Source organism: Pseudophryne corroboree, chromosome 12 (genome assembly GCF_028390025.1).
Source record: "Pseudophryne corroboree isolate aPseCor3 chromosome 12, aPseCor3.hap2, whole genome shotgun sequence".
NCBI classification, from domain to species: Eukaryota; Metazoa; Chordata; class Amphibia; order Anura; family Myobatrachidae; genus Pseudophryne; species Pseudophryne corroboree.
In genome coordinates, this window is record NC_086455.1 from 172,708,809 (window position 1) to 172,925,485 (window position 216,677).

General features: G+C 48.9%; 2 protein-coding genes, 3 non-coding genes and 2 pseudogenes across 8 annotated transcripts in view; 6 read left to right on the forward strand and 1 right to left on the reverse strand.

Annotated features, from left to right (window-relative positions):
* Positions 1 to 51,164: 51,164 nt before the first annotated feature.
* PPP4R3A (protein phosphatase 4 regulatory subunit 3A) lies at positions 51,165 to 167,760 on the forward strand. 2 transcript variants are annotated; one of them, XM_063948582.1, is made up of 15 exons: positions 51,165 to 51,997; positions 94,239 to 94,294; positions 94,917 to 95,015; positions 112,404 to 113,021; positions 125,646 to 125,723; positions 125,824 to 125,940; positions 126,337 to 126,453; positions 126,697 to 126,828; positions 129,047 to 129,149; positions 129,587 to 129,745; positions 136,868 to 137,037; positions 138,632 to 138,774; positions 160,474 to 160,664; positions 165,203 to 165,420; positions 166,964 to 167,760. In XM_063948582.1, the coding sequence occupies exons 1-15, from the start codon at positions 51,856 to 51,858 to the stop codon at positions 167,078 to 167,080; spliced, it is 2,460 nt and encodes an 819-aa protein (XP_063804652.1). In that variant the 5' UTR covers positions 51,165 to 51,855; the 3' UTR covers positions 167,081 to 167,760. The 2 variants fall into 2 exon arrangements, with proteins under 2 accessions (XP_063804652.1, XP_063804653.1); XM_063948583.1 differs by lacking the exons at positions 51,165 to 51,997; positions 94,239 to 94,294; positions 94,917 to 95,015 and adding an exon at positions 96,031 to 96,113.
* On the forward strand, positions 118,184 to 118,302 carry LOC134981335 (5S ribosomal RNA). Its single transcript, XR_010190542.1, has one exon. It is a non-coding gene; the product is annotated as a 5S ribosomal RNA (ribosomal RNA).
* LOC134981939 (5S ribosomal RNA) lies at positions 132,228 to 132,346 on the forward strand. Its single transcript, XR_010190830.1, has one exon. It is a non-coding gene; the product is annotated as a 5S ribosomal RNA (ribosomal RNA).
* On the forward strand, positions 145,135 to 145,253 carry LOC134981396 (5S ribosomal RNA). Its single transcript, XR_010190589.1, has one exon. It is a non-coding gene; the product is annotated as a 5S ribosomal RNA (ribosomal RNA).
* Positions 167,761 to 180,450: 12,690 nt separating the features above from the next.
* Positions 180,451 to 180,570, reverse strand: LOC134981831 (5S ribosomal RNA; annotated as a pseudogene).
* Positions 180,571 to 181,100: 530 nt separating this feature from the next.
* On the forward strand, positions 181,101 to 181,220 carry LOC134981982 (5S ribosomal RNA; annotated as a pseudogene).
* Positions 181,221 to 192,510: 11,290 nt separating this feature from the next.
* Positions 192,511 to 216,677, forward strand: part of CCDC88C (coiled-coil domain containing 88C) — a 95,875-nt gene continuing 71,708 nt past the window's right edge. For 2 of the 3 annotated variants that reach the window (XM_063948584.1, XM_063948588.1), the window contains exons 1-3: positions 192,767 to 192,957; positions 200,736 to 200,836; positions 205,146 to 205,254. In XM_063948584.1, the coding sequence (XP_063804654.1) occupies positions 192,898 to 192,957; positions 200,736 to 200,836; positions 205,146 to 205,254 (270 nt within the window). In that variant the 5' untranslated portion in view covers positions 192,767 to 192,897. Of the gene's footprint in view, positions 192,639 to 192,766; positions 192,958 to 200,735; positions 200,837 to 205,145; positions 205,255 to 216,677 lie in introns of those variants that run through there. The other variant, XM_063948585.1, reaches the window with a different exon arrangement.

Below are 216,677 nucleotides of genomic sequence, written 5' to 3' on the forward strand. Positions count from 1 at the left end.
AGTCACAGGTAGGGGGCACAGGGAGATGTCACATAGTCACAGGTAGGGGGCACAGGGAGATGTCACACAGTCACAGGTAGGGGGCACAGGGAGATGTCACACAGTCACAGGTAGGGGGCTCAGGGAGATGATGTCACACAGTCACAGGTTGGGGGCACAGGGAGATGTCACAGTCACAGGTAGGGGGCACAGGGAGATGTCACACAGTCACAGGTAGGGGGCACAGGGAGATGTCACACAGTCACAGGTAGGGGGCTCAGGGAGAAGATGTCACACAGTCACAGGTTGGGGGCACAGGGAGATGTCACAGTCACAGGTAGGGGGCACAGGGAGATGTCACACAGTCACAGGTAGGGGGCACAGGGAGATGTCACACAGTCACAGGTAGGGGGCACAGGGAGATGTCTCACAGTCACAGGTAGGAGGCACAGGGAGATGATGTCATGCAGTCACAGGTAGGCGGCACAGGGAGATGTCACACAGCCACAGGTAGGGGGCACAGGGAGATGTCACAGTCACAGGTAGGGGGCACAGGGAGATGATGTCATGCAGTCACAGGTAGGAGGCACAGGGAGATGTCACACAGTCACAGGTAGGAGGCACAGGGAGATGTCTCACAGTCACAGGTAGGAGGCACAGGGAGATGTCACAGGTAGGGGGCACAGGGAGATGATGTCATGCAGTCACAGGTAGGCGGCACAGGGAGATGTCACACAGTCACAGGTAGGAGGCACAGGGAGATGTCACATAGTCACAGGTAGGAGGCACAGGGAGATGTCATATAGTCACAGGTAGGGGGCACAGGGAGATGATGTCATGCAGTCACAGGTAGGCAGCACAGGGAGATGTCACACAGTCACAGGTAGGAGGCACAGGGAGATGTCACACAGTCACAGGTAGGGGGCACAGGGAGATGTCACAGTCACAGGTAGGGGGCACAGGGAGATGTCACACAGTCACAGGTAGGAGGCACAGGGAGATGTCACACAGTCACAGGTAGGGGGCACAGGGAGATGTCACAGTCACAGGTAGGGGGCACAGGGAGATGTCACACAGTCACAGGTTGGGGGCACAGGGAGATGTCACAGTCACAGGTAGGGGGCACAGGGAGATGTCACACAGTCACAGGGAGATGTCACATAGTCACAGGTAGGGGGCACAGGGAGATGTCACACAGTCACAGGTAGGGGGCTCAGGGAGATGATGTCACACAGTCACAGGTAGGGGGCACAGGGAGATGATGTCACACAGTCACAGGTAGGGGGCACAGGGAGATGTCACATAGTCACAGGTAGGGGCCAAAGGTAGATGTCACATAGTCACAGGTAGGGGGCACAGGGAGATGTCACATAGTCACAGGTAGGGGGCACAGGGAGATGTCACACAGTCACAGGTAGGGGGCACAGGGAGATGTCACACAGTCACAGGTAGGGGCCACAGGGAGATGTCACATAGTCACAGGTAGGAGGCACAGGGAGATGTCATGCAGTCACAGGTAGGGGGCACAGGGAGATGTCACACAGTCACAGGTAGGAGGCACAGGGAGGTGATGTCATACAGTCACAGGTAGGGGCCACAGGGAGATGTCACACAGTCACAGGTAGGAGGCACAGGGAGATGTCACACAGTCACAGGTAGGGGGCACAGGGAGATGTCACACAGTCACAGGTAGGGGGCACAGGGAGATGTCACAGTCACAGGTACGGGGCACAGGGAGATGTCACACAGTCACAGGTAGGGGCCACAGGGAGATGTCACACAGTCACAGGTTGGGGGCACAGGGAGATGTCACACAGTCACAGGTAGGGGGCACAGGGAGATGTCACAGTCACAAGTAGGGGGCACAGGGAGATGTCACACAGTCACAGGTAGGGGCCACAGGGAGATGTCACACAGTCACAGGTTGGGGGCACAGGGAGATGTCACACAGTCACAGGTAGGGGGCACAGGGAGATGTCACATAGTCACAGGTAGGGGGCACAGGGAGATGTCACACAGTCACAGGTAGGAGGCACAGGGAGATGTCACACAGTCACAGGTAGGGGGCACAGGGAGATGTCACATAGTCACAGGTAGGGGCCAAAGGTAGATGTCACACAGTCACAGGTAGGAGGCACAGGGAGATGTCATGCAGTCACGGGTAGGGGGCACAGGGAGATGTCACACAGTCACAGGTAGGAGGCAAAGGGAGATGTCACACAGTCACAGGTAGGGGGCACAGGGAGATGTCACAGGTAGGGGCACAGGGAGATGATGTCATGCAGTCACAGGTAGGCGGCACAGGGAGATGTCACACAGTCACAGGTAGGGGGCACAGGGAGATGTCACAGTCACAGGTAGGAGGCACAGGGAGATATCACACAGTCACAGGTGGAAGCCAACAAGTAGGAATTGGAGGGCCCAGTTGGAGGCCTTGGAGTTAGAGGTACAGGTAGAAACATAAAATGCACCACGCAGGTACAGGGCACCGGCAGAGACCCCGCAGGTACAGACAGAGCCGGCCCTAACCAATATGATGCCCTTGGCAAGATTTTGGCTGGTGTCCCCTTGCACAGACGCTAGTTCCGCCTCTGACCCTGCACCCCTTTCCCAGCACCATCACCCCTCACCCATAGCAGTCCTCATTTTGGTGCTCTTACACCCTATATTTTAAATAGGAACAGTGCACATATTCGGTGCGCATCCCAAACCGGTGCGTGTTCTTGCTGGGAAGGGGCGTGGCCACACAATAACAGCCCCAGTTGAAATTACGCCACACAGTACCGCAACTTTATTCACATTATATCATGCAATAGTGTCTCTTATTCACGTTACGCCACAAAGTAGTAGACCTTATACACATAATGCCACACATTAGTAATGCATTTCGTATGCAGATACAGCCGCAGTCACACACAGAATATAGGCATGCTGCATATCATTTTAATCAGCAGAAGCTGCTTGTGCCCTTGGGCATTCCAAATGCCCTAGGTATTTGCCTAGTTTGCCTATGCCTGGGGCCGACTCTGGGTACAGACCACTGGCAGTGACCCCGCAGGTACAGGGCACCGGCAGAAGTATACTGTATATACTGCTGGAACATGTATGGGACATAGTTTGGGACTCTGCAGAAACAGGAATGCTCCAGAGGCATACACTGTAGATTGCCTGAAGAGGTACAGAAGAAAGGTAGTGGAGGTCCCTGGCGTCAGCCACAGGGCGCATATTTGGGGTGTTTGAGAACACAGGGGTGCAGGGACACAGCAGCTGGAGAATCACAGACAGGAACAGGGACTTATGCAACAGAGTAAAAGTTCACAGTCCAAATAGGAAGCGAGATACAGGAAACTCAGAGACTGGGGTTTTTGCAACACAAGGCTGTATTTATTTAGCAGAGCAATAAATAAGTCCCACGGGGGCTTCCCGTTGCGTCACACCTGTGCAGGTGACATGATAGAGAGGCATGTCCTGGCCGTGCCCTCCTGTTGTTTGTATTGGCAGCTATGAGCCCGGATCGCTGACTGCTGGGAGACACCGGGAGCGCGCAGGAGCAGACTGGGAAATATTATCACAGTGGCCTCATGGGGTAGGCGTCAGTGCGGATCATCGAGTCGACCTCAATTACGTCGACAGTCACATGGTCGATAGGGTCAAGAGGTCAACAAAGTCAATAGGTTGTAACCAATCCGTGAGAGTTTTCCATTGCTATAGACAGTGGCCCTCATTCCGAGTTGTTCGCTCGTTATTTTCCTTCGCATCGGTGCGATTTTCCACTAACTGCGCATGCGCAATGTTCGCACTGCGGCTGCGCCAAGTAAATTTGCTAAGAAGTTTGGTATTTTACTCACGGCATTACAAGGTTTTTTCTTCGTTCTGGTGATCGTAATGTGATTGACAGGAAGTGGGTGTTTCAGGGCGGAAACTGGCTGTTTTATGGGAGTGTGTGAAAAAACGCTGCCGTTTCTGGGAAAAACGCCGGAGTGGCTGGAGAAACGGGGGAGTGTCTGGGCGAACGCAGGGCGTGTTTGTGACGTCAAACCAGGTACGACAAGCACTGAACTGATCGCACTGGAAGAGTAAGTCTCGAGCTACTCAGAAACTGCACAGAGAAGTCTTTTCGCAATATTGCGAATACTTCATTCGCAATTCTGCTAAACTAAGATTCACTCCCAGAGGACGGCGGCTTAGCGTGTGCAATGCTGCGAAAAGCAGCTAGCGAGCGAACAACTCGGAATGAGGGCCAGTGTTAGTCCATGCTCTAACCACTCACCTTCCAGACCCACATACAACGCTACACAAACCCCTATGGGCAGAGAAGCGCGCACGGTCACACTGCGGCCTACGCCGTTAAAACTCCCACTCGTTACAGAATCATTGTAGATGGGAGACGCTATCACTGAGATGGGGTAATCCCTGGCCGCCGGAGTCACTGAGACGGGGTAATCCCTGTCCGCCGGTGTCACTGAGACGGGGTAATCCCTGTCCGCCGGTGTCACTGAGACGGGGTAATCCCTGGCCGCCGGTGTCACTGAGACGGGGTAATCCCTGGCCGCCGCTATAACTGAGACAGGGTAATCCCTAGCCGCCGCTGTCACTGAGACGGGGTAATCCCTGGCCGCCGGAGTCACTGAGATGGGGTAATCCCTGGCCGCCAGTGTCACTGAGACGGGGTAATCCCTGGCCGCCACTATCACTGAGACGGGGTAACCCCTGGCCGCCACTATCACTGAGACGGGGTAATCCCTGGCCGTCCGTGTCACTGAGATGGGGTAATCCCTGGCCGCCGGAGTCAATGAGACGTGATACTCCCTGGCCGCCGGAGTCACTGAGATGGGGTAATCCCTGGCCGCCGCTGTCACTGAGACAGGATAATCCCTGCCCGCCGGAGTCACTGCGATGGGGTAATCCCTGGCCGCCGGAGTCACGGAGACGGGGTAATCCCTGTCCGCCGGTGTCACTGAGACGGGGTAATCCCTGGCCGTCGGTGTCACTGAGACGGGGTAATCCCTGGCCGCCGCTATCACTGAGACGGGGTAATCCCTAGCCGCCGCTGTCACTGAGACGGGGTAATCCCTGGCCGCCGGAGTCACTGAGATGGGGTAATCCCTGTCCGCCGGAGTCATTGAGATGGGGAAATCCCAGGCCGCCAGTGTCACTGAGACGGGGTAATCCCTGGCCGCTGCTGTCACTGAGACAGGGTAATCCCTGTCCGCCGGTGTCACTGAGACGGGGTAATCCCAGGCCGCCGCTGTCACTGAGACAGGGTAATCCCTGGCCGCCGCTGTCACTGAGACAGGGTAATTCCTGGCCGCCGGAGTCACTGAGACGGGGTTATCCCTGGCCGCCGCTATCACTGAGACGGGCTAATCCCTGGCCGCTGGAGTCACTGAGACGGGGTAATCCCTGGCCGCTGGAGTCACTGAGACGGGGTAATCCCTGGCCGCCGCTATAACGGAGACGGGATAATCCCTGGCCGCCAGTGTCACTGAGACGGGGTAATCCCTGGCCGCTGGAGTCACTGAGACAGGGTAATCCCTGGCCGCCGCTATCACTGAGACAGGATAATCCCTGGCCGCCAGTGTCACTGAGATGGGGTAATCCCTGGTCGCCGCTGTCACTGAGACGGGGTAATCCCTGTCCGCCGGAGTCACTGAGACGTGGTAATCCCTGGCCGCCGCTATCACTGAGACGGGCTAATCTCTGGCCGCCGGAGTCACTGAGACGGGGTAATCCCTGGCCGCCGCTATCACTGAGACGGGATAATCCCTGGCCTCCGGTGTCACTAAAACGGGGTAATCCCTGGCCGCTGGAGTCACTGAGACGGGGTAATCCATGGCCGCCGCTATCACTGAGACGGGATAATCCCTGGCCGCCGGAGTCACTGAGATGGGGTAATCCCTGGCTGCCACTATCACTGAGACGGGATAATCCCTGGCCACCGGTGTCACTGAGACGGGGTAATCCCTGGCCGCTGGAGTCACTGAGACGGGGTAATCCCTGGCCACCGGTGTCACTCATACGGGGTAATCCCTGGCCGCCGCTATCACTGAGACGGGGTAATCCCTGGCCGCCTGAGTCACTGAGACGGGGTAATCCCTGGCCGCCGCTATCACTGAGACGGGATAATCCCCTCCGCCGGTGTCACTAAAACAGGGTAATCCCTGACCGCTGGAGTCACTGAGACAGGGTAATCCCTGGCCGCCGCTATCACTGAGACGGGGTAATCCCTGGCCGCCGGAGTCACTGAGACAGGGTAATCCCTGGCCGCCGCTATCACTGAGATGGGATAATCCGTGGCCACCGGTGTCACTGAGACGTGGTAATCCCTGGCCGCCACTATCACTGAGATGGGATAATCCCTGGCCACCGGTGTCACTAAAACGTGGTAATCCCTGTCCGCCACTATCACTGAGACGGGGTAATCCCTGGCCAATGGAGTCACTGAGACAGGGTAATCCCTGGCCGCCGCTATCACTGAGATGGGATAATCCCTGGCCGCCGGAGTCACTGAGATGGGGTAATCCCTGGCCGCCACTATCACTGAGACGGGATAATCCCTGGCCACCGGTGTCACTGAGACGGGGTAATCCCTGGCCACTGGAGTCACTGAGACGGGGTAATCCCTGGCCACTGGTGTCACTGAGATGGGGTAATCCCTGGCCGCTGGAGTCACTGAGACGGGGTAATCCCTGGCCGCCGCTATCACTGAGACAGGGTAATCCCTGGCCGCCAGTGTCACTGAGACGGGGTAATCCCTGTCAATGGGGGTCATTCCGACCCGATCGCTCGCTGCAGTTTGTCACAGTGCAGCCATCGGGTCGGAACTGCGCATGCGCCGCAGTGCGCCGGCGCATGGCAGCTTTCGTTACCTAGCGATCGCCTGAGACAGAGGCGGTTGCTAGGCGGGAGGGGGGTGAGTGGTCCGGCCAACGTAGTCGTGCCCGTACCATTGCGGGGGCGGGTCACGGCGACTGCGTGACGTCTCACGCAGCCGCTGCGGCCAGCAGGAGCGACAAGCAACTCCCGGCCAGCCGCAGGAGCTGCACTGGCCGGGAGTTACTCCTCAAATACAAAGGCATCGATCAACTCGGAATGACCCCCATTATGTGTATCCGAGACATAAAAATATTCCCCTGGACTGCATCTCATGGAAATTGCTTGTCCAGGGACACCCTGGCTGATACCGGAGTCAATTCCCAGGTGAGAATGTCCCAACGCAACTTGTTCCCAAATGTCAAAGCCCTTTAAAACAATGGGGGTCATTCCGAGTTGTTCGCTCGTTGCATGCGCTAAGTATTTTACCACAAAACTTAGTAGATTTACTCACGTCTGAACGAAGATTTTTCATCGTTGAAGTGATCGGAGTGTGATTGACAGGAAGTGGGTGTTTCTGGGCAGAAACTGGCCGTTTTCAGGGAGTGTGCGGAAAAACGCAGGCGTGCCAGGATAAAACGCGGGAGTGTCTGGAGAAACGGGGGAGTGGCTGTCCGAACGCAGGGCGTTTGTGACGTCAAACCAGGAACGAAACGGGCTGAGCTGATCGCAGTGTAGGAGTAAGTCTCGAGCTACTCAGAAACTGCTAAGAATTATTTATTCGCAATTCTGCTAATCTTTCGTTAGCTATTCTGCTAAGCTAAGATACACTCCCAGAGGGTGGCGGCCTAGCGTGTGCAATGCAGCTAGAGAGCGAACTCGGAATGACCCCCAATATACCTTAAACAGAAGCACGTCGTTCATGGGTTCCCGTCATTCTCCAATTGCGCACAGCGCACTGAATGTAACATGTTAAACACATTATTAAACATACATTTAGTCATTTACGGCCTAACGCCGAATGTGCCACAAGTTTATTCTGTGCGGCAAGCCTCCGGCCCCAACCGCGCCCCCCTGGCACTGGTTTATACTAGAGAGAAGGCAGAAGACGTCGGGGGAAGAGGCTGGAAGCTCCGGAGGGTGGCGGCTGTTGTAAGAGCTTAAACAGGCCGCCATCTGCCACGTGAAGATGAAAGAGCCTGTCGGTGAAGACGTCGGAAGCCCTGAGGCACCGGTGTGTGGAGCTAGCACTTGTGACGTTACAATATGCAAAGAATAAAATGGGGTGGTCATCAGGTTGCCGGCGGCCGGGCTCCCGACAACCACCATACCGATGCCGGAATCCCGACCGCCGGCATACCGACAACTTTTCTCCCTCTTGGGGGTCCAAGACCCCCCTGGAGGGAGAATAGATCGCGCGCCACCGTGTCCGCAGCGCGGTGAGTGCAGCGAGCCCGCAAGGGGCTCATTGCGCTCGCCCAGCGGTCGGTATGCCGGCGGTTGGGATTCCGGCGCCGGTATGTTGGTCTACGGGAGCCCAACCGCCGGCAACACATACTACACCCAATAAAATGGAATACCATCCTACCACCAGATGTGACAGGACTCGTGCTGGCTGTCCCTACACATAACGTGATTCTGAGGATTGCTTCCAGCACACAGAGCAATAAGTGGCACTGTGTACTTTCCACTCACATGGAGGATTACAACAGATAACGAGAATTGCACTTAGCAAGCGGAAGTGGTACTGAGCACGTCAGTCCTTTCCCACAGATAGGACTCGGACGTAAGACACAGAATCCTGGTGAGAGCTGTAAACACTGCATTGTGCAGGTAGAGTCAGGATCAATCATTAATTGGGTGTATGTGCTTCCTGCGCAGGAGAGAGCCGGGGCACGGAGCGAGGTGTGAGAGAATGAGTCCTCTGCAGCGCAATTTACATCACTGCTCCGTCACCAGGGTGACAGGTGAACCAGAGGAAAGATAAGAGGGGCACTTACCCTCAGCCGACCACAGGCTCCCACCCTCACGTCATTGGGTTCCGGTATGAATGGTCGACCATGTTATGGTCGACAGTCATTAGGTCGACCACTATTGGTTGACATTGACATGGTCGACATGGACACATGGTCGACACATGAAAATGGTCGACACATTAAAGGTCGACACATGAAAAGGTCGACATGCGTTTTTAAACTTTTTTTGGTGTCGTTTTTTGCGTAAAGTGACTGGGAACCCCAATTAGTGCACCGCGTCCCCTCGCATGGCTCGCTTCGCTCGCCATGCTTCGGGCATGGTGCCTTCGCTCCGCTACCGCTTCGCTCGGCACAGATTACCGTTCCAATCGTAGTCATTGTGGATCGTAAAGTATGGAAAAGTTCCCCAAAAGAAAAAAAAGTTAAAAAACTCATGTCGACCTTTTCATGTGTCGACCTTTCATGTGTCGACCATTTTCATGTGACGACCATGTGTCCATGTCGACCATGTCAATGTCGACCAATAGTGGTCGACCTAATGACTGTCGACCATGTGAACGGATACCACGTCATTGCTACAAGACTCCCCTCACATTCCTGTCTTTAGCTTCTTATAAAAAGAAAAACATCATTTTTTAACAAACGGGTTCACCTGTAAATTACTGAGCACAATATAAGGGGGGTCTCCAGGCCACCTGCAATCTACAGTCACACACGGGCCGTCCTGCAGCTGTTATTACATACATTACCATAAAGTAGCTTATTTATACCCCTATTCCACCCACGTTATTGCTGGGGCAACCCGGGCCAAGGTTTGGTGGGAAAGTGTCTATGATAAATAACCTGGGAATCCGACCCCGGTAGCTACCAGAGTGGAACCCTGGAATGTCCCGGGTAACAGTGCGGTGTAAACGGCACAACCCGGGTCATCCGACATACAATAATAGTATAAAGAAAGCCGGGTCACTGGCACTGGGAGATGATGTCATCTCCAAGCGCCAGCAGAACAGGCAGCCTGCACACAGGAGTAGCCTGAGAGGGGTCTAACCTCCAGTATACCGGGTCCAGCCTGCACACAGGAGTAGCCTGAGAGGGGTCTAACCTCCAGTATACCGAGTCCAGCCTGCGCTCAGGTGTAGCCTGAGAGGGGTCTAACCTCCAGTATACCGGGTCCAGCCTGCGCACAGGTGTAGCCTGAGAGGGGTCTAACCTACAGTATACCGGGTCCAGCCTGTGCACAGGTGTAGCCTGAGAGGGGTCTAAGCTCCAGTATACCGGGTCCAGCCTGTGCACAGGAGTAGCCTGAGAGGGGTCTAAGCTCCAGTATACCGGGTCCAGCCTGCGCACAGGTGTAGCCTGAGAGGGGTCTGACCTCCAGTATACCGGGTCTAGGCTGCGCACAGGTGTAGCCCGAGAGGGGTCTAACCACCAGTATACCGGGTCTTGCCTGCGCACAGGTGTAGCCTGAGAGGGGTCTGACCTCCAGTATACCGGGTCTAGGCTGCGCACAGGTGTAGCCCGAGAGGGGTCTAACCACCAGTATACCGGGTCTAGCCTGCGCACAGGTGTAGCCCGAGATGGGTCTAACCACCAGTATACCGGGTCTAGCCTGCGCACAGGTGTAGCCCGAGAGGGGTCTAACCACCAGTATACCAGGTCTAGCCTGTGCACAGGTGTAGCCTGAGAGGGGTCTAACCTCCAGTATACCGGGTCCAGCCTGCGCACAGGTGTAGCCTGAGAGGGGTCTAACCTCCAGTATGAAAAGAAAATGACTGATTGCGCTATCTCTCCAGGTGCGTATATGAATAAAGACACGTTTTTTCCCCCCCACTTCTCTGGTGTTTATTTTAGTACAAACGTTATATCCCATACAGTAATATAATTAAGACTCTTTGAGGAAGCACCTGTGTGCGAAACGCGTTAGACAATTGCCTTTCACCCTGCTAAGTGACCAGCGACATCAATATTTGGGATCTACCCTGCCGGATTGGGAGCTAAGGACAACCAACGAGACCTCTCACACACCTGCTGCCCAAGCTGTACCGCAATCAGAGGAGACGCGGCCAGCCAGGTGGAGAGTCCACTCTGCAAACCGTCCACATACAAGCGGCCCCAAACAAGCTGAGGGTTAGAGACCATCGAGTACCGCTGCCACCACGGAGGACAGACGGGGAGTGAGAAAGCAAACCATCACCGCTGTGCACGGCGAGGATCTCCCCATCACGTCTGTATCCACGGACACGGTGGTAAGCGGTTTACTTCAGTGCTAAAACTGTCAGTACATGGACTATGCTCAATATATGAATAAGAACTGTGGTCGTATGCAAAAGACTGAGTTCTAACACAACCGGGAAAAACATCATTTAAAGTTGTGGAAACTGTGTCCTTATACAATGAACTGAGTTTTTCAACTTTGGGAAAAATACCGTTTAAACACTGCGGGTACATAAGCTATGTTGCATTAAATTAGGAGTGATACCAATTGTCTCTGATAGGATTGAGCACTGGTTGTTTAAAACAGAGAAATATCACTATTTTATTAGCATTACAAAATTTTTAGAATGAGCTCATAATGAATATGCATGCATATTGAGTTTTAATTATATTACTGTATGGGATATAACGTTTGTACTAAAATAAACACCAGAGAAGTGGGGGAAAAAAACGTGTCTTTATTCATATACGCACCTGGAGAGATAGCGCAATCAGTCATTTTCTTTTCTTTCTTGTGTAGCCTCTTGATCAATTTATGATCAAGTCTTAGCTGTACGTACACAGGTACAGCTGGACAGAGATTGCAGCTTATAGTTTATTATAAATTTTAAATTAAAAGTAAGGAATACAATCAATCAATTAGCGCCTGGATCAGGGGTGTTTCTAACCTCCAGTATACCGGGTCCAGCCTGTGCACAGGTGTAGCCTGAGAGGGGTCTAACCTCCAGTATACCGGGTCCAGCCTGTGCACAGGTGTAGCCTGAGAGGGGTCTAACCTCCAGTATACCGGGTCCAGCCTGTGCACAGGTGTAGCCTGAGAGGGGTCTAACCTCCAGTATACCGGGTCCAGCCTGTGCACAGGTGTAGCCTGAGAGGGGTCTAACCTCCAGTATACCGGGTCCAGCCTGTGCACAGGTGTAGCCTGAGAGGGGTCTAACCTCCAGTATACCGGGTCCAGCCTGTGCACAGGTGTAGCCTGAGAGGGGTCTAACCTCCAGTATACCGGGTCCAGCCTGTGCACAGGTGTAGCCTGAGAGGGGTCTAACCTCCAGTATACCGGGTCCAGCCTGTGCACAGGTGTAGCCTGAGAGGGGTCTAACCTCCAGTATACCGGGTCCAGCCTGTGCACAGGTGTAGCCTGAGAGGGGTCTAACCTCCAGTATACCGGGTCCAGCCTGTGCACAGGTGTAGCCTGAGAGGGGTCTAACCTCCAGTATACCGGGTCCAGCCTGTGCACAGGTGTAGCCTGAGAGGGGTCTAACCTCCAGTATACCGGGTCCAGCCTGTGCACAGGTGTAGCCTGAGAGGGGTCTAACCTCCAGTATACCGGGTCCAGCCTGTGCACAGGTGTAGCCTGAGAGGGGTCTAACCTCCAGTATACCGGGTCCAGCCTGTGCACAGGTGTAGCCTGAGAGGGGTCTAACCTCCAGTATACCGGGTCCAGCCTGTGCACAGGTGTAGCCTGAGAGGGGTCTAACCTCCAGTATACCGGGTCCAGCCTGTGCACAGGTGTAGCCTGAGAGGGGTCTAACCTCCAGTATACCGGGTCCAGCCTGTGCACAGGTGTAGCCTGAGAGGGGTCTAACCTCCAGTATACCGGGTCCAGCCTGTGCACAGGTGTAGCCTGAGAGGGGTCTAACCTCCAGTATACCGGGTCCAGCCTGTGCACAGGTGTAGCCTGAGAGGGGTCTAACCTCCAGTATACCGGGTCCAGCCTGCGCACAGGTGTAGCCTGAGAGGGGTCTAACCTCCAGTATACCGGGTCCAGCTTGCGCACAGGTGTAGCCTGAGAGGGGTCTAACCTCCAGTATACCGGGTCCAGCCTGCGCACAGGTGTAGCCTGAGAGGGGTCTAACCACCAGTATACCGGGTCCAGCCTGCGCACAGGTGTAGCCTGAGAGGGGTCTAACCTCCAGTATACCGGGTCCAGCCTGCGCACAGGTGCAGCCTGAGAGGGATCTAACCTCCAGTATACCGGGTCCAGCCTGCGCACAGGTGTAGCCTGAGAGGGGTCTAACCACCAGTATACCGGGTCCAGCCTGCGCACAGGTGTAGCCTGAGAGGGGTCTAACCTCCAGTATACCGGGTCCAGCCTGCGCACAGGTGTAGCCTGAGAGGGGTCTAACCTCCAGTATACCGGGTCCAGCCTGCGCACAGGTGTAGCCTGAGAGGGGTCTAACCACCAGTATACAGGGTCCAGCCTGCGCACAGGTGTAGCCTGAGAGGGGTCTAACCTCCAGTATACCGGGTCCAGCCTGCGCACAGGTGTAGCCTGAGAGGGGTCTAACCTCCAGTATACCGGGTCCAGCCTGCGCACAGGTGTAGCCTGAGAGGGGTCTAACCTCCAGTATACCGGGTCCAGCTTGCGCACAGGTGTAGCCTGAGAGGGGTCTAACCTCCAGTATACCGGGTCCAGCCTGCGCACAGGTGTAGCCTGAGAGGGGTCTAACCACCAGTATACCGGGTCCAGCCTGCGCACAGGTGTAGCCTGAGAGGGGTCTAACCTCCAGTATACCGGGTCCAGCCTGCGCACAGGTGCAGCCTGAGAGGGATCTAACCTCCAGTATACCGGGTCCAGCCTGCGGTGTGAACGAGGTCCGACCTGACATTTTGGTGGAAAAGGGGTATAAGTGATAGTTACACGGCCAGGATGTAATGTCCTCTGGATATGGATACAATAACTTGGGTTGTACAGTCCACTTCCACATTACTGCAACGTCAGTATTATTCTACATATAGTTACCTATTAATATGGGTACCGATGTTTCCTCTCATCACTGTCATGTAAATTGAGTTGACTTTGCCATTATATTAGTATTCATACTTTTCTTCTCTCTCCCTAATCTTTTTGGGAGTCCTGGGGGGTTTCACCATCAATGGTAGGCTAGTACGCACAGGGCTTCCATCAGAAATTGTGGGGTCCGGGACTGACAAAATAGGCAAGAGGGAAGGGTAATTTTTTGAGCAATAAACATCTTGCCTTCAAGATGTTTTTTCATCTTGCGATAAACAGGAATGCGACAAACGGATTCCTATTCTCCGGCTGTACTGGGGTGAGCCCAGCATCTCCAAGCTCCGCCCTCTACCGGCTACCGTGCAGGGCCTGGTTCAAGTCAGTGACCATTGGGAGTTAACCGACGCAAGTTAGGAGGCGTGTCAGCAGCGTGTCCTTGCATACAAAGCAGCAACCGGTTTCAGGTGTTAGTAATCTGAGTGGAAATCAGTGGTTCCAGGTGCCAGTGAGAGAAGCCTGGTGAGGACAGCAAAATACCCGACCACTGCGCAGTGGGTGGAGTCAGTACAGGCAGTTACTGATGGTAAGAGGGACTCCCGTATTAGCCATGTTCTGTGAGACCCAGGAGGTGGTATGCAGGGAGGAGGTGGTATGGAGGCAGGAGGTGGTATGCAAGGAGGAGGTGGTATGGAGGGAGGAGGTGGTGTGCTGGGAGGAGGTGGTATGGAGGCAGGAGGTGGTATACATGGAGGAGGTGGTATGGAGGCAGAAGGTGGTATGCAGGAAGGAGGTGTTATGGAGGCAGGAGGTGGTATGCAGGGAGGAGGTGGTATGGAGGCAGGAGGTGGTATGGAGGGAGGAGGTGGTATGCAGGGAGGAGGTGGTATGGAGGCAGGAGGTGGTATACATGGAAGAGGTGGTATGGAGGCAGAAGGTGGTATGCAGGAAGGAGGTGTTATGGAGGCAGGAGGTGGTATGCAGGGAGGAGGTGATATGGAGGCAGGAGGTGGTATGCAGGGAGGAGGTGGTATGGAGGCAGGAGGTGGTATGGAGGCAAGAGGTGGTATGCAGGGAGGAGGTGGTATGGAGGCAGGGAGGAGGTGGTATGCAGGGAGGAGGTGGTATGGAGGTGTCACAACTGAGGGCCTGAGCTGACGGGAGGCAGCCTCAGTTGTAGGGGCTGAGATGTACCGGAACCTGGGAGGTTGTATCAGACCCCTGGACATGTAAGTAACATGAATAATAACTGCCCGAAGGCGTGACCACGACAACTTGGATAAAAGTCAATGATGTTTATTATGACAACTCCGCAACACAGCAGCAGTAAAAGAAAACATAAAAGTCAGCAAAGAATAAATACAGTTCCTGGGTACTACAGGGTGGCAGGAGCCACAGGGCACTGGTAGTGTGAGATAGTTCTTACAATCTTCTAGATGGAAAGTCCTTACCAGGCCCGACTGTAGCAATGGAGATAACCCAGGATTGTACCAGCTGGTGTTCCAGGAAAAGCTGGGTTGCTGAAGATAAAACGGCTGCTGTGGATACTGGCTGGAACCAGACTGTTGTTAGCACGGAGTGGATACTGGCTGGAACCAGTTAAATAATAAATGAACTTGGGAGCGATGAAATATGAGCTGAAATGTAGAACTTGAGAGCGGAGAAATAATAATACCGGTGGAGAGTGGTAAAGTGTAGAAAGGACACCGGCCCTTTAAGAGAAGCTGTACTCTGCTGGAAGCTGGGCTGGAAGCAGGTAATGTAGCTGGAAACAGATGAATCCACAATGGATTGGAGAGTCAGGCTACACCGCAGGTGGAATGCTGGTGCGGGTCTCTATGGTGGAAGTCTTGAGACAGGAGCTGGAACCTGGAAGACAATCACAGGAGAGAGACAAACAGGAACTAGGTTTGACAACCAAAGCACTGACGCCTTCCTTGCTCAGGCACAGTGTATTTATACCTGCAGCAAGGAAGGGATTGGCTAGGCAATTATGCAGATTAATAATACTGACAACAGTTTGGAGGAAATGATCAGCTGACAGAATCCAAGATGGCTGCGCCCATGCAGACACTTGGAGGGAAGTTTGGTTTGTAATCCATGTGGTAATGAAAACAGTAATGGCGGCGCCGGCCACTGGAGACAGAAGACGCCAGGCTGACAAGTTAACATCCAACCACGCGGACACAGCGGAGGCCGCGGCTGACGTAATCGCCACTCTGACACTCTGCATGCAGAAGCTCAACGGCGGCGGAGGCCGCAGGGACGGCGGCGGAGGCCGCGGGAGACGCCATGCCAGATGTAATAAGGCGTTACTGTGACAGCGTCTCAGAGAGACAGGAGAGGATGCAGGAATGTGAACATTAGGATAACAGATGGGATCCGGTCCTGGAGCGCTGAGCCAGCCTTAGGAGGCATCTGATGGGTAAGAAATGGCGTCCAGATACCCGGATCGTGACAGGAGGTGGTATGTAGGGAGGAGGTGGTATGGAGGCAGGAGGTGGTATGCAGGGAGGAGGTGGTATGGAGGCAGGAGGTGGTATGGAGGCAGGAGGTGATATGGAGGCAGGAGGTGGTATGCAGGGAAGAGGTGGTATGGAGGCAGGAGGTGGTATGGAGGCAGGAGGTGGTACGCAGGGAGGAGGTGGTATGCAGGGAGGAGGTGGTATGCAGGAAGGAGGTGTTATGGAGGCAGGAGGTGGTATGCAGGAAGAAGGTGGTATGGAGGCAGGAGGTGGTATGGAGGCAGGAGGTAGTATGGAGGCAGAAGGTGGTATGCAGGAAGGAGGTGTTATGGAGGTGGTATGGAGGCAGGAGGTGTTATGGAGGTGGTATGGAGGCAGGAGGTGGTATGGAGGTGTTATGGAGGTGGTATGGAGGCAGGAGGTGGTATTGAGGAAGGAGGTGGTATGGAGGCAGGAGGTGGTATGCAGGAAGGAGGTGGTATGGAGGCAGGAGGTTGTATGCAGGAAGGAGGTGGTATGGAGGCAGGAGGTGGTATGCACCTCCTCCTGCATTTGCATTGCTAAGGATTGCATTTGCCAGCTTTACATATGCAATCCTTACTGAATTAGGCCCAGAGATCACAGGTGAGAAGGAAGTAATCAGCGTAATGGCAAGAGGGAAACGACACTTGTCACAGCACAATATGACAACACAACGGCAGCTCAAGGAAACAAATGACAAAACAAACAAAAACCAGTGTCCATAACTGAAGCTGACAATCTGGTGATTAGGAAACCATGAGGTATTGCCCAATACATACAGTTGTAAACAAAAGAAAAAATGGTGAACCAGGTACCACTGGCGCTTAATCCGTAAAGATGTATATATAATGGACCCTGGCATGGGCTACCACAAGCACAATAGTAGGGGATACTACCCCTTGCTGGGGGTTAGTACCCTGGATAGATGTGCAAACCAACAGAATAAAAACTGGGTATAAAATCACAAATAAACATTTATTGATTAAAACATACAATACATATTAGCTGCCAGTGCACACTGTACACTGGGCATATAGTGGCCACCACACTGTACACTGGGCATATAGTGGCCACCACACTGTACACTGGGCATATAGTGGCCACCACACTGTACACTGGGCATATAGTGGTCACCACACTGTACACTGGGCATATAGTGGCCACCACACTGTACACTGGGCATATAGTGGCCACCACACTGTACACTGGGCATATAGTGGCCACCACACTGTACACTGGGCATATAGTGGCCACCACACTGTACACTGGGCATATAGTGGCCACCACACTGTACACTGGGCATATAGTGTCCACCACACTGTACACTGGGCATCCCAGGAGCACCACACTGTACACTGGGCATATAGTGGCCACCACACTGTACACTGGGCATATAGTGGCCACCACACTGTACACTGGGCATATAGTGGCAACCACACTGTACACTGGGTATATAGTGTCCACCACACTGTACACTGGGCATCCCAGGAGCACCACACTGTACACTGGGCATATAGTGGCCACCACACTGTACACTGGGCATATAGTGGCCACCACACTGTACACTGGGCATATAGTGGCAACCACACTGTACACTGGGCATATAGTGGCCACTATACAGTACACAGAGCATCCCAGGGACCATCATACACCTCAATGGGCTTTCCAGTGAACACACAGTGGCAGATTTTACCTATGAGTGTAGGACTGCAGTCCCCCCAGGTAAAATCTGCCACCCCGCTCAGTGTCAGTGAGTCAGATACAGTCAGTAAATGCACTGGCTTCCCTGTGACTGGCAGTGACTTCCTATTGGATGTCCTAGCTGTCAGTCACAGACACACAAGGCAGTCCCATTTGGAGGTGTTTCCTCCCTCCGGGACTGACGGACCAGGCTGCGATAAGCGAAGAGCTGGCTTCCTGTAGGAAGCCACTCCCTGCCTTTGGTGCAGCCCAAGCCGGCTTCTATGGGCTGCAGTCGGCGCAGTCCATGGAAGCTGGGGGTTTGCGCATGTGCAGTCGCACCGTGGTGTCTGCGCATACACCAGTCCTGGAACCTGACAGATCCAATGCGTATGTGCCGTGACCCGGGGTTGGCTGTCTCCTTTCCTCGCCGGGCACGGGGGTAGCGGCAGCACCCCTACCAAAAGTAGGGGGTCATTCAGATCTGATCGCTAGGCAGCGGTTTTTGCTGTCCTGCGATCAGATAGTCGCCGCCTACAGAGGGAGTGTATTTTTGCTGTGCAAGTGTGCGAACGCATGTGTAGCAGAGCTGCACAAACTGATTTTGTGCAGTCTCTGCGCAGACCAGGACTTAGCTGATGCGATCACATCAGGCTGTTCGGGACCGGATTTGACGTCAGACCCCCCCGAAGATGCTTGATCGCACCTGCGTTTTCCCGGACACTCCCTGAAAATGGTCAGTTGCCACCACAAAGTGCCTCTTCCTGTCAATCTCCTTGCGAACACCCGTGCAAGAGGATCCTTCGCATCATTCCGTCACAGGGCGACAATCCCCGTTGTAGCTGTGCGACGCGCCAGTGCAGATGGGTGGATCTCTGCACAAGTAGCAAAATGCTTCCCCGATCCCAGGTGCATTTTAAGTTTTTGCTTCTGAAATCCCCGAAACGTCCCCTACACAGCTCCTGCATACATATTAGGGCAGATGCCTATAAATCGCAGTGTGTATGCGCCAGATAGGCGACCTGCACACACCATCCTGCCTCCTGTCTCACTCACAGATTACCCGGTGGTTGCTGATGGTTACCACTATTGCCATCATTGGTGAACTGCCCTCAGGTGACCCTCAGAGCTGTGTCTCGCACTCACGTGTGCTACAACAAAATCACGTTGGCAGTTTAAAGGGCATGTGGCGCCCGTGGCTGTGTCCTGGCATTGCCATAAAGTCACGGTGTAAGTTACAGTACAGGTAATCTGTCTCTTGGCACGCACAGCGGCACTGAGTCACGCAGCAGGAACTCCTGGGTACATAATACAGGAGCCGCACAATCGCTCACATCCTGTGGCAGCTGTAACCAGCACACAAACAGCTCTGACGTCATCTAATTACAGCAAATACAATACGACTGCCACTAGAGAGCAAGCTCTTAGGAGCAGCACCCTGCCAACTTACCTTGTATGTCCTTGGGTCATGTTCTCCCCCATAGTGTCTGGCGCTGTGAAAACTGCGGCACCTTACAAAGAAACGTTTAGTCACAATTACCCATTATCACCCATATAATCCAGGGTAATCCAGATTTACAATTCAACGTATATTATTAGCACATGTAAACAGAGCCGGCCCTAACCAATATGATGCCCTAGGCAAGATTTTGGCTGGTGCCCCCCTAGCACCACCGCTGGTTCCACCTCTGACCTTGCACCTCTTTCCCAGCACCATCACCCCTCACCCATAGCAGTCCTTATTTTGGGGTTTGTACCCCCTATATTTTAAATAGGAACAGTTCGCACATTTGGCGCATAGCCCAAAAAGGGGTGTGATTTTGATGGCAAGGGGCATGGCCACACAATAGTAACCCCAATTCCAATTACGCCACATAGTACTGCAACTTTATTCACATTTTATCATGCAATAGTGTCCATAATTCATATTACATCCCACAGTAGTATCACTTTACCTTATAAACGTTACTCCTCACAGTAGAGCCCCTTATTCACATTACATCACACTGAATTGCTCCTTATTCACATTACACCACACCCTATTGCTCTTTATTCACATTAGATGAAACAGTAGTGCCCTTTCTATACGCAACGCCATATAGTAGAGCACATTATACACATAATGCCACACATTAGTAATGCATTTATACACATAATTCCACACAGTAATGCCCCTTACACATATAAGACACATTATTAATGTCCTTATAAACATTATTCGCCTTAAACATTATGACAACCTTTATTAATGCCCTTTTACACATAATGTCCCTTACACATATGCCGCACATTATTAATGCCCTTATACACATAATGACATATAGTGCCCCCTACACATTTGCTGTACATTATTAGTGCCCCTATACACATAATGACACACATACAGTAGTACCCTGTTACACATATGCCACACATTATTAATGCCCTTATACACGTAATGACACACAGTGCCCCTTACACATATGTTGCACATTATTAATGCATTTTTACATGACACACATAATGCTCCTTACACATATTCTGAACACTACTGCACAACCAACCCACTCACATGCACACAGAACTCACACTGCCACTAACACTGTGACCTCTGCCTCTGCTTGGATACAGATGTGTCCTCACAAATCTTGCATCAATGCTAACGTCGGGCACCTTTTTTTTATGAAAATGCATCTTATTTGCAATGCATTGGTATGTGGCTAGGCAGAGCCGGCCCTAACCAATATGATGCCCTAGGCAAGATTTTGACTGGTGCCCCCTAGCACCGCCGCTAGTTCTGCAGGAGATGCCTGGGATGAGTCAGATGGCAGCTCTGCTAACGTCAGGCGCCTTTTGTTTATTAAAATGCATCATATTATTTGCATTACTATGTGGCTAGGAAGCACAAGCAGCTTCTGCTGATTAAAATGATATGTGGCATGCCTATATTCTGTGTGCGACTGTATCTGCATACGAAATGCTACATTACAGTGATTTTCCAGGAATACACTGCAACATAGCATTTCGTATGCAGATACAGCCACGGGTGGTCTTCAGTATGCTGACTGATGGGATCCCGGCGCACAGTATACTGGCGCCAGGATCCCGACAGCCGTCATACCAACACTTATTCTCCCTCGTGGGGGTCCACGACCCCCCTGGAGGGAGAATAAAATAGCGTGCACCGTGCCCATAGCGTGGCGAGCGCAGAGAGCCCACAAGGGGCTCATTTGCGCTCGCCACTCTGTCGGTAAGCCGGCGGTCGGGCTCCCAGCGCCGGTATGCTGGTCGCATGGAGCCCGACCGACGGCATACCGTAGTGAACCCACAGCCACAGTCACACACAGAATATAGGCATGCTGCATATCATTTTAATCTGGAATTATATTCAACTGGAAAAATTTTCATTCACCCTTATTAGTAGGTAGATCCTCATGAGATGATGGAACAGTTTATACTCTAGACGTTCCTCAAATCAGCCAAAGATTCAAACACAATGTATAAGTATCCCAGGAGACCTGTAACGATAGATGCCTCTTTCTCCAGTGGAATGAAATTTTGGAAATACGAGGCACCATTAAACAACGACCATAGTGTAGTATTTCTTTAAAACACGCACTGGTTTTAATACACCGATAAAACTTACAAGAAATTAAAAGAACATAAGCATGTAATAAAATCCATAGGACAACACAGATGGTATATCACCCAGGAGTTCACTGCAGCCCCAGCAGATGGAAATGGAAGACGTGCACTATCTCTCCAGAAGTCCAATAGCATGCAGGATAGCAAAGGATGGTTGTGTCCAAAGTGTCCAAGGATCAATACAGATTAAAAGCAGGAGCCACGCTTAACGCGTATCGGACCAAGTGTCCTTCATCAGAAGCGTGGTTGTACTGGCTCAGGAGAGTGCTTTTAAACCCCATACAATGGTAATCACAGCTGTATCCACTGATTGTCAATTCACTGCGCTCCGGGCTGCGCACCTGCGCGATCGTGACCGGAAACCGGAAACCGGAAGTTGTCGATGCGGGTCACATGCGTTCCAATAACCGGAAGTCGCGTCTCTGGCTCCCTTGCGCTCATACCGTGGATATCCTTGCTGCACTGCGTTCCATTATCCCGGAAACGCAATAGACAATTAGTGTGTCTGTTAGTGGGATAAATCCTCCTATATAATAATCCCATGTTGAATAATATAAAATGTTCGAGACTTACAAAGATCCCAATATGATCCATAAAGGGAAAAAAAGAAAAAATACAGCAATTACCAGCCTTATATAAATATAAAAAAATATAAAACAATATAAAACAATTTTTCTACAGAAAATCTCAATCTAGCGTCAGTTTTCCTCCTAGACAATAAATATCAAGTGCAAGAAAAGGCAGTCATTTACAATTTCATCCAAATATAAATTGAAAAGCAATGGATGCACAGGTGTGCAGGTGAACTATGTAAGGAAACATTTAAGTTCAAATTCCCCGTTAAGTCCCCGTGGACTAAGGGTACCCAAACGATGTATAGACTTCATCTCAGTTTGTGAGAGTCTTTTTTCTAGGTCTCTAGTCCTCCACTTTTGTTGGACCACTTCTATGGCCCAAAAATTCCTCAAAGAGCATGGATTGGAATTATGTGTCCTTTTAAAGTGTGCAGAGACGTTGTGAGATTCAAGGCCCTTCCGAATGTTGTATATGTGCTCCGCCCACCTCACTTTGGCACTCCTTCCCGTTTTGCCAACGTAGGCCAGGCCACATACACATTCGAGTACATATATGATATTTTTAGTGTGGCACGTGATAAAATCACGAATAGGATATACACGGCCATTCACGGTTCCGAAAATTTTTCCAGTTGAATATAATTCCATTTCACATGATAATTTGATGAGCGCTAATTTTCAAGTGTAATAATTCTTTTCACCATTGTTCAGTTTTTGAAGTGTGGGGTCACTTCTATTTACACTAGATATAGCTGCACTTCAAGTTTTGTTGCGCATATTGTTGAAGACAACTGTCACAATATCATTTTAATCAGCAGAAGCTGCTGGTGCCCCTAAGCATACCAAATGCCCTAGGCATTTGCCTAGTTTGCCTATACCTAAGGCCGACTCTGTGGCTAGGTTGCACAAGCAGCTTCTGCTGATTAAAATTATATGCAGCATGCCTATATAATGTGTGAGACTGTGGCTGTATCTGCATATGAAATGCTACACACAGAATATAGGCATGCCGCATATCATTTTAATCAACAGAAGCTGCTGATGCCCCTAGGCATATCAAATGCCCTAGGCAATTGCCTAGTTTGCCTATAGCTATGGCCGGCTCTGCATGTAAATCACCTCTTATATATAATAGTGATCTACAAAAGAGGCCACATCGCAGTGGGTCCTGCTCATAGCCCGTCCCCTACCATATATAGAGAAAGTCTGTCCCTCAAATACCAATTAGTCATATGACATAAATACATCAAATATTTCACCTTTGAATAAAATACATAATTTTAGCTAAAATACGTCTGTAATTAATAAATGCTGAATTTGTACCTTAGGGCCCGATACAGAGATTTACGTAAATTCGATATTTATGTAAATCACTAATGGTGTTTGGGGTCTATGTACTGTACTAAGAATTGGAGAGACATAAGGGGGGTCATTCCGAGTTGATCATAGCAATTTAGCACAGCTACGATCATGTTCCCTGACAAGCGGGGGGACGCTCAGCACAGGGCTAGTCCGCCCGCATGTCAGTCCCCCCCCCCCGCACAAATACAAACGCATTACACAGCGGCGATGCCTTTGTATTTGAGGAGTAACTCCCGGCCAGCGCAGCTCCTGCGGATGGCTGGGAGATAATTGTCGCTGCCGCTGGCCGCAGCGGCTGCGTGAGACGTCACGCAGCTGCCATGGCCCGCCCCCCCCCCCCCCTCAACGGTCCGCTCCCCCTAAACGGCGGCTTAACGCTGCCGTTCAGCCCCCTCCCGCCCAGCGACCGCCTCTGTCTCAGAGGCGAACGCTAGGTAACGAAAGCTGCCATGCGCCGGCGCACTGCGGCATCGGCGCATGCGCAGTTCCGACCCGATCGCTGCGACAAACTGCAGTGAGCGATCGGGTCGGAATGACCCCCAAAGTGGGGAGAAATAAAGTACCAACCAATCAGCTCCTAACTGTCATTTTTCAAACACAGCCGGTAACATGGTAGTTAAGAGCTGATGGACTGGTACTTCATCTCTCTCCACTCTATCCAAGACTTATTAAATAGACCCCTTAGTCCACCCAGGAGTGTGTGCATCATTCAGCAGCCTGCAGGGGGCAGCGCAGGGAGCGAGGTATCTGCGTATGCCCCCCAGGGAGCCTGGCGATTTATAGCGTAAGATAATCATCAGCACATAGTGCAGCCATCTCCTTCCTGCACGACCTGTTACACTGCTGGCTGCTTCCACTCTCACATGACATCTATATACACTCTACTACATAAAGTATACAAAGTAATGAATCGTAATAATGTGAAGACAACAATGTATTTACGCAGGTACCAGTCTGAGTCACCACAGGGCCCGTGGGGTTTGGGTGATGAATGCAATGTACAGCGACAAGATGCTCTAGAGAACCGGAGCGAGGGGTTACTGGCTGCTGTGCATTGCCGACATCACATCTTCTCCATCCTGTTCCCCCCTCTTCCCTCTTCCTGCTTTACCCCTCTCCTGTCTCCCCTTAATCCCATCTTCTCTAGTCTACCTCCTTCCTCTCTTCTCCATCTCCTGTTTCCTCCTAATCCCATTTTCTCTTTCTCAGTTCTCCCATATTCCTGTCTTCTCTCTCTCTTTCATCTCTCCTATTACAGTCTTCCTCTACTGTCTCCCGTTTCCCCCTTTCCATATCCCCATCTCCTGGCTCATACTAGTCCCATGTTCTCCTGTCTACCCACCTTTTCTCTCTCCTGTCCCACCTAATCCCAATTTCTCCTGTCTCTCCCCTTCCTGTCTTTTCCCAGTCCCAATTTACCTTAATCCCATCTTCTCCCTCTATCGTCTCCCCTATTCTTGTCTTCTCTCTTTTTCATCTCTCCCATTACATTCTTTCTCTAATGTCTCCCCTAATCCCATTGTCTCCATTGTTTGCCCCTTTCCATCTTTCCCATCTCCTGTCTTTTACTGATCCCATGTTCTCCTGTCTAGCCGTCTTCTTGTCTTCCCCCTCGCTTGTCTCCCCCTTTTCCCAGCTTCTCCTGTCTCCCACCCCCCTTCTTGTGTTCTCTATCTCCCATCTCTACCCTTCCTGTCTTCTCCCTCTACTGTCTCCCCCTAATCCTATCTTCTCCTGTGTCATCTTCTACTGTCTCCCCCTAATCCTATCTTCTCCTGTGTCATCTTCTACTGTCTCCCCCTAATTCTATCTTCTCCTGTGTTATCTTCTACTGTCTCCCCCTAATCCTATCTTCTCCTGTGTTATCTTCTACTGTCTCCCCCTAATCCTATCTTCTCCTGTGTTATCTTCTACTGTCTCCCCCTAATCCTATCTTCTCCTGTGTCATCTTCTACTGTCTCCCCCTAATTCTATCTTCTCCTGTGTTATCTTCTACTGTCTCCCCCTAATCCTATCTTCTCCTGTGTCATCTTCTACTGTCTCCCCCTAATCCTATCTTCTCCTGTGTTATCTTCTACTGTCTCCCCCTAATCCTTCTTCTCCTGTGTTATCTTCTACTGTCTCCCCCTAATCCTTCTTCTCCTGTGTTATCTTCTACTGTCTCCCCCTAATCCTATCTTCTCCTGTGTCATCTTCTACTGTCTCCTCCTAATTCTATCTTCTTCTGTGTTATCTTCTACTGTCTCCCCCTAATCCTATCTTCTCCTGTGTCATCTTCTACTGTCTCCCCCTAATCCTATCTTCTCCTGTGTCATCTTCTACTGTCTCCCCCTAATCCTTCTTCTCCTGTGTCATCTTCTACTGTCTCCCCCTAATCCTATCTTCTCCTGTGTCATCTTCTACTGTCTCCCCCTAATCCTATCTTCTCCTGTGTTATCTTCTACTGTCTCCCCCTAATCCTATCTTCTCCTGTGTTATCTTCTACTGTCTCCCCCTAATCCTATCTTCTCCTGTGTTATCTTCTACTGTCTCCCCCTAATCCTATCTTCTCCTGTGTTATCTTCTACTGTCTCCCCCTAATCCTATCTTCTCCTGTGTCATCTTCTACTGTCTCCTCCTAATCCTATCTTCTCCTGTGTTATCTTCTACTGTCTCCCCCTAATCCTATCTTCTCCTGTGTCATCTTCTACTGTCTCCCCCTAATCCTATCTTCTCCTGTGTTATCTTCTACTGTCTCCCCCTAATCCTATCTTCTCCTGTGTTATCTTCTACTGTCTCCCCCTAATCCTATCTTCTCCTGTGTTATCTTCTACTGTCTCCCCCTAATCCTATCTTCTCCTGTGTTATCTTCTACTGTCTCCTCCTAATCCTTCTTCTCCTGTGTTATCTTCTACTGTCTCCCCCTAATCCTTCTTCTCCTGTGTTATCTTCTACTGTCTCCCCCTAATCCTATCTTCTCCTGTGTTATCTTCTACTGTCTCCCCCTAATCCTTCTTCTCCTGTGTTATCTTCTACTGTCTCCCCCTAATCCTATCTTCTTCTGTGTTATCTTCTACTGTCTCCCCCTAATCCTATCTTCTCCTGTGTTATCTTCTACTGTCTCCCCCTAATCCTATCTTCTCCTGTGTTATCTTCTACTGTCTCCCCCTAATCCTATCTTCTCCTGTGTTATCTTCTACTGTCTCCCCCTAATCCTATCTTCTCCTGTGTTATCTTCTACTGTCTCCCCCTAATCCTATCTTCTCCTGTGTTATCTTCTACTGTCTCCCCCTAATCCTATCTTCTCCTGTGTTATCTTCTACTGTCTCTCCCTAATCCTATCTTCTCCTGTGTCATCTTCTACTGTCTCCCCCTAATCCTATCTTCTCCTGTGTCATCTTCTACTGTCTCCCCCTAATCCTATCTTCTCCTGTGTTATCTTCTACTGTCTCCCCCTAATCCTATCTTCTCCTGTGTCATCTTCTACTGTCTCCCCCTAATCCTTCTTCTCCTGTGTTATCTTCTACTGTCTCCCCCTAATCCTATCTTCTCCTGTGTTATCTTCTACTGTCTCCCCCTAATCCTATCTTCTCCTGTGTTATCTTCTACTGTCTCCCCCTAATCCTATCTTCTCCTGTGTCATCTTCTACTGTCTCCCCCTAATCCTATCTTCTCCTGTGTTATCTTCTACTGTCTCCCCCTAATCCTATCTTCTCCTGTGTTATCTTCTACTGTCTCTCCCTAATCCTATCTTCTCCTGTGTTATCTTCTACTGTCTCCCCCTAATCCTATCTTCTCATGTGTTATCTTCTACTGTCTCCCCCTAATCCTATCTTCTCCTGTGTTATCTTCTACTGTCTCCTCCTAATCCTATCTTCTCCTGTGTTATCTACTACTGTCTCCCCCTAATCCTTCTTCTCCTGTGTTATCTTCTACTGTCTCCCCCTAATCCTATCTTCTCCTGTGTTATCTTCTACTGTCTCCCCCTAATCCTATCTTCTCCTGTGTTATCTTCTACTGTCTCCCCCTAATCCTATCTTCTCCTGTGTTATCTTCTACTGTCTCCTCCTAATCCTATCTTCTCCAGTGTTATCTTCTACTGTCTCCCCCTAATCCTTCTTCTCCTGTGTTATCTTCTACTGTCTCCCCCTAATCCTATCTTCTCCTGTGTTATCTTCTACTGTCTCCCCCTAATCCTATCTTCTCCTGTGTTATCTTCTACTGTCTCCCCCTAATCCTATCTTCTCCTGTGTTATCTTCTACTGTCTCCCCCTAATCCTATCTTCTCCTGTGTTATCTTCTACTGTCTCCCCCTAATCCTATCTTCTCCTGTGTTATCTTCTACTGTCTCCCCCTAATCCTATCTTCTCCTGTGTTATCTTCTACTGTCTCCCCCTAATCCTATCTTCTCCTGTGTCATCTTCTACTGTCTCCTCCTAATCCTATCTTCTCCTGTGTTATCATCTACTGTCTCTCCCTAATCCTATCTTCTCCTGTGTTATCATCTACTGTCTCTCCCTAATCCTATCTTCTCCTGTGTTATCTTCTACTGTCTCCCCCTAATCCTATCTTCTCCTGTTATCTTCTCCCTCTACTGTCTCCCCCTAATCCTATTGTCTTCCTCTCCTGTCTCCCCCTAATCCCATCTTCTCCTGTTATCTTCTCCCTCTCCTGTCTCCCCCTAATCCTATTGTCTTCCTCTCCTGTCTCCCCCTAATCCCATCTTCTCTTGTGTTATCTTCTCCCTCTCCTGTCTCCCCCTTTTCCCAGCTTCTCCTGTCTCCGCCCCCCCTTCTTGTGTTCTCTATCTACCGGGCGGCAATAGGGGGCATGGCTTCGTACAGGGGGCGTGGTCATTTACGCCCCCTGTACAGACTGAAATGATGTGCGGTGCGCGATGACGTCATCGCGCACCGCAAGGTAAAGGACCTCTCCACGAAGGGAAACTAGACGCGTATGCGTCTAGTTTCCCTTCACAGCGGCAGTGGCGAGCGGCAGCAGGGGGCACACAGCAGCAGCGGATCTTGCCCTGGTGCGGCGCCCTCCGGAAGGCGCCCTGCCTTACGTGCAATTCTTTTAATGTGGTTTATGCGATAGAATGCACTTGCGGCCTTTGGTATATAGGCCGCACTTCAAGAGCATTAAAAATCCGTATCAGTGAGCACCTCAGAAACATTAGAAATGGTCTAAGTACACACGCATTATCTGAGCACTTCAGGACCGTCCACCAAAGTAGCACCTCAGCTATTAGACAGTTTTGTGGAATTAAACATGTGAAAGGAAACTGGAGATGTAAAAATATACCTGGCCAACTGGCGAAAAAAGAGATGCAATTGATTTATGAATTCGGTACGCTAAAACCTGGGGGTATTAACTCCGATTTTGAGGTCAAATGGTTTTTATAAGTACATTTATGGTTTTTTTATAATTTTTAATCCTGATTATTTCATCTCTGGCTCTTTTATAATGTTTTCAAGCACTATTAAAGTTTTTTAAAGTTTTTTAAAAGTTTCTTAAAGTTTTTTTACTGATGAAATAAGATGATTATATATGATTGATGACTCACTATCTGCCGATTATAAACGGAAACAATAGGAATTTTTCTGCATGCACAAAGCCTTTTAAAATTTTTTATATAAACATAGATTTAAATTATTAGAGGATTTTATAGTGTTATTTATTGAAGATGAGGTAATATGGTTGACGATTCACTTTTTTATTGCCAAACATTCTCTTAGGTAAATGTAAACAAAGAGTATCCACTATGGACGTCACCGGAAGTGACGCTACGGTTTTTATTGACTGAATCTAGAAACTATATTAAAAGGACATTTTGAGAGATTCCCCCAGAACCACATAGTGGGAGATCCAAATAAACGGATTCACATGTGCTACCCGACCGTGGATCGAGTAGCGACGGACAGAGATGCGGGTTTCCATGGCAACAGGAAACCGGAAGTGACGCTACGCTGTGTAGCGCTGGAGACTATATGAGAAAGGATCCAGGACGGCACTATGGCAACAAGCACATCCCCTAAAAATAACCGGAAGTGACGTTACGCCGCATATTGTAAGAGGACAAACTGGAAATGAATACAGACAGGGCACTATGACAACAGGTCCGCCCTTTACAGAAATTCTAGACGAGGATTGGTGTTTCCATGATGATAGAGACGCCCACAGCAAAGGACCATGGGACTGGTAGTTTTTCTATGTATAGGGTCCAGCTGGGCAATTAGGATTCTAATTGGTGCTGCATTTAAATAGCAGCCAAAATGAGGAGGTCAGCATTCAGACTTTATTTGAACCTTGACAAAGACCCCAGCTCGGGGTGGAAACGCGTTGGTTATCTCCTGACAAGCCAGAGGACGGACTTAAAGACCAGTATCTAGTAAGATCCATGTTTGGTGGGATTATCCGGAAATCCCTATACCATCTCCCATGCACTTTTAGAACTGCCTAAAAACAGTTCTGAATGATCTGGTAATTAGTTTGTCATTCCTTGCTGCTTGCAGTGATTTGCAAAACACCTGACCTATGATATTTTAAACAAATGTGTGTCATATATGTATGCTATTAAAACGGTATTTCACTATATGCACCTTATATTTATTTACATGTTACTTCTAATACGGAAGCCTGTGAATAAGCATCAATAAGAAGCCCTAGTTAAGTCTCAGTCTCCATATTTTCTATGTTGTTCATTTAAGTGTTGCACTGAAGCACAGAAATGGTGACATCAGTGAGAGGTGCATGTGCCCCATGCAATCATTGTCCCAGCTCAGCTGTGTAAAACTGTTCCTCTAGCGCCATCTTGTGGTGGAAATGTCTGCATGCATAAACTGCTGTGCGATCAGTCATCTAAAAATACAAGTTGCTCCAATATGGTAGACCCATACTTACCTACTTTCCTGCCTCCTCCTCCGGGAGGAGGCAGCGTTGTAGGTGAATGGGGGCGTGGCCGGCAGCAGGACGGGCGGATCGGGGGCGTGGCTGGCAGCAGGATGGGCGGTCCGGGGGCGTTGCATACGGGTCGCGTCATCGTGACTCCACCCCCCGCTGTGCTGTGCCAAGAAACGAGGCGCTGCATAGCTGAGGGCGGAGCTACGATGACGCGATTCAGCACGAATCGCGTCATCGGACCCCCTCGGCCCGCCTACTTGTTCACTGCTGCGGGCGGCCGAGGGGGAAAGCGGGAGGCTTGCCCACCTTTCCGGGGGGCCGGGAGGGTCACCCGATTTTCGGGAGCCTCACGGCCATTCCGGGAGGGTAGGCAAGTATGGGTAGACCACATATATAAGTATTGAATCCCCTCATCATGGGGAAGGGGGTGCATTAGGACAGATGCATCACTTATACTATGGGATTCCTTCCATTTTGCCCCATGCCCAGAGCCATTTCTTGCGGCAGGCGACGCGTGCATCGCACGGGGCACCCGCCTCGGTTCCTTTGATGGCTCCTGGTGCTCCCCCTCCTCCCCATCATTACTACTCCACTCAGGGGGCAGAGTTTTACGGAATTACGTGTTTGCGTTGTGACGTCATGACACAAATGCGTAATTACGCGAAACTTCGCCCCCGAGCGGAGTACTAATGATGGGAGGAGGGGGAGCACCAGGACTCAGGACAGAGCAACTGGTGGGCAGGCAGGCGGGCGGGAGGAGGAGGAGGGAGATGCGGGCAGGCGGCTGGGCGCTGTAAACACCCCTTACAAAGAGCACCACACAGCCCTGGCAACTGGCATTACACAGCCCTGGCAACTGGCATTACACAGCCCTGGCAACTGGCATTACACAGCCCTGGCAACTGGCATTACACAGCTTTGGCAACTGGCATTACACAGCCCTGGCAACTGGCATTACACAGCCCTGGCAACTGGTATTACACAGCCCTGGCAACTGGCATTACACAGCCCTGGCAACTGGCATTACACAGCCCTGGCAACTGGTATTACACAGCCCTGGCAACTGGCATTACACAGCCCTGGCAACTGGCATTACACAGCTTTGGCAACTGGCATTACACAGCTTTGGCAACTGGCATTACACAGCCCTGGCAACTGGCATTACACAGCCCTGGCAACTGGCATTACACAGCCCTGGCAACTGGCACTACACAGCCATGGCAACTGGTATTACACAGCCCTGGCAACTGGCATTACACAGCTTTGGCAACTGGCACTACACAGCCCTGGCAACTGGCATTACACAGCTTTGGCAACTGGCATTACACAGCTTTGGCAACTGGCATTACACAGCCCTGGCAACTGGCATTACACAGCCCTGGCAACTGGCATTACATAGCCCTGGCAACTGGCACTACACAGCCATGGCAACTGGCATTACACAGCTTTGGCAACTGGCATTACACAGCTTTGGCAACTGGCATTACACAGCCCTGGCCACTGGCATTACACAGCCCTGGCAACTGGCATTACACAGCCCTGGCAACTGGCATTACACAGCTTTGGCAACTGGTATTACACAGCCCTGGCAACTGGCATTACACAGCTTTGGCAACTGGCATTACACAGCCCTGGCAACTGGCATTACACAGCCCTGGCAACTGGTATTACACAGCCCTGGCAACTGGCATTACACAGCCCTGGCAACTGGTATTACACAGCCCTGGCAACTGGCATTACACAGCTTTGACAACTGGTATTACACACAGCCCTGGCAACTGGTATTACACAGCCCTGGCAACTGGCATTACACAGCCCTGGCAACTGGCATTACACAGCCCTGGCAACTGGCATTACACAGCTTTGGCAACTGGTATTACACAGCCCCGGCAACTGGCATTACACAGCCCTGGCAACTGGCATTACATAGCCATGGCAACTGGCACTACACAGCCCTGGCAACTGGCATTACACAGCCCTGGCAACTGGCATTACACAGCCCTGGCAACTGGCATTACACAGCTTTGGCAACTGGCATTACACAGCCCTGGCAACTGGCATTACACAGCCCTGGCAACTGGCATTACACAGCCCTGGCAACTGGTATTACACAGCCCTGGCAACTGGCATTACACAGCCCTGGCAACTGGCATTACACAGCCATGGCAACTGGCATTACATAGCCCTGGCAACTGGCACTACACAGCCCTGGCAACTGGCATTACACAGCTTTGGCAACTGGCATTACACAGCTTTAGCAACTGGCATTACACAGCCCTGGCAACTGGTATTACACAGCCCTGGCAACTGGCATTACACAGCCCTGGCAACTGGCATTACACAGCCCTGGCAACTGGCATTACACAGCTTTGGCAACTGGCATTACACAGCCCTGGCAACTGGCATTACACAGCCCTGGCAACTGGCATTACACAGCTTTGGCAACTGGCATTACACAGCTTTGGCAACTGGCATTACACAGCCCTGGCAACTGGCATTACACAGCCCTGGCAACTGGCATTACATAGCCCTGGCAACTGGCACTACACAGCCATGGCAACTGGTATTACACAGCCCTGGCAACTGGCATTACACAGCTTTGGCAACTGGCACTACACAGCCCTGGCAACTGGCATTACACAGCTTTGGCAACTGGCATTACACAGCTTTGGCAACTGGCATTACACAGCCCTGGCAACTGGCATTACACAGCCCTGGCAACTGGCATTACATAGCCCTGGCAACTGGCACTACACAGCCATGGCAACTGGCATTACACAGCTTTGGCAACTGGCATTACACAGCCCTGGCAACTGGCATTACACAGCCCTGGCAACTGGCATTACACAGCCCTGGCAACTGGCATTACACAGCTTTGGCAACTGGTATTACACAGCCCTGGCAACTGGCATTACACAGCTTTGGCAACTGGCATTACACAGCCCTGGCAACTGGCATTACACAGCCCTGGCAACTGGTATTACACAGCCCTGGCAACTGGCATTACACAGCCCTGGCAACTGGTATTACACAGCCCTGGCAACTGGCATTACACAGCTTTGGCAACTGGTATTACACACAGCCCTGGCAACTGGTATTACACAGCCCTGGCAACTGGCATTACACAGCCCTGGCAACTGGTATTACACAGCCCTGGCAACTGGCATTACACAGCTTTGGCAACTGGTATTACACAGCCCCGGCAACTGGCATTACACAGCTTTGGCAACTGGTATTACACAGCCCCGGCAACTGGCATTACACAGCCCTGGCAACTGGCATTACATAGCCCTGGCAACTGGCATTACATAGCCCTGGCAACTGGCACTACACAGCCCTGGCAACTGGCATTACACAGCCCTGGCAACTGGCATTACACAGCCCTGGCAACTGGCATTACACAGCTTTGGCAACTGGCATTACACAGCCCTGGCAACTGGCATTACACAGCCCTGGCAACTGGCATTACACAGCCCTGGCAACTGGCATTACATAGCCCTGGCAACTGGCACTACACAGCCATGGCAACTGGTATTACACAGCCCTGGCAACTGGCATTACACAGCTTTGGCAACTGGCATTACACAGCTTTGGCAACTGGCATTACACAGCTTTGGCAACTGGCATTACACAGCCCTGGCAACTGGCATTACACAGCCCTGGCAACTGGCATTACACAGCCCTGGCAACTGGCATTACACAGCTTTGGCAACTGGCATTACACAGCTTTGGCAACTGGCATTACACAGCCCTGGCAACTGGCATTACACAGCCCTGGCAACTGGCATTACACAGCTTTGGCAACTGGCATTACACAGCCCTGGCAACTGGCATTACACAGCCCTGGCAACTGGCATTACACAGCCCTGGCAACTGGCATTACACAGCTTTGGCAACTGGCATTACACAGCCCTGGCAACTGGCATTACACAGCCCTGGCAACTGGTATTACACAGCCCTGTCAATTGGTATTACACAGCCCCGGCAACTGGCATTACACAGCCCCGGCAACTGGCATTACATAGCCCTGGCAACTGGCACTACACAGCCCCGGCAACTGGCATTACACAGCCCTGGCAACTGGCATTACACAGCCCTGGCAACTGGTATTACATAGCCCTGTCAACTGGCATTACACAGCCCCTGCAACGATCATACCCGTTCCAGAGCATGAAACGCTTGGCAACCAGCATGGAACCCAGAGCATGAAACCCCTGGCAACCAGCATGGATCCCACAGCATGAAACCCCTGGCAACCAGCATGACACCCAGTGCGTGAAACCCTTGGCAATGAGCAGGTAATTTAAAAGTAATTAGAAGCTTTACTGTAGGGCATAATGTATAAAGGGCATTGCAGTGTGGCATAATATGGTGCATGGGGTATTACTGTGTGGGGCGTAATATGGTGGAATTATTTTTTTTCCATGTGGTGGCCGTAATCTGTTGGTCCAGGGTCAAAAAACTGGGGTGTAAGGTAGTCTTTTCAGGTGAGACCACACCCATTTTGACGTCCCCTTGTATTTTTACATATCTATGGGGTGGCACATTTTTTTTTATGTCAATGGGGAGGGGGGGGGGGATTTAAAATATCTCACAGGGAGCCAAATTAGCTAGAAACAGCCCTGCCCGTGCCGATCAATGTACCTGCCTCTCTCTCCTCGGGGCAGCTTTGTTGAACCCCAAAGCAATCCCGAGTTACCGAATAACTTCCGTGCGAGTGGGGTAATGAACCCAGCGGGTTAGAAGGATCTCAGGTTGTCATCAGGAGAGGCAGATCATTTGTTTTCATGTTCCCCAATTGGGACACCACAAAACGCAATACAGACCGTGACTGTAAAGCGCTGAACATTGGATCATGGGCCAAATGAAAGAGCTGGGATGACATGGGGTAATCCAGTTATGGAACCACTAGTCATAGTAACCTTGTAGTTCATCAGGCGATGATCATTAGTGAAACGGGGGGGGGGGGGATAGAAGACCTACACCCAAAAGACTGTCAAATGTCTTACAGGTGTCTATGCTTAGCGAGTGTTGGGATAAGGAAGCTGCTCCCATAATCATCAACGCACTCACGCTTCCATCCTCTAGCGCACTCAGCACCGTGCCCAAGTGAGTGAGCCAAATGCACCTGCAGTGGGGAGATTGGAGCGTCACCCATCTTGTGGCACAATGCTGGCCCATAGGTTTGTCACCAGGTACTTTATTATTATAATACTTTCATTTTACAGCAGGACAAGATCTCTGCAACATTGTACAGTCAGTTATGAGGACAATGTAATAAAAATAGCTCAAACACATACTGTAGTATAAACATAAACCACTACAGATGTGCACCGACCACCGTGTTTTGGTGTTGGATCTGTATTAACTTCATGTTTTGGATTTGCCAAAACCGCCCTCGTGTTTTGGTTTTGGATCTGTACTTTTTTTTTTTAATTTATAAAAACAGCTAAAATCACATAATTTGGGCCTTTTTTTTGTTTGTACAGTATTAATAACCTCAATAACTTGCAGGGACAGCAGGATATCCCTGTTTAAGCATGCAACAGCAGTTGAACATGGATCCAAGTCCAGGTTTTATGTAAGGTCAGAGATTAAACTGCAGCTAAATTGATTAGTAGCACCTGTTAGCTGCCTTTAAGAATCTTGTCTGTACACAGGGAAAATGCTCCTGATGCTGGATAAACTGTCCAGGCGATAGGCTGGGAGGGTCTTGGTTTACTTTAGGAGCCAATGGAGTTTATACCAGTGGTTTCCAAAGTTTTTTGAATCACGGCGCCCTAGAATATCAGAATTTTTTTCACGGCACCCCTAGGCCAAAAATTTCTTATTGAGAAATTTAGAAAGAAATATTACATTAAGTAGATCACGTTTATGTCATCCTTAGGGTCAGTTGTGTGGTGAGGGACAAGATTTGCTTCTGTTTGGCCACATATTTTATGACTGGCAGCCACCAGCACTGGTTTTACCTATTATATTGACCATGAATAATTTTAATTGGTTCTGGACCACCAACCCAGGGCACCCCTGCAAGTGTCCCGAGGCACCCCAGGGAGCCACGGCACACAGTTTGGGAACCTCTGGTTTATACCATTGCTGATTGTCAGAACATGGAATGTTATGCTTTAACCTGCTGTGAAATGATTTTACAATCATGTGAGTGACCTAACTGCTGGAGAAAGAATAAACCTGATGTTTGAATTTTACTCGGTGTGTGTGATCCGTGTCACATTTGGCGCCCAAACAGGGACCACATTGCTGGACACTACTATGCAGCAAGATACCCTGGAGTAAATTGAGTCTGAGTGCTCTAACAGCAGCTGATTGTGTAAGTGGGAAAGCCAGCCCTTAAATGGCAACTACAGTATTTCGCAGTTTAACAGAATTATTCACTTCTATATGTGGCTTGAAGGCAAGGACTGTTGTTAAGTGTGATGCTTTGCAGTTTGAGTGGCCAGTGAGACAGAAAAAGTGAACACAAAAGATAGAATTAATTAAGCCTGCTAAGTTTGTCCACAAAGTGGAAAAGCAGTGTAATATGGAGAAGGCAATGAAAGTGTTTGCTGAATTAGCTGCAGGACAGCAAAATCTTGCTGTATAGCAGCGGACTCAGATTCAGAGGCAGCAAACTCAGATCCAGTTGCTGCATGATGAATGAAAGGAAATGCGAAAAGGTGGGCAGGAGTTTACCTGATCTGATGATACAAAAGCTTACCTGATCTGATGATACCGATGCATTTTTGTGCTCCTTTGAATGCACTGCTGGTCATGTAAAATGGCCAGAGGAGGAGTGGGCAGCCAAATTAGCTCCGTCTCACAGGGGAGCCGCAGAAAGCATATGTTGATCTGACAGTGTCTGAGGCCAGCTCCTATCCTTGTTTGAAAGAGGCTATACCCAGCAAGGATGGGGTGACGGGCCCCAGTAAAGCCCAGGAGTTTCATGATTGGCGGCTGAACCTGTCTGAGCCTCCTAGGGTTCAATTGGCAAAGTTAGCTAGACTGAGCAAAGTACCTAAGCCCAGAACCATGTGGTCAAACCCAACAGCCCACCTCCTGCTGTGTGTTTTCAGTGCGGTGAGTCCGGTCATATATGCAGAGACTGTCCAAAGCAGGGTGAGCTGATGGCTTGCAGCGCAGGGAAAACCACTCGACCTGTAGTCAGCATGGCTTCTGAGAGCATTTCCCCAGTGGACACCACTCTGTTTCATCTGTTGGTACAAATTGAAGACTGAGTGGTCTGGGCCTTAGTTGATAGTAGCAGTCCATTGACCATCATCTCTGCTACCTTGGTTCCGCTCAGGGCTGACCAGGTATTACCCCCTGTAAAGGTGCTTTGTATACTGTACATAGAGATATAGAGGAATGCCCATGAGTGCACCTGCCTATGGTGATAAAAGGGTAACCAGTGAAAATGGTAGCTGTGTAACCTTCAGTCCACCTTATACGCTGATTTTAGGCTGTGACTTTCTACTACTGCAGGAGGTGATTAGCTGTCATGGCATCAGTGGGCAGACAGAAGCTGGAGGATCCCAAGAACCAAGATTTACAGGTTGCCAAAAGTTCTGTGACTGTAAAATGCCCCTTGGCCGGTGAGCAGCAGGGGGACAATGACACTGAGCACATTGGTCTCCCATTGGTGAAAGTTTCTTTACAGGGCTTTGGGTAGGACCAACAAAATGATGGAAATTTGATAAATGCCTTTGAAAGTGTTGTAGAGGTAAGTGGTAAGGTAATTACTGCTTGATCACCAGAAGGGGTACCATACTTTGTATTGACAAATTATTTATTGTACCGTGTTGCTTACTTGCAGGATAAAAGGGAAAACCTGTTGCTGGATCCCTGGAAACACGAGCAGATTGTAATGAGGGCGGCTCACACTCATGCTTGGACCTGTAGTTCCACAGGAATACTGGAACCAGGAGATCATTTGAAGATTGCCACAAATAGGAGATCGCTGGAAACAGGAGATTGAAGACTGGAGATTGGAACTGGAGATTGGAAACTGGAACCAGGAGACGCTATGCAGCAATGCGACGCATTGTCCAAGGTGATGAGACTGAGCCGATGCTCTGGACTTATACCCCCTGGTTGGCAGTCATTGGATACTTGGATCATGTGAGCAATCACAGCGCAGGATTGGGTGCTCTCCGGTCAGCTGACTGCAAGTGTCATGGCGGCGCCCATGCTGTACAGATGGCCGGTACACAGGAGGGCACCCGCAGAATGGACTTCAGGGGTTCACCACAATAGTGGGTACTGCGCTCTGCAGACAGGATGCTCATACAGCCGCAGACTGGGGCCGTGACCTCCGGAAGGCCTGCACACCAGCGCGCCGGTAAGACATCACTGAATGCTGATTCCTGACATCCACATTTCTGTGGTTAAGTGGACAGTGGGTATAATAGTACTTTATAGGCCAATAATTAGGGTTTTTAATGTTTTGGTACAGGTGAGGAATTGCTCGTCTAGTAAAATAGAACCAAGATGGAATTTGGTAGTGGGAACACAGGACCTCAATTAACTAAAACCCGGTGCATTAATGGCGGATACTGGATGTAAATATAATACTAGTACAGCCGCCATGGTGTCACTGAACCGAGGTGTGACTGGGTGACAGCTGTCATACTTGCTTACTCTTGCAAAAGATTTAACAGTCAATTGTTGTTTGTAATTACTAATAGTCTTCTTAATCTCCTTCTGGGATGAAGATCCATCCCCAGCATCAGCAGGCCCTAGTGCTCAATGAATCTTGGATAGGAGAGAAGTCACCTTACCTTATCAAATTGGATGTAGGACTACCTCCGATCAGTAATGAGGATATTGAGGATGAAAGTCTTGGATGTGGAGACTGCAGGTGCTGAGATCTAGCTGCGAGAAGGGTGGTAGCTGATGCTGGACTGCTTGTTGTTATTTTTTTTTTTTGTATAAGTTTCTGATTTTCCCAAAAACTTTCCAAGAACTCACTGCAAATTACGTAACAGGGTTCCTAGATGGTTAAGGTCCCTACCTCTCTTAATGTGGATTAACAAATGTTAGAGATGGCTAGATAATTGCTGTTAGTATTTGGGTAAACATAATTCCACACATAAGAGATGGATTTTTTGGTCTTATGCCCAGGCATGACAATGGCCGTCTTCTTATCATGGGCAAGAACAGCTTCCACTGGTGCCTGACTTACACAAACATCCGGATCCTCATCATCAACATCCTCATGACTACTGGCATCAGCTACACAAATATCCCCCTGATTCTGTTGCACTTTCACAGTGGCATCCTCAGTTTCTGTCACCAGCTTTACTTGTACAGCTCATGCCCAGATATGCAGAGGGTGCAGAAATGGTAGAATTATCAAAATGTCAGACTCACAATAGCACTCATGGACACACTTACTCTCCTCAGGGATTTGTGACATTTCTGAACACATAGTTTGTTATTCTGCCTTGGTGTTTTTTGAGCACTGATTTACCGGATTTTGTGACACCTTTCCTACACACTGAGTGAGAAGACCTTGCATAGTCATGTTGATAAGAGTGCCCCCAAACAAAAGAGTCTACTTTTTTCTTTCTCTCTGTGTAGCTATATCTTTGACTCTTGGGGAGCACCAACGGATTCATAAGTACTTTACCCTTGTCTTAGAGGTATCTCATCATAAGGCAACAGAATTGTTAAAAATTATTACTGGTTAGATTACAACCACATCTGCTTTTTGTGGCTATACCTGTGCACAGACCACCCCATACGTTTGCCAAAATAGTCATGAGAGGCAGAAGATGCCTCACTGATAGTTGCAGAACCACCATTCAAAAATAAAGGCCAAGGCCTGAGCATTTCCTTGCCACTGTGTGTGGTTAATGGAATGTTGACAATTTTATATTTTTCTGCAGAAAACTTTCCCTGTATTAGAGGTGTTTTTTTCATTACCACTGTAAAATTTAGTGATTTTTTTTATTTTTTATGTCAGATGCTCTGACTTAAACCCTCTATGCCCTTGGGCATATGCTTTAGTAGATTACATTGAAGGACTAGTATTGTTATGACTGGTAGCAGATGCTGCAGTGCTGGTATTTGGTTGCTGCTCCTGCTTATATTTATGTGAACAAAGTCGCAGTGTGGTACAGCACACAGAAGTTGAACAAACAAAACGGTAATTTTTCACTTTGTTTGCAAATGACAACTCACACTGCAGGCAGTCACACCACTTATATTTATGTAAACAGTCGCAGTGGGGTACAGCACACACAAGTTGTTTAAATAACCATAAGTCACACTGCTTATAATAAGAATTTACTTACCGATAATTCTATTTCTCATAGTCCGTAGTGGATGCTGGGGACTCCGAAAGGACCATGGGGAATAGCGGCTCCGCAGGAGACTGGGCACAAAAGTAAAAAGCTTTAGGACTACCTGGTGTGCACTGGCTCCTCCCCCTATGACCCTCCTCCAAGCCTCAGTTAGGATACTGTGCCCGGACGAGCGTACACAATAAGGAAGGATTTTGAATCCCGGGTAAGACTCATACCAGCCACACCAATCACACCGTACAACTTGTGATTTGAACCCAGTTAACAGCATGATAACAGAGGAGCCTCTGAAAAGATGGCTCACAACAATAATAACCCGATTTTTGTAACAATAACTATGTACAAGTATTGCAGACAATCCGCACTTGGGATGGGCGCCCAGCATCCACTACGGACTATGAGAAATAGAATTATCGGTAAGTAAATTCTTATTTTCTCTAACGTCCTAGTGGATGCTGGGGACTCCGAAAGGACCATGGGGATTATACCAAAGCTCCCAAACGGGCGGGAGAGTGCGGATGACTCTGCAGCACCGAATGAGAGAACTCCAGGTCCTCCTCAGCCAGGGTATCAAATTTGTAGAATTTTGCAAACGTATTTGCCCCTGACCAAGTAGCTGCTCGGCAAAGTTGTAAAGCCGAGACCCCTCGGGCAGCCGCCCAAGATGAGCCCACTTTCCGTGTGGAATGGGCCTTTACAGATTTTGGCTGTGGCAGGCCTGCCACAGAATGTGCAAGCTGAATTGTACTACAAATCCAACGAGCAATCGTCTGCTTAGAAGCAGGGGCACCCAGCTTGTTGGGTGCATACAGGATAAACAGCGAGTCAGATTTTCTGACTCCAGCCGTCCTGGAAACATATATTTTCAGGGCCCTGACTACGTCCAGCAACTTGGAATCCTCCAAGTCCCTAGTAGCCGCAGGCACCACAATAGGCTGGTTTAAGTGAAATGCTGAAACCACCTTAGGGAGAAATTGAGGACGAGTCCTCAATTCTGCCCTGTCCGTATGAAAAATCAGGTAAGGGCTTTTATAGGATAAAGCCGCCAATTCTGAGACACGCCTGGCTGAAGCCAGGGCTAACAGCATTACCACTTTCCATGTGAGATATTTTAAGTCCACAGTGGTGAGTGGTTCAAACCAAAGTGATTTTAGGAATCCCAAAACTACATTGAGATCCCAAGGTGCCACTGGAGGCACAAAAGGAGGCTGTATATGCAGTACCCCCTTGACAAACGTCTGAACTTCAGGAACTGAAGCTAGTTCTTTTTGGAAGAATATTGACAGGGCCGAAATTTGAACCTTAATGGACCCTAATTTGAGGCCCATAGACAGTCCTGTTTGCAGGAAATGCAGGAATCGACCCAGTTGAAATTCCTCTGTAGGGGCCTTCCTGGCCTCACACCACGCAACATACTTACGCCAAATACGGTGATAATGTTGCACAGTTACATCCTTCCTGGCTTTGATCAGGGTAGGGATAACTTCATCCGGAATGCCTTTTTCCTTCAGGATCCGGCGTTCAACCGCCATGCCGTCAAACGCAGCCGCGGTAAGTCTTGGAACAGACATGGTCCCTGCTGGAGCAAGTCCTTTCTTAGAGGTAGAGGCCACGGGTCTTCCGTGAGCATCTCTTGAATTTCCGGGTACCCAGTCCTTCTTGGCCAATCCGGAGCCACGAGTATAGTCTTTACACCTCTCCTTCTTATGATTCTCAGTACCTTGGGTATGAGAGGCAGAGGAGGGAACACATATACTGACTGGTACACCCACGGTGTTACCAGAGCGTCCACAGCTATTGCCTGAGGGTCCCTTGACCTGGCGCAATATCTGTCCAGTTTTTTGTTGAGGCGGGACGCCATCATGTCCACCTTTGGTTTTTCCCAACGGTTCACAATCATGTGGAAGACTTCTGGGTGAAGTCCCCACTCCCCCGGGTGAAGATCGTGTCTGCTGAGGAAGTCTGCTTCCCAGTTGTCCACTCCCGGAATGAACACTGCTGACAGTGCTATCACATGATTTTCCGCCCAGCGAAGAATCCTTGCAACTTCCGTCATTGCCCTCCTGCTTCTTGTGCCGCCCTGTCTGTTTACGTGGGCGACTGCCGTGATGTTGTCCGACTGGATCAACACCGGCTGACCCTGAAGCAGAGGCCTTGCCTGACTTAGGGCATTGTAAATGGCCCTTAGTTCCAGGATATTTATGTGAAGTGACGTTTCCATGCTTGACCACAAGCCCTGGAAATTTTTTCCCTGTGTGACTGCTCCCCAGCCTCTCAGGCTGGCATCCGTGGTCACCAGGACCCAATCCTGAATGCCGAATCTGCGGCCCTCTAGGAGATGAGCACTCTGTAACCACCACAGGAGAGACACCCTTGTCCTTGGAGATAGGGTTATCCGCTGATGCATCTGAAGATGCGATCCGGACCACTTGTCCAGCAGATCCCACTGAAAAGTTCTTGCGTGGAATCTTCCGAATGGAATCGCTTCGTAAGAAGCCACCATCTTTCCCAGGACCCTTGTGCATTGATGCACTGACACTTGTCCTGGTTTTAGGAGGTTCCTGACTAGCTCGGATAACTCCCTGGCCTTCTCCTCCGGGAGAAACACCTTTTTCTGGACTGTGTCCAGAATCATCCCTAGGAACAGTAGACGTGTTCTTGGAATCAGCTGCGATTTTGGAATATTTAGAATCCACCCGTGCTGACGTAGCACTACCTGAGATAGTGCTACTCCGACCTCTAACTGTTCCCTGGACCTTGCCCTTATCAGGAGATCGTCCAAGTAAGGGATAATTAAGACGCCTTTTCTTCGTAGAAGAATCATCATTTCGGCCATTACCTTGGTAAAGACCCGGGGTGCCGTGGACAATCCAAACGGCAGCGTCTGAAACTGATAATGACAGTTTTGTACCACAAAACTGAGGTACCCTTGGTGAGAAGGGTAGATTGGGACATGGAGATAAGCATCTTTGATGTCCAGAGATACCATATAGTCCCCTTCTTCCAGGTTCGCTATCACTGCTCTGAGTGACTCCATCTTGAATTTGAACCTTTTTATGTAAGTGTTCAAGGATTTTAGATTTAAAATTGGTCTCACCGAGCCGTCCGGCTTCGGTACCACAAACAGCGTGGAATAATACCCCTTTCCCTGTTGTAGGAGGGGTACCTTGATTATCACCTGCTGGGAATACAGCTTGTGAATAGCTTCCAATACTGCCTCCCTGTCGGAGGGAGACGTTGGTAGAGCAGACTTCAGGAACCGGCGAGGGGGAGACGTCTCGAATTCCAATTTGTACCCCTGTGATACTACCTGCAGGATCCAGGGGTCCACTTGCGAGTGAGCCCACTGCGCGTTGAAATTTTTGAGACGGGCCCCCACCGTGCCTGAGTCCGCTTGTAAAGCCCCAGCGTCATGCTGAAGACTTGGCAGAAGCGGGGGAGGGCTTCTGCTCCTGGGAAGAGGCTGCCTGGTGCAGTCTTTTTCCCCTTCCTCTGCCCCGGGGCAGAAATGAGTGGCCTTTTGCCCGCTTGCCCTTATGGGGACGAAAGGACTGAGTTTGAAAAGACGGTGTCTTTTTCTGCTGAGAGGTGACCTGGGGTAAAAAGGTGGATTTTCCAGCCATTGCCGTGGCCACCAGGTCCGATAGACCGACCCCAAATAACTCCTCCCCTTTATACGGCAATACTTCCATATGTCGTTTGGAATCCGCATCACCTGACCACTGTCGCGTCCATAACCCTCTTCTGGCAGAAATGGACATCGCACTTACTCTTGATGCCAGGGTGCAAATATCCCTCTGTGCATCTCGCATATATAGTAATGCATCCTTTAAATGCTCTATAGTTAATAATATACTGTCCCTATCCAGGGTATCAATATTTTCAGTCAGGGAATCCGACCAAGCCACTCCAGCGCTGCACATCCAGGCTGAGGCGATTGCTGGTCGCAGTATAACACCAGTATGTGTGTATATACCTTTTAGGATATTTTCCAGCCTTCTATCAGCTGGTTCCTTGAGGGCGGCCGTATCGGGAGACGGTAACGCCACTTGTTTTGATAAGCGTGTGAGCGCCTTATCTACCCTAGGGGGTGTTTCCCAACGCGCCCTAACCTCTGGCGGGAAAGGGTATAGTGCCAATAATTTATTAGAAATCAGCAGTTTTTTTTATCGGGGGAAACCCACGCTTCATCACACACCTCATTCAATTCATCTGATTCAGGAAAAACTACGGGTAGTTTTTTCACACCCCACATAATACCCTTTTTTGTGGTACTTGTAGTGTCAGAAATGTTCAACGCCTCCTTCATTGCCATGATCATGTAACGTGTGGCCCTACTGGACATTACGTTTGTCTCCTCACCGTCGACACTGGAGTCAGTATCCGTGTCTGGGTCTGTGTCGACCATCTGAGGTAACGGGCGCTTTAGAGCCCCTGACGGTGTTTGAGACGCCTGGACAGGCACTAACTGATTCGCCGGCTGTCTCATGTCGTCAACAGTTTTTTGCAAAGTGCTGACATTGTCACGTAATTCCTTAAATACGACCATCCAGTCAGGTGTCGACTCCCTAGGGGGTGACATCACTAAAACAGGCAATTGCTCCGCTTCCACATCATTTTCCTCCTCATACATGTCGACACAATCGTACCGACACCCAGCACACACACAGGGAATGCTCTGATAGAGGACAGGACCCCACGAGCCCTTTGGGGAGACAGAGGGAGAGTTTGCCAGCACACACCAGAGCGCTATATCTGTATAGGGATAACCTTATATAAGTGTTTCTCCCTTTTATAGCTGCTGTATTTATATTAACTGCCAAATAGTGCCCCCCCTCTCTTGTTTTACCCTGTTTCTGTAGTGCAGGACTGCAGGGGAAAGTCAGGGAGCCGTCCTTCCAGCGGAGCTGTGAGGGAAAATGGCGCATGTGTGCTGAGGAGATAGGCTCCGCCCCCTTCACGGCGGCCTTTTCTCCCGCTTTTTTTAGGAAAACTGGCAGGGGTTAAATGCATCCATATAGCCCAGGAGCTATATGTGATGCATTTCTTTAGCCATATAAGGTTTAAACCGTGTTTTATTGCGTCTCAGGGCGCTCCCCCCCAGCGCCCTGCACCCTCAGTGACCGGAGTGTGAAGTGTGCTGAGAGCAATGGCGCACAGCTGCGGTGCTGTGCGCTACCTTATTTGAAGACAGGAACGTCTTCTGCCGCCGATTTTTCCGGACCTCTTCGCTCTTCTGGCTCTGTAAGGGGGCCGGCGGCGCGGCTCCGGGACCCATCCAGGCTGAACCTGTGATCGTCCCTCTGGAGCTAATGTCCAGTAGCCAAGAAGCCCAATCCACTCTGCAGGCAGGTGAGTTCGCTTCTTCTCCCCTTAGTCCCACGATGCAGTGAGCCTGTTGCCAGCAGTACTCACTGAAAATAAAAAAACCTATTTAAACTTTTACTCTAAGCAGCTCAGGACAGCCACCTAGCATGCACCCTTCTCGTTCGGGCACAAAAATCTAACTGAGGCTTGGAGGAGGGTCATAGGGGGAGGAGCCAGTGCACAGCACACCAGGTAGTCCTAAAGCTTTTTACTTTTGTGCCCAGTCTCCTGCGGAGCCGCTATTCCCCATGGTCCTTTCGGAGTCCCCAGCATCCACTAGGACGTTAGAGAAATTTAAGTGAACAAAGTTTCAGTGGGGTACAGCACACACAGGTTGATGCCGTAGTGTAATGCCTAGGCATTACCTGGTGTCGGTCACCGTAGTATGATGCCTAGGCGTTACCTGGTGTCGGTCACCGTAGTATGATGTCTAGCCGTTACCTGGTGTCGGTCGACGTAGTATGATGCCTAGGCGTTACCTGGTGTCGTTCACCGTAGTATGATGCCTAGGCGTTACCTGGTGTCGGTCACCGTAGTATGATGCCTAGGCATTACCTGGTGTCGGACACCATAGTGTGATACCGAGGCGTTACCTGGTGTCGGACACCATAGTGTGATACTGAGGCGTTATCTGGTGTCAGACACTGTAGCATAATACCTAAGCGTTACCTGGTGTCGGATGCTGTGGTATAATGCTGTGGCGTTATCTGGTGTCGGATGCTGCGGTATAATGCTGCGGCGTTACCTGGTGTCGAATGCTGCGGTATAATGCTGCGGCGTTACCTGGTGTCGGATGCTGTGGTATAATGCTGTGGCGTTATCTGGTTCGGATGCTGCGGTATAATGCTGCGGCGTTACCTGGTGTCGAATGCTGCGGTATAATGCTGCGGCGTTACCTGGTGTCGGATGCTGTGGTATAATGCTGTGTCGTTATCTGGTGTCGGATGCTGCGATATAATGCCGTGGTGTTACCTGGTGTCGGATGCTGTGGTATAATGCTGTGGTGTTACCTGGTGTCGGATGCTGTGGTACAATGCTGTAGCGTTACCCGGTGTCGGATGCTGTGGCGTTACAAGGGTGTCGGATGCTGTGGCGTTACCCGGTGTCGGATGCTGTGGTATAATGCTGTGGTGTTACCTGGTGTCGGATGCTGTGGTATAATGCTGTAGCGTTACCCGGTGTCGGATGCTGTGCGGTGTTACATGGTGTCGGATGCTGCGGAATAATGCCGTGGTGTTACCTGGTGTCGGATGCTGTGGTATAATGCTGTGGTGTTACCTTGTGTCGGATGCTGCGGTATAATGCTGTGGCGTTACCTGGTGTCGGATGCTGTGGCGTTACCTGGTGTCGGATGCTGTGGTGTTACCTGGTGTCGGATGCTGTGGTATAATGCTGTGGCGTTACCTGGTGTCGGATGCTGTGGTATAATGCTGTAGCATTACCCGGTGTCGGATGCTGTGGTGTTACCTGGTGTCGGATGCTGTGGTATAATGCTGTGGCGTTACCTGGTGTCGGATGCTGTGGTATAATGCTGTAGCATTACCCGGTGTCGGATGCTGTGGCGTTACCTGGTGTTGGATGCTGTGGTATAATGCTGTTGCGTTACCTGGTGTCGGATGCTGTGGTATAATGCTGTGGCATTACCCGGTGTCGGATGCTGTGGCGTTACCTGGTGTCGGATGCTGTGGTATAATGCTGTGGTGTTACCCTGTGTCGGATGCTGTGGTATAATGCTGTAGCGTTACCCGGTGTCGGATGCTGTGGTATAATGCTGTGGTGTTACTTGGTGTCGGATGCTGCGGTATAATGCTGCAGTGTTACATGGTGTCGGATGCTGTGGTATAATGCTGTGGTGTTACCCTGTGTCGGATGCTGTGGTATAATGCTGTAGCGTTACCCGGTGTCAGATGCTGTGGTATAATGCTGTGGCGTTACCTGGTGTCGGATGCTGTGGTATAATGCTGTAGCGTTACCCGGTGTCGGATGCTGTGGCGTTACCCGGTGTCGGATGCTGTGGTATAATGCTGTGGTGTTACCTGGTGTCGGATGCTGTGGTATAATGCTGTAGCGTTACCCGGTGTCGGATGCTGTGCGGTGTTACATGGTGTCGGATGCTGCGGAATAATGCTGTGGTGTTACCTGGTGTCGGATGCTGTGGTATAATGCTGTGGTGTTACCTGGTGTCGGATGCTGCGGTATAATGCTGTGGTGTTACCTGGTGTCGGATGCTGTGGCGTTACCTGGTGTCGGATGCTGTGGTGTTACCTGGTGTTGGATGCTGTGGTATAATGCTGTGGCGTTACCTGGTGTCGGATGCTGTGGTATAATGCTGTGGCATTACCCGGTGTCGGATGCTGTGGCGTTACCTGGTGTTGGATGCTGTGGTATAATGCTGTGGCGTTACCTGGTGTCGGATGCTGTGGTATAATGCTGTGGCATTACCCGGTGTCGGATGCTGTGGCGTTACCTGGTGTCGGATGCTGTGGTATAATGCTGTGGTGTTACCCTGTGTCGGATGCTGTTCGGATGCTGTGGTATAATGCTGTGGTGTTACCCGGTGTCGGATGCTGTGGCGTTACCTGGTGTCGGATGCTGTGGTATAATGCTGTGGTGTAACCTGGTGTCGGATGCTGTGGTATAATGCTGTGGCGTTACCTGGTGTCGGATGCTGTGGTATAATGCTGTGGTGTTACCTGGTGTCGGATGCTGTGGTATAATGCTGTGGCGTTACCTGGTGTCGAATGCTGTGGTATAATGCTGTGGCGTTACCTGGTGTCGGATGCTGTGGTATAATGCTGTGGCGTTACCTGGTGTCGAATGCTGTGGTATAATGCTGTGGCGTAACCTGGTGTCGGATGCTGTGGTATAATGCTGTGCGGTGTTACCTGGTGTCGGATGCTGTGGTATAATGCTGTGGTGTTACCCTGTGTCGGATGCTGTGGTATAATGCTGTAGCGTTACCCGGTGTCGGATGCTGTGGTATAATGCAGTGGTGTTACCCTGTGTCGGATGCTGTGGTATAATGCTGTAGCGTTACCCGGTGTCGGATGCTGTGGCGTTACCCGGTGTCGAATGCTGTGGTATAATGCTGTGGTGTTACCTGGTGTCGGATGCTGTGGTATAATGCTGTAGCGTTACCCGGTGTCGGATGCTGTGGTATAATGCTGTAGCGTTACCTGGTGTCGGATGCTGCGGTATAATGCTGTGGCGTTACCTGGTGATGGATGCTGTGGTGTTACCTGGTGTCGGATGCTGTGGTATAATGCTGTGGCGTTACCTGGTGTCGGATGCTGTGGTATAATGCTGTGGCATTACCCGGTGTCGGATGCTGTGGCGTTACCTGGTGTTGGATGCTGTGGTATAATGCTGTGGCGTTACCTGGTGTCGGATGCTGTGGCATTACCCGGTGTCGGATGCTGTGGCGTTACCTGGTGTCGGATGCTGTGGTATAATGCTGTGGTGTTACCCTGTGTCGGATGCTGTGGTATAATGCTGTAGCGTTACCCGGTGTCGGATGCTGTGGTATAATGCTGTGGTGTTACCTGGTGTCGGATGCTGCGGTATAATGCTGTGGTGTTACCTGGTGTCGGATGCTGCTGTATAATGCTGTGGCGTTACCTGGTGTCGGATGCTGTGGCGTTACCTGGTGTCGGATGCTGTGGTGTTACCTGGTGTCGGATGCTGTGGTATAATGCTGTGGCGTTACCTGGTGTCGGATGCTGTGGCGTTACCCGGTGTCGGATGCTGCGGTATAATGCTGTGGCATTACCCGGTGTCGGATGCTGTGGCGTTACCTGGTGTTGGATGCTGCGGTATAATGCTGTGGTGTTACCTGGTGTCGGATGCTGTGGTATAATGCTGTGGTGTTACCTGGTGTCGGATGCTGTGGTATAATGATGTGGCGTTACCTGGTGTCGGATGCTGCGGTATAATGCTGTGGCGTTACCTGGTGTCGGATGCTGTGGTATAATGCTGTGCGGTGTTACCTGGTGTCGGATGCTGTGGTATAATGCTGTGGCGTTACCTGGTGTCGGATGCTGTGGTATAATGCTGTGGCGTTACCTGGTGTCGGATGCTGTGGTATAATGCTGTGCGTGTTACCTGGTGTCGGATGCTATGGTATAATGCTGTGGCGTTACCCGGTGTTGGATGCTGTGGTATAATGCTGTGGCGTTACCCGGTGTCGGATGCTGTGGTGTTACCTGGTGTCGGATGTTGTGCGGTGTTACCTGGCGTCGGATGCTGTGGTATAATGCTGTGGCGTTACCTGGTGTCGGATGCTGTGGTATAATGCTGTGGCGTTACCTGGTGTCGGATGCTGTGGTATAATGCTGTGGCGTTACCTGGTGTCGGATGCTGTGGTATAATGCTGTGGCGTTACCTGGTGTCGAATGCTGTGGTATAATGCTGTGGCGTTACCTGGTGTCGGATGCTGTGGTATAATGCTGTGGCGTTACCTGGTGTCGGATGCTGTGGTATAATGCTGTGGCGTTACCTAGTGTCAGATGCTGTGGTATAATGCTGTGGCGTTACCTGGTGTCGGATGCTGTGGTATAATGCTGTGGCGTTACCTAGTGTCAGATGCTGTGGTATAATGCTGTGGCGTTACCTAGTGTCAGATGCTGTGGTATAATGCTGTGGCGTTACCTGGTGTCGGATGCTGTGGTGTAATGCTGTGACGTTACCCTGTGTCGGATGCTGTGCGGTGTTACCCTGTGTCGGATGCTGTGTGGTGTTACCCTGTGTCGGATGATGTGTGGTGTTACCCGTGTCGGATGCTGTGCGGTGTTACCCTGTGTCGGATGCTGTGCGGTGTTACCCTGTGTCGGATGCTGTGCGGTGTTACCCTGTGTCGGATGATGTGTGGTGTTACCCGGTGTCGGATGCTGTGCGGCGTTACCCGGTGTCGGATGCTGTGCGGCGTTACCCGGTGTCGGATGCTGTGCGGCGTTACCCGCTGTCGGATGCTGTGCGGCGTTACCCGGTGTCGGATGCTGTGCGGCGTTACCCGGTGTCGGATGCTGTGCGGCGTTACCCGGTGTCGGATACTGTGCGGTGTTACCCTGTCTAATACCTAGGCGTTACCTGGGTTACTGAGGGCATCATGCTGTGACTTGTAGTACCACAGCAGCTGGAGGGCCCCGGGCACTTGTCCCCCGGGGGTTGGCGGCAGGGAGGGGGAGGAGGGAAGATGGCGGCGGCGCTGTGACTGTACACTGGGCCAGGCACGGGCAGAGAGGGCGGGGACACCGGGAGACAGCGGAGAGCAGCGGCCGGGACACTGAGGCACAGGGCCCGGGCTCCTCCTCCCGCCCACAGAAGATACCCGCAGCCCTCCCAGGGATCCCTCCCGCGCTCAGCCCGGGGATTTCTGTCACGAGAGTCCGAGGATCGGGCCCGCGGTCCGGGCTGAGGACGGAAGAAGCAGTTACGGGTGTCAGGAAAGCCCGGGGATCTGGCCTAGCTGGCCGGGGCACGGGTGTAACGAGAGCAGGCTCTTCCAGCCGTGTGCTGGGGGTCCCCAAAGCCCGGAGAGGGGGCTGGGCCGCCAGGAAATCCCGGAGGTCGGGCCCAGTGCACCGGGTAACGGCAATCAGGAAAGCCCGGGGACCGGGCCCTGCTCACCGGCTGCCGGGTGTCAGGAGAGGCCGGGGACCGGGGCCTGCTCACCGGCTGCCGGGTGTCAGGAGAGGCCGGGGACCGGGCCCTTCTCACCGGCTGCCGGGTGTCAGGCGAGGCCGGGGACCGGGGCCTGCTCACCGGCTGCCGGGTGTCAGGCGAGGCCGGGGACCGGGCCCTGCTGAGCGGGGGACGGGTGTCAGGCGAGGCCGGGGATCGGGCCTCCAGCAGCAGCGGGCCGCCAGGATGACTGACACCCGGAGACGGGTGAAGGTGTACACGCTGAATGAGGACCGGCAGTGGGACGACCGGGGCACCGGCCATGTGTCCTCCGGCTACGTGGAGAGGCTGAAGGGCATGTCGCTGCTGGTGAGGGCGGAGAGCGACGGTAAGTGTCCGTGTGTATACATTGTGTATCTGTGTCTGACTGTATACATGTGCATCTGTGTGTGTATACATGTGCATCTGTGTGTGTATACATTGTGTATCCGTGTGTGTGTATACATTGTGTATCTGTGAGTGTGTGTATGTATACATGTGTATCTGTGTCTGACTCTGTATACATGTGTATCTGTGTGTGTGTGTATACATTGTGTATCTGTGTGTATGTATACATGTGTATCTGTGTGTGTATGTATCATTGTGTATCTGTGTGTATGTATCATTGTGTATCTGTGTGTATGTCTACATTGTGTATCTGTGTGTATGTATACATTGTGTATCTGTGTATGTATCATTGTGTATCTGTGTGTATGTATCATTGTGTATCTGTGTGTATGTATACATTGTGTATCTGTGTGTATGTATACATTGTGTATCTGTGTGTATGTATACATTGTGTATCTGTGTATGTATCATTGTGTATCTGTGTGTATGTATACATTGTGTATCTGTGTGTCTATCTGTGTGTGTGTGTGTGTATGTATCATTGTGTATCTGTGTGTGTATGTATACATTGTGTGTGTGTGTGTGTGTGTGTGTATGTATGTATACATTGTGTATCTGTGTATGTATGTATACATTGTGTATCTGTGTGTGTATGTCTACATTGTGTATCTGTGTGTGTATGTCTACATTGTGTATCTGTGTGTATGTCTACATTGTGTATCTGTGTGTGTATGTCTACATTGTGTATCTGTGTGTATGTCTACATTGTGTATGTGTATGTATACATTGTGTATCTGTGTGTGTATGTATACATTGTGTATCTGTGTATACATGTGTATCTGTGTGTGTGTGTGTGTGTGTGTGTGTGTGTGTGTGTACATGTGTATCTGTGTTTATCTCTGTGTATGTATACATGTGTATCTGTGTGTATGTATACATTGTGTACGTGTGTGTATACATGTGTATCTGTGTATGTATCATTGTGTATCTGTGTGTATGTATACATTGTGTATCTGTGTATGTATCATTGTGTATCTGTGTGTATGTATCATTGTGTATCTGTGTGTGTATGTATACATTGTGTGTGTATCTGTGTATGTATACATTGTGTATCTGTGTATGTATGTATACATTGTGTATCTGTGTATGTCTACATTGTGTATCTGTGTGTATGTCTACATTGTGTATCTGTGTGTATGTCTACATTGTGTATCTGTGTGTGTATGTATACATTGTGTAGGTGTGTGTATACATGTGTATCTGTGTATGTATCATTGTGTATCTGTGTGTATGTATACATTGTGTATCTGTGTATGTATCATTGTGTATCTGTGTGTATGTATCATTGTGTATCTGTGTGTGTATGTATACATTGTGTGTGTATCTGTGTATGTATACATTGTGTATCTGTGTATGTATGTATACATTGTGTATCTGTGTATGTCTACATTGTGTATCTGTGTGTGTATGTCTACATTGTGTATCTGTGTGTGTATGTATACATTGTGTAGGTGTGTGTATACATTGTGTATCTGTGTATACATGTGTATCTGTGTGTGTGTGTGTACATGTGTATCTGTGTTTATCTCTGTGTATGTATACATGTGTATCTGTGTGTGTATGTATACATTGTGTACGTGTGTGTATGTATCATTGTGTATCTGTGTGTGTACATTGTGTATCTGTGTCTGTATACATGTGTATCAGTGTGTATCTGTGTGTGTACATGTGTATCTGTGTGTACATGTGTATCTCTGTGTGTGTGTGTGTATGTATACATTGTGTAGGTGTGTGTGTGTATACATGTGTATGTATACATTGTGTAGGTGTGTATGTTTACATTGTGTATCTGTGTGTATGTATACATTGTGTATCTGTGTGTGTATGTATACATTGTGTATCTGTGTGTGTGTATGTATACATTGTGTATCTGTATACATTGTGTATCTGTGTGTGTATGTATACATTGTGTATCTGTGTGTATGTATACATTGTGTATCTGTGTGTGTGTGTGTGTGTGTGTGTGTGTACATGTGTATCTGTGTGTGTACATGTGTATCTGTGTGTGTGTATACATGTATCTGTGTGTGTGTGTGTGTGTGTATACATGTATCTGTGTGTGTATACGTGTGTGTGTGTGTGTGTGTGTGTGTGTGTATCTATCTGTGTGTGTGTATGTATCATTGTGTATCTGTGTGTGTATCTGTGTAGGTGTGTGTGTGTATATACATTGTGTATATGTGTATGTATACATGTGTATCTGTGTGTGTATATACGTTGTGTATCTGTGTGTATGTATACGTGTGTGTGTGTGTGTGTGTATACATGTGTATCTGTGTATGTATCATTGTGTATCTGTGTGTGTGTACATTATGTATCTGTGTCTGTATACATGTGTATCAGTGTGTATCTGTGTGTGTACATGTGTATCTCTGTGTGTGTGTGTATGTATACATTGTGTATCAGTGTGTATCTGTGTGTGTGTGTACATGTGTATCTGTTTATCTCTGTGTGTATGTATACATGTGTATCTTTGTGTGTATGAATACATTGTGTAGGTGTGTGTGTATGTATACATTGTGTAGGTGTGTGTATACATTGTGTATCTGTGTGTGTGTACATGTGTATCTCTGTGTGTATGTATACATTGTGTATCTGTGTGTATACATGTGTATCTGTGTGTGTACATGTGTATCTGTGTTTATCTCTGTGTATGTATACATGTGTATCTGTGTGTGTATGTATACATGTGTATCTGTGTGTGTGTATGTATATATTGTGTAGGTGTGTGTGTATACATTGTGTAGGTGTGTGTATACATGTGTATCTGTGTGTGTGTATACATTGTGTAGGTGTGTGTATACATGTGTATCTGTGTGTGTATGTATACATTGTGTACGTGTGTGTATACATGTGTATCTGTGTATGTATCATTGTGTATCTGTGTGTGTATACATTGTGTATCTGTGTCTGTATACATGTGTATCAGTGTGTATCTGTGTGTGTGTGTACATGTGTATCTCTGTGTGTGTGTATGTATACATTGTGTATCTGTGTGTGTGTATGTATACATTGTGTAGGTGTGTGTATACATGTGTATTTGTGTGTGTGTATGTATACATTGTGTAGGTGTGTGTATACATGTGTATCTGTGTGTGTATGTATACATTGTGTAGGTGTGTGTGTGTATACATGTGTATCTGTGTGTGTATGTATACATTGTGTAGGTGTGTGTGTGTATCTGTGTGTGTATGTATGTATACATTGGGGTCGATTCAATTCGGCAATTTAAGAATAGCGCCGGGAATTAGCTCCCGACGCTATTCAATTCAGCTAAAGTTAAGTTGGCGAAAGCCCGTTCTCGCCGACTTAACAGGTAGTTTTGTCGGGAGAACGGGCATTCTCCGCTTTAACTACCCGCGGCGATGCTGATTCCCGACAGAATCAGCCGCGCGGCAGCATTTCTCTAACGTCCTAGTGGATGCTGGGAACTCCGTAAGGACCATGGGGAATAGCGGGCTCCGAAGGAGGCTGGGCACTCTAGAAAGATCTTAGACTACCTGGTGTGCACTGGCTCCTCCCACTATGACCCTCCTCCAAGCCTCAGTTAGATTTCGTGCCCGGCCGAGGTTGGATGCACACTAGGGGCTCTCCTGAGCTCTTAGAAAGTTATAGTCTTAGAATTTGTTCTTTTCAGTGAGACCTGCTGGCAACAGGCTCACTGCAGCGAGGGACTAAGGGGAGAAGAAGCGAACTCGCCTGCTTGCAGCCGGATTGGGCTTCTTAGGCTACTGGACACCATTAGCTCCAGAGGGATCGACCGCAGGCCCAGCCTTGATGTTCGGTCCCGGAGCCGCGCCGCCGTCCCCCTTACAGAGCCAGAAGCAAGAAGAAAATGAAGTGTGTGAAAACCGTGGGTTCCCCCGTTAAGAAACTGGTAATTTATAAAAAGTTACTGATGGCGTACCCTTTCCCGCCAGGAGGATAAGTTACGCTGGGAGATATCCCCTAGGGTGGATAAGGCGCTCACACGTTTGTCAAAAAAGGTGGCACTGCCGTCTTAGGATACGGCCACTTTAATAGGTACCTGTTGATAAAAAACAGGAGGCTATCCTGAAGTCTGTATTTACACACTCAGGTACTAGACTGAGACCTGCAGATAGTGCTGCTGCAGCGTGGTTGGTGACCCTGTCAAACAGGGATAATAGTTGGCAAACATAAAAACATATTAAAGACGTTGTCTTATATATGGGGGATGCACAGAGGGATATTTTGCCGGCTGGCATCCAAAATAAATGTAATGTCCATTCTGTCAGGAGGGTATTAGAGACCTGTCACTGGACAGGTGATGCTGACTTAAAAAGCGCATAGAGAGCCTTATAAGGGTGAGGAATTATTTGGGGATGGTCTCTGGGACCTCGTATCCACAGCAACTGCTGGGAAGAAATAATTTTACCTCAGGTTTCCTCACAGAAAAAGGTACAGTCCTTTCGGCTTCAGAAAAGCAAGCGGGTCAAATGGCGCTTCCTTTCTGTACAGAGACAAGGGTAGAGGGAAAAAGCTGCACCAGTCAGCCTGTTCCCAGAATCAAGATTCTTCCCCCGCCTCCTGTGAGTACACACCATGACGCGGGTGCTCCACAGGTGTAGCCAGGTACGGTGGGGGGCCGCCTCAAAAATTTCAGCAATTAGTGGGCTCGCTCACAGGTGGATCCCTGTTTCTTCCAAGTAGTATTTCAGGGGTACAAGCTGGAATTAGAGATGTCTCCCCCCAGCCGTTTCCTAAAATATGCCTTGCTGACAACTCCCTCAGGCAGGGAGGCTGTGCTAGAGGCAATTAATAAGCGGTATTCCCAGCAGGTAATACTCAAGGTGCCCCTACTTCAACAAGGACGGGGTTACTATTCCACACGGGTTGGGGTACCGAAACCGCATGGTTCGGTGTGACCCATTTTATATTAAAATCCTTGAACATAAAAAAAAAAAAAAAAAAAAAAATTCAAGTTCAAGATGGAATCGCTCAGGGCGGTTATTGCAAGCCTGGACGAGGGGGATTACATGGTATCCCGGGACATCAAGGATGCTTACCTGCATGTCCCCATTTACCATCCTCGCCAGGAGTACCTCAGATTTGTGGTACAGGATTACCATTACCAAGTCCAGACACTGCCGTTTGGACTGTACATGGCACCGAGGGTGTTTTATCAAGGTAATGGCCGAAATGATGATACTCCTTCAAAAAAAAGGGAGTTGTAATTATCCCGTATTTGGACAATCTCGTTATAAGGGCGAGGTCCAAGGAGCAGTTGGTAGTCGGGGTAGCACTATTTTGGAAAGTGCTACAACAGCATAGGTGGATTCTAAACAGTCCAAAGTCACAGCTGGTTCCTATGACACGTCTACTGTTCCTGGGGATGGTTCTGGACATAAACCAGAAATAGTGTTTCTCCCGGAGGAGAAAGCCAAGGAGTTGTCATCTCTAGTCAGAGACCTCCTGAAACCAAAATAGGTAGCGGTGCATCATTGCACGCGAGTCCTGGGAAAAATGGTAGCTTCTTACGAAGCAATCCCATTAGGCAGGTTCCATACAAGAACTTTTCAGAGGGACCTGTTGGACAAGTGGTCCGGATCGCATCTTCCGATGCATAGGCTGATAACCCTGTCTTCAAGGACCAGGGTATCTCTACTGTGGTGGCTGCAGAGTGCCCATCTTCAAGAGGGCCGCAGGTTCGGCATACAGGACTAGGTCCTAGTGACCATGGATTCCAGCCTTTGAGGCTGGGGGGCAGTCACATAGGGAAGAAACTTCCAGGGACTTTGGTCAAGTCAGGTTATTTCCCTACACATAAATATTCTGGATCTGAGGGCCATTTAAAATGCCCTGAGGCCAGCAAGGCCTCTGCTTCAAAACCAGCCGGTACTGATCCAATCAGACAACATCACGGCAGTCGCCCATGTAATCAACAGGGCGGCACAAAAAGCAGGATGGCGATGGCAGAAGCCACAAGGATTCTCCGATAGGCGGAAAATCATGTGTTAGCACTGTCAGCAGTGTTCATTCCCGGAGTGGACAACTGGGAAGCAGATCTTCTCAACAGACACGACCTCCACCCGGGAGAATGGGGACTTCCTCCAGAAGTCTTCCAATAGGATTGTACACCATTGGGAAAGGCCACAGGTGGACATGATGGCGTCCGCCTTAACAAAAAGCTATAAAAGATATTGCTCCAGGTCAAGGGACCCTCAGGCGATAGCTATGGACGCTCTGGTAACACCGTGGGTGTACCAGTCGGTTTAGGTGTTCTCCCCTCTGCCTCTCATACCAAAGGTACTGAGAATAATAAGAAGGCGAGGAGTAAGAACGATACTCGTGGATGGCCAAGAAGAGCTTGGTACCCAGAACTTCAAGAATTTATATCAGAGGACCCATGGCCTCTGCCACTCAGTCAGGACCTGCGGCAGCAGGGGCCCTGTCTGTTCCAAGACTTACCGCGGCTGCGTTTGACGGCATGGCGGTTGAACGCCGGATCCTGAAGGAAAAGGGCATTCCGGAGGAAGTAATTCCTACGCTTACTAAAGCCAGGAAAGAGGTTACAGCAACTCATTATCACCGCATATGGCGAAAATATGTTGCATGGTATGAGGCCGAAAGGGCCCCAACAGAGGAATTTCAACTAGGTCGATTTCTGCATTTCCTGCAAGCAGGAGTGACTATGGGCCTTAAATTGGGTTCCATTAAGGTACAGATCTCGGCTCTGTCGATTTTCTTTCAAAAAAGAACTCGCTTCAGTACCTGAAGTTCAGACATTTATAAAAGGAGTGCTGCATAGTCAGCCCCCGTTTGTGCCTCCTGTGGCACCTTGGGATCTCAACGTGGTGTTGAGTTTTCTTAAAATCACATTGGTTTGAACCACTAAAAACCGTGGATCTGAAATATCTCACATGGAAGGTGGTTATGTTATTGGCCTTGGCTTCTGCCAGGCGAGTATCAGAATTGGCGGCTTTGTCTTGTAAAAGCCCTTATTTGATTTTCCATATGGATAGGGCAGAATTGAGGACTCGTCCCCAGTTTCTCCCTAAGGTGGTGTCAGCGTTTCACCTGAACCAGCCTATTTGGTGCCTGCGGCTACTAAGGATTTGGAGGACTCCAAGTTGCTAGACGTTGTCAGGGCCCTGAAAATATATGTTTCCAGGACGGCTGGAGTCAGAAAATCTGACTCGCTGTTTATCCTATATGCACCCAACAAGCTGGGTGCTCCTGCTCCTAAGCAGACTATTGCTCGTTGGATTTGTAGTACAATTCAGCTTGCACATACTGTGGCAGGCCTGCCACAGCCAAAATCTGTCAATGCCCATTCCACAAGGAAGGTGGGCTCATCTTGGGCGGCTGCCCGAGGGGTCTCGGCTTTACAACTTTGCCGAGCAGCTACTTGGTCAGGGGCAAACACGTTTGCAAAATTCTACAAATTGGATACCCTGGCTGAGGAGGACCTGGAGTTCTCTCATTCGGTGCTGCAGAGTCATCCGCACTCTCCCGCCCGTTTGGGAGCTTTGGTATAATCCCCATGGTCCTTACGGAGTTCCCAGCATCCACTAGGACGTTAGAGAAAATAAGAATTTACTCACCGGTAATTCTATTTCTCGTAGTCCGTAGTGGATGCTGGGCGCCCATCCCAAGTGCGGTTTATCTGCATTACTTGTACATAGTTGTTGTTAACTAAATCGGGTTACTGTTGAGCCATCTGTTGAGAGGCTCTATTGTTTCATACTGTTAACTGTGTTTCATATCACGAGTTGTACGGTGTGATTGGTGTGGCTGGTATGAGTCTTACCCGGGATTCAAAATCCTTCCTTATTGTGTACGCTCGTCCGGGCACAGTACCTAACTGAGGCTTGGAGGAGGGTCATAGTGGGAGGAGCCAGTGCACACCAGGTAGTCTAAGATCTTTCTAGAGTGCCCAGCCTCCTTCGGAGCCCGCTATTCCCCATGGTCCTTACGGAGTTCCCAGCATCCACTACGGACTACGAGAAATAGAATTACCGGTGAGTAAATTCTTATTTTTTGTCTGTTTGAGCCGAAATTCACCTTGTAGCACACTGAATGAGCCGAAATTCACCTTGTAACACACTGAATGAGCCGAAATTCACATTGTACCACACTGAATGAGCCGAAATTCACATTGTACCACACTGAATGAGCCGAAATTCACCTTGTAGCACACTGAATGAGCCGAAATTCACATTGTACCACACTGAATGAGCCGAAATTCACATTGTACCACACTGAATGAGCCGACATTCACATTGTAGCACACTGAATGAGCCGACATTCACATTGTAGCACACTGAATGAGCCGACATTCACCTTGTAGCACACTGAATGAGCCGACATTCACCTTGTAGCACACTGAATGAGCCGACATTCACATTGTAGCACACTGAATGAGCCGACATTCACATTGTAGCACACTGAATAAGCCGACATTCACATTGTAGCACAATGAATGAGCCGAAATTCACCTTGTAGCACACTGAATGAGCCGACATTAACATTGTAGCACACTGAATGAGCCGAAATTCACATTGTAGCACACTGAATGAGCCGAAATTCACCTTGTACCACACTGAATGAGCCGAAATTCATCTTGTAGCACACTGAATGAGCCGAAATTCACATTGTACCACACTGAATGAGGCGACATTCACCTTGTAGCACACTGAATGAGCCGACATTCACCTTGTAGCACACTGAATGAGCCGACATTCACCTTGTAGCACACTGAATGAGCCGAAATTCACCTTGTAGCACACTGAATGAGCCGAAATTCACCTTGTAGCACACTGAATGAGCTGAAATTCACCTTGTAGCACACTGAATGAGCCGAAATTCACATTGTACCACACTGAATGAGGCGACATTCACCTTGTAGCACACTGAATGAGCCGACATTCACATTGTAGCACACTGAATGAGCCGACATTCACATTGTAGCACACTGAATGAGCCGACATTCACCTTGTAGCACACTGAATGAGCAGACATTCACCTTGTAGCACACTGAATGAGCCGACATTCACCTTGTACCACACTGAATGAGCCGAAATTCACCTTGTAGCACACTGAATGAGCCGGAATTCACCTTGTAGCACACTGAATGAGCCGAAATTCACCTTGTAGCACACCGAATGAGCCGAAATTCACCTTGTAGCACACTGAATGAGCCGAAATTCACCTTGTAGCACACTGAATGAGCCGAAATTCACCTTGTAGCACACTGAATGAGCCGAAATTCACCTTGTAGCACACTGAATGAGCCGAAATTCACCTTGTAGCACACTGAATGAGCCGAAATTCACCTTGTAGCACACTGAATGATCCGACAGTCACATTGTAGCACACTGAATGAGCCGACAGTCACATTGTAGCACACTGAATGAGCCGATAGTCACATTGTAGCACAATGAATGAGCCGACATTAACATTGTAGCACACTGAATGAGCCGACATTAACATTGTAGCACACTGAATGAGCCGACATTCACCTTGTAGCACACTGAATGAGCCGACATTCACCTTGTAGCACACTGAATGAGCCGAAATTCACCTTGTAGCACACTGAATGAGCCGACAGTCACATTGTAGCACACTGATTGAGCCGACAGTCACATTGTAGCACACTGAATGAGCCGACATTCACATTGTAGCACACTGAATGAGCCGACAGTCACATTGTAGCACACTGAATGAGCCGACAGTCACATTGTAGCACACTGAATGAGCCGACATTAACATTGTAGCACACTGAATGAGCCGACATTCACCTTGTAACACACTGAATGAGCCGAAATTCACCTTGTAGCACACTGAATGAGCCGACAGTCACATTGTAGCACACTGAATGAGCCGACAGTCACATTGTAGCACACTGAATGAGCCGACAGTCACATTGTAGCACACTGAATGAGCCGACATTCACATTGTAGCACACTGAATGAGCCGACATTCACATTGTAGCACACTGAATGAGCCGACATTCACATTGTAGCACACTGAATGAGCCGACATTCACATTGTAGCACACTGAATGAGCCGACATTCACATTGTAGCACACTGAATGAGCCGAAATTCACCTTGTAGCACACTGAATGAGCCGACATTAACATTGTAGCACACTGAATGAGCCGAAATTCACATTGTAGCACACTGAATGAGCCGAAATTCACCTTGTACCACACTGAATGAGCCGAAATTCATCTTGTAGCACACTGAATGAGCCGAAATTCACATTGTACCACACTGAATGAGGCGACATTCACCTTGTAGCACACTGAATGAGCCGACATTCACATTGTAGCACACTGAATGAGCCGACATTCACATTGTAGCACACTGAATGAGCCGACATTCACATTGTAGCACACTGAATGAGCCGACATTCACCTTGTAGCACACTGAATGAGCAGACATTCACCTTGTAGCACACTGAATGAGCCGACATTCACCTTGTACCACACTGAATGAGCCGAAATTCACCTTGTAGCACACTGAATGAGCCGAAATTCACCTTGTACCACACTGAATGAGCCGAAATTCACCTTGTAGCACACTGAATGAGCTGAAATTCACCTTGTAGCACACTGAATGAGCTGAAATTCACCTTGTAGCACACTGAATGAGCTGAAATTCACCTTGTAGCACACTGAATGAGCTGAAATTCACCTTGTAGCACACTGAATGAGCCGAAATTCACCTTGTAGCACACTGAATGAGCCGAAATTCACCTTGTAGCACACTGAATGAGCCGAAATTCACCTTGTAGCACACTGAATGAGCCGAAATTCACCTTGTAGCACACTGAATGAGCCGAAATTCACCTTGTAGCACACTGAATGAGCCGACATTAACATTGTAGCACACTGAATGAGCCGACATTAACATTGTAGCACACTGAATGAGCCGACATTCACCTTGTAACACACTGAATGAGCCGAAATTCACCTTGTAGCACACTGAATGAGCCGAAATTCACCTTGTAGCACACTGAATGAGCCGACAGTCACATTGTAGCACACTGAATGAGCCGACAGTCACATTGTAGCACACTGAATGAGCCGACAGTCACATTGTAGCACACTGAATGAGCCGAAATTCACCTTGTAGCACACTGAATGAGCCGAAATTCACCTTGTAGCACACTGAATGAGCCGAAATTCACCTTGTAGCACACTGAATGAGCCGACATTAACATTGTAGCACACTGAATGAGCCGACATTCACCTTGTAACACACTGAATGAGCCGAAATTCACCTTGTAGCACACTGAATGAGCCGAAATTCACCTTGTAGCACACTGAATGAGCCGAAATTCACCTTGTAGCACACTGAATGAGCCGACAGTCACATTGTAGCACACTGAATGAGCCGACATTCACCTTGTAGCACACTGAATGAGCCGGAATTCACATTGTAGCACACTGAATGAGCTGAAATTGTGACAGCAGGGACAGCCAGAGTGACGACAGGGAGAGAGAGACAGTGACGACAGGGAGAGAGAGACAGTGACGACAGGGAGAGAGAGACAGTGACGACAGGGAGAGAGAGACAGTGACGACAGGGGGAGGGAGTGACGACAGGGGGAGGGAGTGACGACAGGGAGAGAGTGACGACAGGGACAACAGGGAGAGTGACGACAGGGAGAGACAGTGACGACAGGGAGAGAGGCAGGGGGAGAGAGAGTGACGACAGTGACGACAGGGAGAGTGACGACGGAGAGAGTGACGACATTGACGACAGGGAGAGAGTGACGACAGTGACGACAGGGAGAGTGACGACAGAGACAGTGACGACAGAGAGAGACGGGGGAGAGAGTGATGACAGTGACGACAGAGGGAGAGTGACGACTGTGACGACAGGGAGGGTGACGACAGGAACAGCAGGGAGAGAGGTGACAGCAGGGGAACATTACCTTATTTGATGCTGGCAGCAGTGACTTGGTGCCGGCCGGCTGGTGAGCGGGAGCAGCGGGCGAATGGTGAGAGGCGGGCGGCTGGCAGCGGTGAGCGGCTGTGAGCTAATACAGCGCTCTACATAGCCGCCGGCCACCGCGCAGGGACGGGGAGCACCATGTGCAGCAGGATGGCCACTTCCCTCGCCTCCTGCTGCACTTTCTGGGCTCATTTCCGGGTCAGTGGAAGAAGTGGCGGTATACCATACCGCCGTATACCGCCCCACTTCGACCACTGTGTGTGTGTGTGTATGGTAACATGTGTATCTGTGTGTGTGTATACATGTGTATCTGTGTGTGTGTATGTATACATGTGTATCTGTGTGTATGTATACATTGTGTATCTGTGTGTGTATACATGTGTATCTGTGTGTGTATGTATACATGTGCATCTGTGTGTGTGTGTATGTATACATGTGTATCTGTGTGTATGTATACATTGTGTATCTGTGTGTGTGTGTGTGTGTGTGTATGTATACATGTGTATCTGTGTGTATGGTAACATGTGTATCTGTGTGTGTATGTATACATGTGTATCTGTGTGTATGTATACATTGTTTATCTGTGTGTGTGTGTGTGTGTGTATACATGTGTATCTCTGTGTGTGTGTGTGTGTATACATGTGTATCTTTGTGTATGTATACATTGTGTATCTGTGTGTATACATGTGTATCTGTGTGTGTGTGTGTGTGTGTATACATGTGTATCTGTGTGTATGTATACATTGTGTAGGTGTGTGTGTATATACATTGTGTATCTGTGTGTGTACATGTGTATGTATACATGTATATCTGTGTGTGTATGTATACATTGTGTAGGTGTGTGTATACATTGTGTATCTGTATGTATACATGTGTATCTGTGTGTATGTATACATTATGTATCTGTGTATGTATACATTGTGTATCTGTGTATGTATACATGTGTATCTGTGTGTGTATGTATACATTGTGTATCTGTGTGTATACAGGTGTGTGTGTGTGTATATACATTGTGTACCTGTGTGTATGTATACATGTGTTTGTGTGTGTGTGTGTATACATATGTATCTGTGTGTGTATGTATAATTGTGTGTCTGTGTGTATACATGTGTATCTCTGTGTGTGTATACATGTGTATCTCTGTGTGTATACATGTGTGTATGTATACATGTGTAGGTGTGTGTATGTATACATGTGTATCTGTGTGTGTGTGTGTATACATTGTGTATGTGTGTGTGTGTATACATATTTATCTCTGTGTATACATGTGTATCTCTGTGTGTATGTATACATGTGTATCTGTGTGTATACAGGTGTGTATGTATACATGTGTAGGTGTGTGTATGTATACATGTGTATCTGTGTGTGTATACATGTGTATCTGTGTGTGTATACATGTGTGTGTATACATGTGTATCTGTGTGTGTATGTATACATGTGTATCTGTGTGTGTGTGTATGTATACATGTGTGTGTGTGTGTGTATCTCTGTGTATGTATACATTGTGTTGGTGTGTGTATACATTGTGTATCTGTGTGTATGTATACATGTGTAGGTGTGTGTATACGTGTGTGTATACATTGTGTATATACATTGTGTCTGTGTGTATGTATACATGTGTATCTTTGTGTATCATTTTGTATCTGTGTGTGTATGTATACATTGTGTATCTGAGTATACATGTGTGTGTATACATTGTGTATCTGTGTGTATGTATACATTGTGTAGGTGTGTGTATACATGTGTAGTTGTGTGTATGTATACATTGTGTAGGTTTGTGTATACATGTGTATCTGTGTGTGTATACATGTGTATCTGTGTGTGTGTGTGTGTGTGTGTATACATTGTGTAGGTTTGTGTATACATGCGTATCTGTGTGTATACATGTGTAGGTGTGTGTGTGTGTGTGTGTGTGTGTGTATGTATACATGTGTATCTGTGTGTGTGTGTATACATGTGTAGGTGTATGTATACATGTGTATCTGTGTGTGTATGTATACATTGTGTATCTGTGTGTATATGTGTGTGTGTGTGTGTGTGTGTATATATACATTGTGTTTCTGTGTTGTATATACATTGTGTCTGTGTGTATGTATACATGTGTATCTGTGTGTATGTATACATTGTGTAGGTGTGTATACATGTGTATCTGTGTGTATGTATACATTGTGTAGGTGTGTGTATACATGTGTATCTGTGTGTATGTATACATTGTGTAGGTGTGTGTATACATGTGTATCTGTGTGTATGTATACATTGTGTAGGTGTGTGTATACATGTGTATCTGTGTGTGTGTATGTATACATTGTGTAGGTGTATGTATACATGTGTATCTGTGTGTGTATGTATCATTGTGTATCTGTGTGTTTATACATGTGTATGTATACATTGTGTAGGTGTGTGTATACATGTGTATCTGTGTGTGTATGTATTCCTTGTGTAGGTGTATGTATACATGTGTATCTGTGTGTGTGTATCTGTGTGTGTATACATGTGTATCTGTGTGTATGTATACATTGTGTAGGTGTGTGTATACATGTGTATCTGTGTGTATGTATACATTGTGTAGGTGTGTGTGTGTATACATGTGTATCTGTGTGTATGTATACATTGTGTAGGTGTGTGTATACATGTGTATCTGTGTGTGTATGTATACATTGTGTAGGTGTGTGTATACATGTGTATCTGTGTGTGTATGTATACATTGTGTAGGTGTGTGTATACATGTGTATCTGTGTGTGTGTGTATGTATACATTGTGTAGGTGTGTGTGTATACATGTGTATCTGTGTGTGTATGTATACATTGTGTAGGTGTGTGTGTATACATGTGTATCTGTGTGTGTATGTATACATTGTGTAGGTGTGTGTATGTATACATTGTGTAGGTGTGTGTATACATGTGTATCTGTGTGTGTATGTATACATGTGTATCTGTGTGTGTATGTATACATTGTGTAGTTGTGTGTATACATTGTGTTTCTGTGTGTGTATACATGTATATCTGTGTGTGTATGTATACATTGTGTAGGTGTGTGTATACATGTGTATCTGTGTGTGTAGGTGTGTGTATACATGTGTATCTGTGTGTGTATGTATACATGTGTATCTGTGTGTATGTATACATTGTGTGGTTGTGTGTATACATTGTGTATCTGTGTGTGTATGTATACATTGTGTAGGTGTGTGTATACATGTGTATCATAGAAACATAGAATTTGACGGCAGATAAGAACCACTTGGCCCATCTAGTCTGCACCCTTTTTTTTTTATCCTTTAGGTAATCTCAACCCTTTTTGAACCTTAATTCTTTGTAAGGATATTCATATGCCTATCCCAAGCATGTTTAAATTGCTCTACAGTCTTAGCCTCTACCACCTCTGATGGGAGACTATTCCACTTATCCACTACCCTTTCTGTGAAGTAATTTTTCCTTAAATTTCCCCTGAACCTTCCCCCCTCCAGTCTCAGTGTATGTCCTCGAGTTCTAATACTTCTCTTCCTTTGAAGAATGTTTCCCTCCTGAACTTTGTTAAGACCCTTGATATATTTGAAAGTTTCTATCATGTCTCCCCTTTCCCTTCTCTGCTCCAAACTATACATGTTAAGATCTTTTAGCCTTTCCGGGTACGTTTTGTGATGTAGGCCATGCACCATTTTAGTTGCCCTTCTTTGTACACTCTCTAATGTATTTATATCCTTCTGGAGATATGGTCTCCAGAACTGGACACAGTATTCCAGATGGGGCCTTACCAATGACCTATACAGTGGCATTATCACTTCTTTTTTCCTGCTACTGATTCCTCTCCCTATGCAACCAAGCATCTGACTTGCCTTTCTCATTGCTTTGTTGCATTGCTTTCCTGCCTTCAAGTCACTTGAAATAGTGACTCCTAAATCCCTTTCCTCCTCAGTAGTTTCCATTATAGTACCCTTGATACTATATTTAGCCTTTGGGTTTTTGAGACCCAAGTGCATGATTTTGCATTTTTTAGCATTAAACTGTAGTTGCCACGTTCTTGACCATTTCTCAAGCCTAGCTAGGTCATCAATCATTTGTTTTACCCCTCCCGGTGTGTCTACCCTGTTGCATATCTTTGTATCATCTGCAAAAAGGCATACCTTCCCTTCAATACCATCTGCAATGTCACCAACAAAGATATTAAAGAGAACTGGACCAAGTACAGATCCCTGGGGTACTCCACTGGTAACATTTCCCTCCATAGATTGCACTCCATTAACTACAACTGTCTGTTTCCTATCCTGCAACCAGGTTCTTATCCACTGTTTTATAATCCACCCCCACGCTTTCAAGTTTATTTAGCAGTCTGCGATGTGGGACAGTGTCAAATGCCTTACTAAAGTCTAGATATGCTACATCTACAGCTCCCCCTTGATCTATTATTTTCGTCACAGAGTCAAAAAAGTCAATAAGATTTGTTTGGCATGATCTACCACCAGTAAATCCATGCTGTTTTGGATCCTGTAAGTGGTTTGATTTAAGTTATACCACAACTCTTTCTTTTCTCTATCGTCCTAAGTGGATGCTGGGGTTCCTGAAAGGACCATGGGGAATAGCGGCTCCGCAGGAGACAGGGCACAAAAGTAAAGCTTCTACAGGTCAGGTGGTGTGTACTGGCTCCTCCCCCTATGACCCTCCTCCAGACTCCAGTTAGATTTTTGTGCCCGGCCGAGAAGGGTGCAATTCTAGGTGGCTCTCATAAAGAGCTGCTTAGAGAGTTTAGCTTAGGTTTTTTATTTTACAGTGATTCCTGCTGGCAACAGGATCACTGCAACGAGGGACAGAGGGGAGAAGAAGTGAACTCACCTGCGTGCAGGATGGATTGGCTTCTTGGCTACTGGACATGAAGCTCCAGAGGGACGATCACAGGTACAGCCTGGATGGTCACCGGAGCCACGCCGCCGGCCCCCTCACAGATGCTGAAGCAAGAAGAGGTCCAGAATCGGCGGCTGAAGACTCCTGCAGTCTTCTTAAGGTAGCGCACAGCACTGCAGCTGTGCGCCATTTTCCTCTCAGCACACTTCACACGGCAGTCACTGAGGGTGCAGGGCGCTGGGGGGGGGGCGCCCTGGGAGGCAAATGAAAACCTTTAAAAAGGCTAAAAATACCTCACATATAGCCCCAGAGGCTATATGGAGATATTTACCCCTGCCTAAATGTACTAAATAGCGGGAGACGAGCCCGCCGAAAAAGGGGCGGGGCCTATCTCCTCAGCACACGGCGCCATTTTCTGTCACAGCTCCGCTGGTCAGGAAGGCTCCCAGGTCTCTCCCCTGCACTGCACTACAGAAACAGGGTATAACAGAGAGGGGGGGCAAAATAAATGGCAATATATTAATATAAAAGCAGCTATAAGGGAGCACTTAATCATAAGGCTATCCCTGTCATATATAGCGCTTTTTGGTGTGTGCTGGCAGACTCTCCCTCTGTCTCCCCAAAGGGCTAGTGGGTCCTGTCTTCGTATAGAGCATTCCCTGTGTGTCTGCTGTGTGTCGGTACGTGTGTGTCGACATGTATGAGGACGTTATTGGTGTGGAGGCGGAGCAATTGCCAAATATGAGGATGTCACCTCCTAGGGGGTCGACACCAGAATGGATGCCTTTATTTGTGGAATTACGGGATAGCGTCAACTCGCTTAAGCAGTCGTTTGCCGACATGAGGCGGCCGGACACTCAATTAGTGCCTGTCCAGGCGCCTCAAACACCGTCAGGGGCTGTAAAACGCCCCTTGCCTCAGTCGGTCGACACAGACCCAGACACAGGCACTGATTCCGGTGGTGAAGGTGACGAATCAACCGTATTTTCCAGTAGGGCCACACGTTATATGATTTTGGCAATAAAGGAGATGTTACATTTAGCTGATACTACAGGTACCACTAAACAGGGTATTATGTGGGGTGTGAAAAAACTACCAGTAGTTTTTACCGAATCAGAAGAATTAAATGACGTGTGTGATGAAGCGTGGGGTGCCCCGATAAAAAACTGCTAATTTCAAAGAAGTTATTGGCTTTATACCCTTTCCCGCCAGAGGTTAGGGAGCGCTGGGAAACACCTCCTAGGGTGGACAAAGCGCTAACACGCTTATCAAAACAAGTGGCGTTACCCTCTCCTGAGACGGCCGCACTTAAAGATCCATCAGATAGGAGGATGGAAAATATCCAAAAAGGTATATACACACATGCAGGTGTTATACTACGACCAGCTATTGCGACTGCCTGGATGTGCAGTGCTGGGGTAGTTTGGTCAGAGTCCCTGATCGAAAATATTGATACCCTGGACAGGGACAATATTTTACTGTCGTTAGAACAAATAAAGGATGCATTTCTTTATATGCGTGATGCACAGAGAGATATCTGCACACTGGCATCACGGGTAAGTGCTATGTCCATTTCGGCCAGAAGAGCTTTATGGACACGACAGTGGACAGGCGATGCGTAGAGGAGTTATTTGGGGTCGGTCTATCGGATTTGGTGGCCACGGCTACGGCCGGGAAATCCACCTTTCTACCTCAAGTCACTCCCCAACAGAAAAAGGCACCGACCTTTCAACCGCAGCCCTTTCGTTCCTTTAAAAATAAGAGAGCAAAGGGCTATTCATATCTGCCACGAGGCAGAGGACGAGGGAAGAGACAGCAACAGGCAGCTCCTTCCCAGGAACAGAAGCCCTCCCCGGCTTCTACAAAAGCCTCAGCATGACGCTGGGGCTTCGCAAGCGGACTCGGGGGCGATAGGCGGTCGTCTCAAGAATTACAGCGCGCAGTGGGCTCACTCGCAGGTAAATCCCTGGATCCTGCAGATAATATCTCAGGGGTACAGGTTGAAATTAGAGACAGAGCCACCTCGCCGTTTCCTGAAGTCTGCTTTACCAACGTCCCCCTCAGAAAGGGAGACGGTTTTGGAAGACATTCACAAGCTGTATTCTCAGCAGGTGATAGTCAAGGTACCTCTTCTACAACAAGGGAAGGGGTATTATTCCACTCTTTTTGTGGTACCGAAGCCGGATGGCTCGGTAAGGCCTATTCTAAATCTGAAGTCCTTGAACCTGTACATAAAGAAGTTCAAGTTCAAGATGGAGTCACTCAGAGCAGTGATAGCGAACCTGGAAGAAGGGGACTTTATGGTATCCTTGGACATCAAGGATGCGTATCTCCACGTTCCAATTACCCCTCACACCAGGGGTACCTCAGGTTCGTTGTACAAAACTGTCACTATCAGTTTCAGACGCTGCCGTTTGGTTTGTCCACGGCACCTCGGGTCTTTACAAAGGTAATGGCCGAGATAATATTTCTTCTTCGAAGAAAAGGCGTATTAATTATCCCATACTTGGACGATCTCCTAATAAGGGCAAGGTCCAGAGAACAGCTAGAGATGGGTTTAGCACTATCTCAAGAGGTGCTAAAGCAGCACGGATGGATTCTGAATATTCCAAAATCCCAATTAATGCCGACAACTCGTCTGCTGTTCCTGGGGAGGATTCTGGACACAGTTCAGAAAAAGGTTTTTCTTCCCGAAGAAAAAGCCAAGGAGTTATCTGACCTGGTCAGGAACCTCCTAAAACCAGGAAAGGTGTCTGTACATCAATGCACAAGAGTCCTGGGAAAAAATGGTAGCTTCTTACGAAGCAATCCCTTTCGGCAGATTCCATGCAAAGGGATCTGTTGGACAAATGGTCAGGGTCGCATCTTCAGATGCACCTGCGGATAACCCTGTCGCCGAGGACAAGGGTATCCCGTCTGTGGTGGTTGCAGGAGGCTCATCTATTGGAGGGCCGCAGATTCGGCATGCAGGATTGGATCCTGGTGACCACGGATGCCAGCCTGAGAGGCTGGGGAGCAGTCACACAGGGAAGAAATTTCCAGGGAGTGTGGTCGAGCCTGAAAAAGTCTCTTCACATAAGCATTCTGGAACTAAGAGCAATCTACAATGCTCTAAGCCAGGCGGAACCTCTGCTTCAAGGAAGACCGGTGTTGATCCAGTCGGACAACATCACGGCAATCGCCCATGTAAACAGACAGGGCGGCACAAGAAGCAGGAGGGCAATGGCAGAAGCTGCCAGGATCCTTCGCTGGGCGGAGAATCACGTGATAGCACTGTCAGCAGTATTCATCCCGGGCGTGGACAACTGGGAAGCAGAATTCCTCAGCAGACACGACCTTCACCCGGGAGAGTGGGGACTTCATCCAGAAGTTTTCCACATGCTATTAAACCGTTGGGTAAAACCAATGGTGGACATGATGGCGTCTCGCCTCAACAAAACACTGGACAGGTATTGCGCCAGGTCAAGAGATCCGCAGGCAATAGCTGTGGACGCGCTGGTAACACCTTGGGTGTACCAGTCGGTATATGTTTTTCCTCCTCTGCCTCTCATACCAAAGGTATTGAGGATTATACGGCAAAGAGGAGTAAGACTAGTGGCTCCGGATTGGCCAAGAAGGACTTGGTACCCGGAACTTCAAGAGATGGTCACGGACGATCCGTGGCCTCTACTTCTGAGAAGGGACCTGCTTCAGCAGGGTCCTTGTCTTTTTCAAGACTTACCGCGGCTGCGTTTGACGGCATGGCGTTTGAATGCCAGATCCTAAAAGGAAAAGGCATTCCAGAAGAAGTCATTCCTACCTTGATAAAGGCAAGGAAGGAAGTCACCGCGAAGCATTATCGCCGTATTTGGCGAAAATATGTTGCGTGGTGCGAGCAGCGGAGTGCTCCGATGGAGGAATTTCAACTGGGTCGTTTTCCTACATTTCCTGCAATCAGGATTGTCTGTGGGTCTCAAATTGGGATCTATTAAGGTTCAAATTTCGGCCCTATCAATATTCTTCCAAAAAGAATTGGCCTCAGTCCCTGAGGTCCAGATTTTTATCAAAGGAGTACTGCATATACAGCCTCCTGTGGTGCCTAAGGTGGCACCGTGGGATCTAAATGTAGTTTTAGATTTCCTCAAATCCAATTGGTTTGAACCACTAAAGAATGTGGATTTGAAATATCTCACATGGAAAGTGACTATGTTACTGGCCCTGGCTTCGGCCGGGAGAGTATCTGAACTGGCGGCTTTGTTTTATAAAAGCCCTTATTTAATTTTCCATTCGACATAGGGCAGAGCTGCGGACGCGTCCGCATTTTCTCCCTAAGGTGGTATCAGCGTTTCACCTGAACCAGCCTATTGTAGTGCCTGCGGCTACAGACGACTTGAAGGACTCCAAGTTGTTGGACGTTGTCAGAGCCTTAAAAATATACATTTAAAGGACGGCTGGAGTCAGAAAATCTGACTCGCTGTTTATACTGTATGCACCCAACAAGTTGGGTGCACCTGCTTCTAAGCAGTCGATTGCTCGTTGGATTTGTAACAAAATTCAACTTGTACATTCTGTGGCAGGCCTGCCACAGCCTAAATCTGTTAAGGCCCATTCCGCAAGGAAGGTGGGCTCATCTTGGGCGGCTGCCCGAGGGGTCTCGGCATTACAACTCTGCCGAGCAGCTACGTGGTCAGGGGAGAACACGTTTGTAAATTTTTACAAATTTGATACCCTGGCAAAGGAGGACCTGGAGTTCTCTCATTCGGTGCTGCAGAGTCATCCGCACTCTCCCGCCCGTTTGGGAGCTTTGGTATAATCCCCATGGTCCTTTCAGGAACCCCAGCATCCACTTAGGACGATAGAGAAAATAAGAATTTACTTACCGATAATTCTATTTCTCGGAGTCCGTAGTGGATGCTGGGCGCCCATCCCAAGTGCGGATTATCTGCAATACTTGTACATAGTTATTGTTAACTAATTCGGGTTATTGTTTAGGAAGCCATCTTTCAGAGGCTCCTCTGTTATCATACTGTTAACTGGGTTTAGATCACAAGTTGTACGGTGTGATTGGTGTGGCTGGTATGAGTCTTACCCGGGATTCAAAATCCTCCCTTATTGTGTACGCTCGTCCGGGCACAGTACCTAACTGGAGTCTGGAGGAGGGTCATAGGGGGAGGAGCCAGTACACACCACCTGACCTGTAGAAGCTTTACTTTTGTGCCCTGTCTCCTGCGGAGCCGCTATTCCCCATGGTCCTTTCAGGAACCCCAGCATCCACTACGGACTCCGAGAAATAGAATTATCGGTAAGTAAATTCTTATTTTAATAGTTTTTCCATTACTTTCCCCACTACTGATGTAAGGCTTACTGGTCTGTAGTTACTTGCTTCTTCCTTGCTTCCACTTTTGTGCAGTGGAACTACATTTGCTCTTTTCCAGTCCTCTGGAATGGCAGCTGTATTTAGTGACTGGTTAAATAATTCTGTTAACGGTGTAACCAGCACATCTTTTAGCTCTTTGAGTATCCTTGGGTGTATCCCATCTGGTCCCATTGATTTATCCACTTTTAGTTGTGAAAGTTCTGTTAGGACCTTCTCTTCTGTAAATGTACTTTCATCTACCTTATTTTTATGAATGTCCTTGCAACTTAACTGTGGCCCCATCCCTTCTTCTGTAGTAAATACTGAGCAAAAATAATTATTTAGGTGATCTGCTATTGCCTTGTCTCCCTCCACCAAATTCTCACTCTCTGTCTTAAGTCTTATTATTCCTCCATTTGATTTTCTCCTTTCACTTATATACTTAAAAAAAAGTTTTGCGGGGGCGTGGCCTGGCTGGCAATGGGAGAGGAAGCACTCCCTAGGAGCTCCTGCAAACTGGCCAACATAAATAAAAAAAACAACTCTATTTAGTATCCTGGTGCCCCCTGCACTTACCCCACTGCCTCTGCCTACATCAACCCGACCAGGGGAAGCGTGCTGCGGAGTCGGAGGGCGGCCTTGGCTGCCCTTGCGGATTGTGGCCTTCCCCCTCCTGTGAAACCGGGGCCTCGATTTCGCCGCCTCGCGGGGCCGGGCTCCGGAGCTACTCGCGGGACTTGGGACCCTCATCTCCTCCCCTCCGGACCGTTGGCAGCGGCTTGTGGTGGCCTCATCCCTCCTGCGGACCCCTCCGGCGGAGCTGTGCAGCAGCTGAAGCGGGCCTGCGGCCCCCCTGCTACCTCCGGCCGCCGCGGCCTAACACGCGCCCAGAAGCCGGGACCTCGAGTTCGGGGAAGACCCGGCCGTGAGCTCCGGGATCGGAACGCGGCCGCGACGGGCTCCCCGACACCCCGGATCACCCCCACATGCGAGGCTGGACACTCTTAAGCACCTCCAAAGAGCCTCTGTGCCACAAGCAGCCCCACAAGGGATAAAAGAGGGGAAAGGAGCAGCCCTATAAGTGCTGCGGTGGCCATCTTGGATTCCTGGAGATTTAGCTGGAGAAGGCTGAGCACACCTGCAGCTCTAGGAATCTCTACAGCACATCCAAAAAGGCTGCATTACCTTTAGCACCCAACCATCCTGGAATATTGTGAGTGCCTGCTGCTGCCACAGCACTCATTTCTCATTTGCACCCCTGCTCCATAGAAGCCCACGACAGGAACCCAGAGTCACCATTTTACTTTCTGGCACTCAGCCAGGGTAAAGATAACCCGCACTATACCACACACTCCTCACCCCCGCAGGAGTACAGATTCTATTTACACTACCGCCAGTATCGGCGAAGGCTATGGAAGTGCTTTAATACCACCCAAGTGCGCCCGGGCCACTGAATAGGGGATCGAACCGCGATCTGCCCCGACGTCGGAGTTGGCGCCTGGAAGAGTCATGGCCTCAGCGTTATGATATTCGGATCCGCACATCCCAGACCTAACCTTAAGATGACTCTCAAGATGATTTAACGCAAAATAATAAAATACTACATGTGCCATAGCCAAATGATCAGACCCCATATATAATACTCTGGCACCCTACCCCCCCAGCTCCGCGGTTGGAGGATCGGATCTGACCGGATTACCTGTTCATTAAACGGACTCGGGCCTGTGTCCCCCCAGCAATAATTTTTCCTTCCTTTTTCTTTTTTACCCCCACTCCTACCCTACCTCTTATGGATATAAGCCACTATGTCCAAAAACAAAAAAGCATCGCAAGCTCCGACTAACTTCTTTGGGTCAAAGTCCAAGGGCTCACAGAACCCCACCATGGCCGCAAGCTCCCCCCCCTCTCCATGTTCGTCGGAAGTGGGTATCGATCCCCAGATACAGGCGGTTATGTCGAGCCTATTGGAGGGAGTGCAGTCCGCGTTCAAGCAAGAACTCTCGAACGCTATAGCCGAATTTAAATCGGACCTTACAGATCTCGGTAACCGGACGGATGCACTGGAAACAAAGACGGACGATCTCTGCCGCTCCCAACACCGCATTGACAGTGAACTCGCTAGATTGCACGAGGAAATGGAGTCCCTCAAGGAGCGACAAGAGGACCAAGAAAATCGCTCGCGTAGAAATAATCTGCGCATACGTGGCGTTCCAGAAACGGTCCTCGGCCCATCACTACCAACATTCTTGAGAGAATTCTTCATACACTTGGTACCAGACCTCACAGTCGAAGAATGCCTTTGCGACAGGGCACATAGAGCACTCCGGGCAAAACCATCTCCCGCCCAACCGCCCAGGGATGTTATTGTCCGTTTCCATTATTTCCGTTCGAAGGAGAAAATCATGTCCTCCGTTCGAGACACATCGGAGATCCTGTTTAAAGGCACACAGCTGCAGATCTTTCAGGATCTTGCACCCTCCACCATCCAAAAACGGCGAGACCTCCAACCGGTCACCCGGATCCTACGACAACACCAGATCAGATACAGATGGGGATTCCCCTTCCACTTACATGTTTCGGTCAATAACTCTGTTCACTCGGTCAAGACCTTACCCCAAGGACAGGAACTGCTGGCAAAGCTAGATCTCCTCCCAACATCAGCAGTAGAAGACATGGCGGCCTCATCATCCCAACCGCCACATCCTCAGTCCCCTCTTCCCGACTGGACACGGGTGACCCGACAGCGCAATGTGGACAAGGACCCTCCCTGACCTGGGGAAACCCCCCGATGTGTATAGTGCATGAACTGTCGGTGCAACTTCTCCACGACTCGAAACGAGTGTGAACAGTGGAAGATTCGACCTCAGTTCAACTACCAGTATCGTAACTATCCTTGGTTAATGCTGTTATAAACAAGTTATAACTGTTTGAATCCCCCCCCCCCTCCTCCCTCCCTTTCTTCCAACCCCCCTCCTCCCCTTCCCTTCTTTCTCCCTCCCCAATTTTTATTTTTTTCTCTCTCTTTTTTGTTTTCATGCTTGCATTTTTGTTGTATGGACACAGTTCTCAATGTCCTATATTATATTATGTTTGCTATAAATGTAAAAAGGTCATAGCCATTCCCAGCCTTCATGGCCCGGGTGACGCTCACCCTCCCACATGGTAGCTCAGTTACCCCCCTACAATCCCTTACTGTTGTTTATAATGTTACTAACTCGATGCTTTTTCCTAGCGGCCCCTAAACGGGACCCACAACCTCAGGGATGTTTCCCCGTTTGGGGTACTTCTTCTTCTTCTTTTCTATGTTCTTTCTTTTCTCTCTTTTCTTGTGGCCTCTGCTTGACTTTCCTGCTCCTTCTCTTGCTTGGCCTGGAGGGGTGGCCTTTGCCTGGCACAAATTGTACCTCGCTGGACCATACCTGGCAATATGCCGTACTCCCCCACGTAAATAATCATGTCTCTTAAAATATTCTCGGTCAATGTAAATGGCCTGAATTCCCCTAGGAAGCGTACCGTGTTCCTGAGTGCTTGCAGACGTGAGAAAGTTGACATAGCATTCCTGCAGGAAACACATCTCACCGGTCCCCACACTCGGCTTACGGGCAAATGGTTCTCCCAGTCCTACTTTGCCTCAGCAGACTGCAAAAAACGGGGTGTGGCCATCTTAGTTCACCGTAATATCCCGTTTATTCACTCCAGGACGGTGACAGACCCAGACGGACGGTTCCTCATGGTAATGGGTACCCTCCGCTCTAAGGCTTTCACCCTGGTCTCCGTCTACGCCCCCAACCAAGACCAATCTTTGTTTTTTGATTCTCTCTCCAAACGCCTATCACGAGAAGCACAGGGAAGCATTATCATGGGTGGTGACTTTAATACCATAATAGACCCCTTGCTGGATAGATCTGGTCCTCCGCCTCATGCTTCCATGACGACCCTCCCTCGGGCTTCCCGCACACTTACCGCCACCATGAAACTCCACGGTCTCTGTGACACTTGGCGTTCCCAACACCCCCACACCAAAGATTTTACGCACTTCTCAGCTCCACATCAACACTATTCCAGGATTGACATGATCCACATCACCACTGCCCTAGTGCCACTGATCTCGGACACGGGCATTACACCACTGACTTGGACGGACCACGCTGGGGTCTACCTCCTCATAGATATATACCGCTCGCCTCATAGGAAATTTAAATGGCGTCTTGATGACTCGCTTCTACAACACCCCTCTGCACTAGAGGAAACTAGACTAGCGATTACACAATACTTCACTGAAAATATATCTCCCGATATTCCACTTAATATCCTTTCTCCTTCATCCACTAGGGGCCACTGGAGTGTAGTTACAATGGGGAGATAGTAGGTGGTATTGGTAGCTGGCACTTTAAAAATTCTCACACTGTGGCTAGCTCCTCCCCTACTATCTCCCCTCCAAGCCAGTCTTAGTTAAGTGCCCGAGGTAGCTGGTTCACTTGGGTTTAGCTGAAGAATTTTCTTCTTTTTTCTTTATTATTTTATTTTTCTTACACACACTCACAGACTGGCAGCTCTGCCACTGCCAGTCTGCACCGTGGGAGCTGCCGGCGGGGTCCCATCGCAGCTGCGTGCGGCTAGGGATGGGCCCCGGCTGAGGGAGACACTGAGCTCTCCTGAGTTGGCGGACACCGCTGCGTGCGGCGCGTGTCGCGGCCACTCCATCCAGCAGAAGATTCCGGCAGCATGGCAGCGGTGAGTATCAAAAATGGTCGGACACCGCTGCGTGCGGCTTGTGTCGGGACCACCCCACCACAGAAGATTCCGGCTGGACGCCGCTGCGTGCGGCGTGTGTCGGGGCCGATCCACCAAGAACACAGTGGTGAGTGAAGTATACTTTATTTGTGGTGGCTATGTATGTTTTTAGAGCAATGCACTGTTTATTGTTGTACAACCCACTCCAGAAGGGCTCTCTGGGGCTGTAATGTACTTTATTGTATCCTTACCTGTCCTCCTCATGGAGAAACAGACAGGATGATTGGGGGAGGCTGAGTATGTGTTTATACAACCCTGACTGAAAAACGGGTGTGTGTCATTCTGATAACCCTCCGCTCCCCCAGCTCCCCGCACCCCCCGCACAGATCCCCACTCAGCGCGACTCACAGAGCCGGCACAGGGATCCCGCTCGAGCGCAAAGCAATGTTTAAATTTGGCGCCTTGTACGGAGGGGGCGGAGCTAAGTCCCGCTCTGTAGAGCGGGCTCAGCGCTCCCTGCTCCCCGGCGGCGACTCGCGCTCTGTTCAGCGCAACACTCCCCGGCGGCGGCTAGCAGATACAGGGCTCTACTAGCGCTGTATAGCGGGCTCAGCGCTCCCCGCTCCCCGGCGGTGACTCGCGCTCTGTTCAGCGCAACACTCCCCGGCGGCGGCTAGCAGATACAGGGCTCTACTAGCGCTGTATAGCGGGCTCAGCGCTCCCCGGCGGTGACTCGCAGGCCCAGCGGAGGGTACAGCTCGCTTCCCGCTTAGTTTTGCAATAAGGCGCCATAGCCGGGGGGCGGAGCTAACTCCCGCTCTGTACAGCGGGCTCAGCATTCTCCGCTCCCCGGCCACTGTTATAGTGTAATAGGCATTTATGTGAGTTTAATGCACATGGTGCTGAGGAGAATGTGATATAGTCAGAGTGGCTCAGCACTAATCCAGTTATCCACTATATAGATTTTATCGCATAGCCCAGAGGAGTTTCACTCTGGCGGCCATTTCCTCCCTGCACAGACCTGGCTTCATATTTGCAGTGTCTCCTATAGCCCAGTGGGCTAATCTTGCATACTCAGAGACAAATACAAATAAAGTCCCAGGTATATTAACAGTTAACCCGCTTTACTCAGTGGGCTCCCAGGTCTCCCCATCACTAGGCAACAGCTCTGGGATTTGTAACTTTTCGATACTTCAGGCTGCTGAAATATAGATACATTCCTCCTGCAGTAGAGTCCTCTACCCAGCATTTCCTTACTTGCAAATCAGGGAACCTGCTCTATTACAGTAGCTGGGACTCAGCTCAATAATAATTAAAAGAATCTACTGTGCAGTATTTATTTACCTACGGTGTGTGTGTATATATACATATATAGTTATGTTTGTGCATGTGTATATATATATATAGATATATATATTTAAGTGCGTGTAGGTATGTATATAGATAAATCCATAAAATACCAGATATAGGGGATAAAACAAAACTTCTGCAATGTTTTCTAATAACATCTTGCACATAACATTTTCCCCCATCTTTCTCACAGGCTGGTCACCATTTTGAAAAGCCAGCGGAACCTCCGAGAAACATCTGGTGCACCTTAATTAGCGGTACACTAAATACAGGGCGGGGTGTTGCCTTCCCTTTATTATTCCTTGGTGTCACTAGTTACTAATGCTATTTGTAATTGTGGAATGCGTGTAAGGCATCAGACAAATAGCGCTGCGGCTCAGTACGCTAGTAGCGGCTATCTGAACAGGGGTTTGAATCCAAACAAAACTTTAAGGAGAACTCCTATAGCCTAGGGCTAAGACTCCTGTCCCACAGCGCAGCGTTGCTGGTTCAGGTCTCCGCTGCTCCAGAAAGTTTATTTTAATCGTATCGGTCACTACACATTATAGTGCAGACCTTACGTAGGGCTCTGTTTATTTAACCCACCTTTTCTCCTTTCGTTTGTCTCTCCTGGGATAGTCGAAGAATTCCCTCTTAGGTGTGAAGTATGCGGCAGAGCCATCTGCTTCGCCCTCCACGCACCTGCACACCCCTGTTTGATCAATGATGCAGGTAATGTCACTATTAACCAGACAATAGCTCATCAGGTAAGCCCTTGGACTTTGGTTTCCAAGGTCACAGGATCAAATCACAGCGGGACCAAACACACCTTTCCAAAAAGAAACTTTGCTAACATTCCATGCATTACTGATGTCTGTTTTCTGTGGATCTGAACCAGTGTCTCAGAATATACAGGTACATAATACAGCAGTTCATCTGATACTGCAGGTAAAGGAGGAGGACACGTCAAGTCCATCAGGGTTCCACGCCATTGACGAAAATGACAGCGACTGGTTCAGTTTCGGATGAGCTGGGCAGGCTCCGGTAGGCGGCCGACAGACACCCGAATACACAATATCAGGTATCAAACAAGGTTTGTTTTCCTATCTTTTCCCCGCAGATGGCAGGAGATGGTATCAGAACCTCTCTAGGGTATACACCTCGGTGTATCGCCGGTCCATCAAGCCGCCGTTTTCCTGAGGCAACCTTGCTCAGGGATCCATCGACATATGCGGCAGCATGGTTCTACCGTGTCCGGAGCAGGTAGGTTGGGGAACAATTGTCCTCTAGGTTGCAGGATGCTTCGCATCAGGATCAATTGATACTTTGATACAGGTCAGAATCACGATTCTGCTTTATGTTCCTTGGAGGTCTCCATGTCTACAGACTCGGACCCTGCATCTTCGCTTGGGCTGTCTTAACCCGACGACCTCTGGGGCTGCGACAGTGACAAGTAAACATGAAATCCTACGGGGCAGATGGTTCTGGGGAAGGAACTTTCTGCAGGATTTCTTGAACCAATGGAGGTAGGTCCACTTTGATTTCTCCTACTACTGCCCCAGCTCCAAGACAGACCTTTACTGGTCTTCCCTTTAGATTTTTTCGTGCCCTTTCAGGTTTTTGACTCCACACGGGTGATATCTTCGTCGCCAGGGGTTCTCAGGGTAAAAAGGCTGAAGCAGAGGTTCAACATCCTCAGTCCAGTCTGATTTTATGTCATCCTATACACCCATTACACCTGCAGGGTCCCAGGGTAGGCGCAGGTCGATGGGAGAAGGCTTGGGCGGTTACAACCGTCTCAGGAGTCCCTCGGCATGGGTCGGCTGATTTACGATGACAAGAGAGTCATACTGCAGGCTGCGCTCCATAGGTTTCTAACCGCAAAGGGTGTTGATCCCTGTTTTTCACATATCATTTGAATTAGGACAGTTCTCAGGCCTTTGTTTTCTTTTCACGTTCCGAAGCCAAGTGGCTCGGACAGGCCTATTCTGGCCTTACAATCCTTTTAGTCTGTGATTGCTAGTTTAAACAAGAAAGGGAGTTTTACGTGTCCCTTGTCTTCAGAGATGCCTGTTTACTGATTTCCGTTGGACAGGCTTTTTCTCAGATTCCCCCTTAACAGGATTCTCATTTTCACTGTAAGTCCTTTACTCCTCTCTCTTCCGCTCCCACAGAGTTTAGGAAGATAACAGAATAACTCTTTTTCAAGGGCAGTGGGTGACGTTGGTTCCCTAATGGGACAATTTACTGCTACTATCCCACTCTGTACATTAGGTGGCTTCTGAATATCCGGAGGATCCACGAGCTTCTGATTCGACACAGATCCAATTTATGCTCCGCATAGACGTTTCTCAACAGGGTCCGTCAGAGGTTTTTTCATTCCTCGGCACCAGAGACTCTATTTCTTCAGTCAAGTTGCGACGTAATGAGTGGTCGCCTCCATTCCTCTCGGAGCGGGGGACAACAATCTTGTTTCCAGATCAAGCCACCAGGTCAGACTCCTGGGTGAGGGAACATGCCCCGGAGTTTTGTCAGCTGGTCCGCTGTGGGCGGAGATTTCGGATCGACCTCAGGGCGTTCTGACTGACTCTTTAACCCTTTATTACTCTCGGACGGCAGTAGCCGTGGAGGCCCTCAGGGCTCCGGGGAGTTTTCTGGTTATTCTATCCTGCCTCCTTTTCTATTTCTACTTCAGGTTCAGTAACACAGGAGGGGATTATGCGTGCTAGTCCTCTCGGTGGCGCTGGTTGGGCCACGCATGACTTGAAGATACAGATACGCCTGTTGTCAGTAGAGGAGCCTTGGCTCCTACCTCGACTGGACTGTCTACTTCAACAGGCTCCTTTTTTCTCCTTGTTCAATTTTACACTGGTTTCGGTTACCCGTGTGACTGTTCACGAGACCTCAGAAGGGAGGAGTTCCCTAGTTCGGTTAGGCCTACTGGGCTCCGATTTCAGAAGTCTATTACCTCTTCTCGCTTTTGCCACTTTGGGAAAACTTTATGGAACATAATGAAGATAAAAGGGGTTTTTCCCCCTTCTTCCAGTTACCATTCATCTTTGGTTTCTCTGGGAGGTTTTTTGCTCCGCTGCGCTTCAAACCACAGTGACCGGAATTTTAGGTCTCTGCCTTTTTCGCTTTTCTTCCAAATGAGATTAGCCTAGCGGCCGTAAGTTCGGCCTCTTGTTCAGGGAGTACTCTATTGGCAACTCCCCGGGCTCGGCTTCGGCCTCAGCGGTCGTTTCTTCCAGAGGGGAGGTCCATTTTTCATATAAATCTGACACTAGTGGTTTTCAATCCTCTCTGAATGTTGTCAGGGCTCGTCAACTCTCTCTACAGAGGTCTCAGGCTATTCGATGAAGTGTTTTTTCTTCTTTGCTCTGGACGATGCTCCCGTACTAAATAGCCGGGGTCCCAGCATATGCTGGACAGTTGGATACATCTGATCATCAGACAGTCTTCTTGGCGGTTACTAGGGAGCCTCCGTTTTCCATTTCAGCGCGCTTTACGCGCATTGTAAGACCTTCGTGGGCAGCCGCCCGCGGGGTCTCCATGAATATTTTGTCGGGCGGCTACTTGGTCAAACCGACATTCGTTTTGTCAAATTCTACAAGTTTGACACTTTTACGGCCTCTGCATCACTGTTTGGCCGAGCAGTTTTTACAGGACTCTCAGCGCTTTCCCACCCGTTTTTGGGAGCTCTGGGACGTCCCCATTGTAACTACACTCCAGTGGCCCCTAGTGGATGAAGGAGAAATCAGGATTTTGGTACTTACCGATAAATCCCTTTCTCCGATTCCACAGGGGCCACTGGACGCCCGCCCAGCGCTGTTTCTCCTGATTTTTGTTTGATTAACGATTGCAGATCACCATATGACTGCTTGTTGGGTTCAGGCTAGCCTGGTTTTTTGTCAGGTTCTGTTCCAGGTTTAGTTTGTGTTCGCCTGGTTTACAGGGCGTCGTTAACCTCCTCTACCTTACGGTTTGTTTATTACAGCTCTCCTCGGGCACAGTTTAACGTAGACTGGCTTGGAGGGGAGATAGTAGGGGAGGAGCTAGCCACAGTGTGAGAATTTTTAAAGTGCCAGCTACCAATACCACCTACTATCTCCCCATTGTAACTACACTCCAGTGGCCCCTGTGGAATCGGAGAAAGGGATTTATCGGTAAGTACCAAAATCCTGATTTGGGAAGCCCACAAAGCCACGATTCGCGGTACCTTATTAGCAAAATCGTCGGCAATCAAGAAAAAAGCCGCACAGGAAATAGCCTCCCTCGAATCAGAAATAGCCACCTTACTACCCAAACACAAAGCATCCCCCGACCCCTCTTTACTCACCCAGATAGACTCCCTCCGAGGACAACTCAACACTCTCCTATCCACCCGCGCGGCAACAATTCTTCGGAAGTTGCAACAACGCTTTTACGACAAAATGGATAAAATAGATACCCTACTAGCCAACAAACTACGTCGTAAGCAAGCGTTGGGTGCAATAGATAAACTGTACTCGCCACAAAGGGGAACCTATACATATGACCCTGAATTGATGGCTGAAGATTTCCGCCTGTTTTATAGCTCCCTCTATAACTTACCTGACTCGCCCCTGCTGTCTCCTGACGGATCCGGGGGAGTGCGCTCATATTTATCCGATACCCCCCTCCCAACCCTATCCGACAATCAATTGGAAGCCCTAAATAGTCGAATCTCGGAGGAGGAGACAATAGCTGCCATACGATCGATGCGCTCGTCGGCTGCCCCGGGTCCGGACGGTTTCACAGCCCAATATTATAAACTCTTCGCGAAGGAACTGGCCCCACACCTAGCCTCCCTATTTAACGGTATCCTCGAGGGAGCCTCCTTCCTGCCGGAGACGACTCGGGCCGATATAGTGGTAATACCAAAGCCTGACAAAGATCCGACTAGCTGCTTAAATTACAGACCAATCTCATTATTGAATGTTGACTTGAAAATATACGCGAAAATACTAGCTAACCGTCTGGGTCCCCTGATGCCCGGCCTGGTCCACCCGGATCAGGTCGGCTTCATTCCTGGACGCCAGGCGTCCGACAACACTAGAAGGGCAATAGATCTAATATACTCAATCCAAAAACGGAAACCTCCCTCTCTCATTTTGGCTCTTGACGCGGAGAAGGCCTTCGACCGCATATCGTGGTCTTTTGCCTTTGCAGTCCTTGACAAAATGGGATTCTCCGGAAACTTTCTAGAGGGAATTAAAGCACTCTACCACTCTCCGTCGGCCCAGGTTATGGTTAACGGTGTCTCCTCCTCCAGTTTCGGGATCACCAATGGTACCAGGCAGGGATGCCCCCTCTCCCCTTTAATCTTTGCCCTAGTCATGGAGCCCCTAGCAGCAAGGATCCGGAATAACAGTGCTATCCATGGAATATCCACAGGCCTATCTGAACACAAGATAGCGCTATATGCCGACGACGTCCTGATCTCCCTCACTGACCCAGCCCAATCTCTCCCCGCGCTTTTATCTGAGATTAGCTCATACTCACAGCTCTCAGGTTATAAAATAAACGTGAGCAAAACAGAGGTCCTTAACTTTTATATCCCGGCAGCTCTCAAACAAGAACTTCAAACTATTCTCCCCTGTAACTGGCAAACCAAGAAAATTAAATACCTTGGTGTGTACTTGACCCACCATCACCACCAACTTTTCCAAGCAAATTATCCCCGTTTATTACAGACAATTAAGGAGGACTTGGTGGACTGGTCCAGTTATTTTATATCATGGATAGGCAGAATTAACTCTGTCAAGATGAGCGTGCTCCCCCGACTCCTGTACTTATTTCAGACCCTCCCGATCTACGTCCCTACCTACGTCTTCAAGACCCTACAACGCCAATCTTCCCTCTTTATTTGGAATCACAAACGCCCTCGAGTCAGACTTAAACTGCTTCAACGCCCCTCCAGAGGCGGCGGTCTGGGTATCCCGGATTTTAAGAAATACTTTTATGCCGCGCAACTCGCTCAATGTGCACAATGGTGCAACGAAGGCGGGACGCGGAAGGTCTGGGTGGGGATAGAGGCGGAGGAGACGGGCCTAGCTACACTATCCTCCCTACTGTGGCTTCACCGGAACCAGCGTCCCCGTGCGGCCCTATTGCACCCTGTAGTAAGTCGCTCCCTGGCAACATGGGACCTGACAAATAGACGGTTCAGTTTGGCCCCATACCCATCCCCGCTAATTCCGTTATTTAACAACCCAGCCTTCCCACCAGGTATGAGCAGAGCCACGCACACATCTTGGCGCATGAGTGGTATTTTCTATGTTAATGATATCACCTCCACAGCTACGTTCCCACAATTCGCAGATATCCGTGAAGGAACAGTAATCCCCTCATCGGACTTCTTCCGCTATCTACAAATTAGACATTTCCACTCCACCATCACCACCACCCTTCTCCACAGACATTTATCCCCCTTTGAACACATTAGCTGGAAACGCACCAACACTAAAGGCCTCATATCAGACATCTACACCCTCCTGGACGACCTCCCCACAACATCCCGGGCCCCTCATGAAGTGGCATGGGAAAAGGAATTGGGATTCACTATAGACAATGAGGACTGGGTAGATATATGGGACAATGCGGCTTCCAGCTCCATATGTGTAAGAATTAAAGAAAATATTTATAAATTACTCTACCGATGGTACTATGTCCCGTCCCGTCTACATACTATGTTCCCCGATACTCCAGATAGATGCTGGAGGGGCTGTACGGACATCGGTTCATTCTTACACATATGGTGGGCCTGCCCTAAAATCTACACAATATGGGGTGAACTCATCACCATGCTTTCGCGTTTATTCGACACCTCCATCCCCTCCGACCCCCAATACTTTTTGCTCCCCATGACTCTTCCTACCCTCAACAGACATCAAAACAAACTATTCCGACATATAGTCTCGGCAATGACATGCCAAATTGCCACAGACTGGAAGAGCCCGACCCCCTCACCAATACAGGGGATAATTTCTCGGATATGGTATGTCCACAAAATGGAATACATGACCGCAGTTATTCGCAATACTGCGAAGCAATTCGATAAAGTATGGTCCCCATGGCTAAACCTACAACAGGCTTCCTCCCCATTCATAATCTGACACGGCATGCCAAGGTCCTATCCACCTCTTGCCCCCGAAGGCTACCCCTCCACCTCTTTGCCCTCTCTCTACTCCCCCCCCCCCTCTTTTCTTCAACCGGAGGTGCCCAGCCTCCTATGCTTTTCTGTCCCCTTCTGATCGCTCTCCGAGCACTCTCTTTTTTTCATTTCCTTTGCTGACTCTCTTGACGGAAGGCCACTCCGTTGCCGAGAGTTTCCCACTTTTTATGCTCTAACTTGAATCTCTAAACACGGGAAAACACAAAAACAAAAAAAAAAGGATCCATGCTGTTGTAGCAACAATTTACTGTACCTACATTTGTATTTTAAGCACCCAAAATGTTCGGGTGCTCTGTTATGTTATCATTGTACCTATTTCATGATCCACTCAATAAAATGTGTTTAAAAAAAAAAAAAAAAAAAGTTTTGCCCCCTTTATCTACTGACTGGGCCATTTTTCCTCGGCTTCTGCCTTTGCACGTCTGATCACTTTCATAGCATCCTTCCGTCTGTCAAGATACACCTCTTTGTCATTATTATTTTGAGTCTGTTTGTATTTCCTAAAAGCCATCTTTTTTGCTTTCACACTAGTTGATACTTCTTTTGTGAACCACACTGGCTTCCTTTTCCTGGTGCTTTTCCTAACTCTTTTGATACAAAGATCAGTTGCACTTAGTATTGCACTTTTCAGTTTTTCCCACCTCTCCTGCACTCCTTCCAAGTTCCACCAGTCCGCCAATGAATCACTTAAACATCTCCCCATTTTTGCAAAATCAGCATTTCTAAAATCCAACACCTTTTGTTTTTGTGTGACAGGAGTTGGATCCTGTCTTTATACTAAACCATACTGCTTGATGATCACTGGATCCCAGGTGCTCCCCCACATATATGTCGGATATCCTATCACCATTTGTAAGAATTAAATCTAATATTGAATCTTTGCGAGTGGGCTCCGTCACCAATTGCTTGAGAGATGCTCCCTGTAAGGAATGTAGAAATGTGCTTCTTGTAGCTGAATTTGCAAAAGACCCCTCCCAATTTACATCCGGTAAATTAAAGTCTCCCATGATTATGACTTCTCCCTTTAAAGCCATTTTAGTGATGTCCAACAATAGGTTTCTGTCCAAATCCTGCCCCTGGCCTGGTGGTCTATAGATCACCCCAATGCGAATAACATCCTTCTCCCTGATTTCTATGGTGACCCAAAGGGCCTCAGTTTTGTCTTCAATATTTTGTATTAAAGTAGCGTTTATGCTTTTTTTCCCCACATACATTGCTACCCCTCCTATTCTTCCTATTCTATCCTTCCTAAATAAATTGTATCCTGGTATAGCTATGTCCCAGTCATGATTTTCATTGCACCATGACTCTGTAATTGCCACAAAATCCAGGTTATCCCTTGTCATTATTGCAATTAGCTCTGGAATCTTGTCTCCTAAACTCCTAGCATTTGCACACATAGCTTTAAGAATTTTGTCTGTGCATTTGTTATTAGTAGCCATGTTCAGACTGTACAAAATAAATGACAAGTTTAAAGTTGAAATTACCTGTTTGGGGATGTTGCTCAGTGTTTGATATATATATATATATATCTGTGTGTGTATACATGTGTAGGTGTGTGTGTATACATGTGTATCTGTGTGTGTATGTATACATGTGTATCTGTGTGTGTGTATGTATACATTGTGTAGGTGTGTGTATACACGTGTAGGTGTGTGTATGTATACATTGTGTAGGTGTATGTATACATGTGTATCTGTGTGTGTGTATACATGTGTATCTGCGTGTGTATGTATACATTGTGTAGGTGTGTGTATACATGTGTATCTGTGTGTGTATACACGTGTAGGTGTGTGTATGTATACATGTGTATCTGTGTGTATACATTGTATAGGTGTGTGTGTGTGTATACATTGTGTAGGTGCGAATACATTGTGTATCTGTGTGTGTGCATCTGTGTGTATGTATACATTGTGTAGGTGTGTGTATACATGTGTATCTGTGTGTATACACGTGTAGGTGTGTTTATGTATACATGTGTATCTGTGTGTATGTATACATTGTGTAGGTATGTGTATCTGTGTGTGTATGTATACATTGTGTAGGTATGTATATACATGTGTATCTGTGTGTGTGTGTATGTATACATTGTGTAGGTGTGTGTGTGTGTATACATGTGTATCTGTGTATGTATACATTTTGTAGGTGTGTGTATACATTGTGTAGGTGTGTGTATACATGTGTATCTGTGTGTATGCATGTGTAGGTGTGTGTACATTGTGTATCTGTGTGTATACATTGTGTGTACATGTGTATCTCTGTGTGTATACATGTGTGTGTGTGTGTGTGTGTGTGTGTACATGTGTATCTGTGTATGTATACATGTGTATCTGTGTATGTATACATGTGTATCTGTGTGTATGTATACATGTGTATCTGTGCGTGTATGTATACATGTGTAGGTGCCTGTATATATACATGTGTATCTCTCTGTGTGTGTGTGTATACATGTGTATCTGTGTGTGTCCATACATGTGTAGGTGTGTATGCATACATTGTGTATCTGTGTGTGTATGTATACATTGTGTAGGTGTGTATGTATACGTGTGTGTATACATTGTGTATCTGTGTGTATGTATACATGTGTATCTGTGTGTATGTATACAGTGTAGGTGTGTGTATACATTGTGTATCTGTGCGTATGTGTATCTCTGTGTGTATCTGTGTGTGTCCATACATTGTGTATCTGTGTATACGTGTGTGTGTATACATTGTGTATCTGTGTGTATGGTTACAGTGTAGGTGTGTGTATACATTGTGTATCTGTGTGTGTGTATGTTTACGGTGTAGGTGTGTGTATACATTGTGTATCTGTGTGTATGTATACATGTGTATCTGTGTGTATACATTGTGTAGGTGTGACTATACATGTGTATCTGTGTATGTATACATGTGTATCTGTGTGTGTGTATACATGTGTACCTGTGTGTGTGTGTGTGTGTATATACATGTGTATGTATACGTGTTTGTGTCTGTGTATGTATACATGTGTAGATGTGTATCTATACATGTGTATCTGTGTGTAGGTGTGTATGTAGCCATGTGTAGGTGTGTATCTGCGTGTATGTATACATGTGTAGGGGTGTGTGTATGTATGCATGTGTGTGAGTAGGGGTATCTGTGTGTGTGTGTGTGTATACATGTGTAGGGGTGTGTGTATGTATACATGTGTAGGTATGTGTGTATACATGTGTAGGTGCGTATGCATGCTTGTGTGTGTGTGTGTGTGTATGTATATATATATATATATATATATATATATATATATACATACACACACACACGTGTAGGTATGTATACATGTGTAGGTGTGTGTGTATGCATGTGTGTGAGTAGGTGTATCTATGTATGTATACATGTGTAGGTGTGTGTATGTGTACATACATACGTAGCTATTTGTGTGATGTAGGTGTATCTGTGTGTGATGTAGGTATGTGTTTAGGTGTGTGTGTGATGTAGGTATGTGTTTAGGGGTGTGTGTGTTTGTAGGTATGTGTTTAGGTGTATATGTGTGTGTGATGCAGGTATGTGTTTAGGTGTATCTGTGTGTGAAGTAGGTATGTGTGTCTGTGTGTGATGTAGTTAATAGTTTAGGTGTGTGTGTGTGTGTGTGTGTGTGTGTGATATGTAGGTAGGTGTATATGTGTGTATGTATGATGTAGGTACAGTATGTTATTATGTGTATCTGTGTGTGTGATGTAGTTATGTGTTTAGGTGTGTATGTGTTTAGGTGTGAGTAGGTGTATCTATGTATGTATACGTGTGTGTGATGTATGTAGGTATGTGATTAGGTGAATTTGCATGTGTGTGATGTAGGTATGTGTTTAGGTGTATCTGTGTGTGTTATGTAGGTATGTGTTTAGGTGTATCTGTGTGTAGGTGTATCTATGTGTGTGTTGTAGTTAATAGTTTAGGTGTGTGTGTGATATAGGTATGTGTTTAGTTGTATGTGTTTAGGTGTGTAGGTGTTTCTGTGTGTGTGAAGTAGGTATGTGTGTAGGTGTATCTATGTGTGTTATAGTTAATAGTTTAGGTGTGTGTGATGTAGGTATGTGTTTACGTGTGCGTGTGATGTAGGTATGTGTTTAGGTGTATCTGTGTGTGTGATGTAGGTATGTGTTTAGGTGTATCTGTGTGTGTGATGTAGGTATGTGTTTACGTGTATCTGTGTGTGTGATGTAGGTATGTGTTTAGGTGTATCTGTGTGTGTGATGTAGGTATGTGTTTAGGTGTATCTGTGTGTGTGATGTAGGTATGTGTTTAGGTGTATCTGTGTGTGTGATGTAGGTATGTGTTTAGGTGTATCTGTGTGTGTGATGTAGGTATGTGTTTAGGTGTATCTGTGTGTGTGATGTAGGTATGTGTTTAGGTGTATCTGTGTGTGTGATGTAGGTATGTGTTTAGGTGTATCTGTGTGTGTGATGTAGGTATGTGTTTAGGTGTATCTGTGTGTGTGATGTAGGTATGTGTTTAGGTGTATCTGTGTGTGTGATGTAGGTATGTGTTTAGGTGTATCTGTGTGTGTGATGTAGGTATGTGTTTAGGTGTATCTGTGTGTGTGATGTAGGTATGTGTTTAGGTGTATCTGTGTGTGTGATGTAGGTATGTGTTTAGGTGTATCTATGTGTGTGATGTAGGTATGTGTTTAGGTGTATCTATGTGTGTGATGTAGGTATGTGTTTAGGTGTATCTATGTGTGTGATGTAGGTATGTGTTTAGGTGTATCTGTGTGTGTGATGTAGGTATGTGTTTAGGTGTATCTGTGTGTGTGATGTAGGTATGTGTTTAGGTGTATCTGTGTGTGTGATGTAGGTATGTGTTTAGGTGTATCTGTGTGTGTGATGTAGGTATGTGTTTAGGTGTATCTATGTGTGTGATGTAGGTATGTGTTTAGGTGTATCTATGTGTGTGATGTAGGTATGTGTTTAGGTGTATCTGTGTGTGTGATGTAGGTATGTGTTTAGTGTATCTGTGTGTGTGATGTAGGTATGTGTTTAGGTGTATCTGTGTGTGTGATGTAGGTATGTGTTTAGGTGTATCTGTGTGTGTGATGTAGGTATGTGTTTAGGTGTATCTGTGTGTGCCCCCCGAACTCTGGTCCCCTGCCTCTGCCTAGAGGGAACACTAGCAATGTGGATGACTTATTATTTATTAACAGTTTCTTATTCTATTGCGTTTTACAATTGGAAACAGTGATAACAAAACAATTGCAAACAACAGTGAAAAAACAAGACAATGACATCAGTGATACACTGTCACTGCCTACCTGGTGCACTGTACTGCCCTGTATACTGTGTGATAGGTCATTATAGAGGAACAATGTGTCATCTACAGTAAATCCAAAAGATCTAATCATTAGGGGCGATAAACTGCAGACACATAGCGGGTTCTATACATCCAGCAGCCGAGCAGTTCTCATATGGGGAATATACAGACATGTCCTCGTACACCTTTGCTGCAGTCACACCAAACAGCCCCTCCTGGCACGCCAGATCACGTGACAATCTTCTAGTGTTGAGTGTATTTTGTTGCTTAAAATGCATCTTAGTCGCAACACAATGCGAATAAGACTCATAAGCTGACTCTGCTGAGGAAACTGATATGACACATACCTATATTCTGCGTGCGGCTGTGTCTGCATACGAAATGCTGCATTACAGTGTTCTCCTGGAAAAAGCATGCATATTGTATGCAGATACAGCCGCAATCACACACAATAGAGGCATGCAGCATATCCTTTTACTCAGCGGAGTCTGCTCGTGTGTCTTATTCACGTTGTAATACCAATAATACGCATTTTCAGCAACAAAAACCGCCTGACGCTAATGGAGTTGTTCCGGACTGTCGGCTCGCCCACACCAGGCATCTCCCGCTGCATGGCGTATTGAGGCTATGGGGGGTACTCAATTAGCGTCAAAATTGCGTCAATTTAGCGCAATTGCAGTTTTCGCCATTTCCACCTTTTTTTTTTTTTTTTTTTTTTGCCACATAAACGGACTGTCTGCAGATATGCGCGCTCCCGCAATTCACCCTATTCATATGCAAATTTGCAAATAACAGGATTGCCGAGAAAATTGGTGCCGAAAGTTAAAAATGGATAAACCTTAAACTAACAACGAATAACAGTATAAAAGTTTATTATTGGTTATAATAAACATATTTCTGCTACGTAAATTGGGTCAGATGGCTGTTTTATGCATTTATTTATTTTTAAAAGTGTAAAAAAAATTATATAAAGCCATTTTTTTCCCAGCAGAATAAGTGCTAAAATGTAATTTGTGGTGCATAAAAAAATATGTATAAATATATATTTAGGTCATATTAGGGGACTTTTTAAAAAAGTGGGAACAGACTGATTACTCCCATCTGCAACACTTGTCCCACTCATAAAGTACCCCAATATACTTGTCCTATACCTTGTGCCCCAATTTCCATCATTTTGCACTTTTTCACCCCAAAAAATGACATTATTGTTGGCCAATTATAAATAATTAAAAACATCTAAGCGCCTAGGGGGATTGTCCCAAGGGTTCAGAACCAAATCCCGACATTTTTATGCTGTGGATCGCTGTCCAGTCATTATTCTGCCAGTCGCAATGTACCGCACCTGCTGTGGATCGCTGTCAGGCATTATTCCGCCAGTCGCAATGTACCTCACCTGCGGTGATTGCGCATTGAGTCTAACAGGAACCCCCCCTGGAATCGGTGACTCTGGTGCAGAACGGGGATTTTCTGGTACCCATAGGGTGTGCAGCTAAGGAGGATTTAGTGCGTCACTGGGGTCATGCGGTCGCTGCTGTATGTCATCTGTTTCTCTGTTCCTTTCAGGCTCACTGCTGCTGGAATCCAAAATTAACCCCAACACGGCTTACCAGAAACAACAGGTAAATATTCCGCTATCCAACTTTATCCCCTCAACAGCGAAACACGTTTGTGTTTAAGTTTTATTTTTTTATATTTTTTCCTTTTAATTTATTATTCCACTAAACCAAATTTTAGTCTGCCCCAACCTTTCTCTAATGGGCAAAACCATGTGCACTGCATGTGGGGCAGATGTAACATGTGCAGAGAGAGTTAGATTTGGGTGTGGTGTTTTCAATCTGCAATCTAAATTGCAGTGTAAAAATAAAGCAGCCAGTATTTACCCTGCACAGAAATAAAATAACCCACCCAAATCTAACTCTCTCTGCACATGTTACATCTGCCCCACCTGCAGTGCAGCATGGTATTGCCCATAAGAGAGAGAGATTTTGCTTTTGTGATCCATGCTGAATTAGGCCGGGAGTGGGTTATGAGGACACCATCTTTGTTATCCAGCCCCCGGATCCGCTGTAGACAACGCCCTACATTTAAAGACTCTTGCATTTACACATGCCCACTGAAACCCTAGCGATTTATAGCGGGGAGTAACGTATAGCAGTCTCGGACATTGCGCCCTGTAATTCTGCTCTGTGACGGGTTATGTGTGTGTGGTACTGATTTATCTCCTTGCTGTATTCTCCGTAGGACACTTTGATAGTGTGGTCAGAAGCGGAGAACTATGACCTGGCTCTGAGTTTTCAGGAGAAAGCTGGTTGTGATGAGATCTGGGAGAAGATCTGTCAGGTATGGGATGTGATGGTTCTGTGTCCTGCAAGAATGGCTTGTGTGCAATATCCCAATATAAGCATACCAGCCCGACAGAATGACATAACAATAATGGCAGCACACACTTGCATTGCTCCGCGGGCGCCATCTAGTGGCCACCAGTGTGTAACACACGTGAATTCCCCCCCATAGAAGTGAGGAGCAGCGTTAGCCTTTTATTATATAGGATATTACAGTTCAGGAGTCAGTTCCCTTCATATTCTATCTATCTATCTATCTGTCTATCTATCTATCTATCTATCTCGATTGCACACACCTCCCCAACAGTTCCTGCTGCAGCAGTGGAGACCAGACCGATCATAAGAAAGGGGTAAGTATACCATGGAGGGGAAAGTGGGGGCTGTGGTGCCCCAGAATATACCAGGGCTATCTTACTAGTTTATACAGTAATTCTACAATGCATCCCCCCTGTGTCAGACGTGCTCAGGTTTGGGGGGGGTGGAGGGGACAACCCTCAGGTGATGACATAACTGATACTGTTGGGAGGGGTCAGAGCTCAGACCAACCGCCAGTAACTGTAATGTAGCTTTGTGCATGTAGGCGTGCGTGTGTGTATAATATATATATATATATATATATATATATATTTCTCTGACGTCCTAAGTGGATGCTGGGGACTCCGAAAGGACCATGGGGAATAGCGGTTCCGCAGGAGACTGGGCACAAAGTAAAAGCTTTAGGACTAGCTGGTGTGCACTGGCTCCTCCCCCTATGACCCTCCTCCAAGCCTCAGTTAGATTTTGTGCCCGAACGAGAAGGGTGCAATCTAGGTGGCTCTCCTGAGCTGCTTAGAGTAAAAGTTTAAATAGGTTTTTTATTTTCAGTGAGACCTGCTGGCAACAGGCTCACTGCATCGAGGGACTTAGGGGAGAGAAACGAACTCACCTGCGTGCAGAGTGGATTGGGCTTCTTAGGCTACTGGACATTAGCTCCAGAGGGACGATCACAGGCCCAGCCATGGATGGGTCCCGGAGCCGCGCCGCCGGCCCCCTTACAGATGCTGAAGCAAGAAGAGGTCCATAAATCGGCGGCAGAAGACTTTCCTGTCTTCATAAGGTAGCGCACAGCACTGCAGCTGTGCGCCATTGCTCTCAGCACACTTCACACTCCGGTCACTGAGGGTGCAGGGCGCTGGGGGGGGGCGTCCTGGGAAGCAATGAATTTACCTTAGTTGGCGAAAAATACATCACATATAGCTCCTGGGCTATATGGATGTATTTAACCCCTGCCAGTTTTCCAGTAAAAAGCGGGAGAAGAGCCCGCCGTGAAGGGGGCGGGGCCTATCTCCTCAGCACACAGCGCCATTTTTCCCACACAGCTCCGCTGGTAGGAAGGCTCCCAGAATCTCCCCTGCATCCTGCAACTACAGAAACAGGGTAAAAAAGAGAGGGGGGCACTTATTTGGCAAAATAACAGATATAAGCAGCTATAAGGGATAGACACTTATTGTAAGGTTGTCCCTATACATATATAGCGCTCTGGTGTGTGCTGGCAAACTCTCCCTCTGTCTCCCCAAAGGGCTAAGTGGGTCCTGTCCTCTATCAGAGCATTCCCTGTGTGTGTGCTGGGTGTCGGTACGTGTGTGTCGACATGTATGAGGAGGAAAATGATGTGGAGGCGGAGCAGAGTGTCTGTAACAGTGATGTCACCCCCTAGGGGGTCGACACCTGAGTGGATGTACTGTTGAAAATTACGTGACAGTGTCCGCTCTATATAAAAAAACAGTGGTTGACATGAGACAGCCGGCTACTCAGCTTGTGCCTGTCCAGACGTCTCATAGGCCGTCAGGCAGATGGCAGATACAGACGCCGACACGGATACTGACTCCTGTGTCGACGGTGAAGAGACAACCGTGATTTCCAGTAGGGCCACACGTTACATGATTGAGACAATGGAAAATGTTTTATACATTTCTGATAATACGAGTACCACCAAAAAAGGGGTATTATGTTCGGTGAGGGAAAAACTACCTGTAGTTTTCCTGAATCTGAGAAATAAAATGTGTGATGATGCGTGGGTTTCCCCCCGATAACAATTAATAATTTCTTAAAAAGTATTGGCTGCATACCCTTTCCCGCCAGAGGTTAGGATGCATTGGGAAACACCCCCTAGGGGGGATAAGGCGCTCGCACGCTTGTAAGAACAAGGGCTCTACCCTCTCATGAGATGGCCGCCCTTAAGGATCCTGCTGATAGAAAGCAGGAGGGTATCCAAATAAAGGTATTTACACACATACTGGTGTTATACTGCGACCAGCTATCGCCTCAGCCTGGAGGTGCAGTGCTGGGTTGGCATGGTCGGATTCCCTGACTGGAAATATTGATATCCTAGATAAGGATAGTATATTATTGCCTATGGAGCATTTAAAAGATGCATTTCTATATATGCATGATGCACAGCGGAATAATTGCCGACTGGCATCAAGTATAAGTGCGTTGTCCAATTCTACCAGTAAAATGGTCAGGTGATGCGGATTCCAAACGTCATTTGGAAGTATTGCCTTTGAAAGGGGACATTTGGGGTCGGTCTTTTAGACCTGGTGGCCACGGCAACAGCTGGGAAATCCACGTTTGTACCCCAGGTCGCCTCTCAAAATAAGACGCCGTATTATCAGGCACAGTCCTTTGTTGGCAAGCGGACAAAAGGTTCCTCTTTTCTGCTCGTGACAGAGGGAGAGGAAAAAGGCTGCAGAGATCAGCCAGTTCCCAGGAACAGAAACCCTTTCCAGCCTCTGCCAAGCCCTCAGTATGACGCTAGGGCTTTACAAGCTCAGGCACGGTGGGGGCCCGTTCTCAATGAATTTCAGTGCGCAGTGGGCTCACTCGCAAGTAGACCCCTGGATCCTTCAGGTAATATCTCAGGGGTACATATTGGAATTCGAGACGTCTCCCCCTCGCCGTTTCCAAAAGTCGACTTTACCGACGTCTCCCTCTGACAGGGAGGCAGTTTTGGAAGCCATTCACAAGCTGTATTCCCAGCAGGTGATAATCAAGGTACCCCTCCTGCAACAGGGAACGGGGTATTATTCCACACTATTGTGGTACCGAAGCCAGACGGCTCGGTGAGACCGATTCTAAAATCTAAAATCTTTGAACACTTACATACAGAGGTTCAAATTCAAGATTGAGTCACTCAGAGTAGTGATTGCGAACCTGGAAGAAGGGGACTACATGATGTCTCGGGACATCAAGGATGCTTACCTTCATGTCAAAATTTACCCTTCTCACCAAGGGTACCTCAGGTTTATGGTACAGAACTGTCACTATCAGTTCAGACGCTGCCGTAGGGATGGTCCACGGCACCCCGGGTCTTTACCAAGGTAATGGCCGAAATGATGATGTTCCTTCGAAGGAAGGGAATTTTAGTTATCCCTTACTTGGACGATTCCCTGATAAGGGTAAGATCCAGGGAACAGTTGGAGGTCGGTGTAGCACTATCTCAGATAGTGTTGCGGCAGCACGATTGGATTCTCAATATTCCAAAATCGCAGCTGGTTCCGTCGACGTGTCTTCTGTTCCTAGGGATGATCCTGGACACAGTCCAGAAAAAGGTGTTTCTCCCGGAGGAGAAAGCCAGGGAGTTATCCGAGCTAGTCAGGAACCTCCTCAAACCGAGCCAAGTCTCAGTGCATCAATGCACAAGGGTTCTGGGTAAAATGGGGGCTTCCTACGAAGCAATCCCATTCGGCAGATTCCACGCAAGAACTTTCCAGTGGGACCTGCTGGACAAATGGTCCGGGTCGCATCTTCAGATGCATCAGCGGATAACCCTGTCACCAAGGACAAGGGTGTCCCTCCTGTGGTGGTTGCAGAGTGCTCATCTTCTAGAGGGCCGCAGATTCGGCATTCAGGACTGGGTCCTGGTAACCACGGATGCCAGCCTGCGAGGCTGGGGAGCAGTCACACAGGGAAGGAATATCCAGGACTTATGGTCAAGCCGGGAGACATCACTTCACATAAATATCCTGAAGCTAAGGGACATTTACAATGCTCTAAGCTTAGCAAGACCTTTGCTTCAAGGACAGCCGGTGTTGATCCAGTCGGACAACATCACGGCAGTCACCCACGTAAACAGACAGGGTGGCACAAGAAGCAGAAGGGCAATGACAGAAGCTGCAAGGATTCTTCGCTGGGCGGAAAATCATGGGATAGCACTGTCAGCAGTATTCATTCCGGGAGTGGACAACTGGGAAGCAGACTTCCTCAGCACGACCTCCACCCGGGGAGAGTGGGGACTTCACCCAGAAGTCTTCCACAGGATTATAAACCGTTGGAAAAAACTCGACAGGTATTGCGCCAGGTCCAGGGACCCTCAGGCAATAGCTGTAGACGCTCTGGTAACACCGTGGGTGTACCAGTCAGGGTATGTGTTTCCTCCTCTGCCTCTCATACCCAAGGTTCTGAGATTGATAAGATGGTGAGGAGTAAGCACTATATTCGTGGCTCCGGATTGGCCAAGAAGGACTTGGTAACCGGAACTTCAAGAGATGCTCACGGAGGATCCGTGGCCTCTACCTCTAAGAAGGGACCTGCTCCAGCAAGGACCCTGTCTGTTCCAAGACTTACCGCGGCTGCGTTTGACGGCATGGCGGTTGAACGCCGGATCCTGAAGGAAAAAGGGCATTCCGGATGAAGTCATCCCTATCCTGATCAAAGCCAGGAAGGATGTAACCGCAAAAACATTATCACCGCAATTGGCGAAAATATGTTGCGTGGTGCGAGGCCAGTAAGGCCCGACGGTGGAAATTCGACTGGGTCGATTCCTACATTTCCTGCAAACAGGAGTGTCTATGGGCCTGAAATTGGGGTCCATTAAGGTTCAAATTTCGGCCCTGTCAATTTTCTTCCAAAAAGAACTAGCTTCAGTCCCTGAAGTTCAGACATTTGTAAAAGGGGTACTGCATATACTGCCTCCTTTTGTGCCTCCAGTGGCACTTGGGATCTCAATGTAGTTTTTTTTTGGATTCCAAAAGTCACATTGGTTTGAACCACTTAAATCTGTGGAGTTAAAATATCTCACATGGAAAGTGGTCATGCTGTTGGCCCTGGCCTGGGCCAGGCGCGTGTCAGAATTGGCGGCTTTATCCTGTAAAAGCCCTTATCTGATTTTCCATTCGGACAGGGCGGAATTGAGGACTCGTCCTCAATTTCTCCCTAAGGTGTTTTCAGCATTTCACTTAAACCAACCTATTGTGGTGCCTGCGGCTACTAGGGACTTGGAGGATTCCAAGTTGCTGGACGTAGTCAGGGCCCTGAAAATATGTTTCCAGGACGGCTGGAGTCAGAAAATCTGACTCGCTGTTTATCCTGTATGCACCCAACAAGCTGGGTGCTCCTGCTTCTAAGCAGACGATTGCTCGTTGGATTTGCAGTACAATTCAGCTTGCACATTCTGTGGCAGGCCTGCCACAGCCAAAATCTGTAAAAGCCCATTCCACACGGAAAGTGGGCTCATCTTGGGCGGCTGCCCGAGGGGTCTCGGCTTTACAACTTTGCCGAGCAGCTACTTGGTCAGGGGCAAACACGTTTGCTAAATTCTACAAATTTGATACCCTGGCTGAGGAGGACCTGGAGTTCTCTCATTCGGTGCTGCAGAGTCATCCGCACTCTCCCGCCCGTTTGGGAGCTTTGGTATAATCCCCATGGTCCTTTCGGAGTCCCCAGCATCCACTAGGACGTTAGAGAAAATAAGAATTTACTTACCGATAATTCTATTTCTCATAGTCCGTAGTGGATGCTGGGCGCCCATCCCAAGTGCGGATTGTCTGCATTACTTGTACATAGTTATTGTTACAAAAATCGGGTTATTGTTGTTGTGAGCCATCTTTTCAGAGGCTCCTTCTGTTATCATGCTGTTAACTGGGTTCAGATCACAAGTTGTACGGTGTGATTGGTGTGGCTGGTAATGAGTCTTACCCGGGATTCAAAATCCTTCCTTATTGTGTACGCTCGTCCGGGCACAGTATCCTAACTGAGGCTTGGAGGAGGGTCATAGGGGGAGGAGCCAGTGCACACCAGCTAGTCCTAAAGCTTTTACTTTGTGCCCTGTCTCCTGCGGAGCCGCTATTCCCCATGGTCCTTTCGGAGTCCCCAGCATCCACTACGGACTATGAGAAATAGAATTATCGGTAAGTAAATTCTTCTTTTATATATATATATATATATATATATATATATATATATTTCTCATACATCCTAGAGGATGCTGGGGATGCTTCAAGAACTATGGGGTATAGACGGGATCTGCAGAAGACATGGGCACTTTAAGACTTTTAAAGGGGGTGGGAACTGGCTCCTCCCTCTATGCCCCTCCTCCAGACTCCAGTTAGATTCTGTGCCCAGTGAGACTGGATGCACACTGAGGAGCTCTCCAGAGTTTCTCTGAAAAGACTTTGTTAGGTTTGTTATTTTCAGGGAGACCTGCTGGCTACAGGCTCCCTGCATTGTGGGACTGAGGGGAGAGAAGCAGACCTACTTCTTCTGAGTTCAAGGGCTCTGCTTCTTAGGCTACTGGACACCATTAGCTCCAGAGGATTCGATCACTTGTTCCCGGAGCCGCGCCGTCACCCCCCTCGCAGAGCCAGAAAAAAGAAGCTGGGTGAGTATAGGAAGATCAGAATACTTCAGTGACGGCAGAAGATGGCGTTTGAGGTACTGCGCAGCGCGCCATGCTCCCACACATAACACGGCACTGCAGGGTGCAGGGCACAGGGGGGGGCGCCCTGGGCAGCATTGGACCCTCAAATGGCACTGCCAAAAGTAAAAACAGTGCCTAGGCACTAGTTACGGGACCCCCGCCAGTATAAATATAAAATTTAAGCCGGACTGAAGCGAGCCATGTAGGGGGTGTGGCTTAGCCCTCACAGCTCTGACCAGTGCCATTTTCTCTTCACAGAAGCTGCAGAGAATGCTGAGCCTGGCCTCCCACACTATTGTACAAGTAACAGGGGGGGGGGGGGGGGGGCACAAGTGATTTGGTGCTAATTGTTTATATAAAAAATATATAAATATATATATATATATATATAGCGCTAACGGGTCTGGGCAGTCTTTTTACTCGCTTCAGTACTGGGATAGGCGCTGGGTTGTGAGCTGGCAGAACTCTCTCTGTGTCTCTCTTACAGGCTTTGTTGTGGGTCTGTCTCCTATAGCCCCAGTGTGATTGTGGGTGTCGGTACGTGTGTGTCGACATGTCTGAGGCTGAGTGCTCTTCCCAGGAGGAGGCTGGAGTGGGGACAGAAAATACTGTGAGAGTGACCGTGTCGGCACCGCCGACGGATGATTGGGTAAATATGTTGAGTGTTTTAAATGCAAATGTGACTCGGTTGACTAAGAGATTTGATAGATCTGAGTCTAAGAACCAGACATGGAGGAAATCCATGGAAGATGCTTTGTCACAAGCTCAGACCCCTTCGGGGTCGCAGAAACGTGCATTTACCCAGATAGCTGATACAGATACCGACACGGACTCTGATTCCAGTGTCGACTATAGTGATGCCAGATTAAATCCAAAACTGGCTAAGAGCATTCAGTACATGAAGTGTTGCATATAACAGAGGACCCTGCTGTTCCTGATACTAGGGTCTGTATGTATAAAGGAAAGAAACCTGAGGTAACGTTTCCTCCCTCTCATGAACTGAACGCTCTTTTTGAAAAGGCTTGGGAAAATCCTGACAAGAAGATACAGGTTCCCAAAAGAATTCCAGTGGCATATCCGTTTCCATTTGGGGACAGGGAAAAGTTGGAGTCAACCCCCACGGTAGACAAAGCTTTGTCGCGTCTATCCAAAAAGGTGGCGCTTCCGTCTCCTGACACGGCAACCCTAAAAGATCCTGCGGATCGTAAGCAGGAAAATACACTAAAATCCATTTGTAACTACGGGGTCGCTACTCAGGCCTGCCATTGCTTCGGCATGGGCGAGTAGCGTTATTGAAAAGTGGGCAGATAGATACCCTGGACAGGGATAGTGTGCTTTTGACTCTGGGTCATATCAGGGACGCTGCAGCATATTTAAAAGAAGCTGTAAGGGATATTGGCCTTTTGGGATCAAGGGCCAATGCCATGGCAGTCTCAGCAAGGAGAGCATTGTGGATTCATCAATGGAATTTTGACGCTGACTCTAAGAAGGCGCTGGAGTCGTTACCGTTTAATAGTAGTGTCCTGTTTGGTGACGGCCTCACTGACCTGGTGTCTACGGCTACCGCGGGTAAGTCTTCATTTTTACCTTATGTTCCTGCACAACAAAAGAAAACGCCTCACTATCAGATGCAGTCCTTTCGGCCCAATAAATTCAAAAAAGGACGAGGGTCCTCCTTCCTTGCTGCAAGAGGAAGAGGAAAAAGGTCACAGGCTGTGGCAAGTTCCCAAGAGCAGAAGTCCTCTCCGGCTTCCACCAAATCCACCGCATGACGCTGGGGCTCCGCTGCGGGAGTCCGCACCGGTGGGGGCACGTCTCAGACTTTTCAGTCAGGTCTGGGTGGACTCGGACCTGGATCCTTGGATAGTAGAAATAGTAACCCAAGGATACAGATTAGAGTTTCAAGACGTGCCCCCTCACCGATTTTTCAAATCTTCCTTGCCAGCTTCTCTTCTAGAAAGGGAGGTAGTATGTGCTGCGATACTAAAGTTGTGTCAAAATCAAGTAAATGTCACGGTACCCCCGTCACAACAGGGGGAAGGCTTTTATTCGAGCCTGTTCTTGGTCCCGAAGCCGGATGGCTCAGTCAGACCGATTCTGAACCTAAAATCACTCAATTTCTTTCTAAAAAAATTCAAATTCAAGATGGAATCTCTCCGAGCAGTGATCTCCAGTCTGGAGGAGGGGGATTTTATGGTGTCTGTCGACATAAAGGATGCCTACTTGCATGTCCCCATATATCCTCCACATCAGGCTTACCTGAGGTTTGCTGTTCAGGATTGTCATTACCAATTTCAGACGTTGCCGTTTGGCCTATCCATGGCTCCGAGGATTTTCGCCAAAGTAATGGCGGAAATGATGGTGCTCCTGCGCAAGCAGGGAATCACAATTATCCCGTACTTGGACGATCTCCTCATAAAGGCGAGATCCAAGGAGCAATTGTTGAAGAATGTTGCCCTTTCACTGACGATTCTGCAACAACATGGTTGGCTCCTAAATTTGCCAAAATCACAGTTGGATCCGACGACACGGCTGTCGTTCCTGGGTGTGATTCTGGATACAGAATTACAGAGAGTTTTTCTTCCAGTGGAAAAGGCTCTAAAAATACAGAACATGGTAAAACAGATTCTGAAACCGGCAAAGGTGTCAGTTCTTCACTGCACTCGATTGCTGGGGAAGATGGTGGCGGCCTACGAGGCCATTCCGTATGGCAGGTTCCATGCCAGTGTGTTTCAGTGGGACCTGTTGGACAAGTGGTCCGGGTCTCACCCGGACATGCAGCGGAAAATAATTCTATCTCCCAGGACCAGAATCTCCCTTCTGTGGTGGCTGCACAGTTCTCACCTTCTGGAGGGACGCAGGTTCGGGATTCCGGATTGGATCCTGGTGACCACAGATGCAAGTCTCCGAGGCTGGGGAGCAGTCACACGGGAGAAACTTTCAGGGAAAATGGTCAAGCCAGGAAGCTTGTCTACACATAAACATTCTGGAATTAAGGGCCATTTACAACGGCATTCTGCAAGCAGAACATTTTCTTCGAGGTTTGCCTGTCTTGATTCAGTCAGTCAACGTGACAGCAGTGGCGTACATAAACCGCCAGGGCGGAACAAGGAGCAGAGCGGCGATGGCCGAGGCCACGAAGATTCTTCACTGGGCGGAAAGACATGCCAGCGCTCTGTCAGCAGTCTTCATTCCAGGAGTGGACAACTGGGAAGCAGACTTCCTCAGCAGACACGATCTCCATCCAGGAGAGTGGGGTCTTCATCAAGAGGTCTTTGCAGAAGTGACATGTCGTTGGGGAATTCCTCAAGTAGACATGATGGCGTCCCGCCTCAACAAGAAACTTCAGAGTTATTGTTCCAGGTCAGGGGACCCTCAAGCGATAGCGGTGGACGCCCTAGTGACACCGTGGGTGTTTCCCTCGGTATATGTGTTCCCTCCACTTCCACTCATTCCAAAGGTGATAAAAATTATAAGAAGAACAAGGGTTCAGGCGATACTCATTGTTCCGGATTGTCCAAGAAGGGCCTGGTATCCAGACTTTCAGGAGTTGCTCATAGAAGATCCCTGGCCTCTTCCTCTTCGGGAGGACCTGTTACAACAGGGGCCGTGCGTGTATCAAGACTTACCGTGGCTGCGTTTGACGGTGTGGCAGTTGAACGCCAAATCCTAGCCCGAAAGGGTATTCCCAGTGAAGTCATTCCCACACTTCTTCATTCAGGCTAGAAAAGAAGTAACGGCAAAGCATTACCACCGTATTTGGAGAAGATATGTGTCTTGGTGTGAATCCAAGAAGGCTCCTACGAAAGAATTTCACGTAGGGCGTTTGCTCCATTTTTTGCAAGCAGGTGTGGATGCGGGCCTAAAGTTAGGCTCCATTAAAGTACAGATTTCGGCCTTGTCGATCTTTTTTCAGAAAGAATTAGCCTCCCTTCCAAACGTTCAGACCTTCGTGAAAGGCGTGCTACACATCCAACCTCCATTTGTGCCTCCTGTGGCACCGTGGGATCTTAATGTGGTGTTGCAGTTCCTGCAATCACATTGGTTTGAACCTTTGCGCAAGGTTGAGTTAAAATTCCTTACTTGGAAAGTAGTCATGTTGTTGGCCTTGGTGTCCGCAAGGCGGGTGTCTGAGTTGGTGGCTTTGTCTCACAAAAGCCCCTATTTAATCTTCCAGGCTGATAGTGCGGAGTTGAGAACTCGTCAGCAATTTCTGACAAAAGTGGTTTCATCATTTCATGTTAACCAGCCAATTGTGGTGCCAGTGGCTACTGACGTCTTGGCGGAGTCAAAGTCTCTCGATGTGGTCAGAGCTTTGGAGATCTATGTCGCCAGAACGGCGCAGATTAGGAAAACAGAAGCTCTGTTTGTCCTTTGGGCTCCTAACAAGATTGGGGCTCCTGCTTCTAAGCAGACTATTGCACGCTGGATTTGTAATACGATTCAGCAGGCTCATTCTACGGCAGGATTCCCGTTACCGAAATCGGTGAAAGCCCATTCTACCAGAAAGGTGGGCTCATCCTGGGCGGCTGACCGAGGGGTCTCGGCGTTACAACTTTGCCGAGCTGCTGCTTGGTCGGGTTCAAACACCTTTGCGAAGTTTTACAAGTTTGATACCCTGGCTGAGGAGGACCTCTTGTTTGGTCAATCGGTGCTGCAGAGTCATTTGCACTCTCCCGCCCGTTCTAGAGCTTTGGTATAAACCCCATGGTTCTTGAAGCATCCCCAGCATCCTCTAGGACGTATGAGAAAATAGGCTTTTAATACCTACCGGTAAATCCTTTTCTCTTAGTCCGTAGAGGATGCTGGGCGCCCGTCCCAGTGCGGGCTGTATCTGCCGTTTGGTTATAGTTACGCTCATGTTGCGTTGAGTTCAGTCAGTCTGTGGCTGATGTTAGTCATGCCGTTGCATGCGTTGTTGTTGAATACCATGTTGTACGGCGTGTTAGTGGTGTGAGCTGGTCTGTATCTCACCTTAGTTTAAAATAATTAAATAAATCCTTTTCCTCGAAATGTCCATCTCCCTGGGCACAGTTCCTATAACTGGAGTCTGGAGGAGGGGCATAGGGGGAGGAGCCAGTTCACACCCATTCAAAGTCTTATAGTGTGCCCATGTCTCCTGCGGATCCCGTCTATACCCCATGGTTCTTGAAGCATCCTCTACGGACTAAGAGAAAAGGATTTACCGGTAGGTATTAAAATCCTATATATATATATATATATATATATATATATATATATATATATATATATATATATATATATAGTTATAGATATAAATCTATAAATAGCGGTCACACTAGGCTGTTTTAGAGGGTCGCCGCACCCAGCCCGATTTTGAAATGACTAAATGCCCCCACCCCGCCCTGTGCCATCCTCAGCCATGGGCCGCAGTGTGGGTACTGATCACCGCTGGGTAATCTATTCACAATGAGGGGAGAACTAGGGGGCAGCGCACCGTGTCCTGCCCCTGGTCTGGGAACACTAATATTCTGTCTGTCTGCAGTGATGGCGTATATTACCAGGGACTCGCTGTTTCTGGATGGGTGGGTCCCCGGGGACGCGCTCCACTGGGATTGGCAATAGGTTTAGTGATTGATGTCTCGCTTGCCCGGCTGCAGAGAAGTCTGAAAAAATGGAGGAGGAGCCAGCTGGGCAAGGGAGAAATCAATCACCAAACCTCTAGCCAATCCCAATGGAGCGCTTCACGGGAGACCCACCCATAGGGTCGCGTGCTCGCAGAGCTCCCATCCTCGGCCCCAGGGATTCACAGCCTCCTGCCCCCTCTCCTGTCATGATCCGCAGGGCCGCCGCCATGGGGGACCCACCGGGAGCCTAGAGACGCCCGCCGGCTGCAGTGACATGTCCTGCTGCTTCGGGGAGCTGCGGCCCCACTACCTCCCAGAGCTCACCAGCACCGCCTGCACACTCCCGTCCACTGGTCTCCTGCTCTTGGGAGTGTGTGTCAGTGTACTGCCCCCCCCCCCCCCCCTCTCTCCCTCCCATGTGTCAGTGTACTGCCCCCCCCCCTCTCCCTCCCATGTGTCAGTGTACTGCCCCCCCCTTCTCTCCCTCCAATGTATCAGTGTACTGCCCCCCCCTCTCCCTCCCATGTGTCAGTGTACTGCCCCCCCTCTCTCCCTCCCATGTGTCAGTGTACTGCCCCCCCCCCTCTCTCCCTCCAATGTGTCAGTGTACTGCCCCCCTCTCTCCCTCCCATGTGTCAGTGTACTGCCCCCCTCTCTCCCTCCCATGTGTCGGTGTACTGCCCCCCCTCTCTCCCTCCCATGTGTCAGTGTACTGCCCCCCCCTCTCTCCCTCCAATGTGTCAGTGTACTGCCCCCCTCTCTCCCTCCCATGTGTCAGTGTACTGCCCCCCCTCTCTCCCTCCCATGTGTCAGTGTACTGCCCCCCCTTCTCTCCCTCCAATGTGTCAGTGTACTGCCCCCCCTCTCTCCCTCCCATGTGTCAGTGTACTGCCCCCCCCCCTCTCTCCCTCCCATGTGTCAGTGTACTGCCCCCCCCCCCTCTCTCCCTCCCATGTATCAGTGTACTGCTCCCCCTCTCTCCCTCCCATGTGTCTGTGTGCTGCCCCCCCCCTCTCCCTCCCATGTATCAGTGTACTGCTCCCCCTCTCTCCCTCCCATGTGTCTGTGTACTGCCCCCCCCTCTCCCTCCAATGTGTCTGTGTACTGCCCCCCCCCCTCTCCCTCCCATGTGTCAGTGTACTGCCCCCCCCCTCTCCCTCCAATGTATCAGTGTACTGCCCCCCCCCTCTCCCTCCCATGTGATGATGTACTGTACCGCCCCCTCCCTCCCATGTGTCGGTGTACTGCCGTCCCCCCCTCCCTCCTATATGTCGGTGTACTGTATCCCCCTCTCCCTCCCATGTGTCGGTGTACTGACCCCCTCTCCCTCCTATGTGTTTGTGTACTGCCCCCCCCCCCCCCTCTACCTCCCATGTGTCGGTGTACTGCCCCACCCGCCTCCCTCCCATGTGTCGGTGTACTGCCCCCCCCCTCCCTCTCCCTCCTATGTGTTGGTGTACTGCCCCCTCTACCTCCCATGTGTCTGTGTACTGCCCCACCCCCCTCCCTCCCATGTGTCGGTGTACTGCCCCCCCTCCGCTCCCTCCCATGTGTCGGTGTACTGTACCCCCTACGCTCCCTCCCATGTGTCGGTGTACTCCCCCCCCCCCCCCCTCCGCTCCCTCCCATGTGTCGGTGTACTGCCCCCCCTCCGCTTCCTCCCATGTGTTGGTGTACTGCCCCCCCTCCGCTCCCTCCCATGTGTCGGTGTACTGTACCCCCTCCGCTCCCTCCCATGTGTCGGTGTACTGTACCCCCTCCGCTCCCTCCCATGTGTCTGTGTACTGTACCCCCTCCGCTCCCTCCCATGTGTCGGTGTACTGTACCCCCTCCGCTCCCTCCCATGTGTCGGTGTACTGCCCCCCCCTCTCTCCCTCCCATGTGTCAGTGTACTGCCCCCCCTTCTCTCCCTCCAATGTGTCAGTGTACTGCCCCCCCCCCTCCCTCCCATGTGTCAGTGTACTGCCCCCCCCTCTCTCCCTCCCATGTGTCAGTGTACTGCCCCCCCCCCCCTCTCCCTCCCATGTGTCAGTGTACTGCCCCCCCTCTCTCCCTCCCATGTGTCTGTGTGCTGCCCCCCCCTCTCCCTCCCATGTATCAGTGTACTGCTCCCCCTCTCTCCCTCCCATGTGTCTGTGTACTGCCCCCCCCTCTCCCTCCCATGTGTCGGTGTACTGCCCCCCCCTCTCCCTCCAATGTGTCAGTGTACTGCCCCCCCCTCTCTCCCTCCCATGTGTCAGTGTACTGCCCCCCCCTCTCCCTCCCGTGTATCAGTGTACTGCTCCCCCTCTCTCCCTCCCATGTGTCTGTGTGCTGCCCCCCCCTCTCTCCCTCCCATGTGTCAGTGTACTGCCCCCCCCTCTCCCTCCCGTGTATCAGTGTACTGCTCCCCCTCTCTCCCTCCCATGTGTCTGTGTGCTGCCCCCCCCTCTCCCTCCCATGTATCAGTGTACTGCTCCCCCTCTCTCCCTCCCATGTGTCTGTGTACTGCCCCCCCCTCTCCCTCCCATGTGTCAGTGTACTGCCCCCCCCCCTCTCCCTCCAATGTGTCTGTGTACTGCCCCCCCCCCCTCTCCCTCCCATGTGTCAGTGTACTGCCCCCCCCTCTCCCTCCAATGTATCAGTGTACTGCTCCCCCTCTCTCCCTCCCATGTGTCTGTGTACTGCCCCCCCCTCTCCCTCCAATGTGTCTGTGTACTGCCCCCCCCCTCTCCCTCCCATGTGTCAGTGTACTGCCCCCCCCTCTCCCTCCAATGTATCAGTGTACTGCCCCCCCCTCTCCCTCCCATGTGTTGATGTACTGTACCGCCCCCTCCCTCCCATGTGTCGGTGTACTGCCGTCCCCCCCTCCCTCCTATATGTCGGTGTACTGTATCCCCCTCTCCCTCCCATGTGTTGGTGTACTGACCCCCTCTCCCTCCTATGTGTTTGTGTACTGCCCCCCCCCCCCCCCTCTACCTCCCATGTGTCGGTGTACTGCCCCACCCGCCTCCCTCCCATGTGTCGGTGTACTGCCCCCCCCCCCCCCCCCCTCTCCCTCCTATGTGTTGGTGTACTGCCCCCTCTACCTCCCATGTGTCTGTGTACTGCCCCACCCCCCTCCCTCCCATGTGTCGGTGTACTGCCCCCCCTCCGCTCCCTCCCATGTGTCGGTGTACTGTACCCCCTACGCTCCCTCCCATGTGTCGGTGTACTGCCCCCCCCCCTCCGCTCCCTCCCATGTGTCGGTGTACTGCCCCCCCTCCGCTTCCTCCCATGTGTCGGTGTACTGCCCCCCCTCCGCTCCCTCCCATGTGTCGGTGTACTGTACCCCCTCCGCTCCCTCCCATGTGTCGGTGTACTGTACCCCCTCCGCTCCCTTCCATGTGTCTGTGTACTGTACCCCCTCCGCTCCCTCCCATGTGTCGGTGTACTGTATCCCCTCCGCTCCCTCCCATGTGTCGGTGTACTGCCCCCCCCTCCGCTTCCTCCCATGTGTCGGTGTACTGCCCCCCCCTCCGCTCCCTCCCATGTGTCGGTGTACTGTACCCCCTCCGCTCCCTCCCATGTGTCGGTGTACTGTACCCCCTCCGCTCCCTCCCATGTGTCTGTGTACTGTACCCCCTCCGCTCCCTCCCATGTGTCTGTGTACTGTACCCCCTCCGCTCCCTCCCATGTGTCGGTGTACTGTACCCCCTCTGCTCCCTCCCATGTGTCGGTGTACTGTACCCCCTCCGCTCCCTCCCATGTGTCGGTGTACTGTACCCCCTCCGCTCCCTCCCATGTGTCTGTGTACTGTACCCCCTCCGCTCCCTCCCATGTGTCGGTGTACTGTACCCCCTCCGCTCCCTCCCATGTGTCGGTGTACTGTACCCCCTCCGCTCCCTCCCATGTGTCGGTGTACTGTACCCCCTCCGCTCCCTCCCATGTGTCGGTGTACTGTACCCCCTCCGCTCCCTCCCATGTGTCGGTGTACTGTACCCCCTCCGCTCCCTCCCATGTGTCGGTGTACTGTACCCCCTCCGCTCCCTCCCATGTGTCTGTGTACTGTACCCCCTCCGCTCCCTCCCATGTGTCTGTGTACTGTACCCCCTCCGCTCCCTCCCATGTGTCTGTGTACTGTACCCCCTCCGCTCCCTCCCATGTGTCGGTGTACTGTACCCCCTCCGCTCCCTCCCATGTGTCGGTGTACTGTACCCCCTCCGCTCCCTCCCATGTGTCGGTGTACTGTACCCCCTCCGCTCCCTCCCATGTGTCGGTGTACTGTACCCCCTCCGCTCCCTCCCATGTGTCGGTGTACTGTACCCCCTCCGCTCCCTCCCATGTGTCGGTGTACTGTACCCCCTCCGCTCCCTCCCATGTGTCGGTGTACTGTACCCCCTCCGCTCCTTCCCATGTGTCAGTGACTGCCTGGATGCCCAGTGCCGGCATTTCATACTGGACCCGGGAACACCTCCTGGATGCTGAGCAGTATTGAATAAATTTTAGAACAAGGTGCCCCACAGAGGGTATCACCCTGCCCTTCCTGTCTGATCTCATACAGTTCCCTCTGTCAACTGTCACCCAGTGTCTCCCGAGTCACCCACTATCTGCCGCCTGTCACCCCGACTACGGCCCCAGCTCCTGTCTGCACTTACCCCACCCTACCCCCAGCACTGTCTGCCCTTACCCCCAGCTGTTCTCCACATTATATGTGATGGGACCCAGAATCAGTGGAGTCAGTGGAGTAGGACCCCAATATTTTTTAAAGTAATGGCTCCCTGGGAACCACAATTTTTTTTTAGCTCCGCGCGATCACTGTGTCTGTTTGTGTGTCTGTCTGTTTGTGTGTCTGTCTGTAAATGTATGGTTATATTCTTTATGCTAATTAACAAATGTCATAGTAAAACATCTAGATTAGCGTTTAGGTGATGGCGTTGTGGACATTATATGGGGTCTCCATTGTGAGCATAGCACCTCATGTCTAAAGCTAAATGAAACACTCTTTATGGCAGAAACCAGTGTAGACCTCGGTGTACTGTATCACAGTTGTCATCTTGCATGTATGTGTGTCTCTGCCATACAGATGTGTACAGGCCATACACTGATTGTTATGGTGATAATGCCAGTCCTCCAGTAACTAATGTGCCGGCCCTTCCTCCAGGTCCAGGGGAAAGACCCGTCCGTGGACATCACTCAGGACCTGGTTGATGAGTCGGAAGAGGAGCGATTTGAGGATATGTCCTCCCCAGGCTTGGAGCTGCCATCCTGTGAACTTGGGCGGCTGGAAGAGATCGCTGAGGTCGTGGCATCCTCGTTACCATCTCCGCTTCGGCGTGAGAAACTGGCGTTGGCCCTGGAAAATGAGGGCTACATCAAGAAACTCCTTGAACTTTTCCACGTGTGTGAAGACTTGGAGAACGTTGAAGGATTACACCACTTGTATGAAATTGTCAAGGGCATCTTCCTCTTAAACCGAACTGCACTCTTTGAAGTCATGTTTTCTGAAGACTGCATCATGGACATCATTGGCTGCCTGGAGTACGACCCCACCTTGTCCACGGAGCGCAAACACCGGGAGTTTCTTACAAAAACCGCAAAGTTTAAGGAGGTGATTCCAATATCGGACCCTGAACTGAAGCAGAAAATACACCAGACCTATAGAGTGCAGTACATACAGGACGTGGTGTTACCCACCCCCTCCGTCTTCGAGGAAAACATGTTGTCTACGCTCCACTCCTTCATATTTTTTAACAAAGTGGAGATAGTTGGGATGTTACAGGTAAGTGCGCTTTATCCGCTGCATGTTCTGCCCGTGCCTCTCTGCAGAGGGATCCGCTATTACTGTACTGCTGTATATGGTACCTGCACAATGACCTATGTCCAGACGCATATGTATCAGAGCTTGGAGAGAGATAAAGTACTAACCAATACTGTCATGTTACAGGCTGTGTTTGAGAAAGGACAGTCAGGAGCTGATAGATTTGTTACACACTATGAAGTGTAATCATTGTGCGATGTTACAGGAACCCATTGTGTATTTTTATGTAATGTGCCGCGTGGTTCATCAGGAAAAATGAGTTTCCCTATTTAGACTACGATCACTGTAGCAGCTTCAGATTCTTTCAGTAAGGCCTTGTGTCTGAAGTGGTCGGCTGAATACTTTGGGGGGATCCTATTGACCGCGGTAAATTCCCACAGCTAATGGATTCCCCAGTTGCTATCCAATTAACCCCAGCTGTCATCATTTATCAGAAAGCAGAATTACCGATAATCAGCCCATTAGAATGTAAGCTCTCACGAGCAGGGCCCTCTTCCCTCGTGTGCTTATCCCTTTCTTACTTTAATGATCTTCAACTGCACCAAATCCTGCGGTTTTCTCCTTCATCCACTAGGGGCCACTGGAGTGTAGTTACAATGGGGAGATAGTTGGTAGTATTGGGAGCTGGCACTTTAAAAATTCTCACACTGTGGCTAGCTCCTCCCCTACTATCTCCCCTCCAAGCCAGTCTTAGTTAAGTGCCCGAGGGAGCTGGTTCACTTGGGTTTAGCTGAAGAAATTTTTATTTTTTCTTTATTATTTTATTTTTCTCTCACAGACTGGCAGCTCTGCCACTGCCAGTCTGCACCGCGGGAGCTGCCGGCGGGGTCCCATCGCAGCTGCGTGCGGCTAGGGATGGGCCCCGGCTGAGGGAGACACTGAGCTCTCCTGAGTTGGCGGACACCGCTGCGTGCGGCGCGTGTCGCGGCCACTCCATCCAGCAGAAGATTCCGGCAGCATGGCAGCGGTGAGTATAAAAAATGGTCGGACACCGCTGCGTGCGGCTTGTGTCGGGACCACTCCATCACAGAAGATTCCGGCCGGACACCGCTGCGTGCGGCGCGTGTTGGAGCCACTCCATCAGAAGGACAGCGGTGAGTACAATCTCCCCCCCCCCCCCCCCCCTCTCCCCCCCCTCCAGACTGATGGGTGATTTTACAGAGTGAGACTCTTAGATGTGATGGTCTTTACTGTGTTTCTAATCCACCCAGGATTTAGCCTGGCGGTGAGAGCCTCTGACTTACAACCAGTTGTCCTGGGTTCAAGTCCCACTCTATCTTAAAGAACAGTGTTTGAAATCTATATGGCTGCGGTAGCTCAGTGAATAGATGACCAGACTGCAGCAGAAAGAGCCACACTTGGCGCCATTATGTGGGGGGCGGAGCTTCAGCCCGCTCTGTAAGCGGGCTCAGTGCTCTTCAGCCGGGTGATAGCCGGGTCATAAACATTTACACGGCTGCACAGACAAGCTTACAGGCAGCCGGGTCAAAAACTGATTTTAAAGTATAAGTGGCGCCGGAGCAGAGGGGCGGAGCTAACTCCCGCTCCGTCCGGCGGGCTCAGACTCTCAGCACCGATCCCCGGCCGCAGCATATATTACAATATGCAGACGGCAGCAACAAACAGTGGGTTACATTTACTCCGACCGCAGCAAGGCGGCCGGGGGATAACATTTGCGCGCCGAGGCAGGGGGGGCGGAGCTAACTCCCGCTCTGTACGGCGGGCTCTCTCCGCTCCCCGCGCCGCTGCAGCACGCCGCTCCAGTGTGTGCTCGCACTGAAGACTCATTCCTCTCCTGGCTGTGCAGGGAGGATTTCTTTGCAAGGAGGGGTGAGTAAAGGCTTATAACCCGCTTTACTCAGCGGGCTCCCAGGTCTCACTGTCGCTAGGCAACAGACCCTGGCTCTGGAGTTTGTAACTTTTCGATACTTCATGCTGCTGAAATATAGATACATTCCTCCTGCAGTAGAGTCCTCTACCCAGCATTTCCCTACATGCAAATCAGGAAATCTGCTCTATTACAGGAGCTGGGACTCAGCTCATTAATAATTTAATAATCTACTGTGCAGTATTTATTTACCTACAAATACACAGTATTTATCTACCCTATTGGGTTCACATAGATAGTATTTATCTACCCGGTGGGTTTCACGGTGGTGTGTGTGTATATATACATATATAATTATGTTTGTGTGTGTGTGTGTGTGTGTGTGTGTATATATATATATATATATATATATATATATATATATATATATATATATTTTTTTTTATTTTAAGTGTGTGGGTATGTATATAGATATATCCATACAATACCATATATAGGGGATAAAAGAAACACTTCCGCAATGTTTTCTAATAACAGAATATCCCACCTTGCCACATAACATTTTCCCCCATCTTTTCTCACAGGCTGGTCACCATTTTGAAAAGCCAGCGGAACCTCCGAGAAACGTCTGGTGCACCTTAATTAGCGGTACACTAAATACAGGGCGGGGTGTTGCCTTCCCTTTATTATTCCTTGGTGTCACTAGTTACTAATGCTATTTGTAATTGGGGAATGTGTGTAAGGCATCAGACAAATAGCGCTGTGGCTCAATACGCTAGTAAGGGTATCTGAACAGGGGTTTGAATCCAAACAAAACTTTAAGGAGAGCTCCTAAAGCCTAGGGCTAAGACTCATGTCCCACTGCGCAGCGCTACTGGTTCAGGTCTCCGCTGCTCCAGAAAGTTTATTTGAATCGGGTCGGTCACACATTATAGTGCAGACCTTGCATAGGGCTGTGTTTATTTAACCCACCTTTTCTCCTGTCGTTTGTCTCACCTGGGATAGTCGAAGAATTCCCTCTTAGGTGTGAAGTATGCGGTGGAGCCATCTGCTTAGCCCTCCGCACACCTGCAGGACACTCCTGTTTGAACAGCTCAGATTATACAGGTAATGTCACTGTTAACCAGATTGTACGTCATTTCACCTTTCCAAAAGGGAACCTTGCTAACATTCCATACATTACGGATGTCTGTTTTCTGTGGATCTGAACCAGTGTCTCAGAATATCCAGGTACATTATACAGCAGTTCATCTGATACTGCAGGTAAAGGAGGAGGACACGTCAAGTCCATCAAGGTTCCACGCCAATGACGAAATGACAGCGACTGGTCCAGTTTCGGATGAGCTGGGCAGGCTCTGGTAGGCGGCCGACAGACACCCGAATACACAGTATCAGGTATCAAACAATGTTTGTTTTCCTATCCTTTCCCCGCAGATGGCAGGAGATGGTATCAGAACCTCTCTAGGGTATACCCCTCGATGTATCGTCAGTCCAACAAGCCGCCGTTTTCCTGAGGCAACCTTGCTCAGGGATCCATCGACATATGCGGCAGCGCGGTTATACCGTGTCCGGAGCAGGTAGGTTGGGGAACGATTGTCCTCTAGGTTACAGGATGCTTCGCATCAGGATCAATTGATACTTTGGTACAGGTCAGAATCACGATTCTGCTTTGTTCTTTGGAGGTCTCCACGTCTACAGACTCGGACCCTGCATCTTCGCTTGGGCTGTCTTAACCCGACGACCTCTGGGGCTGCGACAGTGACAGAGGAACAGGAAATCCTACGGGGCAGATGGTTCTGGGGAAGGAACTTTCTGCAGGATTTCTTGAACCATTGGAGGTAGGTCCATTTTGCTTTCTCCTACTACTGCCCCAGTTCCAAGACAGACCTTTACTGGTCTTTCCTTTAGTTTTTTCCGTGCCTTTTCAGGCTTTCGACTCCACACGGGTGATATCTTCGTCGCCAGGGGTTCTCAGGGTAAAAAGGCTGAAGCAGAGGTTCAACATCCTCGGTCCAGTTTGATTTAATGTCATCCTATACACCCATTACACAGACTTTCCTACCACCTGGAGGGTCCCAGGGTAGGCGCAGGTCGATGGGAGAAGGCTTGGGCGGTTACAACCGTCTCAGGAGTCCCTCGGCATGGGTCGGCCGATTTACGATGACAAGAAAGTCATACTGCAGGCTGCGCTCCATAGGTTTCTAACCGCAAAGGGTGTTGATCCCTGTTTTTCACATATCATTTGAATTAGGACAGTTCTCAGGCCTTTGTTTTCTTTTCACGTTCCGAAGCCAAGTGGCTCGGACAGGCCTATTCTGGCCTTACAATCCTTTTAGTCTGTGATTGCTAGTTGGAACAAGAAAGGGAGTTTTACGTGTCCCTTGTCTTCAGAGATACCTGTTTACTGATTTCCGTTGGACAGGCTTTTCTCAGATTCCCCCTTAACAGGATTCTCATTTTCACTGTCAGTCCTTTCCTCTTCTCTCTTCCGCTCCCACAGAGTTTAGGAAGATCACAGAATAACTCTTTTTCAAGGGCAGTGGGTGACGTTGTTTCCCTAATGGGACAATTTACTGCTACTATCCCACTCTGTACATTACGTGGCTTCTGAATATCCGGAGGATCCAGGAGTTTCGGATTCGACACAGATCCAATTTATGCTCCGCATAGACGTTTCTCAACACGGTCCGTCAGAGGTTCTTTTCATTCCTCGGCACCAGAGACTCTATTACTTCAGTCAAGTTGCGACGCAATGAAGGGTCGCCTCCATTCCTCTCGGAGCGGGGGACAACAATCTTGTTTCCAGATCAAGCCACCAGGTCAGACTCCTGGGTGAGGGAACATGCCCCGGAGTTTTGTCAGCTGGTCAGCTGTGGGCGGAGATTTCGGATCGACCTCAGGGCGTTCTGACTGACTCTTTAACCCTTTATTACTCTCGGACGTGAGCTCTGGCGGCAGTAGCCGTGGAGGCCCTCGGCTCCGGGGAGTTTTCTGGTTATTCTATCCTGCCTCCTTTTCTATTTCTACTTCATGTTCAGTAACACAGGAGGGGATTATGCGTGCTAGTCCTCTCGGTGGCGCTGGTTGGGCCACGCATGACTTGAAGATACAGATACGCCTGTTGTCAGTAGAGGAGCCGTGGCTCCTACCTCGACTGGACTGTCTACTTCAACAGGCTCCTTTTTTCTCCTTGTTCAATCTTACACTGGTTTCATTGACCCGTGTGACTGTTCACGACACCTCAGAAGGGAGGAGTTCCCTAGTTCGGTTAGGCCTACTGGGCCCCGACTTCAGAGCCTACGGCCACACCACCCTGAACACGCCCGATCTCGTCTGATCTTGGAAGCTAAGCAGGGTCAGGCCTGGTTAGTACTTGGATGGGAGACCGCCTGGGAATACCAGGTGCTGTAGGCTAAAAGTCTGTTACCTCTTCTCGATTTTGCCACTTTTGGAAAACTTTATAGGACATAATAAGGAAAAAAGGGGTTTTTCCCCCTTCTTCCAGTTACCATTCATCTTTGGTTTCTCTGGGAGGTTTTTGCTCCGCTGCGCTTCAAACCACACTGACCGGAATTTTAGGTCTCTGCCTTTTTCGCTTTTCTTCCAAATGATATTAGCCTAGCGGCAGTAAGTTCGGCCTCTTGTTCAGGGAGTACTCTATTGGCAACTCCTCTGGCTGTGCTTCGGCTTCAGCGGTCGTTTCTTCCAGAGGGGATGTCCATTTTTCATATAAATCTGACACTAGTGTTTTTCAATCCTCTCTGAATGTTGTCAGGGCTCGCCAACTCTCTCTACAGAGGTCTCAGGCTATTCGATGAAGTGTTTTTCTTCTTTGCTCTGTACGATGCTCCCGTACTAAATAGCCGGGGTCCCAGCATAGGCTGGACAGTGGTATACATCTGATCATCAGACAGTCTTCTTGGCGGTTACTAGGGAGCCTCCGTTTTCCATTTCAGCGCGCTTTACGCGCATTGTAAGACCTTCATGGGCAGCCGCCCGCGGGGTCTCCATGAATATTTTGTCGGGCGGATACTTGGTCAAACCGACATTCGTTTTGTCAAATTCTACAAGTTTGACACTTTTACGGCCTCTGCATCACTGTTTGGCCGAGCAGTCTTTACAGGACTCTCAGCGCTTTCCCACCCGTTTTTGGGAGCTCTGGGACGTCCCCATTGTAACTACACTCCAGTGGCCCCTAGTGGATGAAGGAGAAATCAGGATTTTGGTACTTACCGATAAATCCCTTTCTCCGATTCCACAGGGGCCACTGGACGCCCGCCCAGCGCTGTTTCTCCTGATTTTTGTTTGATTAACGGTTTGCAGATCACCATATGACTGCTTGTTGGGTTCCGGCTAGCCTGGTTTTTGTCAGCTTCCGTTCCAGGTTTAGTTTGTGTTCGCCTGGTTTACAGGGCGTCACTAACCTCCTCTGCCTTACGGTTTGGTTACTACAGCTCTCCTCGGGCACAGTTTAACGTAGACTGGCTTGGAGGGGAGATAGTAGGGGAGGAGCTAGCCACAGTGTGAGAATTTTTAAAGTGCCAGCTCCCAATACTACCAACTATCTCCCCATTGTAACTACACTCCAGTGGCCCCTGTGGAATCGGAGAAAGGGATTTATCGGTAAGTACCAAAATCCTGATTTCTGCCCCTGATACTTATCTCTATGTGGTCTACTGGTGTAGTTATGCTTAGTTACCCTGTACTTGTCCTATATTGTCTTCAAAGGCAAGTCGCTGTTTTCCTGTTTTGATTATTTATGTACTCTGTAGTTTGGCGCTGCAGATCCCAGGTTTCGCCATATAAATAAAGGATAATAATGGAGACCCGTTTTTCTGCGATAACACATGGGCCTTTGAATTTATGCTGCATCTCATGTCTTATCGCCCGAAAACGGGTCATTTACCGCACAGTAAAAACGGGCTATAATTGGATAGCCATTAATACCATTGTGCTAAAATCGCCACCGGCAATAGGATACCGCCACACAACTCGCCCTAGCCGCCATTCCCCAGTCACGGTGCCGAGTACTGGCTCTTGCAGTGTTTGTTCTCCTGCTACAGATGTTATTGGGGAAGGTGTTCATTTACTAAGATATCTGCAAGATGGCAGCTACACGGCGTTTGGTGATTTCCGGCAGAAGTTTATATTTTTAAGTAACAAGAATTATTGCAGCCAGTCCGTAGAATTCTGCAAAATTATTTAATTTGCCAACATCGTAACTGGTTTCCGTATTGGTACATGGAAGCTTTTTCTGAATGGGGGTTTATACTTTCAGCTGGCAGTAGAATGGGCTCTGCAATGTGTTCACAAGACGTTTCATCAGATCTCACAATATTGTATCTCTTGCCTCCGTGTGGGACACTGGCATCACAGGGGTATAGAGGTGCCGTATAGGGGCAAAGATTTTTACCGGCTGAAAGTGCTGGGCCAAATTATTCTGTCCGCATCAGGGCGAATGCCACACAATCAATTCTATGGTATGCGGGTCATACAGTAATATAATCACCGTATGGCTTCCTCAGACGTACAGGACATTTTAAAAGGACGATTCTCGAGAAAGGGAACATAAAGTACAAAAAATAAAATTTCACTAACCAGCAATTTGTTTAAATTTATTAAATTATAATTTTAAACGGTAATTAATAAAGATATATTCTTATACTTATTGACCAATTGTGAGGTTCTCGGTGCACCCAGAATACGGCTTTCTTTTCTGTGTGTTTATATACTGTAGGTTAATTGGCTCCTGACAAAAATTAATCCTAGTGTGTGCGTGTACATGTGGTAGAGAATATAGGGGTCGATTCAATTCGGCAACTTATGAATAGCGCCGGGAATTAGCTCCCGACGCTATTCAATTCAGCAAAAGTTAAGTTGGCGAAAGCCCGTTCTCGCCGACTTAACAGGTAGTTTTGTCGGGAGAACGGGCATTCTCCGACTTAACTACCCGCGGCGATGCTGATTCCCGACAGAATCAGCCGCGTGGCAGCACTTTTGTCTGTTTTCTTCTCTCACCCCCTGGGGATGAGAGAAGAATTCCCGACAATTGCTGGTAACTAGCAGCTGAATTGAATAGCGTCGGGAGCTAATTCCCGGCGCTATTCATAAGTTGCCGAATTGAATCAACCCCATAGAGTGTAAGCTCCACTGGGGCAGGGAGTGATGTGAGTGGCTGAATATGCTCTGTACAGCGCTGCGGAATATGTGTGCGCTATATAAATAACTGGTAATAATAATAATATGCAGTTACCTTAAGTGCATAATGACAATATTTCCCTTCCGTGGCTCCACACCATGAAAGTTTATGGGGACACAATAACTTTCCCCTAACCGGTAACTCTGCCACTCGGTGCACTCTCCAGATGGAAGTGCCGGCTTACCGTCTCGCCCGAGGCTGCAGGGCGAGCATTACAATAGCTGTATGGGTCATTCCATCTGTGGCTCATGTTACACTTCATGTTCATTTCTAGAAGTATAAAGACACACACACACACACACACACACACACAAAAAGCTGAAATTCAACAGTTTATATATAACCATAATATATGGGGTGGGTGGTCATAAGTGATGCTTAGGAGAAAAATGTACACTCTTAGGGGGGAATTCAGTTGTTATGGCCGTCTAATTGTCCCATCTAAATGTGACTGTTTAGACGCCCGATCAGTTGTCACTATTCACTTGTTGTATGAGTGCCCATGCATATCACACGTCGCGCCCAAACAGACTGTGTTTAGCCGCGCAACACGCCTTAGGGCAGCGTAAGTCTGTGGACGGATGTCAGAGCTGCAAGGACCTATGTCCTTAGGACCCGTGGAGAGAATGGGATGGTTGACCCAGACAGTAATTTACAGTGCCCACAGGAGAGGCTGGCATAGCAGGACGTAGCCAGGTGGATTACATTAGTACTTCGTCAGGCTTACACTGGTGAAGGTGGGTCTGATCATGGCACAGTTTAACAGCTGGGTGAGTGCTTTCTGGGTGGCACAGAACCTTGGCTGACCATGTGTTGGGTGCCCACCCGGTCTCCATTACCCACGTTCACTACATTCTACAGATGGAACAGTTTTGGGTGTGCGGGGATGTGCAGCTCGTCGTGTGAGCAGACCCTCCTGTAAGTGTTTGCAGGATCCCCACGTGAATGAGAAAGAATGGGATTTTGGGGATTATTACTTTATTTTACCTCCAGTGTACCCCAGTTATCCCGGTCTGTACTGTCCTCGTTCCTGTTTGTTGGAGGATCTTGTTCTCTCATTCTGTTCCCTCTGGTTCTGTTGGGATTTTGTTAGGTAAATTCACACTGCTGCCTCTATACACCAGTGTTTCCAGGGTCTCCTAATGGACCCAGAATCAAGAACTTCATGTAAAAGTTTTCATTATTCACTATCGCTACGTTCCGTGCTGACTTTCTTCCCAAATAGAGCAGAAACTCATCAAGCTTCATCCGCTGTCTGTGCTGCAACTAGTATAATTATTATTATCCTTTATTTATATGGCGCCACAGGGGATCCGCAGCGCCCATTGCACAGTACATAGACACATGAGCAAAGCAGCACTTTCACGGCTACTAACTGTCATACAGCTGCTCATTTGTACATACCCTTCCAGTGCGGGTGTACGGTCTGTACTGCCAGACAGGGCCTTATGCAGTTAATATAGATCAGGCACTATTGCATGCAGTGACTTGCAAAAGTATTCAACCCCTTAGAAAGTCTACAGAATAGCTGAAATGGCCTATAATTGCAAGGCTCAGATTGGGGGAATGAGATAGCGAGCGTTGCACAACACTACATTGTTCCCGTCGTCCAGCTCCCAGGTGAATGGAAAGTGCACAATGGGCAACAAAGTGCTCCGTATGTATGGGTGTGCAATGATTGATATTCACTCCATCTGATCAGAGCATTTATCAATCAGCAGCCTCCGTCGGGATTACCTGGCGTTACACAGATTCTTCCTGACAGGATTACTGGGGACCAGTAGGCTCTGGAAGTACATTCATTATTTAAAAAATAAAATATTGCTCCCATATGTATTCAACCCCTGCATACTAGTAGTAGAACCACCGCGTGTGGCAATACCTGTTGGGGTCCACTGCCGATTTTTTAAGTAAAGCACTGTTTTTTTCAATGAAGATAACATTACATTGATCAGAAATACTCTATACATTGTTAATGTGGTAAATGACTATACTAGCTGCAAACGTCTGTTTTTTAATTGAATATCTACAGAGGTGTATAGAGGCCCATTTCCAGCAACCATCATCACTCCACTGTTCTACATTGGTACATTGTGTTTGCTTATTGCGGTGGAAGACTAATGGATGATTAGAAAACCCTTGTGCAATTATGTTAGCACAGCTGTAAACGGGTTTGCTCGTTAGAGAAGCTATAACACTGGCCTTCCTTTCAGCTAGTTGAGTATCTGGAGCATCACATTTGTGGGTTTGATTATACTCTCAAAATGGCCAGAAAAATAGAACTTTCACGTGAAACTCGACAGTCTATCCTTGTTCTTAGAAATGACTGCTATTCCATGTGAGACATTGCCAAGACACTGAACATTTCCTACAACGGTGTGTACTACTCCCTTCAGAGAACAGCACAAACAGGCTCTATCCAGAGTAGAAAGAGAAGTGGGAGCCCCTGGTGCACAACTGAGCAAGAAGACAAGCACATCAGAGTCTCTAGTTTGAGAATTATACGCCTCACATGTCCTCAACTGGCAGCTTCATTAAATGGTACCCGCAAAACGCCAGTGTCAACGTCTACAGTGAAGAGGAGACTCCGGGATGCTGGACTTCTAGGCAGAGTGACAAAGAAAAAGCCATATTTGAGACTGGCCAATAAAAGGAAAAGATTAATATGGGCAAAAGAACACAGACATTGGACAGAGGAAGATTGGAAAAAAGTGTTATGGACAGACGAATCGAAGTTTGAGGTGTTTGGATCACACAGAAGAACATTTGTGAGACGCAGAACAAGTGAAAAGATGCTGGAAGAGTACCTGACGCCATCTGTCAAGCATGGTGGATGTAATGTGATGGTCTGGGGCTGCTTTGGTGCTGGTAAAGTGGGAGATTTGTACAAGGTAAAAGGAATTATAAATAAGGAAGGCTATCACTCCATTTTGCAACGCCATGACATACCCTGTGGACAGCGCTTGATTGGAGCCAATTTCCTCCTACAACAGGACAACGACCCCAAAGCACACTTCCAAATTATGCAAGACCGATTTAGGGAAGAAGCAGGCAGCTGGTATTCTGTCTGTAATGGAGTGGCCAACGCAGTCACCAGATCTCCACCCCACTGAGCTGTTGTGGGAGCAGCTTGACCGTATGGTATGCATCAAGCCAATCCAACTTGTGTGAGGAGCTTCAGGAAGCGTGGGGTGACATTTCTTCAGATTACCTCAAGAAATGAACAGCTAGAATGCCAGAGGTCTGCAATGCTGTAATTGCTGCAGAAGGAGCAGTCTTTGACGAAAGCAAAGTTTGAAGGACAAAATTATTATTTAAAATAAAAATCGATATTTCTATCCTTGGCAATGTCTTGACTATATGTTTTTATTAATTTTGCAATAAAAGTGAGTTTCCATGGAAAACAGGAAATTGTCTGGGTGACCCCAAACGTTTGAACGGTAGTGTATGTTGGAGGACGCACACTGGAGGACGCTTCAGTTCCAATGTATTCTCATTTCTCTGCATCCTGTAATGTTCTGCTTTACGCACCCTGCCATGTAACGTTCTACATGTGATACCTAGCTCATCACTTATCACTGTAAGCGTTCATCTCCTGTTAGTCTGTGTGCTACCAGTTTTGAAGGGGACAGGATAGACAAGTGGACAGTATTCAATAAAGTGGCAGTCTAAAAACGGCACGAATTCAACACAGGGTATTCAATTGCGGACGTTTTCGCCTGTTTATAAATCCATTTTCACCCGTTCCGTTTAAAAAAAAATTCTTTCTCGAATCGACATGGATGAAAATTGCGCCACAAATGTGCGAATTCGCCAAAAGACGTGTATTGGCTGCAAATTCGCCGATACACGTGGTTTTCGCCAGTGCCGGATTTTTTAACCAGTCGAAAAAACGGCACAGGCATTGAATAGGTGGAATTTAAATTCGACCTGAAAACGCAGGAAAAGTGCAGTTTTTTTTCGACTGGTTGAACAAAACGGCACTAATTGAATACAGGCCCTTATGACTTTTCACAGGAGTGCAGACAATTTCAGGGGAAGCATGTGCTGAGGACGGGCGCTTGTTACTGCAATGGGGTCATTATATGAACGGGGCGATAGCTATCCAAAGACAGATTAGGGTGTTCAGCACATCTTTATATTGACCAATACAAGTCATTGGTTCTGTAAGCGTCTCCGGCGTAGCCCTGCGTCTCTATGTCACTGCCGCGCTCCCTCACTACGCTCCTCAGTGGAGAAGTCCTATTTCCTGGCTTTACATGGTCCCGCTCTCTGCTCGTACCTTGTGTCTCCTGTGAGTGGGATGAATGAAATTATGAACCGGCATATAACTTTGAAGAGCTAGGAGTCTGGCAAGTCTGCACCCCAAAACACCTGAATCTAGATTACGTCTTTCTTTTCTTGGCTCCTGGTGTTTATCTAGTGCTGAATAAAAGTGCAAGCTCTTGTACGACAACAACACATAGCGACTCAGGGTCTGCTTAGACATGCCAGGCTATAAAGGTATTACATGTCTGAATATGCCGGTAATTGTCTGTAATTCTCTCACCCGCTGTAGGAAGATGAAAAATTTCTTACAGAATTATTTGCGCACCTCACAGATGAAGCGACGGACGACGGGAAGAGGCAGGAGCTGGTATGTGGCAGCAACGTAATGGTGACGCAGATTCCATAAACACCTTGTTACGTGATCACAATTACTCTCGCCGGAGCTAATCTTCCATTTTGCATTTCAGGTGAATTTTCTGAAAGAGTTCTGTGCTTTCTCCCAAACATTACAACCTCAAAACAGAGACGCGTTCTTCAAGACACTGTCCAACATGGGTATTCTGCCCGCCCTGGAAGTCATTCTAGTAAGTCACTTACCGTAAAGGTCAGCGTAGCCTTGTCGCTCCAGTTTTATAGGGACACTTCATATGTATGACTGTCCATGTGATGTTACACTGTTCCCAGCATCGCTGAACATCCACAAGGTGATTAGTACATTTCTATATAATAACATGGAATGCAATGATGGTCAGTCCTGATCTCTGGCCCCTCCCACCAGTATCGGTGATAGAGTGGTGGGGGAGAGAGAAAAGGGTAAGGGACGGGAAGAGGTAGGGAGGGGGGTGAGGGAGGGAAGGAGGGGCAACGCCAGGTATTGCTGGTAGCATGATATGTGGGTTTCATCAGGAGTGCAGTATTGACAGGACTGTGCTCCATAGACTGCCACACTCGCTTATACGATGTCTCTGTGTTCCCCTCAGGGTATGGACGACACACAGGTCCGCGGTGCAGCCACCGATATATTCTCCTACTTGGTTGAGTACAACCCATCCATGGTCCGGGAGTTTGTGATGCAGGAGTCTCAGCAGAACGATGATGTAAATATCTCCTCACCTTCATCCTTGTGGTGGTGCTGGTGGTGGTGGGGAGGGGGGGGGGGGGGGGGGGTACAGACTTTATACTGTGCTAGGCACCAGCCACTGGGAGCATGACGCTTCATGGTGATGACCAGAGGAATCCCCCTTTCTGTCATTTCCGTGTCCATGGATCAGAGTGTGCAGGTCTAGAAGTGAATTGTGATATTACTGACGCTAATACTTCGTTTTTCCTCTCCTCATTAGGACATCTTGCTGATTAATCTCATAATTGAGCACATGATTTGTGACACAGACCCTGAGCTGGGAGGCGCTGTGCAGCTCACAGGACTGCTGCGGACCTTAGTAGATCCAGATAACATGCTTGCGACAACCAGTGTAAGGAGACGCTGCATCCAAATGATCTGATTCTGTCTCTTTCTGCGCTGTCTCTGTACATTATCGGTGTCTCATTCTGCGCTGTCTCTGTACATTATCGGTGTCTCTTTCTGCGCTGTCTCTGTACATTATCGGTGTCTCATTCTGCGCTGTCTCTGTACATTATCGGTGTCTCTTTCTGCGCTGTCTCTGTACATTATCGGTGTCTCGTTCTGTGCTGTCTCTGTACATTATCGGTGTCTCTTTCTGCGCTGTTTCTCTACATTATCGGTGTCTCATTCTGCGCTGTCTCTGTACATTATCGGTGTCTCATTCTGCGCTGTCTCTGTACATTATCGGTGTCTCATTCTGCGCTGTCTGTACATTATCGGTGTCTCTTTCTGTGCTGTCTCTGTACATTATCGGTGTCTCATTCTGCGCTGTCTCTGTACATTATCGGTGTCTCATTCTGCGCTGTCTCTGTACATTATCGGTGTCTCATTCTGTGCTGTCTCTGTACATTATCAGTGTCTCTTTCTGTGCTGTCTCTGTACATTATCGGTGTCTCTTTCTGTGCTGTCTCTGTACATTATCGGTGTCTCTTTCTGTGCTGTCTCTGTACATTATCGGTGTCTCATTCTGCGCTGTCTCTGTACATTATCGGTGTCTCATTCTGCGCTGTCTCTGTACATTATCGGTGTCTCATTCTGTGCTGTCTCTGTACATTATCGGTGTCTCTTTCTGTGCTGTCTCTGTACATTATCGGTGTCTCATTCTGTGCTGTCTCTGTACATTATCGGTGTCTCTTTCTGTGCTGTCTCTGTACATTATCAGTGTCTCATTCTGCGCTGTTTCTGTACATTATCGGTGTCTCGTTCTGTGCTGTCTCTGTACATTATCGGTGTCTCTTTCTGTGCTGTCTCTGTACATTATCGGTGTCTCATTCTGCGCTGTTTCTGTACATTATCGGTGTCTCGTTCTGTGCTGTCTCTGTACATTATCGGTGTCTCGTTCTGTGCTGTCTCTGTACATTATCGGTGTGTCATTCTGCGCTGTTTCTGTACATTATCGGTGTCTCGTTCTGTGCTGTCTCTGTACATTATCGGTGTCTCTTTCTGTGCTGTCTCTGTACATTATCGGTGTCTCATTCTGTGCTGTCTCTGTACATTATCGGTGTCTCTTTCTGTGCTGTCTCTGTACATTATCGGTGTCTCGTTCTGTGCTGTCTCTGTACATTATCGGTGTCTCATTCTGCGCTGTCTCTGTACATTATCGGTGCCTCATTCTGTGCTCTTGGTCTCCTCCGATGTCTTTCTGTTGGAGTGCTGTACCCCCATTCCCTCTCTCCATCTGCCTGACCACTGTGCTACTTCACCAATCCTGTTTCTTGCTGCCTGATGTACTGTTCATGCCCTGACCATGGTGGTCAGTCTGCCATCTTTCCTGTTAATGTACTCTACTGTGCTGTACCACCCAGATCCTTGTTTCTTCTCAGTCTCCATTCTATTACTTTCTCATTCTCTCTCACCTGTACTCTGCGCTGCCCACCCCTGCCTCCCTCCCTCCCTCCCTCTGCGCTGCCCACCCCAGCCTGCCTCCCTCTGCGCTGCCCACCCCTGCCTGCCTCCCTCTGCGCTGCCCACCCCTGCCTGCCTCCCTCTGCGCTGCCCACCCCTGCCTGCCTCCCTCTGCGCTGCCCACCCCTGCCTGCCTCCCTCTGCTCTGCCCACCCCTGCCTGCCTCCCTCTGCTCTTCCCACCCCTGCCTCCCTCTGCGCTGCCCACCCCTGACTCCCTCCCTCTGCGCTGCCCACCCCTGACTCCCTCCCTCTGCGCTGCCCACCCCTGACTCCCTCCCTCTGCGCTGCCCACCCCTGACTCCCTCCCTCTGCGCTGCCCACCCCTGACTCCCTCCCTCTGCGCTGCCCACCCCTGCCTCTCTCCCTCTGCGCTGCCTGGCCCGCTCTGCACTGCCCACCCCTGCCTGCCTCCCTCTGCGCTGCCGACCCCTGCCTCCCTCTGCGCTGCCGACCCCAGCCTGCCTCCCTCTGCGCTGCCCACCCCGGCCCCTGCTCTGTACTGTGCCACCCTATCATACGTACAGTAATCTGCTTTGTGTCGTCCCTGCATCCTCCCAGACTATCCTCCATGCATGGCCAGCCCAGTGTAGCTGCTGTTGATGTGTCAGGATCACCTGTTACATTTATCAGGAACTAAAACCTTTTCATTTGTTTTCTTAGAAAACAGAGAAGACGGAATTCTTAGGTTTCTTCTACAAACATTGCATGCACGTCCTTACTGCCCCCTTACTGGCCAACACTACAGAGGAGCAGCCCAGCAAAGGTCAGAGGACAGCTCTTACTATCGGGGTTGTGTGTCAGTGTAGCCCGGTCACTAGGAGGGAGGAAGCTAGTGGCCAGAGTTTCCCAGCTGTCTCCGCGGCGGACACTAGGCTTTACCGGCTTACTCTGGAGGGGGGGGTGAGAGCTGGTCGCTGCTCAGGTACATTGTCACTGCTCGCCCCCTGCTGTTCTACCACCTAATGCGATGCAACGTCTAGCAGCATCAAGGTCCGCTGTCAGTAATAAATCATTGTGTGCATAGACTTATAATACAGCCTAAGGCCTGGTTTTAATGTCAGTCTAGTATATTTGTGTGGAAGGCACAAGTGCACTTGATCCCCCCCCCCCTTTGCCAGTTGTAGCGTCACACTAGTCAGCAGAAGCGCTGAATCCGGGGGAATCTGCAAAGTGCGTGACGTGTGTCTTGTTCCCCCTCAGATGATTTCCAGACGGCCCAGCTGTTGGCACTGATCCTGGAGCTGCTGACGTTTTGTGTTGAGCATCATACCTACCACATAAAGAATTACATCATCAACAAGGACATACTGCGGAGAGCTCTGGTGCTCATGTCTTCTGCGCACTCCTTCCTGGCCCTGTGTGAGTTCCTCAGACACCGCATCGCTGTGCGCCCCCTGGTGGTGTCCGCAGGTTATCTCGGTGCCTAGGTCACCTGCCCCCTACACACAGTGCACGAGGCCGTTCTCTGGCTGCAGAAAGTGCAAACCCCCCTATCGCCCTGTCTCGGCTCTTCCCATCTGGCTGGTCACATGACGGCTATCTCCCTTTACTTGGGGTGTTCTATAATGAAATATTCTGCAGACCAAGCTTCCCTGTACAGCTGCAGCTCGTGGCTGGAATCTGGGTTATTGCAGGGGCACCCTGGTCTAGGTTTGGTGTGAAAGGGCCAGATAAGGGATGCGTTACCCAGTAATCCGGCCTGGCTGTGTCATGGGTCGGACGCGGCGTGTTGGTGTAAAAGGGGTATTGCTGTGCACACATCCAGCAGAGAGTGGAGGAGTTGCCCATAGTAACGGCCAGCTTCGAGCTAGCATTTCTCAAGTACATTCTATAAAATATAACTAATGTTCAAATAGCTAAACAATTAAGGAGCGCTTGTAAAAATACAGTAAAATATATTCAAAATTATATTCATTCAAGTACAGTAAAATATATTCATTTGCAGTACTTATATTATTACTATATTTTACTGTACTTATTCGATGCCACTTCCTTTTCTGGAGTAATTAACTTTTATGTGTGATTTTTACTTGTGGTAAATAAACTTAAAGTATTTCTCCTTCATCCACTAGGGGCCACTGGAGTGTAGTTACAATGGGGAGATAGTAGGTGGTATTGGTAGCTGGCACTTTAAAAATTCTCACACTGTGGCTAGCTCCTCCCCTACTATCTCCCCTCCAAGCCAGTCTTAGTTAAGTGCCCGAGGTAGCTGGTTCACTTGGGTTTAGCTGAAGAATTTTCTTCTTTTTTCTTTATTATTTTATTTTTCTTACACACACTCACAGACTGGCAGCTCTGCCACTGCCAGTCTGCACCGTGGGAGCTGCCGGCGGGGTCCCATCGCAGCTGCGTGCGGCTAGGGATGGGCCCCGGCTGAGGGAGACACTGAGCTCTCCTGAGTTGGCGGACACCGCTGCGTGCGGCGCGTGTCGCGGCCACTCCATCCAGCAGAAGATTCCGGCAGCATGGCAGCGGTGAGTATCAAAAATGGTCGGACACCGCTGCGTGCGGCTTGTGTCGGGACCACCCCACCACAGAAGATTCCGGCTGGACGCCGCTGCGTGCGGCGTGTGTCGGGGCCGATCCACCAAGAACACAGTGGTGAGTGAAGTATACTTTATTTGTGGTGGCTATGTATGTTTTTAGAGCAATCTGTTTATTGTTGTACAACCCACTCCAGAAGGGCTCTCTGGGGCTGTAATGTACTTTATTGTATCCTTACCTGTCCTCCTCATGGAGAAACAGACAGGATGATTGGGGGAGGCTGAGTATGTGTTTATACAACCCTGACTGAAAAACGGGTGTGTGTCATTCTGATAACCCTCTGCTCCCCCAGCTCCCCGCACCCCCCGCACCCACTCAGCGCGACTCACAGAGCCGGCACAGGGATCCCGCTCGAGCGCAAAGCAATGTTTAAATTTGGCGCCTTGTACGGAGGGGGCGGAGCTAAGTCCCGCTCTGTAGAGCGAGCTCAGCGCTCCCTGCTCCCAGGCGGCGACTCGCGCTCTGTTCAGCGCAACACTCCCCGGCGGCGGCTAGCAGATACAGGGCTCTACTAGCGCTGTATAGCGGGCTCAGCGCTCAGCGCTCCCCGGCGGTGACTCGCAGGCCCAGCGGAGGGTACAGCTCGCTTCCCGCTTAGTTTTGCAATAAGGCGCCATAGCCGGGGGGCGGAGCTAACTCCTGCTCTGTACAGCGGGCTCAGCATTCTCCGCTCCCCGGCCACTGTTATAGTGTAATAGGCATTTATGTGAGTTTAATGCACATGGTGCTGAGGAGAATGTGATATAGTCAGAGTGGCTCAGCACTAATCCAGTTATCCACTATATAGATTTTATCGCATAGCCCAGAGGAGTTTCACTCTGGCGGCCATTTCCTCCCTGCACAGACCTGGCTTCATATTTGCAGTGTCTCCTATAGCCCAGTGGGCTAATCTTGCATACTCAGAGACAAATACAAATAAAGTCCCAGGTATATTAACAGTTAACCCGCTTTACTCAGCGGGCTCCCAGGTCTCCCCGTCGCTAGGCAACAGCTCTGGGATTTGTAACTTTTCGATACTTCAGGCTGCTGAAATATAGATACATTCCTCCTGCAGTAGAGTCCTCTACCCAGCATTTTCCTACTTGCAAATCAGGGAACCTGCTCTATTACAGTAGCTGGGACTCAGCTCAATAATAATTAAAAGGATCTACTGTGCAGTATTTATTTACCTACGGTGTGTGTGTATATATACATATATAGTTATGTTTGTGCATGTATATATATAGATATATATATTTAAGTGCGTGTAGGTATGTATATAGATAAATCCATAAAATACCAGATATAGGGGATAAAAGCCTACGGCCACACCACCCTGAACACGCCCGATCTCGTCTGATCTCGGAAACTAAGCAGGGTCAGGCCCGGTTAGTACTTGGATGGGAGACCGCCTGGGAATACCAGGTGCTGTAGGCTACTTCCGCAATGTTTTCTAATAACAACATCTTGCACATAACATTTTCCCCCATCTTTCTCACAGGCTGGTCACCATTTTGAAAAGCCAGCGGAACCTCAGAGAAACATCTGGTGCACCTTAATTAGCGGTACACTAAATACAGGGCGGGGTGTTGCCTTCCCTTTATTATTCCTTGTTGTCACTAGTTACTAATGCTATTTGTAATTGTGGAATGCGTGTAAGGCATCAGACAAATAGCGCTGCGGCTCAGTACGCTAGTAGCGGGTATCTGAACAGGGGTTTGAATCCAAACAAAACTTTAAGGAGAACTCCTATAGCCTAGGGCTAAGACTCCTGTCCCACAGCGCAGCGTTGCTGGTTCAGGTCTCCGCTGCTCCAGAAAGTTTATTTTAATCGTATCGGTCACTACACATTATAGTGCAGACCTTACGTAGGGCTCTGTTTATTTAACCCACCTTTTCTCCTTTCGTTTGTCTCTCCTGGGATAGTCGAAGAATTCCCTCTTAGGTGTGAAGTATGCGGCGGAGCCATCTGCTTCGCCCTCCACGCACCTGCACACCCCTGTTTGATCAATGATGCAGGTAATGTCACTATTAACCAGACAATAGCTCATCAGGTAAGCCCTTGGACTTTGGTTTCCAAGGTCACAGGATCAAATCACAGCGGGACCAAACACACCTTTCCAAAAAGAAACTTTGCTAACATTCCATGCATTACTGATGTCTGTTTTCTGTGGATCTGAACCAGTGTCTCAGAATATACAGGTACATAATACAGCAGTTCATCTGATACTGCAGGTAAAGGAGGAGGACACGTCAAGTCCATCAGGGTTCCACGCCATTGACGAAAATGACAGCGACTGGTTCAGTTTCGGATGAGCTGGGCAGGCTCCGGTAGGCGGCCGACAGACACCCGAATACACAATATCAGGTATCAAACAGGGTTTGTTTTCCTATCTTTTCCCCGCAGATGGCAGGAGATGGTATCAGAACCTCTCTAGGGTATACACCTCGGTGTATCGCCGGTCCATCAAGCCGCCGTTTTCCTGAGGCAACCTTGCTCATGGATCCATCGACATATGCGGCAGCATGGTTCTACCGTATCCGGAGCAGGTAGGTTGGGGAACAATTGTCCTCTAGGTTACAGGATGCTTCGCATCAGGATCAATTGATACTTTGATACAGGTCAGAATCACGATTCTGCTTTATGTTCCTTGGAGGTCTCCATGTCTACAGACTCGGACCCTGCATCTTCGCTTGGGCTGTCTTAACCCGACGACCTCTGGGGCTGCGACAGTGACAAGTAAACATGAAATCCTACGGGGCAGATGGTTCTGGGGAAGGAACTTTCTGCAGGATTTCTTGAACCAATGGAGGTAGGTCCACTTTGATTTCTCCTACTACTGCCCCAGCTCCAAGACAGACCTTTACTGGTCTTCCCTTTAGATTGTTTCGTGCCCTTTCAGGTTTTTGACTCCACACGGGTGATATCTTCGTCGCCAGGGGTTCTCAGGGTAAAAAGGCTGAAGCAGAGGTTCAACATCCTCAGTCCAGTCTGATTTTATGTCATCCTATACACCCATTACACCTGCAGGGTCCCAGGGTAGGCGCAGGTCGATGGGAGAAGGCTTGGGCGGTTACAACCGTCTCAGGAGTCCCTCGGCATGGGTCGGCTGATTTACGATGACAAGAGAGTCATACTGCAGGCTGCGCTCCATAGGTTTCTAACCGCAAAGGGTGTTGATCCCTGTTTTACACATATCATTTGAATTAGGACAGTTCTCAGGCCTTTGTTTTCTTTTCACGTTCCGAAGCCAAGTGGCTCGGACAGGCCTATTCTGGCCTTACAATCCTTTTAGTCTGTGATTGCTAGTTTAAACAAGAAAGGGAGTTTTACGTGTCCCTTGTCTTCAGAGATGCCTGTTTACTGATTTCCGTTGGACAGGCTTTTCTCAGATTCCCCCTTAACAGGATTCTCATTTTCACTGTAAGTCCTTTACTCTTCTCTCTTCCGCTCCCACAGAGTTTAGGAAGATAACAGAATAACTCTTTTTCAAGGGCAGTGGGTGACGTTGGTTCCCTAATGGGACAATTTACTGCTACTATCCCACTCTGTACATTAGGTGGCTTCTGAATATCCGGAGGATCCACGAGCTTCTGATTCGACACAGATCCAATTTATGCTCCGCATAGACGTTTCTCAACACGGTCCGTCAGAGGTTTTTTCATTCCTCGGCACCAGAGACTCTATTTCTTCAGTCAAGTTGCGACGTAATGAGTGGTCGCCTCCATTCCTCTCGGAACGGGGGACAACAATCTTGTTTCCAGATCAAGCCACCAGGTCAGACTCCTGGGTGAGGGAACATGCCCCGGAGTTTTGTCAGCTGGTCCGCTGTGGGCGGAGATTTCGGATCGACCTCAGGGCGTTCTGACTGACTCTTTAACCCTTTATTACTCTCGGACGGCAGTAGCCGTGGAGGCCCTCAGGGCTCCGGGGAGTTTTCTGGTTATTCTATCCTGCCTCCTTTTCTATTTCTACTTCATGTTCAGTAACACAGGAGGGGATTATGCGTGCTAGTCCTCTCGGTGGCGCTGGTTGGGCCACGCATGACTTGAAGATACAGATACGCCTGTTGTCAGTAGAGGAGCCTTGGCTCCTACCTCGACGGGACTGTCTACTTCAACAGGCTCCTTTTTTTTCTCCTTGTTCAATTTTACACTGGTTTCGGTTACCCGTGTGACTGTTCACGAGACCTCAGAAGGGAGGAGTTCCCTAGTTCGGTTAGGCCTACTGGGCTCCGATTTCAGAAGTCTATTACCTCTTCTCGCTTTTGCCACTTTGGGAAAACTTTATGGAACATAATGAAGATAAAAGGGGGTTTTTCCCCCTTCTTCCAGTTACCATTCATCTTTGGTTTCTCTGGGAGGTTTTTTGCTCCGCTGCGCTTCAAACCACACTGACCGGAATTTTAGGTCTCTGCCTTTTTCGCTTTTCTTCCAAATGAGATTAGCCTAGCGGCCGTAAGTTCGGCCTCTTGTTCAGGGAGTACTCTATTGGCAACTCCCCGGGCTCGGCTTCGGCCTCAGCGGTCGTTTCTTCCAGAGGGGAGGTCCATTTTTCATATAAATCTGACACTAGTGGTTTTCAATCCTCTCTGAATGTTGTCAGGGCTCGTCAACTCTCTCTACAGAGGTCTCAGGCTATTCGATGAAGTGTTTTTTCTTCTTTGCTCTGGACGATGCTCCCGTACTAAATAGCCGGGGCCCCAGCATATGCTGGACAGTTGGATACATCTGATCATCAGACAGTCTTCTTGGCGGTTACTAGGGAACCTCCGTTTTCCAATTCAGCGCGCTTTACGCGCATTGTAAGACCTTCGTGGGCAGCCGCCCGCGGGGTCTCCATGAATATTTTGTCGGGCGGCTACTTGGTCAAACCGACATTCGTTTTGTCAAATTCTACAAGTTTGACACTTTTACGGCCTCTGCATCACTGTTTGGCCGAGCAGTTTTTACAGGACTCTCAGCGCTTTCCCACCCGTTTTTTGGGAGCTCTGGGACGTCCCCATTGTAACTACACTCCAGTGGCCCCTAGTGGATGAAGGAGAAATCAGGATTTTGGTACTTACCGATAAATCCCTTTCTCCGATTCCACAGGGGCCACTGGACGCCCGCCCAGCGCTGTTTCTCCTGATTTTTGTTTGATTAACGATTGCAGATCACCATATGACTGCTTGTTGGGTTCAGGCTAGCCTGGTTTTTTGTCAGGTTCTGTTCCAGGTTTAGTTTGTGTTCGCCTGGTTTACAGGGCGTCGTTAACCTCCTCTACCTTACGGTTTGTTTATTACAGCTCTCCTCGGGCACAGTTTAACGTAGACTGGCTTGGAGGGGAGATAGTAGGGGAGGAGCTAGCCACAGTGTGAGAATTTTTAAAGTGCCAGCTACCAATACCACCTACTATCTCCCCATTGTAACTACACTCCAGTGGCCCCTGTGGAATCGGAGAAAGGGATTTATCGGTAAGTACCAAAATCCTGATTTTTACAAGCTCTCCTTAATTGTTTAGCTATTTAAACATTTGTTATATTTTGTCAAAAGACATCCAGAATGTCCTTAGGAGCTGCCTGATGAAATGATATAAAAATTTTATTTAATTACCCAGGTGCTTTTTTACTATATATAAAAAGTGTTATAGCGCCCAATCTATCAGGGTAAAATATTCCCTGATTGTTTTGATGTTCATTCTATAAAATGTTGAGTATAAGCTAGGGGGGGCGCCCCTCGTTAGAGCTGTGACTGTACCAGACTTCTCTCACAGCATAGGGCGCTAATAACACGCGGTAAGCACGGGCTGCAGCACCATAACCTGATATCTGTTGCTCGCTGGCCACTAAGCAGCGGTATAACAGAACCGTGACTCCGTGTCGGCTGGCAGCAAAGCTCCATCATAGGTACTGTATTGCAGTTGTGTCACCGCTTCTCCTAGTGTAACATTGTGTCCCTGCCTTCATGTTGTGACAGGCTCACTGCGGTTCATGCGGAAAATCGTTGGCCTGAAGGATGAATTCTACAACCGATACGTCGTGAAAAGCTTCCTGTTTGAGCCCGTGGTTAAAGCCTTTCTCAACAATGGTTCCCGGTATAACCTCCTGAACTCTGCGATCATCGAGATATTTGAACACGTCAGAGTGGTGAGTGGTCTGTGTTACATCGTGTATGTGCTGGATTGTGGGACGCTGCTGTCAATGATTTTGGCTCAGAAAAAGGAATTATTTTTTTTCACAAACAGAAATCTGATAACCAGATAAACATACACACACTCACTAAAGGCCCGTACACACTGGCCGATATATCGTCCGTTCTCTTGAACGGCCGATATATCGCGGGACAGTCGGCCAGTGTGTACGGCCGATACGTCTGTGAACTCCGTCGTTCACAGACGTATCGCGTCGGCCCCGCAGCACAGCCGACAGCCAATATATCTACCGATATATTGGCGCGTCGCTGTTTGTGTACGGGACGGTCGTCCGACCGCCCATACAGATGCTGCGGCGGTCGGCGGTGATTGATAGCTGAACTGGGCGGACTTGTGTACACGCCCGCCCAGTTCATGATGTCAGTCCCCGACGGATCGGGCAGTGTGTATGCTCAACACACTGCCCGATCCGTCCATAGATATATCTGCAGATCAATTGATCTGCAGATATATCTATTAGTGTGTACCCACCTTAAGGGGGTAATTCAGATCTGATTGCAGCAGCAAATTTGTTGGCAGTTGGGCAAAACCATGTGCACTGCAGGGGGGGGGGCAGATGTATCATGTGCAGAGAGAGTTAGATTTGGGTGGGTTATATTGTTTCTGTGCAGGGTAAATACTGGCTGCTTTATTTTTACACTGCAATTTTAGATTTCAGTTTGGACACACCCCACCCAAATCTAACTCTCTCTGCACGTGTTACATCTGCCCCCCCCCCCCCCCCCTGCATTGCACATGTTATATATGCCCCCCCCCCCCCCCCCCCCCTGCACTGCAAATGGTTTTGCCCAACTGCTGACAGATTTGCTGCTACAATCAGGTGTGAATTTCACCCTCAGCCGTGCCCGGCGTTTATAACGTTAGAGGCTTATCCACCTTCTGATAACTCCGATTTAGCGGTTTCTACATATCTTTCAGAAAGCTTTTAGCAGAGCTGTTTGTGTTTCCATGGTCCAGGCTGCGCGGAGCGCCCGGCAGTGCACACCAGCTGGAAGCAGTGTCCAAGGGAGTGGGAGGCAAACAACTCTGATTTTGGTTACGTCTTCAGACAGGGGGACCTTAGGAAAAAAAAAGTTATGTGGCCTAGGTTGCAGGAGGGATGTACCATCCAATAAAGTGGTCATTGGCCCATTAGATATAATGCGATACGTTCTCTGCGAGTACGGCCTCAGGCGTTTTTAGGGGAACCACTCTGATTGTTCCAGTTAAAGAGACAGTAAAGTAAACAGTCTGCCAATCACAGGCCAAACAGTGGAACTGTACTGAATGCTGAACAGTGCGATCAGACAGTCTAGCACCACAGAAGTTACCCTGTGAATACATTTGCTTCCATTTTTACATTACAGAAATAAGGGAACATAAAATGGAGACAGGTTGGTAATCCACGCTGCTGTACACTAAATATATATGTAATTGTACTTGGCTATGGTGAGAACGCCCTGCGCTGTTACCTCCAGTTATCCCCCCTCCATTGTGTATTCTGAGTTTCTGATGTGTCCAGTACTTAGTACATTACTTGTCTCTTACAGGAGGATATAAAATCATTAACTGCTCACATAATTGAGAATTACTGGAAAGCGCTGGAGGATGTGGATTATGTACAGACCTTCAAAGGACTTAAACTGCGATATGATCAGCAACGCGAAAGACAAGACAACCCCAAGTTAGACAGGTGCCCTCGTGCTGTGTAGTCTATCACCCTGATGAAGGTAGAATGGGCGGTTAGCCTGCAGACATGGCGGCCTGTGTATATAAATACTTGTATGTCCACTGGTGTATTCTCTGATCACTTCCCAGCCATTACCTGCAGATCCCCTCCACAGCCCCTTCCTGTACTAATGACCTGTGTCCTGGTCCTAGGAGGAACACGCCGCTTCTCTTTGTACCCCTAGTGTAAGGCTCTGATATGGACTTAAGATGTGTCCTTCCATGTTATGTGTTACACTTCCACTGAGCTGCAGGGTGCCACTATCCCTAAGAGTGGGATAAGGTGCAGCATCTCCTCTACACTCCAGGCTATCGGTACGTCATGAGTCCACATCAGAGTCTTGGTGGGATGGCGGCTGTTTAGGTTCATTTAACACCTGCCCGTTTCATGCATTGCGGCTGTCATTTTCCTTCCTTCATCCTTCTTGTCATGTCTGATAAGAGGAGTACTGGAGGGCGGCATCAGTCAGATAAACAGTCACTGTAAATTGCTTCGTTGGCAGTCAGACCAGAATACCACCTGTGGCGTGGGCGCCCACTCCTGTAGTTTGTGCCACTGATCTGAAAGCACCAGCCTGATCTACAGAAATATTGTATTCTATTCCTCAGCTTACACAGCTTGCCGCACCTACAAGAGGGGTGAGGAGAGATCTCCCCCTTCCACCTCCTCTACAGAAGCCTGGGGGAGCTGGTCTTCACATGAGAGTGCTCAGCCAGGGGGTCTTTAGGCTCCATAGCAACTTTGCAAAATGAACCAGCTTAGGCAAAGTCCGTGCAGGGGTTTGTGAATGGTTTCTCCTCCTTGAAAAGGATTCTGGAGTACGCCTCTTCAGCTAGGCCTTGGAAGCGTCTAAGCCCTGTGGTGTTCCAGTCCTCGGGGAGATCAGATTCTGCTTGTCTTCTAAAGAGGAAGGCAAGTTGGCTGAGTATTCAGACCTGGGGGATTTTTAGTGCAAAGTGTGCTGCAAGAGCTAAACATTGTGGACAGTGAGGCATTGGAGGTGCTGACCATTTGCTGTTTAAAAGAAAGAGAAACCTCTAGATTCCTTCTCCTTTGGAAGACTTAAGCAAAGCATGGGCCAAATTTGAACAAAGGTTCCAGGTCTCACACAGATTGCAGACTCTTAATCCTCTTGAAGATATTGAATGCTACGGATCTATGTAGAGCATATAACAAAAACTGGAGCCGTCCTATGGTCTGTATGTATGGCTGTGGCACCTCTGTTAAAACCCATCTTAGCATTAGCTTGGGGTAACAAGACGGTGGAGAGGTGGTCAGCATCTCTTGGAGGACTTGTGGTCCAGTAAACCCAAGCTAGATTTCCGAATGTCTGGGAGACATGACTCCTGATGCTGAGCTCATTGGGTCTAGGGCAGAGGTTCTCAAACTCTGTCCTCGGGAGCCCACACAGTGCATGTTTTGCAGGTAACCCAGCAGGTGCACAGGTGTATTAATTACTCACTGACACATTTTAAAAGGTCCACAGGTGGAGCTAATTATTTCACTTGCGATTCTGTGAGGAGACCTGCAAAACATGCACTGTGTGGGCCCCCGAGGACCGAGTTTGAGAACCTCTGGTCTAGGGTTTCAGCCTTAGTAGAGTCCAGGCCTTCCTCAGGTAATGTCTTATTTAGTCCAGGACAGGATAAGAGTATTATCCAGGCCACTGAGGGAGAGACTTTCTTTCCACCTATGTTCCAAAACTAGGGGTCCAGTGTTTCAGTGCTTTTGTTCTGCAGGTAAAGCAAGGGGTCCAATGTTCAGAGGACCATCCTCTGTCCATGTCCAGAGATCAACAACGGGAGAAAAATGGCTAAGAAGCTAAGTAACCAAATTCCAAAGTCTCGGCATAGTTGGAGCACTTGTAATGGGAGACGGTCTCCCGGGGTAACTGTTCCATTCCACTTCAGATCCCTGTGTGAAAGGATTCATAGCTCAGGGTATAACTGATCTCCTGAAGTTCCCTCCCTGATGATGTTTCACTACTGGTCTTCCCAGAGGAAAACTGGGCAACTATTGTTTGGCCAGTTTTATTTAAAATCCCCATAGCACCATGGTTTAGCTCAACCTGTTCCAAGATATACGGCTGAATGTAATAGTCTCCGAGTTCCGGAGTTGCAGGAATTTGTGCGAGTCTGGGTGTTTTCTTAAAGCAGCAATCATTTACACAAAATTCCCGCACCTCCGGAACTCTGAGGCCGTTACGTTCATCCGATTTGTCATAAACGGCATGTAGCAGCAGCAGATAATTTTCTCCATTGACATCATGGAGGCATACCTGCATGTTCTCTTCTGTGGATGTCCCCAATGTCTTCTCAGGTCGCAATACGGGGCTCATTTCCAATTGTGGCCTTTACCTAATGACCGGGTTTCAGCGCCAGTGGTGTTCACAAATAACAGCGGCTTTTCGGAGGTCTGGGGAGCTAATCTTCCTTGCACTATTCTGATGGAGGAGAATCCACAACCTCATCAGGGGTCGTCCAAGCTCCTGATTAAATGTACCGGTACGCAGAGAAGTGGTAGACGTTCTAGTCTGCGGATTTCTTTATCATCCACTAGGGGTCACTGGAGTACTCTTGGGATATGGACGGGCTTCTGTAGGAACAGCACTGAATATTTAAATTTAGAACACTCCACCCCTCCATATCCCAGAGTACCTCAGTGTATTACCTCAGTGTTTTTTCTGTGCTCGAAGTAGTAACAGCTCTGTGGCTCAGGTCACAATTACTTTGAATTATTATTATTTTTTTTTCTATTTTACACATCCCTTTCCCCCTTCCAAAAGGCAGGGTCAGGGATAGTGCAGCTGCTGATAGCAGCAGGGGCGTGTCGGGCCTCTCTGAAAGAGCTCCCTCACAGCCATACACACACAGATCTTGTGTACACAGGCTGGCCGGCGCTTACTAAGAAGCCCCGTCGGAGCCTCTTCACAGACGTTTCCACAACTATTGCAGGTATGTGAGGGGGGAGAACGGGGCGGTCAGCTTCCGCTGCCGCCCCGACGTGTGGGGAAGGCGCTGGTTTTCGGCTGACTGCGCTCGCCGCATCGGCTCCGGCCGCCGGGTAACGTAGCCGCTACAACTGCTCTGGCCGCCGGGTCTCAGCTCCGGCGCTTCTTACAGCTGCTCCCCGCGTCTGGTCCGCCCGCCGCTTCTCTTACAGACATCTGCTCCCCGCGTCTGGTCCGGCGCCGCTTCTCCCAATGCTCCGGCCGCCGCTTGTATCGGCTGCGGCCAGGTAGTCATAGCGCTAAACACGCGCTCCCAGTCTTCCACGATGCCCGGCCGCACTGCACGCTATAGAGCAGATGCGAGGGGGGGGGGGGAAGGGACAGCAGCAACAGGCTGTTGATAGTTTGCCACAGATTTATATATAATATAATGATGTTTATGCTGGCAGGGAGACTGTTTATAAGATCAGTATGGAATGCACTGTGATTATATGTATAAGCATGGCAGCCATTTTAACCATGCTTCCTGTGTCTTCCTGCTGTGATTCCAGAACGTTCCAGTACTACATCTCTACTCCACCGGAGGCGCAGGGGTGTTAGTGGGAATTTGGGATCACATTTCATAGTACTGGCCAAGTGTACTGCACTTGGCCAGATATATATATATATATATATATATATATATATACAGAGACACCTTACTGCTATTTCTCTATCGTCCTAGTGGATGCTGGGGTTCCTGAAAGGACCATGGGGAATAGCGGCTCCGCAGGAGACAGGGCACAAAAAGTAAAGCTTTAGGATCAGGTGGTGTGCACTGGCTCCTCCCCCTATGACCCTCCTCCAAGCCTCAGTTAGATTTTTGTGCCCGGCCGAGAAGGGTGCAATCTAGGTGGCTCTCCTAAAGAGCTGCTTAGAAAAGTTTAGCTTAGGTTTTTTATTTTACAGTGAGTCCTGCTGGCAACAGGATCACTGCAACGAGGGACTTAGGGGAGAAGAAGTGAACTCACCTGCGTGCAGGATGGATTGGCTTCTTTGGCTACTGGACATTAGCTCCAGAGGGACGATCACAGGTACAGCCTGGATGGTCACCGGAGCCTCGCCGCCGGCCCCCTTGCAGATGCTGAAACAAGAAGAAGGTCCAGAATCGGCGGCATGAAGACTCCTCAGTCTTCTTAAGGTAGCGCACAGCACTGCAGCTGTGCGCCATTTCCTCTCAGCACACTTCACACGGCAGTCACTGAGGGTGCAGGGCGCTGGAAGGGGGGCGCCCTGGGAGGCAATGAAAACCTATTTTTGGCTAAAAATACCTCACATATAGCCTCCGGGGGCTATATGGAGATATTTAACCCCTGCCAGAATCCGTTAAGAGCGGGAGACGAGGCCGCCGAAAAAGGGGCGGGGCCTATCTCCTCAGCACACAGCGCCATTTTCCCTCACAGAAAGGCTGGAGGGAAGGCTCCCAGGCTCTCCCCTGCACTACACTACAGAAACAGGGTTAAAACAGAGAGGGGGGGCACTAATTTGGCGTTAGAAATATATAAAAAAGATGCTATAAGGGAAAACACTTATATAAGGTTGTCCCTATTTCTCCTTCATCCACTAGGGGCCACTGGAGTGTAGTTACAATGGGGAGATAGTAGGTGGTATTGGTAGCTGGCACTTTAAAAATTCTCACACTGTGGCTAGCTCCTCCCCTACTATCTCCCCTCCAAGCCAGTCTTAGTTAAGTGCCCGAGGTAGCTGGTTCACTTGGGTTTAGCTGAAGAATTTTCTTCTTTTTTCTTTATTATTTTATTTTTCTTACACACACTCACAGACTGGCAGCTCTGCCACTGCCAGTCTGCACCGTGGGAGCTGCCGGCGGGGTCCCATCGCAGCTGCGTGCGGCTAGGGATGGGCCCCGGCTGAGGGAGACACTGAGCTCTCCTGAGTTGGCGGACACCGCTGCGTGCGGCGCGTGTCGCGGCCACTCCATCCAGCAGAAGATTCCGGCAGCATGGCAGCGGTGAGTATCAAAAATGGTCGGACACCGCTGCGTGCGGCTTGTGTCGGGACCACCCCACCACAGAAGATTCCGGCTGGACGCCGCTGCGTGCGGCGTGTGTCGGGGCCGATCCACCAAGAACACAGTGGTGAGTGAAGTATACTTTATTTGTGGTGGCTATGTATGTTTTTAGAGCAATCTGTTTATTGTTGTACAACCCACTCCAGAAGGGCTCTCTGGGGCTGTAATGTACTTTATTGTATCCTTACCTGTCCTCCTCATGGAGAAACAGACAGGATGATTGGGGGAGGCTGAGTATGTGTTTATACAACCCTGACTGAAAAACGGGTGTGTGTCATTCTGATAACCCTCTGCTCCCCCAGCTCCCCGCACCCCCCGCACAGATCCCCACTCAGCGCGACTCACAGAGCCGGCACAGGGATCCCGCTCGAGCGCAAAGCAATGTTTAAATTTGGCGCCTTGTACGGAGGGGGCGGAGCTAAGTCCCGCTCTGTAGAGCGAGCTCAGCGCTCCCTGCTCCCAGGCGGCGACTCGCGCTCTGTTCAGCGCAACACTCCCCGGCGGCGGCTAGCAGATACAGGGCTCTACTAGCGCTGTATAGCGGGCTCAGCGCTCCCCGGCGGTGACTCGCAGGCCCAGCGGAGGGTACAGCTCGCTTCCCGCTTAGTTTTGCAATAAGGCGCCATAGCCGGGGGGCGGAGCTAACTCCTGCTCTGTACAGCGGGCTCAGCATTCTCCGCTCCCCGGCCACTGTTATAGTGTAATAGGCATTTATGTGAGTTTAATGCACATGGTGCTGGGGAGAATGTGATATAGTCAGAGTGGCTCAGCACTAATCCAGTTATCCACTATATAGATTTTATCGCATAGCCCAGAGGAGTTTCACTCTGGCGGCCATTTCCTCCCTGCACAGACCTGGCTTCATATTTGCAGTGTCTCCTATAGCCCAGTGGGCTAATCTTGCATACTCAGAGACAAATACAAATAAAGTCCCAGGTATATTAACAGTTAACCCGCTTTACTCAGTGGGCTCCCAGGTCTCCCCATCGCTAGGCAACAGCTCTGGGATTTGTAACTTTTCGATACTTCAGGCTGCTGAAATATAGATACATTCCTCCTGCAGTAGAGTCCTCTACCCAGCATTTTCCTACTTGCAAATCAGGGAACCTGCTCTATTACAGTAGCTGGGACTCAGCTCAATAATAATTAAAAGGATCTACTGTGCAGTATTTATTTACCTACGGTGTGTGTGTATATATACATATATAGTTATGTTTGTGCATGTATATATATAGATATATATATTTAGGTGCGTGTAGGTATGTATATAGATAAATCCATAAAATACCAGATATAGGGGATAAAAGCCTACGGCCACACCACCCTGAACACGCCCGATCTCGTCTGATCTCGGACACTAAGCAGGGTCAGGCCCGGTTAGTACTTGGATGGGAGACCGCCTGGGAACACCAGGTGCTGTAGGCTACTTCCGCAATGTTTTCTAATAACAACATCTTGCACATAACATTTTCCCCCATCTTTCTCACAGGCTGGTCACCATTTTGAAAAGCCAGCGGAACCTCAGAGAAACATCTGGTGCACCTTAATTAGCGGTACACTAAATACAGGGCGGGGTGTTGCCTTCCCTTTATTATTCCTTCTTGTCACTAGTTACTAATGCTATTTGTAATTGTGGAATGCGTGTAAGGCATCAGACAAATAGCGCTGCGGCTCAGTACGCTAGTAGCGGGTATCTGAACAGGGGTTTGAATCCAAACAAAACTTTAAGGAGAACTCCTATAGCCTAGGGCTAAGACTCCTGTCCCACAGCACAGCGTTGCTGGTTCAGGTCTCCGCTGCTCCAGAAAGTTTATTTTAATCGTATCGGTCACTACACATTATAGTGCAGACCTTACGTAGGGCTCTGTTTATTTAACCCACCTTTTCTCCTTTCGTTTGTCTCTCCTGGGATAGTCGAAGAATTCCCTCTGAGGTGTGAGGTATGCGGCGGAGCCATCTGCTTCGCCCTCCACGCACCTGCACACCCCTGTTTGATCAATGATGCAGGTAATGTCACTATTATCCAGACAATAGCTCATCAGGTAAGCCCTTGGACTTTGGTTTCCAAGGTCACAGGATCAAATCACAGCGGGACCAAACACACCTTTCCAAAAATAAACTTTGCTAACATTCCATGCATTACTGATGTCTGTTTTCTGTGGATCTGAACCAGTGTCTCAGAATATACAGGTACATAATACAGCAGTTCATCTGATACTGCAGGTAAAGGAGGAGGACACGTCAAGTCCATCAGGGTTCCACGCCATTGACGAAAATGACAGCGACTGGTTCAGTTTCGGATGAGCTGGGCAGGCTCCGGTAGGCGGCCGACAGACACCCGAATACACAATATCAGGTATCAAACAAGGTTTGTTTTCCTATCTTTTCCCCGCAGATGGCAGGAGATGGTATCAGAACCTCTCTAAGGTATACACCTCGGTGTATCGCCGGTCCATCAAGCCGCCGTTTTCCTGAGGCAACCTTGCTCAGGGATCCATCGACATATGCGGCAGCATGGTTCTACCGTATCCGGAGCAGGTAGGTTGGGGAACAATTGTCCTCTAGGTTACAGGATGCTTCGCATCAGGATCAATTGATACTTTGATACAGGTCAGAATCACGATTCTGCTTTATGTTCCTTGGAGGTCTCCATGTCTACAGACTCGGACCCTGCATCTTCGCTTGGGCTGTCTTAACCCGACGACCTCTGGGGCTGCGACAGTGACAAGTAAACATGAAATCCTACGGGGCAGATGGTTCTGGGGAAGGAACTTTCTGCAGGATTTCTTGAACCAATGGAGGTAGGTCCACTTTGATTTCTCCTACTACTGCCCCAGCTCCAAGACAGACCTTTACTGGTCTTCCCTTTAGATTTTTTCGTGCCCTTTCAGGTTTTTGACTCCACACGGGTGATATCTTCGTCGCCAGGGGTTCTCAGGGTAAAAAGGCTGAAGCAGAGGTTCAACATCCTCAGTCCAGTCTGATTTTATGTCATCCTATACACCCATTACACCTGCAGGGTCCCAGGGTAGGCGCAGGTCGATGGGAGAAGGCTTGGGCGGTTACAACCGTCTCAGGAGTCCCTCGGCATGGGTCGGCTGATTTACGATGACAAGAGAGTCATACTGCAGGCTGCGCTCCATAGGTTTCTAACCGCAAAGGGTGTTGATCCCTGTTTTACACATATCATTTGAATTAGGACAGTTCTCAGGCCTTTGTTTTCTTTTCACGTTCCGAAGCCAAGTGGCTCGGACAGGCCTATTCTGGCCTTACAATCCTTTTAGTCTGTGATTGCTAGTTTAAACAAGAAAGGGAGTTTTACGTGTCCCTTGTCTTCAGAGATGCCTGTTTACTGATTTCCGTTGGACAGGCTTTTCTCAGATTCCCCCTTAACAGGATTCTCATTTTCACTGTAAGTCCTTTACTCTTCTCTCTTCCGCTCCCACAGAGTTTAGGAAGATAACAGAATAACTCTTTTTCAAGGGCAGTGGGTGACGTTGGTTCCCTAATGGGACAATTTACTGCTACTATCCCACTCTGTACATTAGGTGGCTTCTGAATATCCGGAGGATCCACGAGCTTCTGATTCGACACAGATCCAATTTATGCTCCGCATAGACGTTTCTCAACACGGTCCGTCAGAGGTTTTTTTCATTCCTCGGCACCAGAGACTCTATTTCTTCAGTCAAGTTGCGACGTAATGAGTGGTCGCCTCCATTCCTCTCGGAACGTGGGACAACAATCTTGTTTCCAGATCAAGCCACCAGGTCAGACTCCTGGGTGAGGGAACATGCCCCGGAGTTTTGTCAGCTGGTCCGCTGTGGGCGGAGATTTCGGATCGACCTCAGGGCGTTCTGACTGACTCTTTAACCCTTTATTACTCTCGGACGGCAGTAGCCGTGGAGGCCCTCAGGGCTCCGGGGAGTTTTCTGGTTATTCTATCCTGCCTCCTTTTCTATTTCTACTTCATGTTCAGTAACACAGGAGGGGATTATGCGTGCTAGTCCTCTCGGTGGCGCTGGTTGGGCCACGCATGACTTGAAGATACAGATACGCCTGTTGTCAGTAGAGGAGCCTTGGCTCCTACCTCGACGGGACTGTCTACTTCAACAGGCTCCTTTTTTTTTTCTCCTTGTTCAATTTTACACTGGTTTCGGTTACCCGTGTGACTGTTCACGAGACCTCAGAAGGGAGGAGTTCCCTAGTTCGGTTAGGCCTACTGGGCTCCGATTTCAGAAGTCTATTACCTCTTCTCGCTTTTGCCACTTTGGGAAAACTTTATGGAACATAATGAAGATAAAAGGGGGTTTTTCCCCCTTCTTCCAGTTACCATTCATCTTTGGTTTCTCTGGGAGGTTTTTTGCTCCGCTGCGCTTCAAACCACACTGACCGGAATTTTAGGTCTCTGCCTTTTTCGCTTTTCTTCCAAATGAGATTAGCCTAGCGGCCGTAAGTTCGGCCTCTTGTTCAGGGAGTACTCTATTGGCAACTCCCCGGGCTCGGCTTCGGCCTCAGCGGTCGTTTCTTCCAGAGGGGAGGTCCATTTTTCATATAAATCTGACACTAGTGGTTTTCAATCCTCTCTGAATGTTGTCAGGGCTCGTCAACTCTCTCTACAGAGGTCTCAGGCTATTCGATGAAGTGTTTTTTCTTCTTTGCTCTGGACGATGCTCCCGTACTAAATAGCCGGGGCCCCAGCATATGCTGGACAGTTGGATACATCTGATCATCAGACAGTCTTCTTGGCGGTTACTAGGGAACCTCCGTTTTCCAATTCAGCGCGCTTTACGCGCATTGTAAGACCTTCGTGGGCAGCCGCCCGCGGGGTCTCCATGAATATTTTGTCGGGCGGCTACTTGGTCAAACCGACATTCGTTTTGTCAAATTCTACAAGTTTGACACTTTTACGGCCTCTGCATCACTGTTTGGCCGAGCAGTTTTTACAGGACTCTCAGCGCTTTCCCACCCGTTTTTTGGGAGCTCTGGGACGTCCCCATTGTAACTACACTCCAGTGGCCCCTAGTGGATGAAGGAGAAATCAGGATTTTGGTACTTACCGATAAATCCCTTTCTCCGATTCCACAGGGGCCACTGGACGCCCGCCCAGCGCTGTTTCTCCTGATTTTTGTTTGATTAACGATTGCAGATCACCATATGACTGCTTGTTGGGTTCAGGCTAGCCTGGTTTTTTGTCAGGTTCTGTTCCAGGTTTAGTTTGTGTTCGCCTGGTTTACAGGGCGTCGTTAACCTCCTCTACCTTACGGTTTGTTTATTACAGCTCTCCTCGGGCACAGTTTAACGTAGACTGGCTTGGAGGGGAGATAGTAGGGGAGGAGCTAGCCACAGTGTGAGAATTTTTAAAGTGCCAGCTACCAATACCACCTACTATCTCCCCATTGTAACTACACTCCAGTGGCCCCTGTGGAATCGGAGAAAGGGATTTATCGGTAAGTACCAAAATCCTGATATAATTATAGCGTTTTTGGTGTGTGCTGGCAAACTCTCCCTCTGTCTCTCCAAAGGGCTAGTAGGTCCTGTCCTCTATCAGAGCATTCCCTGTGTGTGTGCTGTGTGTCGGTACGTGTGTGTCGACATGTATGAGGACGATGTTGGTGAGGAGGCGGAGCAATTGCCTGTAATGGTGATGTCACTCTCTAGGGAGTCGACACCGGAATGGATGGCTTATTTAGGGAATTACGTGATAATGTCAACACGCGGCAAGGTCGGTTGACGACATGAGACGGCCGACAAACAATTAGTACCGGTCCAGACGTCTCAAAAACACCGTCAGGGGTTTTAAAACGCCCGTTTACTTTAGTCGGTCGACACAGACACAGACAGGGACACTGAATCCAGTGTCGACGGTGAATAAACAAACGTATTCCTTATTAGGGCCACACGTTAAGGGCAATGAAGGAGGTGTTACATATTTCTGATACTACAAGTACCACAAAAGAGGGTATTATGTGGGATGTGAAAAAACTACCGTAGTTTTTCCTGAATCAGATAAATTAAATGAAGTGTGTGATGATGCGTGGGTTCCCCCCGATAGAAAATATGGGCGGTATACCCTTTCCCGCCAGAAGTTAGGGCGCGTTGGGAAACACCCCTTAGGGTGGATAAGGCGCTCACACGCTTATCAGAACAAGTGGCGGTACCGTCTATAGATAGGGCCGTCCTCAAGGAGCCAGCTGACAGGAGGCTGGAAAATATCATAAAAAGTATATATACACATACTGGTGTTATACTGCGACCAGCGATCGCCTCAGCCTGGATGTGCAGAGCTGGGGTGGCTTGGTCGGATTCCCTGACTAAAAATATTGATACCCTTGACAGGGACAGTATTTTATTGACTATAGAGCATTTAAAGGATGCATTTCTATATATGCGAGATGCACAGAGGGATATTTGCACTCTGGCATCAAGAGTAAGTGCGATGTCCATATCTGCCAGAAGATGTTTATGGACACGACAGTGGTCAGGTGATGCAGATTCCAAACGGCACAAAGGTGTATTGCCGTATAAAGGAAGAGGAGTTATTTGGGGTCGGTCCATCGGACCTGGTGGCCACGGCAACTGCTGGAAAATCCACCGTTTTTACCCTAAGTCACATCTCTGCAGAAAAAGACACCGTCTTTTCAGCTTCAGTCCTTTCGTCCCTATAAGAGTCATATCTGCCCAGGGATAGAGGAAAGGGAAGAAGACTGCAGCAGGCAGCCCATTCCCAGGAACAGAAGCGTTCCACCGCTTCTGACAAGCTCTCAGCATGACGCTGAGACCGTACAGGACCCCTGGATCCTACAAGTAGTATCCCAGGGGTACAGATTGGAATGTCGAGACGTTTCCCCTGCGCAGGCTCCTGAAGTCTGCTTTACCAAGGTCTCCCTCCGACAAGGAGGCAGTATGGGAAACAATTCACGAGCTGTATTCCCAGCAGGTGATAATTAAATTACCCCTCCTACAACAAGAAAAGGGGTATTATTCCACACTATATTGTGGTACTGAAGCCAGAAGGCTAGGTGAGACCTATTCTAAATCTAAAAAAATTTGAACACTTACAAAGGTTCAAATCAAGATGGAGTCACTCAGAGCAGTGATAACGAACCGGGAAGAAGGGGACTATCTGGTGTCCCGAGACATCAGGGATGCTTACCTCCATGTCCCAAATTTGCCCTTATCACTAAGGGTACCTCAGGTTCGTGGTACAGAACTGTCACTATCAGTTTCAGACGCTGCCGTTTGGATTGTCCACGGCACCCCGGGTCTTTACCAAGGTAATGGCCGAAATGATGGTTCTTCTTCGAAGAAAAGGCGTCTTAATTATCCCTTACTTGGACGATCTCCTGATAAGGGCAAAGTCCAGGGAACAGTTGGAGGTCGGAGTAGCACTATCTCGGATACTGTTACAACAGCAGGGGTGGATTCTAAATATTCCAAAATCGCAGCTGATCCCGACAACAAGTCTCCTGTGCTTAGGGATGATTCTGGACACAGTCCAGAAAAAGGTGTTTCTCCCGGAAGAGAAAGCCAGGGAGTTATCCGAGCTAGTCAGGAACCTCCTAAAATCAGTGCATCATTGCACAAGGGCCATGGTAAAAAAATGGTGACTTCCTTCGAAGCAATTCCAGTCGGCAGATTTCATGCAAGAACTTTTCAGTGGGATCTGCTGGACAAATGGTCCGGATCGCATCTTCAGATGCATCAGCGGATAACCCTATATCCAAGGACAAGGGTGTCTCTCCTGTGGTGGTTACAGAGTGCTCATCTTCTAGAGGGCCGCAGATTCGGCATTCAGTTTTGGATGTTGGTGACCACGGAGGCCAGCCCGAGAGGCTGGGGAGCAGTCACACAAGGAAAAAATTTCCAGGGAGTGTGATCAAGTCTGGAGACTTTTCTCCACATAAATATAGCTAAGGGTAAATTTATAATGCTCTAAGCTTAGCAAGACCTCTGCTTCAAGGTCAGCCGGTATTGATCCAGTGGGATAAAACATCACGGCAGTCGCCCACGTAAATAGACAGGGCGGCACAAGAAGCAGGAGGGCAGTGGCAAAAACTGCAAGGACTTTTCGCTGGGCGGAAAATCATGTGATAGCACTGTCAGCAGTGTTTCATTCCGGGAATGGAAACTGGGAAGCAGACTTCCTCAGTAGGCACGACCTCCACCCGGCAGAGTGGGAACTTCATGGGGAAGTTTTCCACATGATTGTAAACCGTTGGGAATTACCAAAGGTGGACATGATGGCGTCCCGTCTGAACAAAAAACGGGACAGGTATTGCGCCAGGTTAAGAGACCCTCAGGCAATAGCTGTGGACGTTCTGGTAACACCGTGGGTGTACCAGTCGGTGTATGTGTTCCATCCTCTGCTTTTCATACCTAAGGTACTGAGAATTATAAGACGTAGAGGAGTAAGAACTATACTCATGGCTCCGGATTGGCCAAGAAGGACTTGGTACCCGGAACTTCAAGAGATGCTCACAGAGGACTTATGGCCTCTGCCGCTAAGAAGGGACTTGTTTCAGCAAGTACCATGTCTGTTCCAAGACTTACCGCAGCTGCGTTTGACGGCATGGCGGTGGAACGCCGGATCCTAAGGGAAAAGGCATTCAGGAAGAGGTCATTCCTACCCTGGTCAAAGCCAGAAAGGAGGTGACCGCACAACATTATCACCACATGTGGCGAAAATATGTTGCGTGGTGTGAGGCCAGGAAGGCCCCACGAAGAAATTTCAACTCGGTCGATTCCTGCATTTCCTGCAAACAGGAGTGTCTATGGGCCTCAAATTGGGGTCCATTAAGGTTCAAATTTCGGCCCTGTCGATTTTTATTCCAGAAAGAATTGGCTTCAGTTCCTGAAGTCCAGAAGTTTGTCAAGGGAGTATTGCATATACAACCCCCTTTTGTGCCTCCAGTGGCACTGTGGGATCTCAACGTAGTTCTGGGATTCCTCAAAACACATTGGTTTAAAACCAGTCAAATCTGTGGATTTGAAGCATCTCACATGAAAAGTGAACATGCTCTTGGACCTGGCCTGGACCAGGCGAGTGTCAAATTGGTGGTTTTTTTCTCAAAAAAGCCCATATCTGTTTGTCCATTCGGACAGGGCAGAGCTGCGGACTCGTCCCCAGTTCTCTCCCTAAGGTGGTGTCAGTGTTTCACCTGAACCAGCTTATTGTGGTGTCTTGCGCCTACTAGGGACTTGGAGGACTCCAAGTTGCTAGATGTGGTCAGGGCCCTGAAAATATAGGTTCCAGGACGGCTGGAGTCAGGAAAACTGACTTGCTGTTATCCTGTATGCACCCAACAAACTGGGTGCTCTTGCTTCTAAGCAGACTTTTGCTAGTTGGATGTGTAATACAATTCAGCTTGCACATTCTGTGGCAGGCCTGCCACAGCCAAAATATGTAAATGCCCATTCCACAAGGAAGGTGGGCTCATCTTGGGCGGCTGCCCGAGGGGTCTCGGCTTTATAACTTTGCCGAGCGGCTATTTAGTCAGGGGCAAACACGTTTGTAAAATCCTACAAAATTGATAACCTGGCTAAGGAGGACCTGGAGTTCTCTCATTCGGTGCTGCAGAGTCATCCGCACTCTCCCGCCCGTTTTGGGAGCTTTGGTATAATCCCCATGGTCCTTTCAGGAACCCCAGCATCCACTAGGACGATAGAGAAAATAAGAATTTACTTACCGATAATTCTATTTCTCGGAGTCCGTAGTGGATGCTGGGCGCCCATCCCAAGTGCGGATTATCTGCAATACTTGTACATAGTTACAAAAATCGGGTTATTATTGTTGTGAGCCATCTTTCAGAGGCTCCGCTGTTATCATACTGTTAACTGGGTTCAGATCACAGGTTGTACAGTGTGATTGGTGTGGCTGGTATGAGTCTTACCCGGGATTCATAAATCCTTCCTTATTGTGTACGCTCGTCCGGGCACAGTATCCTAACTGAGGCTTGGAGGAGGGTCATAGGGGGAGGAGCCAGTGCACACCACCTGATCCTAAAGCTTTACTTTTTGTGCCCTGTCTCCTGCGGAGCCGCTATTCCCCATGGTCCTTTCAGGAACCCCAGCATCCACTACGGACTCCGAGAAATAGAATTATCGGTAAGTAAATTCTTATTTTTACTGAGTCGTGCAAGTGTCTGTTTTTTGTGTATTGTATTGTCTGTCGCCATAATGAGTAAGGCACCAGCAAAAACTAAAAAGCATAATTGCAAAGTCTGTAACAGTGTGTTACCGGATGGATCTACCACATGTACAGTATGTTTTGTGAATTCGGTTCAGAATACCATTTCTGCTCCAGTTTTACAACCAATGTCCTCACCGGACCCTCCGTGGGGTATGTTAGTAAATGTAATAGATAGGTTACAATCAGAATTAACCGCCGCTCATCAGGAGCGGGAAACGGCAAGATCTGAGTCTAGGGTGAGACCGCCAGAACTACCGGAGGCGTCTCAGCCTTGCGTAAGGTCCAAATCCATTTTGGGTAAACGGGATAAATTTCATATGTCTTATGATTTTCCAGTGTCTGCTATGTTGCATTCTGACGATTCCATGCCAGACCTCACGGAACAAGATGAGGGTGAGGAGGGCGAAGTGGAGTCAGATGGCGAGGATTTTAACAGTTCCGGCATTGATGATCTCATCAGAGCGGTACGTCAGTCTCTGAAGTTTACTGAAACTGAGGAGCCTCTCACAAATGATCAGGTCGTATTTACTAAACGACCAAAAACTCCAATAAGTTTTCCTGTGTCGGAATCCCTTAATCAGATGTTAGTAGAAACACGACAGAATCCAGATAAACGGTTTTCTATACCTCGCAGATTTAAGTCTAGTTACCCGTTTCCAGACTCGGTAACATGTACATGGGAGAATCCACCAATAGTTGATTCTTCAGTGTCAAAGCTTACCAAGAAATTAACCATACCAGTGCCAGCAGCTACTACGCTTAAAGACCCGTCAGATCGCAAGATAGAAACTATGCTAAAATCCATGTATGTAGCAGCAGGTGTGATGCTGAGACCTGGATTGGTTGGCATTTGGGTCACTAAGGCACTCATAATATGGCTTACAGAACTCAAATCTGCTTTACATGACGAAAACCTGATAATTCTTGTAAATCAAATGATTGAGGCTGTAGAGTATCTCTGTACAGCGTCTACTGACGTCTGTCAGCTCACTTCTCGTATTTCATCTTCGCTAGTTACGGCACGAAGAGCACTCTGGCTGCGTGCTTATCATGCGGAGGCAGAGGTCAAACGAGGTATAGAGGCGTTGCCTTACGATGGCAAGAAGTTGTTTGGTCCTGAATTGGACGCATGGATTGCTGAGGCTACGGGAGGTAAGTCTGTTTTCTTACCATTCCCTCCACCGGTATCAAGAAGAAGGTACGCTGGACCTTCGTTCAAATCCTTTAGACCTCAGCCCTTTCGAGGACGTGGCAGAGGAACAGCCACGCCTGCTAGACGTGGTCGCGGACGTGGTTTCCAACAAACCAACACAACTCGCCAGGACGCTAAGGTTACCGACAAGCCAGTGGCATGACGGGCTACCAGCCCATCTCGGTTCTCCGATTGTGGGAGCACGCCTTCAGAAGTTCCATTTGGCGTGGTTCCACACATCCGCGGATGGGTGGATCCGCAATTTAGTGTTAAAAGGTTACAAAATAGAGTTCGACTGTCTTCCGCCTCTGCGGTTTTTCAAGACAGGATTGCCTCTGTCGGACGACAAGAGGACGGTTCTGCAAATTGCCATTCAGTCCCTACTGGATTCGGCAGTTTTGATTCCGGTCCCTGTACACCAACAGGGTCAGGGTTATTATTCAAGTCTGTTTGTGGTACCGAAGCCGGATGGCTCAGTCAGACCAATATTGAACTTAAAGGGTCTCAATCAGTACGTAACTTACTACAGATTCAAAATGGAGTCTCTGCGTTCAGTGATTGCGGGTTTAGAGCCAAAGGAATTTATGATTGCGCTAGATCTCAAGGATGCGTACTTACACATTCCAATTTGGCAGCCTCATCAGAAATTCTTACGGTTTGCAATACGCCAGAACCATTACCAGTTTCAGGCTCTACCGTTTGGCCTGTCATCAGCGCCACGGGTATTCACCAAAGTGATGTCTGTGATGATAGCTCATCTCATATCCCTGGGAGTGACAATAGACGATCTGCTCATCAAAGCTCCGTCTCAACAGATACTTCTCCAACATGCGCTGCTAACATACGATGTACTGGTTCACCACGGTTGGATTGTCAACTTCAAGAAATCACATCTAATTCCGTCTCAACGCCTTCAATTCCTAGGTATGATTCTCGATACGGTCAATCAAAGAATTTACCTACCACAGCAGAAAGTACAAATTCTACGCCATCTAGTACAATTAGTGCTCAAGCCACGCACAGTGTCGGTACACTTGTGCATTCGCCTCTTAGGCACAATGGTAGCAGCTTTCGAAGCGCTTCAGTTCGGAAGATTTCACTCGCGTCCATTTCAACTGAATGTGCTCGCCCAGTGGTCGGGCTCGCATCTGCAGATTCACCACAGGGTGAGGTTGTCGCCAAGAGCAAGAGTATCTCTTCACTGGTGGCTCAAGGAACACAATTTAACCGCAGGAAGACGGTTCGGAGGCTGGAATTGGATAATTCTAACTACGGACGCCAGTCTCAGAGATTGGGGAGCGGTAATTCAAAATTGTCAGCTCCAGGGTCTCTGGGCGGATCACGAGAAATTGCTGTCTATAAATGTCCTAGAACTCCGCGCAATTTACAATGCGCTACGACAAGCAGTGCACATGCTTCGCTCTCAGCCTGTCCAAGTGCAGTCAGACAATGCGACGGCGGTCGCATACATCAACAAACAAGGAGGAACGAGAAGCCGCATGGCAATGCGGGAAGTAGCTCGTATCCTCAATTGGGCGGAATGCCACCAGGTGATATTGTCGGCAGTGTTCATTCCGGGAGTGGACAACTGGGAAGCGGATTATCTCAGTCGTCGGGATTTTCATCCAGGCGAATGGGCATTAAATCCAGAAGTGTTTCACATGTTGGTTCAGCGATGGGGTTATCCTCAGGTGGACCTGATGGCGTCTCGACACAATCACCAAACGTTCCAGTATGTGTCCAGAACAAGAGTTCCAAAGGCAGTGGCGGTGGATGCTCTCACAATCGCGTGGCCGTACAGTCTTGTGTATCTGTTTCCACCGTTTCCGTTGCTCCCTCTGGTGCTAAAACGGATCAAAAGAGAGTCTGTCACAGTCATACTAGTGGCGCCTCATTGGCCTCAGAGAGCTTGGTTCTCGGATCTCCGAGGACTACTCGCAGATGATCCTTGGCCGCTCCCACTGCGTCCAGACCTGTTACAACAGGGTCCGTTCCTTTACCCCGATTTAGCGCGGCTGCGTTTGACGGGGTGGCTGTTGAGACCGCCCTCTTAAGAAGAGAGGGCTTTCCAGATTCGGTTATACCAACCATGTTACGAGCTAGGAAGCCGGTTACGGCAGCTCATTATTACAGAATATGGCGTACCTATATAGGTTGGTGTGAAGCTCGGAAGTTTCCGACATCATCTTTCAAGTTATCCCGCCTTTTGTTATTTCTACAAACAGGGTTAGATGGAGGACTGCGTTTATCTACACTAAAGGTGCAGGTATCTGCTTTGTCAATTTACTTTCAAAGACGATTGGCTCTATTGCCGTCTATACGCACTTTTCTCCAAGGTGTCCTCAGAGTACAGCCTCCATTCATTCCACCTACAGCGCCATGGGACTTGAATCTGGTTTTAGAGTTCTTACAGTCTTCATATTTTGAACCCTTACAGCAAGTGGATATAAAGTTTCTCACTTGGAAAACAATTTTTCTTCTAGCCTTAGCTTCGGCAAGGCGTGTTTCGGATTTGGGTGCCTTGTCATGCAAGTCACCGTATTTGGTGTTTCATGATGACAGAGCGGAACTTCACCAAAGGTAGTGTCATCTTTTCACATCAATCAACCAATAGTAGTTCCTGTGTTGACAGCACATTCTGGAACTCTGCATGTGGTACGCGCATTACGCGTTTATGTATCCCGAACGTCTTCAGTTCGTAAGACGGATACGTTGTTTGTTCTCTATGATGCTGCCAAGATGGGTTGGCCAGCGTCTAAACAAACCTTATCCAGATGGATAAAACTAACCGTACGTCAGGCTTACCTTCATGCTAGGTTACAACCACCTACATCAGTAACCGCTCATTCCACACGTTCTGTGGGAACTTCATGGGCAGCTGGTCGAGGAGCTTCTACGACGCAGCTTTGCCGTGTGGCTACATGGTCTTCAGTGCACACGTTTGTGCGCTTTTACAAGTTTGATACGTTTGCGGCATCAGCATCTAGCTTTGGCCGCCTAGTGTTACAGGTGCCAAACAGCTCTCCCGCCCACGGGGGAAGCTTTGGTACGTCCCAAGAGTACTCCAGTGACCCCTAGTGGATGATAAAGAAAATAGGATTTTGGTACTTACCAGGTAAATCCTTTTCTTTGAATCCATAGGGGGCACTGGACGCCCACCCAGAGCAGTTTTACCTGGGTTGTATTAAGCTCAGAGGAGCTTATGGTAACACATTTTCACCGATTGGTTCAAATTATAAAGGTCTATCGGTTATGGTGTCAACTGTTTAGTTGTCAGTAACGTTATGTGTCAACTTTGTTGTTGTCCGTTATGTTATAGGAATTCTCCATTGTCAACCTCTCTATAGTTCCTGTTCGGCTCAGTAAAAAACACTGAGGTAGTACACTGAGGTACTCTGGGATATGGAGGGGTGGAGTGTTCTAAATTTAAATATTCAGTGCTGTTCCTACGGAAGCCCGTCCATATCCCAAGAGTACTCCAGTGCCCCCTATGGATTCAAAGAAAAGGATTTACTTGGTAAGTACCAAAATCCTATTATCCTCTATACTGGGGAAAGTTGTCCATAAAAATCCACTGAGCGATTATGTGCAGCTACTAAGATAGTAACACGCCTGTTGTGTCCTCTTCCCCTGAGGCAGAATCTACTGAGTCCGGCACTGGCTCATCTATAACTTCTTACATCAACGACGTAACTGTTGAGGTCATTAGTCTTTTCTAATAGTGTCTGGACATTGCTCAGGAATAGGAAGCCAGTTTTGGTGAAGACTCTACGTAGGGTGTGGAAGATATGTATCTCCTGGTGTGAGAAGACAATGTGTAGTACCGCCTTGTAATTGGCTCGTTTTCTTTTTTGCAGCAGGACGAGCCCGTTCTTAAAAGCTTTTATCTTAGCTCAGTTTGCTATCAGAAGACGCTGACACTTTTGCCGGAAGCGCAGGCATTTTTGAAGGTGGAAAATACTGTAATGTCCAACCCCATGCAGTCCTCCAATCGCCCCTCGGGTTTTGAGTGACTTTACAACATTTTTCTTGAGAACGTTTGGATCCAGTGAAACTAAAATCCGTTACTCAAAAAGCAACTTTTCTTTTGGCTGTCGCTGTTTTACATAAAGCACCTCCGTCGTGGGCTCTGTCTTGCAGGTCTCCATGTCTCATTTTTATAAGGAGAGATGTCTTCCTCAAACAGAGTGCACCCCTTCCCCACCCACACTCATGCACTTTAGCCTATATTGGCACCCATTTGCCACTTAAATCAAGATTTTGCCATCCCAAATTTAGGCCGTGTCGGTCTCCATAAGAGGAGAAATTGCTTCATTTGTTGGATGCTGGATACATAGAACGGGTGATCTCTCTGTGCTGGCCTGCACTCGGTCAGTAAGGTGGCAGCCTTATTTGGTGATGACATGTTCCTGAGACTGATTGTGGCGTGTCTTGTCCGAGTTTGTACGTCCACATGTTATGTATGGAAGATTCTGTAACTCGTACTCAATGATAAACCCCTTTTCTCTGTATTAATTTGGGCACTCGCCCGTTTTACACTGAATGTTTTCCTCCTGTTACAAGTTGATGGTGTAGAAGTGTGCCGTTTTTCCTCTCTTGTTCCTCTCGGTTATGTCTTGTGGAGCTTGGCGAGATAGATAACAGGCTTCCCGACATGCTAGGGATATTGTGCAGAAATGTGTGCCCAAACACCCGGTAACTCTTTATATCCCAAGGTTTCAGTGAGCCCCAGTGATCCCCGCTATAAAATACATACAAAAAAACCTATTAGTTCGGGGGAGAATACCCAAATCCCAACAGAGAATTCCGCAACGTTTCTATACGACACATGTATCCTAATTATTATGTCCATTCAGACCTAATCGCAGCAGCAAATTTGTTAGCTAATGGGCAAAACCATGTACACTGCAGGCGTGGCAGATGTAACATGTGCAGAGAGAGTTAGATTTGGGTGGGTTATATTGTTTCTGTGCAGGGTAAATACTGGCTGCTTTATTTTTACACTGCAATTTAGATTTCAGATTGAAACCCCCCCCCCCCCCCCCCAATCTAACTCTCTCTGCACATGTTACATCTGCCCCACCTGCAGTGCACATGGTTTTGCCCATCAGCTAACAAATTTGCTGCTGCAATCAGGTCTGAATTAGGCCCTGTATACGAAGCTGACTCCTGCATCGGGGCACGGTCATTCTTCATGTTACTTCCCTCCCATTCTTGGTCCCATCATGTAGACTATTCTCACTGACTTGTTGCTCTGTCCACAGCATGCGATCCATCCTCCGCAATCACCGCTACAGGCGAGACGCCCGCTCCATAGAGGACGAGGAGGAAATGTGGTTTAACACAGACGAGGACGACGTTGAGGACGGAGATCCCCTGGTGCTTCCGTCTGACAAAATAAAGAGCAACGATGATCTGATGGATCCTATCAGCAAGTTCATGGAGCGGAAGAAATGTAGGTATCTGTGTAACTCTATTCCCAAAAGCCACAACTTTCTCCATTTTTAGAAATCGGTTTTAAAATTCGTGCTCTCCAGAATAATCGCACAAACCGCAGTTCATGCAGAAATAAAGGCGCACCTGTCCTACACATTTACCCTGTTCTCTAGGCGGCCGGTCCGCAGCTGGTGTGAGTGCGCATCCTGAGTGGGTCACACCGCCCCTAGCCCTCCCCTTACGTGAGTAGCCGTTACTATCTGCAGACGCCTCAGCTGTGATGTCACGGCGCTCTGCCTGCGCTCTCCTCTGAATATTGCACTACTCTGTCTACACACACACAGGAAGCTTCTACATCCCAGTATTGCCCAATCAGCCGTATGTGAGAAGCAATAGACAAAGGGGGCCATTCAGCACAGCGCAGTTTGCCGGTGGCCGCTGCGACCGCAATATGATTGACAGCGGCGGGTGTTTTTGGGGCGGCGACGCGGTATTGATGGGTGGGGTGAACCGGGCCGAGACCGTTTTGTGACGTCACAAGCAGCTGTTCCGATTAAAAAAAAAATGGCCAGCGCAGCCAGGGGCCAACCTTCGATCCGATGCGTTCGCAATGAGATTTCAGATGCAGCGGAAGCCGGCCTTGCCCTGTGCATATGCAGCGATCTGCGTTCATCTCTGAATAACCCCCTAAAAGTTCTCAAACCAGGAGGTAATTTGCTGCCGATCGAGTCATTTGCACTGTGTCCATTGGAAATAAAGGGGTCTATTTACTAAGCCTTATGGAGATAAAGTCGCTGGAGATAAAGTACCAGCCAATCAGATCCTAACTGTCATTTTTCAAGCACAGCCTGTGGCATGGCAGTCAGGAGCCGATTGGCTGGTACTTTATCTCCATCGAAGGCTTAGTAAATAGACCCCCTAAGTCTCCAATTCCCATACATCAGCATATTCTAAGACCTAGTCCAGGATTTCTCATCCTGTATTCACAAGCAGCGCTAACAGGTGGTGGTCTGGGGATGTCTGCCTGTGGGGTAATTACTGACCCAGCAACATAGGGTAACTCACCTGTGCGTGTACAGACATCCACAGAACGTGGCCTGCTAGCGGGATTTAAGGACTGGGATTGAGAACCACGGATGTAGCCAAAAGTGGTTTTACAAATTTTTTGTTATTTAAAAACTTCTTAAGATTGCTATTTATGTATTTAAGACATTTTAATGAGCATACGGTAATAGGGGAAAAAGAAAAACTCAGGATGCCAATAGTACCCATAGATTCCACAGAGCTATAGAACAGGGGTAGGTGACCCTGCGGCCCTCCAGCTGCTGTGGAAACGCACATCCCAGCATGTACTAACGGCAAAACTAACAAGCTTGATAAGTATATCAGCCTCTAGTGTATAGAATGCTACCGATAGTAGCGAGATTCAGGCTTTCCTCCTGCTGGAGGAGGCTCTGTGTATGGAAGTACTTATTGCTGCGCTTGTGACTTATTCCTGCTGGGTGTATGTGTACGTGTCGTTCCCATGTACAGTACTGGTATCCTTATCCACCTATTGCTAAGGGTTTTCTAGTAACACGTGTAATGACTGCACCACTGACGTGTCGTTCCCATGTACAGTACTGGTATCCTTATCCACCTATTGCTAAGGGTTTTCTAGTAACACGTGTAATGACTGCACCGCTGACATGTCGTTCCCATGTACAGTACTGATATCCTTATTCACCTATTGCTAAGGGTTTTCTAGTAACAAGTGTAATGACTGCACCACTGACGTGTCGTTCCCATGTACAGTACTGGTATCCTTATCCACCTATTGCTAAGAGTTTTCTAGTAACACGTGTAATGACTGCACCACTGACGTGTCGTTCCCATGTACAGTACTGGTATCCTTATCCACCTATTGCTAAGAGTTTTCTAGTAACACGTGTAATGACTGCACCGCTGACTTGTCGTTCCCATGTACAGTACTGGTATCCTTATCCACCTATTGCTAAGGGTTTTCTAGTAACACGTGTAATGACTGCACCACTGACGTGTCGTTCCCATGTACAGTACTGGTATCCTTATCCACCTATTGCTAAGAGTTTTCTAGTAACACGTGTAATGACTGCACCACTGACGTGTCGTTCCCATGTACAGTACTGGTATCCTTATCCACCTATTGCTAAGGGTTTTCTAGTAACACGTGTAATGACTGCACCGCTGACGTGTCGTTCCCATGTACAGTACTGGTATCCTTATCCACCTATTGCTAAGGGTTTTCTAGTAACACGTGTAATGACTGCACCACTGACGTGTCGTTCCCATGTACAGTACTGGTATCCTTATCCACCTATTGCTAAGGGTTTTCTAGTAACACGTGTAATGACTGCACCACTGACGTGTCGTTCCCATGTACAGAACTGGTATCCTTATCCACCTATTGCTAAGGGTTTTCTAGTAACACGTGTAATGACTGCACCGCTGACGTGTCGTTCCCATGTACAGTACTGGTATCCTTATCCACCTATTGCTAAGGGTTTTCTAGTAACACGTGTAATGACTGCACCACTGACGTGTCGTTCCCATGTACAGTACTGGTATCCTTATCCACCTATTGCTAAGGGTTTTCTAGTAACACGTGTAATGACTGCACCACTGACGTGTCGTTCCCATGTACAGAACTGGTATCCTTATCCACCTATTGCTAAGGGTTTTCTAGTAACACGTGTAATGACTGCACCACTGACGTGTCGTTCCCATGTACAGTACTGGTATCCTTATCCACCTATTGCTAAGGGTTTTCTAGTAACACGTGTAATGACTGCACCACTGACGTGTCGTTCCCATGTACAGTACTGGTATCCTTATCCACCTATTGCTAAGAGTTTTCTAGTAACACGTGTAATGACTGCACCGCTGACGTGTCGTTCCCATGTACAGTACTGGTATCCTTATCCACCTATTGCTAAGGGTTTTCTAGTAACACGTGTAATGACTGCACCGCTGACGTGTCGTTCCCATGTACAGTACTGGTATCCTTATCCACCTATTGCTAAGGGTTTTCTAGTAACACGTGTAATGACTGCACCGCTGACGTGTCGTTCCCATGTACAGTACTGGTATCCTTATCCACCTATTGCTAAGGGTTTTCTAGTAACACGTGTAATGACCACCGCTGACATGTCGTTCCCATGTACAGTACTGGTATCCGTATCCACCTATTGCTAAGGGTTTTCTAGTACCACGTGTAATGACTGCACCGCTGACGTGTCGTTCCCATGTACAGTACTGGTATCCTTATCCACCTATTGCTAAGGGTTTTCTAGTAACACGTGTAATGACTGCACCGCTGACGTGTCGTTCCCATGTACAGTACTGGTATCCTTCTTCACCTATTGCTAAAGGTTTTCTAGTAGCACGTGTAATGACTGCACCGCTGACATGTCGTTCCCATGTACAGTACTGGTATCCTTATCCACCTATTGCTAAGGGTTTTCTAGTAACACGTGTAATGACTGCACCGCTGACGTGTCGTACCCATGTACAGTACTGGTATCCTTCACCTATTGCTAAAGGTTTTCTAGTAGCACGTGTAATGACTGCACCGCTGACGTGTCGTGCCCATGTCCACCTATTGCTAAGGGTTTTCTAGTACCACGTGTAATGACTGCACCACTGACGTGTCGTTCCCATGTACAGAACTGGTATCCTTATCCACCTATTGCTAAGGGTTTTCTAGTAACACGTGTAATGACTGCACCACTGACGTGTCGTTCCCATGTACAGAACTGGTATCCTTATCCACCTATTGCTAAGGGTTTTCTAGTAACACGTGTAATGACTGCACCACTGACGTGTCGTTCCCATGTACAGTACTGGTATCCTTATCCACCTATTGCTAAGGGTTTTCTAGTAACACGTGTAATGACTGCACCACTGACGTGTCGTTCCCATGTACAGTACTGGTATCCTTATCCACCTATTGCTAAGGGTTTTCTAGTAACACGTGTAATGACTGCACCGCTGACTTGTCGTTCCCATGTACAGTACTGGTATCCTTATCCACCTGTTGCTAAGGGTTTTCTAGTAACACGTGTAATGACTGCACCACTGACGTGTCGTTCCCATGTACAGAACTGGTATCCTTATCCACCTATTGCTAAGGGTTTTCTAGTAACACGTGTAATGACTGCACCGCTGACGTGTCGTTCCCATGTACAGAACTGGTATCCTTATCCACCTGTTGCTAAGGGTTTTCTAGTAACACGTGTAATGACTGCACCACTGACGTGTCGTTCCCATGTACAGAACTGGTATCCTTATCCACCTATTGCTAAGGGTTTTCTAGTAACACGTGTAATGACTGCACCGCTGACTTGTCGTTCCCATGTACAGTACTGGTATCCTTATCCACCTGTTGCTAAGGGTTTTCTAGTAACACGTGTAATGACTGCACCGCTGACGTGTCGTACCCATGTACAGTACTGGTATCGTTCTTCACCTATTGCTAAAGGTTTTCTAGTAACGCGTGTAATGACTGCACCGCTGACGTGTTGTTCCCTTGTTTTCCAGTGAAGGAAAGTGAAGAGAAGGAGGTGCTTCTGAAGACAAACCTCACTGCCCGGCAGAGCTCCAGTTTTAAGCTTACCTTCTCTGGTGTGACCAAGACGAACCTCACCAGCCAATCAGCGGCGAGCAGCTTACCGTTGTCTCCTGGTTCCCCCGGCTCCCCTGGTTCCCCCGGATCCGTTTCCAAAAGCACACCCCAGATAGCAGCTATTACTACAAAGGTGATTGTACATGTTCCCTGTGATCGTTACTACAGCAAGCCTGGAGAGAGGGCGATAGTAAACCAGCTGAATGTATGCACATTCTGCCTATAGAGGAGCTTCTGACTCCAAGGAACCTGCAGCTTCTACTCTCTCATTGGGGGACGGAGGTTTATCTCGCCCATTTTCCTCCTTTGTGGTTTCCCGCCTTATCTCTGTTTCTTGGGTCATCTGATTTAGAGCTTGGAGCAAATCCGGCTGCTGGCTCAAAATATGCCCCTGGTAAAGCCATTGTGTCCGCAGGTGGGAAATGATTAAATGTGTCAGCCTGCGTTAGAGAAAGCATTGATAAATATAAGCTGATTATATGTGTGCAGTGGGAAAGACAGTGCATCTAGACAACGTGTACCTGTGCTAATACTGTCATTACTGTCCTAGTTAGCTACACAAGTAAAGGCCACAAATTCTGCAGTACCTTACCTGTCCACATGGGCTCAGCAGACCACCTAGCGTGCTGGCGGCCTCACTGATATGATGACCTGAATGACCAGGTCTCTTCAGGGGCTCGTCCTCCAGATATACAGCCAGACCTGAGGAGCCCCGCTCATCCCCCAGAGCAAAGAGAATGAGTGCGGGCTGACCGCACTTATATAAAAAAACAATAAATTAAATCATGGGGGGGGAGGCGCCTTTATTCCCAGCACCTAGAAAGATTGGGGGCACCCTGTCTTGAAAGAGGGGGGAATCCTCTTTTAAATAATGTGCCCCCTTAGTAGTTACCGTCTGGTGATGACGTCTACTGAAACTCTACACTAACAAAAACATAAATCCACAGATCTCCCCATCTTGTTTCATGCGTTAGGTTGTCTAGTTTAGAAAATGGTAGGCGTTATTGGGCTACTGTATTATTCTTACATACGGGGGTAGATTCAGTTGAGTGCTGGAAATTTGAATAACACTGCGGTGCGGGGTTAAATTACTGTAAGACTGCAAAAATAAGAGAAAAATATGTATTTTCATTGCAAGTGCAGAGTTTCTTTTTGTCAAAGCCTACACACAGAATCCTGCTCCCGTGCTGTTCTGGTACGGTGGATTAATGCAATGTGAGGCATAGGTAAGGAGACTCGATGTATGGCGGAGAATGTCCTGACTTGCGCAGTGGTGGTAACTGTACAGCGGCTGATCCACGGGTGTCTGAGAGGCTGATAAGACAGCCGGATGGGGATCTGGGTTCACTTTCTTGACATTTCAGTAAAAAAAAAAAAAAAAACACTTCTGTGGCCATTTAGGATACATTTTTTATTTGCCATTTCAGAATGTGCAAAAAGACTAATGGTATTTTCTGCCAAGTGTTCTGAAATAGGCAAGCTATAATTTGTGTGGTTACGGCATTACAAAAAAAAAGTGATATTGGCGTTGGAATAAGAGGAGCGCAGACATGAAAAAATAGCTTCAGCACAGGGGTGAGAACCCAGAGCAGCGAAAGGGATAATACAGGCAATATCTATTGTCCTTCTGCGCTTGGTAGCTTGCTTGTGGGTAATGCTTATTATTTGATTTTCAGGGAGGCCTGGTTGGACTGGTGGATTATCCTGATGATGACGAGGAGGAGGATGACGAAGATGAAGAGGAGAAGGAAGAGACTCTGCCAGCCTCTAAGAAAGCAAGGCTCGGCTCCTAATACCAGCGTCTGTTTGGGTAGCTCCCATGTAACAAGTGGTCTCCCACCACAACAGAAAACTGACCACAGCTGCACACAGCGCTGTGAGCAAATCCAACACAATCCAACATGTAGATATCTGCTGATAAGTGCCAATTCCCAGGAGCACCAGGAGAGGGACGATGACAAATGTCAGACAGGACTACAGAAGCCTCGTGCTCTCCCACAGACCACACATTGCCCTTTTCTCAGGGAAGGAAAAAAGAAGTCAAATAAAAAAGCCAACAGGGCAGGAGTTTCTTGTTGAACTCTGGATTGGCTGGTCAGATGCTCCTAAGCTCAAAGCGGAAGGAAGAGTGAGACGGCGAAACGCGCCGTTCAGGAGGGGAGAGCCTGCAGCTATACGATGGATGCCAGCACTTCTGTTTGGGCGGAATGTTTCTGCCTATTGTAGGATTCACACATCCTGAACATGTTTCTCATTACATTTGCCACAACAGGTTTTAAGACCCTGGGTGGGGTGAGCCGATTATAACCTTTTTCCTCCATTATTTTCTTTTTATTCAATTTTTTCCCCCTCTTTCTTTTTGTTTCTTTTTCAACTCCGTGCCCCCATATGCCCGTTAACTGCAGCTTTCTTTTGGAGGTGTAGGGGGAAAAAATCTCCACCCCATCTTGATTAAAATTTGATTGCAATTCTAGATGTGGTCATTTTGTGCGTCATGAGTTGTATCATTTACTCTTCTCTCCACCCTGGGGCGATGCCGAGTTGTTGAATCTATATTTGGGACCATTAAATTTTTTTTCATGGAGTCTGCGTGTCATTGTGGTTCACTGCTGGGGCGCTGTACTAATGACGCACTGTATCTCCTGTACCCCAGGAACTGAAGACCTCACAATGGCTCTCTGACGTACAGTCCTGGCCCCCAGAAATAAAGATCTATATCCGTGTCTGGTGTCTGTGCCCTATCCGGTAGATTGGTGCTCATCATCGTCCTCAGTAAACATAGGGTAACAGGCATCTGATACACTTCCATCCAACCGTACATAGCCCGCCATTCCATCAACACACCCTCTCTGCCCGAAAACGCCCCACACAGTTTTAAGTGCAAATGCAGGTGAAATGCGGATGACCCTGGGTCACCTGTACTTGTGCGCTCTTGGTTCCAGAATGCGCAATGTGAAAACATACAAGATACACTCAGCCGGCAGGTGTAAGTTCTGCTCTGCGTCAGTCACCATTGTGCCTCGCGCTTTAATGATGCCACCATTCATTAGTGCTGTGGTAATTAAATAACCCCCCTCACCACCCTAATGAGTGGACTGCTACCCCAGGGGCAAGTAACCAGAGGCCCTCCAGCTGTTGTGGAACCGCATATGCCAGCATGCCCTTTCACAGTATTAGCATGTTCTTAGGAAAATGGTGGCAGGGCCTGCTGGGATGTGTAGTGCCACACGTTGCCTGCCCCTGTTCTAGCCTGTACCGTTAAATGGACCATGGTTTTGTTGTATTATCACCTTTATGACTGTGTAAAACTCCTGCTCTCCTTATTGTAGCTGTGAATGTAAATGTACCTGTTGGATACACCTGTCTGTCTTCCCCAGAGCTGTTCCTGGACAAGGCTTCGTAGATGGACTCAGTAGATACATTGGTGATCTCTGATTTTGGGGACACCTACACCGTTTGCTGGTAGCGTCAGGAAAGGTACCGCTAAGGTAAAACTTGTGTTCATGTAGAAGTATACACTGTGTTACAGTCCCAGCATTTCTCATAAGCGTTAGTAATAAGGAGAGTTATGGTAGACTTACCATTGTTAAATCTCTTTCTGTGAGGTACACTGGGTTCCACAGGAAAACATCGGGGTGTAGAGTGGATTTTGATCCAGAGGCACCAACAGGCTAAAGCTTTAAGCTGTCCCAGGATACATTGCACCGCCTCCTCTATAAATCCCGCCTCCAGGCACTTGAGCTCAGTATCGTTAACCAGTCCAATGCAGGAGCAGGTAAAAGAGAAGGCAGATGTTAGTCACAGAGAACCACGATCTCTCGACAGGAGAAGGGACCAGCGGCTAAAGCCATACAAACACAAAGAAGCTAAGTGCGTCAGGGTGGACGCCCTGTGGAACCCAGTGTACCTCGCAGAGAGTTAACAATGGTAAGTCTAGCATAAATCTATTTTTCTGCAGCAGGATACATTGGTTTCCACAGGAAAACATTGGGGATGTCCTATAGCAGTTCCTCCAGGGAGGGGACGCGCCTTAGCGGGCATGAGAACCCGGCATCCATAGGAAGCATCCTGGGAGGCGGAAGTATCAAAGGCATAGAACCTAATAAATGTGTTCACTGAGGGCCACGTAGCCGCCTTGCACAATTGTTCTGCGGACGCGCAATGGTGGTCCGCCCAAGAAGGTCCAACAGACCGAGTAGAATGGGCTTTAATAGGAGCTGGAGGTCCAGCCTGCGCATAACCTTGTGCAATCACCATTCTAATCCATCTGGCCAAAATTTGCTTAATCGCAGGCTAGCCACGTTTGTAGAAACAAAACAGTACAAAAAGGGAGTCTGACCTCCTGATTGAGGCAGTCCTCTCCACATACATACGGAGAACCCGTACCACATCCAAAGACCGCTCTTTGGAAGACAAGTCTAAGAGATAAAGGCCGGAATCACAATCTCTTAGTTAAGGTGAAAAGATGATACCACCTTAGGCAAATAACCAGTCGAATTCGTAGAACTGCCCGTTACTGTAAAATAAAAACGAAAAAACTAAAGTCCGATACCCGTCTTGCAGAGACAATAGCCAGCAGAAACAGGACCTCGGCCGTGAGCCATTTAAGGTCCGCCAACTCAAGAGGTTCAAATGGAGACTCTTGCAGGGCCTTTAGTACAACAGTCAAATCCCATGGAGCCACAGGAGGTACATAGGGATGCTGAATGCTAAGTACTCCCTGAGTGAAAGTATAGTCGCAATATTCCTCTGAAACTGTACCGACAAGGCATATATATATAACCTTGAGGGTGGCCAGGCGAAGACCTGGGTCAAGGCCTTGTTGCAGAAAAGCCAGGATTTTAGACGTCTGAATCGATATACATTATAATTATTATCAGCACACCAGGTGAAGTAAGAATTCCAGACCTTGTAATAAATCCGGCCAGATGCCGGTTTGCAGGCTTTCAACATAGTCTGGATAACCGCCTCGGAAAATCCTTTGGCCCTTAGGAGTGATGCTTCAAGAGCCACGCCGTCAAAGCCAGTCTGGCCAGGTCTGGTAGACACAAGGGCCCTGTACGAGGAGGTCCTGGCGCTGAGGAAGTAGAAGGGGTCTCTCTGTCGACAGACCCTGTAGGTCTGAGAACCATTGCTGTCGAAGCCACTCTGGAGCGACTAGAAGTAGTATTCTTCCTACTTGATTGAACTTCCGTTGTACCCTGGGCAGGAGAAACTGGAGAGAACACGTAGGGCAGCCAAAGTTTCCATGGAACCGCCAGTGTGTCCACGAACGCTGCTTGAGTGTCCTTGATCCGAAGACTGGAAGCTTGTAATTGTGTCGAGACGCCATGAGGTCTATGTTAGGTAGACACCATCTGTCCACTAGGAGTCTAAAGACTTCTGCGTGAAGACTCCACTCTCCGGCGTGCACGTTCTGGCGACTGAGGAAGTCCGTTTCCCAGTTCAGGACACCCGGAATGAACACTGCCGATATGGCTGGCAGATGGCGTTCTGCCCAATAAAGGATTTTTGACACTTCCATTATTGCCATGCGGCCTCGAGTGTCGCCCTGATGGTTAATGTGTGCCACCGAAGTAGCGTCTGGTCGTACTTGAACGGGCCTGTTCTGTACTAGAGGTAGGGCGAGAAATAGTGCATTGAACACCGCCCTCAGCTCCAGAATATTTATTGGAAGGAGTGATTCCTCCTTAATCCAACAACCTTGAAATGAGTATTGATCCAACACTGCTCCCCATCCCCTCAACAGGCGTCCGTTGTAAGCGGAATCCCAGTCGGGGACCTAGAAGGGATGGGATCTGCTCTTGCTGATCCTGGATTCACCAGGTCAGCGTCAGGCAAACCTCCGGAGTCAAAGAGATCATGTGAAATCTGATCCAATGAAGCAAGCCGTCCCACTTGGACAGGATTAATTTGTGTAGTGGGCAGGAATGAAATTAAGCCACCATGCCGAAGGCCGATACCATCAGGCCAAGTACTTGGACAACTGAGGAAGCATCTTATTCTGTCCTGAATCTTCTTCAGGACTTTTTCTGGAGACAGAAACAGTCTTCTGACTGCTTTTGTCCAGGACTGCCTCCCAGGTGCACCATGCTCTGAGCTGGGACCAGTGGGGACTTCTTCCATTTGATAAGCCACCCGTGGGCTTGCAGGAATGTTACCTTCAGTTGCAGATAACCGAAGAGGACTTCGTGGGAATTTGACAGAATCATCAGGTCTAGATACGGCAGGATGCTGACTCCCTGGCGACGGAGATGAGCCATCATAACAGCCATGACCTTGTGAAGGTCTGAGGATCCGTGGCCAGTCCAAATGGCAGAGCCTGGAATTGGAATGGAGGTTGCCATTAGCAAACCGCAGAAACTGCTGGTGCAACATGGCAAAAAGTATATGCAGGTACGCATCCTGTATATCCAGGGATACCATATAGTCTCCGGGTTCCATAGCCAGTACAATGGAGCACAGTGTTTCCATATGAAACTCGGACACTCTCACAAACTTGTTTAAAGATTTGAGGTTGAGTATAGGCCGGAAGGACCCACTGAGTTTCGGGAAAGAAACGGGGTCAAATATTGACGTTAACACCTTTTAACGCATCCAAAAGGAGGGTCGTAGTGCAAAGCTGGCTGGGGGGACGTCTCTTAAACGAGACAGAGTACCCGTGAGAGACAACTTCCAGTACCAATGCATCTAAAGTAGTTTTTAACCAGACCTGGGTGAACTTTAGAAGTCTGCCTCCCATTCTGGAGGCCCGTCCCGTCATGCATCAAGCTTGCATGTTTTGAAGCAGGTTGACGGGCCGCCCAGGATTGTTATATCTTAGGCTTTATGGTTTTGGGCGCACAAGACCTTTTGCTTTCCCTTGAGGCCGAAAGGAACGGAAAGTGGTACCTATTGCCTTCTGTGCAGAAGGAGTAGTAGTGGGGAGAAAGGCCTTTTTAGCGGCTGCTATTTCAGGCACTATTTTATTTAGGTCTTCTCCAAACATAATGTCCCCCGTGAAGGTGGTGTTGGTAATGTGAGACAGGTATTGTCTGGCATTGTCGGATATATCCTCGGACAGCTCTTCCTCTAATGCCTGAACCCACGCCTCAATACCTTTAGCAGCCCAGGAGGCAGCAATAGTGGGTCTGTGTACAGCTCCTGTAAGGGAGTATGCAGACGTCAGGCATCCCTCTACACGCTTATCTGCCGGTTAATTCAGTGTGGTGATGGGCAGAGTAGAAGATACCACTAGACGGGTGACGTGAGAATCCACCAGCGGTGGAGTTTCCCATTGTTACATAATTCTGCAGGGAGAGGATAGCGAGCCAAGGCCTGTTTTTGCAGAGGGAATTTTCTCCCTGGATTAGTCCAGGGTTCCCGTCTGAAGGTCCACCAAATGGTCAGAATGGGGTGATAAGTTTAAACAGCAGAAGGTGGTTAAAAATCTATCAGTTTTCTTTGCCACAGTAGTGGAATCCTCCTCTTTAGGATATGCTATTAGCATCCACTAAGGCAGGGCCATCAATCTGCAAGGGAGAATCCTCATCCGTACACAGGATTCAGTGTCTGGCAGGACCGTAGGCTCCCCCTTGTCTTCAGATGAAACATCAGAGAGGATTTTGAATTGTGAGGAGGAAGCCGCCCGCTTAGACACAGACACGGGAGTGACCTAGTGCAGGTTTCTGTCTAACCAAAGACTGATATATTGCTGCAGTTGGTTAGACAATTTTTCCACCCAAGGCGGACTAACCAAAGGGACAATATGAGGTGCAGTGCACCAGTGGTCCCATAGCGGGCGCTGTGCGTTTCACCAGTGTACCCAGTAGGTTGGTGAACACAGCCCAGGGTGCTCCATTCCAGGAGCTGCGGCCTGACTGAGGCATATGACATTAGTACACAGACCGTCATATAACACTTCCCCTCTGGTAAATCCCTGGAGCATGCTCTGCGTAATGCAGGAGCTTCCACTGAGTTACTGCCCTTTCTGTTAGACATTATGTGAGAATGCAACAACAGAATGACTAAGGGGGTCATTCCAAGTTGATCGCTCGCTAACTATTTTTTGCAGCGCTGCGATCAGATAGTCACCGCTCATAGGGGAATGTATTTTAGCTGTGCAAGTGTGCGATCGCATGTGCAGCCGAGCAGTACAAAAAAGTTTTGTGCGGTTTCTGAGTAGCTCAGAACTTACTCAGCCGCTGCGATCACTTCAGCCTGTTCTTGCCCGGAATTGACGCCAGACACCCGCCCTGCAAACGCTTGGACACGCCTGCATTTTTCGAACCAATCCCAGAAAACGGTCAGTTGCCACCCACAAACGCCCTCTTCTTGTCAATCTCCTTGCGATCGGCTGTGCGAATGGATTCTTCGTAAAATCCATCGCCCAGTAACGATCCACTTTGTACCCGTACGACACGCCTGCGCACTGCGGTGCATGCGAAGTTCAGACCTGAGCAGTGAAAAAACTTAGTGTGCGATCAAGTCGGAATGACCCCCTAAGTACGATATTGCCAAAGTACAACACCTGCGAATAAATCCGGTATTATGTGACTGATTACACAGTAGACTATACGTAGTGGATAAATACTGTGACGCACTATGTTAGCAGACACAGACGCACCTAGTCCCTTAGGGTATAGTATATAGTGATAGTTATATCTGGGAAACACTGAGAGTGAAACCACACAGCACATACAGGCACACACAGTCACAGGCAATGCAGAAATTATCATCACAATAAAGCTGCACTGGACTAGCGTGTGTGTGTGTGTGTGTGTGTGTGTGTGTGTGTGTGTGTGTGTGTGTGTATGTATATGTATATATATATATATATATATATCTCACAGCGTGGTCCTAGACCAGAGGTATATATCAGAATACTCGCACAATATATTCTGTAATAGCTACACTTTTTCTTAATAAACGCTGTCTGTTTAAAGACATGTAGAATACTCAAGTGTTTGTAAAGTCACAGCGCTGTATACAGGCGCCTTTACAAGGGAGACCTTACCCTGCAGTCTCAGAGACCAGTAGCAACTATGCTCAGAAGATGGCGCCTAGCGTCTCTTTCAGGGAATGAGGGAGAGTGCGAGGCAGCTCCAGGGAGGGAAAATCTACTTAGAGATGGCGTCCTGGGCCGGGGGAAGGGCTACAAGTCAAGCGCCGGTTCCCCTATACTGGACTTCCACTGCCTGTACTACAGAGTATTATTAAATGGGGCGTTAGTACACCCGACCTGTACTCTTACGTCCTAGCGGTCTAGTGGGGTCTCTACTCGGTGACTGTGTCCACACCAGCGCCGCGACCCTTCTCCCTAGGTCGCGTACGGAACGCGATTTAAGGGCGGGTCCCATCTGGGGGACCCTCGTTCCTCCTCCCAGTCGCAGCCACGCGATCCAGGAGAGCGGTCTGTGACTGTGTGCCTAGGCTGGAGCGTTTCCACCGCAAGTACACGGGAACAGAGCCGCTTGGGAGGTGATGGAGCTGCAGGGCTGAAGTGTCTCCTGACATACAGCGCTGACAGCCCAGTTGAAGAAATGTTCTTATAAAAGTGCCCAGTGCAGTCCTCCTGTTATGTTACCTGCTGCTGCAGGCACCAACTCAAAACTGAGCTCCAGTGCCTGGAGGCGGGGCTATAGAGGAGGCCCCAATGCATCCTGGGACAGCCTAAAGCTTTAGCCTGTTGGTGCCTCTGGATCAAGATCCACTCTACACCCTGATGTTTTCCTGTGGAAACCAATATATCCTGCTGCAGAAATAATATTACCCTCTCTCTGGATGGACAAATGAGTAAAGAGAATGTAATTGTAATGAATGATTACCGTGATTGTGTTACACTGATAACACCGCAATAAACATCTGTCCACTTTCACGCTGTTCTCACATGTTCCCCTTATCGGAGACTTTTTCTACACTCGTTTTTTCCCGTGGAATTCTGCTTCCCAGGTCCTGTGTATTCTCTCCCCCAAATTTGGTGACTTTCTGGTTGTTAGATGGTGCGACAGATGGCTCTGAATAGGGGAAGATTAATTATGGACATTCATGCAGATTATAAGCCAACTTCATATCATCAGAGTATTTAATAGGATGTCCAAAGTAATGAATACATAAAAAAAGCCTTTGCAGCGTATTTGTGATGTCAAACGCTCAATGTAAAATATGACCTGGATAATATTAGAGGCACTATTCCTTAATGTGTGGCCGCACACCCTTCAGCGACACTGGCTGCCTCCATAGATTTGTTGTAGCCCTGTATACGCTTCTTGCACCTGTCTGCTGGTATTTTCTCCCACCCTCCCAGTGCAGTTTGCTGGAGCTCTGGAAAGTTTGCAGGATTCTTTTTAACAATTGAAAATGTCAGCTTTCCCCAAGTCGCATGCTGATATACAAGGGCCGTGTATCAAATTAATTAGCACAGTTGTATATAGTTGCATCGCGTTGGGACTAAGATGCCGGGACCTGTCGGCTCACTCACGCCAGGCGTCTCCCGCTGCATGAGGACAAATCTGTATTACATTTATTAATTGATAATACACAGCAGTGACATTCAATTACATACAAAACATAAAAACATAAAAAAATTTGATTTCCCAAACACATTTATACAGGATACACCTAGCTGCAGTTGAGGAGGGTGCATACTGTAACACGCATTGTAAAGACCTGTTAGTGGCTAACAATGACACGGTAATAAATTGACTGTATAATAGTCTGCTCAGAAGACTCGGGGCAATGCAATAAAGTAATCGTGGAGGAATCCTGGTATTTCTCACACCACCGCTCAGTCACATGTTACATCCCCGGGAAACCAGAGTCATTTAGCAATTGCAACAATGTGTCAGAATCCACTGTCCTCCAATTAAGTGTTTAGCTGGAAATATAGCCCACGGAGCCTCGCTGTCTTAATGAACGCGGTTTTAATATTGATGGTGAATAATTCTCCACAGTAACGATTGCAGCTTATCTCAGTGATAGGGCAGCAAAGCTTGCTTCAATCTCTGGGGTCTATCCATGAAGCAGTGAAAAGAATGGAGAAGCGAGCCTGTGGAGAAGCGAGTCCTGTGGAGAAGAGAAGCGAGCCAGTGGATAAGAGAAGCGAGCCTGTGGAGAATCGAGCCTGTGGAGAAGCGAGTCCTGTGGAGAAGCGAGTCCTGTGGAGAATCGAGTCCTGTGGAGAAGCGAGTCCTGTGGAGAAGCGAGCCAGTGGAGAAGCGAGTCCTGTGGAGAAGCGAGTCCTGTGGAGAAGCGAGTCCTGTGGAGAATCGAGCCAGTGGAGAAGCGAGCCTGTGGAGAAGCGAGTCCTGTGAAGAAGCGAGCCAGTGGATAAGAGGAGCGAGCCTGTGGAGAAGCGAGTCCTGTGAAGAAGCGAGCCCTGTGGAGAAGCGAGTCCTGTGGAGAAGCGAGCCTGTGGAGAAGCGAGTCCTGTGAAGAAGCGAGCCAGTGGATAAGAGAAGCGAGTCCTGTGAAGAAGCGAGCCAGTGGATAAGAGGAGCGAGCCTGTGGAGAAGCGAGCCTGTGGAGAAGCGAACCAGTGGCGAAGCGAGCCCTGTGGAGAAGCGAGCCAGTGGCGAAGCGAGCCAGTGGATAAGAGGAGCGAGCCTGTGGAGAAGCGAGCCTGTGGAGAAGCGAGCCTGTGGAGAAGCGAACCAGTGGCGAAGCGAGCCAGTGGATAAGAGGAGCGAGCCTGTGGAGAAGCGAGCCCTGTGGAGAAGCGAGCCAGTGGCGAAGCAAAAATGTGGAGAAGCGAGCCTGTGGAGAAGCGAGCCAGTGGATAAGAGAAGCGAGCCAGTGGATAAGAGGAGCGAGCCCTGTGGAGAAGCGAGCCCTGTGGAGAAGCGAGCCAGTGGATAAGAGGAGCGAGCCTGTGGAGAAGCGAGCCCTGTGGAGAAGCGAGTCCTGTGGAGAATCGAGCCAGTGGAGAAGCGAGCCAATGGAGAAGCGAGCCTGTGGAGAAGCGAGTCCTGTGAAGAAGCGAGCCAGTGGATAAGAGGAGCGAGCCTGTGGAGAAGCGAGCCCTGTGGAGAAGCAAGCCTGTGGATAAGAGGAGCAAGCCTGTGTAGAAGCGAGCCCTGTGGAGAAGCGAGCCAGTAGAGAAGCGAGCCAGTGGATAAGAGGAGCGAGCCCTGTGGAGAAGCAAGCCTGTGGATAAGAGAAGCGAGCCTGTGGATAAGAGAAGCGAGCCAGTGGAGAAGTTATTGACTTGTTGCACCCAGTGGCAGGGTTCAGGAGTCCAGGCGATGTGCAGAGCCTTGAGCCACGGTGTCAGCAATAGGATCTGAGTGGACCGTCGGCTCCTGTACCCCATAGGAGAAGGCACATTGCCTTGTTCGAATGCTGGTTTTACTAGTGGCCCCAGCATGACATTTTCCTGTTACCTGTGGCAACGTTACAAGCTGCTCGGCTGTGGCAATGTGGCCATCATTACTGCTATTAGTATAGGTAGCCCCAGATAGTTGTATTGTCAGCACTAAAATGTCCGGCTCTAACTAAACAATGTCATTCCCTCTCTCAGCAGTGAAACACCAGATCTCCTCAATAGCTAATTATTGCTAATTATGCGCTGCGTGCTGTCCTGCTCACATTCTGGCTGCTGGGAAATCTAGTGATGGCAGTGTGCTCTGGCCAGGGGGCCCCCCGACAAAGGGGGGCCCGGGGTACAGTATGCCCTGCATTCCCCCCTTAATCTGGCTATGGATACAGGGCTTTCCAATGTAACAAGGTGCACTAGTGGGAGAGCTGCATGTAACCTGGCTTAGGGGGTGACTCAGATCTGATGGTAGATGTATGCGTGGCCGTGTCCCCGGCGTGACATATAACCCTAGCTATAGAGCTGGGTATACGAGACACAAGCGGCATACTTGGTCAGTTTCCGCTCTCTCCCTGTGGATGGAATCGTTGTGTAAGGGAGGGGGGGGGGTAAGGATGTTTGCTCCCCATATCACTGCACACCCACAGAGGGGACATGACTTTGTTAGCGGCTGTGTGTTGCTAGGATTTTGCTGGGAGAGGTGAATATGTACATACCACTTCTACAATTCCATCTTCCCTTCTTCAAACTTTGGGTGATTTGTTAAACTTTCTTTCCTATCACAATTGCAGAGAAGGGTTTTTGGGAACCGCACTGGTCTGACAATAATTTTTGTATGAATAGAAATCTGAGTAAAGTCCTCTGAGAAACTGAAATTTGTATTATAGAATTGCTTCAGATTACGGTAACTATTGACAATGCTAAATTCCTTTGTCGTATAAACAACCCTTTATGAAGTCTAAGAACACTGTACGCTGTTTGCTTAAGAAGTACCATAAGGGTACGCTATCTGCGTAACGATCGCTCAGCCGTAGGCGAGACGCTCAAGCGTCACGTTCGCTCGCGGCCCAGTGATCACAGGACACGTTATTGGCTATGACTAGAGTAATGATTCGCTATGGCGTAGCTTACGCTCGAGACCACGAGGAGGTCACCAGCGGTGCAGACGCTCACAATGCTATACCTTTATGTCTAGACCTTATACTAATGAAATACACAGAATACCTTAATGTGAATACGGGGTGTAAGTGCAACCTTGTGTAACCTGACTAACTAAAAAGCTGCTTGAGCAACACCGACGCTCAAGTGAACACTTAACACTATAGAAAATACACAGATACTGGTTTAGGGTCCAAAGCCTATTAACTGTATTATATCTAATATACTTGTAAAAAGGGGATAACAGTACAAATGATACACTACAATATAACAGAGACTTCCTAACCACAGAACTAAACAATAAATACAAAAAGACAATACTACACTGACCTAAATGCAATACAATACAATGCTATAATACTATGAGAGATATAAGAGAAAAGAGGAGAGAGAGAGAGAGAGAGACGGAGAGAGATGATAGAAATTGGCTCACAGAAAGACAATGATTACGGAGAGAAAACTTACGCACAAAGGGTATGGTCGCATGCGCCTCGATATCCAGCTCCCGGCTATCAGCAGATAACCGTTGATGAGAGAGTGAAGTTGGATATGGTCGGCCTGCCTATTTATGCCCCACACACAATGCAATCTCATAGTCCCTACAATCCCATTGTCCATTGGATGAAGGAATTCGACCCTGTATCACAACAAAAGGTCATAGGGTGATTCATACAGGTGGGCTGTGACGATTTCCAACAGCTCAGGTGGGTGGGAAACTGGGTTTCCCGCCGCATACCTGAGTATGAGTAAATAATAGAAATGGACATAAACTTCTTATGTCCATAACTATTCGCACGAGCGATTAATACGCTCCAAACCAACACCGGAATATTACTAATTAAATACTCTTCCGATGGGTACCAAACACTGCTGTATGATTCCTGTTAGACCCTTCGTACAATACAAAGAGGGATTCCTTTAAACAGGGACCTTCTATATTAACCAAACTTTCAGAAACTATCAAAGGGATCATGATCTATAAACTACATTAATTGTGAAAATATGTAACGAATGAGTCGCACGCTACGACTACATAAACTCTACCGTAAATACGCATACCGCGCCTGCGAGTGCACGCTATTGCGGGTATGCGCCTTCACGGGAGAGCGTACGCATGCGCAGCGCGGACCAGTGTGCGGTGCAAATATGGCAACGTGCATAGAGACATTTTTCTGACTTTGACACTGTGCATATAGAGAGATATTGTATCTTTTCAGATGCACAATATTTAGTTACCATTCAGTGGTGCTCCCATGAGTCAGAAATATGTTGAAAAAAATATGCCAAATAAAGAAAATGGAAAAAGAAGTAGACTCTTTTTTGGGAGCACTCTACCTCAAAGGAACTATAGTATATCAATCAATACTGGTAAAATCATGATTTTAATAGATTATAAATAAAATATGTAGAATTGTCGGAGTTCAAAAAAGATGTATATGTGATTCAAGACTATTATGCAAAATATTTATATCAATTAAAGTAAATAATTAGCAAAAAATCGCTATAGTATAGTGTAAGCCAGAGAAGCTAAGATTCTCAAAAAAGGAAGAGAAGGAAATCACCTTTTAGTCTCAGAAGTGTCCGTCACATAGGTATATGACCATCATTCATACTGCAAAAATCCCAAATGGAAAAAATGGTTGCAGAAAATGAAATCATAGGTCATGAGGGTCCGAGTACCTATCTGTGACTTTGAGATTGGGCAGCAAAATTTATTTGCAGTACCAGGATGTTCCAAGGTGGTCTCCCATCCGAGTACTAGTCCGGCCCTACACTGCTTAGCTTCCAAGATCGGAAGAGATTGGGCATCTCCAGTGGGGTATGTCCGCAATTTCTTAAGCTAGCCCTTTCATTTGTCACCTTGATTTGGAAAAGGCATTGGTCATATTTTTAGCCAGAAAGAGGGACGGACACGCATATGCCAACCAGATTCAAAAGGTGCAGATTGGGTATAACAATTATATGGCAGTATCCTGCCTCAGGTATACATATACCAATGGTGGATCTTTGGTTGTAAGAAAGATATAGATGATGACCCATTTAACTATAAAGGAATCTTTGTAGTAATTTTGGATCTTATTTGGTGAAGAATTAAGTGTATTTCTGTCTTATTTAGACAGTACAACCAAGAATGAGTTTATTATCTATTCATCAATGACTGGTGTACAGTACAATATAAACAAGGAAGGATTTACCCTGATTGGTTGTTTATGGCCATAATAATTTCTTGTCATATAATTGTTATACCCAATCTGCACCTTTTGAATCTGGTTGGCATATGCGTGTCCGTCCCTCTTTCTGGCTAAAAATATGACCAATGCCTTTTCCAAATCAAGGTGACAAATGAAAGGGCTAGCTTAAGAAATTGCGGACATACCCCACTGGAGATGCCCAATCTCTTCCGATCTTGGAAGCTAAGCAGTGGAGGGCCGGACTAGTACTCGGATGGGAGACCACCTTGGAACATCCTGGTACTGCAAATAAATTTTGCTGCCCAATCTCAAAGTCACAGATAGGTACTCGGACCCTCATGACCTATGATTTCATTTTCTGCAACCATTTTTTTCATTTGGGATTTTTGCAGTATGAATGATGGTCATATACCTATGTGACGGACACTTCTGAGACTAAAAGGTGATTTCCTTCTCTTCCTTTTTTGAGAATCTTAGCTTCTCCGGCTTACACTATACTATAGCGATTTTTTGCCAATTATTTACTTTAATTGATATAAATATTTTGCATAATAGTCTTGAATCACATATACATCTTTTTTGAACTCCGACAATTCTACATATTTTATTTAGAATCTATTAAAATCATGATTTTACCAGTATTGATTGATATACTATAGTTCCTCTGAGGTAGAGTGCTCACAAAAAAAGAGTCTACTTCTTTTTCCATTTTCTTTATTTGGCATATTTTTTTCTATCACAATTGCAGCAATATCTGCCTCTTACAGGGGAAGGGTGTGCGGAACGTTCCTTCCACATCATTTATCTTTTTACATTTTTGTAGCGTTCTCTAAAACTTTTGCTTCACCTTAAGACTGGAAATAAAGTGATTTCTGTTATTTTGATATTAAAAATAAAGAATACATTGCAGCCTTCAGGTCTGCGCCGAGGTGATATATAGCTTACGTATGCCGGCGCCAGAATCCGGTCTGCCCCGAGTGCATTGGGGCAATTCAAGCCAGGTATTGGCGGGCATTATCAGTGGAGCGACGGATTTATTGTTTGAGTGTGTGTGTACTGTATGTGTGTATATATATCGATAGTAAAGGGCCCTACACATTGAGCGATCCGCCGCCGAGCTGCCCGACAGCGGATACGGCCAACGGCGGGGGGGCAGTGACGGGGGGAGGGAAGTTTCTTCACTCCCCCCATCACCCGGCTCAATAGAAGTGCAGGCAAATATGGACGAGATCATCCATATTGGCCTGCATGCACAGGCGACGGGGCACCAACGATGAACGAGCGCAGGGCCGCGCATCGTTCATCGCTGGTGCCTCCACACTCATAGATATGAACGGTATCTCGTACATTAATGACCAAGATCGTTCATATCTTTGAGGGGTCTGGGACTGAGGGTCGACAGCAAAAAGGTCGACACACCTTAGGTCGACGCCAATTGGTCGACACACCTTAGGTCGACATGGACAAAGGGTCGACAGGAAAAAGGTCGACATGGAAAAAGGTCGACATGAGTTTTTTATGTTTTTTTGGTGTCGTTTTCTTCGTAGAGTGACCTGGAACCCCAATTAGTGCACCGCGTCCACTCGCATGGCTCGCTTCGCTCGCCATGCTTCGGGCATGGTGCCTTCGCTCCGCTACCGCTTCGCTCGGCACAGATTACCGTTCCAATCGTAGTCCACGTGGATCGTTAAGTATGAAAAAGTTCCAAAAAAAGAAAAAAATCCTGAAAAACTCATGTCAACCTTTTTCCATGTTGACCTTTTGTCCATGTCGACCTAAGGTGTGTCGACCAATTGGCGTCGACCTAAGGTGTGTAAACCTTTTTGCTGTCGACCTGGAGTCCGGATACCGGCCTTGAGTATTATCGCCCAGTGTGTAGGGCCTGATAGATAGATAGATAGATAGATAGATAGATAGATAGATAGATAGATAGATAGATATTTGTAGTCACATTGTGCGGATAAGTTGCTCCACGCATCCTGTAAATCGATAGGTGGATCTGGACGTATCTGTATGTTATCTGTATATACCATGATCCTTCCAATGTCCAGCACTGTAAAGATAGCAGATAGTAATGTGACGTGGCCCTAACACGCCCTGTTCTGTGCTTCTGAGGTATTCTCTGTTTATAGGGGTTGCCTAGTAACCGGATGAGCCTTTGTGAGAATAAGCACAGCGGCCAATCAGCTGCAGCGTGGTTCCCCGCCTGTGTATCTTGGGGAGTGTGGTATTTAAACAGGGTTTTAATGTTTCTCACATCAGTCCCTGCCCATTAGGTGCTTACAGTCTGTAATCCCTCTCACACATGGCTTCATTTTTGTCAAAAGTCAATTTCCCTACCGTGTTTTAGGAGCTTTCAAAGGACCCCATGAGAACATGGGGAGAAAACTCCATACCAATGGCCCACGACTGGGAATTGAACTCATGACCTCACTGCTGTGAGGCAATAATGCTACCCACTGTGCCATCTGTGCTGCCTTGCACATGATGGGGGGAATGTATAATAGCGTCATGGATAGTGCCGCTATAACGCTTCCTGCTTCAACTCATTACCGAGGCGAAGCAGGAAGCCACTCCGACAAGGTGTGGGGGAAGGAAAACTCGCTGTGTCTCCCTGTCAGGCCGGCTCCGCTGCGCATGTAAACCTTTGGGTTTGTATACAAATCTGATTTAGGCCCTCTAACCTGACAATTTACTAGCGCTGCAAAATCTCATTTGACCACTAGATGGAGCCAGAGATAAAAGTTTATTCATACATTTGACGGCATCGTAGCTATATAAGCCGGGTACACACTAAGGGGGTCATTCCGAGTTGTTCGCTCGTTGCCGATTTTCGCTATATTGCGATTAGTCGCTTACTGCACATGCGCAAGGTTCGCAGTGCGCATGCGCTTAGTTATTTTACACAAAAGTTAGGTATTTTACTCACGGCATAACGAGGATTTTTCATCGTTCTGGTGATCGTACTGTGATTGACAGGAAGTGGGTGTTTCTGGGCGGAAACTTGCCGTTTTCTGGGCGTGTGCAAAAAAACGCTGGCGTTTCTGGGAAAAACGCGGGAGTGTCTGAAGAAACGGGGGAGTGTCTGGGCGAACGCTGGGTGTGTTTGTGACGTCAAACCAGGAACAAAACTGACTGAACTGATCGCAGTGTAGGAGTAAGTGTCGAGCTACTCAGAAACTGCTAAGAAATTTCTATTCGCAATTCTGCTAATCTTTCGTTCGCAATTCTGCTAAGCTAAGATACACTCCCAGAGGGCGGCGGCCTAGCGTGTGCAATGCTGCTAAAAGCAGCTAGCGAGCGAACAACTCGGAATGAGGGCCTAAAGGCCCATACATACACACTGGGCGATGTTGAGCTGAGAGCAGGTCACTTTTGGTGTGTTAAGCTGCTTTCAGCTCAAAGCCACCCAGTCTGTATGCCCAAACGATGAGCGCTGATGCGTGCCCCTGCTCCATCGCCGGCGGCCGCCGTTCATCTACTGGTATTACCAGTAAATGAATGGCGGGGTGAACGGCTTTCCGTAGCGTCCTGCTATGGAAAGCCGTTCACCCCCACCGACATCGCTGGGTAGGGGGGAAAATGGTTCAGTGTGTATGCACTGAGCGCTTTTCAGCCCAGCAATGTCAGCGATCATCGCTATGCATACACGCTGGGCAAAAACGCCCAGTTAAGCGATCCGTCTTACGATATATCGTTCTGGCGCAGATTGGAACAATATATTTTGCTTATTGTATTGTGTGTACGCCCTTCCCCTGGTGTACAGCCGTGCGTCTGTGACTGTGTGCTAATGCCGGCATCAGCCCTTTCCCCGGTGTACAGCCGTGCGTCTGTGACTGTGTGATAATGCCGGTATCAGCCCTTCCCCCGGTGTACAGCCGTGTGTCTGTGACTGTGTGATAATGCCGGTATCAGCCCTTCCCCCGGTGTACAGCCGTGCATCTGTGACTGTGTGATAATGCCGGTAACAGCCCTTCCCCCGGTGTACAGCCGTGTGTCTGTGACTGTGTGCTAATGCCGGTATCAGCCCTTCCCCCGGTGTACAGCCGTGTGTCTGTGACTGTGTGCTAATGCCGGTATCAGTCCTTCCCCCGGTGTACAGCCGTGCGTCTGTGACTGTGTGCTAATGCCGGTATCAGTCCTTCCCCCGGTGTACAGCCGTGCGTCTGTGACTGTGTGCTAATGCCGGTATCAGCCCTTCCCCCGGTGTACAGCCGTGCGTCTGTGACTGTGTGCTAATGCCGGTATCAGCCCTTCCCCCTGTATACAGCCGTGCGTCTGTGACTGTGTGCTAATGCCGGTATCAGCCCTTCCCCCGGTGTACAGCCGTGACTGTGTGCTAATGCCGGTATCAGCCCTTCCCCCGGTGTACAGCCGTGCATCTGTGACTGTGTGCTAATGCCGGTATCAGCCCTTCCCCCGGTGTACAGCCGTGCGTCTGTGACTGTGTGCTAATGCCGGTATCAGCCCTTCCCCCAGTGTACAGCCGTGCGTCTGTGACTGTGTGCTAATGCCGGTATCAGCCCTTCCCCCGGTGTACAGCCGTGCGTCTGTGACTGTGTGCTAATGCCGGTATCAGCCCTTCCCCCGGTGTACAGCCGTGCCTCTGTGACTGTGTGCTAATGCCGGTATCAGCCCTTCCCCCGGTGTACAGCCGCGCGTCTGTGACTGTGTGCTAATGCCGGTATCAGCTCTTCCCCCGGTGTACAGCCGTGCGTCTGTGACTGTGTGCTAATGCCGGTATCAGCCCTTCCCCCGGTGTACAGCCGTGCGTCTGTGACTGTGTGATAATGCCGGTATCAGCCCTTCCCCCGGTGTACAGCCGTGCGTCTGTGACTGTGTGCTAATGCTGGTATCAGCTCTTCCCCCGGTGTACAGCCGTGCGTCTGTGACTGTGTGCTAATGCCGGTATCAGTCCTTCCCCCGGTGTACAGCCGTGTGTCTGTGACTGTGTGCTAATGCCGGTATCAGCCCTTCCCCCGGTGTACCGTCGCGCTGACATACCCACTTTGAGCATCTTTAAATGCTAAAATCCCATTAGACGCTACTATCGGTCGCACCATAAAATCTCGCAGCAGCCTTGCGGCAGGTGGTTAGTTGCCGCACTCCGTGAGTGTCAGCCTTGGCACTGAATCAGGAGCCACAGCTTGGTGTAGTTGGATGGTGTGATTCGTGTGACAGATTTCAGCTGCACAAAGTGATGTGGTGTGGTCTTCAGTATGCCGCCGGCAGGGATCCCGGCAACCGGCATGCCGACACATATTTTCCCTCTTAGGGGTCCACGACCCCTTTGGAGGGAGAATAAATAGTGTGGCGCACGTAGTGGGAGAGAGGATCATGGCTCAGTGGTTACAGACGCAGTAGTGTGTGTTGGGGGGGGACTTCAGCCATAGGGGGTATTTCAGACCTGATCGCAGCAGCAAACTCGTTAACAGTTGGGCAAAACCATGCTGCTCTGCAGGTGGGGCAGATGTAACATGTGCAGAGAGTTAGATTTGGGTGGGTTATTTTGTTTCTGTGCAGGGTAAATACTGGCTGCTTTATTTTTACACTGCAATTTAGATTTCAGTTTGAACACACCCCACCCAAATCTAACTCTCTCTGCACATGTTACATCTGCCCCACCTGCAGTGCACTCGTCGCTGGCCGGGTTGCAACGGCTGCGTTTGATGTCACACAGCCACCGCGGCCTGCCCCCCCCCCCCAATGGTCCAGGAACGCCTGCGTTGCCCGGACCGCGCCCCCTAAATGCCGCCCAAATGCCGCCGGTTCACCACCTCCCGCCCAGCAATCGTCTCTGCCTGTCAATCAGACAGAGGCGACCGCAGGGCTACGACAATCATCGGCTGTCTGGCATGCACCGACGCACTGCGGCAACGGCGCATGCGCAGGTCAGACCTGATCGCACCGATCAGGTCTGAATCAGCCCCGCAGTGCACATGGTTTTCTCCATTAGTGTGATTTTCTGGCTTGCTAGCACCACTGAATACCCCCCCTATGTCATCCGTAATACTCTGACGCGTGGAAGAGACCCCTCCCCAAGCTCTGATTGGTTGGCTGTAAGGGAAACGCCGTCATCTGTTTGGTCAGCTCCAGTGACTGCGCACGGGCGTCTCAGAACGTATAACCATTGGCATTACACGATAAGTAATAGATAGCACGCAAACATGACAACGGTCTCCTGTAGTATCTCCTAGCTGTAAACCCTCTCCGCATCCTCACCCCCGTCTCCCTCCCTCGCTGTATAATCTCCTTCCTGTCTACAATAACAGTATAACACTCCTGGAAGCTGCTGTTACCTCTCCGACTCACTGACGGTTACTTTCTACTCTCCAGGCCGGGTCCCCTAATTGCTGGTTTTCTCATGTCGGTAGTAATAGCTGTTTACAGCGTAGGAGAAAATACAGTGACGCCGTGTAGACGCAGTCTAGGAATGATCTGTATGGCTGGCTGGGGTGTGGTATGCAAGGTAGATAGTAACTAGGTTGACTGTGTCTCTAGGTCGACATGTCTTGGTCAAAAGGTTGACATAAGTTTTTTTATATTTTTTTGGTGTAATTTTCTTCGTAGAGTGACTGGGAACCCCAATTAGTGCACAGTGTCCCCTCGCATGGCTCGCTTCGCTCGGCACAGATTAACGTTCCAATCGTTGTCCAAGTGGATCGTTAACTATGAAAAAGTAAAAAAAAAAAGTGAAAAACTCATGTCGACCATTTGACCTGTTGACCTAGAACATGTCAACCTAGAGACCCTGTCTACCTAGAAACTCTGTCGACCTAGTTACTGTCGACCAATAGTGGTCGACCTAGATAGTGTCGACCTAGTTACTGTCGACCTAGAGACCGGATCCCAGCTTTACAGTCTGTGACAGTGTCCTCTATGTTACCACCACTGCTGACCGATACTACTGATTCTTCATCGCCTCTAGCAACTGCGTATTATTTATTTATTAACAATTTCTTTTCTTATATAGCGCAGAAAATTCTGTTGCGCTTTTCAATTGGATGTAACAATGATAAAACAAAACTGGGTAATAACAAAGAGTCCTAAAGGTAGGAGGGCCCTGCTCGTCAGCTTACACTCTATAGGGTCACGATCTGTCAGGTACTTTTTGTAGTAACCAGCACATATTGCTACACGTCGTATCTCCCGCTATAGTCTAGTGACTGGGGGGCAATGCGCTCTAGCGCCCTACAGCAGGCGCACAGGAGAGCCACAGTCGTACACGGATGTTCTAGGCTTCAAGAGACTGATTTAAATGCAAATGGATTTTGCGCACATATCTTGCGCGTTGTCACACTGCGAATGGCCTGGAGCCAGTGCCGGATTACCAAATAGGCAAAGTAGGCACCAACCTATGGGCCCCACGACTTTTTGGGGGGCCCTGCCACAACAGATCAAAATAATATTCAAAAATGACAATCACGCTTTCCTACACTGCTTCCAAGAGACAGAAAACAAGAATCAGGTCAAAGAAACGAGGACTTTACACTGAAGACTCTCTGGAGAAAACACTGTATTAATGTAACGTACCCAGTAACAGCGCAACGTACATAAACCACGGACGCCAGATTCACATTACCGTGTCCAGATCGTGTCGGTTGGTAAAATGAAACACGTATTACGAGGTAATTTGCAAGGGGGCTCCGATATTTTGACTGCTTAGGGGCCCCCACAGGGTTTAATCCGGCACTGCCTGGAGCTGAGCGTACAGGACACGCAGTATGACACTGAGTCGTACACAACCACTTGCAGCTAAGGGGGGGGGGGGGACTGGCTGGTAAAGGGGTGTTGACATGGGGTTATTAAATGTCGACCCCATATGGTCGACATGTAATAAGTTGACAGATTCTAAAGGTTGCCATGGAAATGGTCGACGCAAGAAAGGTAGACACAGGTTATTGAGGTGTAGTTTTGTATGTTTTATCACCTGTGACCACAATTAGTGTAAACGTGTATTCTCGCGGGCTCGCTGCGGGCAAGGTTCCGCTCCCCACTACCACTGCGCTCTGCACAGGTTCCTATTCCCAATCGTAGTCCACGTGGATGGTAAATTAAGCAAAAGTTGAAGAATAAAACAACTTGTATTGACCATTTGCGTTTTGACTTTTTGTATCTGTCAACCTTAGACACTGTTGACCTTTTACCTGTTGACCTTTTGATCATGTCGACCATATGGGGTCGACCTACTTACTGTCTGACAGTGGAACCACTGACTGGACCCCGTGTGCATGTAGGCTGCGTTCAGCGACGGAATTGCGGCGTATGCAGTTACCCTTGTGTGCGATGACGTCCGCATTCAGACCAAGCTTTTACAGCCAGGATAAGGCAGGAGAAAGTGCGCACTGATAGCGATGGTGAAACTGCGCAGCTGGGGGCGGTATGCCCACTGAGGCTCATATGGGTGAGTATCTATAAACGCAATGGGGAAGGTGCCCTACGGCAGGTGCAGTGTCTCCACCTGAGGGTGGCATCCTGTGTGAGCGGCTGTGCGTCTCTGGACGCAGCCGCTGTCAGCGAAGCGCTCGCGTCGGCTCAGCCACCCCCTGTTACCTCTCAGGTACCCCCCCCCCCCGCCCCCACACACACACACACACACACACACACACACACACACACTGTATTTGTTCTGCATCCCTGAGCGCTAAAAATCGGGACACATGCGCAGACTGACATCATAGACCAGCTGCGTGCGCCATCCCCTAAATCAGCCTCCATGTGACATCTCCCACCTGTACCAGTCTCATATACTGGCCTGAGGAGGAGGAGGGGGGCGAGGATGGGTAATAGGGTAGTGTGGTAGGAGGCGCCATGACAGGCAGCTGAGGTTGTCAGAGGATGGGTAATAGGGTAGTGTGGGAGGAGGCGTCATGACAGGCAGCTGAGGTGATATGCGGGTGTCAGAGGATGGGTAATAGGGTAGTGTGGTAGGAGGCGCCATGACAGGCAGCTGAGGTGATATGCGGGTGTCAGAGGATGGGTAATAGGGTAGTGTGGGAGGAGGCGCCATGACAGGCAGCTGAGGTAATATGCGGGTGTCAGAGGATGGGTAATAGGGTAGTGTGGGAGGAGGCGCCATGACAGGCAGCTGAGGTTGTCAGAGGATGGGTAATAGGGTAGTGTGGGAGGAGGCGTCATGACAGGCAGCTGAGGTGATATGCGGGTGTCAGAGGATGGGTAATAGGGTAGTGTGGTAGGAGGCGCCATGACAGGCAGCTGAGGTGATATGCGGGTGTCAGAGGATGGGTAATAGGGTAGTGTGGGAGGAGGCGCCATGACAGGCAGCTGAGGTAATATGCGGGTGTCAGAGGATGGGTAATAGGGTAGTGTGGGAGGAGGCGCCATGACAGGCAGCTGAGGTTGTCAGAGGATGGGTAATAGGGTAGTGTGGGAGGAGGCGTCATGACAGGCAGCTGAGGTGATATGCGGGTGTCAGAGGATGGGTAATAGGGTAGTGTGGGAGGAGGCGCCATGACAGGCAGCTGAGGTAATATGCGGGTGTCAGAGGATGGGTTATAGGGTAGTGTGGGAGGAGGCGCCATGACAGGCAGCTGAGGTAATATACAGGTGTCAGAGGATGGGTAATAGGGTAGTGTGGGAGGAGGCGCCATGACAGGCAGCTGAGGTGATATGCGGGTGTCAGAGGAAGGGTAATAGGGTAGTGTGGGAGGAGGCGCCATGACAGGCAGCTGAGGTGATATGCGGGTGTCAGAGGATGGGTTATAGGGTAGTGTGGGAGGAGGCGCCATGACAGGCAGCTGAGGTAATATGCGGGTGTCAGAGGATGGGTAATAGGGTAGGGTGGGAGGAGGCGTCATGACAGGCAGCTGATGTGATATGCGGGTGTCAGAGGATGGGTTATAGGGTAGTGTGGGAGGAGACGCCATGACAGGCAGCTGAGGTAATATGCGGGTGTCAGAGGATGGGTAATAGGGTAGTGTGGGAGGAGGCGCCATGATAGGCAGCTGAGGTAATATGCGGGTGTCAGAGGAAGGGTAATAGGGTAGTGTGGGAGGAGGCGCCATGACAGGCAGCTGAGGTTGTCAGAGGATGGGTAATAGGGTAGTGTGGTAGGAGGCGCCATGACAGGCAGCTGAGGTAATATGCGGGTGTCAGAGGATGGGTAATAGGGTAGTGTGGGAGGAGGCGCCATGATAGGCAGCTGAGGTAATATGCGGGTGTCAGAGGAAGGGTAATAGGGTAGTGTGGGAGGAGGCGCCATGACAGGCAGCTGAGGTTGTCTGAGGATGGGTAATAGGGTAGTGTGGTAGGAGGCGCCATGACAGGCAGCTGAGGTAATATGCGGGTGTCAGAGGATGGGTAATAGGGTAGTGAGGGAGGAGGCGCCATGACAGGCAGCTGAGGTAATATGCGGGTGTCAGAGGATGGGTAATAGGGTAGTGTGGTAGGAGGCGCCATGACAGGCAGCTGAGGTAAGATGCGGGTGTCAGAGGATGGGTAATAGGGTAGTGTGGTAGGAGGCGCCATGACAGGCAGCTGAGGTAATATGCGGGTGTCAGAGGATGGGTAATAGGGTAGTGTGGGAGGAGGCGCCATGACAGGCAGCTGAGGTAATATGCGGGTGTCAGAGGAAGGGTAATAGGGTAGTGTGGTAGGAGGCGCCATGACAGGCAGCTGGGGTAATATACGGGTGTCAGAGGATGGGTAATAGGGTAGTGTGGTAGGAGGCGCCATGACAGGCAGCTGGGGTAATATACGGGTGTCAGAGGATGGGTAATAGGGTAGTGTGGGAGGAGGCGCCATGACAGGCAGCTGAGGTAATATGCGGGTGTCAGAGGATGGGTAATAGGGTAGTGTGGGAGGAGGCGCCATGACAGGCAGCTGAGGTAATATGCGGGTGTCAGAGGATGGGTAATAGGGTAGTGTGGGAGGAGGCGCCATGACAGGCAGCTGAGGTAATATGTGGGTGTCAGAGGATGGGTAATAGGGTAGTGTGGTAGGAGGCACCATGACAGGCAGCTGAGGTAATATGTGGGTGTCAGAGGATGGGTAATAGGGTAGTGTGGTAGGAGGCGCCATGACAGGCAGCTGGGGTAATATACGGGTGTCATTCACTGCAGCATTCATTCTCCTTCTGTAACGGCGCTTTATTTATCCTTATCACGTGGAATGTCAGGGTGTAGAGACCCTTATGGGGCGAGGTGAGACCCCCAAACACCTCCCTGTAGGGGCGCTGGAGGAAACACTGGCAGGAGCCAAGGATAGTCCTCATAGCCTTGTGGCAAAGGAGGGACCCCTAAGGGCCCTTGGTTCCAGGTATGGGGGGTATAGGAGCCTTCCTCTGCTGGGCACAGTCCAGTAGGAAATAACTAGTATGGTGGCACAGTGCGCACCCCCCATATCCTGCACCTGAGGTGGGACCACATCACTAGTCAGGTCAGCCTTTGTATGGATCCCTTCTGGCTATGGTGCATTCTCACATCATAGACCATGGGCAGCCATAGAGCGCCAGAGCTTGCAATCTAATCTTGGTGCACTGGATACAGAGCAGGTGGGGGTGGCAACTGTGCCACAGCTATAACGCAGGTGAGGGCCTGTCTGTGTAATGCTGACAGACACCATTACCATGAGGGGGCAGCCCGGGCAGGTACAGGACTGAGCACACTGCCCCCAGCAGCACTGAGTACACTGTCTGCACCCCCTGTATGTGTAATGCTGACAGCCATGAGGAGGCACTAGCCCAGGCAGGTGCAGCACAGCACTGAGCACACTGTCTGCACCTCCCGCAGGGGGTGTGCTGCTGCCCGGGCCTGGCACTGGGGAGGAGGAGGAGGGGGTGTGGGAGGGGGTGTGAGGAGGAGGAGGTGTGAGGAGGAGGGGGGGGTGCTCTGTGCTGTGTCTCTACCCCCCGCAGAGAGGAGACTCTCATTGTTCTATTAGCAATCTGCTCCCTCCGAGGACACAGACACGATGGACTCTTCCCTACTGTAGCACTACTAGTCCCAGCATGGATATAACCATCTCCCAGCTGATGGAGCAGTTCCTGGACAGCCCACTGGTGACCTGGGTGAGTGGCCGCGTGTGTGTGGGGTCAGGGGATGAGCAGGTGATACAATGTGGCGGAGGCAAACTTTCCCTCAACTTCCACAAACTTTCTGTTTGTCTCTGTGTGTATGTATATATGTATATATGTGTGTATGTATGTATATATGTGTGTATGTATGTATATGTGTGTGTGTGGTTGCTGCATGTATAGTACATGATACATGTGTGTGGTGAGTGCTGCATGTTTAGTACATGGTACATGTGTGTGGTGAGTGCTGCATGTTTAGTACATGGTACATGTGTGTGGTGAGTGCTGCATGTTTAGTACATGGTACATGTGTGTGGTGAGTGCTGCATGTAAAGTACATGGTACATGTGTGTAGTTGCTGCTTGTTTAGTACATGATACATATGTGTGTGGTGAGTGCTGCATGTAAAGTACATGGTACATGTGTGTAGTTGCTGCTTGTATAGTACATGATACATGTGTGTGGTGAGTGCTGCATGTTTAGTACATGATACATGTGTGTGGTGAGTGCTGCTTGTATAGAACATGATACATGTGTGTGGTGAGTGCTGCTTGTATAGAACATGATACATGTGTGTGGTGAGTGCTGCATGTTTAGTACATGTGTGTGGTGAGTGCTGCTTGTATAGAACATGATACATGTGTGTGGTGAGAGCTGCATGTTTAGTACATGGTACATGTGTGTGTAGTGGCTGCATGTACAGTACATGACACATGTGTGTGAATGACACCCTCTCCCCTGTGGTTGCATGACATGATAACAGGATCTCCTCAGTGCTAGTAGCTGTGTTTGTGGGGAGCTGTCCACAGCTGAATGTACTGAGGACCCCAATACCTCCAGCCCTCCCCCAGCCTGGCTGACCCTGTGCACCTGGGGTAACAAGCAGGCAGTAATACCCTTGTGTAACAGAAGTAGTACATGTGACCCTCTCCACACAGGGGCAGGTAACGCACCCGCCTGAAGTTTACGGCCCCTGTAACTATAACTCCCTGGTAGGAAATTGTCTCTTCTGCCTGGGGCACAGCCAGCGACATGTCTGTACCGAGGGAAGGAGCTGAATTCACAGGACTGCCCTTAGATTGTCAGCTCTGTGCACCACTATTGTGTAGGTGTATGTGGTGGGAGAGTATAATAACATGTGTAGGTGTGTGTGGTGGGGAGAGTATAATAACCTGTGTAGGTGTGTATGTGGTGGGAGAGTATAATAACCTGTGTAGGTGTGTGTGGTGGGGAGAGTATAATAACCTGTGTAGGTGTGTGTGGTGGGAGAGTATAATAACCTGTGTAGGTGTGTGTGGTGGGGAGAGTATAATAACCTGTGTAGGTGTGTGTGGTGGGAGAGTATAATAACCTGTGTAGGTGTGTGTGGTGGGGAGAGTATAATAACCTGTGTAGGTGTGTATGTGGTGGGAGAGTATAATAACCTGTGTAGGTGTGTGTGGTGGGAGAGTATAATAACCTGTGTAGGTGTGTGTGGTGGGGAGAGTATAATAACCTGTGTAGGTGTGTATGTGGTGGGAGAGTATAATAACCTGTGTAGGTGTGTGTGGTGGGGAGAGTATAATAACCTGTGTAGGTGTGTATGTGGTGGGAGAGTATAATAACCTGTGTAGGTGTGTGTGGTGGGAGAGTATAATAACCTGTGTAGGTGTGTGTGGTGGGGAGAGTATAATAACCTGTGTAGGTGTGTGTGGTGGGAGAGTATAATAACCTGTGTAGGTGTGTGTGGTGGGGAGAGTATAATAACCTGTGTAGGTGTGTGTGGTGGGAGAGTATAATAACCTGTGTAGGTGTGTGTGGTGGGGAGAGTATAATAACCTGTGTAGGTGTGTATGTGGTGGGAGAGTATAATAACCTGTGTAGGTGTGTGTGGTGGGAGAGTATAATAACCTGTGTAGGTGTGTGTGGTGGGGAGAGTATAATAACCTGTGTAGGTGTGTATGTGGTGGGGAGAGTATAATAACCTGTGTAGGTGTGTGTGGTGGGAGAGTATAATAACCTGTGTAGGTGTGTGTGGTGGGAGAGTATAATAACCTGTGTAGGTGTGTATGTGGTGGGGAGAGTATAATAACCTGTGTAGGTGTGTATGTGGTGGGGAGAGTATAATAACCTGTGTAGGTGTGTGTGGTGGGGAGAGTATAATAACCTGTGTAGGTGTATGTGGTGGGGAGAGTATAATAACCTGTGTAGGTGTGTGTGGTGGGGAGAGTATAATAACCTGTGTAGGTGTATGTGGTGGGGGGAGTATAATAACCTGTGTAGGTGTGTGTGGTGGGGGGAGTATAATAACCTGTGTATGTGGTGGGGAGAGTATAATAACCTGTGTATGTGGTGGGGAGAGTATAATAACCTGTGTAGGTGGCGGGGAGAGTATAATAACCTGTGTAGGTGGCGGGGAGAGTATAATAACCTGTGTAGGTGGTGGGGAGAGTATAATAACCTGTGTAGGTGGTGGGGAGAGTATAATAACCTGTGTAGGTGGTGGGGAGAGTATAATAACCTGTGTAGGTGGTGGGGAGAGTATAATAACCTGTGTAGGTGGTGGGGAGAGTATAATAACCTGTGTAGGTGTATGTGGTGGGGAGAGTATAATAACCTGTGTAGGTGGTGGGGAGAGTATAATAACCTGTGTAGGTGTAGATGGTGGGGAGAGTATAATAACCTGTGTAGGTGGTGGGGAGAGTATAATAACCTGTGTAGGTGGTGGGGAGAGTATAATAACCTGTGTAGGTGGTGGGGAGAGTATAATAACCTGTGTAGGTGTAGGTGGTGGGGAGAGTATAATAACCTGTGTAGGTGGTGGGGAGAGTATAATAACCTGTGTAGGTGGTGGGGAGAGTATAATAACCTGTGTAGGTGTAGGTGGTGGGGAGAGTATAATAACCTGTGTAGGTGTATGTGGTGGGGAGAGTATAATAACCTGTGTATGTGGTGGGGAGAGTATAATAACCTGTGTAGGTGGTGGGGAGAGTATAATAACCTGTGTAGGTGGTGGGGAGAGTATAATAACCTGTGTATGTGGTGGGGAGAGTATAATAACCTGTGTAGGTGTATATGGTGGGGAGAGTATAATAACCTGTGTAGGTGGTGGGGAGAGTATAATAACCTGTGTAGGTGGTGGGGAGAGTATAATAACCTGTGTAGGTGGTGGGGAGAGTATAATAACCTGTGTAGGTGGTGGGGAGAGTATAATAACCTGTGTATGTGGTGGGGAGAGTATAATAACCTGTGTAGGTGTATGTGGTGGGGAGAGTATAATAACCTGTGTAGGTGTGTATGTGGTGGGGAGAGTATAATAACCTGTGTAGGTGTATATGGTGGGGGGAGTATAATGACCTGTGTAGGTGGTGGGGAGAGTATAATAACCTGTGTAGGTGGTGGGGGGAGTATAATAACCTGTGTAGGTGGTGGGGGGAGTATAATAACCTGTGTAGGTGGTGGGGGGAGTATAATGACCTGTGTAGGTGGTGGGGGGAGTATAATAACCTGTGTAGGTGGTGGGGAGAGTATAATAACCTGTGTAGGTGGTGGGGAGAGTATAATAACCTGTGTAGGTGGTGGGGGGAGTATAATAACCTGTGTAGGTGGTGGGGAGAGTATAATAACCTGTGTAGGTGGTGGGGGGAGTATAATAACCTGTGTAGGTGGTGGGGGGAGTATAATAACCTGTGTAGGTGGTGGGGGGAGTATAATGACCTGTGTAGGTGGTGGGGGGAGTATAATAACCTGTGTAGGTGGTGGGGAGAGTATAATAACCTGTGTAGGTGGTGGGGAGAGTATAATAACCTGTGTAGGTGGTGGGGGGAGTATAATAACCTGTGTAGGTGGTGGGGAGAGTATAATAACCTGTGTAGGTGGTGGGGAGAGTATAATAACCTGTGTAGGTGGTGGGGAGAGTATAATAACCTGTGTAGGTGGTGGGGGGAGTATAATAACCTGTGTAGGTGGTGGGGAGAGTATAATAACCTGTGTAGGTGTGTATGTGGTGGGGAGAGTATAATAACCTGTGTAGGTGGTGGGGGGAGTATAATAACCTGTGTAGGATGCACATGTATTCCTGGTGTGTCCTGTTGTGGTGTCTGCGATACAGCATGAATGATATGTTGTAACTTGTCTGTAGTCTAGTGTCATTTATTTCCTGAGAAGCCGCCAAAACCCTTATCAGCTATATCACTACCAGTGTACCTACCTGCAGGGTCACTTACCCCACACATTACAGGGCAGTGCTGCACCCCAGCAGTTATACCACCTGTCACCTGCCTCTCACTATAACTATATCACTACTAGTGCCAGTACCTACCCGCAGGGTCACTTACCCCACACATTACAGGATACCCCAGCAGTTATACACCTTGTAGCTGCCTCTCACTATAACTATATCACTACTAGTGCCAGTACCTACCTGCGGAGCCACTTACCCCACACATTACGGACACCCCAGCAGTTATACCCCTGTAGCTGCCTCTCACTATAACTATATCACTACTAGTGCCAGTACCTACCTGCGGAGCCACTTACCCCACACATTACAGGACACCCCAGCAGTTATACCCCTGTAGCTGCCTCTCACTATAACTATATCACTACTAGTGCCAGTACCTACCCGCAGGGTCACTTACCCCACACATTACGGACACCCCAGCAGTTATACACCTTGTAGCTGCCTCTCACTATAACTATATCACTACTAGTGCCAGTACCTACCTGCGGAGCCACTTACCCCACACATTATAGGGCACCCCAGCACTTATACCCCCGGTAGCAGTATGTGACAGGAGACATCAGCGCTGTAATGTGAAGCACTGCGTACACCGGGCTCACACACAGGATCACCTTACACCGTCTTCTGATCTCTAGTCAGGAACACATGGGGTATTAGTTACAGCCCCATATAACCATGATGTCTGTCTGTATCCACCCCCGTACGTGGTGCAAATCCGGTTTCACAGCTGAACTATTGACTATTGTCTAATAAAACGTTTTCCCTTTCTCTTTACCACTTTAGCTGGCAGTAATCCATGTAGCCACTACCCCTGCAGTTGTTTCCTCGCTTGCTTTTACTGAAAAGCAGGGGATCTCAACTCCAGTCCCTAAGTACCCCCCAAACAGGCCATGTTTTGTGGATGTCTTTAATCATGCACAGGGGAGTTGCTCTATGTTGGACAGACAGAAATCCTGAAAACATGACCTGGCGGGGGTACATTATGGTGTAAAGCGTGACTGCTGCTGCTGTAATTGTTACCTCTGCTGCTAACGTTACACAGCTAGGCTCTCCGTTCTGGGAAATGCGCAGCGATCGTCCTTCCACGCCAAATGGCGCTTTTCCACCATCATAGAATATTCCTGTTACTACAGTACTCGTTTTGCTGTATATTCTCAGCCCATGCATTAGTCCAGAGCTAGGCAACCTGTCGCACTCCAGAGGCTTTGGAACTACACATCCCAGCATTCCCTGCCTCGCTGTTAACATGCACTAACAGCAGAACTGAGAGAGGGCATGCTGGGATGTGTGGTTCCACAGCATCTGGAATGCCACAGGTTGCATTAGCTGATAGGACTTTGTGCTCTGAGGAAAATGTGAAAATAGGTTACATGGAAAACAGTGGTACTCCCAGTAATGCCCCTTCCACGCTAGAAGCGAGATCCTGGGTTATTGCACATGAACGCCCAGCAACCCAGGAAAGGTCACAGTGTAAAGGTCAGAGGTCGCTGTGGTAGTCACAAGGCACCATTCATTCTCTGCAGAGTTATAAATCATTTAATAGCGTCCTGAATAAACAGCTGAGCAGTAATGTGCATTGCCAATATTCTTACATGGGGGCTTGCTGCTCTAAGGAAACAAAGGGCCTCGTTCAGACCTGATCACAGCAGCAAATTTGTTAGCAGATGGGCAAAACCATGAGCACTGCAGGTGGGGTAGATGTAACATGTGCAGTGCTGGTGGGGCAGATGTAACATGTGCAGAGAGAGTTAGATTTAGGTGGGGTGTGTTCAAACTGAAATCTAAATTGCAGTGTAAAAATAAAGCAGCCAGTATTTACCCTGCACAGAAACAGTATACCCCACCCAAATCTAACTCTCTCTGCACATGTTACATCTGCCCCACCTGCAGTGCACATGTTTTTGCCCATCAGCTAACATTTGCTGCTGCGATCAGGTCTGAATTACGCCCTGTGTTCTAGTTGTCCTTACTTTCTCACAGACTCTTATGTTGTAATTTCTGGTGTTGATTCAGTCATAGGGACTATCTGTGTTCTATACAAGTGACATTTTTATGGTGACGTAGTGTAATAGAATACAGAGGCACCGAGGCACTGAGGTCTGTTTCCATTCCTCCTGTGCTACACAATGGCCCCCAATGCACAGACCACACAGACAGTGACTGACACCAGGGTCTGACCCGCATATGTTTCCTATGGGAGGGTCTATATATGAGACAGGCTGTCACTCTGAGACAGGTGCGCTGAGGATAACGAATCTCCAGGGAGGGACTGAAATACTCTGTGCTGGGCTGAGCGGAGGATCTGTCTCTGCAGTGTTTGTCTCGGCCCTGAATGGCCTTCACAATAGCGTCCTTCTCAGATGCCCGCTTTTGTTAGTCTGTAACTGCCAGAATGCTAAGTGTCCTGGCTGCAGAGCCTGTGCTGGGGAGGCTGCAGAGCCTGTGCTGCGTGTGCTGGGGAGGCTGCAGAGCCTGTGTGTGGTGGGGAGGCTGCAGAGCCTGTGTGTGGTGGGGAGGCTGCAGAGCCTGTGTGTGGTGGGGAGGCTGCAGAGCCTGTGTGTGGTGGGGAGGCTGCAGAGCCTGTGTGTGGTGGGGAGGCTGCAGAGCCTGTGGTGGTGAGGCTGCAGAGCCTTGTGGTGGTGAGGCTGCAGAGCCTGTGCGTGCTGGGGAGGCTGCAGAGCCTGTGCGTGCTGGGGAGGCTGCAGAGCCTGTGCGTGCGTGCTGGGGAGGCTGCAGAGCCTGTGCGTGCTGGGGAGGCTGCAGAGCCTGTGCGTGCTGGGGAGGCTGCAAAGCCTGTGCGTGCTGGGGAGGCTGCAGCGCGTGCGCGCGCGGTGGGGGGGGGGGGGGGAGCGTTTGGGTTGGGGGGCTGCAGTGCCTGTACGCGGGGGGAGGCTGCAGAGCCTGCGCGCGGGGGAGAGATTATCGGCATGCTCTATAGCACTCCTCGTGCCATGCTCTTCTGCCAATGTATCAGGCTGCTGAATCCAGGATGGATCCTCTTATTACAGCTGTATCTATGCCGGGCCTCCGCATAAGAGGCTGAGCCTATGGCGTACTAATATACGGGGTGGCACGGGAAAGCCGCTTTATATTGGCTAGTAGCCCTTACACCCTGCGGGGGCGTAACATCACTAAACGTCATGGATAGAAGAGCAGACCTGCGAGCCGAGCGCTGCACGCGTTGCTGGGCGTCAGATCAGTATGGCGTTTAGTGCGCAGGTCCAGGGATTTGTTTATGTTGTGTACAGAATGAATTGAGGGCCGTCCGGGTGAGGCGCAGGTAAATGATAAACCTTACAGCAGCCACAGGTATGGGAGTCCCAGGGCCCGCTCCTCCTGATAGGGTGAGGATGCCGCCATCTCCGACAGATTATCCCAGATTTATGGCGTCTTATATCTAACCTGCACTTCCAGCCATTACCTAATCCTAGTGGAATGTCTTCTCCTCCAGGTCAGGGCTGTCATTTCATTCCTTACCTTTGGAATTGTGCTTCATCCCCCTGCATTGTGCAATCCCGCTCACCGCCGCTTCTCCTTCTTCCTCCTGCAGGTGAAAACCTTCGGCCCGTGCGGCAACGAGAATGAGAACCGACTGTCTATGTACATGGACCTTGTGGACGGGGTGTTCCTCAATAAGATCATGCTTCAGATGTAAGTATATGGCGTCCCAGCGTCAGATGGCGTATAATGAATTCCCGGTGCTACGGGTCATACACATTTTATACTATTGTGTTGTTGCTTTTTGTGCAGGTTGAGTTATATCTTTGCTGCTAATACGTGTTGGAATTACCTCTCCCCAAGCCCCTCATCCACTGGGGGACACTGGAGCATATATACAATGGGGTATAGACCAGGGGCTGTTTGCAGGTTACAGGTGGACTGACTTCTTTGCAGGACACTTTTGGGTGGCACTCAAATGCAGAAACATATAATTTGACGGCCAATAAGTCTCGTGTGGCCCATCCAGTCTGGTCTTAGGGTGGGGTATTCGGGTTAGCTCAGAGGATTGGGTTAGGACAGTAGTTAGACCAAAGTCATTTTCATCCTTACCAGCTGTGTAATCCATTAAGCACATCGTAAGGACAGGTGGCCTGTCCATTTCTGGAGGGCTGGGGCATACCCCCCTAGGTATTCGGGTGAAAGATAGACCGCTGATAGGTCAGCAGGCTCTTTCCGCCATTTTGCAGGCATTAGATCACAAACCCATGATTTCCGAGCACGTCTTTGATTTTTTAATGTCCCTCGATGAGATTGTCCCATTGGGACTCCAAGGGTAAGGCATGTGACCGCACCAGCGGCAGTCTATCTATTGTTGCACGTAGCGGATTGTGAATCAGTGGGCGTTATTGTACGACCCATATAGCGTCTGAGACTGGACGGCAGCTGAGGAAACCTATTTATTACTGAGGCTGAAACACCCCACTCCCCTGAGCCAGGGCTCGCTGCTTCATCTGGTGCAGGCGGGAGCGTACAGCGGGGCTTTTGGTTTCAGCTGCACATCCTCGTCCAGATCTGAGTCAGCGACTGCTACAGGCCGCGTATGAATGTGTATTTCCATCACGAAAGCCGTCAGATTGCATCTCAACCACTTCCTGCCGAGAATCACCCATGTGTGAGCTGTACACGGAGGGCTCGTTACGCTGCATCTCTCCCTGCGTTGTCTTCTCGTCATTTATAATCACTGTCGTCATCCTGCATTAATGGTTTCCGCAGCCTAGAGGCACATTCCCCGGGACCCTCTAGCAAAGTGGTTACAGAACGTCCTTGGATCACGGTGCCTTGTAGTATCAGCAGATTTTCACGGCAACCCCTAGGGCAAAGGTTTCTTATGATTAAATGTGGTAAATTGTGCTTATAGGTCATCCATAGGGTCAGCTGTGTGGTTTGTCCTCATAGTTTATGTTCGGCAATCTATCACATTGGCCATAAACAATTAGATTTGGCCCTGGACCACAACCCTTGGCACTCCTACCAGTGCCCTGTGGCACTCAGTTTGGGAACCACAAAAGTTTCGGACAGTACGCACAAAAATATCCCCTGAATGTATCTCTGGGGGACCACAGCAGATACATCTGATTGGGCCCAGACTGGCCGTCTGGCACTCCTGGCAAAAGCCGGAACGGCCGATGGAATGGTGGGCCGGTCCAACCACACAGAGATCGGGACTGACGCTCTGCTTGGTTGCCCGGCATACAGAGACATGGGGCGTGGCGCTAAACATTGCCCCCTGAGCCATGACTGCGCCCCCTTGTCACGCACACCTACAGTGCCAGGGCCATTATAGAGCTCCAGTCCGTCCCTGTCTCAGATCCACCATTTTCAGTCACAGAAGTGCCCCCCGTGGGTTTATATGGGTGCTGCTTAATTGCTGAATTTACCAAGCTCGACCCCAGTACCTAGATGGCGTTCCCCATTGTAATCTATAGGATACAGTCCGTAGATAGGGTGGTGTGGGCCAGTCACGGAGTATCTGTGTGCAATGTATCCACTCACAGGACTGATCACATTATACACGTCGGGTCTGTTTATCTGATGACCCTGCGGCATATGCGGGATGAAGTCACCGGCCGGTCGGGTTTACCAGAGTGCCCTGTAGGTGTGTAGCCGGAGGCCTGGCAGTCTGAGGGAAAAGGTGCTACATTCTCACATGAGGCCTAATTCAGATCTGATTGCAGCAGCAAAATTGTTCTCTAATCCATGCACTGCAGGTGGGGCAGATGTAACATGTGCAGAGAGAGTTAGATTTGGGTTGGGTGTGTTCTAACTGAAATCTAAATTGCAGTGTAAAAATAAAGCAGCCAGTATTTACCCTGCACAGGAACAATATAACCCACCCAAATCTAACTCTCTCTGCACATGTTACATCTGCCCCACCTGCACTGCACATGGTTTTATCCAACTGCTAACAAATTTGCTGCTGCGATCAGTCTGAATTAGGCTCATGGTGTGGCTGGTGACATTCACTGACCATCCCCTGTGACATTCATGCAGGTTACAGAATGAGCCCCCGTATAACTGCCTGTAGTTAGCCGGGGGTCGGCAGGGGGTCTGATTGTTAGCTTTTGGGGTAAGCAGCTGCCTGAAGCCTGAGATTCTGTTATTCCAAAACCCCACACATGGCGGACAGGAGCCGGGATAGTTGACAGAGCTGTTCAAACATCTTTATGGTCTTCCCCAGACCCCCGAGCAGCTGACGGCTATACTTACATGTGTCGGACACATGAGAACCTGTCTGCCCTAATCGGCTAGTTATAGGATTATTCCATATCCCAGGCGGCATGGCGGTGTGACACTGGATAGTGCCAGGGATCTCGCACACGCAGGGATCTCCCTCTACAAGCGGCAGATCATTCTCTTTTTTAGCATTCAGTGACGTATAAGATCAAGGGGGAAATGTACTAAGCAGTGATAAAAGTGGAGAAGTGAGCCAGTGGAGAAGTTGCCCATGGCAACCAATCAGCATTGACGTAACATTTATAATTTGCATACTATAAAAATATACAGGGCAGCTGATTGGTTGCCATGGGCAACTTCTCTACTTGCTCACTTCTCCACTTTTATCACTGCTTAGTACATCTCACCCTAAATCCACGCGAAGCTGGCACTGGGGACTGCGTCTAATATATCAGTATGTGTCCGTCATGGGGTAACTACACCAAAACTACAGCACAGAGGCGGGCAACCCCTAACTCACCAACTGCACTGCAGAATCATTAGGGATATGCTGAGACTTGTAGTGCCGTGGCAGCTGGTAGGATTACCCTGGCTGGCTGCTGTTTATTTCTCACCTATTAGTGTATAAAGAAGGGCTGAGAGAATTGGGAGGGGCGCTGACACCCTGCAGGGTCTGTGACAATCAGATAATCTTGGTTTAATGTTGTTATCCTCATACAGTATACAAGGCTGTAAGACGCCTCGTCCTGGGGCCTGTCACATAGACGCAGACTGATGTGTATTGTGGAGCGCTGGATGTCAGCCCTGGGATTAGGAGGAATTTATATTCACCTTCTATATAATCATTTGCACATTCCTCCTGGTTGTTTTGTGTCTGCCGGTCTCTGCTGCTGCCTGGCTGGGCCCTGTATGCGCCTCTCTTCCAAAATAGTTCACCAGGCTTGTTTCACTTGTTACTAGGGTAACTGGAATTTACACGGCCCCATAGAATTTATTGCTAAAGACAAATTGAGCAGTTTCTACCCCATCTCCACACTGCAGAGTGCTAATGGTTACCTCTCGGGCAATTTGGTGTAATATACAGTCGTATACTCTCTGTCCAAAGTAGCAATTTACAAAGTGTACAGTGCATGTTACAATTAATTTAAAGATAAATGCCTGTGTCAGAGGCTATTAACTGCTCTGAAAACAAACAAAACAATAACAAAAAAAAACCTTGAAGCTTCATCATGAAGATTGTAGAATGTTTAAAGCAGATATTTAAAAAAAAAAGTATTGTAAAGCACTAATTAGGGAAAGGATATAACAAGATTTAAAATATACTACATATCACCTGGAGTATTGTTGGGTCCATCATAAATAAATAGAGATAATTGTGGTAGTTATTACTGTAAATTTGTCTCAAAGAAGGTGTCATTCTAAATTGGGAGGGGAGGGGACGACCGTCACCAGATTAATCTTTTGTGATCCTGCTAATATTTGTATAACCCTGCATTATAACACTTTACCAGCAATTAATAAAATAAATAATTGTATTCTAATTAAAGCAATGGATACACTATTTTTACAACTTTAAACTTTCACAAAAATAATTTTGGGGGTATAATCTATTTTGTGACGAGAACTTGCGGTGAGTAACGGACCGCTATGAAGCCAAAGTACCGTCTTATGATCATTTAGTTTGATGATTTGGTGCTTTAATCAGGAGTCTGCGCCGTTTATCTGTTGTCTGTTTCCCCGCCCTCTACGCCCCCTGTGACTGATCTGTCTGTGCCTCTGCCCGCAGAGACCCCCGGACGTCCAATCAGCGCATCAACAAACATGTGAATAACGATGTGAACCTGCGCATTCAGAACCTCGCGATACTGGTGCGACACATCAAGACCTACTATCAGGTACGACTCTTGTTTCCTGTACGTGTATACACAGGAAGCCCTAGCTATTAACCTCCGCTGCGCCGGGCGCCAGTGCTCAGCCAGCTGGATACTCACCACTGTGTCATTAACCCGTTATTGTCTGGAATGAGATTATTTGCTGTAATACTGGGAATGTAACATCCGGTGATGGAAGCGTATACAGTATACAATGAGAGGTTGTGCAATAAGTAACATATAGCGCCATAGGTCAGGAGGGAGCTGTTACATTCTTACGCCTCTACTGAGCCTGTGATTGGTCCGCTTGGCCTTGGTTACAGAACTATGATCTGCGCTGGCCGTTGATGTGTACAGCCGGCCCTGGCTCGCTGGTATTGTCGGTCTGTATATTTCCTTGGTATGTAAAGGACAATTCTTTCCTATGAGTCACTATACTATGGTTTCATGCAGCTGTCCGCAGCCATTCCTGCCGAGTTTCCCGGTGTTCTCTCACCATAAGAAAAACACCAAAACATTTTTCCTGCATACTTCCACCCACCGTGTGGTATTCCTGTGAGGTGTACCGCCACTGACTGCACACCCTGCCTGCAGCATCTAACACCGTGCACCCCAAATGGGGGCCTCTGACGGTTCCTCTGCGGGCAGGACGTGCCTCACGTGGATTGGTCATACGACTACACAAGTGCCCGTTCTCCCATGTATGCATTGGGCCTGTGTATGGCTCAGCTCCCACAGTGTAACCTTCGTAATGCGCCCAACATGGCTGCCTCATCTGGTACGCTTGTGGATGGGATGAGAAAGACATGGACCTGATAGTTTTGTTGGGACCCTATTCGGAGCATTAGGACACTGAAATCACCCCCATTTTGTGTCATTTCTCCTAAGGGATGGACTATTTCACCCAGGGTAATCCTACGCAGTGCGCCCAAGATGGCTGCCGCATCTGGTACCCTGTGAGGGTGGAATACACAGCCCATGGAGGTTATTACCCAAAATGCCTGCACCAATCCTGCATTATGATTACTCTATGCGTTCTAGGTTCTCATTTTCTATGTCTGGGTGGCTTGTGTATTGCTGTATTACTCCTCTGTATTATGTGCATGGTTTTGATGTCTGTAAAGCGCCTGAGTCCTGTTTGGAGAAAGCGCTATATAAATATTATTATTATTATTATTATTAATAACTCTGTTCATGAACCCATTATAATTTTTGGATCACATAATATTATAAACAAGTTCAAGATGGCGGCGCGGATGGCTGCCTCGGTGCCTCTCTGCCAAGCAGCCCTCGTGTTACATGTATAACATGTCTAATATGTGGAGTCTATGGTACAGTTGGTATGTGCAGTATGATCTCATACGTGTAATGTGTGCTACGTTTTCCCCCTTCTTATGCTATGTATTTCCCCCCATGTTGCGGCTTGGCGATGCATTGTACCACAAATTCCTGGTGTACGCGAGTACAGCCGGCCAATAAAGCTGATTCTGATGATAACTGATGGACATATTCCGCTGTGTACCAGAGCCGCTGTCCTTCTGTTCTGTGACCACGGATCCCCTTGTATCTAGTATAATAGATCTGCAGTGTCTGTGTAGACAGTCATGAGGTCGGCAACATGTTAGGCCAACAGGTACAGAAGGTGGACAGGGTAAAACAGTCGACATGACAATGGCATCTTGTATATTCCGTGATATGTGCCCACCATCCGTACAGACATGTACCCCCATGTGCTTGTGTTCAGTAAATCTAGCAAATGTTGGTGAAACGTGTACAAAACAAAAAAACATGCGTCGACCTTTTGAACATGTTGACCTATGACTGTCTACTTAGACATTGCAAATCTATCGTCCGGATACGTGTATAAATAGGTGTGAAACACACTGCCGCGACCATGCAGCTATGTATCATCCCCTCTACTGGCCTAATTCAAGGTTGATTGCAAAACAACATTTTCTCTAATGGGCAAAACCATGTGCACTGCAGGGGAGGCAGATGTAACATGTGCAGAGAGAGTTAGATGTGGGTGGGTTATAGTGTTTCTGTGCAGGGTAAATACTATCTGCTTTATTTTTACACTGCAATTTAGATTTCAGTTTGAACAAACCCCACCCAAATCTAACTCTCTCTGCACATGTTATATCTGCCTCCCCTGCAGTGCACATGGTTTTGCCCATTAGAGGAGAATGTTGTTTTGCAATCAACCTTGAATTAGGCCCAATATCCCAGTATGTTGCGCCGTCTACTACTGGCGCACAGGCCGCGCCGAGCCCGCCGGCTGCTCACTGTTGTCTTACAGAATGAAACGTTTCCATATTGTTAATGGCTGTTTTGTAAGAAAGCAATAACAGGAAGATTATCCGTCTGCCGCTTCCTGCTCTCTGTGACTGCGGAGCGTATCATTGTGTGCCCGGGATTCCTCGTGCTGCATTACGTATCAGGTGGTGCCTCTAAGCAAACGTTCCACCACTGGCGCACTGTTACCCGCGGCGGTCGCAGTGTGTGAAGGTGTATGCGTGTTGTTGGTGCAAGAGTTACACATTCGCCAGCCGCTACCCCCAATCAGATTGTCCGATAATTATTAGTTCTGCTTTTACCTAAAACTGCGTCGTGAGTCTCTCTCGCTAAATACTTTTACTTGGACCCGGTACAATTGGCGCACATCTTTCTGTAGTTGCTGAGTAAATCTCTCTTTAATACTTAAATCGATGGTTGTAAGCGAGTCATTGTGGTAACCCTGTGGTGGTGGGTTAACGTCTCGGGGTCTTCCGCACTTACCGGAGGAGTAGGGAAGGACGGGAATAGCCTGTAATAATTTCCTGGTGCTGAGGTATTCTCTCTCGGAACCATAATAAGAGTAAATATGCCCTACACTCGCCCAAACACGTACACGCAGGCTAATGTTATACTGTGACTGTAAGCTCCTCTGGCACAGGGTCAGATGTGAGGAATAATAGTATATGGGACCGGCGGGCTGAGGGGTCTCTCCTCACCGCGGTCATTGTATCTCTGTGGATCCCTCGCACCTCCGCTGGGATCTCATCAAATAAAGAACCTGTTTGGGAGGACGTCTCTATAATCACCCGTGTCACTGAGGACGTCTCTGTATAATCACCCGTGTCACTGAGGACGTCTCTGTATAATCACCCGTGTCACTGAGGACGTCTCTGTATAATCACCCGTGTCACTGAGGACGTCTCTGTATAATCACCCGTGTCACTGAGGACGTCTCTGTATAATCACCCGTGTCACTGAGGACGTCTCTGTATAATCACCCGTGTCACTGAGGACGTCGGGGGGACGCAATCCGCACCCATCGTTACGTCAGGTGGTATCATGGGTATGGGTCATTGGGTCGACCACACTTAGGTCGACAGTCATTAGGTCAACAGGGTTTCTAGGTCGACATGTTCTAAGTCAACATGACTAAAGGTCTAATTGAGATTTATTAATTTTTTTGGTGTCGTTTTCTTCGGAGAGTGACCGGGAACCCCAATTAGTGCACCGTGTCCCCGCGCATGGCAAGTGAAGGTTACCGTTCCATATTGTAGACCACGTAGATCGTTAAGTATGAAAAAGTGCAAAAATTTTAAAAAAATTGTGAAAAACTCATGTCGACTTCTTGTTATGTCGACCTAGAAACCCTGTCGGCCTAATGCTTGTCGACCAATAGTGGTCGACTTAATGACCGTATCCCGTATCATTACTGAGCAGCCAGAGCTCGGCCCTTAGGGCTAATTCAGACCTGATCGGTGCTGTGTGGTTTTGCACAGAGGGAGATAAGGCCTGAACTGCGCAGTGCGCCGGCGCATGCCAGAGAAGCTTTCAGCGTCTCAGCCCTGCGATCGCCTCTGCCTGATTGACAGGCGGGAGGGGGTGGGCCGGCGGCATTTGGACGCCGTTTTGGGGGCGTGGTCCGGGCAATGCAGGCGTGCCCGGACCGTGCAGGGGGCGGGCTGCGGCTGCGTGATGTCACACGCAGCCGCTTTGACCCAGAAAGCGACGGGAGGCTCCCTGCCAGCGCGCTGGAGCTATACTGGCAGGGAGCTACTCTTCATCCGCCGTGCAATGCTTTTTGTATCTGTGCGGGGGGAGGAGCGGTAGGCCCAGACATGCGGGGTGGACTAGCCCTGTGCTGGGCGTCCCCCCGCATGTCTGAGTAACTGATCGGAGCCGTGCAGCTACGATCAGGTCTGAATTAGGCCCCTTGTCCTTCCCATTGTCACTTGTGCAACACCATTTGTTCAGTCCATCACGAAAGAACCATATATGTCACTATGGGTGGGATTCAAATCTTCTGGCCCCCCCTCCCACCACCATCACGCCCGCTGGCAGTATTCAAATGTTGCTGCCAATGGGCACGATTTCAGCATTTCAGCTCACTATCCCCTGGGGTGGCGAGCTGAAATGCACGAAAAGTGACCAGTTTGGACGCCCAAACGGGACTCTTCGTGATCGCGCCCATGACTTTAGTCGGGTTTAGCTGCTTTACGCGGCTAAACCTGTCTCTTATGGGTGCGATCAGCGCGATAACTGGGGGCCATAGAATATCGCCCCGCGATCTCCCGTCACTTTAGATGGGAGATCGGGGGCAATATAAGATTTAATTCCTGCCCCTATTTGTCTGAATATCACAGATGTGGGGGGGGGGGGGGGGGGGGGGCACGTTGGTGCATGGCAGAAGCAGTGGTTAGATAATTTAGTAAATCAGCTGCTGGAGCTGAGTTTGGGGTGGTGGGGTGACACTGGGTTGGGTATGGCTGGGTTCCCCCCATTCGCAGTTTGGCTGTGTGTGAGGGATTCAGCTGAAGACGCCCCCTGGCTGGGTTCCCGTGTGGTTCCTTATAAGGGGTCTGCGTCTTACACTGGTGATGATGTCTTTCCATTGTATTTCTCTACAAGCAGAGCGATCGCCTGGTGAATGGGAAGCGCTGCAGACGTGCAGACACTTGTCGCTCTGCATTCCCTGCAGAGTAATCCGTCCCAGGCTCTGCTGCAGCTCCTGTCCCTGCGTAATAATGTATAATGTATATTATCCCTGTTATTATACACTGGCCTATTGTAACCGCTCCATATTTACCCGCTGGCAACTTTTTTTGTTGACTTTGAAATACTGCGTTGGTGTCGCGCACACCTGCCGGGGAGACGTTACACAAAGGCTGGCGCCTGCTCTAGTGAGAGAGGTGTCGTGATATTCTCCTTTCTGACTCGCTTGTTACATGTCCTCTGAAATGTTCAGCTCACAAGTGGATGGGTTAAATAAAAGTTAGCGTTATTTCCAAATCCTGTCCTCTTCAGTTGCATTGTATAAATGTTGGAACAGAATTACGTGGCGATCCCTTTTATTAGTTCCTTCACCTCCTTTTTTTTTTTTTTTTTTCTTTTCTTTTTTTTGTGTGTAATTTTATATTTTTAGCCGGAAGATAATATTGTGCCTGGTCCGGGTTATTATTGCTGTGTTTGTACTTTATCTGTGCTGCCTTGTTGAGAGCAGATATATCCCCCTGTAGTGCCCGTCCGCAATACCCGCGCTCTCCCTCATAATGATCCGAGCGATTATTGTGCATCTTCATGGTTTGTACTGCGATATTGGCGGTGGTGTCACGTTGCAGCCCCCTGTGTGTAATGGAGAGGCACCGCAGGGTGGGCACCCTGTCACGGTATAATAGTCGTGTGTTGTCACTAGCTACTGTTACTAGAAGGTCCTCTAATACCGGCCAGTTGCTGCCTCTGTCCAGGCCTTCACTAGATGGTGTTCTCCAGGATTGCGTCCCCCTCCTCTGCCCTTCCAGCGCAGGCTGCCGGGGATCCCTGGAGATTCACCCTCGTCACTCGGGAACTAGGCAGCTCAGCGGTCTCATTATAATAACCTTTCATTACCCGGCCCCATTGTGGCAGATTCCACGCCAGTCGGAGGCTGTTGTCAGGTGCGCAGATAGAGCAGGGTCTGTTCTCGGACACTCCGTACTTTAGGGGGACATGTACTAAGCAGTGATAAAAGTGGAGAAGAGAGCCAGTGGAGAAGTTGCCCATGGCAACCAATCAGCATTGACGTAACATTTATAATTTGCATACTATAAAAGTATACAGAGCAGCTGATTGGTTGATGGGGCAGCTTCTCCACTTGCTCACTTCTCCGCTCTTATCACTGCTTAGTACATGTCCCCATAGTCACAGAAATGATAGCTGGAGACCCGCCGCTAGAGCTAGTCATAGGTGGGCCCGTCCGGCCACATGGCCTGACCGCCGTCAGTGTGTATGATCGGACGGCCAACGCACATGTGGGCAGAGGTAGCCATTGAGTCCAGTTCTGTACGGCGTCTCCAGAACAGGACGCGAGCGCAGACTTTACACCACGGCTGATTGTGTGTGTCATGGACCCTGCGTCCAACTCGGGCCCATGTTGTCTTAGAAGACATTGGGGTCTATGTACTAAGCTCTGGAGAGAGATAAAGTGGACTGAAATAAACTGACTCCTAAGGGGCTAATTTATCAATGGTGATAAAACTCATTGATCATGATAAATGTTGCTCCAGCCAATCAGCTCCCAACTGTCATGTGTTCAGCTTCTAACTGTCATGTGTTTGAAAAATGACAGTTGGGAGCTGATTGGCTGCGGCACTAGTTATCATACGCAATGAGTTTTATCACTTGTTGATAAATGGGCCACTAACTCATTTTTTACACCCAGCCTGTAACGTGGCAGTTAGGAACTGGTTGGCTGGTACTTTGTCTCTCCAGAGCTTAGTACATAGACCCCAGTGACACTGAACCGGTGACGCAGCTCTCCTCGCCACTCACTAGATATAAGGAGCGTACTCCCTGTGCTGTAATAATCTGGTTACCGCACTGGTGTATGCTGCCTGCAGGGGGCGCTGCGCTGATGGTGCTCCGTGTAAATTGGAGGAAGCTGGGGGTCAGACGGGTTAATTCTGAACGCATTAAAAGCAGCTGTGTGTACGCAGGAGGCAGGCCGGGCGCAGCCCCTGGGGACACGTATTATTGATATTGATCGCATTTACTGATTGCTTCTGTTCTGATACAATTAATTAGGCCAATGGATACAGATGATGTTAGGGGCAGCCCAGTAACTGCGTCTCTACAGTGTATGTTTCCAACACCACCTGGACAGCGCTACATCGCGCAGCGACCTGCAGGGGGTATAGTCGGGGGCTCCTTTTTGGGGGCAATATGGGACAGATTTAACAACGAGTGATATTCTTGTTATCGCTCATTATGAATGGCAAACGGTGCTCCAGCCAATCAGCTCCTGTCATTGTCCAAACACCTATCAGTCTGAGGTCACCCAGGCCTATTTCACTAGTGTGGTGAGAGGGCTTGTGTCTCACTATAATGGCCCACATTCTGGTGGGATCAGCTCCCTCCAGGAGAGAAGAAAACAAGTCCTGCACCATACTTACCTACCTGACCCTCTCCATGAGGGAGAAAATGCTCTGTTCCTGGACTTTCCTGGTAATGTATGATTGCCATCACCTGTGGTGAGCCAGGTAATTGATAAGAAAGGTGTTTCACCACAGGTGATGGCAATCATACATTACCAGGAGAGTCCAGGAACAGAGCATTTTCTCCCTCATGGAGAGGGTCAGGTAGGCAAGTATGTCCTGCACAGCTACAACTGGAGAAACAGAGGTCCGGGTTTTCCAGCTCACCTAGAGACAGCAGGAAGTCAGGTGCAATAGAGTGTTTTAAAACTTCAAAACAACCACAGTGCATTGCGCTGATGCCTATTAGGGGCCAGTGAGCAGGGATCAGTATGCAGCGCAAGGGACTTCTGTGAATTTGCAGAGGTTTGCGATCAGATAATCACCGCCCAGACAGAGTGAAAACCCGCCCCGTGCAAGTCTGTGTACGCCATGCGCAAAGCTTTGCAAACGCCAGTCAGCTGCAAATCCGTTCGCAACTTACTCGCCATGTAATGATTTTTCCAGTATGTGCGCAGCCCAGGACCTACTCCTACAATGCGATAGAATCAGGCTGATCGGAGCCAGAGCTGATGTCACACACCCGCCCTGAGAACGCTTGGGAACGCCTGCGTTTTCCCTGACACTCCCAGAAAACGGCCAGTTACCACCCACAAACGTCCGCTTCCTGTCAATCAACCTGTGTTCACCTAGTGATCCAAAAAGACGTTGATTTCTTTAGCAGTTGGCATCACAAGTGCGCATTACAATCCGTATGCATGCGCAGTCGTTCGATATTCGCCCTCCTTGCAATTTTGCACAGCAGCGATCAGGTCTGAATTAGGCCCATTGGACATTGGCTGTGTTGCAGAGCATTGCACGTGTGCAGAGGACTGACGACGGAGCACAACAAGTGCTAGGACTTTTTCTGTTTGTGTTTTTTATTTTTCTGTGTGACCAATCCCAGCCTGAATACACTCTGCGCAGTTTCTGCTGCCTGTGTTGTAGCCTGAATACACTCTGCGCAGTGTCTGCTGCCTGTGTTGTAGCCTGAATACACTCTGCAGTGTCTGCTGCCTGTGTTGTAGCCTGAATACACTCTGCGCAGTGTCTGCTGCCTGTGTTGTAGCCGGAATACACTCTGCGCAGTGTCTGCTGCCCGTGTTGTAGCCGGAATACACTCTGCGCAGTGTCTGCTGCCTGTGTTGTAGCCGGAATACACTCTGCGCAGTGTCTGCTGCCTGTGTTGTAGCCAGAATACACTCTGCGCAGTGTCTGCTGCCTGTGTTGTAGCCTGAATACACTCTGCGCAGTGTCTGCTGCCTGTGTTGTAGCCGGAATACACTCTGCGCAGTGTCTGCTGCCTGTGTTGTAGCCGGAATACACTCTGCGCAGTGTCTGCTGCCTGTGTTGTAGCCAGAATACACTCTGCGCAGTGTCTGCTGCCTGTGTTGTAGCCTGAATACACTCTGCGCAGTGTCTGCTGCCTGTGTTGTAGCCGGAATACACTCTGCGCAGTGTCTGCTGCCTGTGTTGTAGCCGGAATACACTCTGAGCAGTGTCTGCTGCCTGTGTTGTAGCCGGAATACACTCTGCGCAGTGTCTGCTGCCTGTGTTGTAGCCGGAATACACTCTGCGCAGTGTCTGCTGCCTGTGTTGTAGCCTGAATACACTCTGCGCAGTGTCTGCTGCCTGTGTTGTAGCCGGAATACACTCTGCGCAGTGTCTGCTGCCTGTGTTGTAGCCGGAATACACTCTGTGCAGTGTCTGCTGCCTGTGTTGTAGCCTGAATACACTCTGCAGTGTCTGCTGCCTGTGTTGTAGCCGGAATACACTCTGCGCAGTGTCTGCTGCCTGTGTTGTAGCCTGAATACACTCTGCAGTGTCTGCTGCCTGTGTTGTAGCCTGAATACACTATGCACAGTGTCTGCTGCCTGTGTTGTAGCCGGAATACACTCTGCGCAGTGTCTGCTGCCTGCCTGTGTTGTAGCCGGAATACACTCTGCGCAGTGTCTGCTGCCTGTGTTGTAGCCGGAATACACTCTGCGCAGTGTCTGCTGCCTGTGTTGTAGCCGGAATACACTCTGCGCAGTGTCTGCTGCCTGTGTTGTAGCCGGAATACACTATGCACAGTGTCTGCTGCCTGTGTTGTAGCCGGAATACACTCTGCGCAGTGTCTGCTGCCTGCCTGTGTTGTAGCCGGAATACACTCTGCGCAGTGTCTGCTGCCTGTGTTGTAGCCGGAATACACTCTGCGCAGTGTCTGCTGCCTGTGTTGTAGCCGGAATACACTCTGCGCAGTGTCTGCTGCCTGTGTTGTAGCCGGAATACACTCTGCGCAGTGTCTGCTGCCTGTGTTGTAGCCTGAATACACTCTGTGCAGTGTCTGCTGCCTGTGTTGTAGCCTGAATACACTCTGCGCAGTGTCTGCTGCCTGTGTTGTAGCCGGAATACACTCTGCGCAGTGTCTGCTGCCTGTGTAGTAGCCGGAATACACTCTGAGCAGTGTCTGCTGCCTGTGTTGTAGCCGGAATACACTCTGAGCAGTGTCTGCTGCCTGTGTTGTAGCCGGAATACACTCTGCGCAGTGTCTGCTGCCTGTGTTGTAGCCTGAATACACTCTGTGCAGTGTCTGCTGCCTGTGTTGTAGCCTGAATACACTCTGTGCAGTGTCTGCTGCCTGTGTTGTAGCCTGAATACACTCTGTGCAGTGTCTGCTGCCTGTGTTGTAGCCGGAATACACTCTGCGCAGTGTCTGCTGCCTGTGTTGTAGCCTGAATACACTCTGAGCAGTGTCTGCTGCCTGTGTTGTAGCCGGAATACACTCTGCGCAGTGTCTGCTGCCTGTGTTGTAGCCTGAATACACTCTGTGCAGTGTCTGCTGCCTGTGTTGTAGCCTGAATACACTCTGTGCAGTGTCTGCTGCCTGTGTTGTAGCCTGAATACACTCTGTGCAGTGTCTGCTGCCTGTGTTGTAGCCGGAATACACTCTGCGCAGTGTCTGCTGCCTGTGTTGTAGCCTGAATACACTCTGCGCAGTGTCTGCTGCCTGTGTTGTAGCCAGAATACACTCTGCGCAGTGTCTGCTGCCTGTGTTGTAGCCTGAATACACTCTGTGCAGTGTCTGCTGCCTGTGTTGTAGCCGGAATACACTCTGAGCAGTGTCTGCTGCCTGTGTTGTAGCCGGAATACACTCTGAGCAGTGTCTGCTGCCTGTGTTGTAGCCGGAATACACTCTGCGCAGTGTCTGCTGCCTGTGTTGTAGCCTGAATACACTCTGTGCATTGTCTGCTGCCTGTGTTGTAGCCTGAATACACTCTGTGCAGTGTCTGCTGCCTGTGTTGTAGCCAGAATACCTGCCTGCGAGTTCTTATTTCAGTATTATAATGAGGCTCCGGTGACCGCTGTCCCTCCAGGTTTCCCTCTGTATATACATCCCCGTGCAGAACGCTGACAGGCCTGTCATTAAGGGGTTACACGTTGCTAGGAAGTGCTCCTACCTCAGCTGTGTCGCTATACACGCCTGCTCGCCCTGACTGAATGAGATTCCTCTTGGTGCCAGTGATTACACTAGATTAGCCGGGGAGAGGTTGGGATGGGAGTAGGGGCCTGTTCCGGATTACTTGCTCTGTGCGCCTTAGAGGTGCCAGGTACCTATAGAAACCACTGCGTATGGCACTAGTCACAGCCACTTCACACTCTGGGTGTGTCGTATAAGTGTGTTTGTGTCCTTGTGTTGTAACACACCTGTCCGCATATACGTGTCTGCGGAACTCAGGGGCCCATGCCACATCTATATGGATTTGGAATTTTTGCTGCCACCGCGTAGCTTCTGCCATCTTGGGTCTACGCCAGTAACCTCTATCATAGCAGCGCGTGTTTCCCACCAGCAGCCACATGCACATTCCTGCTATTATATATAATCATACATTTAATTATATTATAAAAAGCAGTAATTTTGTGGCATGTAGATATCTGCAGAATACAGGGCACCCAGACCCCATGTGATTGTATAGCAAGAGGGGG

What these genes read in the sequence shown, in the direction of transcription:
- PPP4R3A (XM_063948582.1), top strand. Translation starts at nt 51,856, where the DNA reads ATGACTGACACCCGGAGACGGGTGAAGGTGTACACGCTGAATGAGGAC. An exon ending in TCTGGGAGAAGATCTGTCAG is followed by an intron (nt 95,016 to 112,403) that starts GTATGGGATGTG and finishes CCCTTCCTCCAG; the next exon opens with GTCCAGGGGAAAGACCCGTC. An exon ending in GACAACCCCAAGTTAGACAG is followed by an intron (nt 138,775 to 160,473) that starts GTGCCCTCGTGC and finishes CTCTGTCCACAG; the next exon opens with CATGCGATCCATCCTCCGCA.